Source organism: Taudactylus pleione, unplaced genomic scaffold (genome assembly GCF_031769625.1).
Source record: "Taudactylus pleione unplaced genomic scaffold, aTauple2 ptg000861l, whole genome shotgun sequence".
Lineage (NCBI taxonomy): Eukaryota > Metazoa > Chordata > Amphibia > Anura > Myobatrachidae > Taudactylus > Taudactylus pleione.
The window spans coordinates 852,982-1,141,339 of record NW_028285263.1 but is presented as its reverse complement, the minus strand read 5'-3'; the positions used below and the strand labels follow the sequence as shown (position 1 = coordinate 1,141,339).

The window sequence follows — 288,358 nt, the reverse complement described above, 5'->3', positions numbered from 1 at the left end:
GGGCTCAGCCAGTGGGGTGCCCACATTGGCAGGGAGTATGTTGTCAGCTGTTGGGGAGAGACCCAGAAAGTCTGTGGAAATGATGGGAGGTGACTGATGGTGGATGAGCTCATCCTGGTTCATCAGCCCGGGCATGGACACTTGATGGCTCAGCTGGTACTTGGCATCTGGTAAGAAGTGGGATTTTAGGTCCAGCTTGGTTTCGGTGAAGTCGCAGTGAGATGCCTGGTAAGTGTCTGCCTGGCAGGTGAAGTCCATATTGTTGTACAAAGCAGACTCCTCGGTCATATGGTCCATACGTGGTTGGCAACAGGCAGACATCATGTTCTCCATCTTGGACTCCAAGGGGTGAAACACAGGAGGCGAATTATCAGGGGACAAAAACCCATCTGTTGGATAGGAAGCTGGACCAAAGTTTTGTGGAGCCTGTGTGTCCCACTGAGGATGGAAGGAGTCCAGTGTGGGGGAGATGGGGGACACATCCATCTCCTGCTTGTTGGGCAGAACTGTAGAGTCGAAGAAACACTGTGTGGAGCAGGAGCTCCCCAGGTTGGGGGAGCTGGGCACCTGGTGGATGTCCTCAGTGCTGCTGAATGCAGAATACAGCTGGCTGGGGAACTCTTGCTGGACCGAGATGCTGAGGTTGGGCTGGGAGTTGGAATAAAGGTCCATGTGGTTCTGTATGGCCTCAGGAACCGAGTACAGCGCCTCCTGGCGGTTCAGCCGCTGAGGTGCAGAGAAAGGCGAGAGGCCAAGTATCCCAGACATGATGTTGAAGAGGACTTCTTGGTCATGCTCAGGGGCTGCCTCAATGAAGAAGCTCCCGGAGTAGCTGAGAGGGAGCGGTGGGGAGGGCTGGCTGCTCAGGAAGAAGTAGTCCGGGGTATCCTCGTCAGAGGGACTCATGAAGCCACCTGAGGGAGGAAAGGACTTGGGGTGAGTTCTGTGCTTGTAGGATACACACATGTAACATGCAGTGACCACCCCATCTATTATCTCATATCTCACATGCAACGTGGTAACTCTCCTCCCTTATCTCATATGTGACATATAGTGACCCCCTCCCTTATCTACCATCTAACGAGATTTATAGTGACCCCCCCCCCCCCCGTTATCTCTTATCTCCCATCATCCATGCATTCTGCCTCCAGTGTGCAGGGCACCATAAAGGGTTAATCATTGCAGAGGAAGCTGCACACCTCTGCCCCCTCCATGCATTACTGATTATCAGGACAGCCTTCCTTACCTTCAGAGAACTGGGCTGCCGGGTCCTCCTGTAGCTCTGCTGCTGCTGCGGGCTGCTTCCCTGCTGACCCCACGCCCTGCTCCCTCTCCTCCTCCTCCTGGTATTTGGAGTAGATGGCGTTATTATGGCAGGAGAGATCCATGGTACCCAGCTGCATAGGCTGGCAGGCAGGGGATACAGGCTGCTGATGGCTGTGTGGCTGAGGGATGAGGACCCTGGATAGGAGCTGGCTCTCAGTGTGTGTGCCCATTGCTCCGTCTCTGCATCCCCTCTTATATGCAGCAGGGGCTGCCTCTGATCTTCCGCTGCCGGGGATCACTCCTTTTCAGGAGCCTCCAGTGATGCTGCTGTGACGTACATGCCCATATATGGAGACAGGATGCAGGATGGGGACTCCCAAAAAGGAAATCTATTATTGTGACGCCTCCCGGGCTCCAGGTTGTTGTCTTTTCTTTTAATAAAACCTGTGCAGAGAACTTGTGAAGTCTCCCTGCAGATCTGTTACTGTGTGCAGCTATTTGCTGGAACAGCCTCCATCTCCCACCATCAGAGATATAAATATATACAGACACTTCTTACCTGTTACTGTGTGCAGCTATGTGCTGGAACAGCCTCCATCTCCCACCATCAGATATATATATACAGACACTTCTTACCTGTTACTGTCTGCAGCTATGTGCTGGAACAGCCTCCATCTCCCATCATCACCGATATAGAAATATGCAAACCCATCTCACCTGTTACTGTGTGCAGCTATGTGCTGGAACAGTCTCCATCTACCACCATCAGTGATATACAGACATCTCTTACCTGTTATGTTACTGTGCGCAGCTATGTGCTGGAACAGCCTCCATCTCACACCATCAGAGATATAGAAATATGCAGACACCTCTTACCTGTTACTGTGTGCATCTATGTGCTGGAACAGCCTCCATCTCCCACCATCAGAGATATAGCTATATACAGACACTTCTAACCTGTTACTGTCTGCAGCTATGTGCTGGAACAGCCTCCATCTCCGACCATCATAGATATAGAAATATACAGACACCTCTTGCCTGTTACTGTGTGCAGCTATGTGCTGGAACAGTCTCCATCTGCCACCAATCATTGATATAGATATATACAGACACTTCTTACCTGTTACTATCTGCAGCTATGTGCTGGAATAGCCTCCATCTCCCACCTTCAGAGATATAGAAATATACAGGCACTTCTTACCTGTTACTATCTGCAGCTATGTGCTGGAACAGCCTCCATCTCCCACCATCAGAGATATAGAAATATTCAGACCCCTCTTACCTGTTACTGTCTGCAGCTATGTGTTGGAACAGGCTCCATCTCCCACCATCACAGATATAGAAATATGCAGACACCTGTTGCCTGTTACTGTGTGCAGCTATGTGCTGGAACAGCCTCCATCTCCCACCATCACAGATATAGAAATATGCAAACCCCTCTCACCTGTTACTGTCTGCAGCTATGTGCTGGAACAGCCTCCATCTCCCACCATCAGTGATATAGAGATATGCAGAAACCTCTCACCTGTTACTGTGTGCATCTATGTGCTGGAACAGTCTCCATCTCCCACCATCAGAGATATAGATATATACAGACACTTCTAACCTGTTACTGTCTGCAGCTATGTGCTGGAACAGCCTCCATCTCCCATCATCACCGATATAGAAATATGCAAACCCATCTCACCTGTTACTGTGTGCAGCTATGTGCTGGAACAGTCTCCATCTACCACCATCAGTGATATACAGACATCTCTTTCCTGTTATGTTACTGTGCGCAGCTATGTGCTGGAACAGCCTCCATCTCACACCATCAGAGATATAGAAATATGCAGACACCTCTTACCTGTTACTGTGTGCATCTATGTGCTGGAACAGCCTCCATCTCCCACCATCAGAGATATAGCTATATACAGACACTTCTAACCTGTTACTGTCTGCAGCTATGTGCTGGAACAGCCTCCATCTCCGACCATCATAGATATAGAAATATACAGACACCTCTTGCCTGTTACTGTGTGCAGCTATGTGCTGGAACAGTCTCCATCTGCCACCAATCATTGATATAGATATATACAGACACTTCTTACCTGTTACTATCTGCAGCTATGTGCTGGAATAGCCTCCATCTCCCACCTTCAGAGATATAGAAATATACAGGCACTTCTTACCTGTTACTATCTGCAGCTATGTGCTGGAACAGCCTCCATCTCCCACCATCAGAGATATAGAAATATTCAGACCCCTCTTACCTGTTACTGTCTGCAGCTATGTGTTGGAACAGGCTCCATCTCCCACCATCACAGATATAGAAATATGCAGACACCTGTTGCCTGTTACTGTGTGCAGCTATGTGCTGGAACAGCCTCCATCTCCCACCATCACAGATATAGAAATATGCAAACCCCTCTCACCTGTTACTGTCTGCAGCTATGTGCTGGAACAGCCTCCATCTCCCACCATCACAGATATAGAAATATGCAAACCCCTCTCACCTGTTACTGTCTGCAGCTATGTGCTGGAACAGCCTCCATCTCCCATCATCACCGATATAGAAATATGCAAACCCATCTCACCTGTTACTGTGTGCAGCTATGTGCTGGAACAGTCTCCATCTACCACCATCAGTGATATACAGACATCTCTTACCTGTTATGTTACTGTGCGCAGCTATGTGCTGGAACAGCCTCCATCTCACACCATCAGAGATATAGAAATATGCAGACACCTCTTACCTGTTACTGTGTGCATCTATGTGCTGGAACAGCCTCCATCTCCCACCATCAGAGATATAGCTATATACAGACACTTCTAACCTGTTACTGTCTGCAGCTATGTGCTGGAACAGCCTCCATCTCCGACCATCATAGATATAGAAATATACAGACACCTCTTGCCTGTTACTGTGTGCAGCTATGTGCTGGAACAGTCTCCATCTGCCACCAATCATTGATATAGATATATACAGACACTTCTTACCTGTTACTATCTGCAGCTATGTGCTGGAATAGCCTCCATCTCCCACCTTCAGAGATATAGAAATATACAGGCACTTCTTACCTGTTACTATCTGCAGCTATGTGCTGGAACAGCCTCCATCTCCCACCATCAGAGATATAGAAATATTCAGACCCCTCTTACCTGTTACTGTCTGCAGCTATGTGTTGGAACAGCCTCCATCTCCCACCATCACAGATATAGAAATATGCAGACACCTGTTGCCTGTTACTGTGTGCAGCTATGTGCTGGAACAGCCTCCATCTCCCACCATCACAGATATAGAAATATGCAGACACCTGTTGCCTGTTACTGTCTGCAGCTATGTGCTGGGACAGTCTCCATCTGCCACCAATCATTGCTATAGATATATACCGACACTTCTTACCTGTTACTGTGTGCAGCTATGTGCTGGAACAGCCTCCATCTCCCACCATCAGAGATATAGAAATATGCAGACACCTGTTGCCTGTTACTGTGTGCAGCTATGTGCTGGAACAGCCTCCATCTCCCACCATCAGTGATATACAGATATCTCTTGCCTGTTATGTTATTGTGCGCAGCTATGTGCTGGAACAGCCTCCATCTCACACCATCAGAGATATAGATATATACAGACACTTCTAACATGTTACTGTGTGCATCTATGTGCTGGAACAGCCTTCATCTCCCACCATCAGAGATATAGAAATATGCAGACACCTCTTGCCTGTTACTGTCTGCAGCTATGTGCAGGAACAGCCTCCATCTCCCACCATCAGAGATATAGAAATATGCAGACACCTCTTGCCTGTTACTGTCTGCAGCTATGTGCTGGAACAGCCTCCATCTCCCACCATCAGAGATATAGAAATATACAGACACCTCTTGCCTGTTACTGTGTGCAGCTATGTGCTGGGACAGCCTCCATCTCCCACCATCAGTGATATAGAGATATGCAGAAACCTCTCACCTGTTACTGTGTGCATCTATGTGCTGGAACAGTCTCCATCTCCCACCATCAGAGATATAGATATATACAGACACTTCTAACCTGTTACTGTCTGCAGCTATGTGCTGGAACAGCCTCAATCTCCGACCATCATAGATATAGAAATATACAGACACCTCTTGCCTGTTACTGTGTGCAGCTATGTGCTGGAACAGCCTCCATCTCCCATCATCAGTGATATACAGACATCCCTTACCTGTTATGTTACTGTGTGCAGCTATGTGCTGGAATAGCCTCCATTTCCCATCATCAGAAATATAAAAATATACAGACACCTCTTACCTGTTACTGTCTGCAGCTAGATTGTAAGCTCCTAGGAGCAGGGTCCTCCTCCCCATGGTCTCACAGCCTCTTCTCTAGCACTTCTATGACAGCCGTCACCCTCCCAGCTGTACTGTGTATGGAGAATTGTGCTGCTAATTGTTACTTGTGCTCTGTTTATAAGTTGGTTACTGTAATGTAATGTCCTGTGTACCCTGTACTGTATGTACGGCGCTGCGGACCACTTGTGGCGCCCTATAAATAACATGTAATAATAATAATAATAAATGTGCTGGAACAGTCTTCATCTGCCATAATTTATTGACATAGAGATATACAGACACCACATACCTGTTACTGAGGGGGGGAGAGCGAACATTAGAGAGAGCCTGTGCTTCATATTCATGTACTATTTACTGTCAATAAAGAGGTAATCTATGTACTTATTGGTATTATAGTTTATGTATAGATGCATGTATATTTGTATTATGTGCACATGCATCTATTTATATATTTATTGTGTCCTGTAGCCATAGATTATTGCACTGCTGCTCATCTATCTATCTATCAATCTATCTATCTCATATCTATTCTTTGGTGTTATTAATTTATTATGTTAGTAGTTTTACACATAGTTCTACCATATAGGAATTTTATATGTGGAAAAGGAAATACATTAGCTTGGGATGGGATTCTAGTGTTGCAGAAAGGGGAAATCTGAGGGACTGGGCGCCCCCTTGTGGGTGAAAGGCCCATCTACATGCTGATGTTACTCCGATGACAAAACATAAGTTGCATTTTGATAACTGCTGATCCTCAACTTCACTTCCTCTGAGGACTGTGCTTCCACCTCCACTGAGGACTGTGGCCCACAGAATGTAACCACTGATTCCCCATCTCCCCTCCTCTGAGGACTGTGCTACACATAATGTAACCACTGATTCCCCATCTCCACCTCCACTGAGGACTGTACCCCACAGAATGTAACCACTGATTCCCCATCTCCACCTCCACTGAGGACTGTGCCCCACAGAATGTAACCACTGATTCCCCATCTCCTCTCCTCTGAGGACTGTGCTACACAGTATGTAACCACTGATTCCCCATCTCCTCTTCTCTGAGGACTGTGCTACACAGAATGTAACCACTGATTCCCAATCTCCCCTCCTCTGAGGACTGTGCTACACATAATGTAACCACTGATTCCCCATCTCCCCTCCTCTGAGGACTGTGCTACACAATATGTAACCACTGATTCCCCATCTCCTCTCCTCTGAGGACTGTGCTACACATTATGTAACCACAGATTCCCCATCTCCACCTCCACTGAGGACTGTGTCCCAAAGAATGTAACCACTGATTCCCCATCTCCACCTCCACTGAGTACTGTGCCACACAGAATGTAACCACTGATTCCCCATCTCCACCTCCACTGAGGACTGTGCCACACAGAATGTAACCACTGATTCCCCATCTCCACCTCCACTGAGGACTGTGCCACACTGAATGTAACCACTGATTCCCCATCTCCTCTCTTCTGAGAACTGTGCTACACAGAATGTAACCACTGATTCCCCATCTCCACCTCCACTGAGGACTGTGCTACACATTATGTAACCACTGATTCCCCATCTCCCCTCCTCTGAGGACTGTGCTACACATTATGTAACCACTGATTCCCCATCTCCACCTCCACTGAGGACTGTGTCCCAAAGAATGTAACCACTGATTCCCCATCTCCACCTCCACTGAGGACTGTGCCACACAGAATGTAACCACTGATTCCCCATCTCCACCTCCACTGAGGACTGTGTCACACAGAATGTAACCACTGATTCCCCATCTCCACCTCCACTGAGGACTGTGCTACACATAATGTAACCACTGATTCCCCATCTCCACCTCCACTGAGGACTGTGCCACACAGAATGTAACCACTGATTCCCCATCTCCACCTCCACTGAGGACTGTGCTACACATAATGTAACCACTGATTCCCCATCTCCACCTCCACTGAGGACTGTGCCACACAGAATGTAACCACTGATTACCCATCTCCTCTCTTCTGAGAACTGTGCTACACATTATGTAACCACTGATTCCCCATCTCCACCTCCACTGAGGACTGTGCTACACATAATGTAACCACTGATTCCCCATCTCCACCTCCACTGAGGACTGTGCCACACAGAATGTAACCACTGATTCCCCATCTCCACCTCCACTGAGGACTGTGCCACACAGAATGTAACCACTGATTCCCCATCTCCACCTCCACTGAGGACTGTGCCACACAGAATGTAACTACTGATTCCCCATCTCCTCTCTGAGGACTATGCCACACATAATGTAACCACTGATTCCAAATCTCCCCTCCTCTGAGGACTGTGCCCCACAGAATGTAACCACTGATTCCCCATCTCCACCTCCTCTGAGGACTGTGCCACACATAATGTAACCACTGATTCCCCATCTCCACCTCCACTGAGGACTGTGCCCCACAGAATGTAACCACTGATTCCCCATCTCCACCTCCACTGAGGACTGTGTCACACAGAATGTAACCACTGATTCCCCATCTCCTCTCCTCTGAGGACTGTGCAACACATAATGTAACCACTGATTCCCCATCTCCTCTCCTCTGAGGACTGTGCCACACATAATGTAACCACTTATTCCCCATCTCCACCTCCACTGAGGACTATGCCCCACAGAATGTAACCACTGATTCCCCATCTCCCCTCCTCTGAGGACTGTGCTACACATAATGTAACCACTGATTCCAAATCTCCCCTCCTCTGAGGACTATGCCTCACATAATGTAACCACTGATTCCCCATCTCCACCTCCACTGAGGACTGTGCCCCACAGAATGTAACCACTGATTCCCCATCTCCACCTCCACTGAGGACTGTGTCACACTGAATGTAACCACTGATTCCCCATCTCCTCTCCTCTGAGGACTGTGCCACACATAATGTAACCACTGATTCCAAATCTCCCCTCCTCTGAGGACTGTGCCTCACATAATGTAACCACTGATTCCCCATCTCCACTGAGGACTGTGGCCCTGATTCAGAGCCGGACGCTCTGACAGAGCGCTCGCTCTGAAGCAGGGCCGGCCTTCTTGTTTTTTAGAGTGGCCTCCTGACCACCCACAGCTATAGCGAGCGGCCAGGAAGACCATCTCGACCATCGGGCTTGCGATGAGACCCTTGTGGTAGGGTCTCGTTGCCGCAAGCCCCAGAGAGATTTCGGCTCTCAATCGTGATGTCAGTGGGGCCGCCCTCAAACGGAGGCATTCACATGGGAACGCCTCCGTTTGGGCAGCCACTCCCCTGGCCCGCCCACCAAAGCGGGCGTGCTGTCACTCAACATCGACAGCACGCCCCCTTTGGTACGAGGCCCGGAGCGACGGCTTGTCCGTCGCTATCCGGGTCTCGCGCATGCGCACGACGGAGCTGGCTCCGTCATGCAAATGCGCACTGGGCCACTGTCGACCCGCTTGCGAGTGCATAGCGCACGCGAGCGGGTCTGAATCAGGCCCTGTGTCCCACAGAATGTAAATGTGACTTTGTAAAGTTGAAGTCGTGTCCTTGGGCAGGATGCTTGGCTGAATGTACGCTGGTATGAAAAATATATCTTGCATGCTTTCACACTGCGCATGTGAGAAAACTGAGTGGACACAGGTAAAGACAATGCAGAGTCATAGAGCAATTACACTCACAGAAAGGCAGAACTGGCCTGTAACGGGGCTCTTCTCACGTAGGCAGGTTGAGTCGGTATGCAATCGGGAAGCCGACTGCCTAAATACCGGCAGCCAGCTTCCCGACTGTCATATCCCGGCAAGGGTGAAATGCCGGGCGTCTAGATGTAGACGCCCACATTTCCCCGACGCCGGGAGACCGGCACCCGGCATCCCGATCGTAGTGATGTCGGGCGCCGCAAGCGGACAGCCGCGGGGGGGGAGGGTTAGGTTTAGGGCTCCCCGGGGGACTTAGAGTTAGGCACCCCCCCGGGAGGGTTAGGGTTAGGCTAGGGGGAGGGAGGGTTAGGGTTAGGCACCCCTGGGGGGGACTTAGGGGTAGGCACCTCCCCGTGGGACTTAGGTTTAGGCAGCGGGGAAGGGGGTGGTTAGGGTTAGGCACTTAGAGGGGGGATTAGGGTTAGGCACTTGGGGGGGAAGTTAGGGTTAGGCACCCCTAAGGAGGGTTAGGGGAGTTAGGTTAGTAGATACTCACCTATCCACGATCGGGATTTCCAACGCTGTCGGCTTCCGCTGCTCGGAACTCTGCTCATGTCGGGCTGCCGCTGCCGGGAATCGAACCAGCGGTATTTCCGACGGTATTTCATACCGATTCCGTTGAGTAAGGGAGCGACGTTGTAGCTGTGGAATATGCAGGGCTAGACATTACGTTTTGCATCTACAATAGACTGGATATATCTCACCCACCTAGTATAGGGTGTGTATATCTCATGCACCTGGTATAGGGTGTGTATATCTCACGCACCTAGTGTAGGGTGTGTATATCTCATGTACCTAGTGTAGGGTGTGTATATCTCACGCACCTATTGTAGGGTGGGTATATATCACGCACCTATTGTAGGGTGGGTATGTCTCATGCACCTGGTGTAGGGTGTGCATATATCACGCACATAGTGTTGGGTGGGTATATCTCACGCACCAAGTGTAGGGTGGGTATATCTCACGCACCTAGTGTAGGGTGGGTACATCTCACGCACCTAGTGTAGGGTGGGTATATCTCACGCACCTAGTGTAGGGTGGGTATGTCTCACGCACCTAGTATAGGGTGGGTATATCTCACGCACCTAGTGTAGGGTGGGTATGTCTCACGCACCTAGTATAGGGTGTGTATATCTCATGCACCTAATATATCTCACGCACCTAGTGTAGGGTGGTTATATCTCACGCACCTAGTATAGGGTGTGCATATCTCACGCACCTAGTATAGGGTGTGTATATCTCACGCACCTAGTGTAGGGTGTGTATATCTCACGCACCTAGTGTAGGGTGTGTATATCTCACGCACCTAGTGTAGGGTGTGTATATCTCACGCCCCTAGTGTAGGGTGTGTATATCTCACGCACCTAGTGTAGGGTGGGTATATCTCATGCACCTAGTATAGGGTGTGTATGTCTCGCGCACCTAATATATCTCACGCACCTACTATAGGGTGTTTATATCTCATGCACCTAGTATAGGGTGTGTATATCTCATGCACCTAGTGTAGAGTGTGTATATCTCACGCACATAGTGTAGGGTGTTTATATTGTATATCTCATGCACCTAGTGTAGGGTGGTTATATCTCACGTACCTAGTGTACGCTGTGTATATCTCATGCACCTAGTGTAGGGTGTGTATATCTCACGCACCTAGTGTAGGGTGTTTATATTGTATATCTCATGCACCTAGTGTAGGGTGTTTATATCTCACGCACCTAGTGTAGGGTGTGTATATCTCATGCACCTAGTGTAGCGTGTGTATATCTCATGCACCTAGTGTAGGGTGTGTATATCTCATGCACCTAGTGTAGGGTGGTTATATCTCACGCACTTAGTGTAGGGTGTTTATATCTTATGCACCTAGTGTAGGGTGTTTATATCTCATGCATCTAGTGTAGGGTGGTTTTATCTCATACACCAAGACTAAGGTTGGTATATCTCGTGCACCTAGTATAGGATGTGTATATATCACGTACCAAGAATAAGGTAGGTATATCTCACGCACCTAGTATAAGGTAGGTATGTCTCACGCATCTAGTGTACGGTGGGTATATCTCATGCACCTAGTGTAGAGTGTGTATATCTCACGCACCTAATGTAGGGTGGTCATATCTCACGCACCTAGTGTAGGGGTGGGTATATCTCACGCACCTAGTGTAGGGTGGGTGTAGTTCACGCACCTAGTGTAGGATGTTTATATCTCACGCACCTAGTGTAGGGTGTTTATATCTCACGCACCTAGTGTAGGATGTGTATATCTCATGCACCTAATATATCTCACACTTATAGTGTAGGGTGTGTATATCTCATGCACCTAGTGTAGGGTGTTTATATCTCACGCACCTAGTGTAGGGTGTTTATATCTCATGCATCTAGTGTAGGGTGGTTTTATCTCATGCACCATGACTAAGGTGGGTATATCTCGTGCACCTAGTGTAGGATGTGTATATCTCATGCACCTAGTGTAGGATGTGTATATCTCACGCACCTAGTATAGGGGGTTTATATCTCACGCACCTAGTGTAGGGTGTTTATATCTCATGCATCTAGTATAGGGTGGTTTTATCTCATGCACCATGACTAAGGTGGGTATATCTCGTGCACCTAGTGTAGGATGTATATATCTCATGCACCTAGTGTAGGATGTGTATATCTCATGCACCTAATATATCTCACACACATAGTGTAGGGTGTGTATCTCTCATGCACCTAGTGTAGGGTGTGTATATCTCATGCACCTAGTGTAGGGTGTGTATATCTTATGCACCTAATATATCTCATGCACCTAGTGTAGGGTGTGTATATCTCATGCACCTAATATATCTCATGCACCTAGTGTAGGGTGTGTATATCTCATGCACCTAGTGTAGGGTGTGTATATCTCATGCACCTAATATATCTCATGCACCTAGTGTAGGGTGTGTATATCTCATGCACCTAGTGTAGGGTGTGTATATCTCATGCACCTAATATATCTCATGCACCTAGTGTAGGGTGTGTATATCTCATGCACCTATTGTAGGGTGTGTATATCTCACGCACCTAGTATAGGGTGTGTATATCTCATGCACCTAGTATAGGGTGTGTATATCTCATGCACCTAATATATCTCATGCACCTAGTGTAGGGTGTGTATATCTCATGCAGCTAGTGTAGGGTGTGTATAATGCACCTAATATATCTCATGCACCTAGTGTAGGGTGTGTATATCTCATGCACCTAGTGTAGGATGTGTATATCTCATGCACCTAGTGTAGGGTGTGTATATCTCATGCACCTAATATATCTCATGCACCTAGTGTAGGGTGTGTATATCTCATGCACCTAGTGTAGGGTGTGTATATCTCACGCACCTAGTGTAGGGTGGTTATATCTCATGCACCTAGTGTAGGGTGTGTATATCTCATGCACCTAGTGTAGGGTGTGTATATCTCATGCACCTAATATATCTCATGCACCTAGTGTAGGGTGTGTATATCTCATGCACCTAGTGTAGGGTGTGTATATCTCATGCACCTAGTGTAGGGTGTGTATATCTCACGCACCTAGTGTAGGGTGGTTATATCTCATGCACCTAGTGTAGGGTGTGTATATCTCATGCACCTAGTGTATTGTGTGTATATCTCATGCACCTAATATATCTTATGCACCTAGTGTAGGGTGTGTATATCTCATGCACCTAGTGTAGGGTGTTTATATCTCATGCAGCTAGTGTAGGGTGTGTATATCTCATGCACCTAATATATCTCATGCACCTAGTGTAGTGTGTGCTAATCTCATGCAGATAGTGTAGGGTGTGTATATCTCATGCACCTAATATATCTCATGCACCTAGTGTAGGGTGTGTATATCTCATGCACCTAATATATCTCATGCACCTAGTGTAGGGTGTGTATATCTCATGCACCTAGTGTAGGATGTGTATATCTCATGCACCTAGTGTAGGGTGTGTATATCTCATGCACCTAATATATCTCATGCACCTAGTGTAGGGTGTGTATATCTCATGCACCTAGTGTAGGGTGTGTATATCTCACGCACCTAGTGTAGGGTGGTTATATCTCATGCACCTAGTGTAGGGTGTGTATATCTCATGCACCTAGTGTAGGGTGTGTATATCTCATGCACCTAATATATCTCATGCACCTAGTGTAGGGTGTGTATATCTCATGCACCTAGTGTAGGGTGTGTATATCTCATGCACCTAATATATCTCATGCACCTAGTGTAGGGTGTGTATAGCTCACGCACCTAGTGTAGGGTGGTTATATCTCATGCACCTAGTGTAGGGTGTGTATATCTCATGCACCTAGTGTAGGGTGTGTATATCTCATGCACCTAATATATCTTATGCACCTAGTGTAGGGTGTGTATATCTCATGCACCTAGTGTAGGGTGTATATATCTCATGCACCTAGTGTAGGGTATGTATATCTCACGCACCTAGTGTAGGGTGGTTATATCTCATGCACCTAGTGTAGGGTGTGTATATCTCATGCACCTAGTGTAGGGTGTGTATATCTCATGCACCTAATATATCTTATGCACCTAGTGTAGGGTGTGTATATCTCATGCACCTAGTGTATGGTGTGTATATCTCACGCACCTAGTGTAGGGTGGTTATATCTCACGCACCTAGTGTAGGGTGGGTATATCTCATGCACCTAGTGTAGGGTGTGTATATCTCATGCACCTAATATATCTCATGCACTTAGTGTAGGGTGTGTATATCTCATGCACCTAGTGTAGGGTGTTTATATCTCATGCAGCTCGTGTAGGGTGTGTATATCTCATGCACCTAATATATCTCATGCACCTAGTGTAGGGTGTGTATATCTCATGCACCTAGTGTAGGGTGTGTATATCTCATGCACCTAGTGTAGGGTGTGTATATCTCATGCACCTAGTGTAGGGTGTGTATATCCCACGCACCTAGGGCCTGATTCAGACCCAGTCTCAAGCGCATAGCGCTCACAAGCGGGTTGATGGTGGGGTAGTGCGCATGCTCAAGCCTCGGAGCGACAGAGAAATTCTCTCGCTCCAGGGCTCACTACAAATGGGGCGGCTGTCGATGACGACAGCTCGCCCCGTTTTGTAGGCGGGGAGGGGGGGTGGCTACACAAAAGGAGGCGTTCCCTGAAGGACATATAGTGTAGGGTGGGTACATCTCATATGCCTAGTAGAGGGTGTATATATTTCATGCACCTAATAGAGGGTGGGTATATCTCACGCCAGTGATGTGCGGTAAGGTCAATGGTTGGGAGGCACACATGGAGATGGGTCTGAGTGCTGGGAGCCTTCTCAACCCCTACTCACTGTAACTTTCCCCTCACTACACTAAGCTTCAGTGTTCTATGATTCTCCTACCTGCATCACTGTGTCTTCTCTTGCTCACCGTGCTTTGATCTCTAAACACTGCAGTGCTCTTCCTGGTCACATGACACATCCAAGGTCATTGGTGCTCAAAGCACGCACCCCGCCATTATATTCAGAGGCATGCCTCTATTATCTCTCTTTCTGTGCAGCTTACTGCCCGTGGTGTGGCCCCGCCCCCAGCTCTGCAGGCAGTGTCTGACTATACAGATGTGAGGCTAAGCTGTTGCTGCCTCATCTCTCGTCTCCCTACAGTCCCAGGGAGGTTTACAAAGCTGGTGAGTGTTAACTATAAAAATGATTACAATAAACAATGAAGATATTTCTAAGTTATAAATATCTTCTTTGTATTATTCTAACCATTTTTAAATCAAATTTCAAGACTATGACAGGAGAACCTCTGCAATGTGTATTCAGCATCAGGTTCTTTTCTTCTGCCAGCATCACAAGGGTATCCGCCCGGGAATTATCTTCAGTATTGTAATAAATAAACCCCACATTGGGGGACAGACAGGAGTGAACTTTTTTTATCAACTAAAATTAAATGGAAGGTGTCACGATCCCGGGCTGACTCACAGATACAACAATATGGATCAGCTGGTCGTGACGCTGGCACACCTCGGTCACTTACCAAAATATACCATTCTTCTGCTACCACGCAGACTTTTTCTGGAGTTCTGTGATCTCTGAACAGATTGTTAAAAAATCACCTTCGGGCGTGGCCTGACTGCAGACGCGAGTGGACACAATCCCTGTGGGCTCCTGCTGAATCCCCTACAAAAGGGGTTAATGAGACCCTCTCCCGGACCCCAAAGGTCTGAAGCGCTTTGCGGGGCCTCTCGGGAGTCTGCTGGGACACCTGCGGCTGTGTCAGAAGTCCGGGGAAAGTGTCAGCCGACCACCGGCGCATAGCGACGCACTGAGGCCTGTCAGACCTGTGAAGCCGGGGACTGGATTTGGAGTGGGACCCGCCGGAGCGCCCCGCGGTAACGCGCAACTCGCGCCTTAAGGTAGCCTCTCTCTCCTGCCCCGCATTATCCGGAGATCTCTTTGAGGGACTGCTGGTGCTCACCTTACCCTCTAGAAGGAGGATTAACAGGCCCCAGGAGTCGGCTGTATTTGTAGCTGGGCGTCCTGCACTCAGCCTGCATCTGTCAACTGCGCTGTCCTGCTGGTGTGAGTAGGTGGCTTAGGCTGCCTGATATAAACTGGCTTGAGATTGCTCCCCTCCTGCCTTTCCCCCAGTCCTGACATCCAAGAGTCAGGGGCAGATTTTCCCCAGCACAGCCGGGCCTGAAATGAGATCTCTATAAAGGTCCGGTGGCCATTTTGGAAAGTATTCAGGCTGACTCTTCTGCTTGAGCACAGCCAATTTTATTTTATTTGAGCAAATCTATCAGTAATTACTCTGCAAGTATATTCTGAACTCAGTGAGATGTAGTCGCTACTTCACTTTAACACATGTTCAATACCGCCTATAGTAAGACCTGAGATCAGTTCAGCATATTGAAGTCATTACATGTTGGTGTGTCTGTGCTAATTCATATTTCTATTCTGCAACAATCTTAATATCATACATGGCGCCTAAGAAGCCGAGAGTCGAGAAACCTGTCTCTCAAATTTCTTTCTTCAAAGCCTCATCTCAATCTCCTAAATCAAAGGCTGTTGAGGAGTCTGCAGCACGAAAGGGGTCCGCTATATCTCAACCTGCACAAAGCGAAGGGGCGACACCTCCGGGCCCCTCTCAGGATACTTCAGAGGATGGAGAAGTTCTTACAGTGGGTACAATGAAAAAACTCCTCTCACAATTTAAAAATGAAGTTGCAGCTGAATTTCGGGCTACTCTTCAGTCTTGTCAACACTCCATAGATGATCTTGGAGGTCGTACGGATGATTTGGAGATGAAAATGGGTGAAGTGGTGGGGTCACATAACGATCTCATCACAATGCATGAAGCAATGCAGAATGAAATAGCATCACTCAAAGATAGAGTGTGTGACTTGGAGGACCGTTCACGCCGAAATAATCTAAAGCTACGAGGCGTTCCTGAGAATATATCCAATAGCAGCCTCCACGATTACACAATGTCTCTGTTTCAAAAGCTTCTTCCTTCTGTGAAATCTACTGATCTTTTGATCGACCGTATTCATAGGCTCCCCAAAGCCAAAAGGGCACCAGAGAACGCATCAAGAGATGTCCTCATGTGTATGCACAACTTCCATATTAAAGAGGCTCTGTTGAAAGCTGCTCGTCCATCGGAGGAAACGGCCGCTGTTATGGGCCAGTTGCAATTATATGGAGATCTATCGCAGGCTACTCTACTAAAGAGACGTTCACTTCAACCTATCACTTCTGCCCTTCGAAAAGCTGATATTCTTTACAGATGGGGCTTTCCTACTAAACTCCTCATCTCACGCAATGGCTCCTTGACCACCATTTCCTCTATTGAAGAGGGTGAGAAATTTCTTTCAGAGATGAAGGTAGAAGTGTCCTCTTCTAGATGCTCTCCTCTTCGCCATATTCAGAAGGACTGGTCGACTGCTGAATCGTAATGATTTCGAATAACTTTGTTTTTTGTTTTTTCCCCATGCCTATATGGTAGAGTTGATTAGTCTCAAGAACCGTAAGACTGTAATATTGAGTTAGATTCTTTGTTATTATGTTGGTCATAGTGTCTAAATGGGTTCCTCTGTAGGCTGGGGAGAAATTCAAGTTATCTTCTCAGGTCTAGAAGTTCCGCTGATCTAGGTTATAGTTATGACCTTGTATTCCTAATGTTGTTTAAGGTGGTGTATGACATGTGTTTAATTTCCCATGTACCCCAATCGTGTTGCCATGGTTAGGCAACCGTCTCTGACCTCAAGTGAGGGCATTTCAGTTAGTTTATCTTTTTGTTGTTATTTAATTTTTATCATTGTGTTTTTATTTTTCTGTTTTTTATTTATTCATTTATTTTTTCTTCCCCCTTTTGTTTTTTTATTATTTGATTGTAGTAGGCCAAGATGTACTGATTCAAATTGTCGCTATACACAGCTCAGGGGTTACAAATTCCCACTGATTTTCAACTATCTCATAATACTTTATTATGGTTAACCTGATATCAATTAATGCCAAAGGGCTTAATTCACCGCATAAGAGAAGGCTCGCTTTAAATCATTTCCATAAATTAAAGGCTCAAATTGTAGCAGTTCAGGAGACACATTTCTGCGTCTCCTCCCCACCAGCGTTTAATAATGATAGATTTCCCCTTTGCTATATGGCTAGCGGTCCATCTAAGAAAGCTGGAGTAGCAATCCTTATCTCAAAACATTGTTCATTTGTACTGAACAAACAATATTCTGACCTGGGAGGGAGATATTTAGTGCTGGTGGGTCAATTAGAGGGTAAGGAGGTTACCATAGCGTCCCTATATGCCCCCAATACACGTCAATTGAATTTTTGTAGGAAATTTTGTGCTTTTCTCCAGAAATACAGTAAAGGTGCCATTATTATTATGGGAGACTTTAACCTTGTGCCCGACCCCTTGTTAGATAGGTCCAGTAAAAGTTTGCCCAGGAATCGGCAGTCTACCGAGTGTTCTAGAGGATTCCGACAGCTCCTTGCAGAATATGAGCTATATGACATTTGGAGAATTAAACATCCAGCAGATAGAGATTTCTCATTTTTCTCACATGTTCATGGCTCGTACTCAAGAATAGACTTAGTACTAGCTGATAAATTTACGCTATCTTCTATTAAAAAAATAGATATTATGCCTATGGCATGGTCTGATCATTCCCCTATTTTCTTTTCATGGGACATTGCACATAGACAACATATCCCTGGCCCGTGGAGATTAGGTAAACATATGTTTGCTCAGCCAGAGGCTCAACAACATATTCAGAAGTCCTTATCGGAATACTTAATCAATAACAAACCAGATGAGACCTCTGTCTTTAATTTTTGGTGCACCTTGAAGGCTGTTGTTCGGGGCTCTGCAATACAAATTGCCGCCAAGTTTAAACGAGAATATAGATTTAAATGGGCAAACTTAGAAGAGGTTGTTAACTCACTAGAAACAGCTCATAAAGCGGACCCAGCAAATAAAACCATATATAAAGAGTTAGCTGGGGCACGCAAGCAACTTAATGTCTTTTTACTACAGGAGGTGAATAGGAACCTTGCCCGTTTGAATCAGAAGTTCTATGTATTTGGAAACCGTGCATCGAGATTACTTGCCCGTAAGTTAAGAGGAAAGCGGGCTAGAGAAAAGATATATTCGATTAATAAATTGAAAGGGGGTAGGGTGATCGATCCGTTTAAAATAGCAAACTCCTTTGCTGAGTATTATGCTAAATTATATAATCTACGGGAGGATCCTTTAACTCCTCAACCAAGCTTAGAGGGAATTAAAGAGTTCCTCAGGGATGTAGATCTCCCTGTCCTAGACTCGGCCACATGTGAAACTCTTAATGCTCCGTGGACCATAGAAGAGGTTGAGAAAGCTATAGATCTCATGCCCTTAGATAAAGCCCCTGGTCCTGATGGATATCCCTCTAATTTTTATAAGGTTTACAAGGCGGATTTGGCGCCGGTACTTTTACTAGTGTTTAATGAAGCTACCAAGTCAGGAATATTTCCCAAAGAAATGCTAGAAGCCCAGATTATAGCCATTCATAAACCAGGCAAACCCACCACTGAGGTTCAGAATTATAGGCCCATTGCTCTACTAAATGCTGATATTAAGCTCTTCGCCAAATTAATAGCTTTAAGACTCAACCCACTGCTACCATCTTTAATTAATGCAGACCAGGTGGGTTTTGTTATGGGTCGCCAATCACCTGATAACACCAGACAAGCCTTTAATATTATAGAACATTGTGAGAAGGCTCAAAAACAACTACTACTCTTATCATTAGACGCGGAAAAGGCCTTCGACAGACTACACTGGGGCTACCTCCGGGAGGTTTTTACGAAATTTGGGTTTCAGGGATTAATTGTAGATTCCATTCTGGCATTGTACACGGTCCCCTCAGCTAGGGTATATGTAAACGGTTGCCTTTCCTCTAATTTTAGCATCTCTAATGGCACCCGTCAGGGGTGTCCTCTCTCCCCATTAATTTTCGCGCTAGCAATTGAGCCTCTGGCTGAAAAAATCAGAGGGTCACATGAAATTCAGGGCCCTAAGCTAGGGAATACTAGCCACAAAATTTGTCTATTTGCGGATGATGTTTTGATTAGTCTGTATAATCCCCGAGACTCCCTCCCTGCTCTACACCATCTGCTGGATGCTTATTCAAGGGTCTCATTATATAAGCTTAATTCTAATAAATCCGAAGCCCTCCCAATAAATATCCCCACGGACACATTAGAATTTTTAAAATCATCCTTTAACTATTCATGGGTATCATGTTCCCTGAAATATTTAGGAGTGCGCCTGACTAGAACCAAAGATATAATTGAATGCAATTATGCCCCTCTACTGGCCAATTTTGAAGTGGCCTTGAAAGACTGGATGCTACATGAAGTATCCTGGCTGGGCAGAATAGCTGCCTTTAAAATGGTGCTACTGCCAAAACTGCTGTATGATAAATCAGGCGAGAGATTGGTTTATGGAGGATAACATTAAACCTTGGGTTGCGTGGGAATCGGAGGCCGTTAAACCCCTAGCTCTCCCAGATTTGTTATGGCTTCCGGTCGCCGCAGAGCCCCCAAGTTCCAGGCACTCTGGTTCAGTTGGTGCCACAATACAGGCATGGAATAGATTCGTTATTAAGCGTGAAGATGTTTCCTTACCGACAACTGCTCTCTCATTATCTTGTATAGCTAGACTAATTGGAAACCTACAGGTGGAGTCTTGGAATGCTGCAGGAATTAATTCATTGGGGGATATGATGTCGGGTGGAAAAGTTATCTCCTTTTCTGAGCTTCAGAGTAAGTTCAGTCTCCCGAAACAGGATTTTTTTAAATACTTGCAGATGCGGCATTGGGTTCAGAGCCTACCCTCCCTCAATCTCCAACACAGTTCCTTACCTGGGTATATACTAAAACAATTCCAGTCCTCTACTCAAAAAGGTGGCATTACATGGTGGTATCAACAGCTAATAACGGAGAATAGACCAAACAAATTCACATCATTACAAAAATGGGAGAAGGATTGGTCAAGAACATTGGAAAAGGAAGATTGGGAAATGGTTTTTCGAACCTGTTATAAGATGTCCCGTTGTATGAACCACTCAGAAATGTTCTTAAAATTGCTCCATAGATCATATTTCACCCCTGAGAAACAACATAAGATTTGGCCATCCATTTCTAAATTTTGCTGGAGAAAGTGTGGAGAAGTGGGCAGTATCTTCCATGTATTTTGGTCATGCCCTCTACTGAGACCTATTTGGGTCGAAGTGTTCACCTTGATTGGGGACATTGCGGGAGTGGGGATACCACTGGACCCGGTTATTGCTCTGTTTCATTTTTTCCCGGGGAACTTATCAAAGGGAGATAGATATATATTGGGGCACATTCTGATTTCTGCAAAAGCTGCTATTGCTCAATTGTGGAGAACAGACTGTGTGCCCAGCTTAGGTCATATAATAAATAAAGTAAATTGCCATTGTGATTTTGAGACAGCGGACAGTAACTATTCTACTGCGGTCTCTTCGCCCCATATGCTGTGGTTTAAATGGAAAGAATATAGGGATAGTCTGGGAGGAAATCCCTTGAGACCTGGCCCAACTGATATTGGAATACTACATTCTCCTTCTCCTTCCAATAATATTGTCTCTTGAGTTCCAAAAGTGTATTGTTTTGTCGATATAGAACTGGGTTATACAATACCGTTTTGAAAATGTGATATTTGTATGTATTTTCTGAGTGTGTAGTATCAAAAATTTAGCTATTTACTCTTTTTCTTTTGTCCCCCTCCTTTTATTTTATTGTGTTTTTAAATATTATTTTATTTTATTTTTTGTATATGTTATTGTTGAGATTATTATAATATTTCAATTTATTTACGGTATCTAATAAAAATATAATTGGTAAAAAAATCACCTTCAATTACACACAGATATGTGGCATGGGCCTCACAGGCTCGCAAGTTCAATAACAATCACGGACAATATGCTAGATTAAATGTGTTTAATCCAAAAAATATTTTCAAGGTTTAGTTACAAAAATATTAATATAATGACTCACAGATTATATATGCAAATAGTTCTAAAAATAAAAGATAAATTATTCAGAGTCCCTAAAACAACTTACAACAAAGGGCCTGATTCAGACCCACTCGCAAGCGGCTGTCCGCTCGCAAGTGGGTCGATGGTGTGCACTGCGCATGCGCACGACGGCGGGAGCTCCGTCATGCGCATGCTCCAGACGCGACGAGCGAAGGACTTTCCTTCACTCGTTGTGTCTGATCAAAGGAGGCGTGCTGTCGATGTTGATTGCCGCCTACCGTCAGAAGCCGGCCCACTGACATCACTAGTGATGTCAGTGGGAGTGATTTTGGCTCTGATAGAGCCAAAATCACTCCGGGCCTTGCGGTTGAGAAACTCAACCGCAGGCCCCGGCTCGCAGTGGCGATGGTCGCGATGGTCAAGACCATCGCGGCCATCAACCTGCACGCTCATATAGGCTGTGGGTGGTGACCCACAGCTATACGAGCGTCCAGGAGGACGCTCCATAATTATGGAGGACGGCCCTCATTCAGAGCGTGCGCTCTGCTCAGAGCGTCCGGCTCTGAATGAGGCCCAAAGTTCTTAGCACTGCTGAAGGGGTGGGGGTTTCACCCATAAGAAGATACTTGTGCATTCACAGCACTTTCATCTGCTCCCCAATGAATGAACAAGCTGTCTGGGGAGGGCTGCACTCTTATCTGTGCAGGGGTCTCCATAGCCCTCACCTTTCTGATTAACTCTCCCAATGGCAGCTGTTAATAAATTCTGTGACTTAGGGCTCTATTAACATTATTTTTACTAAAATAAAGTGAAAAAGGGTGTTTTCACACCCTTTTCACATTATTTTAGTTTCACCTGTAGTTATTGCAGGGCAATTGGAGTAGAATTAGTAAAATTCTACTCCAACCCCTAATTAACACTTATTTTTAGTAAAGCAGATCGCATTTCCCATAATTGTAATGGGAAATGTGATCCGACCATAGTTACTAAAAATAAATTGTAAAAAAATACTGGGGGAAGCCCTGTGATAATAACGCCACCTGGAGGTGGCGTTATCCAAGGTCTCCCCCGGTTACCGGGCTCCCACTCTGCTCTAACGGGGAGAGCAGAGGTGGGAGCCGATACCAGTAATCAGCTATGTGGTCTAAGCAGACCGCAAGCTGATTGCTGTAAAAAAAGAAAAAAAAAATGAAACATTTTTTTTTACTTACCTGAATCCAGGGACCGGTGATCGGGCCTCTGGTGATGGCTCCTCTCCAGTCAGCTGGTCTCCCACAGTGCACTGCTGCCCGGTCATCAGGTGATCGGGCCCCAGTGCAGTATGGGAGATCACCTGATCGGGAAGCCCGGAGAAGATCACCGGAGGCCAGGAGGATGCAGGTAAGTGGAATGAAGGGAGGGGGGGGTTGCGGGGGTCCGCGATCACGGGGGTGGGGCTTAGCGCCGGGGGGCGTGGCTTAGCGTCGGTGGGGGGTAGCAGCGACGGTGGGTCGGCGCATGTGCGGGCTCTTAGTCGCTGTATTTTTTCCGAAAATACCGCGAATAGAGTGCGGATGGGATCCGCAGGGACAGAGCTTTATCGCAAGCTCTGTCCCTGCAAGGGATTTATAGTAAATCCCTGTGATATTGCCTGAATTCGCAATGCGAATTCACTCTGTAATATCGCACTACAATCCGCATTCAATATGCGGATTGTAGTAAATAGAGCCCTTATACACATTCTGCTCTTCAACTGACACACTAGTATCACAGATATCTCCTACTTACCTTCCTTTCATAGAATGGCCCGCTGTCCTCATACACTAGTATCACAGATGTCTCCTACTTACCGTCCTTTCGTAGAATGGCCCGCTGTCCCCATACACTAGTATCACAGATATCTCCTACTTACCTTCCTTTCGTAGAATGGCCCGCTGTCCTCATACACTAGTATCACAGATATCTCCTATTTACCTTCTGTTTGCGGAATGGCCGCTGTCCCCATACACTAGTATCACAGATATCTCCTACTTACCTTCCTCTCCCGGAATGGCCGCTGTCTCCATACACTAGTATCACAGATATCTCCTACTTACCTTCCTTTTGCGGAATGGCCGCTGTCCTCATACACTAGTATCACAGATATCTCCTACTTACCTTCCTCTCCGGGAAATGGCCCGCTGTCCCCAAACACTAGTATCACAGATATCTCCTACTTACCTTCCTTTTGCGGAATGACCCGCTGTCCCCATACACTAGTATCACAGATATCTACTACTTACCTTCCTCTCCCGGAATGGGCCGCTGTCCCCGTACACTAGTATCACAGATATCTCCTGCTTACCTTCCTCTCCCGTAATGGCCTGCTGTCCTCATGCACTAGTATCACAGATATCTCCTGCTTACCTTCCTTTCATAGAATGGCCCGCTGTCCTCATACACTAGTATCACAGATATCTCCTGCTTACCTTCCTTTCATAGAATGGCCCGCTGTCCTCATACACTAGTATCACAGATGTCTCCTACTTACCTTCCTTTCGTAGAATGGCCCGCTGTCCCCATACACTAGTATCACAGATATCTCCTACTTACCTTCCTTTCGTAGAATGGCCCGCTGTCCTCATACACTAGTATCACAGATATCTCCTATTTACCTTCTGTTTGCGGAATGGCCCGCTGTCCCCATACACTAGTATCACAGATATCTCCTACTTACCTTCCTCTCCGGGAAATGGCCCGCTGTCCCCATACACTAGTATCACAGATATCTCCTACTTACCTTCCTTTTGCGGAATGACCCGCTGTCCCCATACACTAGTATCACAGATATCTACTACTTACCTTCCTCTCCCGGAATGGGCCGCTGTCCCCGTACACTAGTATCACAGATATCTCCTGCTTACCTTCCTCTCCCGTAATGGCCTGCTGTCCTCATGCACTAGTATCACAGATATCTCCTGCTTACCTTCCTCTCCCGGAATGGCCCGCTGTCCTCATACACTAGTATCACAGATATCTCCTGCTTACCTTCCTCTCCCGAAATGGCCCGCTGTCCCCATACACTAGTATCACAGATATCTCCTGCTTACCTTCCTCTCCCTGGAATGGCCCGCTGTCCCCATACACTAGTATCACAGATATCTCCTGCTTACCTTCCTCTCCCAGAATGGTCCGCTGTCCCCATACACTAGTATCACAGATATCTCCTACTTACCTTTCTCTCTCGGAATGACCCGTTGTCCCCATACACTAGTATCACAGATATCTCCTGCTTACCTTTCTCTCCCGGAATGGCCGCTGTCGCCATACACTAGTATCACAGATATCTACTACTTACCTTCCTTTTGCGGAATGGCCGCTGTCCTCATACACTAGTATCACAGATATCTCCTACTTACCTTCCTTTTGCGGAATGGCCGCTGTCCTCATACACTAGTATCACAGATATCTCCTACTTACCTTCCTCTCCGGGAAATGGCCCGCTGTCCCCATACACTAGTATCACAGATATCTCCTACTTACCTTCCTTTTGCGGAATGACCCGCTGTCCCCATACACTAGTATCACAGATATCTACTACTTACCTTCCTCTCCCGGAATGGGCCGATGTCCCCGTACACTAGTATCACAGATATCTCCTGCTTACCTTCCTCTCCCGTAATGGCTGCTGTCCTCATACACTAGTATCACAGATATCTCCTGCTTACCTTCCTCTCCCGGAATGGCCCGCTGTCCTCATGCACTAGTATCACAGATATCTCCTGCTTACCTTCCTCTCCCGGAATGGCCCGCTGTCCCCATACACTAGTTTCACAGATATCTCCTGCTTACCTTCCTTTCGTAGAATGGCCCGCTGTCCTCATACACTAGTATCACAGATATCTCCTATTTACCTTCTGTTTGCGGAATGGCCCGCTGTCCCCATACACTAGTATCACAGATATCTCCTACTTACCTTCCTCTCCTGGAATGGCCGCTGTCTCCATACACTAGTATCACAGATATCTCCTACTTACCTTCCTTTTGCGGAATGGCCGCTGTCCTCATACACTAGTATCACAGATATCTCCTACTTACCTTCCTCTCCGGGAAATGGCCTGCTGTCCCCATACACTAGTATCACAGATATCTCCTACTTACCTTCCTTTTGCGGAATGACCCGCTGTCCCCATACACTAGTATCACAGATATCTACTACTTACCTTCCTCTCCCGAAATGGGCCGCTGTCCCCGTACACTAGTATCACAGATATCTCCTGCTTACCTTCCTCTCCCGTAATGGCCTGCTGTCCTCATGCACTAGTATCACAGATATCTCCTGCTTACCTTCCTCTCCCGGAATGGCCCGCTGTCCTCATACACTAGTATCACAGATATCTCCTGCTTACCTTCCTCTCCCGAAATGGCCCGCTGTCCCCATACACTAGTATCACAGATATCTCCTGCTTACCTTCCTCTCCCGGAATGGCCCGCTGTCCCCATACACTAGTATCACAGATATCTCCTGCTTACCTTCCTCTAACAGAATGGTCCGCTGTCCCCATACACTAGTATCACAGATATCTCCTATTTACCTTTCTCTCTCGGAATGACCCGTTGACCCCATACACTAGTATCACAGATATCTCCTGCTTACCTTTCTCTCCCGGAATGACCCGCTGTCGCCATACAATAGTATCATAGATATCTCCTGCTTACCTTCCTCTCCTGGAATGTCCCACTGTCCCCATACACTAGTATCACAGATATCTCCTGCTTACCTTTCTCTCCTGGAATGCCCCGCTGTCCCCATACACTAGTATCACAGATATCTCCTGCTTACCTTCCTCTCCTGGAATCCCCCACTGTCCCCATACACTAGTGTCACATATCTCTTGCTAACCTTCCTCTCCCGGAACGGCCGCTGTCCCGATACGCTAGTATCACAGATATCTCCTGCTTACCTTCCTTTTGCAGAATGACCCGCTGTCCCCATACACTAGTATCACAGATATCTCCTACTTACCTTCCTTTCGTAGAATGGCCCGCTGTCCCCATACACTAGTATCACAGATATCTCCTACTTACCTTCCTTTCGTAGAATGGCCCGCTGTCCCCATACACTAGTATCACAGATATCTCCTATTTACCTTCAGTTTGCGGAATGGCCTGCTGTCCCCATACACTAGTATCACAGATGTCTCCTACTTACCTTCCTCTCCCGGAATGGCCGCTGTCTCCATACACTAGTATCACAGATATCTCCTACTTACCTTCCTTTCGTAGAATGGCCCGTTGTCCCCATACACCAGTATCACAGATATCTCCTACTTACCTTCCTTTCGTAGAATGGCCCGCTGTCCTCATACACTAGTATCACAGATATCTCCTATTTACCTTCTGTTTGCGGAATGGCCCGCTGTCCCCATACACTAGTATCACAGATATCTCCTACTTACCTTCCTCTCCCGGAATGGCCGCTGTCTCCATACACTAGTATCACAGATATCTCCTACTTACCTTCCTTTTGCGGAATGGCCGCTGTCCTCATACACTAGTATCACAGATATCTCCTACTTACCTTCCTCTCCGGGAAATGGCCCGCTGTCCCCATACACTAGTATCACAGATATCTCCTACTTACCTTCCTTTTGCGGAATGACCCGCTGTCCCCATACACTAGTATCACAGATATCTACTACTTACCTTCCTCTCCCGGAATGGGCCGCTGTCCCCGTACACTAGTATCACAGATATCTCCTGCTTACCTTTCTCTCCCGGAATGGCCCACTGTCCCCATACACCAGTATCACAGATATCTCCTGCTTACCTTCCTCTCCCGGAATGCCTGCTGTCCTCATGCACTAGTATCACAGATATCTCCTGCTTACCTTCCTCTCCCGGAATGGCCCGCTGTCCCCATACACTAGTATCACAGATATCTACTACTTACCTTCCTTTTGCGGAATGGCCGCTGTCCTCATACACTAGTATCACAGATATCTCCTACTTACCTTCCTTTTGCAGAATGACCCGCTGTCCCTATACACTAGTATGGGGACAAAATTAATCAAGCTCTGAAAATACAATATTTCTGGAGCTTGAATGCTCCCGCTTGTGGATTACAACCCATTCCTACCCTATCGGAAGTAGGACCGGGTTGCGAAGAGGGATCCTTTCGGATCCCTCCGCCCCTGGCCAGCTCCGAAAGGAGCAGTGAAGTCGCTCGTGGAGTCGCGGAGTCACTCCCAGAGCCTTCGTCATGCATCCAGCATTACGAAAATGGGGGACGTTGCACCCCCTATTCGGGCGCACATTAATGTCTCTATCTCTGCTTTCCAATAGATGGCAGGTACGTGTTATTTTATGCTGTCTCTTACACTATCTGTACGCTATCGTGAGTATACACTTGCCTGAGACACACCTGGCACAAAGCTATTTCAGCTGGATGTATCTTGTCATGCACCTGACCACGCGTCTCGTACAGGTATGAAAGTGCCCCTCACATGGGGTCTGTGGGTACAATGTGTTCTGCTGCTCTCACTCCTGACAGGCTGAAGGTGTAAGAGGAATCAGTGCATGATCTACTAATACCAGCTTATACAAATAGTAATACAACATTGAGCCTTAGACAGAACTCAGGACACAACCAGATCTGACCCCCATATTGTACAGAGCAGCGGTATATGTTGGTGCTTCACAGATAAAGAGTAATTAGAAACGTTGTGGAGCATCATCCTGACATTTAATACCCGGGAACTCCGGAACTGGGTCCTGTATGTGCAAATGAGAGGCAGGAATGAAGTGACACTGCACATCTCCATATATAGAGAGAGAAATCCCCATGTCTATTGGCTGTGACCGTCCCTCCTTGGCACCCAGCCTCATGCTGTGAGCCGTGTTCCCTGCCTGTGTGTCTCGTACAGATGGTGAGAGCTGGGCGTAGGAGGAGAGCGAGGAATGATCTGCAATCTGTATCCCTGCTCTTCTGGTAGTGATGCTAATTATTAGGGGGGAAGCATAATAACTCGCTCTACCTAGGGTGCTAGCCATAACAATTATACTCCCACCCCTGGCACATCTTACCCCCCTGCGGCCAGTCCTTGTGGTGGGTACAAAATTCAGGACTTGGGGCAGTTACACGGCACCCTCACCCTACTCTTCCCTCAGTTATCTTTTTCAGCACTTAATAGGCGTTTTCTCCCACAGATAATTCAGATTTACCCGCAATGCGGTTTCCTCCCTTTTACTACACTTTGGGCCTGATTCAGACCCACTCGCCAGCGGCGCGTGCGCATGCGCCAGACGCGACGAGCGAAGGAAAGTCCTTCGCTCGTTGTGTCCGATCAAAGGGGGCGTGCTGTCAATGGGGGCGTGCCGTCAAAAGCCGGCCCACTGACATCACTAGTGATGTCAGTGGGAGTGATTTTGGCTCTGATAGAGCCAAAATCACTCCGGAGTTTGCGGTTGAAAACCTCAACCGCAGGCTCCGGCTCGCAAATTCGATGGTCGCGATGGTCTCGACCATCGCGGCCATCAAAATGCACGCTCGTATAGCCTGTGGGTGGTGACCCACAGCTATACGAGCGTCCAGAAGGACGCTCCATTTTCATGGAGGCCGGCTCTCATTCAGAGCGTGCGCTCTGCTCAGAGCGTACGGCTCTGAATGAGGGCCTTTATTAGCTGTATTGCTTTTTTAATTATTATTATTATTATTATTATTATTATTATTATTTAATAATACGACCCCTCCAGGGTTCCATAGTACTGTACAAAGGAGATAAGTCATAAATATGTACATTAGAAATGCTACAGACAAGATTATAAATTGACATAATTGCATAAATACATGGAGGAGATAAGTAGAGAGAGGGTCCTGCTCACAAGAGCTTACAATCTATAGGGCAGGTTGATGGACATAAAGTGCTTTCAGCCATGTCTTTATATTATCAGGTGGAGAACTGATACATACAGCAGCCACTACAAGTTAATTGACTACTATTGACCAAATGCGGACATCAGCGAGCCTAACATCCACCTGATGTAATTGTACCTCATTGACAATGCACACTGGATATCTGCCGCAGTATCAGCGAGCCTAACATCCACTCGATGTCATTGTACCTCATTGATAATGCACACTGGATATCTGCCGCAGTATCAGCGAGCCTAACATCCACCCGATGTCATTGTACCTCATTGCCAATGCACACTGGATATCTGTCACAGTATCAGCGAGCCTAACATCCACCCGATGTCATTGTACCTCATTGCCAATGCACACTGGATATCTGCCGCAGTATCAGCGAGCCTAACATCCACCTGATGTAATTGTACCTCATTGACAATGCACACTGGATATCTGCCGCAGTATCAGCGAGCCTAACATCCACCCGATGTCATTGTACCTCATTGATAATGCACACTGGATATCTGCCGCAGTATCAGCGAGCCTAACATCCACCCGATGTCATTGTACCTCATTGATAATGCACACTGGATATCTGCCGCAGTATCAGCGAGCCTATCATCCATCTGATGTCATTGTACTTCATTGCCAATGCACACTGGATATCTGCCGCAGTATCAGCGAGCCTAACGTCCACCCGATGTCATTGTACCTCATTGATAATGCACACTGGATATCTGCCGCAGTATCAGCGAGCCTAACATCCACCCGATGTCATTGTACCTCATTGATAATGCACACTGGATATCTGCCGCAGTATCAGCGAGCCTAACATCCACCCGATGTCATTGTACCTCATTGATAATGCACACTGGATATCTGCCGCAGTATCAGCGAGCCTATCATCCATCTGATGTCATTGTACTTCATTGCCAATGCACACTGGATATCTGCCGCAGTATCAGCGAGCCTAACGTCCACCCGATGTCATTGTACCTCATTGATAATGCACACTGGATATCTGCCGCAGTATCAGCGAGCCTAACATCCACCCGATGTCATTGTACCTCATTGATAATGCACACTGGATATCTGCCGCAGTATCAGCGAGCCTAACATCCACCCGATGTCATTGTACCTCATTGATAATGCACACTGGATATCTGCCACAGTATCACCGAGCCTAACATCCACCCGTTGTCATTGTACCTCATTGACAATGCACACTGGATATCTGCCACAGTATCAGCGAGCCTAACATCCACCCGATGTCATTGTACCTCATTGATAATGCACACTGGATATCTGCCACAGTATCAGCGAGCCTAACATCCACCCGATGTCATTGTACCTCATTTCCAATGCACACTGGATATCTGCCACAGTATCAGCGAGCCTAACATCCACCCGATGTCATTGTACCTCATTTCCAAAGCACACTGGATATCTGCCGCAGTATCAGCGAGCCTAACGTCCACCCGATGTCATTGTACCTCATTGATAATGCACACTGGATATCTGCCGCAGTATCAGCGAGCCTAACGTCCACCCGATGTCATTGTACCTCATTGATAATGCACACTGGATATCTGCCGCAGTATCAGCGAGCCTAACGTCCATCCGATGTCATTGTACCTCATTGATAATGCACACTGGATATCTGCCGCAGTATCAGCGAGCCTAACATCCACCCGATGTCATTGTACCTCATTGATAATGCACACTGGATATCTGCCGCAGTATCAGCGAGCCTAACGTCCACCCGATGTCATTGTACCTCATTGCCAATGCACACTGGATATCTGCCGCAGTATCAGCGAGCCTATCATCCATCTGATGTAATTGTACCTCATTGCCAATGCACACTGGATATCTGCCGCAGTATCAGCGAGCCTAACATCCACCTGATGTCATTGTACCTCATTGATAATGCACACTGGATATCTGCCGCAGTATCAGCGAGCCTAACATCCACCCGATGTCATTGTACCTCATTGATAATGCACACTGGATATCTGCCGCAGTATCAGCGAGCCTAACATCCACCCGATGTCATTGTACCTCATTGATAATGCACACTGGATATCTGCCACAGTATCAGCGAGCCTAACGTCCACCCGATGTCATTGTACCTCATTGCCAATGCACACTGGATATCTGCCGCAGCATCAGCGAGCCTAACATCCACCCGATGTCATTGTACCTCATTGATAATGCACACTGGATATCTGCCGCAGTATCAGCGAGCCTACCATCCACCCGATGTCATTGTACCTCACTGATAATGCACACTGGATATCTGCCGCAGTATCAGCGAACCTAACGTCCACCCGATGTCATTGTACCTCATTGCCAATGCACACTGAATATCTGCCGCAGTACCAGCGAGCCTATCATCCATCTGATGTCATTGTACCTCATTGCCAATGCACACTGGATATCTGCCGCAGTATCAGCGAGCCTAACGTCCACCCGATGTCATTGTACCTCATTGATAATGCACACTGGATATCTGCCGCAGTATCAGCGAGCCTAACTTCCACCCGATGTCATTGTACCTCATTGATAATGCACACTGGATATCTGTCACAGTATCAGCGAGCCTAACATCCACCCGATGTCATTGTACCTCATTGATAATGCACACTGGATATCTGCCGCAGTATCAGCGAGCCTAACATCCACCCGATGTCATTGTACCTCATTGATAATGCACACTGGATATCTGCCGCAGTATCAGCGAGCCTAACATCCACCCGATGTCATTGTACCTCATTGATAATGCACACTGGATATCTGCCGCAGTATCAGCGAGCCTAACATCCACCCGATGTCATTGTACCTCATTGACAATGCACACTGGATATCTGCCACAGTATCAGCGAGCCTAACATCCACCCGATGTCATTGTACCTCATTGATAATGCACACTGGATATCTGCCGCAGTATCAGCGAGCCTAACGTCCACCCGATGTCATTGTACCTCATTGATAATGCACACTGGATATCTGCCACAGTATCAGCGAGCCTAACATCCACCTGATGTCATTGTACCTCATTGACAATGCACACTGGATATCTGCCACAGTATCAGCGAGCCTAACATCCACCAGATGTCATTGTACCTCATTGATAATGCACACTGGATATCTGCCACAGTATCAGCGAGCCTAACATCCACCCGATGTCATTGTACCTCATTGATAATGCACACTGGATATCTACCGCAGTATCAGCGAGCCTAACATCCACCTGATGTCATTGTACCTCATTGCCAATGCACACTGGATATCTGCCGCAGTATCAGCGAGCCTAACATCCACCCGATGCCATTGTACCTCATTGCCAATGCACACTGGATATCTGCCGCAGTATCAGCGAGCCTAACATCCACCCGATGTCATTGTACCTCATTGATAATGCACACTGGATATCTGCCGCAGTATCAGCGAGCCTAACGTCCACCCGATGTCATTGTACCTCATTGCCAATGCACACTGGATATCTGCCGCAGTATCAGCGAGCCTATCATCCATCTGAAGTAATTGTACCTCATTGCCAATGCACACTGGAAATCTGCCGCAGTATCAGCGAGCCTAACATCCTCCCGATGTCATTGTACCTCATTGATAATACACACTGGATATCTGCCGCAGTATCAGCGAGCCTAACGTCCACCCGATGTCATTGTACCTCATTGCCAATGCACACTGGATATCTGCCGCAGTATCAGCGAGCCTATCATCCATCTGATGTCATTGTACCTCATTGCCAATGCACACTGGATATCTGCCGCAGTATCAGCGAGCCTAACGTCCACCCGATGTCATTGTACCTCATTGATAATGCACACTGGATATCTGCCGCAGTATCAGCGAGCCTAACGTCCACCCGATGTCATTGTACCTCATTGATAATGCACACTGGATATCTGTCACAGTATCAGCGAGCCTAACATCCACCCGATGTCATTGTACCTCATTGATAATGCACACTGGATATCTGCCGCAGTATCAGCGAGCCTAACATTGACCCGATGTCATTGTACCTCATTGACAATGCACACTGGATATCTGCCACAGTATCAGCGAGCCTAACATCCACCCGATGTCATTGTACCTCATTGATAATGCACACTGGATATCTGCCGCAGTATCAGCGAGCCTAACGTCCACCCGATGTCATTGTACCTCATTGATAATGCACACTGGATATCTGCCACAGTATCAGCGAGCCTAACGTCCACCCGATGTCATTGTACCTCATTGATAATGCACACTGGATATCTGCCACAGTATCAGCGAGCCTAACATCCACCAGATGTCATTGTACCTCATTGACAATGCACACTGGATATCTGCCGCAGTATCAGCGAGCCTAACTTCCACCCGATGTCATTGTACCTCATTGATAATGCACACTGGATATCTGCCGCAGTATCAGCGAGCCTAACGTCCACCCGATGTCATTGTACCTCATTGATAATGCACACTGGATATCTGCCACAGTATCAGCGAGCCTAACATCCACCCGATGTCATTGTACCTCATTGATAATGCACACTGGATATCTGCCACAGTATCAGCGAGCCTAACATCCACCCGATGTCATTGTACCTCATTGATAATGCACACTGGATATCTGCCGCAGTATCAGCGAGCCTAACATCCACCCGATGTCATTGTACCTCATTGCCAATGCACACTGGATATCTGCCGCAGTATCAGCGAGCCTAACATCCACCCGATGTCATTGTACCTCATTGATAATGCACACTGGATATCTGCCGCAGTATCAGCGAGCCTAACATCCACCTGATGTAATTGTACCTCATTGCCAATGCACACTGGATATCTGCCGCAGTATCAGCGAGCCTAACGTCCACCCGATGCCATTGTACCTCATTGCCAATGCACACTGGATATCTGCCACAGTATCAGCGAGCCTAACATCCACCCGATGTCATTGCACCTCATTGCCAATGCACACTGGATATCTGCCGCAGTATCAGCGAGCCTAACGTCCACCCGATGTCATTGTACCTCATTGATAATGCACACTGGATATCTGCCGCAGTATCAGCGAGCCTAACGTCCACCCGATGTCATTGTACCTCATTGATAATGCACACTGGATATCTGCCGCAGTATCAGCGAGCCTAACATACACCCGATGTCATTGTACCTCATTGATAATGCACACTGGATATCTGCCGCAGTATCAGCGAGCCTAACGTCCACCCGATGTCATTGTACCTCATTGCCAATGCACACTGGATATCTGCCGCAGTATCAGCGAGCCTATCATCCATCTGATGTAATTGTACCTCATTGCCAATGCACACTGGATATCTGCCGCAGTATCAGCGAGCCTAACATCCACACGATGTCATTGTACCTCATTGATAATGCACACTGGATATCTGCCGCAGTATCAGCGAGCCTAACATCCACCCGATGTCATTGTACCTCATTGATAATGCACACTGGATATCTGCCGCAGTATCAGCGAGCCTAACATCCACCCGATGTCATTGTACCTCATTGATAATGCACACTGGATATCTGCCACAGTATCAGCGAGCCTAACGTCCACCCGATGTCATTGTACCTCATTGCCAATGCACACTGGATATCTGCGCAGTATCAGCGAGCCTAACATCCACCCGATGTCATTGTTCCTCATTTCCAATGCACACTGGATATCTACCGCAGTATCAGCGAGCCTAACATCCACCCGATGTCATTGTACCTCATTGATAATGCACACTGGATATCTGCCGCAGTATCAGCGAGCCTAACATCCACCCGATGTCATTGTACCTCATTGATAATGCACACTGGATATCTGCCGCAGTATCAGCGAGCCTAACTTCCACCCGATGTCATTGTACCTCATTGATAATGCACACTGGATATCTGCCGCAGTATCAGCGAGCCTATCATCCATCTGATGTCATTGTACCTCATTGCCAATGCACACTGGATATCTGCCGCAGTATCAGCGAGCCTAACGTCCACCCGATGTCATTGTACCTCATTGATAATGCACACTGGATATCTGCCGCAGTATCAGCGAGCCTAACATCCACCCGATGTCATTGTACCTCATTGATAATGCACACTGGATATCTGTCACAGTATCAGCGAGCCTAACATCCACCCGATGTCATTGTACCTCATTGATAATGCACACTGGATATCTGCCGCAGTATCAGCGAGCCTAACATCCACCCGATGTCATTGTACCTCATTGACAATGCACACTGGATATCTGCCACTGTATCAGCGAGCCTAACATCCACCCCATGTCATTGTACCTCATTGATAATGCACACTGGATATCTGCCACAGTATCAGCGAGCCTAACGTCCACCCGATGTCATTGTACCTCATTGATAATGCACACTGTATATCTGCCACAGTATTAGCGAGCCTAACATCCACCTGATGTCATTATACCTCATTGGCAATGCACACTGGATATCTGCCACAGTATCAGCGAGCCTAACATCCACCCGATGTCATTGTACCTCATTGATAATGCACACTGGATATCTGCCGCAGTATCAGCGAGCCTAACATCCACCCGATGTCATTGTACCTCATTGATAATGCACACTGGATATCTGCCGCAGTATCAGCGAGCCTAACGTCCACCCGATGTCATTGTACCTCATTGCCAATGCACACTGGATATCTGCCGCAGTATCAGCGAGCCTATCATCCATCTGATGTAATTGTACCTCATTGCCAATGCACACTGGATATCTGCCGCAGTATCAGCGAGCCTAACATCCACCCGATGTCATTGTACCTCATTGATAATGCACACTGGATATCTGCCGCAGTATCAGCGAGCCTAACATCCACCCGATGTCATTGTACCTCATTGATAATGCACACTGGATATCTGCCGCAGTATCAGCGAGCCTAACATCCACCCGATGTCATTGTACCTCATTGATAATGCACACTGGATATCTGCTACAGTATCAGCGAGCCTAACGTCCACCCGATGTCATTGTACCTCATTGCCAATGCACACTGGATATCTGCCGCAGTATCAGCGAGCCTAACATCCACCCGATGTCATTGTACCTCATTTCTAATGCACACTGGATATCTGCCGTAGCATCAGCGAGCCTAACATCCACCCGATGTCATTGTACCTCATTGACAATGCACACTGGATATCTGCCGCAGTATCAGCGAGCCTAACATCCACCCGATGTCATTGTACCTCATTGATAATGCACACTGGATATCTGCCGCAGTATCAGCGAGCCTAACATCCACCCAATGTCATTGTACCTCATTGATAATGCACACTGGATATCTGCCGCAGTATCAGCGAGCCTATCATCCATCTGATGTCATTGTACCTCATTGCCAATGCACACTGGATATCTGCCGCAGTATCAGCGAGCCTAACGTCCACCCTATGTCATTGTACCTCATTGATAATGCACACTGGATATCTGTCACAGTATCAGCGAGCCTAACATCCACCCGATGTCATTGTACCTCATTGATAATGCACACTGGATATCTGCCGCAGTATCAGCGAGCCTAACATCCAGCCGATGTCATTGTACCTCATTGATAATGCACACTGGATATCTGCCGCAGTATCAGCGAGCCTAACATCCACCCGATGTCATTGTACCTCATTGACAATGCACACTGGATATCTGCCACAGTATCAGCGAGCCTAACGTCCACCCGATGTCATTGTACCTCATTGCCAATGCACACTGGATATCTGCCGCAGTATCAGCGAGCCTAACATCCAACCGATGTCACTGTACCTCATTTCCAATGCACACTGGATATCTGCCGCAGCATCAGCGAGCCTAACATCCACCCGATGTCATTGTACCTCATTGATAATGCACACTGGATATCTGCCGCAGTATCAGCGAGCCTAACATCCACCCGATGTCATTGTACCTCATTGACAATGCACACTGGATATCTGCCGCAGTATCAGCGAACCTAACGTCCACCCGATGTCATTGTACCTCATTGCCAATGCACACTGGATATCTTCCGCAGTACCAGCGAGCCTATCATCCATCTGATGTCATTGTACCTCATTGCCAATGCACACTGGATATCTGCCGCAGTATCAGCGAGCCTAACATCCACCCGATGTCATTGTACCTCATTGATAATGCACACTGGATATCTGTCACAGTATCAGCGAGCCTAACATCCACCCGATGTCATTGTACCTCATTGATAATGCACACTGGATATCTGCCGCAGTATCAGCGAGCCTAACATCCACCCGATGTCATTGTACCTCATTGATAATGCACACTGGATATCTGCCGCAGTATCAGCGAGCCTAACATCCACCCGATGTCATTGTACCTCATTGACAATGCACACTGGATATCTGCCACAGTATCAGCGAGCCTAACATCCACCCGATGTCATTGTACCTCATTGACAATGCACACTGGATATCTGCCGCAGTATCAGCGAGCCTAACGTCCACCCGATGTCATTGTACCTCATTGATAATGCACACTGGATATCTGCCACAGTATCAGCGAGAATAACATCCACCTGATGTCATTGTACCTCATTGATAATGCACACTGGATATCTGCCACAGTATCAGCGAACCTAACATCCACCTGATGTCATTGTACCTCATTGACAATGCACACTGGATATCTGCCACAGTATCAGCGAACCTAACATCCACCCGATGTCATTGTACCTCATTGATAATGCACACTGGATATCTGCCACAGTATCAGCGAGCCTAACGTCCACCCGATGTCATTGTACCTCATTGATAATGCACACTGGATATCTGCCGCACTATCAGCGAGCCTAACGTCCACCCGATGTCATTGTACCTCATTGCCAATGCACACTGGATATCTGCTGCAGTATCAGCGAGCCTAACATCCACCCGATGTCATTGTACCTCATTGATAATGCACACTGGATATCTGCCGCAGTATCAGCGAGCCTAACATCCACCTGATGTCATTGTACCTCTTTGCCAATGCACACTGGATATCTGCCGCAGTATCAGCGAGCCTAACATCCACCCGATGCCATTGTACCTCATTGCCAATGCACATTGGATATCTGCCACAGTATCAGCGAGCCTAACATCCACCCGATGTCATTGTACCTCATTGCCAATGCACAATGGATATCTGCCGCAGTATCAGCGAGCCTAACGTCCACCCGATGTCATTGTACCTCATTGATAATGCACACTGGATATCTGCCGCAGTATCAGCGAGCCTAACGTCCACCCGATGTCATTGTACCTCATTGATAATGCACACTGGATATCTGCCGCAGAATCAGCGAGCCTAACGTCCACCCGATGTCATTGTACCTCATTGATAATGCACACTGGATATCTGCCGCAGTATCAGCGAGCCTAACATCCACCCGATGTCATTGTACCTCATTGATAATGCACACTGGATATCTGCCGCAGTATCAGCGAGCCTAACATCCACCCGTTGTCATTGTACCTCATTGATAATGCACAGTGGATATCTGCCGCAGTATCAGCGAGCCTAACGTCCACCCGATGTCATTGTACCTCATTGCCAATGCACACTGGATATCTGCCGCAGTATCAGCGAGCCTATCATCCATCTGATGTAATTGTACCTCATTGCCAATGCACACTGGATATCTGCCGCAGTATCAGCGAGCCTAACATCCACCCGATGTCATTGTACCTCATTGATAATGCACACTGGATATCTGCCGCAGTATCAGCGAGCCTAACGTCCACCCGATGTCATTGTACCTCATTGCCAATGCACACTGGATATCTGCCGCAGTATCAGCGAGCCTATCATCCATCTGATGTCATTGTACCTCATTGCCAATGCACACTGGATATCTGCCGCAGTATCAGCGAGCCTAACATCCACCCGATGTCATTGTACCTCATTGATAATGCACACTGGATATCTGCCGCAGTATCAGCGAGCCTAACATCCACCCGATGTCATTGTACCTCATTGATAATGCACACTGGATATCTGTCGCAGTATCAGCGAGCCTAACATCCACCCGATGTCATTGTACCTCATTGATAATGCACACTGGATATCTGCCGCAGTATCAGCGAGCCTAACATCCACCCGATGTCATTGTACCTCATTGACAATGCACACTGGATATCTGCCGCAGTATCAGCGAGCCTAACATCCACCCGATGTCATTGTACCTCATTGATAATGCACACTGGATATCTGCCGCAGTATCAGCGAGCCTAACATCCACCCGATGTCATTGTACCTCATTGACAATGCACACTGGATATCTGCCACAGTATCAGCGAGCCTAACATCCACCCGATGTCATTGTACCTCATTGATAATGCACACTGGATATCTGCCGCAGTATCAGCGAGCCTAACGTCCACCCGATGTCATTGTACCTCATTGATAATGCACACTGGATATCTGCCACAGTATCAGCGAGCCTAACATCCACCTGATGTCATTGTACCTCATTGACAATGCACACTGGATATCTGCCACAGTATCAGCGAGCCTAACATCCACCCGATGTCATTGTACCTCATTGATAATGCACACTAGATATCTGCCACAGTATCAGCGAGCCTAACATCCACCCGATGTCATTGTACCTCATTGATAATGCACACTGGATATCTGCCGCAGTATCAGCGAGCCTAACGTCCACCCGATGTCATTGTACCTCATTGCCAATGCACACTGGATATCTGCCGCAGTATCAGCGAGCCTAACGTCCACCCGATGTCATTGTACCTCATTGATAATGCACGCTGGATATCTGCCGCAGTATCAGCGAGCCTAACATCCACCCGATGTCATTGTACCTCATTGCCAATGCACACTGGATATCTGAAGCAGTATCAGCGAGCCTAACGTCCACCCGATGCCATTGTACCTCATTGCCAATGCACACTGGATATCTGCCACAGTATCAGCGAGCCTAACATCCACCCGATGTCATTGTACCTCATTGCCAATGCACACTGGATATCTGCTGCAGTATCAGCGAGCCTAACGTCCACCCGATGTCATTGTACCTCATTGATAATGCACATTGGATATCTGCCGCAGTATCAGCGAGCTTAACGTCCACCCGATGTCATTGTACCTCATTGATAATGCACACTGGATATCTGCCGCAGTATCAGCGAGCCTAACATCCACCCGATGTCATTGTACCTCATTGCCAATGCACACTGGATATCTGCCGCAGTATCAGCGAGCCTATCATCCATCTGATGTAATTGTACCTCATTGCCTATGCACACTGGATATCTGCCGCAGTATCAGCGAGCCTAACATCCACCCGATGTCATTGTACCTCATTGATAATGCACACTGGATATCTGCCGCAGTATCAGCGAGCCTAACATCCACCCGATGTCATTGTACCTCATTCATAATGCACACTGGATATCTGCCGCAGTATCAGCGAGCCTAACGTCCACCCGATGTCATTGTACCTCATTGCCAATGCACACTGGATATCTGCCGCAGTATCAGCGAGCCTATCATCCATCTGATGTAATTGTACCTCATTGCCTATGCACACTGGATATCTGCCGCAGTATCAGCGAGCCTAACATCCACCCGATGTCATTGTACCTCATTGATAATGCACACTGGATATCTGCCGCAGTATCAGCGAGCCTAACATCCACCCGATGTCATTGTACCTCATTTCCAATGCACACTGGATATCTGCCGCAGCATCAGCGAGCCTAACATCCTCCCGATGTCATTGTACCTCATTGATAATGCACACTGGATATCTGCCGCAGCATCAGCGAGCCTAACATCCACCCGATGTCATTGTACCTCATTGACAATGCACACTGGATATCTGCCGCAGTATCAGCGAACCTAACGTCCACCCGATGTCATTGTACCTCATTGCCAATGCACACTGGATATCTGCCGCAGTACCAGCGAGCCTATCATCCATCTGATGTCATTGTACCTCATTGCCAATGCACACTGGATATCTGCCGCAGTATCAGCGAGCCTAACATCCACCCGATGTCATTGTACCTCATTGATAATGCACACTGGATATCTGTCACAGTATCAGCGAGCCTAACATCCACCCGATGTCATTGTACCTCATTGATAATGCACACTGGATATCTGCCGCAGTATCAGCGAGCCTAACATCCACCCGATGTCATTGTACCTCATTGATAATGCACACTGGATATCTGCCGCAGTATCAGCGAGCCTAACATCCACCCGATGTCATTGTACCTCATTGACAATGCACACTGGATATCTGCCACAGTATCAGCGAGCCTAACATCCACCCGATGTCATTGTACCTCATTGACAATGCACACTGGATATCTGCCGCAGTATCAGCGAGCCTAACGTCCACCCGATGTCATTGTACCTCATTGATAATGCACACTGGATATCTGCCACAGTATCAGCGAGAATAACATCCACCTGATGTCATTGTACCTCATTGATAATGCACACTGGATATCTGCCACAGTATCAGCGAACCTAACATCCACCTGATGTCATTGTACCTCATTGACAATGCACACAGGATATCTGCCACAGTATCAGCGAACCTAACATCCACCCGATGTCATTGTACCTCATTGATAATGCACACTGGATATCTGCCACAGTATCAGCGAGCCTAACGTCCACCCGATGTCATTGTACCTCATTGATAATGCACACTGGATATCTGCCGCACTATCAGCGAGCCTAACGTCCACCCGATGTCATTGTACCTCATTGCCAATGCACACTGGATATCTGCCGCAGTATCAGCGAGCCTAACATCCACCCGATGTCATTGTACCTCATTGATAATGCACACTGGATATCTGCCGCAGTATCAGCGAGCCTAACATCCACCTGATGTCATTGTACCTCTTTGCCAGTGCACACTGGATATCTGCCGCAGTATCAGCGAGCCTAACATCCACCCGATGCCATTGTACCTCATTGCCAATGCACACTGGATATCTGCCACAGTATCAGCGAGCCTAACATCCACCCGATGTCATTGTACCTCATTGCCAATGCACAATGGATATCTGCCGCAGTATCAGCGAGCCTAACGTCCACCCGAAGTCATTGTACCTCATTGATAAAGCACACTGGATATCTGCCGCAGTATCAGCGAGCCTAACGTCCACCCGATGTCATTGTACCTCATTGATAATGCACACTGGATATCTGCCGCAGTATCAGCGAGCCTAACGTCCACCCGATGTCATTGTACCTCATTGATAATGCACACTGGATATCTGCCGCAGTATCAGCGAGCCTAACATCCACCCGATGTCATTGTACCTCATTGATAATGCACACTGGATATCTGCCGCAGTATCAGCGAGCCTAACATCCACCCGATGTCATTGTACCTCATTGATAATGCACACTGGATATCTGCCTCAGTATCAGCGAGCCTAACGTCCACCCGATGTCATTGTACCTCATTGCCAATGCACACTGGATATCTGCCGCAGTATCAGCGAGCCTATCATCCATCTGATGTAATTGTACCTCATTGCCAATGCACACTGGATATCTGCCGCAGTATCAGCGAGCCTAACATCCACCCGATGTCATTGTACCTCATTGATAATGCACACTGGATATCTGCCGCAGTATCAGCGAGCCTAACGTCCACCCGATGTCATTGTACCTCATTGCCAATGCACACTGGATATCTGCCGCAGTATCAGCGAGCCTATCATCCATCTGATGTCATTGTACCTCATTGCCAATGCACACTGGATATCTGCCGCAGTATCAGCGAGCCTAACATCCACCCGATGTCATTGTACCTCATTGATAATGCACACTGGATATCTGCCGCAGTATCAGCGAGCCTAACATCCACCCGATGTCATTGTACCTCATTGATAATGCACACTGGATATCTGTCGCAGTATCAGCGAGCCTAACATCCACCCGATGTCATTGTACCTCATTGATAATGCACACTGGATATCTGCCGCAGTATCAGCGAGCCTAACATCCACCCGATGTCATTGTACCTCATTGACAATGCACACTGGATATCTGCCACAGTATCAGCGAGCCTAACATCCACCCGATGTCATTGTACCTCATTGATAATGCACACTGGATATCTGCCGCAGTATCAGCGAGCCTAACATCCACCCGATGTCATTGTACCTCATTGATAATGCACACTGGATATCTGCCGCAGTATCAGCGAGCCTAACATCCACCCGATGTCATTGTACCTCATTGACAATGCACACTGGATATCTGCCACAGTATCAGCGAGCCTAACATCCACCCGATGTCATTGTACCTCATTGATAATGCACACTGGATATCTGCCGCAGTATCAGCGAGCCTAACGTCCACCCGATGTCATTGTACCTCATTGATAATGCACACTGGATATCTGCCACAGTATCAGCGAGCCTAACATCCACCTGATGTCATTGTACCTCATTGACAATGCACACTGGATATCTGCCACAGTATCAGCGAGCCTAACATCCACCCGATGTCATTGTACCTCATTGATAATGCACACTAGATATCTGACACAGTATCAGCGAGCCTAACATCCACCCGATGTCATTGTACCTCATTGATAAAGCACACTGGATATCTGCCGCAGTATCAGCGAGCCTAACGTCCACCCGATGTCATTGTACCTCTGCCAATGCACACTGGATATCTGCCGCAGTATCAGCGAGCCTAACGTCCACCCGATGTCATTGTACCTCATTGATAATGCACGCTGGATATCTGCCGCAGTATCAGCGAGCCTAACATCCACCCGATGTCATTGTACCTCATTGCCAATGCACACTGGATATCTGCCGCAGTATCAGCGAGCCTAACGTCCACCCGATGTCATTGTACCTCATTGATAATGCACCCTGGATATCTGCCGCAGTATCAGCGAGCCTAACATCCACCCGATGTCATTGTATCTCATTGATAATGCACACTGGATATCTGTCACAGTATCAGCGAGCCTAACATCCACCCGATGTCATTGTACCTCATTGATAATGCACACTGGATATCTGCTTCAGTATCAGCGAGCCTAACATCCACCCGATGTCATTGTACCTCATTGACAATGCACACTGGATATCTGCCACAGTATCAGCGAGCCTAACATCCACCCGATGTCATTGTACCTCATTGATAATGCACACTGGATATCTGCCGCAGTATCAGCGAGCCTAACGTCCACCCGATGTCATTGTACCTCATTGATAATGCACACTGGATATCTGCCGCAGTATCAGCTAGCCTAACGTCCACCCGATGTCATTGTACCTCATTGATAATGCACACTGGATATCTGCCGCAGTATCAGCGAGCCTAACATCCACCCGATGTCATTGTACCTCATTGATAATGCACACAGGATATCTGCCGCAGTATCAGCGAGCCTAACATCCACCCGATGACATTGTACCTCATTGATAATGCACACTGGATATCTGCCGCAGTATCAGCGAGCCTAACATCCACCCGATGTCATTGTACCTCATTGACAATGCACACTGGATATCTGCCACTGTATCAGCGAGCCTAACATCCACCCGATGTCAATGTACCTCATTGATAATGCACACTGGATATCTGCCGCAGTATCAGCGAGCCTAACGTCCACCCGATGTCATTGTACCTCATTGATAATGCACACTGGATATCTGCCACAGTATCAGCGAGCCTAACATCCACCTGATGTCATTGTACCTCATTGACAATGCACACTGGATATCTGCTTCAGTATCAGCGAGCCTAACATCCACCCGATGTCATTGTACCTCATTGATAATGCACACTGGATATCTGCCGCAGTATCAGCGAGCCTAACATCCACCCGATGTCATTGTATCTCATTGATAATGCACACTGGATATCTGTCACAGTATCAGCGAGCCTAACATCCACCCGATGTCATTGTACCTCATTGATAATGCACACTGGATATCTGCTTCAGTATCAGCGAGCCTAACATCCACCCGATGTCATTGTACCTCATTGACAATGCACACTGGATATCTGCCACAGTATCAGCGAGCCTAACATCCACCCGATGTCATTGTACCTCATTGATAATGCACACTGGATATCTGCCGCAGTATCAGCGAGCCTAACGTCCACCCGATGTCATTGTACCTCATTGATAATGCACACTGGATATCTGCCACAGTATCAGCGAGCCTAACATCCACCTGATGTCATTGTACCTCATTGACAATGCACACTGGATATCTGCCACAGTATCAGCGAGCCTAACATCCACCCGATGTCATTGTACCTCCTTGATAATGCACACTGGATATCTGCCACAGTATCAGCGAGCCTATCATCCACCCGATGTCATTGTACCTCATTGATAATGCACTCTGGATATCTGCCGCAGTATCAGCGAGCCTAACATCCACCCGATGTCATTGTACCTCATTGATAATGCACACTGGATATCTGCCGCAGTATCAGCGAGCCTAACATCCACCCGATGTCGTACCTCATTGATAATGCACACTGGATATCTGCCGCAGTATCAGCGAGCCTAACTTCCACCCGATGTCATTGTACCTCATTGATAATGCACACTGGATATCTGCCGCAGTATCAGCGAGCCTATCATCCATCTGATGTCATTGTACCTCATTGCCAATGCACACTGGATATCTGCCGCAGTATCAGCGAGCCTAACGTCCACCCGATGTCATTGTACCTCATTGATAATGCACACTGGATATCTGCCGCAGTATCAGCGAGCCTAACATCCACCCGATGTCATTGTACCTCATTGATAATGCACACTGGATATCTGCCGCAGTATCAGCGAGCCTAACATCCACCCGATGTCATTGTACCTCATTGATAATGCACACTGGATATCTGCCGCAGTATCAGCGAGCCTAACATCCACCCGATGTCATTGTACCTCATTGACAATGCACACTGGATATCTGCCACTGTATCAGCGAGCCTAACATCCACCCGATGTCAATGTACCTCATTGATAATGCACACTGGATATCTGCCGCAGTATCAGCGAGCCTAACGTCCACCCGATGTCATTGTACCTCATTGATAATGCACACTGGATATCTGCCACAGTATCAGCGAGCCTAACATCCACCTGATGTCATTGTACCTCATTGACAATGCACACTGGATATCTGCTTCAGTATCAGCGAGCCTAACATCCACCCGATGTCATTGTACCTCATTGATAATGCACACTGGATATCTGCCGCAGTATCAGCGAGCCTAACATCCACCCGATGTCATTGTACCTCATTGCCAATGCACACTGGATATCTGCCGCAGTATCAGCGAGCCTAACGTCCACCCGATGTCATTGTACCTCATTGATAATGCACACTGGATATCTGCCGCAGTATCAGCGAGCCTAACATCCACCCGATGTCATTGTACCTCATTGATAATGCACACTGGATATCTGCCGCAGTATCAGCGAGCCTAACATCCACCCGATGTCATTGTACCTCATTGATAATGCACACTGGATATCTGCCGCAGTATCAGCGAGCCTAACATCCACCCGATGTCATTGTACCTCATTGACAATGCACACTGGATATCTGCCACTGTATCAGCGAGCCTAACATCCACCCGATGTCAATGTACCTCATTGATAATGCACACTGGATATCTGCCGCAGTATCAGCGAGCCTAACGTCCACCCGATGTCATTGTACCTCATTGATAATGCACACTGGATATCTGCCACAGTATCAGCGAGCCTAACATCCACCTGATGTCATTGTACCTCATTGACAATGCACACTGGATATCTGCTTCAGTATCAGCGAGCCTAACATCCACCCGATGTCATTGTACCTCATTGATAATGCACACTGGATATCTGCCGCAGTATCAGCGAGCCTAACATCCACCCGATGTCATTGTACTTCATTGATAATGCACACTGGATATCTTCCGCAGTATCAGCGAGCCTAACGTCCACCCGATGTCATTGTACCTCATTGCCAATGCACACTGGATATCTGCCGCAGTATCAGCGAGCCTATCATCCATCTGATGTAATTGTACCTCATTGCCAATGCACACTGGATATCTGCCACAGTATCAGCGAGCCTAACATCCACCCGATGTCATTGTACCTCATTGATAATGCACACTGGATATCTGCCGCAGTATCAGCGAGCCTAACATCCACCCGATGTCATTGTACCTCATTGATAATACACACTGGATATCTGCCGCAGTATCAGCGAGCCTAACATCCACCCGATGTCATTGTACCTCATTGATAATGCACACTGGATATCTGCCGCAGTATCAGCTAGCCTAACGTCCACCCGATGTCATTGTACCTCATTGATAATGCACACTGGATATCTGCCGCAGTATCAGCGAGCCTAACATCCACCCGATGTCATTGTACCTCATTGATAATGCACACAGGATATCTGCCGCAGTATCAGCGAGCCTAACATCCACCCGATGACATTGTACCTCATTGATAATGCACACTGGATATCTGCCGCAGTATCAGCGAGCCTAACATCCACCCGATGTCATTGTACCTCATTGACAATGCACACTGGATATCTGCCACTGTATCAGCGAGCCTAACATCCACCCGATGTCAATGTACCTCATTGATAATGCACACTGGATATCTGCCGCAGTATCAGCGAGCCTAACGTCCACCCGATGTCATTGTACCTCATTGATAATGCACACTGGATATCTGCCACAGTATCAGCGAGCCTAGCATCCACCTGATGTCATTGTACCTCATTGACAATGCACACTGGATATCTGCTTCAGTATCAGCGAGCCTAACATCCACCCGATGTCATTGTACCTCATTGATAATGCACACTGGATATCTGCCGCAGTATCAGCGAGCCTAACTTCCACCCGATGTCATTGTACTTCATTGATAATGCACACTGGATATCTTCCGCAGTATCAGCGAGCCTAACGTCCACCCGATGTCATTGTACCTCATTGCCAATGCACACTGGATATCTGCCGCAGTATCAGCGAGCCTATCATCCATCTGATGTAATTGTACCTCATTGCCAATGCACACTGGATATCTGCCACAGTATCAGCGAGCCTAACATCCACCCGATGTCATTGTACCTCATTGATAATGCACACTGGATATCTGCCGCAGTATCAGCGAGCCTAACATCCACCCGATGTCATTGTACCTCATTGATAATACACACTGGATATCTGCCGCAGTATCAGCGAGCCTAACATCCACCCGATGTCATTGTACCTCATTGATAATGCACACTGGATATCTGCCGCAGTATCAGCTAGCCTAACGTCCACCCGATGTCATTGTACCTCATTGATAATGCACACTGGATATCTGCCGCAGTATCAGCGAGCCTAACATCCACCCGATGTCATTGTACCTCATTGATAATGCACACTGGATATCTGCCGCAGTATCAGCGAGCCTAACATCCACCCGATGTCATTGTACCTCATTGATAATGCACACAGGATATCTGCCGCAGTATCAGCGAGCCTAACGTCCACTCGATGTCATTGTACCTCATTGCCAATGCACACTGGATATCTGCCGCAGTATCAGCGAGCCTAACATCCACCCGATGTCATTGTTCCTCATTTCCAATGCACACTGGATAGCTACCGCAGTATCAGCGAGCCTAACATCCACCCGATGTCATTGTACCTCATTGATAATGCACACTGGATATCTGCCGCAGTATCAGCGAGCCTAACATCCACCCGATGTCATTGTACCTCATTGATAATGCACACTGGATATCTGCCGCAGTATCAGCGAGCCTAACTTCCACCCGATGTCATTGTACCTCATTGATAATGCACACTGGATATCTGCCGCAGTATTAGAGAGCCTATCATCCATCTGATGTCATTGTACCTCATTGCCAAATGCCAATGCACACTGGATATCTGCCGCAGTATCAGCGAGCCTAACGTCCACCCGATGTCATTGTACCTCATTGATAATGCACACTGGATATCTGCCGCAGTATCAGCGAGCCTAACATCCACCCGATGTCATTGTACCTCATTGATAATGCACGCTGGATATCTGTCACAGTATCAGCGAGCCTAACATCCACCCGATGTCATTGTACCTCATTGATAATGCACACTGGATATCTGCCACAGTATCAGCGAGCCTAACATCCACCCGATGTCATTGTACCTCATTGATAATGCACGCTGGATATCTGTCACAGTATCAGCGAGCCTAACATCCACCCGATGTCATTGTACCTCATTGATAATGCACACTGGATATCTGCCGCAGTATCAGCGAGCCTAACGTCCACCCGATGTCATTGTACCTCATTGATAATGCACACTGGATATCTGCCGCAGTATCAGCGAGCCTAACATCCACCCGATGTCATTGTACCTCATTGATAATGCACACTGGATATCTGCCGCAGTATCAGCGAGCCTAACGTCCACCTGATGTCATTGTACCTCATTGCCAATGCACACTGGATATCTGCCGCAGTATCAGCGAGCCTATCATCCATCTGATGTAATTGTACCTCATTGCCAATGCACACTGGATATCTGCCGCAGTATCAGCGAGCCTAACATCCACCCGATGTCATTGTACCTCATTGATAATGCACACTGGATATCTGCCGCAGTATCAGCGAGCCTAACATCCACCCGATGTCATTGTACCTCATTGATAATGCACACTGGATATCTGCCGCAGTATCAGCGAGCCTAACATCCACCCGATGTCATTGTACCTCATTGATAATGCACACTGGATATCTGCCACAGTATCAGCGAGCCTAACGTCCACCCGATGTCATTGTACCTCATTGCCAATGCACACTGGATATCTGCCGCAGTATCAGCGAGCCTAACATCCACCCGATGTCATAGTTCCTCATTTCCAATGCACACTGGATATCTACCGCAGTATCAGCGAGCCTAACATCCACCCGATGTCATTGTAACTCATTGATAATGCACACTGGATATCTGCCGCAGTATCAGCGAGCCTAACATCCACCCAATGTCATTGTACCTCATTGATAATGCACACTGGATATCTGCCGCAGTATCAGCGAGCCTATCATCCATCTGATGTCATTGTACCTCATTGCCAATGCACACTGGATATCTGCCGCAGTATCAGCGAGCCTAACGTCCACCCGATGTCATTGTACCTCATTGATAATGCACACTGGATATCTGCCGCAGTATCAGCGAGCCTAACATCCACCCGATGTCATTGTACCTCATTGATAATGCACACTGGATATCTGTCACAGTATCAGCGAGCCTAACATCCACCCGATGTCATTGTACCTCATTGATAATGCACACTGGATATCTGCTTCAGTATCAGCGAGCCTAACATCCACCCGATGTCATTGTACCTCATTGACAATGCACACTGGATATCTGCCACAGTATCAGCGAGCCTAACATCCTCCCGATGTCATTGTACCTCATTGATAATGCACACTAGATATCTGCCGCAGTATCAGCGAGCCTAACGTCCACCCGATGTCATTGTACCTCATTGATAATGCACACTGGATATCTGCCACAGTATCAGCGAGCCTAACATCCACCTGATGTCATTGTACCTCATTGACAATGCACACTGGATATCTGCCACAGTATCAGCGAGCCTAACATCCACCCGATGTCATTGTACCTCATTGATAATGCACACTGGATATCTGCCGCAGTATCAGCGAGCCTATCATCCACCCGATGTCATTGTACCTCATTGATAATGCACTATGGATATCTGCCGCAGTATCAGCGAGCCTAACATCCACCCGATGTCATTGTACCTCATTGATAATGCACACTGGATATCTGCCGCAGTATCAGCGAGCCTAACATCCACCCGATGTCATTGTACCTCATTGATAATGCACACTGGATATCTGCCGCAGTATCAGCGAGCCTAATTTCCACCCGATGTCATTGCACCTCATTGATAATGCACACTGGATATCTGCCGCAGTATCAGCGAGCCTATCATCCATCTGATGTCATTGTACCTCATTGCCAATGCACACTGGATATCTGCCGCAGTATCAGCGAGCCTAACGTCCACCCGATGTCATTGTACCTCATTGATAATGCACACTGGATATCTGCCGCAGTATCAGCGAGCCTAACATCCACCCGATGTCATTGTACCTCATTGATAATGCACGCTGGATATCTGTCACAGTATCAGCGAGCCTAACATCCACCCAATGTCATTGTGCCTCATTGATAATGCACACTGGATATCTGCCGCAGTATCAGCGAGCCTAACATCCACCTGATGTCATTGTACCTCATTGACAATGCACACTGGATATCTGCCACTGTATCAGCGAGCCTAACATCCACCCGATGTCAATGTACCTCATTGATAATGCACACTGGATATCTGCCGCAGTATTAGCGAGCCTAAAGTCCACCCGATGTCATTGTACCTCATTGATAATGCACACTGGATATCTGCCACAGTATCAGCGAGCGTAACATCCACCTGATGTCATTGTACCTCATTGACAATGCACACTGGATATCTGCCACAGTATCAGCGAGCCTAACATCCACCCGATGTCATTGTACCTCATTGATAATGCACACTGGATATCTGCCGCAGTATCAGCGAGCCTAACATCCACCCGATGTCATTGTACCTCATTGATAATGCACACTGGATATCTTCCGCAGTATCAGCGAGCCTAACGTCCACCCGATGTCATTGTACCTCATTGCCAATGCACACTGGATATCTGCCGCAGTATCAGCGAGCCTATCATCCATCTGATGTAATTGTACCTTATTGCCAATGCACACTGGATATCTGCCGCAGTATCAGCGAGCCTAACATCCACCCGATGTCATTGTACCTCATTGATAATGCACACTGGATATCTGCCGCAGTATCAGCGAGCCTAACATCCACCCGATGTCATTGTACCTCATTGATAATGCACACTGGATATCTGCCGCAGTATCAGCGAGCCTAACATCCACCCGATGTCATTGTACCTCATTGATAATGCACACTGGATATCTGCCGCAGTATCAGCGAGCCTAACGTCCCCCCGATGTCATTGTACCTCATTGACAATGCACACTGGATATCTGCCACAGTATCAGCGAGCCTAACATCCACCCGATGTCATTGTACCTCATTGATAATGCACACTGGATATCTGCCACAGTATCAGCGAGCCTAACAGCCACCCGATGTTATTGTACCTCATTGATAATGCACACTGGATATCTGCCGCAGTATCAGCGAGCCTACCGTCCACCCGATGTCATTGTACCTCATTGCCAATGCACACTGGATATCTGCCGCAGTATCAGCGAGCCTAACGTCCACCCGATGTCATTGTACCTCATTGATAATGCACACTGGATATCTGCCGCAGTATCAGCGAGCCTAACATCCACCTGATGTCATTGTACCTCATTGCCAATGCACACTGGATATCTGCCGCAGTATCGCGAGCCTAACGTCCACCCGATGCCATTGTACCTCATTGCCAATGCACACTGTATATCTGTCGCAGTATCAGCGAGCCTAACGTCCACCCGATGCCATTGTACCTCATTGCCAATGCACACTGGATTTCTGCCACAGTATCAGCGAGCCTAACGTCCACCCGATGTCATTGTACCTCATTGCCAATGCACACCGGATATCTGCCGCAGTATCAGCGAGCCTAACGTCCAATCGATGTCATTGTACCTCATTGATAATGCACACTGGATATCTGCCGCAGTATCAGCGAGCCTAACGTCCACCCGATGTCATTGTACCTCTTTGATAATGCACACTGGATATCTGCCGCAGTATCAGCGAGCCTAACATCCACCCGATGTCATTGTACCTCATTGATAATGCACACTGGATATCTTCCGCAGTATCAGCGAGCCTAACGTCCACCCGATGTCATTGTACCTCATTGATAATGCACACTGGATATCTGCCGCAGTATCAGCGAGCCTAACGTCCACCCGATGTCATTGTACCTCATTGCCAATGCACACTGCATATGTGCCGCAGTATCAGCGAGCCTATCATCCATCTGATGTAATTGTACCTCATTGCCAATGCACACTGGATATCTGCCGCAGAATCAGCGAGCCTAACATCCACCCGATGTCATTGTACCTCATTGATAATGCACACTGGATATCTGCCGCAGTATCAGCGAGCCTAACATCCACCCAATGTCATTGTACCTCATTGATAATGCACACTGAATATCTGCCACAGTATCAGCGAGCGTAACATCCACCTGATGTCATTGTACCTCATTGACAATGCACACTGGATATCTGCCACAGTATCAGCGAGCCTAACATCCACCCGATGTCATTGTACCTCATTGATAATGCACACTGGATATCTGCCGCAGTATCACCGAGCCTAACATCCACCCGATGTCATTGTACCTCATTGATAATGCACACTGGATATCTTCCGCAGTATCAGCGAGCCTAACGTCCACCCGATGTCATTGTACCTCATTGCCAATGCACACTGGATATCTGCCGCAGTATCAGCGAGCCTATCATCCATCTGATGTCATTGTACCTTATTACCAATGCACACTGGATATCTGCCGCAGTATCAGCGAGCCTAACATCCACCCGATGTCATTGTACCTCATTGATAATGCACACTGGATATCTGCCGCAGTATCAGCGAGCCTAACATCCACCCGATGTCATTGTACCTCATTGATAATGCACACTGGATATCTGCCGCAGTATCAGCGAGCCTAACATCCACCCGATGTCATTGTACCTCATTGATAATGCACACTGGATATCTGCCGCAGTATCAGCGAGCCTAACGTCCCCCCGATGTCATTGTACCTCATTGACAATGCACACTGGATATCTGCCACAGTATCAGCGATCCTAACATCCACCCGATGTCATTGTACCTCATTGATAATGCACGCTGGATATCTGTCACAGTATCAGCGAGCCTAACATCCACCCAATGTCATTGTACCTCATTGATAATGCACACTGGATATCTGCCGCAGTATCAGCGAGCCTAACATCCACCTGATGTCATTGTACCTCATTGACAATGCACACTGGATATCTGCCACTGTATCAGCGAGCCTAACATCCACCCGATGTCAATGTACCTCATTGATAATGCACACTGGATATCTGCCGCAGTATTAGCGAGCCTAAAGTCCACCCGATGTCATTGTACCTCATTGATAATGCACACTGGATATCTGCCACAGTATCAGCGAGCGTAACATCCACCTGATGTCATTGTACCTCATTGACAATGCACATTGGATATCTGCCACAGTATCAGCGAGCCTAACATCCACCCGATGTCATTGTACCTCATTGATAATGCACACTGGATATCTGCCGCAGTATCAGCGAGCCTAACATCCACCCGATGTCATTGTACCTCATTGATAATGCACACTGGATATCTTCCGCAGTATCAGCGAGCCTAACGTCCACCCGATGTCATTGTACCTCATTGCCAATGCACACTGGATATCTGCCGCAGTATCAGCGAGCCTATCATCCATCTGATGTAATTGTACCTTATTGCCAATGCACACTGGATATCTGCCGCAGTATCAGCGAGCCTAACATCCACCCGATGTCATTGTACCTCATTGATAATGCACACTGGATATCTGCCGCAGTATCAGCGAGCCTAACATCCACCCGATGTCATTGTACCTCATTGATAATGCACACTGGATATCTGCCGCAGTATCAGCGAGCCTAACATCCACCCGATGTCATTGTACCTCATTGATAATGCACACTGGATATCTGCCGCAGTATCAGCGAGCCTAACGTCCCCCCGATGTCATTGTACCTCATTGACAATGCACACTGGATATCTGCCACAGTATCAGCGAGCCTAACATCCACCCGATGTCATTGTACCTCATTGATAATGCACACTGGATATCTGCCACAGTGTCAGCGAGCCTAACAGCCACCCGATGTCATTGTACCTCATTGATAATGCACACTGGATATCTGCCGCAGTATCAGCGAGCCTACCGTCCACCCGATGTCATTGTACCTCATTGCCAATGCACACTGGATATCTGCCGCAGTATCAGCGAGCCTAACGTCCACCCGATGTCATTGTACCTCATTGATAATGCACACTGGATATCTGCCGCAGTATCAGCGAGCCTAACATCCACCTGATGTCATTGTACCTCATTGCCAATGCACACTGGATATCTGCCGCAGTATCGCGAGCCTAACGTCCACCCGATGCCATTGTACCTCATTGCCAATGCACACTGTATATCTGTCGCAGTATCAGCGAGCCTAACGTCCACCCGATGCCATTGTACCTCATTGCCAATGCACACTGGATATCTGCCACAGTATCAGCGAGCCTAACGTCCACCCGATGTCATTGTACCTCATTGCCAATGCACACCGGATATCTGCCGCAGTATCAGCGAGCCTAACGTCCACCCGATGTCATTGTACCTCATTGATAATGCACACTGGATATCTGCCGCAGTATCAGCGAGCCTAACGTCCACCCGATGTCATTGTACCTCTTTGATAATGCACACTGGATATCTGCCGCAGTATCAGCGAGCCTAACATCCACCCGATGTCATTGTACCTCATTGATAATGCACACTGGATATCTTCCGCAGTATCAGCGAGCCTAACGTCCACCCGATGTCATTGTACCTCATTGATAATGCACACTGGATATCTGCCGCAGTATCAGCGAGCCTAACGTCCACCCGATGTCATTGTACCTCATTGCCAATGCACACTGCATATGTGCCGCAGTATCAGCGAGCCTATCATCCATCTGATGTAATTGTACCTCATTGCCAATGCACACTGGATATCTGCCGCAGAATCAGCGAGCCTAACATCCACCCGATGTCATTGTACCTCATTGATAATGCACACTGGATATCTGCCGCAGTATCAGCGAGCCTAACATCCACCCAATGTCATTGTACCTCATTGATAATGCACACTGAATATCTGCCACAGTATCAGCGAGCGTAACATCCACCTGATGTCATTGTACCTCATTGACAATGCACACTGGATATCTGCCACATTATCAGCGAGCCTAACATCCACCCGATGTCATTGTACCTCATTGATAATGCACACTGGATATCTGCCGCAGTATCAGCGAGCCTAACATCCACCCGATGTCATTGTACCTCATTGATAATGCACACTGGATATCTTCCGCAGTATCAGCGAGCCTAACGTCCACCCGATGTCATTGTACCTCATTGCCAATGCACACTGGATATCTGCCGCAGTATCAGCGAGCCTATCATCCATCTGATGTAATTGTACCTTATTGCCAATGCACACTGGATATCTGCCGCAGTATCAGCGAGCCTAACATCCACCCGATGTCATTGTACCTCATTGATAATGCACACTGGATATCTGCCGCAGTATCAGCGAGCCTAACATCCACCCGATGTCATTGTACCTCATTGATAATGCACACTGGATATCTGCCGCAGTATCAGCGAGCCTAACATCCACCCGATGTCATTGTACCTCATTGATAATGCACACTGGATATCTGCCGCAGTATCAGCGAGCCTAACGTCCCCCCGATGTCATTGTACCTCATTGACAATGCACACTGGATATCTGCCACAGTATCAGCGAGCCTAACATCCACCCGATGTCATTGTACCTCATTGATAATGCACACTGGATATCTGCCACAGTATCAGCGAGCCGAACAGCCACCCGATGTCATTGTACCTCATTGATAATGCACACTGGATATCTGCCGCAGTATCAGCGAGCCTAACGTCCACCCGATGTCATTGTACCTCATTGCCAATGCACACTGGATATCTGCCGCAGTATCAGCGAGCCTAACGTCCACCCGATGTCATTGTACCTCATTGATAATGCACACTGGATATCTGCCGCAGTATCAGCGAGCCTAACATCCACCTGATGTCATTGTACCTCATTGCCAATACACACTGGATATCTGCCGCAGTATCAGCGAGCCTAACGTCCACCCGATGCCATTGTACCTCATTGCCAATGCACACTGGATATCTGCCGCAGTATCAGCGAGCCTAACGTCCACCCGATGCCATTGTACCTCATTGCCAATGCACACCGGATATCTGCCGCAGTATCAGCGAGCCTAACGTCCACCCGATGTCATTGTACCTCATTGATAATGCACACTGGATATCTGCCGCAGTATCAGCGAGCCTAACGTCCACCCGATGTCATTGTACCTCTTTGATAATGCACACTGGATATCTGCCGCAGTATCAGCGAGCCTAACATCCACCCGATGTCATTGTACCTCATTGATAATGCACACTGGATATCTTCCGCAGTATCAGCGAGCCTAACGTCCACCCGATGTCATTGTACCTCATTGATAATACACACTGGATATCTGCCGCAGTATCAGCGAGCCTAACGTCCACCCGATGTCATTGTACCTCATTGCCAATGCACACTGCATATGTGCCGCAGTATCAGCGAGCCTATCATCCATCTGATGTAATTGTACCTCATTGCCAATGCACACTGGATATCTGCCGCAGTATCAGCGAGCCTAACATCCACCCGATGTCATTGTACCTCATTGATAATGCACACTGGATATCTGCCGCAGTATCAGCGAGCCTAACATCCACCCGATGTCATTGTACCTCATTGATAATGCACACTGGATATCTGCCACAGTATCAGCGAGCCTAACGTCCACCCGATGTCATTGTACCTCATTGCCAATGCACACTGGATATCTGCCGCAGTATCAGCGAGCCTAACATCCACCCGATGTCATTGTTCCTCATTTCCAATACACACTGGATATCTTCCGCAGTATCAGCGAGCCTATCATCCATCTGATGTAATTGTACCTCATTGCCAATGCACACTGGATATCTGCCGCAGTATCAGCGAGCCTAACATCCACCCGATGTCATTGTACCTCATTGATAATGCACACTGGATATCTGCCGCAGTATCAGCGAGCCTAACATCCACCCGATGTCATTGTACCTCATTGATAATGCACACAGGATATCTGCCGCAGTATCAGCGAGCTTATCATCCATCTGATGTCATTGTACCTCATTGCCAATGCACACTGGATATCTGCCGCAATATCAGCGAGCCTAACGTCCACCCGATGTCATTGTACCTCATTGATAATGCACACTGGATATCTGCCGCAGTATCAGCGAGCCTAACATCCACCCGATGTCATTGAACCTCATTGATAATGCACACTGGATATCTGTCACAGTATCAGCGAGCCTAACATCCACCCGATGTCATTGTACCTCATTGATAATGCACACTGGATATCTGCTTCAGTATCAGCGAGCCTAACATCCACCCGATGTCATTGTACCTCATTGACAATGCACACTGGATATCTGCCGCAGTATCAGCGAGCCTAACATCCACCCGATGTCATTGTACCTCATTGATAATGCACACTGGATATCTGCCGCAGTATCAGCGAGCCTAACGTCCACCCGATGTCATTGTACCTCATTGATAATGCACACTGTATATCTGCCACAGTATCAGCGAGCCTAACATCCACCTGATGTCATTGTACCTCATTGATAATGCACACTGGATATCTGCCACAGTATCAGCGAGCCTAACATCCACCCGATGTCATTGTACCTCATTGATAATGCACACTGGATATCTGCCACAGTATCAGCGAGCCTATCATCCACCCGATGTCATTGTACCTCATTGATAATGCACTCTGGATATCTGCCGCAGTATCAGCGAGCCGAACATCCACCCGATGTCATTGTACTTCATTGATAATGCACACTGGATATCTGCCGCAGTATCAGCGAGCCTAACATCCACCCGATGTCATTGTACCTCATTGATAATGCACACTGGATATCTGCCGCAGTATCAGCGAGCCTAACTTCCACCCGATGTCATTGTACCTCATTGATAATGCACACTGGATATCTGCCGCAGTATCAGCGAGCCTAACATCCATCTGATGTCATTGTACCTCATTGCCAATGCACACTGGATATCTGCCGCAGTATCAGCGAGCCTAACGTCCACCCGATGTCATTGTACCTCATTGATAATGCACACTGGATATCTGCCGCAGTATCAGCGAGCCTAACATCCACCCGATGTCATTGTACCTCATTGATAATGCACGCTGGATATCTGTCACAGTATCAGCGAGCCTAACATCCACCCGATGTCATTGTACCTCATTGATAATGCACACTGGATATCTGCCGCAGTATCAGCGAGCCTAACATCCACCCGATGTCATTGTACCTCATTGATAATGCACACTGGATATCTGCCGCAGTATCAGCGAGCCTAACATCCACCCGATGTCATTGTACCTCATTGACAATGCACACTGGATATCTGCCACTGTATCAGCGAGCCTAACATCCACCCGATGTCAATGTACCTCATTGATAATGCACACTGGATATCTGCCGCAGTATCAGCGAGCCTAACATCCACCCGATGTCAATGTACCTCATTGATAATGCACACTGGATATCTGCCACAGTATCAGCGAGCCTAACATCCACCTGATGTCATTGTACCTCATTGACAATGCACACAGGATATCTGCCACAGTATCAGCGAGCCTAACATCCACCCGATGTCATTGTACCTCATTGATAATGCACACTGGATATCTGCCGCAGTATCAGCGAGCCTAACATCCACCCGATGTCATTGTACCTCATTGCCAATGCACACTGGATATCTGCCGCAGTATCAGCGAGCCTAACGTCCTCCCGATGTCATTGTACCTCATTGCCAATGCACACTGGATATCTGCCGCAGTATCAGCGAGCCTAACGTCCACCCGATGTCATTGTACCTCATTGATAATGCACACTGGATATCTGCCGCAGTATCAGCGAGCCTAACGTCCACCCGATGTCATTGTACCTCATTGATAATGCACACTGGATATCTGCCGCAGTATCAGCAAGCCTAACATCCACCCGATGTCATTGTACCTCATTGATAATGCACACTGGATATCTGCCGCAGTATCAGCGAGCCTAACATCCACCCGATGTCATTGTACCTCATTGATAATGCACACTGGATATCTGCTGCAGTATCAGCGAGCCTAACGTCCACCCGATGTCATTGTACCTCATTGCCAATGCACACTGGATATCTGCCGCAGTATCAGCGAGCCTATCATCCTTCTGATGTAATTGTACCTCATTGGCAATGCACACTGGATATCTGCCGCAGTATCAGCGAGCCTAACATCCACCCGATGTCATTGTACCTCATTGATAATGCACACTGGATATCTGCCGCAGTATCAGCGAGCCTAACGTCCACCCGATGTCATTGTACCTCATTGTTAATGCACACTGGATATCTGCCGCAGTATCAGCGAGCCTAACATCCACCCGATGTCATTGTACCTCATTGATAATGCACACTGGATATCTGTCGCAGTATCAGCGAGCCTAACATCCACCCGATGTCATTGTACCTCATTGATAATGCACACTGGATATCTGCCGCAGTATCAGCGAGCCTAACATCCACCCGATGTCATTGTACCTCATTGACAATGCACACTGGATATCTGCCACAGTATCAGCGATCCTAACATCCACCCGATGTCATTGTACCTCATTGATAATGCACACTGGATATCTGCCGCAGTATCAGCGAGCCTAACGTCCACCCGATGTCATTGTACCTCATTGATAATGCACACTGTATATCTGCCACAGTATCAGCGAGCCTAACATCCACCTGATGTCATTGTACCTCATTGACAATGCACACTGGATATCTGCCACAGTATCAGCGAGCCTAACATCCTCCCGATGTTATTGTACCTCATTGATAATGCACACTGGATATCTGCCACAGTATCAGCGAGCCTATCATCCACCCGATGTCATTGTACCTCATTGATAATGCACACTGGATATCTGCCGCAGTATCAGCGAGCCTAACATCCACCCGATGTCATTGTACCTCATTGATAATGCACACTGGATATCTGCCGCAGTATCAGCGAGCCTAACGTCCACCCGATGTCATTGTACCTCATTGCCAATGCACACTGGATATCTGCCGCAGTATCAGCGAGCCTATCATCCACCCGATATCATTGTACCTCATTGATAATGCACACTGGATATCTGCCGCAGTATCAGCGAGCCTAACATCCACCCGATGTCATTGTACCTCATTGATAATGCACACTGGATATCTGCCGCAGTATCAGCGAGCCTAACGTCCACCCGATGTCATTGTACCTCATTGACAATGCACACTGGATATCTGCCACAGTATCAGCGAGCCTAACATCCACCCGATGTCATTGTACCTCATTGATAATGCACACTGGATATCTGCCACAGTATCAGCGAGCCTATCATCCACCCAATGTCATTGTACCTCATTGATAATGCACTCTGGATATCTGCCGCAGTATCAGCGAGCCTAACATCCACCCGATGTCATTGTACCTCATTGATAATGCACACTGGATATCTGCCGCAGTATCAGCGAGCCTAACGTCCACCCGATGTCATTGTACCTCATTGATAATGCACACTGGATATCTGCCGCAGTATCAGCGAGCCTAACATCCACCCGATGTCATTGTACCTCATTGATAATGCACACTGGATATCTGCCACAGTATCAGCGAGCCTAACATCCCCCCGATGTCATTGTACCTCATTGCCAATGCACACTGGATATCTGCCACAGTATCAGCGAGCCTAACGTCCACCCGATGTCATTGTACCTCATTGCCAATGCACACTGGATATCTGCCGCAGTATCAGCGAGCCTAACATCCACCCGATGTCATTGTACCTCAGTGATAATGCACACTGGATATCTGCCGCAGTATCAGCGAGCCTAACATCCACCCGATGTCATTGTACCTCATTGATAATGCACACTGGATATCTTCCGCAGTATCAGCGAGCCTAACATCCACCCGATGTCATTGTACCTCTTTGCCAATGCACACTGGATATCTGCCGCAGTATCAGCGAGCCTAACATCCACCCGATGTCATTGTACCTCATTGCCAAAGCACACTGGATATCTGCCACAGTATCAGCGAGCCTAACGTCCACCCGATGTCATTGTACCTCATTGATAATGCACACTGGATATCTGCCGCAGTATCAGCGAGCCTAACGTCCACCCGATGTCATTGTACCTCATTGATAATGCACACTGGATATCTGCCGCAGTATCAGCGAGCCTAACATCCACCCGATGTCATTGTACCTCATTGCCAATGCACACTGGATATCTGTCACAGTATCAGCGAGCCTAACATCCACCCGATGTCATTGTACCTCATTGACAATGCACACTGGGTATCTGTCACAGTATCAGCGAGCCTAACATCCACCCGATGTCATTGTACCTCATTGATAATGCACACTGGATATCTGCCGCAGTATCAGCGAGCCTAACATCCACCCGATGTCATTGTACCTCATTGCCAATGCACACTGGATATCTGCCGCAGTATCAGCGAGCCTAACATCCACCCGATGTCATTGTACCTCATTGATAATGCACACTGGATATCTGCCGCAGTATCAGCGAGCCTAACGTCCACCCGATGTCATTGTACCTCATTGATAATGCACACTGGATATCTGCCGCAGTTAGCTTTAGCTTTTAGTGCAGAAGTGTAAACGCTGCGTCAAAATCAAGACCCTCGAACCCCTGCTGATCCGATATTTCATTTCATGAGACTAAATACTGCTCAGTTAAAATGACACATTTCTGACATAGCGCCTAATTCAGCATTGCATGTACTGTATGTGCAATGCTGACAGCAGACTCCTGATTATCGGGAATCTGCGCGTGTGCAGAACAGATCCTGTGTAACCGCACATAGCCCCTGCTATGCCTCTGCCTGATTGTCCGACAGAAGCATTTAAGGGGTGGTGTGGGGGCGGGGTACGGTCAGCGTTCCCGGAAACGGGGGTGTGTCCGCCCTATTTTCCAGGAGTGGCAAGGCCAGGGGCTGCGTCTACGAATGCAGTTTCCTGGGCTCGCAAGCCGGCCAGCCTGAGTAAGATGAGTCTGACTCAGCTGGCCAGCACGCGAGCACCATCCACCATCACCAACACGATGGTCGTGATGGTGTTCCCAGCCTGCGACCTCAGATGCAGTGCTGGATCGCAAATGCAGCAGCGTGTGTCACACAGGGGGGTCATACAGGGGGTGTCACACAGGGGGTGTCGTACACCTCTTACTGTATTTGCATATTAGCAAGGACGGAATTGTATAGCTGCCTGTGTGCTTGTGCTGTCTGCTTGCTGCCTGTGTGCTTGTGCTGTCTGCATGCTGCCTGTGTGCTGTCTGTGTGCTGCCTGTGTGCTTGTGCTGTCTGCATGCTGCCTGTGTGCTGCCTGTGTGCTGTCTGCATGCTGTCTGTGTGCTTCCTGCATGCTGCCTGTGTGCTTGTGCTGTCTGCATGCTGCCTGTGTGCTGCCTGCGTGCTGCCTGCGTGTTGCCTGTGTGCTGTTTGTGTGCTGCCTGCGTGCTGCCTGCATGCTGCCTGTGTACTGTCTGTGTGCTGCCTGCATACTGTCTGCATGCTGCCTGTGTGCTGTCTGCATGCTGCCTGCATGCTGTCTGCGTGTTGCCTGTGTGCTGCCTGCGTACTGTCTGTGTGCTTCCTCCGTGCTGCCTGTGTACTTGTGCTGTCTGCATGCTGCCTGTGTGCTGCCTGCGTGTTGCCTGTGTGCTGTTTGTGTGCTGCCTGCGTGCTGCCTGTGTACTGTCTGTGTGCTGCCTGTGTGCTGTCTGCATGCTGCCTGCGTGCTGTCTGCGTGTTGCCTGTGTGCTGCCTGTGTGCTGCCTGCATACTGTCTGCATGCTGCCTGCGTGCTGCCTGTGTGCTGTCTGCGTGTTGCCTGTGTGCTGTCTGCATGCTGCCTGCATACTGTCTGTGTGCTGCCTGCGTGCAGGCAGCACATTCCATCCGAAGTTGAATCACGGCCATAGATGATGAGGGTGAGACGGCACTAGGTATATGTGGGGGTAGATGTACTAAGCCTTGAAGAGAGATAAATTGGAGAGAGATTAAGTACCGACCAGTCAGCTGCTAAATGTCATTTTTCAAACAAGGGGGAATGTACCGAGGCTAAAATGTGGCCAAAACCCTGAATATGGCTGCATCCCCCATACAGTATGTACCAAGTGCTGGAATGCAATACTCTCCGGAGCTTGGATACATTGGGCAGCGACATCTATAGGCTGCAGTGACTAATAGAAGCCTATGAGCCTCTCATCTCAATGTTCACTGAAAGGTATCCAATCAGATGCCTGCCAGTGTCCTCCGCGGAGAGCACGGCGGCAATACTAAGTACATACCGCCATTAATAACGCAGTATGTACCCAATAAATGGCAGGAGGTGCTGCATTCATAATGTGATGCCCACAGTCTGTAAAATTACAGGAGCTGATTGGTTGGTACTTTATCTCTCTGCAAAGCTTAGTACATCTTCCCCTATTACACTGAGCAACTGTCTGCTTCAACGTTAGTTCCCATATGATGGAATAGCGTGCACTGTCTGGAGCTCAGTACGTGCGCATGCGGGCTCCACCAGGACACCCAGCAGCCTTCTTGCCAGATGGAACGCTGCCGACGTGTTGTGTAGTAATGGAGACTCATCCCCACTGCTCTGAGCAGAGATCCTGGATGGGGAATGAAGTCTGAATCAGAGCAGGTATAAATACATCCTGAGAGCAGATAATAGAAGCCGCTCAGATGCAGCGAATGTATAAACACCATCTATGGTGAGTGCAAGGGCTCCTGGGAAAAGGGCCAAATAATGTGATCATCCCTGTTATCAATCTGCTATGTACCTAGTGCGGAGAGCTGGCAGGAAATAGACCACGACCCGTCAGCTTCGCAGGTAGCACTGCAATGTATCAGATGATAAGTTATCGCACGTACAGTAGACTCACGCTATGATTGGCACTGGCTAATTTGGGGCATGGAGTTAAAGGGAATCGTTTTGCAGGGACCCCATAAGCGAGTGGTGCTAGGAATAAACCCACAGATTACAGCTCTCAAGTTAGTCCCAGGGGCCTCTAATGCCTGACAGGACGATGAGGAAATTCCCATTAGGTACAACAGGCACATGCCTAGGGGCAGCACTTGCTGGGGGGCAGCACTCTAACACTGTTTTATTACTGTCAGTTTGAAAATTTCCCAGCAACCACAATTATTTCCACCGTACGCCATCTAGACGGGAGTGTGGATTGGTAGAACATGCGCAGACTGCCCCTTTAAGTGCTCCTACTTAGTAAATATGTATACATAACTAAAAATAAAATAAAATTAACGAAATGTCACAAGCTCATAGCTTGTTTTATCATTATTATAATTTAGATTAAAATTCCAATTGCCAAATGAGGACTTATAACCAAACAATACAAATAATAAAATTGGGCGGGGGTGGTCACCATTAACGTATTGTAGAGGGGTGCCTGGACCCCTAAATCCGACCATGACGATGGTCGGTACAGACCGAAGTTAATGCTGATAGCTCTGCAATCCAAGAGCAGGCAGAACATGTTCATAGACAGATCATTAAACGGCAGGGTCACGCACAACCAAATGTGATCAAAACCAAACTGGGCGGCTAATTCAGCATTGCACGCAAGTGCAATGCGGAATGTAGATTCCCGATTATCGGGAATCTGCACGTGCGCAGGATCCATTCTGTGAGTGTGCAGAACGGGTCCTGCGTGATTGCATGCATCCCCATCTATGCCTCTGCCTGACTGACAGATGTCAATAAGATTCTGGCTCTGGGCCTAATTCAGACCCGCTCGCGAGCGCTGAGCGTTCGCAAGCGGGTCGATGGAGGCGGCTCCATCGTGCGCATGCGCGAGACCCAAATAACGACGGCCAAGCCGTCGTTATGGGTCTCGCACCAAAGGAAGCGTGCTGGCGATGTTCATTGATAGCACGCCCCCTTTGGTGGGTGTGCCGGGAGCGTGGCTGTCCAGACGGAGGCGTTCCCATGGGAACGCCTACCGTCTGGGGCCGGCCCCACTGACATCACTAGTGATGTCAGTGGGAGTGCTTTTGGCCCTGGCCGCTCGCATAGCTGTGGGTGACCATCCACAGCTATAGCGAGCGGCCAAAATGATGGTCGCGATGGTCAAGACCATCGCGACCATAGGGCTTGCGACGAGACCCTTGCGGTAGGGTCTCGCTGCCACAAGCCCTGGAGTGCTTTTGGCTCTATCAGAGCCAAAAGCATTCCCACTGACATCACTTGTGGGGCTGGCCCCAGACTGTAGGCGTTCCCATGGGAATGCCTCTGTCTGGGCAGCCACGCTCCTGGCACACCCACCAAAGGGGGCGTGCTTTCAATCACCATCGACACCACGCCCCCTTTGATGCGAGACCCATAACGACAGCTTGGCCGTCGTTATTCGGGTCTCATGCATGCGCACGACGGAGCCGGCTCCCTCGTGCGCATGCGCACTTGGGCAACATCGACGCACTTGCGAGCGCTCAGGGCTGACCGCTATACCCTCACTGTTTTGACTGGGTACTACGGGTGGGTACACACTAGAACAATATCAGGATGATTTGTCGTATTGGAACGGCAAATAGTCTACATCGTCTAGTGTGTATGCACAATAGCGTGCTCCCACGGGCCGCAAATGGCATTCTCTAATTGGCCGTGCTGCATGGCCAATCAGACGATGTCGTATGCGGGGCAGGGCAGTTTAATGATGGACGGAAAGAGGTATTATTCCATCATTCATTAAATCATGTAGAGCAGGCATGTCAAACTCAAAATACCAACCGGGCCGAATATTCAAGGTCTTAAGAGTGTGTGGGCTGCAACAAAAGAAAAAGGCTTATATGCAAGTTTGAAAGGTTTATTATTAATAAAAGCCAATGTAGCGCCCCCTGTAGTAGTGCCCCTTATGCAATGCCCCCTGAATTTGTGTCCATTATGCAATGCCCCTTATGCAGTGTCCTAGTAGTGCCCCTTATGCAGAGCCCCCAGTAATGCCGCTTATGTTGTGCCCCTAGTAATGTCCCTTATGCAGTGCCCCAGTAATGCCCCTTATGCAGAGCCCCCAGTAATGTCTATAGTAGTGTCCCTAGTAATGCCCCTTATGCAGAGCCCCCAGTAATGTCTATAGTAGTGTCCCTAGTAATGCCCCTTATGCAGAGCCCCCAGTAATGTCCCTAGTAGTTCCCCTTATGCAGTGGCCCCAGTAATGCCCCTTATGCAGAGCCCCCAGTAATGCCCCTCATGCATAGCCATTAATGTTGTGCCCCCTCCCAGTACAGAACAGGCACCACTCACCTGTGCAGTACCTACCTTTCTTCACGATGGCCGCTGGGCACCGCTCCAGTCTACGCCGCCTTTACTACCACCATCCCGCGTAGACGCTGCCGCTGACTGGATCTAATTAAATCCAGATCAGCAGGGACAGGCTCCTCTCATCGCGGGAGACATGGGTGACGTCATGACATCACCCGCGCGCTGCATCACTGGGAACGCAGGCCTCTGAGGCTTCTGATCGCTTTAGAGACCAGCGTTGCCAGCTTTAAATAAAGTAAACACTGGACCTGATTCAGAGCTGCTCGCATAATGGTTGCCTTCGCACGGCCGGTCACCCGCAACCAAACTGATACCCATCCCTGTACAATGCTTCTTCTCTAGCTAGCGAGCGATAGAAGCTACCGACGGAGCCACTCGCTGTTTGTTTATTTGTTTGTGATGGTCGCGCTCGCAGATTTTTTTGATGCGGCAAACGTCAAGTTTCGATAGTCTGTCTGTTTAACAGCATTTGTTAATTGCTTGCTGTCAATTATTTAACTAATGAACTTAAGTGTTGCTGAAATGTTTGGGGTTTTTTTCTATTTACAATATGTCAATAAACTTTTATAGTTCAAATGACATTTTTGTTTATTTCTTGAGAATGTTTTGATGTTGTTATGTGCATGTTCTAAATAGAATGTTATTTTTAAGTTTGGTAAATTTTGCATCTTAACTTTGCAATCGCACCTAAACGCATTGAGCCAATCAGATATGGCAATGTTATGTAATATTTATGTCACATGATTAATGCTTTATCCAATTGAAATTAGCATATGTGAACTATGAAAAATAACTAGCCAATCATTTTACTTTTTTTAACACATGTATATTTTGTGTTTACTGTAAAACACACCATTGCCATCATGAGAGCGGCAGCGTTCACACGCCAGGAGCTGGACATTTTGGTCCAAATTATGGACCGGCGCTTGGGCACTCTAGCCCCGCCCATCCCCAATCGCCTAAAAAGAGAGGCATACATGAAGGTGCGCCGTCGCTTAGTATGGCGGGGTTCAGGAGGAGCAATGCTCAATTAGAAAGGAGCTGGTCTGATTTGTGGAGGCGCTCACCTGCCCTTTTGGAGAATTTGCGGATGCGTGTACGTCAGCGTAAGCATGGCTTTTAAAACTGATTACTTAGCACATACCTTTTTTTTTTTTTTAAAGTATACTATTTTTTAGTGTAGTGTAAATATGTTAATAAGTAGTAATGTATGTTACAGCTATTGTACAGTATGGGCCCAGTTTATATTATTCTCAGTATGGGCCCCCTGTAGTTTATATTATTCTCAGTATGGGCCCAGTTTATATTATTCTCAGTATGGGCCCAGTTTATATTATTCTCAGTATGGGCCCCCTGTAGTTTATATTATTCTCAGTATGGGCCCCCTGTAGTTTATATTATTCTCAGTATGGGCCCAGTTTATATTATTCTCAGTATGGGCCCAGTTTATATTATTCTCAGTATGGGCCCCCTGTACTTTATATTATTCTCAGTATGTAAGCTAGCTCTGTAATTTAGATTTTAAAACACTACTTCCTTAATGTTGTAGGATGCAAAATTCTTGTTGTATAAAATTTAAATCCAAAACAAAAAAAAATGTTTAACAAATATATAACTTCACTTATGACAACAGCGGAGCCGGAGAGGGCGTATAAGAGCACGCCGCACTGAAAATGCACCCAACACTCCACCAAACCCCTCCTCTTCCCACTTCTACCAATTTAGCCCTCCCTCCCCTGCCCACTCATCCCAAATTACCCCTCCCAACCAGGCCCAATCCTCCCAAATTACCCCTCCCTCCTCTGCCAACTCCTACCAAATTACCCCTCCTCTGCCCACTCCTACCAAATTACCCCTCCCTCCCCTGCCCACTCCTTCCAAATTACCCCTCCCTCCCAATGCCCAATCCTCCCAAATTACCCCTCCCTCCCTCCTCTGCCCACTCCTACCAAATTACCCCTCCCTCCCCTGCCCACTCATCCCAAATTACCCCTCCCAACCAGGCCCAATCCTCCCAAATTACCCCTCCCTCCTCCGCCAACTCCTACCAAATTACCCCTCCTCTGCCAACTCCTACCAAATTACCCCCCTCCCCTGCCCACTCCTCCCAAATTACCCCTCCCTCCCAATGCACAATCCTCCCAAATTACCCCTCCCTCCCTCCTCTGCCCACTCCTACCAAATTACCCCTCCCTCCCTCCTCTGCCCACTCTTCCCAAATTACCCCTCCCTCCCCTGCCCACTCCTACCAAAGTACCCCTCCCAACTAGGCCCAATCCTCACAAATTACATCTCCCTCCTCTGCCCACTCCTACCAAATTACCCCTCCCTTCCCTGCCCACTCCTACCAAATTACCCCTCCTCTGCCTACTCCTACCAAATTACCCCTCCCTCTCCTGCCCACTCCTCCCAAATTACCCCTCCCTTCCCTGCCCACTTCTCCCAAATTACCCCTCCCTTCCCTGCCCACTCATCCCAAATTACCTCTTCTGACCAGGCCCAATCCTACCAAATTACCCCTCCCTCCTCTGCCAACTCCTACCAAATTACCCCTCCTCTGCCTACTCCTGCCAAATTACCCCTCCCTCCCCTGCCCACTCCTCCCAAATGACCCCTCCCTTCCCTGCCCACTCCTACCAAAGTACCCCTCCTGACCAGGCAAAATCCTCCCAAATTACCCCTCCCTCCTCTGCCAACTCCTACCAAAGTACCCCTCCTCTGCCAACTCCTACCAAATTACCCCTCCTCTGCCTACTCCTACCAAATTACCCCTCCCTGCCCTGCCCACTCGTACCAAAGTACCCCTCCTCTGCCTACTCCTACCAAATAACCCCTCCCTCCCCTGCCCACTCATTCCAAATTACCCCTCCCGACCAGGCCCAATCCTCCAAAATTACCCCTCCCTCCTCTGCCCACTCCAACCAAATTGCCCCTCCCTTCCCTGCCACTATTACCAAATTATCCCTCCCTCCCTCCCCTACCCACTCATCCCAAATGACCCCTCCCTCCCCTGCCACTCATCCCAAATTACCCCTCCCGACCAGGCACAGTCCTCCCAAATTACCCCTCCATCATCTGCCTACTCCTACCAATATACCCCTCCCTCCCCTGCTCACTCCGACCAAAGTATCCCTCCATCCCCTGCCCACTCATCCCAAATTACCCCTCCTGACCAAGCCCAATCCTTTTCTCCAGGAATGATGATGTTCGTCCATGTAAGATGACGTTTTGCCTCTTTCTGAGTTCCGTTTTTTTGGAGGGAAAAATCCGAACTCAACGTGCAAACTCGAACCTATCCGAGCCTGCACATCCCTATTTATAATATAACAATAAGTCCTTTATTGTATAACTAGCATGTACAGTATGTGTGTAGGTCTACATGGCAGTGTTGATAAGGTTGAGCATATAATATTTATAAAACAGATAAATCAGGCCCTTGTTTACATAATCACAACTGATAATTATGTGAAATAATAACGTGCACTATAATATTGTGCCTATGTCTTGATGGTGTAATCATTATAATTGGACTTTGCTACAGGTTTGTATTAGACATTTTTCAATTTCATATGCCTGCACTCTTTACAATGTGTTAACAATTAAATACAAAGAGAAGGTAACCTTGGCCTTGGTGCATGATGAAGCATACTTCAGGTGTTACCATGTTATTATTAGCCATGAAAAGCAAAATATGTGAAATGTCTCCACAGTCCTCCATAACCAGAAAGGAACCGTGATGCCTTTACAAAGAGTACTTTGTTTTGGTTTGACAAACCACTATTTAGACAAGCATCATATATATATTATTATTATCCTTTATTTATATGGCGCCACAAGTGTTCCGCAGCGCCTTACAATAGGTGAACAAGAAACAAGTAACTTACAGTACATTACAGTATAGGACAAGGACACAACTTATATACATTGCTGAAATAGTGATTAAAGCACTCACAATAAGCTGCCGGGAGTTGGCGGTCCCGTGTTAGGTGCCCTAATGGGGAGTAGAGAGTAGAACAAATGTAAATAGAAGCACATGAGGGAAGAGGTCCCTGCTCGTGAGAGCTTACATTCTAAGGGGAGGGGCAGACAGGCGTGACACAGAAGGGGAGGGGCAGACAGACAGGAGTGACACAGAAGGGGAGGGACAGACAGACAGGCGTGACACAAAAGGGGAGGGGCAGACAGGCGTGACACAGAAGGGGAAGATAGAAAGGAAAGAGCATGAGGTGGTTTAGGATGAGAGCTGAAAGGCCTTGATGAAGTAGTGGGTCTTGAGAGCCCGTTTGAAGATTTGTAGAGAGGTGGAGAGTCGGATGGGGAGACGAAGAGCATTCCAAAGGTAGGAAGCAGCACGAGCAAAATCTCGGATGCGGAAGTGGGAGGAAGTAATCAGTTGGCAAGAGAGGCGGCATGCATTAGTTGACCGAAGTGGACGGGCAGGAGTGTGAAAGGAGAGAAGGTCAGAAATGTATGCAGGAGAGGATTTGGTGAGGGCTTTGTAGGCGAATGTAAGAACCTTGAATTGGCATCTGAAGGGGAAGGGGAGCCAGTGTAGGGCTTGAAGGAGAAGGGAAGCAGATGTAGAACGTCTGGAAAGGAAGATGAGCCAAGCAGCAGCATTGAGAACCGATTGTAGTGGAGAGAGGTGAGAGACTGGGAGGCCAGCTAGGAGAAGGTTACAGTAGTCCAATCTAGATATGACCAGTGAGTGGATGAGGGTTTAAGTGGCATCCTGGGTGAGGAAGGGTCTAATCCTAGAGATATTTTTTAGGTGAAAACGGCAGGACTGTGAGAGGTGCTGAATGTGCGGTTTAAAGGAGAGGGAGGAGTCTAGGATAACTCCAAGGCAGCGCACTTTGGGGCTAGAGGAGATAGTTGTGCCATCAATAGATAATGATATATATCATATATCATACCAGCATCATCATAGGCTCACTACTATTCCATGTTGTTGTTGATAAATCATAATTACAAATTTATGGTCAACATTATAAATTGCCTCAAAACACTCCAAAACGAGTATGAAGGTGAGTATACATACACATAGGTATTACACCTTGTCCTTTTTTTCACTGTTTGTTTTTAGAAACATTCAGTATTTCTAAATAAACTTTAAGTTCCAGTTGTAATGTCTTATGCTGGGCATACACGGCCAGATAAAATGTCTGTCAGACCGACAGACATTTTACCTGGCAGCCTGCCAGCCGCAGATGTCGCCGGCATACACTGTGAGAGAAATCTCACAGTGTATAGCCCGACATCCGCGCTCCGCCCCATGGGAAGGAACACAGGAAATGTCTGTCTGTTGGCCGCGGCTGGGCATACACTGCCCGATGCGGCCGACAGATTACCTCTAAATATCGCATCAGATGGGCATGCTGGACAATCCGGCATGCCCGACCGAGCAAAATATTGCTCGGTCACCCCTCCACACGCTACAATTATCGGGGAGATCCGCGGATATCGGGCAAATCGGCCCAATAATTGTAGCGTGTATGGCCAGCTTTACTTATGTGATCTGTGTCATGCCAGAGCCCAACACAGGCCTTGTGTAGCTGTTAGTGTTTCAGACATTTGCCCTTATTAACACTTGTCTATCTCGTATTTAATCACCAACATATAGTGGGCTACCCTCTGTAACCTGGCCCTTTATTTTGAGGCCATGGCTCTTTAGCTAATGTACTTTTTTGGTTTCTGCTATTATTTAATTTTCGAGGGCACAAATGCAGATTTTCACCCTGTTCAGCCTTTTTTAAATTTATTTAAATGGGTTTTTTTTTAGCATTAATGTAATGTGTAGGACTTGGTTTGGTTTAACTTGTAAACAAGGCTTCCTCAATTTTTTGGGTTTCGGGCAAGATAATGGGAATGTCTATAGATATGTATTGTTAACACTGTTTTTTTTAATTTCTTTTTTTGGGGATTTTGGTTTTGGACATTTTTGTAAGAAAACATTACTACAATGTGCACCAACCCCTGCCCCTGTTTAGACCATTTAAGTTTGTAAAACTTGGCCCAGGCATGTTCGGATGTGTACTTATTTTTCTGCTAGAGCTCAGCTTCATTGCCCCCCCCTTTTTTTTCTTATAATATTTTTTTAGTTTACAATATTTTTGGTGTAAGGAGCCATTGTCTAAAAAATAATACTTTATTATATTATCCATAGATCCACAGATGGTGAATGCTGTCCTCATCCAGGAGCTCCGTTTGGCCATGCAATATTTGGCCCACCTGGATGGATGTTTCCAAAGAATTATTTCAACTTTGGAGCAGCCCTGATTTTTTATTTTTAGTTTTATGTTTGTTTCATTTTTATTATATTTGTGGCACAATTAAATATTATTTTGTTACTACCACAGACTCCATATTAGTTGTTAATGAAGTTTAGAATCAAGTTGGCCAAATGTTTTTGTCTTTTGTGCTTGGTTATTCACATACTTTATAAATTTCAGATTTACACATACATTCATAATTCAATAGCTAACTGGAACACCACATTTGTGGTTGTTTTTGCAAAACAGGTTCGATTGTTTGTTTTTAACAATAATTATGATTTGTGCATGTTTTTATATTTCAAAAAGATTAGAAAATAGTTTAAAACAAAAACAGGTTTCCCCCTACTACCCATATCTAACATATGTTCCTAAAGCTTGGGTAAATCTGGGGCTCTTAAGTGTTTTGTGTATTTATTTGTCTAAAAAAGCCTGTCTGGGCTTAAACCCACTTGTGACAAAAGTGCAATCCATATTACTTCAAACACACATTTAGAAAACAAATGTTTAAAGTGGTGTTCATATTGTTTCCCTTTATACTCCAAAGATACAATGTATGTGATGTGGAAATGTGCCATTTATTAACATAAATTACAGGCAAACACACAAAAATGTGCGAACAAATATTTTTTTACAAAAGGAAAGACACAAAACAAAGGTTGCTAAATCAAAAATCAAGAACTGGTCGAAGATGGAGAATCACAATATGTCGGTCCAATCCATCCAAAGTGTTGTTTGGCAAAATGCAACATACAATGGTATTGAGAATGTGTTGTACATGTTTTTTGGAAGGTAAAAAAGGGGTAGGGAGACCCAAAAAAAAAAAATTAGTAACATACATGGCATAAATTCAAAAGTAAAACATTGTTAATCATTATTATTATTATTATCCTTTATTTATATGGTTCCGCAGCGCCTTACATAGTACATAGAACTAATAGGTGAACAAGAAACCAGTAACTTACAGTACATTACAGTGCAGGACAAAGACACAACTTATATACATTGCTGAAATAGTGATTAAAACACTCACAATAAGGAGCAGGGAGTTGGCAGAGACGTGTTAGGTGCCCTTATGGGGAGTAGAGAGTAGAAGAAAATGTAAAGAGAAGCACATGAGGGAAGAGGTCCCTGCTCGTGAGAGCTTACATTCTAAGGGGAGGAGCAGGCAGACAGGCGTGACACAGAAGGGGAAGATAGGAAGGAAAGAGCATGAGGTGGGTTAGGATGAGTGCTGAAAGGCCTTGATGAAGTAGTGGGTCTTGAGAGCCCGTTTGAAGATCTCTAGAGAGGTGGAGAGTCTGATAGGGAGAGGGAGAGCATTCCAAAGGTAGGGGGCAGCATGGGCAAAATCTCAGATGCGGGAGTGGGAGGAAGTAATCAGTTGGCAAGAGAGGCGGCATGCATTAGTTGAGCGAAGTGGACGAGCAGGAGTGTGAAGGGAGAGAAGGTCAGAAATGTATGCGGGAGAGGATTTGGTGAGGGCTTTGTAAGCGAATGTAAGAACCTTGAATTGGCATCTGAAGGGGAAGGGGAGCCAGTGTAGGGCTTGAAGGAGAGGGGAAGCAGATGTAGAACGTCTGGAGAGGAAGATGAGCTGAGCAGTAGCATTGAGAACTTTATGTAGTGGAGAGAGGTGAGAGACTGGGAGGCCAGCTAGGAGAAGGTTACAGTAGTCCAATCTGGAGATGACCAGTGAGTGGATGAGGGTTTTAGTGGCATCCTGGGTGAGGAAGGGTCTAATCCTGGAGATATTTTTTAGGTGAAAACGGCAGGACTGCAAGAGGTGCTGAATGTGCGGTTTAAAGGAGAGGGAGGAGTCTAAGATAACTCCAAGACAGCGCACTTTGGGGCTAGAGGGGATAGTTGTGCCATCAATAGATAATGAAATTGTGGAAAGTGATGTAGTGGAAGAGGGTGGGAAGATGATCAGCTCAGTCTTAGACATGTTAAGTTAAGAAAGCGCTGGGACATCCACGAAGAGACAGCAGAGAGACAGTTGGAGATACGGGTAAGGAGCGAGGAGGAGAGCTCAGGGGTGGAAGGGTAAATTTGAGTATCATCTGCAAAGAGATGATACTGGAGGTCAAAGGAGTTAATGAGTTCACCTAAAGAGGATGTATATAGGGAGAAAAGGAGAGGTCCAAGAACAGAACCTTGGGGAACTCCTACTGTTAGTGGAGGGGAAGAGGAGTCATGAGAGGACACAGCGAAGGAACGATCAGATAGGTAAGAGGAAAGCCAGGAGAGGGCAGTGCCACGTAAACCGAGAGAGTAAAGGATTTGCAGGACGAGAGGGTGGTCTACAGTGTCAAATGCAGCAGAGAGGTCAAGGAGAATGAGCAGAGAGTAGTGGCCCTTGGATTTGGCGGCAAGGAGGTCATTGCTGACTTTCGTGAGGGCAGTTTCAGTGGAGTGGAGAGATCGGAAGCCAGATTGAAATGAGTCAAGGAGGGAGTGGGAGGAAAGAATGGTGGTAAGGCGGTTGTAGACAATACGCTCAAGGAGTTTGGAAGCAAAAGGGAGAAGAGAGATGGGTCGATAGTTGGAAAGTATGTTAGGATCAAGGGTAGGTTTTTTAAGAATGGGGGAGACAAGAGCATGTTTGAATGCAGAAGGGACAGTGCCAGATGATAGGGAGAGATTAAGGAGGTGAGCCAGATGGGAACAGGCAGAAGGAGACAGGTGGGAGAGGAGACGGGAAGGGATAGGGTCAAGAGGGGAGGTGGAAGGAGGAGAGGACCGGATGAGGGCCAAGACTTCCTCTCCAGAAGCAGGGGAGAAGGATGTCAGAGTTGGTGAGACAGAAGGGGAGGGGTGGTAAGGGCAAGGAGGGGGAGGAGTGCTGAGGGTCTGATGGGAAATGATGTCCTCACGTATGGAGTCAATTTTAGATTTAAAGTAGGTGGCAAAGTCGAGGGCAGAGAGCGAGGAGGGAAGGTGAGGAGGGGAAGGGCAGAGTAGGGAGTTGAAAGTGGCAAAGAGACGCCGGGGGTTTCATCTAAACACAAATGCCCAAAATATGGTACATAAATATTAAAAACAATGCTCCAATGTGAAATACATACCTGAAGAACCGAGCAACCACAGCATTGCGGTTGGCCCCCCTGGACACTCTCACACCACCTACCTCATGGGGGCCATCCTCTGTCAAGGCATCCTCTGGCTGCATTGGGACTTGACTCCTTATGGCGATGTTATGAAATATCCCACACAGGACCACGATTTTGGAAACCATATCCGGCTAATACATTAGTTCGCCCTTTAAGAGGCCAATACAGTGTTCCACCACCTGCCTGGTGGCAGTAAACATGGCATTATATTGTGTTTGTGGCCCTGGTATGAGGGTCAAATGAGTGCAAACTCCCACCTTTTTTTTTTTTGTTAAGTGATGATTTGATAATTAAGAAAATAAAAGAAACGTAAGCACAGCCCTCGCCACATAAGCAATGATGCATACACAACGAATCATGTGTAAGCATCTATAAATACGCCACAAACCAACACTAGTACTCATGCTTTCATCATTCAGACCATGGACTCTGAGGAGCTTGAAAACCAGACACCAGCTCAATTAAGTAAGTTTCTTTACCATTGTTTGCAGTTGACACTAAAACGAATGACCGTATGAACTACACATGCTTCACAAACTAAACTACAAATGTACAATTTGTAGGTGTAGACCCTCAACATGCACAAGAGACTGAGGAGGCTGGGCGAGGCTGAGGCAGCCTCCATTCACGAGGAAGGAGTTGGAGGTGTTGGTTACTATGTGCATCATGGACAATATTGTCCATGCACCCCAAAATATGGGGGCTGCACAAAAGGAACGGATATGGGACGAGATACGCAGGGCTATCAATATGGCGGTTGTCGAAGCTGGATAATTGGCTGAAACAAGATCAGTTTAAAATTGGATTGCAGCAATGCCATCTTGCGACTGGCGCAAGACGCCATCTTGGAAATTAGATCGCAAGACGCCATTTTGTGAATGGCCACCCAAGCACCATTTTAGATAAACTCACACGTTAGTACATGTGGCGATATTACTATTAGCATCATGCGATTGCATCTTTTACCATTTCTCATACACACATTAATACGGACAATTGTGCTGTTAACTAGTCGCATATTAGCGAATGCATAAGATCCTGTAAGAAAACGCTGAATATTAGCTTCATGCACACGCATCTGCCCCAAGTTAACTAGCGTCTTTACATCAAACCCCACAAACTCACACATTACATTACACATGACATATTCACATACAAGGTTCCTTAAGCTTTAAGGTATAAGATTCAAGCATGCACATTTATTATAATTGCTAGGAAATAAAGATTATTTCGTAACTCAGGTTTTATACGTGATAAGTAAGCCATGTTTGGTATTGTACTGATGCGTACTCTCTCAACAGTATTCCGGTAATATCGATGGAGAGATCGCAACATGCATTCTCAACTTATGGACCACAGAGACTTCAAGCAACAAAATGTACATTATATGACCAACTGTTAGGATTTGCATGAGGCGGGAAACCAGAGACCACCAGTTGTTAGAGGCTGGACTGTGTCTATTTGAACCAACCTGTTAAATGCCTTGTAACATATGCCCTCTCCTTTAGGACCAATGGTATTAGCAACAAACTTCTCTATTGTGTTGTTTATTTCTGGGGAGTATAAATATGTGTGCTTTGACCCTGGGTGCCTGGTCTTCGTGCTGAATGCTGATTGACGAGGGGTTTCTTGCTGATGCCTACATCTGGTCCAGAGCGCTGCGTATGTATAACTGTACTTGGGTCTGTATAATTCCTTTGCACCAAATTGTACTTATAACTAGCGTGCAACTGACTGTACTTTTACTTGAATAATACTTTGTGCTTTGGAACTACAGGTTCTAGGTCTGGAGTCTTTATTTACTGTATAACTGCGTACGCAAATTAGCGTCATCCTTAGAGGTTTATAGGCAGGATATCAGAAGGTATAGGCAGGGGTGTATAGAGGAATCCTGACAGCCGGCTTCCCGACTGCTTAATCCCGGCGAGGGTTAAATGACAGATGTCTAAATCTAGATGCCTGTCATTTTACCGACACAGGGAGACCGGAGACCGGCATCCCGATCGAAGGGACGGCGGGCGTCGAGCGCAGATAGCCGCGTCGGGGGGGAGGGTTAGGGTAGGGGCTCCCAGGGGGGACTTAGAGTTAGGCACCCCCCGGGAGGTTAGGTTTAGGTTTGGGGAAGGGGGGGTTAGGGTTAGGCACCCCCCGGGGGGATTTAGGATTAGGCAGCAGGGAAAGGGGGGTTAGGCTTAGACACTTAGAGGGGGGATTAGGGTTAGGCACTGGGGGGGAAGGTTAGGGTTAGGCACCCCTACGGGAGGGTTGGGGTTAGGGGAGGGAATTAGGTTAGTCAATACTTAGGGACGATCGGGATTTTCCCCCATGTCGGGCAGCCGCTGTCGGGATTCCAACCGCTGAACATGCGTCCGGCGGTAAATCATATCGATTCCATTTGAAACAGTTGGTGTCAATAAAATGCAAAAGTAATATACTTATTTATATATAAACACGTTTGCTAAGGCATCTATAGTAAGTTTGTTAATTAAGATAATTCGCAAATGCAAACGCACCAGAATAATTGGTCAGCCAATTATCCCTGTTATTAGCAACAACTTAGATGATTATTAGCTGCCTGCATTGTGTGGTTACAAATAGAAACATCACTCCTAACATCAGTTACAGTAGATAGTATCGATCTACTATGGGGCTTGCGGGAGCCCATACACTAACACAAGCTGTACGATCATCCCGACCTGAAACCTGCGCGCAGAGTGACGTATTACTACTTCCAGCTTCTATGTCTCTCGCAGCAGGTAATGTATGTATGCCCCTAAAATGCCATGCAAACGCTGGGGCACGCCTGCGTTCTTAGACTACCACAACCGTCAACACCCACAAATGGCCATTCCTGTCAATCAACTATCGGGAGTCACTTCCTGGTCGCAGGCCGTACACGCGAAGGAATATGTCATCGTAAGGACTCGTACGCACATGCGCACAACGAAGTGCATGCATGGTCTGATAACATCGGCCGCGTACGAGCGAGCGGCTCTGAATCAGGTCCACTGCCCGATTAGAGCTGAGCTCCGATCGTGGCAGGGGTCTGGGCCACATATTATATATATATGTGGGCCCACACTGTCGGGCCTCACAAAATGTTTATTCGGGCCACATGTTTGACATGCCTGGTGTAGAGTGTACTGGCAATCTGTGATGGTCAACTGCATCATCATCCCGACCATCCGATTGGCCGTCGTTCTGATGTGTACCACCCTAAGGGGTTTATGTTTCAAGCAGTGAAACATGTGGAGATGTGGACCAGTGGAGAAGTTGCCTGTAACAACCAATCAGCTTTGAGGTTGCATTTATCAAGTACAGTCTATAAAATAATAGGTAGGAGCTGACTGGCTGATATGGGCAGCTTCTCCACTGGTCCCCTTCTCCACGCTTCTCACTGTTTGATACATGAACCTAAGTCTTTTTCCATTACACTGCCCAATCCAGGCTCCTCCTAAAAGCCGCTGCTATTAGCTCTGTGCAATCAGCTGATTGTCTCTCTCTGTAGTCTTTACTGACACGCAAATGCCAGCTGCACACTAGAACGATTTGTAGCCAGACGATCTGACGGGCGACGGGACCTTGCATCGTGCAGTGCATATGCAAGGGACGACGACGCGATCTAACATGCCATGCTGCGTTCGGCAACGTGGCATCGATAGCGATATCTTCTGATCGACCCTGCAACAGGGCTGACCAGAAGATGTCACCTGCAACTACATGCAAATCGGGCATACACACTTAATGATATGCCCGATTCGTCATTCTGATTTGCCCGGAAATGACAAATTGGACCGATATCGTTTAAGTGTGTACCCAGCTCACGAGGGACTGTTAGGTTATGGTAGTTTTACTCATCGCTCAGTGGTATTAACAAAACTGTCCTGGCAAGCAGCAAATAGTTGAGGCTTTGCTTTGTTCAGCAATGGCTAAAAATCGCTCAATCAGCGTAAAAATAGGCACTGTAATACCGCCTGGTGCATCTTTACATGCCGCCATCGGACGCGCCATCGGAGCTTGCATCAGCCCTACGGCAGGTGCGGATCATCAATCTGAGTATGGCCTCCTATGTGAGCGATTAAGCGTCCGTGCACATGACATGCCCACGACACTCATATAACACACCAATAAGATGGATCATCTCCGTGCACCTGTGTATCCACCACCCAGTCACCGCACATGTCCAAGAGATCTCTCATACCGTGCATCTCAATGGCAGTTGCGCCTTAGTATGTACACACTGTGTAACGCATGCACCATACGAATTTTGGGAGATTTCCTCACAGTAGCCAAAAAAAATTGCATAACTCGGTGAACATTGGTGCTGCATGCCGATCTGGTCAGGTCCAAAATGTCATTGGCACAACTGAACCCAAACTTCAGAATAGCCAGCAAAATGCTGCATGTATGTATAGTGTGTCAGTACTTGGCCAGCAAAATGCTGCATGTATGTACAGTATGTCAGTACTTGGCCAGAAAAAAGCTGCATGTATGTACAGTGTGTCAGAACTCAGCCAGCAAAATGCTGCATGTATGTATAGTATGTCAGTACTCAGCCAGAAAAAAGCTGCATGTATGTACAGTATGTCAGTACTCAGCCAGAAAAAAGCAACCTTCACAAACCCCCACCACTTCCCACAACCCCCCTTCCCCCGCTACCATACCTATACACAATATTATATATATATATATATATATAATGGTGCCCCTTACGCAGTGCCCCCAGTAGTTGCCCCCAATAATGAGCCCCCAGTAGTGAGCCCCCTGTAATGCCCCCAGTAGTGAGCCCCCTGTAATGCCCCCAGTAGTGAGCCCCTTGTAATTGCCCCCAGTAGTGAGCCCCCTGTAATGCCCCAGTAGTGAGCCCCTTGTAGCTACCCCCAGTAGTGACTCCCTGTAGCTGCCCCCAGTAGTGAGCCCCCTGTAATGCCCCCCTGTAGCTGCCCCCAGTAGTGGGCCCCCTGTAATGCCCCCAGTAGTGAGCGCCCTGTAATGCCCCCAGTAGTGACCCCCTGTAATGCCCCCAGTAGTGACCCCCTGTAGCTGCCCCCAGTAGTGAACCCAAACTTCAGAATAGCCAGGAAAAAGCTGCATGTATGTACAGTGTGTCAGTACTCGGCCAGCAAAATGCTCATGTATGTACAGTGTGTCAGTACTCGGACAGAAAAAAGCTGCATGTATGTACAGTGTGTCAGTACTCGGCCAGCAAAATGCTCATGTATGTACAGTGTGTCAGTACTCGGACAGAAAAAAGCTGCATGTATGTACAGTGTGTCAGTACTCGGACAGAAAAAAGCTGCATGTATGTACAATGTGTCAGTACTCGGACAGAAAAAAGCTGCATGTATGTACAGTATGTCAGTACTTGGACAGAAAAAAGCTGCATGTATGTACAATGTGTCAGTACTGGGTCAGAAAAAAGCTGCATGTATGTACAGTGTGTCAGTACTCAGCCAGAAAAAAATCTGCATGTATGTACAGTGTGTCAGTACTCAGCCAGAAAAAAAAGCTGCATGTATGTACAGTATGTCAGTACTCAGCCAGCAAAATGCTGCATGTATGTACAGTATGTCAGTATTCAGCCAGAAAAAAAGCTGCATGTATGTAGAGTATGTCAGTACTCAGCCAGCAAAATGCTGCATGTATGTACAGTATGTCAGTATTCAGTCAGCAAAAAGCTGCATGTATGTACAGTATGTCAGTACTCAGCCAGCAAAAATCTGCATGTATGTACAGTGTGTCAGTACTCAGCCAGAAAAAAAGCTGCATGTATGTAGAGTATGTCAGCAGGGCCGCCATCAGAAATGGTGGGGCCCGGGACTGTCATAATAGGCAGGGCCCCCCTCAACCTTCACAAACCCCAACCACTTCCCACAACCCCCCTTCGCCCGCTACCATACCTATACACAATATTATATATATATATATAATGGTGCCCCTTACGCAGTGCCCCCAGTAGTTGCCCCCAATAATGAGCCCCCAGTAGTGAGCCCCCTGTAATGCCCCCAGTAGTGAGCCCCCTGTAATGCCCCCAGTAGTGAGCCCCTTGTAATTGCCCCCAGTAGTGAGCCCCCTGTAATGCCCCAGTAGTGAGCCCCTTGTAGCTACCCCCAGTAGTGACTCCCTGTAGCTGCCCCCAGTAGTGAGCCCCCTGTAATGCCCCCCTGTAGCTGCCCCCAGTAGTGGGCCCCCTGTAATGCCCCCAGTAGTGAGCGCCCTGTAATGCCCCCAGTAGTGACCCCCTGTAGCTGCCCCCAGTAGTGACCCCCTGTAGCTGCCCCCTGTAGTGACCCCCCTGTAGTGACCCCCCTGTAGCTGCCCCCAGTAGTGACCCCCTGTAGCTGCCCCCAGTAGTGACCCCTTGTAGCTGCCCCCAGTAGTGACCCCCTGTAACTGCCCCCAGTAGTGAGCACCCTGTAGCTGCCCCCAGTAGTGAGCACCCTGTAGCTGCCCCAGTAGTGACCCCCTGTAGCTGCCCCCAGTAGTGAGATCCCTGTAATGCCCCCAGTAGTGACCCCCTGTAGCTGCCCCCAGTAGTGAGCCCCCTGTAATGACCCCCTGTAGCTGCCCCCTGTAATGCCCCCAGTAGTGACCCCCTGTAGCTGCCCCCAGTAGTGACCCACTGTAGCTGCCCCCAGTAGTGACCCCCTGTAGCTGCCCCCAGTAGTGACCCCCTGTAGCTGTAGTGAGATCCCTGTAATGCCCCCAGTAGTGACCCCCTGTAGCTGCCCCCAGTAGTGAGCCCCCTGTAATGACCCTCTGTAGCTGCCCCCAGTAGTGACCCCCTGTAGCTGCCCCCTGTAATGCCCCCCTGTAGCTGCCCCCAGTAATGCCCCCAGTAGTGAGCCCCCTGTAGTGAGATCCCAGTAGCTTCCCCCCACGCGCGCGGGCGCACGCACGCACACAAAAAAACAAAAACAAAAAAAACGTACCTTTATCCCGCTCCTGTGAAGCCACCGACCGCCCCGTCGCCCGCTCCTCGGCACTATGGGAGTGACGTCATGACGTCACTCTCATAGTGCACTGCGGGACCCGGAAGACGGAGTGAGCTCCGTCCTCCGGCTGCCGCCGGGGGTTTGAGTAGGAGCCGGGCGTCCGCTGGTAACACAATCTCAGCGGGCGCCCGGCATAAGGAAGGTGCAGGGGGTGCGATCGCTGGGCCGGCGGGCCCCATAGCAACCGCACCCCCTTCACCCTCCATAGTTACGCCATTAGCTGCCGGGCCCGGCTGGGTGAGGTGACAAGTCACTGAACTGTGACCAATGTGCGGCGGCGGCGGCAGATGTATAGTAGAGGATGCCGCCAGACCTGTCACTGTGGCACTTGCGGCCAGGGGGTTAGTAAGTAGTAGTGGCTGGCAGTATAGCAGGCGCTGGGCGGGCCCCCCGAGTGTCCGGGCCCGGTACTGCAGTACCGGCAGTCCCCCCCTGATGGCGGCCCTGTATGTCAGTACTCAGCCAGCAAAAATCTGCATGTATGTACAGTGTGTCAGTACTCAGCCAGAAAAAAAGCTGCATGTATGTACAGTATGTCAGTACTCAGCCAGCAAAAAGCTGCATGTATGTACAGTATGTCAGTACTCAGCCAGAAAAGAGCTGCATGTATGTACAATGTGTCAGTGCTCAGCCAGGAAAAAGCTGCATGTATGTACAGTGTGTCAGTACTCGGCCAGCAAAATGCTCATGTATGTACAGTGTGTCAGTACTCGGACAGAAAAAAAGCTGCATGTATGTACAGTGTGTCAGTACTCGGTCAGAAAAAAGCTGCATGTATGTACAGTATTTCAGTACTTGGATAGAAAAAAGCTGCATGTATGTACAGTATGTCAGTACTCGGTCAGAAAAAAGCTGCATGTATGTACAGTATGTCAGTAATTGTTCAATAAAAAGGTGCATGTATGTATGTACAGTATGTCATTACTCGGCCAGCAAAATTCTGCATGTATGTACAGTGTGTCAGTACTCAGCCAGCAAAAAGCTGCATGTATGTACAGTGTGTCAGTACTCGGCCAGCAAAATGCTCATGTATGTACAGTGTGTCAGTACTCGGACAGAAAAAAGCTGCATGTATGTACAGTGTGTCAGTACTCGGACAGAAAAAAGCTGCATGTATGTACAATGTGTCAGTACTCGGACAGAAAAAAGCTGCATGTATATACAGTATGTCAGTACTCGGTCAGAAAAAAGCTACATGTATGTACAGTATGTCAGTACTTGGACAGAAAAAAGCTGCATGTATGTACAGTATGTCAGTACTCGGTCAGAAAAAAGCTGCATGTATGTACAGTATGTCAGTAATTGTTCAATAAAAAGGTGCATGTATGTATGTACAGTATGTCATTACTCGGCCAGCAAAATTCTGCATGTATGTACAGTGTGTCAGTACTCAGCCAGCAAAAAGCTGCATGTATGTACAGTGTGTCAGTACTCGGCCAGCAAAATGCTCATGTATGTACAATGTGTCAGTACTCGGACAGAAAAAAGCTGCATGTATGTACAATGTGTCAGTACTCGGACAGAAAAAAGCTGCATGTATGTACAGTGTGTCAGTACTCGGACAGAAAAAAGCTGCATGTATGTACAATGTGTCAGTACTCGGACAGAAAAAAGCTGCATGTATATACAGTATGTCAGTACTCGGTCAGAAAAAAGCTGCATGTATGTACAGTATGTCAGTACTCGGTCAGAAAAAAGCTGCATGTATGTACAGTATGTCAGTAATTGTTCAGTAAAAAGCTGCATGTATGTACAGTATGTCAGTACTCGGTCAGAAAAAAGCTGCATGTATGTACAGTATGTCAGTACTCGGTCAGAAAAAAGCTGCATGTATGTACAGTATGTCAGTAATTGTTCAATAAAAAGGTGCATGTATGTATGTACAGTATGTCATTACTCGGCCAGCAAAATTCTGCATGTATGTACAGTGTGTCAGTACTCAGCCAGCAAAAAGCTGCATGTATGTACAGTGTGTCAGTACTCGGCCAGCAAAATGCTCATGTATGTACAATGTGTCAGTACTCGGACAGAAAAAAGCTGCATGTATGTACAGTATGTCAGTACTCGGTCAGAAAAAAGCTGCATGTATGTACAGTATGTCAGTACTCGGTCAGAAAAAAGCTGCATGTATATACAGTGTGTCAGTACTCGGTCAGAAAAAAGCTGCATGTATGTACAGTATGTCAGTAATTGTTCAGTAAAAAGCTGCATGTATGTACAGTATGTCAGTACTCGGTCAGAAAAAAGCTGCATGTATGTACAGTATGTCAGTACTCGGTCAGAAAAAAGCTGCATGTATGTACAGTATGTCAGTAATTGTTCAGTAAAAAGCTGCATGTATGTACAGTATGTCAGTACTCAGCCAGCAAAAAGCTGCATGTATGTACAGTATGTCAGTACTCGGTCAGAAAAAAGCTGCATGTATGTACAGTATGTCAGTACTCGGTCAGAAAAAAGCTGCATGTATGTACAGTATGTCAGTACTCAGCCAGCAAAAAGCTGCATGTATGTACAGTATGTCAGTACTCAGCCAGCAAAAAGCTGCATGTATGTACAGTATGTCAGTACTCGGTCAGAAAAAAGCTGCATGTATGTACAGTATGTCAGTACTCGGTCAGAAAAAAGCTGCATGTATATACAGTGTGTCAGTACTCGGTCAGAAAAAAGCTGCATGTATGTACAGTATGTCAGTAATTGTTCAGTAAAAAGCTGCATGTATGTACAGTATGTCAGTACTCGGTCAGAAAAAAGCTGCATGTATGTACAGTATGTCAGTACTCGGTCAGAAAAAAGCTGCATGTATGTAAAGTATGTCAGTAATTGTTCAGTAAAAAGCTGCATGTATGTACAGTATGTCAGTACTCGTTCAGTAAAACATCACTATAACCAAGGATGGGATGAATGATGTAGTATAATTCTGTGTGGCAAGATCAGGATAAGGGTGCCGTCTTCTGGGGATAACAGTTGCTCTGTCATGCAGCAGTCAATTAGTAATACACCAGCCAGGGCCTTGGTATAAGTATCCACAGCTAGTTTTATTAGCAGCCCAAAAATAAACATAAAAGTAAATATTGTCCTTTTTTCCATCTCTCTAAGTCTGGGGTCTTCAACCTGTGCCCCGCGAAGCTGTTCCCCGTGGCCCATCGATCATTACTGTACTGCAGACCGCAGTGAGTGCAGTCTGCACTACAGTACACACAGAAACAAGCACACCGCCGCCGGCAGTGTGTTTGTTTTGGCAGCCAGCCAATGAGAGTCAGACAGAGCCGGGCTGGAGCTCACTCATGAGCACCATCTTCCGGCTCCCACAGTGGGTGATGGGAGAATGGGAGAGACGGAGGAGCAGATGGCAGCAGGAGCCGGAGTGGAGATTCAGGTAAGTGGGGTTTTTTTTCTTTTTTTTATGTGTGTGTCTTTGTCTGCATTGCTGGGTGGACCACCACTGGGGGCACTGCATCGGGGGGGGGGACTACTGGGGGGACCACTACTGGAGGCACTACTGAGGGCTACTACTGGGGGCACTGCATCGACGGACCCCCCTACTGGGGGCACTGCATAGGGGGGGACTACTAATGGGGCCACTATATAAATGGCACTACTGGGGGCACTGCATAGGGGGGATCACAACTGGGGGCCTGCATAAGGGGGACTACTACAGTGCGCACTGTATAAGGGGCACTGCATAGGGGGGATCACTACTGGGGGCATAAGGGGCACTGCATAGGGGGAGCACTACTGGGGGGGACCACTACTGGGGGGGACCACTACTGGGGGCACTACTACTGGGGGCACTGCATTGACGGACCCCTACTGGGGGCACTGCATGGGGGGGACTACTACTGGGCCACTATATAAATGGCACTACTGGGAGCACTGCATAGAGGGGGCCTGCATAAGGGGGACTACTACAGTGGGCACTGCATAGGGGGGATCACTACTGGGGATATAAGGGGCACTGCATAGGGGGGAACACTACTGGGGGCACTGTATATGGGGCACTGCAGAGGGGAGCAGTTATGGGACATAATTAAAATTATAGGAGGGGGCAATTATGGGTCATAATTGTATGAGGAGGGGGCAGAGTCTAAAAACTGCAGCATAGCTTAGTGGCCCTCGGCTTCGTTGAATTTTTTAATGTGGCCCACACTGCCTTAAAGTTTGAAGAACCCTGTTCTAAGTGAAGGGACCTAACTTTCCTCTCACAAAACAGAAGTCTTTAGCACAGCACTTACATTCAGTGATCACGGTGTATCTCAATAGGCCTCTGACCTGTTCCTCATGGAAATGAGAGACTGACACACCCTTAATCAGCCTCTCACAGGTGGTCTGGCAATCAAGGCTGCTAATCAGCTTCTGTCTAGCAGACAGAAGCTAAAAACTTAGGACATATATATCTCCCCTTGGCGACCTTTCCAGTGTTTTTAGTCACATCTGTTATACGCCGTTCTCCCCACTGGAGGTTTAATAAAGCGTCATTATTTGCACAATGGACATTCCGCTGCCCCCAATCCTGCACTGGTGATTAGTGTCATCCATGGCATGTCTCTGTAGTGTCACTCCCCGGGTATCAGGGGCACAAGTCATTCCCTGGGTATTGTTCACCTTTATTGCAGCACAGGATAACTGTCAGTTCTGTAATGGGATTAGAAATTCATTGCGTTTCCATTATATCATCTTTTGTGTTGGATTTATATTATTGAAATGAATAAACAAATCAGTGAATTACGGCACACTCTACTTTCCCATTATTGTGCCGTCAGGAGGAGTGAGCAGCTGATAATGGAGACTTTTATTTAGAAGTGGAAGATCTCTGATAAATATTCATTCCGCCTAATTATCTGCACAATAGACGTGATGCTTTACAGATGTACATGTGATGGCTGTGAGGCGTACGAGGCACCTCCACAGGGCCACTGAGGCACAATGACTGCTGGAAGCAAATGTCGGGATTGCAGGAAAGATCAGGGACAGCCAGATGCTGGGCAGGCACTTGTGATAATGGGGGGGAGGGTGTTTGGGATGGGAAATTTAAAGAGTTCGCTTCATACCCCATGTCCTGTGTACTAAACGTCCTCCCGGGGTCAGTGCACTGTACAGTAATCCTGGTTACCCCATGTCCTGTGTACTAAACGTCCTCCCGGGGTCAGTGCACTGTACAGTAATCCTGCTTACCCCATGTCCTGTGTACTAGACGTCCTCCCGGGGTCAGTGCACTGTACAGTAATCCTGGTTACCCCATGTCCTGTGTACTAAACGTCCTCCCGGGGACAGTGCACTGTACAGTAAGCCTGGTGACCCCCATGTCCTGTGTACTAAACGTCCTCCCGGGGTCAGTGCACTGTACAGTAATCCTGGTTACCCCATGTCCTGTGTACTAAACGTCCTCCCGGGGTCAGTGTACTGTACAGTAATCCTGCTTACCCCATGTCCTGTGTACTAGACATCCTCCCGGGGTCAGTGCACTGTACAGTAATCCTGGTTACCCCATGTCCTGTGTACTAGACATCCTCCCGGGGTCAGTGCACTGTACAGTAATCCTGGTTACCCCATGTCCTGTGTACTAAACATCCTCCCGGGGTCAGTGCACTGTGCAGTAATCCTGGTTACCCCATGTCCTGTGTACTAGACATCCTCCCGGGGTCAGTGCACTGTACAGTAATCCTGCTTACCCCATGTCCTGTGTACTAGACATCCTCCCGGGGTCAGTGCACTGTACAGTAATCCTGCTTACCTCATGTCCTGTGTACTAGACATCCTCCCGGGGTCAGTGCACTGTACAGTAATCCTGCTTACCCCATGTCCTGTGTACTAAACATCCTCGCGGGGTCAGTGCACTGTACAGTAATCCTGGTTACCCCATGTCCTGTGTACTAGACATCCTCCCGGGGTCAGTGCACTGTACAGTAAGCCTGGTTACCCCATGTCCTGTGTACTAGACATCCTCCCGGGGTCAGTGCACTGTACAGTAATCCTGCTTACCCCATGTCCTGTGTACTAAACATCCTCCCGGAGTCACTGCACTGTACAGTAATCCTGCTTACCCCATGTCCTGTGTACTAGACATCCTCCCGGGGTCAGTGCACTGTACAGTAATCCTGGTTACCCCATGTCCTGTGTACTAAACATCCTCCCGGGGTCAGTGCACTGTACAGTAATTCTGGTAACCCCATGTCCAGTGTACTAAACATCCCCCCGGGGTCAGTGCACTGTACAGTAATCCTGTTTACCCCATGTCCTGTGTACTAAACATCCTCCCGGGGTCAGTGCACTGTACAGTAAGCGTGGTTACCCCATGTCCTGTGTACTAAACATCCTCCCAGGGTCAGTGCACTGTACAGTAATCCTGCTTGTCTCATGTCCTGAGTACTAAACATCCTCCCGGGGTCAGTGCACTGTACAGTAAGCCTGGTTACCCCATGTCCTGTGTACTAAACATCCTCCCGGGGTCAGTGCACTGTATAGTAATCCTGCTTGTCCCATGTCCTGAGTACTAAACATCCTCCCGAGGTCAGTGCACTGTACAGTAATCCTGGTTACCCCATGTCCTGTGTACTAGACATCCTCCCGGGGTCAGTGCACTGTACAATAATCCTGCTTGTCCCATGTCCTGAGTACTAATTATCATCATTATTATTATTATTCTTGGGTAAGTGGCCATCGCTCCGCAGGCTACGGCTGGAACTGACCCTACTGTAATCGCCATGCTATGTGATAACCATAGATTTTATATAAAGGAGTATATTTATTTTAATTTGTGGCAAAAAATAAAGATTTCCAATTGTCTCAATTTGCAGCAATATGAAATCTTTATTCGCCAGGATTAATCATTTCTGAGTCGCCGGGAGAGGGACTGTGATAGGAGCCCGTCCCGGCGATCAGTGAGAAGTAAACTGATCATATTGCGATCACATTAGTTCCTGGTTTTCACCCTCAGCTGCGCTACTGCGCATGCACCAACATCTTCGGATCCCTCACACGGAAAAATAAATGTATCAGGCATTAGATAATGGTCAGATATTAGAAGGTGGTCAGACATTGCATGAGGTGTTTTTTAACAGAGAGAAACAAAGGACAAAGTTATCTATGGCCAGACATACTTAATCCTGAGTAAACATTGTGTTACCTTCAGTTTACCTAGCTACACACCACAAATGGCTAGTGAGATTTCCAATATTCATAATTGAGGCAACAGTGCCCCCTACTGTCTATTAATATTTATGTATATTTCCAAACATGACCTTTATACTTGTTAAATGCTTATGATGGGGTTTTTCTCTTAGAGAACAGCCTATATAATATGTTATTTGTCAGTATACAATCAGCCTATGCCTATGCTCGATGTACGAGAGCCAGCTCCAAGGTGTTGGAGGAGAGGCTCCTGGGAATGAAACCTTTTATGTTCTGAGTAGATGATCTCCTGGCTCAAATACAGAATACTAATCTCACTGACCAAATTATAATTACTCTCTGGTTTATGAGGCACGATGGGTAAATTAAACATAGTACCAAAGATGCACAAATATAACAAATGAAAATACTGAACATAAGAGCAATACAGAACATGCATAAGGCAATGACTATTTATTAAGCAGAATACATTAAAAAGCAATTATTACACAAGAAAAGTACAGAACAGCTCAGAGCACACAAGCAGCATGATACGGGGATACATAAGGTGATAGGAAGAAAGAAAGCCCTGCTCCTGGGAGCTTACAATTTAATGAGGAGGCAAGAGATCGAGACAGGAGGAGCAGCTGTTACATGAAAAGTGGGTGTGGACAGAGGGCCTGAGTCAGAGACGGAATCTAATGCCACCGCTGCAAACCTGTGCACAGCAGATGTGCGAAAATTTGCAAATGTGGTGCATGTTGCAGTATAATAAGTATCCACTAGGTGGTGCACCTTGCAGCAAGGTAAGTGTCTGCTAGATGGTGCATGTTGCAGTATAATACAGTAAGTATCCAGTAGGTGGTGCACGTTGCAGCAAGGTAAGTGTCTGCTAGATGGTGCATGTTGCAGTATAATAGTTTTACCAAATACCAAATTTTTCATAGAAAAACAACGCATGTAGTAATACAGTAATAAATATCGCTGTATTAATAAATGCATTGTTGTTCTATGATAAATGTGGTTATTAGCCAAATTTTAGTTTTCAAAAATAAAATGTGGAGAGCTGTCAGCGGGGAGCAGGGGGCTGGTGGATGGTTTGTGCAGGCAGCCGCTTTCAAAGTGCCGTGTCCGAGCCGTCTGAAAGGACCCACCCGTTTGCATGCTTAACTAAGTTTTACACTCGGCAAAAAAATTTTTTTTTTTTTTGCAGGCTGGTCAAAACCGTCTGGTGTGAAATAGCCCATACTGTGCCTTGAGGGCCGTGGTTGGGAACCCATGATCTATAGGGTGTTGCTATCCAGTATGCGTGGTACATTGCAGTATGGTGAGTGATCACCAGGTGGCGCCGTCCGACATTTGGATCATGTTGCCGTACTGTAAATGCCCGAAAATTGGCGTATGCTGCAGTATAGTAAGTGTCCGCTAGGTGTCGTGGTCCAAAAGGTGGCGCATGCTGCAGTACTGTAAGTGTCTGCTAGGTGTCGCTGTCCAGCAGATGGCGCTTGCTGTAGTACTATATGTGTCCGCTAGATGCCACACGTTGCAGTACTGTAAGTACCCACAAGGTGTCGCTCTTCTCCCTCCTCCGTTCCCGCTCGGGGCCGCGTCCCTAGTAACAGCCGGGGCGGCCGCAGTCTGAGGCGGGAGAGAGAGAGGCTGAGCCAGGCTGCGGGGAGCCGGGAGGGCGCTGGCGCTGTTGGAACGATTGTCAGCCGGAAACAGACATGGAGGAAGCGGCTGGAAGCGCAGAGTCTCCAGAGGAGGCGGGGAACAGGCCGGGGGTGAGATACATTGTATCACCTATGTATATGTCACTGTATATAATGTCTGGGGGTCCTACTACCCCTATATGTCACTGTATATAATGTATATGTGTCCTATTACCCCTATATGTCACTGTATATAATGTCTGGGTGTCCTACTACCCCTATATGTCACTGTATATAATGTATATGTGTCCTATTACCCCTATATGTCACTGTATATAATGTCTGGGTGTCCTATTACCCCTATATGTCACTGTATATAATGTATATGTGTCCTATTACCCCTATATGTCACTGTATATAATGTCTGGGTGTCCTACTACCCCTATATGTCACTGTATATAATGTATATGTGTCCTATTACCCCTATATAGCACTGTATATAATGTCTGGGTGTCCTATTACCCCTATATAGCACTGTATATAATGTCTGGGTGTCCTACTACCCCTATATGTCACTGTATATAATGTATATGTGTCCTATTACCCCTATATGTCACTGTATATAATGTCTGGGTGTCCTACTACCCCTATATGTCACTGTATATAATGTATATGTGTCCTATTACCCCTATATGTCACTGTATATAATGTCTGGGTGTCCTATTACCCCTATATGTCACTGTATATAATGTATATGTGTCCTATTACCCCTATATGTCACTGTATATAATGTCTGGGTGTCCTACTACCCCTATATGTCACTGTATATAATGTATATGTGTCCTATTACCCCTATATAGCACTGTATATAATGTCTGGGTGTCCTATTACCCCTATATAGCACTGTATATAATGTCTGGGTGTCCTATTACCCCTATATAGCACTGTATATAATGTCTGGGTGTCCTATTACCCCTATATAGCACTGTATATAATGTCTGGGTGTCCTATTACCCCTATATGTCACTGTATATAATGTATATGTGTCCTATTACCCCTATATGTCACTGTATATAATGTCTGGGGGTCCTATTACCCCTATATGTCACTGTATATAATGTCTGGGGGTCCTATTACCCCTATATGTCACTGTATATAATGTCTGGGTGTCCTATTACCCCTATATGTCACTGTATATAATGTCTGGGTGTCCTATTACCCCTATATGTCACTGTATATAATGTCTGGGTGTCCTATTACCCCTATATGTCACTGTATATAATGTATATGTGTCCTATTACCCCTATATGTCACTGTATATAATGTCTGGGTGTCCTACTACCCCTATGTGTCACTGTATATAATGTCTATGGGTCCTATTACCCCTATATGTCACTGTATATAATGTCTGGGTGTCCTACTACCCCTATATGTCACTGTATATAATGTATATGTGTCCTATTACCCCTATATAGCACTGTATATAATGTCTGGGTGTCCTACTACCCCTATGTGTCACTGTATATAATGTCTATGGGTCCTATTACCCCTATATGTCACTGTATATAATGTCTGGGGGTCCTATTACCCCTATATGTTACTGTATATAATGTCTGGTTGTCCTATTACCCCTATATGTTTCTGTATATAATGTCTGGGTGTCCTATTACCCCTATATGTTACTGTATATAATGTCTGGGTGTCCTATTACCCCTATATGTCACTGTATATAATGTCTGGGTGTCCTATTACCCCTATATGTCACTGTATATAATGTCTGGGTGTCCTATTACCCCTATATAGCACTGTATATAATGTCTGGGTGTCCTATTACCCCTATATAGCACTGTATATAATGTATATGTGTCCTATTACCCCTATATGTCACTGTATATAATGTCTGGGTGTCCTATTACCCCTATATGTCACTGTATATAATGTCTGGGTGTCCTATTACCCCTATATGTCACTGTATATAATGTCTGTTTGTCCTATTACCCCTATATGTCACTGTATATAATGTCTGGGTGTCCTATTACCCCTATATGTCACTGTATATAATGTCTGGGTGTCCTACTACCCCTATATGTCACTGTATATAATGTATATGTGTCCTATTACCCCTATATGTCACTGTATATAATGTCTGGGTGTCCTACTACCCCTATATGTCACTGTATATAATGTATATGTGTCCTATTACCCCTATATGTCACTGTATATAATGTCTGGGTGTCCTATTACCCCTATATGTCACTGTATATAATGTATATGTGTCCTATTACCCCTATATGTCACTGTATATAATGTATATGTGTCCTATTACCCCTATATGTCACTGTATATAATGTCTGGGTGTCCTACTACCCCTATGTGTCACTGTATATAATGTCTATGGGTCCTATTACCCCTATATGTCACTGTATATAATGTCTGGGTGTCCTACTACCCCTATATGTCACTGTATATAATGTATATGTGTCCTATTACCCCTATATGTCACTGTATATAATGTCTGGGTGTCCTATTACCCCTATATGTCACTGTATATAATGTCTGGGTGTCCTATTACCCCTATATGTCACTGTATATAATGTCTGGTTGTCCTATTACCCCTATATTTCACTGTATATAATGTCTGTGTGTCCTATTACCCCTATATGTCACTGTATATAATGTCTGGGTGTCCTATTACCCCTATATGTCACTGTATATAATGTCTGGGTGTCCTACTACCCCTATGTGTCACTGTATATAATGTCTATGGGTCCTATTACCCCTATATGTCACTGTATATAATGTCTGGGGGTCCTATTACCCCTATATAGCACTGTATATAATGTCTGGGTGTCCTATTACCCCTATATGTCACTGTATATAATGTCTGGTTGTCCTATTACCCCTATATTTCACTGTATATAATGTCTGGGTGTCCTATTACCCCTATATGTCACTGTATATAATGTCTGGGTGTCCTGTTACCCCTATATGTCACTGTATATAATGTCTGGGTGTCCTGTTACCCCTATATGTCACTGTATATAATGTCTGGGTGTCCTACTACCCCTATGTGTCACTGTATATAATGTCTATGGGTCCTATTACCCCTATGTGTCACTGTATATAATGTCTGGGGGTCCTATTACCCCTATGTGTCACTGTATATAATGTCTGGGGGTCCTATTACCCCTATATGTCACTGTATATAATGTCTGGGGGTCCTATTACCCCTATATGTCACTGTATATAATGTCTGGGGGTCCTATTACCCCTATATGTCACTGTATATAATGTCTGGGGGTCCTATTACCCCTATATGTCACTGTATATAATGTCTGGGGGTCCTATTACCCCTATATGTCACTGTATATAATGTCTGGGGGTCCTATTACCCCTATATGTCACTGTATACAATGTCTGGGTGTCCTGTTACCCCTATATGTCACTGTATATAATGTCTGGGTGTCCTATTACCCCTATATGTCATTGTATATAATGTCTGGGTGTCCTATTACCCCTATATGTCACTGTATATAATGTCTGGGTGTCCTATTACCCCTATATGTCACTGTATATAATGTCTCTATCTGCATTGGGGGCTTTTGTGAGGGTTAGTCAGTTACAGTTGTGTTTTTATTTGTCGTGTGTCCAAGCAGCTTCCTGTAGATCATGGAATAATGTGCAGTCATGTATATTACATACGTGTGCAATGTTCATGTACATCCGTTACATGGATGCTACTATGTGCTGCCAATAATCATCATGTTTTATCTTTACTGTCCCTACATGTAACCGCCGACCGCTTATGTCACTAGGCCTCACCCCAGCGCCTGGGAGCCCATTATCCTGTATCGGGGTCGTTGTAGTAACGTGTTGGTTAAAGTCTCTGAGCGGCAGATGCAGGAGGCGCGGATAGTAATACGCAGCGCCAGTGGGAGATGTGTATATACTGTATATGTGTCTGTTATATAATGTGTGTGTATATTATATTATAATCCTCCAGTACTTCGGCATTATTATTATTTGTCATGCTGTAATAAGTGAGAGGAGTAGATCTGTGTTTCTACATCGCCGGCTAATTACCCTGCAGGGATTTCTTGTTTATCTCTTCTGTCTTCATTATCAGCTCCTTCCGGTCTGCTCCATCTGTTCTCCCAGCGACTGCATGTTACACACAGTTATCCCTGTCTCTATGTCCTCCCATAGTCCCGGTACATTCCCTGTGGGGTGAGATGCTGGGATATAGGGCAGGTTACACACAGTTATCCCTGTCTCTGTGTCCTCCCATAGTCCCTGTACATTCCCTGTGGGGTGAGATGCTGGGATATAGGGCAGGTTACACACAGTTATCCCTGTTTCTGTGTCCTCCCATAGTCCCTGTACATTCCCTGTGGGGTGAGATGCTGGGATATAGGGCAGGTTACACACAGTTATCCCTGTTTCTGTATCCTCCCATAGTCCCGGTACATTCCCTGTGGGGTGAGATGCTGGGATATAGGGCAGGTTACACACAGTTATCCCTGTTTCTGTGTCCTCCCATAGTCCCTGTACATTCCCTGTGGAGTGAGATGCTGGGATATAGGGCAGGTTACACACAGTTATCCAGTTTCTGTGTCCTCCCATAGCCCCTGTACATTCCCTGTGGGGTGAGATGCTGGGATATAGGGCAGGTTACACACAGTTATCCCTGTTTCTGTGTCCTCCCATAGCCCCTGTACATTCCCTGTGGGGTGAGATGCTGGGATATAGGGCAGGTTACACACAGTTATCCCTGTTTCTGTGTCCTCCCATAGTCCCGGTACATTCCCTGTGGGGTGAGATGCTGGGATATAGGGCAGGTTACACACAGTTATCCCTGTTTCTGTGTCCTCCCATAGTCCCTGTACATTCCCTGTGGGGTGAGATGCTGGGATATAGGGCAGGTTACACACAGTTATCCCTGTTTCTGTGTCCTCCCATAGCCCCTGTACATTCCCTGTGGGTTGAGATGCTGGGATATAGGGCAGGTTACACACAGTTATCCCTGTTTCTGTGTCCTCCCATAGTCCCTGTACATTCCCTGTGGGGTGAGATGCTGGGATATAGGGCAGGTTACACCCAGTTATCCCTGTTTCTGTGTCCTCCCATAGCCCCTGTACATTCCCTGTGGGGTGAGATGCTGGGATATAGGGAGGTTACACACAGTTAGACCTGTTTCTGTGTCCTCCCATAGTCCCTGTACATTCCCTGTGGGGTGAGATGCTGGGATATAGGGCAGGTTACACACAGTTATCCCTGTCTCTATGTCCTCCCATAGTCCCGGTACATTCCCTGTGGGGTGAGATGCTGGGATATAGGGCAGGTTACACACCGTTATCCCTGTCTCTGTGTCCTCCCATAGTCCCTGTACATTCCCTGTGGGGTGAGATGCTGGGATATAGGGCAGGTTACACACAGTTATCCCTGTTTCTGTGTCCTCCCATAGTCCCTGTACATTCCCTGTGGGGTGAGATGCTGGGATATAGGGCAGGTTACACACAGTTATCCCTGTTTCTGTATCCTCCCATAGTCCCGGTACATTCCCTGTGGGGTGAGATGCTGGGATATAGGGCAGGTTACACACAGTTATCCCTGTTTCTGTGTCCTCCCATAGTCCCTGTACATTCCCTGTGGAGTGAGATGCTGGGATATAGGGCAGGTTACACACAGTTATCCAGTTTCTGTGTCCTCCCATAGCCCCTGTACATTCCCTGTGGGGTGAGATGCTGGGATATAGGGCAGGTTACACACAGTTATCCCTGTTTCTGTGTCCTCCCATAGCCCCTGTACATTCCCTGTGGGGTGAGATGCTGGGATATAGGGCAGGTTACACACAGTTATCCCTGTTTCTGTGTCCTCCCATAGTCCCGGTACATTCCCTGTGGGGTGAGATGCTGGGATATAGGGCAGGTTACACACAGTTATCCCTGTTTCTGTGTCCTCCCATAGTCCCTGTACATTCCCTGTGGGGTGAGATGCTGGGATATAGGGCAGGTTACACACAGTTATCCCTGTTTCTGTGTCCTCCCATAGCCCCTGTACATTCCCTGTGGGTTGAGATGCTGGGATATAGGGCAGGTTACACACAGTTATCCCTGTTTCTGTGTCCTCCCATAGTCCCTGTACATTCCCTGTGGGGTGAGATGCTGGGATATAGGGCAGGTTACACCCAGTTATCCCTGTTTCTGTGTCCTCCCATAGCCCCTGTACATTCCCTGTGGGGTGAGATGCTGGGATATAGGGCGGGTTACACACAGTTATCCCTGTTTCTGTATCCTCCCATAGTCCCGGTACATTCCCTGTGGGGTGAGATGCTGGGATATAGGGCAGGTTACACACAGTTATCCCTGTTTCTGTGTCCTCCCATAGTCCCTGTACATTCCCTGTGGGGTGAGATGCTGGGATATAGGGAGGTTACACACAGTTAGACCTGTTTCTGTGTCCTCCCATAGCCCCTGTACATTCCCTGTGGGGTGAGATGCTGGGTTATAGGGCAGGTTACACACAGTTATCCCTGTTTCTGTGTCCTCCCATAGTCCCGGTACATTCCCTGTGGGGTGAGATGCTGGGATATAGGGCAGGTTACACACAGTTGTCCCTGTTTCTGTGTCCTCCCATAGTCCCGGTACATTCCCTGTGGGGTGAGATGCTGGGATATAGGGCAGGTTACACACAGTTATCCCTATTTCTGTGTCCTCCCATAGTCCCTGTACATTCCCTGTGGGGTGAGATGCTGGGATATAGGGCAGGTTACACACAGTTATCCCTGTTTCTGTGTCCTCCCATAGTCCCTGTACATTCCCTGTGGGGTGAGATGCTGGGATATAGGGCAGGTTACACACGGTTATCCCTGTTTCTGTGTCCTCCCATAGTCCCTGTACATTCCCTGTGGGGTGAGATGCTGGGATATAGGGCAGGTTACACACAGTTATCCCTGTTTCTGTGTCCTCCCATAGTCCCTGTACATTCCCTGTGGGGTGAGATGCTGGGATATAGGGCAGGTTACACACGGTTATCCCTGTTTCTGTATCCTCCCATAGTCCCTGTACATTCCCTGTGGGGTGAGATGCTGGGATATAGGGCAGGTAACACACTGTTATCCCTGTTTCTGTATCCTCCCATAGTCCCTGTACATTCCCTGTGGGGTGAGATGCTGGGATATAGGGCAGGTAACACACTGTTATCCCTGTTTCTGTGTCCTCCCATAGTCCCTGTACATTCCCTGTGGGGTGAGATGCTGGGATATAGGGCATGTTACACACAGTTATCCCTGTTTCTGTATCCTCCCATAGTCCCGGTACATTCCCTGTTGGGTGAGATGCTGGGATATAGGGCAGGTTACACACGGTTATCCCTGTTTCTGTGTCCTCCCATAGTCCCTGTACATTCCCTGTGGGGTGAGATGCTGGGATATAGGGCAGGTTACACACGGTTATCCCTGTTTCTGTATCCTCCCATAGTTCCGGTACATTCCCTGTGGGGTGAGATGCTGGGATATAGGGCAGGTTACACACGGTTATCCCTGTTTCTGTGTCCTCCCATAGTCCCTGTACATTCCCTGTGAGGTGAGATGCTGGGATATAGGGCAGGTTACACACGGTTATCCCTGTTTCTGTATCCTCCCATAGTCCCTGTACATTCCCTGTGGGGTGAGATGCTGGGATATAGGGCAGGTAACACACTGTTATCCCTGTTTCTGTGTCCTCCCATAGTCCCTGTACATTCCCTGTGGGGTGAGATGCTGGGATATAGGGCATGTTACACACAGTTATCCCTGTTTCTGTATCCTCCCATAGTCCCGGTACATTCCCTGTTGGGTGAGATGCTGGGATATAGGGCAGGTTACACACGGTTATCCCTGTTTCTGTGTCCTCCCATAGTCCCTGTACATTCCCTGTGGGGTGAGATGCTGGGATATAGGGCAGGTTACACACCGTTATCCCTGTTTCTGTGTCCTCCCATAGTCCCTGTACATTCCCTGTGGGGTGAGATGCTGGGATAAAGGGCAGGTTACACAGTTATCCCTATTTCTGTGTCCTCCCATAGTCCCTGTACATTCCCTGTGGGGTGAGATGCTGGGATAAAGGGCAGGTTACACAGTTATCCCTATTTCTGTGTCCTCCCATAGTCCCTATATTCGCTGTGGGGTGAGATGCTGGGATATAGGGCAGGTTACACACAGTTATCCCTGTTGCTGTGTCCTCCCATAGTCCCTGTACATTCCCTGTGGGGTGAGATGCTAGGATATAGGGCAGGTTACACACAGTTATCCCTGTTTCTGTGTTCTCCCATAGTCCCTGTTCATTCCCTGTGGGGTGAGATGCTAGGATATAGGGCAGGTTACATAACATAGCTCTTAGCACCTTAGGAATGCAGGGAAATGCATGTAACACAGAGATTCCTCTGATTTTACAGCTTCTGATAAAGACTTAATAATAGATTCAGTTCTGTTTATGAAGCCCCCTCCATTACTGACTGCTAAAGCACCATCTTTAGGACGGTGTCCTGACAGAATCTGATATAGTTTAGACAGCTCAGTCTGCAGTTATGTGAGCTGCTGTGACATCACTGGCCCCGCCCCTGTGTGTGAATCAGCTGGTCCGTCTGAATTTACACGAAGCAAGGCTGCAAAGTTGTCAGTCATTCTCTGCCTGCTCGAGTACAGGAGCACATCCTTTGTAACGTGTTTGGCACACATGATACATAAGGTGGAATATCCATTGTAGCTGGGGGTGAGGAAAGTGTGTGTATCTGCATCACTATAAAGCAGAGGGGTAACAGAGCACAGGGGTCATATTTAGTTACATATAAACACTGCTGTTATGTCATGTAGTATTCCACTCTGTAATACATAGCTGAGCAGTCCCTGCGGGGAGGAGCTGTACAGTCCCCCTTACACCCCATATATAGGTAATTGGTTGGGAAGCTGCGATGTGTGACGTCACAGAACCCTGCATCCATCTCTGCTGTAATTACTCTGACCAGAAAAGCGACTTATCATTTTTATATTATATACAGGGTTTTTATTTACATTTTCGTTGTTATTGTAAGGAAACGCTACCCGACTGGCCTCTGCCTGGTTTCTACGCTCGGGTTGGTCGCACTGGAAGTGTCACCTCCGATGTATGAGGAGGATTCATGGCTGGGACTGCAGATAACCCGCCTTAGTCTCCAGGTCCTCAAATCGCGCCAAATGCCACCGTGGACTGTGCGACTTATCCGCCTCTAGTTGTCCGTCAGAGATTTTCTTCTCAAAATATGTATCACGGTGTCTCCCCAGAAATTTTTACAGCCGGGTGGCATCAAGAAGTAGCCGGGTGGGGGCCTTCGCAATTATGCGAGCGCCGGGAAAAGGGGTATCTCCCTTACCATTCCATTCTCAGGCTGCTCCCCCACTGGCTCTCAGTCAGTGGGGGAGTTCCCATTATACAGTGCCCCCTGTAGTTATCCCCATATACAGTGCCCCCTGTAGTTATCCCCATATACAGTGCCCCCTGTAGTTATCCCCATATACAGTGCCCCCTGTAGTTATCCCCATATACAGTGCCCCCTGTAGTTATCCCCATATACAGTGCCCCCTGTAGTTATCCCCATATACAGTGCCCCCTGTAGTTATCCCCATATACAGTGCCCCCTGTAGTTATCCCCATATACAGTGCCCCCTGTAGTTATCCCCATATACAGTGCCCCCTGTAGTTATCCCCATATACAGTGCCCCCTGTAGTTATCCCCATATACAGTGCCCCCTGTAGTTATCCCCATATACAGTGCCCCCTGTAGTTATCCCCATATACAGTGCCCCCTGTAGTTATCCCCATATACAGTGCCCCCTGTAGTTATCCCCATATACAGTGCCCTCTGTAGTTATCCCCATATACAGTGCCCTCTGTAGTTATCCCCATATACAGTGCCCCCTGTAGTTATCCCCATATACAGTGCCCCCCTGTAGTTGTCCCCATTCAGTGCCCCCTGTATTTGTGCCCTTTATGCATTGCCCCCTGTAGTTATCCCCATATACAGTGCCCCCTGTAGTTATCCCCATATACAGTGCCCCCCTGTAGTTATCCCCATATACAGTGCCCCCCTGTAGTTATCCCCATATACAGTGCCCCCCTGTAGTTATCCCCATATACAGTGCCCCCCTGTGGTTATCCCCATATACAGTGCCCCCCTGTAGTTATCCCCATATACAGTGCCCCCCTGTAGTTATCCCCATATACAGTGCCCCCCTGTAGTTATCCCCATATACAGTGCCCCCCTGTAGTTATCCCCATATACAGTGCCCCCCTGTAGTTATCCCCATATACAGTGCCCCCCTGTAGTTATCCCCATATACAGTGCCCCCCTGTAGTTATCCCCATATACAGTGCCCCCCTGTAGTTATCCCCATATACAGTGCCCCCCTGTAGTTATCCCCATATACAGTGCCCCCCTGTAGTTATCCCCATATACAGTGCCCCCCTGTAGTTGTGCCCTTTATGCATTGCCCCCTGTAGTTTTCCTCTTTATGCAGTGCCCCCCGTAGTTTTACTTTGCCCTTATGCAGTGCCCCCAGTTTTATACAGTACATCCGGAAAGTATTCACAATGCTTCACTTTTTCCACATTTTGTTATGTTACAGCCTTATTCCAAAATGGAATAAATTAATTTTTGTCCTCAAAATTATACACACAATACCCCATAATGACAACGTGTAAAAAGTTTTTTTTGGAGATTTGTGTAAAATGAATAAAAAAAAACTAAAATCACCTGTACATAAGTATTCACTGCCTCCGCCATGAAGCTCAAAATTGAGCTCCGGTGCATCCTGTTTCCACTGATCATCCTTGAGATGTTCTTACAGCTTAATTGGAGTCCACCTGTGGTAAACTCAGTTGATTGGAGGTCCCACACTTAAGCTGGCCACACATCTAAAGATTTATCTGTCCAACCAGCCAACTAGTTGATTGGTTGGAATGAAAATCTGGTAATGTATGGGAATAACTGATGATCAGCAATTTGCTCCTAAATGCCAGAAAACAGATAAAAATGGCGTCAGACAAGTTTGTTAAATGTTTGATCTAAACAATTTGTTCAAACAACAGTTTTTGTCCATTTTCCGGCGTTTGGGAGCAAATTGCTGATTGTCATTTGCTTTCATACCAAACCAGATTTTCATTCCAACCAATCAACTAGTTGGCTGGTTGGACAGATAATCTTTAGATGTGTGGGCAGCTTTAGAGCATGTCAGAGCACAAACCAAGCATGAAGTTGAAGGAATTGTCTGTAGACGTCAGAGACAGGATTGTCTCGAGGCACAAATCTGGGGAAGGGTACAGAAAAAATATCTACTGCTTTGAAGGTCCCAATGAGCACAGTGGCCTCCATCACCCGTAAATGGAAGAAGTTCGGAACCACCAAGACTAGGGCCAGCTCCTGGGCTAATAGCGCCCTGTGGCGGCCAAGTGCTCTGCGCTGCTTATACCGAAATTGGGGGTGTGGCCTAATTGCCATAGGCCACACCTCCTTATGTGACGTTATCTGAGGGGCGTGCCCGCATGGCATACCTCCAAATAACGTCAGGCTGGGGGAGCCTCACTATCTGGGCTTCCCCCAGCCCTCTCACGGCACTGAATGGATGTCGCGCGCAGCGTCCATTCAGACTTCGGGGTCCCGCTGAAATTGGGATGCTGGGGAAGGGTGCACCCTCTATGGGTGAGGCCCCTGTTCGACCGCTCAGGTCGAACACCCCCAGAGCCGGCCCTGACCAGGACTCTTCCTATAGATTTTGCCGGACGTCGAAACTGAGCGATCGGGGGAGAAGGGACCTAGTCAGGGAGGTGACCAAGAACCCGATGGTCATTCTGTCACAGCTACAGCATTCCTCTGTGGAGAGAGGAGAACCTTCCAGAAGGACAACCATCTCTGCAGCAATCCACCAATCAGGCCTGTATATTAGATTGAACTCTTTGGCGTGAATGCCAGGCGTTATGTTTGGAGGAAACCAGGCACCGCTCGTCACCAGGCCAATGCCATCCCTACAGTGAAGCATGGTGGTGGCAGCATCATGCTGTGGGGATGTTTTTCAGCGGCAGGAACTGGGAGACTAGTCAGGATAGAAGGAAAGATGAATGCAGCAATGTACAGAGACATCCTGGATGAAAACCTGCTCCAGAGCGCTCTTGACCTCAGACTGGGGCAACGGTTCATCTTGCAGCAGGACAACGACCCTAAGCACACAGACAAGATATGAAAGGAGCGGCTTCAGGACAACTCTGTGAATGTCCCTGAGTGGCCCAGCCAGAGCCCAGACTTGAATCCAATTGAACATCTCTGGAGAGATCTGAAAATGTCTGTGCACCGACGCTTCCCATCCAACCTGATGGAGCTTGAGAGGTGCTACAAAGAGGAATGGCCGAAACTGCCCAAAGATAGGTGTGCCAAGCTTGTGCCATCATATTCATACAGACTTGAGGCTGTAATTGCTGCCAAAGGTGCATCCACAAAGTATTGAGCAAAGGCAGAGAATACTTATGTACATGTGATTTCTTAGTTTTCTTTTCTTTTTTATTACATTTGCAAAAATCGCAAAAAATCATTTTACACGTTGTCATTATGGGGTATTGTGTGTAGAATTTTGAGGACAAAAATGAATTTATTCCATTTTGGAATAAGGCTGTAACATAACAAAATGTGGAAAAAGTGAAACGCTGTGAATACTTTCCGGATGCACTGTATATTCTGCGTGTGTTGCTCTTGTGGGTAAAAAGGCAAAATATGGAGATCCGGTATGAACGACCCGCTTCACGTCACACATCATTGGGCTTAATCTGCAATTATATACTAATTCCCTGGCGACAGAAGTACTTATCTAGGTCCCCTGGCTCACTGTGAGCGACCTTGTATGCGGTTACGATGCAAATAAGGTGCAACATTCATAAAAAATAGGGATCGCTACCCATGGCGGAGTGGTCACATTGTGCCCAGCGTCCCGCGTCATATGATGCTGAAGAGCTAGGTGAGGACACATCTGTAAAGTATGCGTCTCACTTTGTGACTGGTCCTGTCTAAACCACTTACTACTACACTATTGTGCCCAGAACGCTCTTTTTCTCTTGGGTGCTTTAGTTCGGTACATTGAGGATGATTTTCTCTTGGGTGCTTTAGTTCGGTACATTGAGGATGATTTTCTCTTGGGTGCTTTAGTTCGGTGCATTGAGGATGATTTTCTCTTGGGTGCTTTAGTTCGGTACATTGAGGATGATTTTCTCTTTGATGCTTTAGTTCGGTACATTGAGGATGATTTTCTCTTTGGTGCTTTAGTTCGGTACATTGAGGATGATTTTCTCTTGGGTGCTTTAGTTCGGTACATTGAGGATGATTTTCTCTTGGGTGCTTTAGGGCCTGATTCAGAGCCGTACGCTATTTGCGGTCGTTCGTTCAAAAACAAGGGGTGGCTATTCAAATGATCCGTTCGCAAATTGCAGTCTGTTCACACCTCTAAGTCTGAACGAGCGAGCAAAACATACGCTCGTTTATTTGATAAAAACGCCCCCTGGCCGCTCGCACCATACGTCATGTCCGCTATTTATTAGATTAATCGAGTACATCGTACAGCGTATGACTTGCTCGCTATTCTTGTGGTTGGTTTTTTCAACCTCTATTTTGCGAGCAGTTCTGAGTTAAAAAAAACCAAGTGACGTGGTCAATGACGCTGCTGTATTAATTATGCACTCCCTTAAAACGCCCGTTTTGACCTTTAAGCACGCCTGCGTTCGAATTCCACTCCCCCGTTTTCAAGCACCTTCCCCTGTTACCACCCACATACGCCTCATTCTGTCACTCAAAATAGCAGGCACTCGCTATATAGCGTACAAACGATTTTCGGCCGCACTGACTGCTTCGCGCATGCGTACTAAAAACCGTACGCATGCGCAGATGTGCGAACATCGCTCGGAACGAGCGTACGGCCGCTAGCGAGCGGCTCTGAATGAGGGCCTTAGTTCGGTACATTGAGGATGATTTTCTCTTTGGTGCTTTAGTTCGGTACATTGAGGATGATTTTCTCTTTGGTGCTTTAGTTCGGTACATTGAGGATGATTTTCTCTTTGGTGCTTTAGTTCGGTACACTGAGACTGAGGACCTTGTAGCCGAGGCCGGACGCTCGTCCCTGCTATGATTAGATAAATGGTGCCTGTGAGCTGGTTATAGAGGTAGGAATATCGGGCGCTATCTTCAGTTTTCAGTTGTATTGAAGAGATTGTCCACCCTCATAATGAGCCACCTACTGGGCAGCGCCCCCTTGATGGTTGTGGGAATACCCGGGTAATGTCGGCTCTTTTTGTACTGAGCTTCGGTTATACGATGCTGGCTGAGGATACGCGGTACCTCTATGGGTTCGGTATCACTTGGGCAGACTGCTGGAAGGTGCAATTATACCTTATAATATACACCAGGAGGCTCACCACACAGAGCCTTCTGGGCTGCCATACCTTAGGCTATATTCTCACAGTCCCGACGTTCTGCTCCTCTATCACCGGCTGAGGAACCAAGACCCGTATCTATCCTCCGTATATAGAGACCGGGACCGCCACTTGTAGGTTAGATGTGCTGCTGGGCCAACATCCGGTGCGCGTAGACAGATCTATATTTTATGTCTGTTTGTCTCATCCTTACTGTAAGATGATGGAAGCAGAATTATTTGCGTTGATAAATGAATTAAAAACAACTTGTTAATGAGTTGGTCCCTGACAGGCGCCGGGCTGTGTAACATTTGTTTTCTGCCTAATGACTCATCTGCATTTATAGAAACCTGAGCGATATCTGGCAGCTGATTCCTTGTTTTTCTCCCATGAAGAAGTGTTTTCTTCCGAACGTTGGTTATGTCACATTGGAGAACAAAAGCCAGCGCAGCGCCCCATCACGTACCAACGAACCGCTAAAAATAGACACAAAGCCGCATCTGAGCCGCGTCCTCTGACACCGAGGCTGCTATTTGTGGGGCACCTGGCTGGGAAAAGAAACGTCTCCCACTTCTACAGGGCAAAGTTTAAACGCTGTTTGTGAGAGGCTGAAGGTGGCGTCAGTTGTTTTGTCTTCTGTTGTGCGAAGCCCCCTTGTGCAGGCGCTCGGAGGGGGTACGAATGGCGATCGGCCCCTTTTGTTAGAAGACGTCTGTTCCGGTGTTAAATATTCAGTGGCCTCTCTACCGGTTCTACATATCTGGGAGATAATTAATATTATGTATTACGTGGCTCTTGCTATTGGCAGGGCACAACCGCTGACACAGATGTACTTTTGTTATAATTCATTTTTTAATCCAGAAAGTAAGGGCCGTTTGGCTGCAAAAAAATAAAAAAAAAACAAAAGAAAAAATTTTTTTGCTCATATTTTTGTTTTGTTTTTAAACAGAGACCTTTGTCTATTTCTCCATATCATCGTCTCCTTCATTTAAGCATTTATCCTATCTCTCCACGAGCTTTAGACCCCCCCCTTTGATGTACTCGGCTGCCCCCAGTCCATTTGAGCCAGTTGCTGAACTCCTCCATCGCTTCCAAAGCGTTCTCCGCCCAGGAACTGATTGAGTTTAGTGTGAGGGCGAAAATCTCTTGGAACAACGTCCGGACTATAGGGTGGATGATGGAAAACCTCCCACCCAAATCTGTGACGAGCAGTGGGCGTGAATTAGTGCGGGCGAATGACCTGCGCGGCGGGAATACGCAAACGGCCTTACCCTTCTAATGTATCCCTCTGTCAAGTAGCCTACGTTATAAAGATTAGTCCCATCGCTGTCACACTTCTGCCCGAGCGCCACAATGTCTGGTTATTTTTCATCCTTTCAGAGTTATATTGGGGAGGGGTGGGTCCTTCTCACTACTGGGGGGGGGATCACAGTCAGAAAATCATTTTACACAGCTGCCATTGTTATTATAGTGCATCACCAGGTGTTTTCACTGGCTATGTCTATGAACGACGACGTTCACAGATCCGATCTGATGCGCAGCATAGCGGATGGCCGATATATCGGTCATCTGCTGGGGTATACGAGCGACCCGCCCATCGCCCATATACATACCGCAGGGAGGCGGTGATGAGCGACAGCTCAACTGGGCAGGTTCATTTACATGCTCGTCCAGTTGTGACGTCAGCGTTAACTGCGCAGAGACACCGTCTGAACGATTGGGAAGTGTGTATATGTATACTAATAGTTAGGTCGGCGGGTTGGCTGATAAGACGGTCTCCTGTATCCCATTTATGTTCCTAATTGGTGTTTATAATTCAAATTATCTTATGTGTCACCTATTACTAATACAGTACTATATTATTAATATAGGGAACACTGCACTTTCTCCACAAGTTACTTGGAGATTATTTCATACTTCTGTGTTAAATGTGACTGTACTAGCATGTGATGGCTGAGGTCAGCGATGGTTTCGTCTTGTTAGTAATTATAGGTGATGTATCAGCTATTGGGTGTTACATCGACTGTTGTCTGACTGATGGAACAAATTGATCAGATCCTGATGTTTTATTCTTTGTTATCACCGATTGGTTATATAGATTTTATTTTCTGTAGCTTGTGATCACATGATCCTTCACAGGTCTAAGCATTAATAGAATACACCAGCATTATAGCTACAGCAATGTGGCATTATTAGTGGGGTAGTGTAGCAATGCTTAAGGCACAGATTGGGAACGTTGGCAGATACGGTTACTGACAATCTGTAGACACTACGTGACGTTTTCACCCATCTCTATAATAGGAGTTTATAACGCCTCCTGATTTAGCGAATGTAGGATTATAAACGCCCTTTATGGGCTGTAGAAGCGGTCACTCTGATTATTACTCTGTGTGTGTGATTCAGGCTGCAGAGTCGTGGTACCAGCTTCTGCCAGAGGAGGATGCCAGCGTCGTGCCCTCACTTGGGGAGACGGACGCACACATGGAACACACAGAATTGCCCAGCCTAGAGGAAGGAACGCTGCAGGCGGAGCCCAGTCTGGGGAAAGCCGTGTCTGGTGGGCGGGCGCACCCTCTACTCCTGGGTATGGTTAAATGTTAGTCTATGTGTATATGTAATGTATGCCCACATGTTCTGCTGAGAGTAACCCGTGCACATGATCCCTAGATGATCTTCCCTTTATAGTATCTATTATGTTTAGCGTTCCCTGATTGTGAGCCTGTGGGTGCCGGCTGTAACCTCTTGTGTTGTGATCATGTGACAGATATGCAGGACAGCCGCCTGTCCCCCTGTCTCCCGCTGCTGACCTCCGACACCACCCCAGGGCACAAGTTCTTTGAAGACACTTTATTCCAGCAGACGGAGACGGATTTTGCTCCTCTAAGGTACAGCAGTCGCCTCATTACACTCATTGACAGAAACAAGCATCATGTCCTGACTTGATTTATTTCTTCTCCCCCCCCCCCCCCATCACAAAGGTCTGTAGCCATCTCATAGTCCTAAGTCACTGTATAAGGAAAATGTGATATAGTATAACGAGCCGTAATGATAGCGTGTTGGTTATTGTTTCTGTGACAGCATTCCCGGTGGCCCTGTATGTGAAGCTTGCAGGATGTACACATAATTTGTTACCTAGGAGACTGCAAGCACTGGTTTCTTTAAATAGCCACATGTCCATTATTTTGGCTATTTATTGCCTATTGCACAGGATTTCAGACGTATAAATGTTCAAATGTGGCTTCACTTGCTCTATACAGTGACTGTATTTCAAATGTTTGTAAATTCTAGTATTTTATATTAAATAGTAGAGGCCAATTTTTATGGACAGTCACACAATAGATAATAAGACACAGATGCTTTTGTCCCGACTTCTACAGCACGTCAAACAGTCTTGCGTCTATGTATTTGTGTGTAGCATGTTCTAATCATTGACCATTATCCTTGTGTCACCAGGGGTTCGCTTGATATGTCTGAGTTCCCTGGACCTCCATCGAAGTCTCTACAGATGAGTGACGCAGTGGTGCTGGCCAGTAAGGAGATATTGCTGGAACAAGTGGACTGGAACGTCTCCCTGTCCAAGCATGTTTTGGGGATGAGCCCGGACGGAGCCGGTGATGGTGGCAGCAGCAGCATTCAGTACTTATCACAGCATCCGCTGTCTTTCAGTAATGGAGACAGAGGGGACCACATTATTCCCATGGTCGCTGACCCTGAATCGGGAGAGTTGAAGCCGGTGGCATCCCAGGAGACCATCCAGCTGTCTCTAGAGGAGCTCAGCAGCGAGGATGGTGCTTTCCTGTGTAGTAATGTTCCTGCCCCCGTGTTGTTGGAGTTGCTGGAGAAGGAGGTCGGTTTGTCTGCTAGCAGTGGATCGTCTTCTAGATGTTCCTCACAGTCATTGTCTATGCCTGAGCCAGAGAAGATTGATGTTCTCCAGCAGGAACCTGCCCCAGGGCAGCACAAGCTCAACTTGTCGGCACCTCATGCTGAAGCTGAAAGAGGGACAGTACCCGAGCGGTTACCACAAGAAGAAAGATTTAGGGAACACAGTGAAATAGATGCTTTTAATAATGTCAACGTACAGCTCAGCGGATTTAGTGAGCTAAATCCGCCTGGTATTGTCATACAGCAAACCGTACAACGGTCACCTCAGCCCCCTAAAGGCGACCTGCACAAGCAGCTGTGCTCGGAAATCCAGCAACGACACCAAGAAAGAGAGCTGTCCAAGGATAATAGCAAAGAGAGGGACACTTGCCCCCAAAGTGCACCTGTCCCCTCTGATCCCTCCACAGAGGCAGCCCACCAGACCGATGACATGGTGGAAGCGCACTCCTCTGACGAGATGACCATTTCTCGCTGCAGCATAGAACGTGGGCATAAGGACACAGAGATACTCCATGCGGGCAACACCCCCCTGGATGAGACGGCTTTCATTGACCGATTAGCTCATCCCATTTCTCAGTCAACACCTGGAACATTTTCAGTCAGTCGGAAACCCCTCTCTGGCAGAATACAGGAAATTAAAGCCAAACTCACCGGCTCAGAGATGTCTCTAGATGAAGAGCCATCCAGTTCCTCTCCTAACATTAAGGTGGCCCCCAGAGGAGTGCCCCACTCTGCCCAAAGCAGCCACGGGTACCCGGAGAGCAGTGACTCTCAGAGATCACTCTCCCCGCAGAGGCGGAGGATCCAGTCTCTGCCCAGCTTGAACTACATTGAAAAGGTTGGTGCTTGGAACACAAACCAGTCATTTGATGCCTTGGTCCTCCGCGGCCTGACGGGCGTGTCCCCAAAGAAGTTAGCTTACGATGCAGTGGCCAATTCCTTGAACCTATTGTTGTCCAAGCAGACCAGCAGCACCGTTCCAAGAAAGAGACTGGCAGCCTCATTCAAAGGGGCATCTTCTATGAGCAATCTGGATGTGGTAGAGGACGAGTCCTCCGCGGTCTCCCAGCTGACCAGGTCTCAGTCTTATAACTCTGTAGTACCAGCTAGTGGTGGAAATGCACCTGAGAAGTGGACGGAGGCAGTTGTAGAAGAACGACATGAGATGGCTGCATCCATCAGCGTCCAATCCCCTGTTGTTGCGGGAAGCGACACCACCCTTCAGAGTAAAGATAATATGGTTGATATGATGAAACGCAATGATGGAACCTCAGGCGTGGGAAAGACTGAGCACACACCACACCAGGAGCGAGAAAAGGAACGTGACCATATTGTAACAATGGGTCACTTCAGTGACGTTTCCCTCGATCACGAATTCTCCAGTAGCTCTCAGTCCAGTGGCCCCGTCGCAGAGATCCTCCAGGGTTCTGCGGCTTCCTCGAAGCAGGAACTCGCCAGCTTAGACGCAGATCACTTTGTCCCCTTTTGGACACCTGCTGAGAAGACACCAGAGAAGGACGAGCTCAACATAGAGGAGAGAATACCGGTAAGTGCCCTTTCCTTAATCGTGTAAAAGGTCTCTCTTCCCAAATGTATCCCATCTCCCATACTCAGATAATCCAGCGCTGAGCGGGCAGTGTGCCATCAGATAATCCAGCGCTGAGCGGGCAGTGTGCCATCACAGGGTAAGACTCCGGCTGCCTGCTCCTAGCCTGGCATGTCTGCCAACCCATGCTTTCACGCAGCTTTCCTGTCTGTCTGATATACTGCATTTACCGGTATCGAGCGCTATCGCTCCCATCCAGCATTGGAATTGTCAGCAGTTATGATTATTAAAAATAATTTTTATCATCTAAATATATGTTGATTAGGACAAAGTATGAATTTGGGTATAGGAGGCCTTCATATAGTCTTATTACAGATGGTAGTTTGGGGCAATCATCCTTAGTTTATGTGAAAGGAAGCTATCCCTGCCTCACATGTTTCATGTAGTCAGTAGTCCATAAACACCAGTCTAACAACATCTTTATCACACTTAAGGGGTAGATTTACTAATGGCAGCTTTGATTAATGCTTTAAGAAAACGTGAATAAATCCGTCTTGTTTCCAGTTGCCTTTTTAAGTCCGTCAAAGCAGCAGATGATTGTCTGCTTTGAAAAAGCTACATTTAGTAAATCTATTCCCAAGTGTTTGGTTACATGACAAACGTTGGTCCTCGTAGTAGGAATAAATCATCTATAACGCTCTGTAATACATAGTATCACCCAGCCCTGAGCCTCAGTTACATGGTAATCTCTGCTCCTACAGGATAAATCTATAGCTCTCTGTAATACATAGTATCACCCAGCCCTGAGCCTCAGTTACATGGTAATCTCTGCTCCTACAGGATACATCTATAGCTCTCTGTAATACATAGTATCACCCGGCCCTGACCCTCCTGTTACATGGTAATCTCTGCTTCTACAGGATACATCTATAGTGCTCTGTAATACATAGTATCACCCGGCCCTGAGCCTCAGTTACATGGTAATCTCTGCTCCTACAGGATAAATCTATAGTGCTCTGTAATACATAGTATCACCCGGCCCTGAGCCTCAGTTACATGGTAATCTCTGCTCCAACAGGATACATCTATAGTGCTCTGTAATACATAGTATCACCTGGCCCTGAGCCTCCGTTACATGGTCATCTCTGCTCCTACAGGACACATCTATAACGCTCTGTAATACATAGTATCACCCGGCCCTGAGCCTCAGTTACATGGTAATCTCTGCTCCTACAGGATACATCTATAGTGCTCTGTAATACATAGTATCACCCGGCCCTGAGCCTCAGTTACATGGTAATATCTGCTCCTACAGGATACATCTATAGTGCTCTGTAATACATAGTATCACCCGGCCCTGAGCCTCAGTTACATGGTAATATCTGCTCCTACAGGATACATCTATAGTGTTCTGTAATACATAGTATCACCCGGCCCTGAGCCTCCGTTATATGGTAATCTCTGCTCCTACAGGATACATCTATAGTGCTCTGTAATACATAGTATCACCCGGCCCTGAGCCTACGTTATATGGTAATCTCTGCTCCTACAGGACACATCTATAGCTCTCTGTAATACATAGTATCACCCGGCCCTGAGCCTACGTTATATGGTAATCTCTGCTCCTACAGGACACATCTATAGCTCTCTGTAATACATAGTATCACCCGGCCCTGAGCCTCCGTTACATGGTAATCTCTGCTCCTACAGGATACATCTATAACGCTCTGTAATACATAGTATCACCCAGCCCTGAGCCTCAGTTACATGGTAATCTCTGCTCCTACAGAATACATCTATAGTGCTCTGTAATACATAGTATCACCCAGCCCTGAGCCTCAGTTACATGGTAATCTCTGCTGCTACAGGATACATCTATAGCGCTCTGTAATACATAGTATCACCCGGCCCTGAGCCTCAGTTACATGGTAATCTCTGCTGCTACAGGATACATCTATAGCGCTCTGTAATACATAGTATCACCCAGCCCTGAGCCTCGGTCACCCGATACTACTACAAGAAAGTATTATTTATAGCGTGCCGTTATACACAGTTTTAATGTGGATTTATTTTATTTATCAGACGTATCTTCGGAACCTCGGCATCGACCAGTCTCCTACAACCATCCTGACTCCCTTCGCTCCCAAAGGGCCATTTCGGGAACTGGAGTTCTCCCCTACGGAGCTGCGGACAATTAAAGGTTCCACGGCCACCCCCAGCAGGAGTACCAGACTGTCAGAAGGTGAGTGGTATTTATACTTTACTATCTGTAAGTCAGAGCGTGGTCTGTAAGTCTTCCCAGATACACAACATACATATAGGACCTCTCAGGCGCTGATGCAGTGAGCAGTAAATACATTATTACAAAATAATAATAATATATAGTAAACCTGACCAGTTTAGCTGCTCATCAAATAAAACTGCAAATTTTATAAAGAAACCTATACAATATAAATCACTCCGCTGGCCTAGAGTAGTCCTATAATATAATCAGTTAAAATATATTAATCTTCTTATAAACAAGTATAACACTACAGAGCCAGAGCAAGTGTAATGTATATGTGTGTGTATATATTATATAAATATTATAAAAACAGTATGTTTATTGAATCAAAAAGACATACAAGCACGTCCTAATGGCAAATAATTAAAACTCTAAACGGGTCACAATCGATGTTTATGAAAAAAAATAAGAATCTCATCTAAACAAGTGTTCTCATGGATGTCAGTAACGATGTTCCCACATAGGAGATGATCTCCAAAGGTTGTACATTTATGTGCATCCAACGCCTGGTATAATTACCAAAGGCAGCACGTGTCAGTTATAGAGCCACATACATAGGTGAAATGCACAGTGTATGTTACGTGCAGGCAGCTGTTGAATGATAAATATACGGTAGCGTCTGGTAGCAGCGGCGTTGCTGATGAATAAGCAGCCGCTATGGAGGAATGACTTGTCCCGGTGTATAATCTGCTCACATGCTCCGGGGAGCGCAGCTGAAAACCCTTGGCAGCGCTAGGCATGTTAGCTGTGTAACAATGCTGCCGTCTATGCACGCTGGTAAACTGGGATTCTGTGCCACTAGTTACATGCCGTCGGGGTCATATTAAATTTATTCTATTTATTCTCTTGTTCAGGGGGCTCACAGAGTGGTCCTAATATCTCCCAGTCCAGTCTATATTCCTCTGCATCTACTACCAGTGTGTCTATTCCGATGGGGTCAGTGGCCGGGCCGGAGTCTCCTTCACCCACTGAAATGTCTCCAATCAGCCAGGACGACACCATGCCCCAAGCTATTGAAAGAGACCAAGAAGTCTTCTCCTTCCAGACATCTGACAGAGAAAAGACAATGGTGTCTCCCGCTGCTCAACCAACTACTGACGCCACCTTGCCCCAGGCTACATCCCATCTGTTGCAGTACGATGACAGCACCGCTGCAGAATCAACGCACGTTAAGCAGCTGGTCGAGCAGTTTGAGTCTGGCGGTGATGACATGAGTCCGTCATCCTTACAGAGTTCTGCAAAGCAGCCTCTCGCCGCTGATTCTGTAAATGACTCCTTTGTTGGGTCCAAAACTCTCAGAGACATCCGGAAACTCTTGGCAGAAGCAGATGATGTTGGCCATGATGGGTCTGGGTTACCCTTGACTTCTCCTCTTATAGACCCTTACAGCGTGTCTCCCCCAGGGTGCCTGAACTTAGGAGACTCGCTAAAGTCTGACTCGCTGAATAGCCAATCAGAAAGTCCATTGGATCTCCTGGTGAAGGACATGTCGTGGGACACCTCATTTAACAGCAGTGTAAGTGACAACTTGGCAAATATAGATTCATTGGTGAAAGCAGATCTTCAGTTTGGAGATTCCTCTGTCCTTAGTGCTCTCGTGAAGGACCATTCCTATACAGGAGAACTTGCCGAGCACAGACGCCACCCGGCAGCAAACATTACTCTTCGCAATCATTGGGGACGATCAGAACCAGAAGGGTCTAGTGAATCAACGGCAAATAAAGTGAAGCTGTCTGGTGTCCAGGATAATAGTGACGGGGCCAAAGGTGGCGCCGGAGGCATAAGCGGCAAAGTACAGCGCACGGAAGAACTTCTAAGCGGTGTGACCAGTTCAGTGGGTAACTTAAAGCAAACCCTGGCACTCACAGGTGCTGGGTACATGAGGGGCAGAGACACAGAAAGTGATGAGAGTAGCGGCGACTCTCTGGCGGTGCGCGTTACAAGTCTCCTGAAGAGCGCTACTCCGTTTCCTCCTGCATCGCGAATAATACGGACCACGGAGGAAGATGGCGGCAGAGTGCAACGTGAGTCCCTATATATGTTTATGGTGCGGCCTTAGTCTTGATGCTCAGACTTAGACAGAGGGGCGTTCTTGGTTGTATGGGAAGAGGTATTACTGGCAGTAGAGGGAAGGGGGGTATATTGTCACTTTATAGGTCACTGATCAGACCAGACCCCAAGAACACTGTACAGTACATCTCTGGAGGCCTTGTCTCCAAATAGGCATTGATGGGGTCCTGTGAGGATGTGCGTTACGCTGATGCCCTGTGAGGATGTGTGTTACGCTGGTGCCCTGTGAGGATGTGTGTTACGCTGGTGCCCTGTGAGGATGTGTGTTACGCTGGTGCCCTGTGAGGATGTGTGTTACGCTGGTGCCCTGTGAGGATGTGTGTTACGCTGGTGCCCTGTGAGGATGTGCGTTACGCTGGTGCCCTGTGAGGATGTGTGTTACTCTGGGCTGTGAGGATGTTACTCTGGGGTCCTGTGAGGGTGCGCGTTACGCTGGTGCCCTGTGAGGGTGCGCGTTACTCTGGGGCCCTGTGAGGATGTTACTCTGGGGCCCTGTGAGGATGTGCGTTACCCTGGGGCCCTGTGAGGATGTGCGTTGCCCTGTGAGGATGTGCGTTACCCTGGGGCCCTGTGAGGATGTGCGTTACGCTGGTGCCCTGTGAGGATGTGTGTTACTCTGGGCTGTGAGGATGTTACTCTGGGGCCATGTGAGGATGTGCGTTACTCTGGGCTGTGAGGATGTTACTCTGGGGCCCTGTGAGGATGTGCGTTACTCTGGGCTGTGAGGATGTTACTCTGGGGCCCTGTGAGGATGTGCGTTACTCTGGGCTGTGAGGATGTGCGTTACTCTGGGCTGTGCAGTTGTTACTCTGGGGCCCTGTGAGGATGTGCGTTACTCTGGGCTGTGAGGATGTTACTCTGGGGCCCTGTGAGGATGTGCGTTACTCTGGGCTCTGAGGATGTGCGTTACTCTGGGCTGTGAAGTTGTTACTCTGGGGCCCTGTGAGGATGTGCGTTACTCTGGGCTGGGAGGATGTTACTCTGGGGCCCTGTGAGGATGTGCATTACTCTGGGCTGTGAGGATGTGCGTTACTCTGGGGCCCTGTGAGGATGTGCGTTACTCTGGGGCCCTGTGAGGATGTGCGTTACTCTGGGGCCCTGTGAGGATGTGCGTTACTCTGGGGCCCTGTGAGGATGTGCGTTACTCTGGGGCCCTGTGAGGATGTGCGTTACTCTGGGGCCCTGTGAGGATGTGCGTTACTCTGGGGCCTTGTGAGGAGGTGCGTTACTCTGGGCTGTGAGGATGTTACTCTGGGGCCCTGTGAGGATGTTACTCTGGGCTGTAAGGATGTTACCCTGGGGCCCTGTGAGGATGTGCGTTACCCTGGGGCCCTGTGAGGATGTGCGTTACCCTGGGGCCCTGTGAGGATGTGCGTTACCCTGGGGCCCTGTGAGGATGTACGTTACCCTGGGGCCCTGTGAGGATGTGCGTTACCCTGGGGCCCTGTGAGGATGTGCGTTACCCTGGGGCCCTGTGAGGATGTGCGTTACGCTGGTGCCCTGTGAGGATGTGCGTTACTCTGGGCTGTGAGGATGTGCGTTACTCTGGGCTGTGAAGTTGTTACTCTGGGGCCCTGTGAGGATGTGCGTTACTCTGGGGCCCTGTGAGGATGTGCGTTGCCCTGTGAGGATGTGCGTTACCCATGGGCCCTGTGAGGATGTGCGTTACGCTGGTGCCCTGTGAGGATGTGTGTTACTCTGGGCTGTGAGGATGTTACTCTGGGGCCATGTGAGGATGTGCGTTACTCTGGGCTGTGAGGATGTTACTCTGGGGCCCTGTGAGGATGTGCGTTACTCTGGGCTGTGAGGATGTTACTCTGGGGCCCTGTGAGGATGTGCGTTACTCTGGGCTGTGAGGATGTGCGTTACTCTGGGCTGTGCAGTTGTTACTCTGGGGCCCTGTGAGGATGTGCGTTACTCTGGGCTGTGAGGATGTTACTCTGGGGCCCTGTGAGGATGTGCGTTACTCTGGGCTCTGAGGATGTGCGTTACTCTGGGCTGTGAAGTTGTTACTCTGGGGCCCTGTGAGGATGTGCGTTACTCTGGGGCCCTGTGAGGATGTGCGTTACTCTGGGGCCCTGTGAGGATGTGCGTTACTCTGGGGCCCTGTGAGGATGTGCGTTACTCTGGGGCCCTGTGAGGATGTGCGTTACTCTGGGGCCCTGTGAGGATGTGCGTTACTCTGGGGCCTTGTGAGGAGGTGCGTTACTCTGGGCTGTGAGGATGTTACTCTGGGGCCCTGTGAGGATGTGCGTTACCCTGGGGCCCTGTGAGGATGTGCGTTACCCTGGGGCCCTGTGAGGATGTGCGTTACCCTGGGGCCCTGTGAGGATGTGCGTTACCCTGGGGCCCTGTGAGGATGTGCGTTACCCTGGGGCCCTGTGAGGATGTCCGTTACGCTGGTGCCCTGTGAGGATGTGCGTTACTCTGGGCTGTGAGGATGTGCGTTACTCTGGGCTGTGAAGTTGTTACTCTGGGGCCCTGTGAGGATGTGCGTTACTCTGGGGCCTTGTGAGGAGGTGCGTTACTCTGGGCTGTGAAGTTGTTACTCTGGGGCCCTGTGAGGATGTGCGTTACTCTGGGGCCTTGTGAGGAGGTGCGTTACTCTGGGCTGTGAGGATGTTACTCTGGGGCCCTGTGAGGATGTGCTTTGCTCTGGGCTGTGAGGATGTTACTCTGGGGCCCTGTGAGGATGTTACTCTGGGCTGTAAGGATGTTACCCTGGGGCCCTGTGAGGATGTGCGTTACCCTGGGGCCCTGTGAGGATGTGTGTTAAGCTGGTGCCCTGTGAGGATGTGCGTTACTCTGGGCTGTGAGGATGTGCGTTACTCTGGGGCCCTGTGAGGATGTGTGTTACTCTGGGCTGTGAAGTTGTTACTCTGGAGCCCTGTGAGGATGTGCGTTACTCTGGGCTGTGAGGATGTGCGTTACTCTGGGCTGTGAAGTTGTTACTCTGGGGCCCTGTGAGGATGTGCGTTACTCTGGGGCCTTGTGAGGAGGTGCGTTACTCTGGGCTGTGAGGATGTTACTCTGGGGCCCTGTGAGGATGTGCTTTGCTCTGGGCTGTGAGGATGTTACTCTGGGGCCCTGTGAGGATGTTACTCTGGGCTGTAAGGATGTTACCCTGGGGCCCTGTGAGGATGTGCGTTACCCTGGGGCCCTGTGAGGATGTGCGTTACCCTGGGGCCCTGTGAGGATGTGCGTTACCCTGGGGCCCTGTGAGGATGTGCGTTACCCTGGGGCCCTGTGAGGATGTGCGTTACCCTGGGGCCCTGTGAGGATGTGCGTTACCCTGGGGCCCTGTGAGGATGTGCGTTACCCTGGGGCCCTGTGAGGATGTTACCCTGGGGCCCTGTGAGGATGTGCGTTACCCTGGGGCCCTGTGAGGATGTGCGTTACCCTGGGGCCCTGTGAGGATGTGCGTTACCCTGGGGCCCTGTGAGGATGTGCGTTACCCTGGGGCCCTGTGAGGATGTGCGTTACCCTGGGGCCCTGTGAGGATGTGCGTTACCCTGGGGCCCTGTGAGGATGTGCGTTACCCTGGGGCCCTGTGAGGATGTGCGTTACCCTGGGGCCCTGTGAGGATGTGCGTTACCCTGGGGCCCTGTGAGGATGTGCGTTACCCTGGGGCCCTGTGAGGATGTGCGTTACCCTGGGGCCCTGTGAGGATGTGCGTTACCCTGGGGCCCTGTGAGGATGTGCGTTACCCTGGGGCCCTGTGAGGATGTGCGTTACCCTGGGGCCCTGTGAGGATGTGCGTTACCCTGGGGCCCTGTGAGGATGTGCGTTACCCTGGGGCCCTGTGAGGATGTGCGTTACCCTGGGGCCCTGTGAGGATGTGCGTTACCCTGGGGCCCTGTGAGGATGTGCGTTACCCTGGGGCCCTGTGAGGATGTGCGTTACCCTGGGGCCCTGTGAGGATGTGCGTTACCCTGGGGCCCTGTGAGGATGTGCGTTACCCTGGGGCCCTGTGAGGATGTGCGTTACCCTGGGGCCCTGTGAGGATGTGCGTTACCCTGGGGCCCTGTGAGGATGTGCGTTACCCTGGGGCCCTGTGAGGATGTGCGTTACCCTGGGGCCCTGTGAGGATGTGCGTTACCCTGGGGCCCTGTGAGGATGTGCGTTACCCTGGGGCCCTGTGAGGATGTGCGTTACCCTGGGGCCCTGTGAGGATGTGCGTTACCCTGGGGCCCTGTGAGGATGTGCGTTACCCTGGGGCCCTGTGAGGATGTGCGTTACCCTGGGGCCCTGTGAGGATGTGCGTTACCCTGGGGCCCTGTGAGGATGTGCGTTACCCTGGGGCCCTGTGAGGATGTGCGTTACCCTGGGGCCCTGTGAGGATGTGCGTTACCCTGGGGCCCTGTGAGGATGTGCGTTACCCTGGGGCCCTGTGAGGATGTGCGTTACCCTGGGGCCCTGTGAGGATGTGCGTTACCCTGGGGCCCTGTGAGGATGTGCGTTACCCTGGGGCCCTGTGAGGATGTGCGTTACCCTGGGGCCCTGTGAGGATGTGCGTTACCCTGGGGCCCTGTGAGGATGTGCGTTACCCTGGGGCCCTGTGAGGATGTGCGTTACCCTGGGGCCCTGTGAGGATGTGCGTTACCCTGGGCCCCTGTGAGGATGTGCGTTACCCTGGGCCCCTGTGAGGATGTGCGTTACCCTGGGGCCCTGTGAGGATGTGCGTTACCCTGGGGCCCTGTGAGGATGTGCGTTACCCTGGGGCCCTGTGAGGATGTGCGTTACCCTGGGGCCCTGTGAGGATGTTACTCTGGGGCCCTGTGAGGATGTTACTCTGGGGCCCTGTGAGGATGTTACTCTGGGGCCCTGTGAGGGTGCGCGTTACTCTGGGCTGTGAGGATGTTACTCTGGGCTGTGAGGATGTTACTCTGGGGCCCTGTGAGGATGTGCGTTACCCTGGGGCCCTGTGAGGATGTTACTCTGGGGCCCTGTGAGGATGTGCGTTACCCTGGGGCCCTGTGAGGATGTTACTCTGGATCTTGCAAAGCTCATTGTCTTTGGATGGTCATTAGGTTCTGTGAAGCTGAAGCTGGTCAGTCAGCCGATGGTGCTGGACACAGATCTGAGTGCAGAGGACAGAAGGAGAATAGAGGAAATAAAGAAGGAGCTGCTGGATGGAGCGAAGAAAGCGGAATGGCTGAAGGTACGTAGAGACTTGTACGGTCACAGGGGAAGATGTGTGCAGCAATGGGAGATATGATGGGAATGGGGTCTACTGGGGAGGGGGAGTGCCACCAACAGATAAGCTGGGAGCAGGATCAGCAGAAGAAGCGAGTACATGGCACAGGGCAGCCAGGGGAAGAGGCTATCCTGAGATTGACATGGGGTGACCATTGTGGCACCGCTAGGTTAGCTGGGTGGGTTAGCATGACACTGCCAGGGCATTTGGGGAAAATGGGTAGCATGGCACTGGCAGGGCAGTTGGGGAAAACGGGTAGCACGGCTTTGCTGTTAGGTCAGCTGGGGGAGCTAGCATGACATTGGCAGGTCAGTTGGAGAACGGGGCTAATATTGATCTGGCAGGTCAGTTGTGGGCCGGCTAGCATGACACTGGCAGGGCAGTTGGGGCTATTGACTAGCATGGCACTGATAGGTCAGTTGTGGGGCGGCTAGCATGACACTGGCATGGCAGTTGGGGCTATTGACTAGCATGGCACTGATAGGGCAGCTGAGGGGGCTAGCATGGCACTGGCAGGGCAGTTGGGGCAATTGACTAGCATGGCACTGATAGGTCAGCTGAGGGGGCTAGCATGGCACTGGCAGGGCAGTTGGGGCAATCGACTAGCATGGCACTGATAGGTCAGCTGAGGGGGCTAGCATGGTAATGGCAGGGCAGTTGGGGGAGGTTCCAGTCTTTTTGATCAATCTTGTTGCCCCTCAGTAACTATACCATAATTGTCCCAATGCAGCGCCCCGCTCGTGGCAGGTAAGTTACCATTGTGGTGTGGTTTTGTTTCTCTTGTGATCACACCCTGTGTGGCAGCAGCGATAGTCCAGGTCACACACTGTAATAACAATGACGGACGCCGGGCAGGATCAGTAGCCTATCAGGGCCTAGTGATACATGACGGGACCTGATCTAAGCTGGAACGTTGCATGTAACTCTGGTTGGCTGATTGATGCATTGATCGAGTACAAGGTCATCACCTGACTATCCCTGTACCCAGTGCTACATTGGCATACAGAGATCCTGCCGCTCATATAGCAGTACTGAGCGGTTCTCCATATATAGGTGTGTACCCGCCATCTGCATGCTGTGTGTACTGTCATATATACCATATATAGGTGTGGTACTGTCTGTACTTCCTCAGCATGTCCCCTGTGTGTAAGCTGCATGTCACTCTGGACAGCGATTTATTATGCAATACTCAATGTATCTTTAGTACAACACAATGAGCTTCATGTGCTAGCATTCATAGTCACTGTGTAGTACTCCACCTGTAGGGGGCACCACCGGTCTCATTTGTGTGATCATATCTCGGCCAGGCCGGCCACTCTTGTTTCTGTGGGTGATGAGCTGGTAACTGGGAAATTACAGTGACAGCAGATGGGAAAACCTAATGATAGCTAATCGCGCTGGCGATTGCGAATAAGCTCAGTATATTGACTGCAGACAAGAATAATATTAGTATTATCATACGATTGATGTGGATGTCAGTGGTTGAAGTGGTGGGATCATTAACTCGCTTTCTGGGAGAGAGCGGCTCCTCTAATGGGGCATACACACGGTCAGATTTTTCTTCAGATCTGAACGATAATGATTTAAAAAATCGTTCATGTCTGAACGATGCGCGTTCCCGATAGTCAGATAACGATATCTGACATCTGATGTGTGTGCAGTCAGATATGGACGATTCCATTCATTTTAATGCAGTCAAAAATCGTTCATAGTTCAAACCGTTCATCAAATCGTTCATCTGACAAATCCGACCGTGTGTATGCCCCATTAGACTCCGGATGGTACTGCGGAGCGATCCGCCGAGGGCCTCCTGTCTCATTAGGAGGCATCAGGAATGGGGGAAGGGTCACGTGAGTACATCAAAGGCTACATTCACAGGTCCAGGACACAGCAGCCATAGCCATGGCCGAAAGGTTGCTGCATCTGGGCGAGTGTATGCTAATAGAGCGCCAGAATAGAAGCGAGGACGCTTGGCGAGCTGTGGGAGAGACCGTCTATTACTGGCAGTAGCAGTAGGAAGTTATTCCTCCTATACGTCTATAAATGAACACCGGAAGTAGACTGTACGGAGAGCCGTGACTTCTTTTTGTGCTGGGGGTGACCCTGACGTTTGCTGGCGGCTCTGATTGTATGTAGATGGATAAATAGATTTAGCAGCAGATGGTGAAGGCCATCCGCCCTTATACAAAGCCGCTCATTCAACGGGAGCTCTCCTGACTGCGCTCTGCGAGGCCCGAAGCTGTTATTTATAGCTGTTTTATTCACTGCGTTTTATTTATCCCATATATTTATTATGCGGTGTCCTTGTACTTCCCCGGCACTTGGGAGACAGCACAAGGTTTGGTGCCCGGATTACCAAGCGTCTATTTCTGTCGCTCTCACACAGCTGAGGACAGGAGGGAATGACGCGTAGGTGGTAACGAGGAGGAAATGTGATAAAAGTATAATAATAATAAAGTACAATAACAGCCAATTATATTCCTGAGATAAGTAATGTTTTTGGGCCTGATTCCGAGGGTCTTCTCCATTATCAGCAGACTGCGCATGCGCTGCGAGGAGTGAGCGCAGACTGCATACACCTCTTCTAGAAGGAAAAGAGAGCGGACAGCTCCCTACATGCGTGGATGTATCCCTCCTGTCTGTAACATGAGAGTAACTGGGCGGTTTCTGTGCGGACACGTCTCGTGGGAGCGTCTTGGTCACGTAGCCTGATTTCTGCGCTTGTTTGAGGTGGAGGTTGGACACCTGGTCCAAACTGAATATTTGCACCCTGCATGGGTTGGGGGCAAGTGTCGATAATAATGATGGGGCTGCAGATGGGAATCCAGTGGGCGGATCGATGCATATGCCTGAAGGTGGCCGTCTACGCGCTTTAGCGTAAGGTTGTAAATCTGGCAGCAGTGGATGTGTGCATATGCTGCCACTTTGCATCCAAGTCATTATCGGGCCGTTTTGCTGACCAGCTCATTTAGAGATGATACTGTACGTGATGCTCTGGAGGGTGAGGCTCCTCTATATTGCAGCAGTGCAGAGCCAGAGCTTTCTAGTTGGTTGGCTGGGTGAGGCTCCTCTATATTGCAGCAGTGCAGAGCCAGAGCTCTCTAGTTGGCTCTCTGGTTGAGGCTCCTCTATCTTGCAGCAGTGCAGAGCCAGAGCTCTCTAGTTGGCTGGCTGGGTGAGGTTCCTCTATATTGCAGCAGTGCAGAGCCAGAGCTTTCTAGTTGGCTGGTGAGGCTCCTCTATATTGCAGCAGTGCAGAGCCAGAGCTTTCTAGTTGGTTGGCTGGGTGAGGCTCCTCTATATTGCAGCAGTGCAGAGCCAGAGCTCTCTAGTTGGCTGGCTGGTTGAGGCTCCTCTATATTGCAGCAGTGCAGAGCCAAAGCTCTCTAGTTGGTTGGCTGAGGTTCCTCTATATTGCAGCAGTGCAGAGCCAGAGCTTTCTAGTTGGCTGGTGAGGCTCCTCTATCTTGCAGCAGTGCAGAGCCAGAGCTCTCTAGTTGGCTGGCTGGGTGAGGCTCCTCTATATTGCAGCAGTGCAAAGCCAGAGCTCTCTAGTTGGTTGGCTGAGGTTCCTCTATATTGCAGCAGTGCAGAGCCAGAGCTTTCTAGTTGGTTGGCTGGTGAGGCTCCTCCATATTGCAGCAGTGCAGAGCCAGAGCTTTCTAGTTGGCTGGCTGGGTGAGGCTCCTCTATATTGCAGCAGTGCAGAGCCAGAGCTCTCTAGTTGGGTGGATGGATGAGGTTCCTCTATATTGCAGCAGTGCAGAGCCAGAGCTCTCTAGTTGGTTGGCTGAGGTTCCTCTATATTGCAGCAGTGCAGAGCCAGAGCTTTCTAGTTGGCTGGTGAGGCTCCTCTATCTTGCAGCAGTGCAGAGCCAGAGCTCTCTAGTTGGCTGGCTGGGTGAGGCTCCTCTATATTGCAGCAGTGCAAAGCCAGAGCTCTCTAGTTGGTTGGCTGAGGTTCCTCTATATTGCAGCAGTGCAGAGCCAGAGCTTTCTAGTTGGTTGGCTGGTGAGGCTCCTCCATATTGCAGCAGTGCAGAGCCAGAGCTTTCTAGTTGGCTGGCTGGGTGAGGCTCCTCTATATTGCAGCAGTGCAGAGCCAGAGCTCTCTAGTTGGGTGGATGGATGAGGTTCCTCTATATTGCAGCAGTGCAGAGCCAGAGCTCTCTAGTTGGTTGGCTGAGGTTCCTCTATATTGCAGCAGTGCAGAGCCAGAGCTTTCTAGTTGGTTGGCTAGATTCAAATGTAATGATAAAGCTATTTAAAGGCTGCAGATAGATTCATACACAAGAAAATGGTCAGATATATCATGGCAAACTGACATACTGCCCTTTGCCATTTAAGCTTTTTGCCCTGTATTGTTCCCAGGAAGAATGCCATCCTAAAGACACAGGATTTGGCTTCTGTTGTCTTTAGTGGATGGGGAAAACAAGATTGCTTGCTCTTCTAAGAGATGCAATTGCTTGCTGGAGTAAGTGAGGCTGAACAATGTATGTTACCTTCCTGTCTCACGTGTGTGTTTTAGTGTTGGAGCTTAATGCCTGATTCAGACCCGCTCGCTAGATGCGGCTGCTCACTCCCAGCGTATGGAAATTCAGCTAAGTGACGTCAAGGCAGCCGCTCGCACAGCAAGGCATAAGCACGCCCACTATGTCTTGGCGAGTGATCACTTTTTGTGTATGTAGACTCCCACAAGCCTGCCTTTAGCCACCCACTAGCGAACGTCGTCTCCTGGAAGGTGTATACAAACATCGGTACATCGGGGTCCATCGGAACTGACCGCAGCGATTGCGGTTGAGTGTACCCTACTGCGAGCACTTCAGTGTATAATTCAACCAGGTCACGTGTACTATGACGCTGCCTGTTAATTATGCACGCCTCTGAAACGGCGTAGAAACACTCAGGCATACCTGCGTCCGCAACTCCACTCCCCCGATACTCCTGGCCTGCCCCTGTTACCACCCACAAACGGCTTCTCCTGTCACTCATTCCACTGGGCTGCCTTGGCAGAGCGAGCACATCCCGATCGCTCGTACTAGTTTGCGCACGTGCACTGCGTACTATACGCATGCGCACATTTCAAAACATCGCCAGCATAGAGAGATCGTTTGCCCCCTAACGGCTGTGTATGTGTACAGCATCTCCTAACAGTTGTCTGGTGGCTGTGTGTGTGTACAGCACCTTCTTACAGCTGTCTGGTGGCTGTGTGTGTGTGTACAGCATCTCCTAACAGCTGTCTGGTGGCTGTGTGTGTGTGTACAGCATCTCCTAACAGCTGTCTGGTGGCTGTGTGTGTGTACAGCACCTTCTTACAGCTGTCTGGTGCCTGTGTGTGTGTACAGCATCTCCTAACAGCTGTCTGGTGGCTGTGTGTGTGTAGAGCGTCTCCTGACAGCTGTCTGGTGGCTGTGTGTGTACAGCACCTTCTTACAGCTGTGTGTGTGTACAGCATCTCCTAACAGCTGGCTGGCTGTGTGTGTGTGTGTGTGTGTGTGTGTGTGTACAGCATCTCCTAACAGGTGGCTGTGTGTGTGTAGAGCGTCTCCTGACAGCTGTCTGGTGGCTGTGTGTGTGTAGAGCGTCTCCTGACAGCTGTCTGGTGGCTGTGTGTGTACAGCATCTCCTAACTGGTGGCTGTGTGTGTGTGTACAGCATCTCCTTACAGCTGTCTGGTGGCTCTGTGTGTGTGTGTGTACAGCATCTCCTAACAGCTGTCTGGTGGCTGTCTGTGTGTAGAGCGTCTCCTAACAGCTGTCTGGTGGCTGTGTGTGTACAGCATCTCCTAACTGGTGGCTGTGTGTGTGTGTACAGCATCTCCTTACAGCTGTCTGGTGGCTCTGTGTGTGTGTGTGTACAGCATCTCCTAACAGCTGTCTGGTAGCTGTGTGTGTGTAGAGCGTCTCCTGACAGCTGTCTGGTGGCTGTGTGTGTACAGCACCTTCTTACAGCTGGCTGGTGGCTGTGTGTGTGTGTGTGTGTGCGCTTTACAGCATCTCCGAACAGCTGTCTGGTGGCTGTGTGTGTGTGTACAGCATCTCCTTACAGCTGTCTGGTGGCTGTGTGTGTGTGTACAGCACCTTCTTACAGCTGTCTGGTGGCTGTGTGTGTACAGCATCTCCTTACAGCTGTCTGGTAGCTGTGTGTTTACAGCATCTCCTTACAGCTGTCTGGTGGCTGTGTACAGCATCTCCTAACAGCTGTCTGGTGGCTGTGTGTGTACAGCATCTCCTTACAGCTGTCTGGTGGCTGTGTACAGCATCTCCTTACAGCTGTCTGGTGGCTGTGTACAGCATCTCCTTACAGCTGTCTGGTGGCTGTGTACAGCATCTCCTTACAGCTGTCTGGTGGCTGTGTGTGTACAGCATCTCCTTACAGCTGTCTGGTGGCTGTGTGTGTGTACAGCATCTCCTTATCCTTACAGCTGTCTGGTGGCTGTGTGTGTGTGTACAGCATCTCCTTACAGCTGTCTGGTGGCTGTGTGTGTGTGTACAGCATCTCCTTACAGCTGGCTGGTGGCTGTGTGTGTGTACAGCATCTCCTTACAGCTGGCTGGTAGCTGTGTGTGTGTGTACAGCATCTCCTTACAGCTGTCTGGTGGCTGTGTGTGTACAGCATCTCCTTACAGCTGTCTGGTGGCTGTGTGTGTGTAAGTACAGCATCTCCTAACAGCTGTCTGGTGGCTGTGTGTGTGTGTGTACAGCATCTCCTAACAGCTGTCTGGTGGCTATGTGTGTGTAGAGCGTCTCCTGACAGCTGTCTGGTGGCTGTGTGTGTGTACAGCACCTTCTTACAGCTGTCTGGTGCCTGTGTGTGTGTACAGCATCTCCTTACAGCTGTCTGGTGGCTGTGTGTGTGTGTACAGCATCTCCTAACAGCTGGCTGGTGGGTGTGTGTGTGTGTGTACAGCATCTCCTAACAGCTGTCTGGTGGCTGTGTGTGTGTAGAGCGTCTCCTGACAGCTGTCTAGTGGCTGTGTGTGTACAGCACCTTCTTACAGCTGTGTGTGTGTACAGCATCTCCTAACAGCTGGCTGGTAGCTGTGTGTGTGTACAGCAGCTCCTTACAGCTGTCTGGTGGCTGTGTGTGTGTACAGCATCTCCTAACAGCTGTCTGGTGGCTGTGTGTGTGTACAGCACCTTCTTACAGCTGTCTGGTGCCTCTGTGTGTGTACAGCATCTCCTTACAGCTGTCTGGTGGCTGTGTGTGTGTGTGTGTGTGTGTGTGTGTGTGTGTGTGTGTGTGTGTGTGTGTACAGCATCTCCTTACAGCTGTCTGGTGGCTGTGTGTGTGTAGAGCGTCTCCTGACAGCTGTCTGGTGGCTGTGTGTGTGTAGAGCGTCTCCTGACAGCTGTCTGGTGGCTGTGTGTGTACAGCATCTCCTAACTGCTGTCTGGTGGCTGTGTGTGTGTGTACAGCATCTCCTAACTGCTGTCTGGTGGCTGTGTGTGTGTACAGCATCTCCTAACTGCTGTCTGGTGGCTGTGTGTGTGTGTACAGCATCTCCTTACAGCTGTCTGGTGGCTCTGTGTGTGTGTGTGTGTACAGCATCTCCTAACAGCTGTCTGGTAGCTGTGTGTGTGTAGAGCGTCTCCTGACAGCTGTCTGGTGGCTGTGTGTGTACAGCACCTTCTTACAGCTGGCTGGTGGCTGTGTGTGTGTGTGTGCGCTTTACAGCATCTCCGAACAGCTGTCTGGTGGCTGTGTGTGTGTGTACAGCATCTCCTTACAGCTGTATGGTGGCTGTGTGTGTGTGTACAGCACCTTCTTACAGCTGTCTGGTGGCTGTGTGTGTACAGCATCTCTTAACAGCTGTCTGGTGGCTGTGTGTATGTACAGCATCTCCTTACAGCTGTCTGGTAGCTGTGTGTTTACAGCATCTCCTTACAGCTGTCTGGTGGCTGTGTACAGCATCTCCTGACAGCTGTCTGGTGGCTGTGTACAGCATCTCCTTACAGCTGTCTGGTGGCTGTGTACAGCATCTCCTTACAGCTGTCTGGTGGCTGTGTACAGCATCTCCTTACAGCTGTCTGGTGGCTGTGTGTGTACAGCATCTCCTTACAGCTGTCTGGTGGCTGTGTGTGTGTACAGCATCTCCTTAACCTTACAACAATCTGGTGGCTGTGTGTGTGTGTACAGCATCTCCTTACAGCTGTCTGGTGGCTGTGTGTGTGTGTACAGCATCTCCTTACAGCTGTCTGGTGGCTGTGTGTGTGTACAGCATCTCCTTACAGCTGTCTGGTGGCTGTGTGTGTGTGTACAGCATCTCCTAACAGCTGGCTGGTGGCTGTGTGTGTGTACAGCATCTCCTTACAGCTGGCTGGTAGCTGTGTGTGTGTGTACAGCATCTCCTTACAGCTGTCTGGTGGCTGTGTGTGTACAGCATCTCCTTACAGCTGTCTGGTGGCTGTGTGTGTACAGCATCTCCTTACAGCTGTCTGGTGGCTGTGTGTGTGTAAGTACAGCATCTCCTAACAGCTGTCTGGTGGCTGTGTGTGTGTGTACAGCATCTCCTAACAGCTGTCTGGTGGCTGTGTGTGTGTGTACAGCATGTCCTAACAGCTGTCTGGTGGCTATGTGTGTGTAGAGCGTCTCCTGACAGCTGTCTGGTGGCTGTGTGTGTGTACAGCACCTTCTTACAGCTGTCTGGTGCCTGTGTGTGTGTACAGCATCTCCTAACAGCTGTCTGGTGGCTGTGTGTGTGTAGAGCGTCTCCTGACAGCTGTCTGGTGGCTGTGTGTGTACAGCACCTTCTTACAGCTGTATGTGTGTACAGCATCTCCTGACAGCTGTCTGGTGGCTATGTGTGTGTAGAGCGTCTCCTGACAGCTGTCTGGTGCCTGTGTGTGTGTACAGCACCTTCTTACAGCTGTCTGGTGCCTGTGTGTGTGTACAGCATCTCCTAACAGCTGTCTGGTGGCTGTGTGTGTGTAGAGCATCTCCTGACAGCTGTCTGGTGGCTGTGTGTGTACAGCACCTTCTTACAGCTGTGTGTGTGTACAGCATCTCCTAACAGCTGGCTGGTAGCTGTGTGTGTGTACAGCAGCTCCTAACAGCTGGCTGGTAGCTGTGTGTGTGTACAGCAGCTCCTTACAGCTGTCTGGTGGCTGTGTGTGTGTACAGCATCTCCTAACAGCTGTCTGGTGGCTGTGTGTGTGTACAGCACCTTCTTACAGCTGTCTGGTGCCTGTGTGTGTGTGTACAGCATCTCCTTACAGCTGTCTGGTGGCTGTGTGTGTGTGTACAGCATCTCCTAACAGCTGTCTGGTGGCTGTGTGTGTGTAGAGCGTCTCCTGACAGCTGTCTGGTGGCTGTGTGTGTGTAGAGCATCTCCTGACAGCTGTCTGGTGGCTGTGTGTGTACAGCATCTCCTAACTGCTGTCTGGTGGCTGTGTGTGTGTGTGTACAGCATCTCCTTACAGCTGTCTGGTGGCTCTGTGTGTGTGTGTGTACAGCATCTCCTAACAGCTGTCTGGTGGCTGTCTGTGTGTAGAGCGTCTCCTGACAGCTGTCTGGTAGCTGTGTGTGTGTAGAGCGTCTCCTGACAGCTGTCTGGTGGCTGTGTGTGTACAGCACCTTCTTACAGCTGGCTGGTGGCTGTGTGTGTGTGTGTGTGCGCTTTACAGCATCTCCGAACAGCTGTCTGGTGGCTGTGTGTGTGTGTACAGCATCTCCTTACAGCTGTCTGGTGGCTGTGTGTGTGTGTGTACAGCACCTTCTTACAGCTGTCTGGTGGCTGTGTGTGTACAGCATCTCTTAACAGCTGTCTGGTGGCTGTGTGTATGTACAGCATCTCCTTACAGCTGTCTGGTAGCTGTGTGTATACAGCATCTCCTTACAGCTGTCTGGTGGCTGTGTACAGCATCTCCTTACAGCTGTCTGGTGGCTGTGTACAGCATCTCCTTACAGCTGTCTGGTGGCTGTGTACAGCATCTCCTTACAGCTGTCTGGTGGCTGTGTGTGTACAGCATCTCCTTACAGCTGTCTGGTGGCTGTGTGTGTGTGTACAGCATCTCCTTACAGCTGTCTGGTGGCTGTGTGTGTGTGTACAGCATCTCCTAACAGCTGGCTGGTGGCTGTGTGTGTGTACAGCATCTCCTTACAGCTGTCTGGTGGCTGTGTGTGTACAGCATCTCCTTACAGCTGTCTGGTGGCTGTGTGTGTACAGCATCTCCTTACAGCTGTCTGGTGGCTGTGTGTGTGTGTACAGAATCTCCTTACTGGTGGCTGTGTGTGTGTGTACAGCATCTTCTTACAGGTGGCTGTGTGTGTGTGTGTGTGTGTGTGTGTGTGTGTGTGTGTGTGTGTACAGCATCTCTTTACGTGTGTGTGTGTGTGTCGGTCGCATCTCCTTACAGCTGTCTGGTGGCTGTGTTTGTGTGTACAGAATCTCCTAACATGTGGCTGTGTGTGTGTGTGTACAGCATCTTCTTACAGGTGGCTGTGTGTGTGTGTGTGTGTGTGTGTACAGCATCTCTTTACGTGTGTGTGTGTGTGTGTGTCGGTCGCATCTCCTTACAGCTGTCTGGTGGCTGTGTGTGTGTGTACAGCATCTCCTTACAGCTGTCTGGTGGCTGTGTGTGTGTACAGCACCTTCTTACAGCTGTCTGGTGGCGGTGTGTGTACAGCATCTCTTAACAGCTGTCTGGTGGCTGTGTGTGTGTACAGCACCTTCTTACAGCTGTCTGGTGCCTGTGTGTGTGTACAGCATCTCCTAACAGCTGTCTGGTGGCTGTGTGTGTGTAGAGCGTCTCCTGACAGCTGTCTGGTGGCTGTGTGTGTACAGCACCTTCTTACAGCTGTGTGTGTGTACAGCATCTCCTAACAGCTGGCTGGTAGCTGTGTGTGTGTACAGCAGCTCCTTACAGCTGTCTGGTGGCTGTGTGTGTGTACAGCATCTCCTAACAGCTGTCTGGTGGCTGTGTGTGTGTACAGCACCTTCTTACAGCTGTCTGGTGCCTGTGTGTGTGTACAGCATCTCCTAACAGCTGGCTGGTGGCTGTGTGTGTGTGTGTGTGTGTGTACAGCATCTCCTAACAGCTGTCTGGTGGCTGTGTGTGTAGAGCGTCTCTTGACAGCTGTCTGGTGGCTGTGTGTGTACAGCATCTCCTAACTGCTGTCTGGTGGCTGTGTGTGTGTGTACAGCATCTCCTTACAGCTGTCTGGTGGCTGTGTGTGTGTGTGTGTGTACAGCATCTCCTAACAGCTGTCTGGTGGCTGTGTGTGTGTAGAGCGTCTCCTGACAGCTGCCTGGTAGCTGTGTGTGTGTAGAGTGTCTCCTGACAGCTGTCTGGTGGCAGTGTGTGTACAGCACCTTCTTACAGCTGGCTGGTGGCTGTGTGTGTGTGTGTGCGCGCTTTACAGCGTCTCCGAACAGCTGGCTGGTGGCTGTGTGTGTGTGTACAGCACCTTCTTACAGCTGTCTGGTGGCTATGTGTGTGTAGAGCGTCTCCTGACAGCTGTCTGGTGGCTGTGTGTGTGTACAGCACCTTCTTACAGCTGTCTGGTGCCTGTGTGTGTGTACAGCATCTCCTTACAGCTGTCTGGTGGCTGTGTGTGTGTGTACAGCATCTCCTAACAGCTGGCTGGTGGGTGTGTGTGTGTGTACAGCATCTCCTAACAGCTGTCTGGTGGCTGTGTGTGTGTAGAGCGTCTCCTGACAGCTGTCTAGTGGCTGTGTGTGTACAGCACCTTCTTACAGCTGTGTGTGTGTACAGCATCTCCTAACAGCTGGCTGGTAGCTGTGTGTGTGTACAGCAGCTCCTTACAGCTGTCTGGTGGCTGTGTGTGTGTACAGCATCTCCTAACAGCTGTCTGGTGGCTGTGTGTGTGTACAGCACCTTCTTACAGCTGTCTGGTGCCTCTGTGTGTGTACAGCATCTCCTTACAGCTGTCTGGTGGCTGTGTGTGTGTGTGTGTGTGTGTGTGTGTGTGTGTACAGCATCTCCTTACAGCTGTCTGGTGGCTGTGTGTGTGTAGAGCGTCTCCTGACAGCTGTCTGGTGGCTGTGTGTGTGTAGAGCGTCTCCTGACAGCTGTCTGGTGGCTGTGTGTGTACAGCATCTCCTAACTGCTGTCTGGTGGCTGTGTGTGTGTGTACAGCATCTCCTAACTGCTGTCTGGTGGCTGTGTGTGTGTACAGCATCTCCTAACAGCTGTCTGGTGGCTGTGTGTGTACAGCATCTCCTAACTGCTGTCTGGTGGCTGTGTGTGTGTGTACAGCATCTCCTTACAGCTGTCTGGTGGCTCTGTGTGTGTGTGTGTGTACAGCATCTCCTAACAGCTGTCTGGTAGCTGTGTGTGTGTAGAGCGTCTCCTGACAGCTGTCTGGTGGCTGTGTGTGTACAGCACCTTCTTACAGCTGGCTGGTGGCTGTGTGTGTGTGTGTGCGCTTTACAGCATCTCCGAACAGCTGTCTGGTGGCTGTGTGTGTGTGTACAGCATCTCCTTACAGCTGTATGGTGGCTGTGTGTGTGTGTACAGCACCTTCTTACAGCTGTCTGGTGGCTGTGTGTGTACAGCATCTCTTAACAGCTGTCTGGTGGCTGTGTGTATGTACAGCATCTCCTTACAGCTGTCTGGTAGCTGTGTGTTTACAGCATCTCCTTACAGCTGTCTGGTGGCTGTGTACAGCATCTCCTGACAGCTGTCTGGTGGCTGTGTACAGCATCTCCTTACAGCTGTCTGGTGGCTGTGTACAGCATCTCCTTACAGCTGTCTGGTGGCTGTGTACAGCATCTCCTTACAGCTGTCTGGTGGCTGTGTGTGTACAGCATCTCCTTACAGCTGTCTGGTGGCTGTGTGTGTGTACAGCATCTCCTTAACCTTACAACAATCTGGTGGCTGTGTGTGTGTGTACAGCATCTCCTTACAGCTGTCTGGTGGCTGTGTGTGTGTGTACAGCATCTCCTTACAGCTGTCTGGTGGCTGTGTGTGTGTACAGCATCTCCTTACAGCTGTCTGGTGGCTGTGTGTGTGTGTACAGCATCTCCTTACAGCTGGCTGGTAGCTGTGTGTGTGTGTACAGCATCTCCTTACAGCTGTCTGGTGGCTGTGTGTGTGTACAGCATCTCCTTACAGCTGGCTGGTGGCTGTGTGTGTGTACAGCATCTCCTTACAGCTGGCTGGTAGCTGTGTGTGTGTGTACAGCATCTCCTTACAGCTGTCTGGTGGCTGTGTGTGTACAGCATCTCCTTACAGCTGTCTGGTGGCTGTGTGTGTACAGCATCTCCTTACAGCTGTCTGGTGGCTGTGTGTGTGTAAGTACAGCATCTCCTAACAGCTGTCTGGTGGCTGTGTGTGTGTGTACAGCATCTCCTAACAGCTGTCTGGTGGCTGTGTGTGTGTGTACAGCATGTCCTAACAGCTGTCTGGTGGCTATGTGTGTGTAGAGCGTCTCCTGACAGCTGTCTGGTGGCTGTGTGTGTGTACAGCACCTTCTTACAGCTGTCTGGTGCCTGTGTGTGTGTACAGCATCTCCTAACAGCTGTCTGGTGGCTGTGTGTGTGTAGAGCGTCTCCTGACAGCTGTCTGGTGGCTGTGTGTGTACAGCACCTTCTTACAGCTGTATGTGTGTACAGCATCTCCTGACAGCTGTCTGGTGGCTATGTGTGTGTAGAGCGTCTCCTGACAGCTGTCTGGTGCCTGTGTGTGTGTACAGCACCTTCTTACAGCTGTCTGGTGCCTGTGTGTGTGTACAGCATCTCCTAACAGCTGTCTGGTGGCTGTGTGTGTGTAGAGCATCTCCTGACAGCTGTCTGGTGGCTGTGTGTGTACAGCACCTTCTTACAGCTGTGTGTGTGTACAGCATCTCCTAACAGCTGGCTGGTAGCTGTGTGTGTGTACAGCAGCTCCTAACAGCTGGCTGGTAGCTGTGTGTGTGTACAGCAGCTCCTTACAGCTGTCTGGTGGCTGTGTGTGTGTACAGCATCTCCTAACAGCTGTCTGGTGGCTGTGTGTGTGTACAGCACCTTCTTACAGCTGTCTGGTGCCTGTGTGTGTGTGTACAGCATCTCCTTACAGCTGTCTGGTGGCTGTGTGTGTGTGTACAGCATCTCCTAACAGCTGTCTGGTGGCTGTGTGTGTGTAGAGCGTCTCCTGACAGCTGTCTGGTGGCTGTGTGTGTGTAGAGCATCTCCTGACAGCTGTCTGGTGGCTGTGTGTGTACAGCATCTCCTAACTGCTGTCTGGTGGCTGTGTGTGTGTGTGTACAGCATCTCCTTACAGCTGTCTGGTGGCTCTGTGTGTGTGTGTGTGTGTACAGCATCTCCTAACAGCTGTCTGGTGGCTGTCTGTGTGTAGAGCGTCTCCTGACAGCTGTCTGGTAGCTGTGTGTGTGTAGAGCGTCTCCTGACAGCTGTCTGGTGGCTGTGTGTGTACAGCACCTTCTTACAGCTGGCTGGTGGCTGTGTGTGTGTGTGTGTGCGCTTTACAGCATCTCCGAACAGCTGTCTGGTGGCTGTGTGTGTGTGTACAGCATCTCCTTACAGCTGTCTGGTGGCTGTGTGTGTGTGTGTACAGCACCTTCTTACAGCTGTCTGGTGGCTGTGTGTATGTACAGCATCTCCTTACAGCTGTCTGGTAGCTGTGTGTATACAGCATCTCCTTACAGCTGTCTGGTGGCTGTGTACAGCATCTCCTTACAGCTGTTTGGTGGCTGTGTACAGCATCTCCTTACAGCTGTCTGGTGGCTGTGTACAGCATCTCCTTACAGCTGTCTGGTGGCTGTGTACAGCATCTCCTTACAGCTGTCTGGTGGCTGTGTGTGTACAGCATCTCCTTACAGCTGTCTGGTGGCTGTGTGTGTGTGTACAGCATCTCCTTACAGCTGTCTGGTGGCTGTGTGTGTGTGTACAGCATCTCCTAACAGCTGGCTGGTGGCTGTGTGTGTGTACAGCATCTCCTTACAGCTGTCTGGTGGCTGTGTGTGTACAGCATCTCCTTACAGCTGTCTGGTGGCTGTGTGTGTACAGCATCTCCTTACAGCTGTCTGGTGGCTGTGTGTGTGTGTACAGAATCTCCTTACTGGTGGCTGTGTGTGTGTGTACAGCATCTTCTTACAGGTGGCTGTGTGTGTGTGTGTGTGTGTGTACAGCATCTCTTTACGTGTGTGTGTGTGTGTCGGTCGCATCTCCTTACAGCTGTCTGGTGGCTGTGTTTGTGTGTACAGAATCTCCTAACATGTGGCTGTGTGTGTGTGTACAGCATCTTCTTACAGGTGGCTGTGTGTGTGTGTGTGTGTGTACAGCATCTCTTTACGTGTGTGTGTGTGTGTGTGTGTCGGTCGCATCTCCTTACAGCTGTCTGGTGGCTGTGTGTGTGTGTACAGCATCTCCTTACAGCTGTCTGGTGGCTGTGTGTGTGTACAGCACCTTCTTACAGCTGTCTGGTGGCGGTGTGTGTACAGCATCTCTTAACAGCTGTCTGGTGGCTGTGTGTGTGTACAGCACCTTCTTACAGCTGTCTGGTGCCTGTGTGTGTGTACAGCATCTCCTAACAGCTGTCTGGTGGCTGTGTGTGTGTAGAGCGTCTCCTGACAGCTGTCTGGTGGCTGTGTGTGTACAGCACCTTCTTACAGCTGTGTGTGTGTACAGCATCTCCTAACAGCTGGCTGGTAGCTGTGTGTGTGTACAGCAGCTCCTTACAGCTGTCTGGTGGCTGTGTGTGTGTACAGCATCTCCTAACAGCTGTCTGGTGGCTGTGTGTGTGTACAGCACCTTCTTACAGCTGTCTGGTGCCTGTGTGTGTGTACAGCATCTCCTAACAGCTGGCTGGTGGCTGTGTGTGTGTGTGTGTGTGTGTGTGTGTGTACAGCATCTCCTAACAGCTGTCTGGTGGCTGTGTGTGTAGAGCGTCTCTTGACAGCTGTCTGGTGGCTGTGTGTGTACAGCATCTCCTAGCTGCTGTCTGGTGGCTGTGTGTGTGTGTACAGCATCTCCTAACTGCTGTCTGGTGGCTGTGTGTGTGTGTACAGCATCTCCTAACAGCTGTCTGGTGGCTGTGTGTGTACAGCATCTCCTAACTGCTGTCTGGTGGCTGTGTGTGTGTGTGTGTACAGCATCTCCTTACAGCTGTCTGGTGGCTGTGTGTGTGTGTGTGTGTGTACAGCATCTCCTAACAGCTGTCTGGTGGCTGTGTGTGTGTAGAGCGTCTCCTGACAGCTGCCTGGTAGCTGTGTGTGTGTACAGCAGCTCCTTACAGCTGTCTGGTGGCTGTGTGTGTGTACAGCATCTCCTAACAGCTGTCTGGTGGCTGTGTGTGTGTACAGCACCTTCTTACAGCTGTCTGGTGCCTGTGTGTGTGTGTACAGCATCTCCTTACAGCTGTCTGGTGGCTGTGTGTGTGTGTACAGCATCTCCTAACAGCTGTCTGGTGGCTGTGTGTGTGTAGAGCGTCTCCTGACAGCTGTCTGGTGGCTGTGTGTGTGTAGAGCATCTCCTGACAGCTGTCTGGTGGCTGTGTGTGTACAGCATCTCCTAACTGCTGTCTGGTGGCTGTGTGTGTGTGTGTACAGCATCTCCTTACAGCTGTCTGGTGGCTCTGTGTGTGTGTGTGTACAGCATCTCCTAACAGCTGTCTGGTGGCTGTCTGTGTGTAGAGCGTCTCCTGACAGCTGTCTGGTAGCTGTGTGTGTGTAGAGCGTCTCCTGACAGCTGTCTGGTGGCTGTGTGTGTACAGCACCTACTTACAGCTGGCTGGTGGCTGTGTGTGTGTGTGTGTGCGCTTTACAGCATCTCCGAACAGCTGTCTGGTGGCTGTGTGTGTGTGTACAGCATCTCCTTACAGCTGTCTGGTGGCTGTGTGTGTGTGTGTACAGCACCTTCTTACAGCTGTCTGGTGGCTGTGTGTGTACAGCATCTCTTAACAGCTGTCTGGTGGCTGTGTGTATGTACAGCATCTCCTTACAGCTGTCTGGTAGCTGTGTGTATACAGCATCTCCTTACAGCTGTCTGGTGGCTGTGTACAGCATCTCCTTACAGCTGTTTGGTGGCTGTGTACAGCATCTCCTTACAGCTGTCTGGTGGCTGTGTACAGCATCTCCTTACAGCTGTCTGGTGGCTGTGTACAGCATCTCCTTACAGCTGTCTGGTGGCTGTGTGTGTACAGCATCTCCTTACAGCTGTCTGGTGGCTGTGTGTGTGTGTACAGCATCTCCTTACAGCTGTCTGGTGGCTGTGTGTGTGTGTACAGCATCTCCTAACAGCTGGCTGGTGGCTGTGTGTGTGTACAGCATCTTCTTACAGCTGTCTGGTGGCTGTGTGTGTACAGCATCTCCTTACAGCTGTCTGGTGGCTGTGTGTGTACAGCATCTCCTTACAGCTGTCTGGTGGCTGTGTGTGTGTGTACAGAATCTCCTTACTGGTGGCTGTGTGTGTGTGTACAGCATCTTCTTACAGGTGGCTGTGTGTGTGTGTGTGTGTGTGTGTGTGTGTGTGTGTGTACAGCATCTCTTTACGTGTGTGTGTGTGTGTCGGTCGCATCTCCTTACAGCTGTCTGGTGGCTGTGTTTGTGTGTACAGAATCTCCTAACATGTGGCTGTGTGTGTGTGTACAGCATCTTCTTACAGGTGGCTGTGTGTGTGTGTGTGTGTGTGTGTACAGCATCTCTTTACGTGTGTGTGTGTGTGTGTGTCGGTCGCATCTCCTTACAGCTGTCTGGTGGCTGTGTGTGTGTGTACAGCATCTCCTTACAGCTGTCTGGTGGCTGTGTGTGTGTACAGCACCTTCTTACAGCTGTCTGGTGGCGGTGTGTGTACAGCATCTCTTAACAGCTGTCTGGTGGCTGTGTGTGTGTACAGCACCTTCTTACAGCTGTCTGGTGCCTGTGTGTGTGTACAGCATCTCCTAACAGCTGTCTGGTGGCTGTGTGTGTGTAGAGCGTCTCCTGACAGCTGTCTGGTGGCTGTGTGTGTACAGCACCTTCTTACAGCTGTGTGTGTGTACAGCATCTCCTAACAGCTGGCTGGTAGCTGTGTGTGTGTACAGCAGCTCCTTACAGCTGTCTGGTGGCTGTGTGTGTGTACAGCATCTCCTAACAGCTGTCTGGTGGCTGTGTGTGTGTACAGCACCTTCTTACAGCTGTCTGGTGCCTGTGTGTGTGTACAGCATCTCCTAACAGCTGGCTGGTGGCTGTGTGTGTGTGTGTGTGTGTGTACAGCATCTCCTAACAGCTGTCTGGTGGCTGTGTGTGTAGAGCGTCTCTTGACAGCTGTCTGGTGGCTGTGTGTGTACAGCATCTCCTAGCTGCTGTCTGGTGGCTGTGTGTGTGTGTACAGCATCTCCTAACTGCTGTCTGGTGGCTGTGTGTGTGTGTACAGCATCTCCTAACAGCTGTCTGGTGGCTGTGTGTGTACAGCATCTCCTAACTGCTGTCTGGTGGCTGTGTGTGTGTGTACAGCATCTCCTTACAGCTGTCTGGTGGCTGTGTGTGTGTGTGTGTGTACAGCATCTCCTAACAGCTGTCTGGTGGCTGTGTGTGTGTAGAGCGTCTCCTGACAGCTGCCTGGTAGCTGTGTGTGTGTAGAGTGTCTCCTGACAGCTGTCTGGTGGCAGTGTGTGTACAGCACCTTCTTACAGCTGGCTGGTGGCTGTGTGTGTGTGTGTGCGCGCTTTACAGCGTCTCCGAACAGCTGGCTGGTGGCTGTGTGTGTGTGTACAGCACCTTCTTACAGCTGTCTGGTGGCTATGTGTGTGTAGAGCGTCTCCTGACAGCTGTCTGGTGGCTGTGTGTGTGTACAGCACCTTCTTACAGCTGTCTGGTGCCTGTGTGTGTGTACAGCATCTCCTTACAGCTGTCTGGTGGCTGTGTGTGTGTGTACAGCATCTCCTAACAGCTGGCTGGTGGGTGTGTGTGTGTGTACAGCATCTCCTAACAGCTGTCTGGTGGCTGTGTGTGTGTAGAGCGTCTCCTGACAGCTGTCTAGTGGCTGTGTGTGTACAGCACCTTCTTACAGCTGTGTGTGTGTACAGCATCTCCTAACAGCTGGCTGGTAGCTGTGTGTGTGTACAGCAGCTCCTTACAGCTGTCTGGTGGCTGTGTGTGTGTACAGCATCTCCTAACAGCTGTCTGGTGGCTGTGTGTGTGTACAGCACCTTCTTACAGCTGTCTGGTGCCTCTGTGTGTGTACAGCATCTCCTTACAGCTGTCTGGTGGCTGTGTGTGTGTGTGTGTGTGTGTGTGTGTGTGTGTACAGCATCTCCTTACAGCTGTCTGGTGGCTGTGTGTGTGTAGAGCATCTCCTGACAGCTGTCTGGTGGCTGTGTGTGTGTAGAGCGTCTCCTGACAGCTGTCTGGTGGCTGTGTGTGTACAGCATCTCCTAACTGCTGTCTGGTGGCTGTGTGTGTGTGTACAGCATCTCCTAACTGCTGTCTGGTGGCTGTGTGTGTGTACAGCATCTCCTAACAGCTGTCTGGTGGCTGTGTGTGTACAGCATCTCCTAACTGCTGTCTGGTGGCTGTGTGTGTGTGTACAGCATCTCCTTACAGCTGTCTGGTGGCTCTGTGTGTGTGTGTGTGTACAGCATCTCCTAACAGCTGTCTGGTAGCTGTGTGTGTGTAGAGCGTCTCCTGACAGCTGTCTGGTGGCTGTGTGTGTACAGCACCTTCTTACAGCTGGCTGGTGGCTGTGTGTGTGTGTGTGTGCGCTTTACAGCATCTCCGAACAGCTGTCTGGTGGCTGTGTGTGTGTGTACAGCATCTCCTTACAGCTGTATGGTGGCTGTGTGTGTGTGTACAGCACCTTCTTACAGCTGTCTGGTGGCTGTGTGTGTACAGCATCTCTTAACAGCTGTCTGGTGGCTGTGTGTATGTACAGCATCTCCTTACAGCTGTCTGGTAGCTGTGTGTTTACAGCATCTCCTTACAGCTGTCTGGTGGCTGTGTACAGCATCTCCTGACAGCTGTCTGGTGGCTGTGTACAGCATCTCCTTACAGCTGTCTGGTGGCTGTGTACAGCATCTCCTTACAGCTGTCTGGTGGCTGTGTACAGCATCTCCTTACAGCTGTCTGGTGGCTGTGTGTGTACAGCATCTCCTTACAGCTGTCTGGTGGCTGTGTGTGTGTACAGCATCTCCTTAACCTTACAACAATCTGGTGGCTGTGTGTGTGTGTACAGCATCTCCTTACAGCTGTCTGGTGGCTGTGTGTGTGTGTACAGCATCTCCTTACAGCTGTCTGGTGGCTGTGTGTGTGTACAGCATCTCCTTACAGCTGTCTGGTGGCTGTGTGTGTGTGTACAGCATCTCCTTACAGCTGGCTGGTAGCTGTGTGTGTGTGTACAGCATCTCCTTACAGCTGTCTGGTGGCTGTGTGTGTGTACAGCATCTCCTTACAGCTGGCTGGTGGCTGTGTGTGTGTACAGCATCTCCTTACAGCTGGCTGGTAGCTGTGTGTGTGTGTACAGCATCTCCTTACAGCTGTCTGGTGGCTGTGTGTGTACAGCATCTCCTTACAGCTGTCTGGTGGCTGTGTGTGTACAGCATCTCCTTACAGCTGTCTGGTGGCTGTGTGTGTGTAAGTACAGCATCTCCTAACAGCTGTCTGGTGGCTGTGTGTGTGTGTACAGCATCTCCTAACAGCTGTCTGGTGGCTGTGTGTGTGTGTACAGCATGTCCTAACAGCTGTCTGGTGGCTATGTGTGTGTAGAGCGTCTCCTGACAGCTGTCTGGTGGCTGTGTGTGTGTACAGCACCTTCTTACAGCTGTCTGGTGCCTGTGTGTGTGTACAGCATCTCCTAACAGCTGTCTGGTGGCTGTGTGTGTGTAGAGCGTCTCCTGACAGCTGTCTGGTGGCTGTGTGTGTACAGCACCTTCTTACAGCTGTATGTGTGTACAGCATCTCCTGACAGCTGTCTGGTGGCTATGTGTGTGTAGAGCGTCTCCTGACAGCTGTCTGGTGCCTGTGTGTGTGTACAGCACCTTCTTACAGCTGTCTGGTGCCTGTGTGTGTGTACAGCATCTCCTAACAGCTGTCTGGTGGCTGTGTGTGTGTAGAGCATCTCCTGACAGCTGTCTGGTGGCTGTGTGTGTACAGCACCTTCTTACAGCTGTGTGTGTGTACAGCATCTCCTAACAGCTGGCTGGTAGCTGTGTGTGTGTACAGCAGCTCCTAACAGCTGGCTGGTAGCTGTGTGTGTGTACAGCAGCTCCTTACAGCTGTCTGGTGGCTGTGTGTGTGTACAGCATCTCCTAACAGCTGTCTGGTGGCTGTGTGTGTGTACAGCACCTTCTTACAGCTGTCTGGTGCCTGTGTGTGTGTGTACAGCATCTCCTTACAGCTGTCTGGTGGCTGTGTGTGTGTGTACAGCATCTCCTAACAGCTGTCTGGTGGCTGTGTGTGTGTAGAGCGTCTCCTGACAGCTGTCTGGTGGCTGTGTGTGTGTAGAGCATCTCCTGACAGCTGTCTGGTGGCTGTGTGTGTACAGCATCTCCTAACTGCTGTCTGGTGGCTGTGTGTGTGTGTGTACAGCATCTCCTTACAGCTGTCTGGTGGCTCTGTGTGTGTGTGTGTGTGTACAGCATCTCCTAACAGCTGTCTGGTGGCTGTCTGTGTGTAGAGCGTCTCCTGACAGCTGTCTGGTAGCTGTGTGTGTGTAGAGCGTCTCCTGACAGCTGTCTGGTGGCTGTGTGTGTACAGCACCTTCTTACAGCTGGCTGGTGGCTGTGTGTGTGTGTGTGTGCGCTTTACAGCATCTCCGAACAGCTGTCTGGTGGCTGTGTGTGTGTGTACAGCATCTCCTTACAGCTGTCTGGTGGCTGTGTGTGTGTGTGTACAGCACCTTCTTACAGCTGTCTGGTGGCTGTGTGTGTACAGCATCTCTTAACAGCTGTCTGGTGGCTGTGTGTATGTACAGCATCTCCTTACAGCTGTCTGGTAGCTGTGTGTATACAGCATCTCCTTACAGCTGTCTGGTGGCTGTGTACAGCATCTCCTTACAGCTGTTTGGTGGCTGTGTACAGCATCTCCTTACAGCTGTCTGGTGGCTGTGTACAGCATCTCCTTACAGCTGTCTCGTGGCTGTGTACAGCATCTCCTTACAGCTGTCTGGTGGCTGTGTGTGTACAGCATCTCCTTACAGCTGTCTGGTGGCTGTGTGTGTGTGTACAGCATCTCCTTACAGCTGTCTGGTGGCTGTGTGTGTGTGTACAGCATCTCCTAACAGCTGGCTGGTGGCTGTGTGTGTGTACAGCATCTCCTTACAGCTGTCTGGTGGCTGTGTGTGTACAGCATCTCCTTACAGCTGTCTGGTGGCTGTGTGTGTACAGCATCTCCTTACAGCTGTCTGGTGGCTGTGTGTGTGTGTACAGAATCTCCTTACTGGTGGCTGTGTGTGTGTGTACAGCATCTTCTTACAGGTGGCTGTGTGTGTGTGTGTGTGTGTGTGTACAGCATCTCTTTACGTGTGTGTGTGTGTGTCGGTCGCATCTCCTTACAGCTGTCTGGTGGCTGTGTTTGTGTGTACAGAATCTCCTAACATGTGGCTGTGTGTGTGTGTACAGCATCTTCTTACAGGTGGCTGTGTGTGTGTGTGTGTGTGTACAGCATCTCTTTACGTGTGTGTGTGTGTGTGTGTCGGTCGCATCTCCTTACAGCTGTCTGGTGGCTGTGTGTGTGTGTACAGCATCTCCTTACAGCTGTCTGGTGGCTGTGTGTGTGTACAGCACCTTCTTACAGCTGTCTGGTGGCGGTGTGTGTACAGCATCTCTTAACAGCTGTCTGGTGGCTGTGTGTGTGTACAGCACCTTCTTACAGCTGTCTGGTGCCTGTGTGTGTGTACAGCATCTCCTAACAGCTGTCTGGTGGCTGTGTGTGTGTAGAGCGTCTCCTGACAGCTGTCTGGTGGCTGTGTGTGTACAGCACCTTCTTACAGCTGTGTGTGTGTACAGCATCTCCTAACAGCTGGCTGGTAGCTGTGTGTGTGTACAGCAGCTCCTTACAGCTGTCTGGTGGCTGTGTGTGTGTACAGCATCTCCTAACAGCTGTCTGGTGGCTGTGTGTGTGTACAGCACCTTCTTACAGCTGTCTGGTGCCTGTGTGTGTGTACAGCATCTCCTAACAGCTGGCTGGTGGCTGTGTGTGTGTGTGTGTGTGTGTGTACAGCATCTCCTAACAGCTGTCTGGTGGCTGTGTGTGTAGAGCGTCTCTTGACAGCTGTCTGGTGGCTGTGTGTGTACAGCATCTCCTAGCTGCTGTCTGGTGGCTGTGTGTGTGTGTACAGCATCTCCTAACTGCTGTCTGGTGGCTGTGTGTGTGTGTACAGCATCTCCTAACAGCTGTCTGGTGGCTGTGTGTGTACAGCATCTCCTAACTGCTGTCTGGTGGCTGTGTGTGTGTGTGTGTACAGCATCTCCTTACAGCTGTCTGGTGGCTGTGTGTGTGTGTGTGTGTGTGTACAGCATCTCCTAACAGCTGTCTGGTGGCTGTGTGTGTGTAGAGCGTCTCCTGACAGCTGCCTGGTAGCTGTGTGTGTGTAGAGTGTCTCCTGACAGCTGTCTGGTGGCTGTGTGTGTACAGCACCTTCTTACAGCTGGCTGGTGGCTGTGTGTGTGTGTGTGCGCGCTTTACAGCGTCTCCGAACAGCTGGCTGGTGGCTGTGTGTGTGTGTACAGCACCTTCTTACAGCTGTCTGGTGGCTGTGTGTGTACAGCATCTCTTAACAGCTGTCTGGTGGCTGTGTGTATGTACAGCATCTCCTTACAGCTGTCTGGTAGCTGTGTGTTTACAGCATCTCCTTACAGCTGTCTGGTGGCTGTGTACAGCATCTCCTGACAGCTGTCTGGTGGCTGTGTACAGCATCTCCTTACAGCTGTCTGGTGGCTGTGTACAGCATCTCCTTACAGCTGTCTGGTGGCTGTGTACAGCATCTCCTTACAGCTGTCTGGTGGCTGTGTGTGTACAGCATCTCCTTACAGCTGTCTGGTGGCTGTGTGTGTGTACAGCATCTCCTTAACCTTACAACAATCTGGTGGCTGTGTGTGTGTGTACAGCATCTCCTTACAGCTGTCTGGTGGCTGTGTGTGTACAGCATCTCCTTACAGCTGTCTGGTGGCTGTGTGTGTACAGCATCTCCTTACAGCTGTCTGGTGGCTGTGTGTGTGTAAGTACAGCATCTCCTTACAGCTGTCTGGTGGCTGTGTGTGTGTGTACAGCATCTGCTAACAGCTGTCTGGTGGCTGTGTGTGTGTGTACAGCATGTCCTAACAGCTGTCTGGTGGCTATGTGTGTGTAGAGCGTCTCCTGACAGCTGTCTGGTGGCTGTGTGTGTGTACAGCACCTTCTTACAGCTGTCTGGTGCCTGTGTGTGTGTACAGCATCTCCTAACAGCTGTCTGGTGGCTGTGTGTGTGTAGAGCGTCTCCTGACAGCTGTCTGGTGGCTGTGTGTGTACAGCACCTTCTTACAGCTGTATGTGTGTACAGCATCTCCTGACAGCTGTCTGGTGGCTATGTGTGTGTAGAGCGTCTCCTGACAGCTGTCTGGTGCCTGTGTGTGTGTACAGCACCTTCTTACAGCTGTCTGGTGCCTGTGTGTGTGTACAGCATCTCCTAACAGCTGTCTGGTGGCTGTGTGTGTGTAGAGCATCTCCTGACAGCTGTCTGGTGGCTGTGTGTGTACAGCACCTTCTTACAGCTGTGTGTGTGTACAGCATCTCCTAACAGCTGGCTGGTAGCTGTGTGTGTGTACAGCAGCTCCTAACAGCTGGCTGGTAGCTGTGTGTGTGTACAGCAGCTCCTTACAGCTGTCTGGTGGCTGTGTGTGTGTACAGCATCTCCTAACAGCTGTCTGGTGGCTGTGTGTGTGTACAGCACCTTCTTACAGCTGTCTGGTGCCTGTGTGTGTGTGTACAGCATCTCCTTACAGCTGTCTGGTGGCTGTGTGTGTGTTTACAGCATCTCCTAACAGCTGTCTGGTGGCTGTGTGTGTGTAGAGCGTCTCCTGACAGCTGTCTGGTGGCTGTGTGTGTGTAGAGCGTCTCCTGACAGCTGTCTGGTGGCTGTGTGTGTACAGCATCTCCTAACTGCTGTCTGGTGGCTGTGTGTGTGTGTACAGCATCTCCTAACTGCTGTCTGGTGGCTGTGTGTGTGTGTACAGCATCTCCTAACTGCTGTCTGGTGGCTGTGTGTGTGTGTACAGCATCTCCTTACAGCTGTCTGGTGGCTCTGTGTGTGTGTGTGTACAGCATCTCCTAACAGCTGTCTGGTGGCTGTCTGTGTGTAGAGCGTCTCCTGACAGCTGTCTGGTAGCTGTGTGTGTGTAGAGCGTCTCCTGACAGCTGTCTGGTGGCTGTGTGTGTACAGCACCTTCTTACAGCTGGCTGGTGGCTGTGTGTGTGTGTGTGTGCGCTTTACAGCATCTCCGAACAGCTGTCTGGTGGCTGTGTGTGTGTGTGTGTACAGCATCTCCTTACAGCTGTCTGGTGGCTGTGTGTGTGTGTGTACAGCACCTTCTTACAGCTGTCTGGTGGCTGTGTGTGTACAGCATCTCTTAACAGCTGTCTGGTGGCTGTGTGTATGTACAGCATCTCCTTACAGCTGTCTGGTAGCTGTGTGTATACAGCATCTCCTTACAGCTGTCTGGTGGCTGTGTACAGCATCTCCTTACAGCTGTCTGGTGGCTGTGTACAGCATCTCCTTACAGCTGTCTGGTGGCTGTGTACAGCATCTCCTTACAGCTGTCTGGTGGCTGTGTACAGCATCTCCTTACAGCTGTCTGGTGGCTGTGTACAGCATCTCCTTACAGCTGTCTGGTGGCTGTGTGTGTACAGCATCTCCTTACAGCTGTCTGGTGGCTGTGTGTGTGTACAGCATCTCCTTATCCTTACAGCAGTCTGGTGGCTGTGTGTGTGTGTACAGCATCTCCTTACAGCTGTCTGGTGGCTGTGTGTGTGTGTACAGCATCTCCTTACAGCTGTCTGGTGGCTGTGTGTGTGTGTACAGCATCTCCTTACAGCTGTCTGGTGGCTGTGTGTGTGTGTACAGCATCTCCTTACAGCTGTCTGGTGGCTGTGTGTGTGTGTACAGCATCTCCTAACAGCTGGCTGGTGGCTGTGTGTGTGTACAGCATCTCCTTACGGCTGTGTGTGTACAGCATCTCCTTACAGCTGTCTGGTGGCTGTGTGTGTACAGCATCTCCTTACAGCTGTCTGGTGGCTGTGTGTGTGTGTACAGAATCTCCTTACTGGTGGCTGTGTGTGTGTGTACAGCATCTTCTTACAGGTGGCTGTGTGTGTGTGTGTGTGTACAGCATCTCTTTACGTGTGTGTGTGTGTCGGTCGCATCTCCTTACAGCTGTCTGGTGGCTGTGTTTGTGTGTACAGAATCTCCTAACATGTGGCTGTGTGTGTGTGTACAGCATCTTCTTACAGGTGGCTGTGTGTGTGTGTGTGTGTGTACAGCATCTCTTTACGTGTGTGTGTGTGTGTGTGTGTGTGTCGGTCGCATCTCCTTACAGCTGTCTGGTGGCTGTGTGTGTGTGTACAGCATCTCCTTACAGCTGTCTGGTGGCTGTGTGTGTGTACAGCACCTTCTTACAGCTGTCTGGTGGCGGTGTGTGAACAGCATCTCTTAACAGCTGTCTGGTGGCTGTGTGTGTGTACAGCACCTTCTTACAGCTGTCTGGTGCCTGTGTGTGTGTACAGCATCTCCTAACAGCTGTCTGGTGGCTGTGTGTGTGTAGAGCGTCTCCTGACAGCTGTCTGGTGGCTGTGTGTGTACAGCACCTTCTTACAGCTGTGTGTGTGTACAGCATCTCCTAACAGCTGGCTGGTAGCTGTGTGTGTGTACAGCAGCTCCTTACAGCTGTCTGGTGGCTGTGTGTGTGTACAGCATCTCCTAACAGCTGTCTGGTGGCTGTGTGTGTGTACAGCACCTTCTTACAGCTGTCTGGTGCCTGTGTGTGTGTACAGCATCTCCTAACAGCTGGCTGGTGGCTGTGTGTGTGTGTGTGTGTACAGCATCTCCTAACACCTGTCTGGTGGCTGTGTGTGTAGAGCGTCTCTTGACAGCTGTCTGGTGGCTGTGTGTGTACAGCATCTCCTAGCTGCTGTCTGGTGGCTGTGTGTGTGTGTACAGCATCTCCTAACTGCTGTCTGGTGGCTGTGTGTGTGTGTACAGCATCTCCTAACAGCTGTCTGGTGGCTGTGTGTGTACAGCATCTCCTAACTGCTGTCTGGTGGCTGTGTGTGTGTGTACAGCATCTCCTTACAGCTGTCTGGTGGCTGTGTGTGTGTGTGTACAGCATCTCCTAACAGCTGTCTGGTGGCTGTGTGTGTGTAGAGTGTCTCCTGACAGCTGTCTGGTGGCTGTGTGTGTACAGCACCTTCTTACAGCTGGCTGGTGGCTGTGTGTGTGTGTGTGCGCGCTTTACAGCATCTCCGAACAGCTGGCTGGTGGCTGTGTGTGTGTGTACAGCACCTTCTTACAGCTGTCTGGTGGCTGTGTGTGTACAGCATCTCTTAACAGCTGTCTGGTGGCTGTGTGTATGTACAGCATCTCCTTACAGCTGTCTGGTAGCTGTGTGTTTACAGCATCTCCTTACAGCTGTCTGGTGGCTGTGTACAGCATCTCCTGACAGCTGTCTGGTGGCTGTGTACAGCATCTCCTTAAAGCTGTCTGGTGGCTGTGTACAGCATCTCTTTACAGCTGTCTGGTGGCTGTGTACAGCATCTCCTTACAGCTGTCTGGTGGCTGTGTGTGTACAGCATCTCCTTACAGCTGTCTGGTGGCTGTGTGTGTGTACAGCATCTCCTTAACCTTACAACAATCTGGTGGCTGTGTGTGTGTGTACAGCATCTCCTTACAGCTGTCTGGTGGCTGTGTGTGTGTGTACAGCATCTCCTTACAGCTGTCTGGTGGCTGTGTGTGTGTACAGCATCTCCTTACAGCTGTCTGGTGGCTGTGTGTGTGTGTACAGCATCTCCTAACAGCTGGCTGGTGGCTGTGTGTGTGTACAGCATCTCCTTACAGCTGGCTGGTAGCTGTGTGTGTGTGTACAGCATCTCCTTACAGCTGTCTGGTGGCTGTGTGTGTACAGCATCTCCTTACAGCTGTCTGGTGGCTGTGTGTGTGTAAGTACAGCATCTCCTAACAGCTGTCTGGTGGCTGTGTGTGTGTGTACAGCATCTCCTTACAGCTGTCTGGTGGCTGTGTGTGTGTGTACAGCATCTCCTAACAGCTGTCTGGTGGCTATGTGTGTGTAGAGCGTCTCCTGACAGCTGTCTGGTGGCTGTGTGTGTGTACAGCACCTTCTTACAGCTGTCTGGTGCCTGTGTGTGTGTACAGCATCTCCTAACAGCTGTCTGGTGGCTGTGTGTGTGTAGAGCGTCTCCTGACAGCTGTCTGGTGGCTGTGTGTGAACAGCACCTTCTTACAGCTGTATGTGTGTACAGCATCTCCTGACAGCTGTCTGGTGGCTATGTGTGTGTAGAGCGTCTCCTGACAGCTGTCTGGTGGCTGTGTGTGTGTACAGCACCTTCTTACAGCTGTCTGGTGCCTGTGTGTGTGTACAGCATCTCCTAACAGCTGTCTGGTGGCTGTGTGTGTGTAGAGCGTCTCCTGACAGCTGTCTGGTGGCTGTGTGTGTACAGCACCTTCTTACAGCTGTGTGTGTGTACAGCATCTCCTAACAGCTGGCTGGTAGCTGTGTGTGTGTACAGCAGCTCCTAACAGCTGGCTGGTAGCTGTGTGTGTGTACAGCAGCTCCTTACAGCTGTCTGGTGGCTGTGTGTGTGTACAGCATCTCCTAACAGCTGTCTGGTGGCTGTGTGTGTGTACAGCACCTTCTTACAGCTGTCTGGTGCCTGTGTGTGTGTGTACAGCATCTCCTTACAGCTGTCTGGTGGCTGTGTGTGTGTGTACAGCATCTCCTAACAGCTGGCTGGTGGCTGTGTGTGTGTGTGTACAGCATCTCCTAACAGCTGTCTGGTGGCTGTGTGTGTGTAGAGCGTCTCCTGACAGCTGTCTGGTGGCTGTGTGTGTGTAGAGCGTCTCCTGACAGCTGTCTGGTGGCTGTGTGTGTACAGCATCTCCTAACTGCTGTCTGGTGGCTGTGTGTGTGTGTACAGCATCTCCTAACTGCTGTCTGGTGGCTGTGTGTGTGTGTACAGCATCTCCTTACAGCTGTCTGGTGGCTCTGTGTGTGTGTGTGTGTGTGTGTGTACAGCATCTCCTAACAGCTGTCTGGTGGCTGTCTGTGTGTAGAGCGTCTCCTGACAGCTGTCTGGTAGCTGTGTGTGTGTAGAGCGTCTCCTGACAGCTGTCTGGTGGCTGTGTGTGTACAGCACCTTCTTACAGCTGGCTGGTGGCTGTGTGTGTGTGTGTGTGTGTGCGCTTTACAGCATCTCCGAACAGCTGTCTGGTGGCTGTGTGTGTGTGTACAGCATCTCCTTACAGCTGTCTGGTGGCTGTGTGTGTGTGTACAGCACCTTCTTACAGCTGTCTGGTGGCTGTGTGTGTACAGCATCTCTTAACAGCTGTCTGGTGGCTGTGTGTATGTACAGCATCTCCTTACAGCTGTCTGGTAGCTGTGTGTTTACAGCATCTCCTTACAGCTGTCTGGTGGCTGTGTACAGCATCTCCTTACAGCTGTCTGGTGGCTGTGTACAGCATCTCCTTACAGCTGTCTGGTGGCTGTGTACAGCATCTCCTTACAGCTGTCTGGTGGCTGTGTACAGCATCTCCTTACAGCTGTCTGGTGGCTGTGTACAGCATCTCCTTACAGCTGTCTGGTGGCTGTGTACAGCATCTCCTTACAGCTGTCTGGTGGCTGTGTACAGCATCTCCTTACAGCTGTCTGGTGGCTGTGTGTGTACAGCATCTCCTTACAGCTGTCTGGTGGCTGTGTGTGTGTACAGCATCTCCTTATCCTTACAGCAGTCTGGTGGCTGTGTGTGTGTGTACAGCATCTCCTTACAGCTGTCTGGTGGCTGTGTGTGTGTGTACAGCATCTCCTTACAGCTGTCTGGTGGCTATGTGTGTGTAGAGCGTCTCCTGACAGCTGTCTGGTGGCTGTGTGTGTGTACAGCACCTTCTTACAGCTGTCTGGTGCCTGTGTGTGTGTACAGCATCTCCTAACAGCTGTCTGGTGGCTGTGTGTGTGTGTACAGCATCTCCTAACAGCTGGCTGGTGGCTGTGTGTGTGTACAGCATCTCCTTACAGCTGTCTGGTGGCTGTGTGTGTACAGCATCTCCTTACAGCTGTCTGGTGGCTGTGTGTGTACAGCATCTCCTTACAGCTGTCTGGTGGCTGTGTGTGTGTGTGTACAGAATCTCCTTACTGGTGGCTGTGTGTGTGTGTACAGCATCTTCTTACAGGTGGCTGTGTGTGTGTGTACAGCATCTCTTTACGTGTGTGTGTCGGTCGCATCTCCTTACAGCTGTCTGGTGGCTGTGTTTGTGTGTACTGAATCTCCTAACATGTGGCTGTGTGTGTGTGTACAGCATCTTCTTACAGGTGGCTGTGTGTGTGTGTGTGTGTACAGCATCTCTTTACGTGTGTGTGTGTGTGTGTGTGTGTCGGTCGCATCTCCTTACAGCTGTCTGGTGGCTGTGTGTGTGTGTACAGCATCTCCTTACAGCTGTCTGGTGGCTGTGTGTGTGTACAGCACCTTCTTACAGCTGTCTGGTGGCTGTGTGTGTACAGCATCTCTTAACAGCTGTCTGGTGGCTGTGTGTGTGTACAGCACCTTCTTACAGCTGTCTGGTGCCTGTGTGTGTGTACAGCATCTCCTAACAGCTGTCTGGTGGCTGTGTGTGTGTAGAGCGTCTCCTGACAGCTGTCTGGTGGCTGTGTGTGTACAGCACCTTCTTACAGCTGTGTGTGTGTACAGCATCTCCTAACAGCTGGCTGGTAGCTGTGTGTGTGTACAGCAGCTCCTTACAGCTGTCTGGTGGCTGTGTGTGTGTACAGCATCTCCTAACAGCTCTCTGGTGGCTGTGTGTGTGTACAGCACCTTCTTACAGCTGTCTGGTGCCTGTGTGTGTGTACAGCATCTCCTTACAGCTGTCTGGTGGCTGTGTGTGTGTGTACAGCATCTCCTAACAGCTGGCTGGTGGCTGTGTGTGTGTGTGTACAGCATCTCCTAACAGCTGTCTGGTGGCTGTGTGTGTAGAGCGTCTCTTGACAGCTGTCTGGTGGCTGTGTGTGTACAGCATCTCCTAGCTGCTGTCTGGTGGCTGTGTGTGTGTGTACAGCATCTCCTAACTGCTGTCTGGTGGCTGTGTGTGTGTAGAGCGTCTCCTGACAGCTGCCTGGTAGCTGTGTGTGTGTAGAGTGTCTCCTGACAGCTGTCTGGTGGCTGTGTGTGTACAGCACCTTCTTACAGCTGGCTGGTGGCTGTGTGTGTGTGTACAGCACCTTCTTACAGCTGTCTGGTGGCTGTGTGTGTACAGCATCTCTTAACAGCTGTCTGGTGGCTGTGTGTATGTACAGCATCTCCTTACAGCTGTCTGGTAGCTGTGTGTTTACAGCATCTCCTTACAGCTGTCTGGTGGCTGTGTACAGCATCTCCTTACAGCTGTCTGGTGGCTGTGTACAGCATCTCCTTACAGCTGTCTGGTGGCTGTGTACAGCATCTCCTTACAGCTGTCTGGTGGCTGTGTACAGCATCTCCTAACAGCTGTCTGGTGGCTGTGTGTGTACAGCATCTCCTTACAGCTGTCTGGTGGCTGTGTGTGTGTACAGCATCTCCTTATCCTTACAGCTGTCTGGTGGCTGTGTGTGTGTGTACAGCATCTCCTAACAGCTGGCTGGTGGCTGTGTGTGTGTACAGCATCTCCTTACAGCTGGCTGGTAGCTGTGTGTGTGTGTACAGCATCTCCTTACAGCTGTCTGGTGGCTGTGTGTGTACAGCATCTCCTTACAGCTGTCTGGTGGCTGTGTGTGTCCAGCATCTCCTTACAGCTGTCTGGTGGCTGTGTGTGTACAGCATCTCCTTACAGCTGTCTGGTGGCTGTGTGTGTGTGTACAGAATCTCCTTACAGGTGGCTGTGTGTGTGTGTACAGCATCTTCTTACAGCTGGATGGTGGCTGTGTGTGTGTGTGTACAGCATCTCCTTACTGCTGTCTGGTAGCTGTGTGTGTGTACAGCATCTCCTAACAGCTGTCTGGTGGCTGTGTGTGTGTGTGTGTGTGTGTGTACAGCATCTCCTTACAGCTGTCTGGTGGCTGTGTGTGTGTACAGCACCTTCTTACAGCTGTCTGGTGGCTGTGTGTGTACAGCATCTCCTTACAGCTGTCTGGTGGCTGTGTGTGTGTGTACAGCATCTCCTTACAGGTGGCTGTGTGTGTGTGTACAGCATCTTCTTACAGCTGGATGGTGGCTGTGTGTGTGTGTGTGTGTGTACAGCATCTCTTTACGTGTGTGTGTGTGTGTCGGTCGCATCTCCTTACAGCTGTCTGGTGGCTGTGTGTGTGTGTGTACAGCATCTCCTTACAGCTGTCTGGTAGCTGTGTGTGTGTACAGCATCTCCTTACAGCTGTCTGGTGGCTGTGTGTGTGTACAGCATCTCCTAACAGCTGTCTGGTGGCTGTGTGTGTGTGTGTACAGCATCTCCTAACAGCTGTCTGGTGGCTGTGTGTGTGTACAGCATCTCCTAACAGCTGTCTGGTAGCTGTGTGTGTGTACAGCATCTCCTAACACCTGTCTGGTGGCTGTGTGTGTACAGCATCTCCTTACAGCTGTCTGGTGGCTGTGTGTGTACAGCACCTTCTTACAGCTGTCTGGTGCCTGTGTGTGTGTACAGCATCTCCTAACAGCTGTCTGGTGCCTGTGTGTGTGTACAGCATCTCCTAACAGCTGTCTGGTGGCTGTGTGTGTGTGTGTGTAGAGCGTCTCCTGACAGCTGCCTGGTAGCTGTGTGTGTGTAGAGTGTCTCCTGACAGCTGTCTGGTGGCTGTGTGTGTACAGCACCTTCTTACAGCTGGCTGGTGGCTGTGTGTGTGTGTACAGCACCTTCTTACAGCTGTCTGGTGGCTGTGTGTGTACAGCATCTCTTAACAGCTGTCTGGTGGCTGTGTGTATGTACAGCATCTCCTTTCAGCTGTCTGGTAGCTGTGTGTTTACAGCATCTCCTTACAGCTGTCTGGTGGCTGTGTACAGCATCTCCTTACAGCTGTCTGGTGGCTGTGTACAGCATCTCCTTACAGCTGTCTGGTGGCTGTGTACAGCATCTCCTTACAGCTGTCTGGTGGCTGTGTACAGCATCTCCTAACAGCTGTCTGGTGGCTGTGTGTGTACAGCATCTCCTTACAGCTGTCTGGTGGCTGTGTGTGTGTACAGCATCTCCTTATCCTTACAGCTGTCTGGTGGCTGTGTGTGTGTGTACAGCATCTCCTAACAGCTGGCTGGTGGCTGTGTGTGTGTACAGCATCTCCTTACAGCTGGCTGGTAGCTGTGTGTGTGTGTACAGCATCTCCTTACAGCTGTCTGGTGGCTGTGTGTGTACAGCATCTCCTTACAGCTGTCTGGTGGCTGTGTGTGTCCAGCATCTCCTTACAGCTGTCTGGTGGCTGTGTGTGTACAGCATCTCCTTACAGCTGTCTGGTGGCTGTGTGTGTGTGTACAGAATCTCCTTACAGGTGGCTGTGTGTGTGTGTACAGCATCTTCTTACAGCTGGATGGTGGCTGTGTGTGTGTGTGTACAGCATCTCCTTACTGCTGTCTGGTAGCTGTGTGTGTGTACAGCATCTCCTAACAGCTGTCTGGTGGCTGTGTGTGTGTGTGTGTGTGTGTGTGTGTGTGTGTGTACAGCATCTCCTTACAGCTGTCTGGTGGCTGTGTGTGTGTACAGCACCTTCTTACAGCTGTCTGGTGGCTGTGTGTGTACAGCATCTCCTTACAGCTGTCTGGTGGCTGTGTGTGTGTGTACAGCATCTCCTTACAGGTGGCTGTGTGTGTGTGTACAGCATCTTCTTACAGCTGGATGGTGGCTGTGTGTGTGTGTGTGTGTGTACAGCATCTCTTTACGTGTGTGTGTGTGTGTCGGTCGCATCTCCTTACAGCTGTCTGGTGGCTGTGTGTGTGTGTGTACAGCATCTCCTTACAGCTGTCTGGTAGCTGTGTGTGTGTACAGCATCTCCTTACAGCTGTCTGGTGGCTGTGTGTGTGTACAGCATCTCCTAACAGCTGTCTGGTGGCTGTGTGTGTGTACAGCATCTCCTAACAGCTGTCTGGTGGCTGTGTGTGTGTACAGCATCTCCTAACAGCTGTCTGGTGGCTGTGTGTGTGTGTGTACAGCATCTCCTAACAGCTGTCTGGTGGCTGTGTGTGTGTACAGCATCTCCTAACAGCTGTCTGGTAGCTGTGTGTGTGTACAGCATCTCCTAACACCTGTCTGGTGGCTGTGTGTGTACAGCATCTCCTTACAGCTGTCTGGTGGCTGTGTGTGTACAGCACCTTCTTACAGCTGTCTGGTGCCTGTGTGTGTGTACAGCATCTCCTAACAGCTGTCTGGTGCCTGTGTGTGTGTACAGCATCTCCTAACAGCTGTCTGGTGGCTGTGTGTGTGTGTGTGTACAGCATCTCCTTACAGCTGTCTGGTGGCTGTGTACAGCATCTCCTTACAGCTGTCTGGTGGCTGTGTACAGCATCTCCTTACAGCTGTCTGGTGGCTGTGTACAGCATCTCCTTACAGCTGTCTGGTGGCTGTGTACAGCATCTCCTAACAGCTGTCTGGTGGCTGTGTGTGTACAGCATCTCCTTACAGCTGTCTGGTGGCTGTGTGTGTGTACAGCATCTCCTTATCCTTACAGCTGTCTGGTGGCTGTGTGTGTGTGTACAGTGTCTCCTAACAGCTGGCTGGTGGCTGTGTGTGTGTACAGCATCTCCTTACAGCTGGCTGGTAGCTGTGTGTGTGTGTACAGCATCTCCTTACAGCTGTCTGGTGGCTGTGTGTGTGTGTACAGTGTCTCCTAACAGCTGGCTGGTGGCTGTGTGTGTGTACGGCATCTCCTTACAGCTGGCTGGTAGCTGTGTGTGTGTGTACAGCATCTCCTTACAGCTGTCTGGTGGCTGTGTGTGTACAGCATCTCCTTACAGCTGTCTGGTGGCTGTGTGTGTACAGCATCTCCTTACAGCTGTCTGGTGGCTGTGTGTGTGTGTACAGAATCTCCTTACAGGTGGCTGTGTGTGTGTGTACAGCATCTTCTTACAGCTGTCTGGTGGCTGTGTGTGTACAGCATCTCGTTACTGCTGTCTGGCGGCTGTGTGTGTGTACAGCATCTCCTAACAGCTGTCTGGTGGCTGTGTGTGTGTGTGTGTGTGTGTGTGTGTGTGTACAGCATCTCCTTACAGCTGTCTGGTGGCTGTGTGTGTGTACAGCACCTTCTTACAGCTGTCTGGTGGCTGTGTGTGTACAGCATCTCCTTACAGCTGTCTGGTGGCTGTGTGTGTGTGTACAGCATCTCCTTATAGGTGGCTGTGTGTGTGTGTACAGCATCTTCTTACAGCTGGATGGTGGCTGTGTGTGTGTGTGTGTACAGCATCTCTTTACGTGTGTGTGTGTGTGTGTCGGTCGCATCTCCTTACAGCTGTCTGGTGGCTGTGTATGTGTGTGTACAGCATCTCCTTACAGCTGTCTGGTAGCTGTGTGTGTGTACAGCATCTCCTTACAGCTGTCTGGTGGCTGTGTGTGTGTACAACATCTCCTAACAGCTGTCTGGTGGCTGTGTGTGTGTACAGCATCTCCTAACAGCTGTCTGGTGGCTGTGTGTGTGTGTGTGTACAGCATCTCCTTACAGCTGTCTGGTGGCTGTGTGTGTGTACAGCATCTCCTAACAGCTGTCTGGTGGCTGTGTGTGTGTACAGCATCTCCTAACAGCTGTCTGGTAGCTGTGTGTGTGTACAGCATCTCCTAACACCTGTCTGGTGGCTGTGTGTGTACAGCATCTCCTTACAGCTGTCTGGTGGCTGTGTGTGTGTACAGCACCTTCTTACAGCTGTCTGGTGCCTGTGTGTGTGTACAGCATCTCCTAACAGCTGTCTGGTGCCTGTGTGTGTGTACAGCATCTCCTAACAGCTGTCTGGTGGCTGTGTGTGTGTGTGTGTGTGTACAGCATCTCCTTACAGCTGTTTGGTGGCTGTGTGTGTGTACAGCATCTCCTAACAGCTGTCTGGTGGCTGTGTGTGTACAGCATCTCCTTACAGCTGTCTGGTGGCTGTGTGTGTGTACAGCACCTTCTTACAGCTGTCTGGTGCCTGTGTGTGTGTACAGCATCTCCTAACAGCTGTCTGGTGGCTGTGTGTGTGTGTGTGTACAGCATCTCCTTACAGCTGTCTGGTGGCTGTGTGTGTGTACAGCACCTTCTTACAGCTGTCTGGTGGCTGTGTGTGTGTGTACAGCATCTCCTTACAGGTGGCTGTGTGTGTGTGTACAGCATCTCCTTACAGGTGGCTGTGTGTGTGTACAGCATCTTCTTACAGCTGTCTGGTGGCTGTGTGTGTACAGCATCTCCTTACAGCTGTCTGGTGGCTGTGTGTGTGTACAGCATCTCTTTACAGCTGTCTGGTGGCTGTGTGTGTGTGTGTGTGGCTGTGTGTGTGTACAGCATCTCCTTAAAGCTGTCTGGTGGCTGTGTGTGTACAGCATCTCCTTACAGCTGTCTGGTGGCTGTGTGTGTGTACAGCATCTTCTAACAGCTGTCTGGTGGCTGTGTGTGTGTGTACAGCATCTCCTAACAGCTGTCTGGTGGCTGTGTGTGTGTAGAGCGTCTCCTGACAGCTGTCTGGTGGCTGTGTGTGTACAGCACCTTCTTACAGCTGTGTGTGCTTTACAGCATCTCCTAACAGCTGTCTGGTGGCTGGGTGTGTGTAGAGCGTCTCCTGACAGCTGTCTACTGGCTGTGTGTGTGTACAGCGTCTCCTGACAGCTGTCTGGTGGCTGTGTGTGTACAGCACCTTCTTACAGCTGGCTGGTGGCTGTGTGTGTGTGTGCGCGCTTTACAGCATCTCCGAACAGCTGACTGGTGGCTGTGTGTGTGTGTACAGCATCTCCTAACAGCTGTCTGGTGGCTATGTGTGTGTACAGCATCTCCTAACAGCTGGCTGGTGGCTGTGTGTGTGTGTGTACAGCACCTTCTTACAGCTGTCTGGTGGCTGTGTGTGTACAGCATCTCTTAACAGCTGTCTGGTGGCTGTGTGTGTGTACAGCACCTTCTTACAGCTGTCTGGTGGCTGTGTGTGTACAGCATCTCTTAACAGCTGTCTGGTTGCTGTGTGTGTGTACAGCACCTTCTTACAGCTGTCTGGTGCCTGTGTGTGTGTACAGCATCTCCTAACAGCTGTCTGGTGGCTGTGTGTGTGTAGAGCGTCTCCTGACAGCTGGCTGGTAGCTGTGTGTGTGTGTACAGCATCTCCTTACAGCTGTCTGGTGGCTGTGTGTGTACAGCATCTCCTTACAGCTGTCTGGTGGCTGTGTGTGTACAGCATCTCCTTACAGCTGTCTGGTGGCTGTGTGTGTGTGTACAGAATCTCCTTACAGGTGGCTGTGTGTGTGTGTACAGCATCTTCTTACAGCTGTCTGGTGGCTGTGTGTGTACAGCATCTCGTTACTGCTGTCTGGCGGCTGTGTGTGTGTACAGCATCTCCTAACAGCTGTCTGGTGGCTGTGTGTGTGTGTGTGTGTGTGTGTGTGTGTACAGCATCTCCTTACAGCTGTCTGGTGGCTGTGTGTGTGTACAGCACCTTCTTACAGCTGTCTGGTGGCTGTGTGTGTACAGCATCTCCTTACAGCTGTCTGGTGGCTGTGTGTGTGTGTACAGCATCTCCTTATAGGTGGCTGTGTGTGTGTGTACAGCATCTTCTTACAGCTGGATGGTGGCTGTGTGTGTGTGTGTGTGTACAGCATCTCTTTACGTGTGTGTGTGTGTCGGTCGCATCTCCTTACAGCTGTCTGGTGGCTGTGTATGTGTGTGTACAGCATCTCCTTACAGCTGTCTGGTAGCTGTGTGTGTGTACAGCATCTCCTTACAGCTGTCTGGTGGCTGTGTGTGTGTACAGCATCTCCTAACAGCTGTCTGGTGGCTGTGTGTGTGTACAGCATCTCCTAACAGCTGTCTGGTGGCTGTGTGTGTGTGTGTGTACAGCATCTCCTTACAGCTGTCTGGTGGCTGTGTGTGTGTACAGCATCTCCTAACAGCTGTCTGGTGGCTGTGTGTGTGTACAGCATCTCCTAACAGCTGTCTGGTAGCTGTGTGTGTGTACAGCATCTCCTAACACCTGTCTGGTGGCTGTGTGTGTACAGCATCTCCTTACAGCTGTCTGGTGGCTGTGTGTGTGTACAGCACCTTCTTACAGCTGTCTGGTGCCTGTGTGTGTGTACAGCATCTCCTAACAGCTGTCTGGTGCCTGTGTGTGTGTACAGCATCTCCTAACAGCTGTCTGGTGGCTGTGTGTGTGTGTGTGTGTACAGCATCTCCTTACAGCTGTTTGGTGGCTGTGTGTGTGTACAGTATCTCCTAACAGCTGTCTGGTGGCTGTGTGTGTACAGCATCTCCTTACAGCTGTCTGGTGGCTGTGTGTGTGTACAGCACCTTCTTACAGCTGTCTGGTGCCTGTGTGTGTGTACAGCATCTCCTAACAGCTGTCTGGTGGCTGTGTGTGTGTGTGTGTACAGCATCTCCTTACAGCTGTCTGGTGGCTGTGTGTGTGTACAGCACCTTCTTACAGCTGTCTGGTGGCTGTGTGTGTGTGTACAGCATCTCCTTACAGGTGGCTGTGTGTGTGTGTACAGCATCTCCTTACAGGTGGCTGTGTGTGTGTACAGCATCTTCTTACAGCTGTCTGGTGGCTGTGTGTGTACAGCATCTCCTTACAGCTGTCTGGTGGCTGTGTGTGTGTACAGCATCTCTTTACAGCTGTCTGGTGGCTGTGTGTGTGTGTGTGTGGCTGTGTGTGTGTACAGCATCTCCTTAAAGCTGTCTGGTGGCTGTGTGTGTGTACAGCATCTCCTTACAGCTGTCTGGTGGCTGTGTGTGTGTACAGCATCTTCTAACAGCTGTCTGGTGGCTGTGTGTGTGTGTACAGCATCTCCTAACAGCTGTCTGGTGGCTGTGTGTGTGTAGAGCGTCTCCTGACAGCTGTCTGGTGGCTGTGTGTGTACAGCACCTTCTTACAGCTGTGTGTGCTTTACAGCATCTCCTAACAGCTGTCTGGTGGCTGGGTGTGTGTAGAGCGTCTCCTGACAGCTGTCTACTGGCTGTGTGTGTGTACAGCGTCTCCTGACAGCTGTCTGGTGGCTGTGTGTGTACAGCACCTTCTTACAGCTGGCTGGTGGCTGTGTGTGTGTGTGCGCGCTTTACAGCATCTCCGAACAGCTGGCTGGTGGCTGTGTGTGTGTGTGTGTACAGCATCTCCTAACAGCTGTCTGGTGGCTATGTGTGTGTACAGCATCTCCTAACAGCTGGCTGGTGGCTGTGTGTGTGTGTACAGCACCTTCTTACAGCTGTCTGGTGGCTGTGTGTGTACAGCATCTCTTAACAGCTGTCTGGTGGCTGTGTGTGTGTACAGCACCTTCTTACAGCTGTCTGGTGGCTGTGTGTGTACAGCATCTCTTAACAGCTGTCTGGTTGCTGTGTGTGTGTACAGCACCTTCTTACAGCTGTCTGGTGGCTGTGTGTGTGTGTGTGTACAGCATCTCCTTACAGCTGTCTGGTGGCTGTGTGTGTGTACAGCACCTTCGTACAGCTGTCTGGTGGCTGTGTGTGTACAGCATCTCCTTACAGCTGTCTGGTGGCTGTGTGTGTGTGTACAGCATCTCCTTATAGGTGGCTGTGTGTGTGTGTACAGCATCTTCTTACAGCTGGATGGTGGCTGTGTGTGTGTGTGTGTGTACAGCATCTCTTTACGTGTGTGTGTGTGTGTGTCGGTCGCATCTCCTTACAGCTGTCTGGTGGCTGTGTATGTGTGTGTACAGCATCTCCTTACAGCTGTCTGGTAGCTGTGTGTGTGTACAGCATCTCCTTACAGCTGTCTGGTGGCTGTGTGTGTGTACAGCATCTCCTAACAGCTGTCTGGTGGCTGTGTGTGTACAGCATCTCCTTACAGCTGTCTGGTGGCTGTGTGTGTACAGCATCTCCTTACAGCTGTCTGGTGGCTGTGTGTGTGTGTACAGAATCTCCTTACAGGTGGCTGTGTGTGTGTGTACAGCATCTTCTTACAGCTGTCTGGTGGCTGTGTGTGTACAGCATCTCGTTACTGCTGTCTGGCGGCTGTGTGTGTGTACAGCATCTCCTAACAGCTGTCTGGTGGCTGTGTGTGTGTGTGTGTGTGTGTGTGTGTGTGTACAGCATCTCCTTACAGCTGTCTGGTGGCTGTGTGTGTGTACAGCACCTTCTTACAGCTGTCTGGTGGCTGTGTGTGTACAGCATCTCCTTACAGCTGTCTGGTGGCTGTGTGTGTGTGTACAGCATCTCCTTATAGGTGGCTGTGTGTGTGTGTACAGCATCTTCTTACAGCTGGATGGTGGCTGTGTGTGTGTGTGTGTGTACAGCATCTCTTTACGTGTGTGTGTGTGTGTGTCGGTCGCATCTCCTTACAGCTGTCTGGTGGCTGTGTGTATGTACAGCATCTCCTTACAGCTGTCTGGTAGCTGTGTGTTTACAGCATCTCCTTACAGCTGTCTGGTGGCTGTGTACAGCATCTCCTTACAGCTGTCTGGTGGCTGTGTACAGCATCTCCTTACAGCTGTCTGGTGGCTGTGTACAGCATCTCCTTACAGCTGTCTGGTGGCTGTGTACAGCATCTCCTAACAGCTGTCTGGTGGCTGTGTGTGTACAGCATCTCCTTACAGCTGTCTGGTGGCTGTGTGTGTGTACAGCATCTCCTTATCCTTACAGCTGTCTGGTGGCTGTGTGTGTGTGTACAGCATCTCCTAACAGCTGGCTGGTGGCTGTGTGTGTGTACAGCATCTCCTTACAGCTGGCTGGTAGCTGTGTGTGTGTGTACAGCATCTCCTTACAGCTGTCTGGTGGCTGTGTGTGTACAGCATCTCCTTACAGCTGTCTGGTGGCTGTGTGTGTCCAGCATCTCCTTACAGCTGTCTGGTGGCTGTGTGTGTACAGCATCTCCTTACAGCTGTCTGGTGGCTGTGTGTGTGTGTACAGAATCTCCTTACAGGTGGCTGTGTGTGTGTGTACAGCATCTTCTTACAGCTGGATGGTGGCTGTGTGTGTGTGTACAGCATCTCCTTACTGCTGTCTGGTAGCTGTGTGTGTGTACAGCATCTCCTAACAGCTGTCTGGTGGCTGTGTGTGTGTGTGTGTGTGTGTGTGTACAGCATCTCCTTACAGCTGTCTGGTGGCTGTGTGTGTGTACAGCACCTTCTTACAGCTGTCTGGTGGCTGTGTGTGTACAGCATCTCCTTACAGCTGTCTGGTGGCTGTGTGTGTGTGTACAGCATCTCCTTACAGGTGGCTGTGTGTGTGTGTACAGCATCTTCTTACAGCTGGATGGTGGCTGTGTGTGTGTGTGTGTGTGTGTGTGTGTACAGCATCTCTTTACGTGTGTGTGTGTGTGTCGGTCGCATCTCCTTACAGCTGTCTGGTGGCTGTGTGTGTGTGTGTACAGCATCTCCTTACAGCTGTCTGGTAGCTGTGTGTGTGTACAGCATCTCCTTACAGCTGTCTGGTGGCTGTGTGTGTGTACAGCATCTCCTAACAGCTGTCTGGTGGCTGTGTGTGTGTACAGCATCTCCTAACAGCTGTCTGGTGGCTGTGTGTGTGTACAGCATCTCCTAACAGCTGTCTGGTGGCTGTGTGTGTACAGCATCTCCTTACTGCTGTCTGGTGGCTGTGTGTGTGTACAGCACCTTCTTACAGCTGTCTGGTGCCTGTGTGTGTGTACAGCATCTCCTAACAGCTGTCTGGTGGCTGTGTGTGTGTGTGTGTACAGCATCTCCTTACAGCTGTCTGGTGGCTGTGTGTGTGTACAGCATCTCCTAACAGCTGTCTGGTGGCTGTGTGTGTGTACAGCATCTCCTAACAGCTGTCTGGTGGCTGTGTGTGTGTGTGTACAGCATCTCCTAACAGCTGTCTGGTGGCTGTGTGTGTGTACAGCATCTCCTAACAGCTGTCTGGTAGCTGTGTGTGTGTACAGCATCTCCTAACACCTGTCTGGTGGCTGTGTGTGTACAGCATCTCCTTACAGCTGTCTGGTGGCTGTGTGTGTACAGCACCTTCTTACAGCTGTCTGGTGCCTGTGTGTGTGTACAGCATCTCCTAACAGCTGTCTGGTGCCTGTGTGTGTGTACAGCATCTCCTAACAGCTGTCTGGTGGCTGTGTGTGTGTGTGTGTACAGCATCTCCTTACAGCTGTCTGGTGGCTGTGTACAGCATCTCCTTACAGCTGTCTGGTGGCTGTGTACAGCATCTCGTTACAGCTGTCTGGTGGCTGTGTACAGCATCTCCTTACAGCTGTCTGGTGGCTGTGTACAGCATCTCCTAACAGCTGTCTGGTGGCTGTGTGTGTACAGCATCTCCTTACAGCTGTCTGGTGGCTGTGTGTGTGTACAGCATCTCCTTATCCTTACAGCTGTCTGGTGGCTGTGTGTGTGTGTACAGCATCTCCTTACAGCTGTCTGGTGGCTGTGTGTGTGTACAGCATCTCCTTACAGCTGTCTGGTGGCTGTGTGTGTGTGTACAGTGTCTCCTAACAGCTGGCTGGTGGCTGTGTGTGTGTACAGCATCTCCTTACAGCTGGCTGGTAGCTGTGTGTGTGTGTACAGCATCTCCTTACAGCTGTCTGGTGGCTGTGTGTGTGTGTACAGTGTCTCCTAACAGCTGGCTGGTGGCTGTGTGTGTGTACGGCATCTCCTTACAGCTGGCTGGTAGCTGTGTGTGTGTGTACAGCATCTCCTTACAGCTGTCTGGTGGCTGTGTGTGTACAGCATCTCCTTACAGCTGTCTGGTGGCTGTGTGTGTACAGCATCTCCTTACAGCTGTCTGGTGGCTGTGTGTGTGTGTACAGAATCTCCTTACAGGTGGCTGTGTGTGTGTGTACAGCATCTTCTTACAGCTGTCTGGTGGCTGTGTGTGTACAGCATCTCGTTACTGCTGTCTGGCGGCTGTGTGTGTGTACAGCATCTCCTAACAGCTGTCTGGTGGCTGTGTGTGTGTGTGTGTGTGTGTGTGTGTGTGTACAGCATCTCCTTACAGCTGTCTGGTGGCTGTGTGTGTGTACAGCACCTTCTTACAGCTGTCTGGTGGCTGTGTGTGTACAGCATCTCCTTACAGCTGTCTGGTGGCTGTGTGTGTGTGTACAGCATCTCCTTATAGGTGGCTGTGTGTGTGTGTACAGCATCTTCTTACAGCTGGATGGTGGCTGTGTGTGTGTGTGTACAGCATCTCTTTACGTGTGTGTGTGTGTGTGTCGGTCGCATCTCCTTACAGCTGTCTGGTGGCTGTGTATGTGTGTGTACAGCATCTCCTTACAGCTGTCTGGTAGCTGTGTGTGTGTACAGCATCTCCTTACAGCTGTCTGGTGGCTGTGTGTGTGTACAGCATCTCCTAACAGCTGTCTGGTGGCTGTGTGTGTGTACAGCACCTTCTTACAGCTGTCTGGTGGCTGTGTGTGTACAGCATCTCCTTACAGCTGTCTGGTGGCTGTGTGTGTGTGTACAGCATCTCCTTATAGGTGGCTGTGTGTGTGTGTACAGCATCTTCTTACAGCTGGATGGTGGCTGTGTGTGTGTGTGTGTGTACAGCATCTCTTTACGTGTGTGTGTGTGTGTGTGTGTCGGTCGCATCTCCTTACAGCTGTCTGGTGGCTGTGTATGTGTGTGTACAGCATCTCCTTACAGCTGTCTGGTAGCTGTGTGTGTGTACAGCATCTCCTTACAGCTGTCTGGTGGCTGTGTGTGTGTACAGCATCTCCTAACAGCTGTCTGGTGGCTGTGTGTGTGTACAGCATCTCCTAACAGCTGTCTGGTGGCTGTGTGTGTGTGTGTGTACAGCATCTCCTTACAGCTGTCTGGTGGCTGTGTGTGTGTACAGCATCTCCTAACAGCTGTCTGGTGGCTGTGTGTGTGTACAGCATCTCCTAACAGCTGTCTGGTAGCTGTGTGTGTGTACAGCATCTCCTAACACCTGTCTGGTGGCTGTGTGTGTACAGCATCTCCTTACAGCTGTCTGGTGGCTGTGTGTGTGTACAGCACCTTCTTACAGCTGTCTGGTGCCTGTGTGTGTGTACAGCATCTCCTAACAGCTGTCTGGTGCCTGTGTGTGTGTACAGCATCTCCTAACAGCTGTCTGGTGGCTGTGTGTGTGTGTGTGTGTACAGCATCTCCTTACAGCTGTTTGGTGGCTGTGTGTGTGTACAGCATCTCCTAACCGCTGTCTGGTGGCTGTGTGTGTACAGCATCTCCTTACAGCTGTCTGGTGGCTGTGTGTGTGTACAGCACCTTCTTACAGCTGTCTGGTGCCTGTGTGTGTGTACAGCATCTCCTAACAGCTGTCTGGTGGCTGTGTGTGTGTGTGTGTACAGCATCTCCTTACAGCTGTCTGGTGGCTGTGTGTGTGTACAGCACCTTCTTACAGCTGTCTGGTGGCTGTGTGTGTGTGTACAGCATCTCCTTACAGGTGGCTGTGTGTGTGTGTACAGCATCTCCTTACAGGTGGCTGTGTGTGTGTACAGCATCTTCTTACAGCTGTCTGGTGGCTGTGTGTGTACAGCATCTCCTTACAGCTGTCTGGTGGCTGTGTGTGTGTACAGCATCTCTTTACAGCTGTCTGGTGGCTGTGTGTGTGTGTGTGTGGCTGTGTGTGTGTACAGCATCTCCTTAAAGCTGTCTGGTGGCTGTGTGTGTACAGCATCTCCTTACAGCTGTCTGGTGGCTGTGTGTGTGTACAGCATCTTCTAACAGCTGTCTGGTGGCTGTGTGTGTGTGTACAGCATCTCCTAACAGCTGTCTGGTGGCTGTGTGTGTGTAGAGCGTCTCCTGACAGCTGTCTGGTGGCTGTGTGTGTACAGCACCTTCTTACAGCTGTGTGTGCTTTACAGCATCTCCTAACAGCTGTCTGGTGGCTGGGTGTGTGTAGAGCGTCTCCTGACAGCTGTCTACTGGCTGTGTGTGTGTACAGCGTCTCCTGACAGCTGTCTGGTGGCTGTGTGTGTACAGCACCTTCTTACAGCTGGCTGGTGGCTGTGTGTGTGTGTGCGCGCTTTACAGCATCTCCGAACAGCTGGCTGGTGGCTGTGTGTGTGTGTACAGCATCTCCTAACAGCTGTCTGGTGGCTATGTGTGTGTACAGCATCTCCTAACAGCTGGCTGGTGGCTGTGTGTGTGTGTACAGCACCTTCTTACAGCTGTCTGGTGGCTGTGTGTGTACAGCATCTCTTAACAGCTGTCTGGTGGCTGTGTGTGTGTACAGCACCTTCTTACAGCTGTCTGGTGGCTGTGTGTGTACAGCATCTCTTAACAGCTGTCTGGTTGCTGTGTGTGTGTACAGCACCTTCTTACAGCTGTCTGGTGCCTGTGTGTGTGTACAGCATCTCCTAACAGCTGTCTGGTGGCTGTGTGTGTGTAGAGCGTCTCCTGACAGCTGGCTGGTAGCTGTGTGTGTGTGTACAGCATCTCCTTACAGCTGTCTGGTGGCTGTGTGTGTACAGCATCTCCTTACAGCTGTCTGGTGGCTGTGTGTGTACAGCATCTCCTTACAGCTGTCTGGTGGCTGTGTGTGTGTGTACAGAATCTCCTTACAGGTGGCTGTGTGTGTGTGTACAGCATCTTCTTACAGCTGTCTGGTGGCTGTGTGTGTACAGCATCTCGTTACTGCTGTCTGGCGGCTGTGTGTGTGTACAGCATCTCCTAACAGCTGTCTGGTGGCTGTGTGTGTGTGTGTGTGTGTGTGTGTGTGTACAGCATCTCCTTACAGCTGTCTGGTGGCTGTGTGTGTGTACAGCACCTTCTTACAGCTGTCTGGTGGCTGTGTGTGTACAGCATCTCCTTACAGCTGTCTGGTGGCTGTGTGTGTGTGTACAGCATCTCCTTATAGGTGGCTGTGTGTGTGTGTACAGCATCTTCTTACAGCTGGATGGTGGCTGTGTGTGTGTGTGTGTGTGTACAGCATCTCTTTACGTGTGTGTGTGTGTGTGTCGGTCGCATCTCCTTACAGCTGTCTGGTGGCTGTGTATGTGTGTGTACAGCATCTCCTTACAGCTGTCTGGTAGCTGTGTGTGTGTACAGCATCTCCTTACAGCTGTCTGGTGGCTGTGTGTGTGTACAGCATCTCCTAACAGCTGTCTGGTGGCTGTGTGTGTGTACAGCATCTCCTAACAGCTGTCTGGTGGCTGTGTGTGTGTGTGTGTACAGCATCTCCTTACAGCTGTCTGGTGGCTGTGTGTGTGTACAGCATCTCCTAACAGCTGTCTGGTGGCTGTGTGTGTGTACAGCATCTCCTAACAGCTGTCTGGTAGCTGTGTGTGTGTACAGCATCTCCTAACACCTGTCTGGTGGCTGTGTGTGTACAGCATCTCCTTACAGCTGTCTGGTGGCTGTGTGTGTGTACAGCACCTTCTTACAGCTGTCTGGTGCCTGTGTGTGTGTACAGCATCTCCTAACAGCTGTCTGGTGCCTGTGTGTGTGTACAGCATCTCCTAACAGCTGTCTGGTGGCTGTGTGTGTGTGTGTACAGCATCTCCTTACAGCTGTTTGGTGGCTGTGTGTGTGTACAGCATCTCCTAACAGCTGTCTGGTGGCTGTGTGTGTACAGCATCTCCTTACAGCTGTCTGGTGGCTGTGTGTGTGTACAGCACCTTCTTACAGCTGTCTGGTGCCTGTGTGTGTGTACAGCATCTCCTAACAGCTGTCTGGTGGCTGTGTGTGTGTGTGTGTACAGCATCTCCTTACAGCTGTCTGGTGGCTGTGTGTGTGTACAGCACCTTCTTACAGCTGTCTGGTGGCTGTGTGTGTGTGTACAGCATCTCCTTACAGGTGGCTGTGTGTGTGTGTACAGCATCTCCTTACAGGTGGCTGTGTGTGTGTACAGCATCTTCTTACAGCTGTCTGGTGGCTGTGTGTGTACAGCATCTCCTTACAGCTGTCTGGTGGCTGTGTGTGTGTACAGCATCTCTTTACAGCTGTCTGGTGGCTGTGTGTGTGTGTGTGTGGCTGTGTGTGTGTACAGCATCTCCTTAAAGCTGTCTGGTGGCTGTGTGTGTGTACAGCATCTCCTTACAGCTGTCTGGTGGCTGTGTGTGTGTACAGCATCTTCTAACAGCTGTCTGGTGGCTGTGTGTGTGTGTACAGCATCTCCTAACAGCTGTCTGGTGGCTGTGTGTGTGTAGAGCGTCTCCTTACAGCTGTCTGGTGGCTGTGTGTGTACAGCACCTTCTTACAGCTGTGTGTGCTTTACAGCATCTCCTAACAGCTGTCTGGTGGCTGGGTGTGTGTAGAGCGTCTCCTGACAGCTGTCTACTGGCTGTGTGTGTGTACAGCGTCTCCTGACAGCTGTCTGGTGGCTGTGTGTGTACAGCACCTTCTTACAGCTGGCTGGTGGCTGTGTGTGTGTGTGCGCGCTTTACAGCATCTCCGAACAGCTGGCTGGTGGCTGTGTGTGTGTGTACAGCATCTCCTAACAGCTGTCTGGTGGCTATGTGTGTGTACAGCATCTCCTAACAGCTGGCTGGTGGCTGTGTGTGTGTGTACAGCACCTTCTTACAGCTGTCTGGTGGCTGTGTGTGTACAGCATCTCTTAACAGCTGTCTGGTGGCTGTGTGTGTGTACAGCACCTTCTTACAGCTGTCTGGTGGCTGTGTGTGTACAGCATCTCTTAACAGCTGTCTGGTTGCTGTGTGTGTGTACAGCACCTTCTTACAGCTGTCTGGTGGCTGTGTGTGTGTGTGTGTACAGCATCTCCTTACAGCTGTCTGGTGGCTGTGTGTGTGTACAGCACCTTCTTACAGCTGTCTGGTGGCTGTGTGTGTACAGCATCTCCTTACAGCTGTCTGGTGGCTGTGTGTGTGTGTACAGCATCTCCTTATAGGTGGCTGTGTGTGTGTGTACAGCATCTTCTTACAGCTGGATGGTGGCTGTGTGTGTGTGTGTGTGTACAGCATCTCTTTACGTGTGTGTGTGTGTGTGTCGGTCGCATCTCCTTACAGCTGTCTGGTGGCTGTGTATGTGTGTGTACAGCATCTCCTTACAGCTGTCTGGTAGCTGTGTGTGTGTACAGCATCTCCTTACAGCTGTCTGGTGGCTGTGTGTGTGTACAGCATCTCCTAACAGCTGTCTGGTGGCTGTGTGTGTACAGCATCTCCTTACAGCTGTCTGGTGGCTGTGTGTGTACAGCATCTCCTTACAGCTGTCTGGTGGCTGTGTGTGTGTGTACTGAATCTCCTTACAGGTGGCTGTGTGTGTGTGTACAGCATCTTCTTACAGCTGTCTGGTGGCTGTGTGTGTACAGCATCTCGTTACTGCTGTCTGGCGGCTGTGTGTGTGTACAGCATCTCCTAACAGCTGTCTGGTGGCTGTGTGTGTGTGTGTGTGTGTGTGTGTGTGTGTACAGCATCTCCTTACAGCTGTCTGGTGGCTGTGTGTGTGTACAGCACCTTCTTACAGCTGTCTGGTGGCTGTGTGTGTACAGCATCTCCTTACAGCTGTCTGGTGGCTGTGTGTGTGTGTACAGCATCTCCTTATAGGTGGCTGTGTGTGTGTGTACAGCATCTTCTTACAGCTGGATGGTGGCTGTGTGTGTGTGTGTGTGTACAGCATCTCTTTACGTGTGTGTGTGTGTGTGTCGGTCGCATCTCCTTACAGCTGTCTGGTGGCTGTGTATGTGTGTGTACAGCATCTCCTTACAGCTGTCTGGTAGCTGTGTGTGTGTACAGCATCTCCTTACAGCTGTCTGGTGGCTGTGTGTGTGTACAGCATCTCCTAACAGCTGTCTGGTGGCTGTGTGTGTGTACAGCATCTCCTAACAGCTGTCTGGTGGCTGTGTGTGTGTACAGCATCTCCTAACAGCTGTCTGGTGGCTGTGTGTGTGTACAGCATCTCCTAACAGCTGTCTGGTAGCTGTGTGTGTGTACAGCATCTCCTAACACCTGTCTGGTGGCTGTGTGTGTACAGCATCTCCTTACAGCTGTCTGGTGGCTGTGTGTGTGTACAGCACCTTCTTACAGCTGTCTGGTGCCTGTGTGTGTGTACAGCATCTCCTAACAGCTGTCTGGTGCCTGTGTGTGTGTACAGCATCTCCTAACAGCTGTCTGGTGGCTGTGTGTGTGTGTGTGTGTACAGCATCTCCTTACAGCTGTTTGGTGGCTGTGTGTGTGTACAGCATCTCCTAACAGCTGTCTGGTGGCTGTGTGTGTACAGCATCTCCTTACAGCTGTCTGGTGGCTGTGTGTGTGTACAGCACCTTCTTACAGCTGTCTGGTGCCTGTGTGTGTGTACAGCATCTCCTAACAGCTGTCTGGTGGCTGTGTGTGTGTGTGTGTACAGCATCTCCTTACAGCTGTCTGGTGGCTGTGTGTGTGTACAGCACCTTCTTACAGCTGTCTGGTGGCTGTGTGTGTGTGTACAGCATCTCCTTACAGGTGGCTGTGTGTGTGTGTACAGCATCTCCTTACAGGTGGCTGTGTGTGTGTACAGCATCTTCTTACAGCTGTCTGGTGGCTGTGTGTGTACAGCATCTCCTTACAGCTGTCTGGTGGCTGTGTGTGTGTACAGCATCTCTTTACAGCTGTCTGGTGGCTGTGTGTGTGTGTGTGTGGCTGTGTGTGTGTACAGCATCTCCTTAAAGCTGTCTGGTGGCTGTGTGTGTACAGCATCTCCTTACAGCTGTCTGGTGGCTGTGTGTGTGTACAGCATCTTCTAACAGCTGTCTGGTGGCTGTGTGTGTGTGTACAGCATCTCCTAACAGCTGTCTGGTGGCTGTGTGTGTGTAGAGCGTCTCCTGACAGCTGTCTGGTGGCTGTGTGTGTACAGCACCTTCTTACAGCTGTGTGTGCTTTACAGCATCTCCTAACAGCTGTCTGGTGGCTGGGTGTGTGTAGAGCGTCTCCTGACAGCTGTCTACTGGCTGTGTGTGTGTACAGCGTCTCCTGACAGCTGTCTGGTGGCTGTGTGTGTACAGCACCTTCTTACAGCTGGCTGGTGGCTGTGTGTGTGTGTGCGCGCTTTACAGCATCTCCGAACAGCTGGCTGGTGGCTGTGTGTGTGTGTACAGCATCTCCTAACAGCTGTCTGGTGGCTATGTGTGTGTACAGCATCTCCTAACAGCTGGCTGGTGGCTGTGTGTGTGTGTACAGCACCTTCTTACAGCTGTCTGGTGGCTGTGTGTGTACAGCATCTCTTAACAGCTGTCTGGTGGCTGTGTGTGTGTACAGCACCTTCTTACAGCTGTCTGGTGGCTGTGTGTGTACAGCATCTCTTAACAGCTGTCTGGTTGCTGTGTGTGTGTACAGCACCTTCTTACAGCTGTCTGGTGGCTGTGTGTGTGTGTGTGTACAGCATCTCCTTACAGCTGTCTGGTGGCTGTGTGTGTGTACAGCACCTTCTTACAGCTGTCTGGTGGCTGTGTGTGTACAGCATCTCCTTACAGCTGTCTGGTGGCTGTGTGTGTGTGTACAGCATCTCCTTATAGGTGGCTGTGTGTGTGTGTACAGCATCTTCTTACAGCTGGAAGGTGGCTGTGTGTGTGTGTGTGTGTACAGCATCTCTTTACGTGTGTGTGTGTGTGTGTCGGTCGCATCTCCTTACAGCTGTCTGGTGGCTGTGTGTGTGTACAGCATCTCCTTAATGGAGCGTACACACGGTCAGACTTGTCAGATTTGTCAGATGAACGATTGAACGATTAAACGATCTGAACGATTTGAACGATTTGATGGGGGGGGGGGGGGTTTCCACTGCTGGAAAAAGCATCTGGTTAGTTATATAAGAGATCCTGTAACAAGCTTTACGATAGATTAGACTTTGCCTAATGTAGATGTTGTCAGACACATGAGAAGGAGGTCTGACAGTAAATATGGAAGCTGGTCTTTTACTTCTGTCTCATGTGCTTTAACTGAATAAATAATAGGTACATTACATGTCTATGATGAATTGGTACATTACATGTCTATGATGAATTGGTACAGTAAGAATTGGTACATGTACAGTATATGATGAATTGGTACATTACATGTGTATGATTAATTGGTACATGTATATGATTTGGTACATAAGTCACCCATTTGTTTTATTATTCCCTTTTGTTAACTTAACTTATTCCTAAACCTAGAAATAAACACACTGACACATGAATATGGAATTCAAAGAGGTCACAGCCAGAATTTATTGATCAAATTGAAATTCTAGAATAGGTGGCAAGAAGAAAGCAGAGCTCCAAGGCCACAGCCCAGTGGATATCAATGCAAATAAAAAGGGGCGGATCCCCGCCCTGCACAGACTGACCTGGGGCAGTACCATCCTTCCCTAATTGGCACAGCATTGGTCCCTCCCTTGGAACAATGACCATGTCCCCCCTTTAGGCGGTGACAAACTGGCCGCTCTCAAAGGAAGAATGCTACCACAGGCACTCCTGCGCTAATAATAGGCCGCCCATGAGCACTGCTTCCCGCCAAAGCCCGGTTCGCAGAACCAGGCCCGCCACCAAAACTGTGACCCTCTTAATGAAATTAAAACTGCAGAGGTCATCGGTCAACCGCTCTAGCCGCGCGCTCGTGAGATGTACCCAGTCGGGCCTATGCAAGCTCTCTGCCCCGTGACATAAACTTGGGTATTGTATGACGCGTCCACCAAACGCTAAATGACAAGCGTGCAATGGCCATATCTGTTCAATACCCACGAACGCGACCAAATCATTGCCTCCCAAGTCTGGCCCCAAACTTCTCCTCTGCTGCCCATGGGGCATCTAGCAGGCACTTACAGTGCATTTCTCGTAATCCTAAGCAATGCCACTTACGCACTCACAACCAAAATTGGGCATGTAACTCCAAAGGGTGCTGGCTAGCCCAGTAAATATAGGAATTTTCCCACACCCGACAGTTAGCACTCACAGACAACCCTGTCCGAAAGTTCACCTAGACAGAATTGGCATTTATACAGACAGATATTGGTATTTAATACAAACAGAAATTGCTATGTATAATAACAACAATAATCTAACCACAAGGAAAGGGAAACAAATAGTTGGGTGACCCATCTGAAGATGAAAAACAGCAAAACCTCCTTGAGGGCAAAAGCTGAAAATCCTTTCAGAATCCCTAGCGGCAGTAGGCATAAGGCCCCTGGGTTTCCCAACAAACTCGCAAGGAGCGCAACTACTTAATGCTACTTGTTTTAAATACGACTTCCACTGCCCTAGCTATAACATAATTCTGAAACACCCTCGTAAAGTACGACCTGGACAAAAGGGAGTTAGATTAACATGGATAACCACTGCCCGCCACCTGGAGGGCAAACCCTATTAAAGTACCCCAAAGAGCAACTGGCCAAATCACTGGATCTGCATGCATCTGAAGAGAAATCCCTCGCTCCCTGCCAGTTAATCTGTCTTAGACCCATCTATTCAGCACAAGCTCAATACCGGTTTGATAACCACCTTATTTTAACATTAAGCCTGATAGCGCAGAAATCTTAGTAGCAGCAACTAGCTCGCCCATTCTAAAAGCCCTAAAGTAAGCTAATGAAAATGCTAACCAAAAAGGGGGGGGGGGGGGGAAGGCGCCTAGCACTTGACCGAAGCCACTCCTTTACTGGCCCAATCAAATCCTGTAATAGGGCTGTGTTGATGGGGCTCCGCGCAATGCCTTTGTTAGGACGCTCCCTTGCCCACCCTATTAAATACCTTTGTTAATACTCTCTTGCCCACCCTATTAAATGCCTTGTTTAAAACAAATAATTTGTCAGGATCCGCCAAACGTGTAACTTGGAAATTATACTGGGTAACGCTGGAGACAAGCCGCCTTGGAACGACCCGTCATAGCAGCTACAGACAAACTCTGCCATACAATCATTAACCATCTGAAACCGCCCGCTCTTGGAAGCTAAACACCTTGCCAATCGCACAAAACTAGCATGTAGGTCTTAATGTACTTGGTGCCCATGACTGCCGTGCTAGTCCCTGGATGCCGGCGTGACGATCCGCCAGGCATGGAAGGGGAAGGAGAAACCATGTAAATTTGCAGGAGGCGCGAGCGAATGAAACATGTCCTACTGAACGATATAAGATGTCCACTATCTTGGTAGCAACGCCCGAAACATGCCGTGCCCTAAACTCAATATTCCTTAAACACATAGATGCCTAACCACTGCGAGGCCGGATCCAAGTCCGTCCTAGATTAGAGCCTTCTTATACCACACCTAAGTTATCACCAAACAGGATTTGCCTAATGCAAGGCTTGCTGGACCGCAGTTCGACCGCCACTACAATTGAAAATTCTCAAGAATAAGGATGTTCCTGTCTAGGCCCTGAACCCCACAGGAAACCGGCCAAGGCTCCGTGCCACACTCCCCTTCAAATGCACCACTTAATGAACAGGATGCATACGTAACGGTCTAAGTTCGGACTTGGCTACGGGTGACGTGTGCAGAACTGTACTCCGTTGAATTTGCGCATAAAAAACAAACAAATGCGCAGCATGTCCACTCCGCTCCAGAGGGACACATATGAGGTGACGAGGCTTCCTAACCCCTGCTGTGGCTCCTTCTAGCCGTCTACTGAAAAACCAACCCCTATGTATGACTCTAAATGCCAAACTGAGGGGGCCCGATAGCGACTGCAACTGTACTAGCGAAACTTTTTTTTTTTTTTTTGCCAAAATGAAATGCTTCTAGCAACTCCCCAAAACGCCACGCCTTCGCCATAGGCAAGCGGCATAATCCTATCAAGGTATCGATTTCTATCCGCAAATAAGATAATGCGCATAACTGAACCTTCTTACCTGTCATGAGCCATCGGGGCTCCCATAACGACTAAACTAAGGAAATTAATTGAATACTGGCAAACTCTGGTATCTACTAGCCCCATAACATGAAAACATCCAGGTAGCGGGACACCACAGTATGTCCCAATACCCGCATGGACAACTACTGCAAAAAGTAACTAAAACCTTCACTAAAGTACACGAAATGAAAAAGCCAATCGGCCGCCATGTATAAACAGTCATCTTAACCACAAGGCCATAAGGGCTTTCCCTCTGTGTAACGTAATTGAGCCCTGCAACTCCAAACCCCAAATATTTAAAGGACTCGGGGTGAAATGGGCAGCAGTCAAAAAGCAGATGCGATATCTGCCTTAGCTAGTAGAGCCCTCCCCCCGTTTGTTAAATGGCGCAGTGATCTGACAGATATTTTGTGTGATTGCCGAACCCTTCCATTTATGTAAGAGACTCTGTAACAACCCCAATTTACCCAATTCCTTCTACGACACCCCCTTGAAGGCGGTGCACCTAAACCGTACCAAAAGTGGGTGGAGCAAAAGGGGCCACGCATGGGCCCCCACCCGACTTCCGCTTTCAGATTCCTCTCAGAAACCACGGATATTCCTGTGTCAAAGATAAATGCAAACCCACGCCAAAAACCCCCAAATTAATCAATGACGGTGCTTTTCTGAACACCTCTGCGCTGCTGCTGCAATATTCTCCTTGACCCTGTGCGGCAGACCAACGCGCACACCTTGGCTGGATGAATGCTCCCACAGAGCATGCAGATATGACTGTATCCACAGCCTGCCCCATATGACCCTGCGTGTTATTACACGCGTAGCACTACCAGCGGCTGATGCCCACAGATCTGGGCAGGCCAGAAAGGGCTGCTTCCGACCAACCGAGGATTCCGCAGGCAAGCTAGGCAGTTGGTCGAGCAAACCAAACCTCAACATCCTTGAAACCTAATTGAAAACACTGCCTGTCCCTCCTGTTGTGTCTGGACTCAAGGTAGCACACCGCAAAAAACATAACATACCCGAAGGCCCCCGCCATTACTCCTGCTGACTTAGCCTGAACTAAACCTACGTGCGTCAGCCGTTATCACAAACATATCCACAAATTTACTCTTCACTAACCGCTCCCTACTTTAAAACTTTAAATCTTTAAGGATAGCCGTATTCGCTCAGTGAACCATAACCCGCGCTTCATCCGGTACCTCAATTGCTGACACTGTGTTAAATCTCTAAGGGCACCCTTGCTACCCATTAAATTTGCACTAAGTAACACCTAAGCTTGCGCGGATTTACAAATGAACTGGAAGAATCGCTAGAATCATCAGTGGAAGGGGAATGTGTGCTGCGCAAATGGGTTAACACCATGCTCACCTGATCCTGACGTGGAAGGCCCAGCCACTGGCTCCTTTGTGTTCGCCAACAGTCCCTCGCTGCGCGGTGCGCCCACCACGACTTGATTCGACATCAGCACCATCTGTCCGCTGGACTTCGACAATGGTCCTAGACGCTCAAAAAACTGTGACCTGGGGGCTCGAAAAAATATCCGGTGAAACCCACGCAATAAAGTCCCTCCGCAGAAGAAAGAGCAGGAGATGCTGTAGCCAGCGGGGGTACAGGATCAGGTTTTGGGGGGAGGGGTGTGAGGAGGGGGTGGAAACATGTATGGGTTCAGGAAAACAGCTGTAGTGGCATGCGGCTGGATGGGCATAGCTATTGCGCCTTGTAGTGATGCGCCAATCCCTGGGAAAAAAGGGGGGGGGGCGCATTAGCAGTGGAGGGGGCGAACTGGAGGAGAGTGGGGGGCAGTGGCAGGCAGTGCATAAGCGGGGCGGATGATAAGGGGCTGAAAAATGCATTGGGCTTATGTGCAGCATCCCGGTGGCAGGGAAATAAGGGGGGGGGGCAGCCCGGCGGCGCGTCATTGTAGGCTTGAATGGGGCAGGATTATTGTGCTGTGCACCAGCCGCCCCTAAATGCAAGGGGGGGTGTAACCCCCACCCCAGGGTGCGGGGGGGGGAAAGGGGACAAGTTGGTGGGTGGCGCGCTAGGGGACACCGCACCAAGGGAGTCTCTGGTGCTGGCAGAGCAGGGGGGAGGCTGTGCAGGGAGGTGCCCCCCTGTTCTTAAGTAGTGGGGGCATGGGGGGGTCGGAGGGGTGCGGCAGAGCACCATGCGGCGCCTGGCTGCACAAGATGGCCGCCGCAACCCTGTGGGTGGAGCTAGCTACCGGTGCAGGGAGCGGGATGGCCGCGCTTAGCGTGAGGGGAGACGGGGAGTGGGGGCCGTCTAGCTAATTTCTACTTCAGGGTCCATAGGGGGTCCACAGGGTTGACCTTGGGGTTATAGCTGGAACAGGATCCATGGGCACCACACAGTTAAGCTTTTAGCTCCCAGGATGCACTTGGGTCCTCCTCTATACCCCGCCCCCGAGCCACAGGCACCTCAGTGTAAGCTGGTGCCCGGCCGGAGTCGGTCACCGCGCAGGGGGGCTGCAGGTGCAGCCACCAGAAGCTTTTTATTTTAAGTTAAATTTTATTTAGTTTTAATCTATTTTTACTACAGACGGCAGCGAAGGGCTGTCTGTACAGACGCCCACGCTGCCGCTCTGATCCCCGACTGGCGCCGCGACGCCAGTACTGATCTGGGGATCGCGGCGGGAGGACAGAGTCCGTACTAGCCGGACTCTGTCTACCTCCCAGGACTGCTGCCGGAGTCGCCGGGGATGCAGGTAAGCCGCGCGTCGCTGGCTAGCGGCGGCGCGCGGAATGCCTTAAATACAGTCCTTTAGCCTCCGGTCCTGGGGACAGACCGGAGGCTGCTGGCAGTGGCGGCGGGCCCCCCCCATAACCCGTGGGACCACTAGACCACCAGGGATAACCGGCAAGCGGGAAGCCAGCATCCCTGGGGTTATGGCCAGCCAGGGGAGGAAGCCTTCCCTGTCAGCGGCTCCTCCCCTCAGCTCAGCGCGCCTTTCAGCACGCAGTCTGGCGTCGCTGAGCTGCAGTTACTCGGCCACTCCTCCTCTGAGGTCTCCAGCGGCCATTTTCCCACTGTGGCAGCGCAGATCTCAGGGAGCACGCGGACCGGTCCCCCTGTGTACCTCTCCCCTGATTAAGGACAGCGTACACAGCACTATAGCCCTCCCAGACACTGAATCTGGGCAGGTTGATTGTAGTGTAAAGGTGCAGTGAGTATATCTTCCTGCATGGTATGTGACTTTTTGCTAGTGCTGCCTGTCTGTGCTTATTTTCCGCTTACTGTCAGCTTATACCTATCCCTTTACTTCTCCTACAAGCCCTGCAGGTGTGTGGGGGAGGGGCGTTTCTACTGACCTCACTTATATAGATCACGTATTTGTGAGGTCCGTCACATACAGTTGTGTGCTACTCAGTGCCATATTGTGGGCTGTTGTTCAGCACACCGGTGAGTGCGTTTCACTTCTACCCTGGTGCCAGATATATAATATATTCTGTCATGTCAGACGAGGAGGTTGAGCGCTCAGTGGCTCCGGTGTTGGCCTCCTGCGGACGCTGTTCTGCAGGAGTAGATAGGGAGGATTTGTCACAGGATGGCCTGTGTAGTCGATGCCAGGTGGCTCCTGGTCCATCCAGACCTTCTCTGGCGCAGGAACCACCGTGGGCGATGTTTTCTCAAGTGCTGGTGTCTATTGCGGACCGTCTGTCGGTCCCGACTGCTCTCCCTACTAGGGCGGTGCCCCAGCCGACCATCCCCCATTCCCCGGGTGTCCCGCAGTTATTGCGGAGTCCTCCTGGGTCTCAATCAGTTGGTCCCTATGCGGGGTTGCCTATGTATATACAGGCTTCCCCTGTGCCGCAGCAGCCTGTGATACCTTTTCAGGCCCCTATGGCGACGCCTCCACCATGGGTGGATGTGCTCTCCAACTCCATGCAAAATTTGGCGGCCGCTTCCTCGGCTTTTCAGTCAATGTTGCAGACTGACATGCCTTCTAGGATTTCTAAACGCCCACTCATGACACGGGCTGCTCAGGTATCGGACTCAGAGGGTTCCTCAGATGATGGGGAGGTCCCTGATGACACTGACTCGGACGCCTCGGTCCAGGAAATGGATACCAAGTCGTCCATTAATGTGCGAGCACTAGTTAGGGCGGTGCGAGCTATTCTTCTTATAGAGGATGAGGCACCGGTTCCTAGGTCGAAGTTTCCTAGTTTCAAAAAAACTAAGGTGGCTTCTGCGGTGTTTCCCCTGTCGGATCAGTTGACGGATCATATGGCGGTAGCTTGGCAGGCACCCAGTAAGAGATTCCTTCCTCAGAAGCGGTTGGCTTCTAATTACCCCTTCCCTGAGGCACATTGTAAAAAATGGGAAACTCCACCGGCGGTGGATTCCCATGTCACCCGTTTAACTCGGGGCGCCACCTTACCATTACCGTCGATATCCTCGCTGAAGGATCCCACGGACAGGAAAGTTGAGACTTGCTTAAAGTCTATTTACTCCCTCTCCGGGGCGGTGGCCCGACCGTCCATGGCCATTTCCTGGGTGGCCAAGGCCATTGAGGGGTGGGCCAATGCATTGGAAGATACCTTCCCGGACGACGCTCCGGATGTCCAGCGGGCGTTGTTGGGACAAATGAGGGACGCCGCTTCTTACATTGGAGAAGCTTCTTTAGATGCTAGTCTGCTGACCTCGCGGGTATCGGCTGCAGCGGTGTCTGCCCGCCGATCCTTATGGTTGCGGTCCTGGAGAGCGGACTCTGATTCAAAGAAAGGTCTGGAGGCCTTACCTTTCAATGGGGAATTACTATTTGGTCCGGACTTGGACAAAATAGTGGACACCCTGGCTAAATCCAAGTCGGCCTTCCTCCCTTCGGCGGCACTGCCTGCTAAGGTTCGGAGTTCGGCTTTTCGTTCCTTTCGGGTTCAGGGTAAGGCGAAAGGTCAGTCCTTCCCGAGACAGTCTGCGAGTAAGACGGCCTCTAAACCCAAGAAGCAAGCCTGGAGTGCTCGGCGCCCTTCTTCCAAGCAGGAAGATAAACCTGCGGCCTGATGGGACGGGCCTCCCTCTGGGGGACCTCAGAGTGGGAGGCCGACTTCTTCTATTTGCCCAGTGCTGGCACAATACCACCACGGATGCCTGGGTTCGAGAAGTGGTCTCCCAGGGGTACGCCCTGTCTTTTTGGCACAGACCACCCCACCAGTTTTTCTGCACAAGTCCTTCTCAGAACAAGACCAAGGCGTTACAGGTTCAGGAGGCTATAGAGTCCTTGCTGAAAGCAGGGGTCATTGTTCCCGTTCTTCTATCACAACGGGGGACGGGGTACTACTCTACTCTGTTTCTGGTGCAGAAACCCAATGGTTCTCATCGCCCTATCCTCAACTTGAAGTCTCTGAACAAATTCCTCAGAGTTCCCAAGTTCAGGATGGAAACGTTACGTTCCATCATTCTGGCGATGGAACCGGGGGATTACATGGTGTCCCTGGACATCCAGGACGCCTACCTCCATGTTCCGATAGCATCTTCACACCAGCGGTATCTGAGGTTCGCTATCCTTCAACACCACTATCAGTTCCAGGCGCTACCCTTTGGTCTCTCCACGGCACCGAGGGTGTTCACCAAGATTATGGCGGTCATGGCCGCACATCTTCGGAACCAGAATGTACGGCTGCTGCCGTACCTGGACGACCTCCTGTTGCTGGCGAGCTCCCCGGAGGTACTGCTTCAACATCTCCACCTGACGATCGCTTGCCTGCAAGCGCACGGGTGGTTGATAAATTGGAAAAAGTCCTCTTTGATTCCATCACAGCGGATGGTTCATTTGGGAGCCCTGCTGGATTCGCGTCAGCAAAGGATCTTCCTGACTCCGGAGAAGGTCGCCTCACTACAGCTGCGGATACGCAGTTGCCTGAGCCGTTGCCGCCTGTCGGTCCATTCGGCTATGAGAGTTCTGGGGTCCATGGTGTCGACATTCGACATGGTGGAATTTGCCCAGTTCCATTCCCGGCCCCTGCAGGGGCTGATTCTATCAGAATGGAACGGGTTACCTCACCGGATCCGCTCTCAGGTGCTGGTGTTGTCTCCGGACGTCGGCTATCTTTGGCTTGGTGGCTTCAGACAGCTCATCTGGTCGAGGGGCGCCCATTTTGGATCCCGGACTGGGTCCTGCTCACGACGGATGCCAGTCTCCGGGGATGGGGGGCAGTGACCGGCTCTTTGTCGCTTCAGGGTCGTTGGTCAGCGGAAGAAGCACTTCTCCCCATCAACATCCTGGAACTGCGGGCAGTATACAAGGTCCTGCAGTCGTCCGGCCCCGCTCTTCACGGAAGGGCGGTACAGGTGCAGTCCGACAACGCCACCACGGTGGCGTATATCAATCACCAAGGCGGAACTCGCAGTCAGGCAGCGATGTCGGAGGTGTCTCGTATCCTGTCTTGGGCGGAGGGTCACATTCCAGCGATCTCGGCGGTCTTCATCCCCGGAGTCCTCAATTGGGAGGCGGACTTCCTCAGCCGTCACGACGTGCATCCCGGGGAATGGTCGCTTCACCCAGAGGTGTTTCAGCTACTCGTGGACAGGTGGGGACTGCCGGAGCTGGACTTGATGGCCTCCCGTCACAATCACAAGTTGCCCGTTTACGGGTCAAGGACAAGAGACGCAGGTGCAAGTCTGGTGGACGCGCTGTCGGTGACATGGACGTTTCACCTGGCGTATCTGTTTCCTCCGATATCCCTGCTTCCTCGGGTTCTGCGGAAATTCAAGCAGGACGGCGGCATGCTCGTGCTGGTAGCTCCGGCGTGGCCCAGACGTCCTTGGTACTCCGATCTGAGGAGCCTCTCCATCGACGCTCCGTACCTTCTTCCTCAACGTCGGGACTTGTTGTCTCAGGGGCCCTGCCTTTACCCGGATCTGGGTCGGCTGTCTTTGACGGCGTGGCTCTTGAGACAGCCGTCTTGAGGTCTCGGGGCTTCTCCAGTTCGGTTATTGGTACGATGCTCAGGGCACGCAAGCCTGCTTCAGCACGGATTTATCACAGAGTGTGGCACACTTACTTTCAGTGGTGTGAGTCCAGACTTTATGATCCTCAGGTGTTCCGAGTTTCTAGGATCTTGGAATTTCTTCAGTCAGGATTGGATCTCGGCTTACGCCTTGCATCTCTGAAGGTTCATGTGTCCGCCTTGTCCGTGTGGTTTCAACGACGGATTGCAATACTACCAGACGTTCACACCTTTTTCCAAGGTGTTCTCAGGATCCAGCCTCCCTTTGTGCCTCCTGTGGCTCCTTGGGACTTGGCGGTGGTGCTACGGGTCCTGCAGGGTCCTCCGTTTGAGCCTCTTGAGGCGGTGGAGCTCAAGTGGCTGACATTTAAGACGGTTTTTCTCCTGGCAATTGCTTCGGCCAGGAGGGTGTCTGAATTGGGGGCACTTTCCTGTCGCCCTCCTTTCCTGATTTTTCACCAGGGCAGAGCGGTGCTCCGCACTCGTCCTGAGTTTTTGCCCAAAGTGGTCTCGAAGTTCCATATTAATCAGGAACTTGTTGTGCCAGCTTTTCAGTCCCCTGATCTTTCAGCTGGTGGGACTTCCTTAGATGTGGTCCGGGCGCTTAGAATTTATGTAGACCGGACGGCTTCGGTTAGGAAGTCTGATTCCTTGTTTATCCTCTTTGGTTTTCACAAGAGGGGTTGGCCTGCCAACAAACAAACGTTAGCCCGTTGGCTTCGTTCCGTTATTTGTGAGGCTTATGCACAGGAGGGCTTACCTGTGCCAGCCTCTGTTAAGGCTCATTCCACTCGTTCTGTGGGTCCCTCTTGGGCTGCTAGACGTGGCGCTTCTGCTGTTCAGCTGTGTAAGGCGGCCACTTGGTCTTCAATTCAAACGTTTTTGAGGTTCTATGCGTTTGACACCTTTGCCTCTCAGGATGCATCCTTTGGGCGCCGGGTACTCCTTTCAGCACAGGAGCGTCCCCGCCCTTAGTTGTACTGCTTTGGGACATCCCCAAGGTCAACCCTGTGGACCCCCTATGGACCCTGAAGTAGAAAACAAGAGATATGGTAAGAACTTACCTTTGTTATCTCTGTTTCTACGAAGTCCATAGGGTCCACAGGGCGCCCGCCCTGACGCACCTGGCTTCAAATGGGCTGTGTGGCTGGTCACCGGTTTTCCGTCTCCTATTGCTGTGAGTATGGTTTCTTGTGTGTTCCAGTCTTCCTTCTCTCTGTTCCATATTCTCCTCCGGCCTAGGCTGCTTACCAACTGAGGTGCCTGTGGCTCGGGGGCGGGGTATAGAGGAGGACCCAAGTGCATCCTGGGAGCTAAAAGCTTAACTGTGTGGTGCCCATGGATCCTGTTCCAGCTATAACCCCAAGGTCAACCCTGTGGACCCTATGGACTTCGTAGAAACAGAGATAACAAAGGTAAGTTCTTACCATATCTCTTGTTATCGCTGCCGCTTGAGAGCAGGCGGCCGCGGGGAAGGGGTGGTCGATGTGGGGCGGCGGCAATCGAGAGCCGGCAGCGGGAGTGCAGGCAGGTGGAGCCTTGCGCCTGAGCGGACCATGGCCCTCGTCTGGCTGGGGAAGCAGCCACGGAGGTGAGAGGCCTGGTAGCCGGGGGCAGGGGGGTTACGGGGCCTGTGTATCTGGAAATGACAGGGAGGGAGGGCACTGGCAGGTAACAGGGACTATATGGAAACACAAGCAGGGGAAGGGGGAAGAAAAGTTTGGAACATGTGCAGAAAGGAAAGGACAGGGGGGAAATTAGAAATAGGAAGGTAGTAAAAGATAAAATTAACAGGAGACAGAGAGGGTGGTAGACCAGGGGAAATAAATGGGGTGTGAAATGTGAAAGAAGAAGAGAAAGACAGACATATAAAATACAATACATATGTCACTTAGCCAGCCTGGTTGAAATAAACTGGAAAGAGGAAGATGTCTCCCCTCACCAGGCTATTTATATGGAACCTCTAAGCCCTCCCTTAAATCCTACCATAGGCTTATACTCCTCAAGTGACGAATACTAACCACATCCCCCTCCAGCTTTTAACTCTTAACTTACCTAACAAAATTACATATCAAACAGGGTGCTTATCTATCCTCAAACTTATTCAAGTATTCGGATGCATTTACATGTGTATAATGAATTGGTACATTACAGGTATATGATGAATTGGTACAGTACATGTACAGTATATGATGAATTGGTACAGTACATGTGTATGATGAATTGGTACAGTACATGTGTATGATGAATTGGTACATTGATTTTATATGTGACTACTTACAGGATCTTGATCTTGGCGCAAATCATTTGGCTCCTACGAAGGACACAGATGTCTTCAGGTTACAGCTGACTCCATCGCCAGACCATGACCAGTTACATGTCGCTAGCTCCCATGATGCACTAGAGAACCGCACAGTTCATCTATTACCAACCGCCAGCGGTGAAGCTTACAATGCCCGGTACGACTCCACAGCTGTAGGGATGGGTAAAGATCCGATGATCCCTGCGCCCCACCACGAAGGTCCGATGAGCGAGCTTCACGCTCCACGACGAACTGGGAGAACGTCTCGAGAAGTGGACACTCGGGCGGTGCTGCCGGTAAGATATAACGAAGACACTGCAAAGCCAATTGCTTCCATCACGTTTTCATCACGCAAGCGTTCCTCACCCCGTTCCATATCTCCCAGTCCTAAAGCTGCGGGTTCAGACTGGTCACAGAGTGTAAACTTCGATAAGTCCTCTATTGACCTGGATTTCAGACGCAAACAACCTCCTGAGGCTTCACGATCAAATGAAGACAATCATGCCATTCTTACACAAGAAGTACCCATCTCATACCTGCCTGGTAAAGATGTGGTTACACACCAGCCGCCCGTAGCTGTCTCTGTTGAACAAGGGCAGTCCGACGAAGGTAAAAGCCACCAGATCTCTGCCCCAGCCTTGGCTACGGATAAAGAATATTCCTTTGTCAGTTTACCCCTTGAGGACAGTTCTCTTCCATCTATTGAGAGATCCAGTAGACTTCTACCTCATGACCTAGAAAATGCTAGCCCTAGCCACGACACACTACAAGCAGAACGTCCCGTAACGAGTGGCCTTCATCACCAAATAAAAGGACTTGATGCTGACCAGTCGCAGTGCTACAATGAGCAGATTAGCACCGATCAATCGCATACCAGAGGGGTGTATCAGTCGTCTTCTCAGAAGTTCCAGACCAGGTCAGCCCTCGTATCTTCTCCAACTAGGAAAGCCCTTTCCTGTATCCATGTGACAATCTCCCCCAAAGAGGACGTGGGCGTCCTCGAGCTATCAAGTACGGCGGTGGCACCGGATACTGCTAATGAGTCACCAGATTCTGGGCTCAGAGCAGATCCCGAAACATCTACATTACCCCTGGAAAATCAGCCCAGAAATGAGCCCGTACCAGCTAACAGCTCCTATTTCCTACATGCTGTAGCAAAGTACGGAGGGACTAAAGCCAGCAGTGAAGACCTTGTCCAAGAGCTGGATGGAGAAAGTATTCCAGAGAAATTAACCCAATCTGATAATCGGCGCTGGCCACTGTCTGATGCCACGACGCAGATAACAACGGAAAGTCCGGAGAGAACCTGCTTCTCAGCTGAGATATTCATTGACGGTACACAGCATGAAGCCTCCACTTCTTCACTTCCAAAGGACAAGAGGACTCCAGACAGACAGCTCCCGTCCCGTACTGCCCTCTCCAGCCTCTGCCGAGCTACTGGTGAGTTAGAGCCTGAGTGGTTCAGCACCTCCTGTTACTGGTTAGAGAAGAGATTCAGTATAAAGTGTTTGTGACATCACAAAGACGTTCTGTGATGTAAGAGATTCCCGCTATACCGGGCAACAGCACAGAGTAATGGCGGAACGGGGGGCCAGCGTCCTGTCCTCAACGTGGCAGGGTGAGTGATATTTATGTAGCCAGGTCCCAGGGTGGCTGATTGTGCCCTCTATTCCCCAACCGCTTCCCAATCTGCCCATTGTGTGATGTCACCTATAGCCGCCCCCACCCCGATGACACCAGTAGGAGAGGCATCCTTAATTACTTAGCACGTATAAGGGGAAATAAAATAATCTGCATGTTTGCATGTAAAGGACGCCTGCCAGTGGACAATATTTCAGTATGCAGTATTAATACAAGTAAACAGCCTATCTGTGCTCACGGAACAAGCGACAACACTGAGGCCAGGATTAGAGTTAACATTTGAACTAGGGATAACTGTCCTTTACCAATGATAAATATATATTTAATGCTGTATGTGTTTGATTTCCTTGGTACAGATCACCCTGTGCTGCTGCCGTACAAGCCCCCGGGAAGCCCGGAACTCTTCTATGTCCCCTCTATGGAGGGGGGGTTCCAGATGTCTCCTGTCAGCACCATCGAGAGTTCCCATCCAGGTAAGGTAACCGGAAACGTCCGTGATCTAGATCACGCTCTTCTGTAGAATCCTACAGGTGTAATCGTCACTGTCTGCCAGGTTTCCTTATTTCAGCATAGTCCGTCATCCTTTCTCTGTAACGGCTGATGATAAAAATCCTCCATCACACGCAGGCCCCTTATCGTTACATGCAAATGTACGGATTCACCATTGCGCCAATGTTCCCAGGGCTTCAAGTGATATTTTTAAGTCACAATTTGAAGTTCACATGCAATTAAATTTAGAGTGCACTTTAGGCATATACATATGTCCTCACTCCCCTAAATACTCATGCAGCCATATAGCAAGTGGCTGTAGTAAAATCCCGGTAACAGCCTGTCCGAGATCTGCGCTGTGCCTGTGGCTTCGCTTTTAGACAAATGTAAATTGCGGCCAACGGCATTCACCGCGGTTGCTTTTCTGTCATTACCATACTGTATATTATTACATAGAAGTATGTCACATATGGATATTATTATTGCAGGTGTGTGGCTGATTGCTAGGGCGGTGTTAGGTGTATGAGACGACTCTGATTATGCTGTAACTATAAATAGTCAAATTTCTGGGATATTTTACATATTTGAAATAAAATGTACAGACGTTCCAGATCTAATTCCAGTCGTGTGACTGAAGAGGATGTATGTAAGAAAGTCCTCGCCATTAACTGGCTCGTTACGCAACATTACGCTGCCGCAGGGCGAATCGACACAATTACCAAAGCAATTAGCTGTTTGCAGGGAGAGTACATCACACAGACAAATGTATCAGCAAATGACCTGCAAGGACTCAGTACAAACCCAGCACACATGAGTCTTGTATGAATGAGAAAGCAGTAAGGGTTTATATAGTGTATATTGCTATATTTATTTTATATCTCATACCCCTCACTTATACGCACACCCATCTGTTCCATCCGTTCGTCACACTCGCGCCTGCCCCACATAAACACATCTCGCTCGCTATCATTGTGTTGTAAGGAGGATGTCTTCCTTTATGTGCTTTTATTTTACCCCATAAATGTATTTTTCAGCAATTCTACCTTTAATGTTTTAATTGTTATTTATGTTCTGTTTGACCTACTGACCGTCCCAGATCATCTGAAGGATTTTTAATCTTATTTTTCAAACTCTGGACAGAATTACCAGGAACAAGTTCCTTTATATTATTTTAGTGAAGGTGGATTTCTGGATGATACGAGAGGGTTTTCCTTATGATGTGAAACAAGTTCTTCGCATGTCCCTAATATTGTTACTGTACGACGTGCAGACACTGATCACGACTTATCCCGCTACTGTCAGGTTCCAATGACGCCATCTCTCCAAAGTTTCCAGCGGACGTTTTGGGTTCGGCCACAGAGAAGTTATCCGATCATTCACTACCGAGACACACAGAGGGCATCTACAGCAAGGATCCTGTCCCTAAAATAGCATGGGAGGAGATTCCGGAGCAGCGCAGGACCCCTACAGGTGCGTAGTCCCATATCGCACCGAGAAGTGCTGCTTTCAGGTTACATACCTGTCACTTGTGTATGGTGGAATGATAGATAACTACCTAAACATTGTGTTGATTAATACTAATCATTTCCTATATTATTATTTTACAAGGTTTTCATGATGACCTGGGATTATCCAAAAATCTCTCTCAACCAAAACAGAGACACATGCCAGAAACAGAGCCAAGGAATGAGTTTGGGAGCTACGGTAAAGCATCCTATGGCACACTCCAACTTGGAGGCCCCCACCATGAAGCTGAGCCAAGAGAGGGGTTGGATCATCGGAGGGAAAAGTACCATCTACAATCATCCTTTGGGGACAGCGAGTTCTTCCCTTTACAGCCAGAGGTCGATCGTACAGAAGAGCAACTATCAGACGTTATGTTACCTCTGAGATACAATTCCTTGGACGTGGTGTCTGAGCCGACCCAGACAAAGAAACCTGGTTACACGGTGCCTAGTTTCGAGGTCACCGATGTTCACGGAAGTAGTTTCAGGACTGGAAAGACACTAGGGAGCCAGGGCTACTCGCCCACCAGCAGCTGGGACCCCAAGCTAAGTCTCGGCAAAAAACACTCGGTTAGTGAGGACCGCGGCTCCCCTGGTAGGCATGCCAACGATGTCCAAGGCAGGTTCCAAAAAACTGAGTCAATAAGAAGTCAGAGTATTGTCTCCAATCAGAGCCTGGATGAACTCTGGGCACGCTTTACACAAAGGAACAAGAGTCAGCTCTCTGACTCAACCAACAAGCTGGAAATATCGCTGGTGGAGCGTCTGGACCGACTCGCAAGGCTCCTACAAAATCCAGCCCAAAACATGTTGCTGTCTCCTAAAGATGGCAGGAAAAGTTCCCAAATCTTTATGGACAATGGAATAGAAGAAGGGAACATGAAAGAGGGGGACAAACGGGACAGGAAGAAATCAGCAGCAGTGTCTCAGAAAGTTACTGGGACTCCGAGTCCGTATGATATGGAAACCTCTGATGGCTCGGGGAGCCGGTGTTCACAAAGTAAATCTGACGGCCATGTTTCTAGTGGTGGGTCGCTGTATTCAGACCTGTCCTATGCGACGAGAAGCACTGTGACCGAGAGTGCCAACACGGAGTCAGAAGCCGCCACGCAAACCAATAGTGAAGCAACAACCAGGACGGGGACCAGCAGTTCCATGTCCACCATTGATACCGTTCGACTCATCAACGCTTTTGGCCCAGAGAGAGTTCGTCCTTCCTCAAAGCTCTCCCGGCTCTACAGTACCATTGACCTTCAAAAGAAACGGACGGTGGAAATCTCAAAGAAACCAAGCCGGGGGTCTCGCCGAGCGCAGGCTGGAATGGTGATCAACGAACTGCAGAAAAGTCCTAGTAAGGTAGAGGAATAATTCCAGTTATTGAGATCCGGGTATTCTGTAACAAGGAGATGGGTCTTGTACTCCTGTGCCTCTTGCCTTCCTTGCGCGCACACAATATAGGCATGCCACACATTTTGATCAGCAGAAGCTGGTTGTGCGTCCTATTCACATCGCTTTGCGAATAAGACGCATTAGAAGGTAAAAAGATGCACCAAAAGACGCGACTTGTAGCACAAGGGGGTAAGATGCACGTGTACACATTTTGTATGTCATTAATTGTCTCGTGGTTACAGGGGATACGATTAGATAAGCATGACCCCCCCATTACTCTGACTTTGTGACCCGTATGCTCAGCGAGTGGCGGGATCACTCTATGACGCTCTCTATTTCTCCCATTAAGGACACGGACTCGGCCTTGTCTAACATCCCGTGGGAACCGAGTGCAGCGCTCAGACACAAAAGGAGCACTAAGGTGCTGCATAAAGGCATCCAGGCAGGTATGTTACCTTTATTTACACACGACTGCTCCAAATGTCCTGTCGTTCTGATCTAGTAGCAGATATTTGTGCTGTAACTAATCCAGTCACTGGTCTGTAACCACCAGTCCTTCATGTGCTCAGTAGCCTTTACTAAGTTCACTGCTAGTAGCTGTTACACTGCGCTTTGTGAGGCTATCACTGATTTCTTCTTCAGGGTCCATAGGGATCCACAGGGATACCTTGGGGTTTAGGTGGATGTTAGGACCAGATAGTTAAAGCTGTTGACTCCCAGAATGCACTGGTCCTACCCCTATACCCCGCCCCCAAACCAGAGACCCTCCAGTTAGTTCTAGTGTCTGCAGGAGTCAGATCACCATTTAGGCAGCCCATAAGCTTTTATTTATTTGATTTAGCAGTTTTTTAATTTATTTTACCACTGAGTGTTCAGCACCAGACTGTGCATGTCACGTCTGTGCTGACACACTATCACATCTCCGGGCATCGCCACTCCAGTTTCATCTGGTACTCTCAACGGGCTCCCGGGGACCTTACTAGCTGGCCCTGCGGGATGACCACTGACTGCAACTCGGACACGGGGACAGGTAAGGCGAAGCGGTAACCCGCACGTGGGCAGTCTTTCCTTCGGTCTCAGGGGACGGAACAGAGGACACTGAGTGTACACCGGGGTAGTCCGCGTACTCCACTAAGACCACCAGGTACATATGGTGCCGGAAACCAGCATCCCTGGGGTTAATAATCAGCCAGGGGAAACCAGCTTTCCCTGTTTAAGCGGGCCCCTCCCCCAGATTATGGCGCCATTCCACAGGGTCTAATCTGCTCTGAGCTGCATTTTCTCTTCGGCCACGCCCCCTCAGAGGTCTCCAGCCACGCCCCCTCAGGTCTCCGGCGGCCATTTTCTCCATAGGCTCAGCCACAGCTCTCTGGGAACGCAGGGTACGGGTCCTCCTACATACCTCTCCCTGGAGCCAGGATATGTAGCGCTATAGCCTACCAGACATTAGAGTCTGAGTAGTAGATTTTAGTGCCAATTGTGCAGTTACTTTCTGCATTGTATGCGATCTGCTAGCGCTGTGTGTCTCTGTGTCACTTTTCTCTCTCTGTGTCCCTGACAATACCGGTGTAATAAGGGTCCATATACACTTCTTTTCTCACTAGAGTTGTGAAGTTATCGCATACTGGGGCAGATGCACTATACTTGGTGCCATAAATTTGCTGAAGTTCTACAGATTAATACAGACTTGAACAGGCTATTTATATTACTTCCCACCCCCCCACCACCCTCTTCAGTTGGGCTTTGCCACATACTCAGTGGTGATATTCTGCCTCATACCATAGTGCTATACTACTCTGCAATATGTCTAACACAGGCAAGAGTAACACAATACCACTGCAACTCCTGATCCTCTCCAGGTGGAAGGGATTGCCTTCTCAATTAAAGTCCCAAACAATGGTTCTCTCTCCAAAGGTTCGTCTGTCCCTCTCATGGTGGTTACAGACGTCTCGCCTAACCATAGAACACCCCTTCTGGAAGCAGACTTCCTCAGCCGTCACCATGTACATGCCGGGGAATGGTCTCTCCACCCAGAAGTGTGCGGACAAGTGGGGCCTACCAGTGGACCTCCTGGCCTCTTGTCACAAGCTTGTGGTGTACGGATCAAGAACAAGGGATACCGCGGCAGCCTTCGTAGACGCATTGTCCATGAAGTGGAACTTTCGGTTGGCGTACCTGTTTCCTCAGGTCTCCCTCCTTCCTCGAGTCCTTCGGAAATTCAAACAAGACAGAGGCACTGTCCTTCTGGTGGGTCCAGCGTGGCCCAGATGACATTGGTACTCAGACCTTCAGAGCCTCTCCATCAATTTTCCTCTTCTGCTGCCTTGTCTACACCCGGACTTGGGTCGTCTGTCTCTGACGGCGAGGCTCTTCAGACATCCCTCCTTAAGATCTAAGGGATTTTCTCCAGCAGTAGTACAGACTATGCTCAGGGCGCATAAACCGGCTTCTGCTCGGATCTATCAGAGTGTGGCATACATACTTCCAGCGGTGTAAAGCCAGACTGGACCTTGGACTTCGCCTGGCCTCACTTAAAGTTCATGTCTCTGCTTTGTCTATCTGGTTCCAACGCAAAATTGCTACGCTACCGTTTGTTCACACCTTCGTACAGGGTATTCTCGGCATTCAACCTCCCTTTGTCCCTCCGGTGGCTTCTTGGGATTTGTCTGTGGTTCTTCAGGCCCTGCAGGGCCCTCCGTTTGAACCCCTGGAATCGGGATCACAAATGGTTAACAGCGAAGACTATATTTCTTCTGGCTATTGCCTCTGCCTGTAGGGTGTCAGACTTGGGGAGGCACTGTCATGTCGCTCCCCATTTCTGATTTTACTTTCAGATAAGGCGGTTCTTCGTACTTGCCCTGGTTTTCTTCCCAAAGTGATCTCTCAATTCCATGTCAATGAGGAAATTGTAGTCCCGGCCTTCTGTTCACCCGGCCTTTCAGCTGGTGAGGCTTCCTTGGATGTGGTCCATGCCCTCAGGGAAATGGGATTGAAATGCCAGTGGCTGTGTAGCTGCCGGTTCAAATCCTGACAGCGCTAGCCCGACACGGAGGTACGTAATCTAACCCTCCCTACTTAGGGTGCTTAACACTAAGTCTCCCCGGGGGGGTCCCTAAACCTAAGCCCCCCGGCTACATCGCTACTTACCTCCGGTGCTGGATGATCGGTCCGGCGTCCTGTCGGGGTCCCGGCGTCGGGATTAACATAGGCGTCTATGTCAAGTCCCCTGCCGGGATTGTATAGTGTCGGGATTGAGAGCAGCCGGTCTCATGACTACATCCTGCCCTCAGATCTACATGGACCGTATCTGTTCTTTTAGGAAAATAGATTCTCTTTGTCCTCTATGGATTCTACAGAAGGGCTGGCCAGCCAACAAACCGACCCTGGCCAGATGGATTCGCATGGCTGGCTCACTTGCAGATGGGTCTTCCTGTGCCAGCGTCCGTTACTGTTCATTCCACTTGCTCTGTGGGACCTTCGTGGGCAGCTCGCCGTGGCGCCTCGGCTGAACAGCTTTGTAAGGCGGGCACGTGGTCTTCTGTCCACACCTTTCTGCGGTTCTATGCCTTTGATACATTCACCTCTCAGGATGCTTCCATTGGACGCAGGATACTCCTGTCAGCTCAGGAGCGTCCCCACCCTTGAATACTGCTTTGGGACATCCCCAAGGTATCCCTGTGGATCCCTATGAACCCTGAAGAAGAAAATGAGAGTTATGGTAAAACTTACCTTTTGTTAATTCTTTCTTTGAAGTCCATAGGGTCCACAGGACGCCCGCCCTGACGCCCCTGGCTTCTCTAGGTTGGTTTTTTTGGTCACCGGTCAGTCTCCCTTGTGTGAGTGTGTTCTTCTGTGTACCAGTCTTCCTTCTCTCCTGTCTTCCTCCTGCAATTGGCTTGCTAACTAACTGAAGGGCCTCTGGCTTGGGAACGGGGTATAGGGGGTGAAGGACCAGTGCATCCTGAGAGTCAACCGCTGTAACTGTCTGGTCCTAACCTACACCCCCAAGGTCTCCCTGTGGACCCTATGGACTTCGCAGAGAGAGTGTTAACAAAGGTAAGTATTACCATAACTCTCATTTTCTGACCATCACCCGTTTCCATAGCTAATACTTAGTAACCATTCATCTTCCAGGTGAGCTGGAAATTGTTACCAGCACTACCAGGAAAAACACCAGAGATGTTGGGACGACATTCCCGTCCCCAGGTGGGGAGGAGGCCGTAACCTCAGCCCAGAGCGGCCCATGTCTCAAGGGATCAAGGAGCAAGCAGCCGATTCGGCAAGGTTGGTGAGACGTTGCATTGTGTATTGGCTTTTATCAGGGTATGTTGGACTGAGGACGGTGGTGGGATCTGTCCTAATCTACGTTCTCCTGTGCTGTAGTATCTACACTGAGGCGTTGTTGTAAAACCTGCAGATGTCAGATGCATTTCATGTTTCCAAGGCAGCTAAAACGCCACCAGACCATGTCCCCCTTCTGCCTGCAGAAATCACAATAGAGTGGCCAGTAACCCGTACAGATGGGACTGTCTCTCTGCATAGGGTCATTATACTCTGCCTGCTATTACAGCAGGGTGTGACAGGCCAGAGTGCTATGGGGGGGGTGACAGGCTAGAACCAGAGTGCTTTGGGGGGGTGACAGGCTAGAACCAGAGTGCTATGGGGGGGGATGACAGGCTAGAAGCAGAGCACTGTGGGGGGATGACAGGCTAGAACCAGAGTGCAAATGATGGGTTAGAACTGCGCTCTGCTCTATGGGCAGATGGGATGTGAGATGTATTGTTTGTGTCGGGGTGCTGCACCTTCCTAAAAGCAGGAGTACCGGGTCCTGTGTAACGATATAATGGGGTAGAGGGTGCGCTCGACCTATGGGTGTAATGCTGGAGTAATAGTGTGTTGTGGTCTTTTGTGTTCGATGTTGTTTGTGGAGTGATGGGGTGTAGGGAGGGAAGGGGGTCTAATGGACAGGAGGTGGTGGGTGAGGAAATGAAGACAGAGGCAGAAATGGGGGCCAAAGGGTTTATTGGAAAAAAACAGTACTAATCCTGTTTGGTCCCAGGCACCCAGGTGGGGTGAGCGATCCACTTGGGGGTGTGTGTGGGTGGAGACTGGGGAGGTGAGTGGACCCTTTTAGGGGGCTCCTTTCCGTGCAGTTCAATAGACCGGCACGTTACCCCTGCTGGACCTTTGGTCAACAGTCTTAGGATGTCTCGGGGGGAGGGGAGTGGTGGGTTGGCAGCGGGTCTGGCGGTTGTGGATGTACACCCTGGCGGCGTCCCGTTCAGGGGTATAAGTCTCGGAGTCACTTACCTACCGGTAGGATTTGTTGGTGAAAAAGGCTTGGGCTGCTGGTAGCTGGTGTTAGTTTCCTTTTGCAGATGCGGTGTTGGATGGCTGTTGCGGTGTCAGCGGTTGGAGGAAGCTCTGTGTGTGGTAGTGGCTTGCTGGTGCACTGTGGGGCTTGGTGCACCGCGTTGCTGGCGTTCTGTTCCCGCTGCCTGGTGGGTGCCTGCTGGTGTGGATCGCTTAGGGATTGCTGCTGGACGAACAGCTGTGAGTGGAGCTGGTGTTGGTTGCTCCCAGGGGGCGGTGCGTGGTCGCCTGGGTCTAGCAGGTGGAGTGGTGATCAAGAGGGGTGCGAAGGGCTTTGCTAGGTGTGATGCCCAGCGCGGCCCTGCGGGTGGTGGGTAGAGAGGGTTCTGGAAGCAGCAAGGCTCGACCGAGTTCTCCGCAGGAATGAAGAGCTCTGGTGTAAGCTGGCTGTGGTGTCAGAATGTAGGGGGTCTCCAACGCGTTTCGGCAGGGGCTCTGCCTTCTTCAAGGAGGTAAGAAGTGTGGCTATGCATGTGTGAGGTTTAAATGTGGAACTTCCGGGTTCTGTGTTTGTCAGGTGGTGGAGATGACCAATCAGGGCTAAGAGTGGGTGTGGCCCATGTATCTGATAGGTCGTGGGTGATTGTGCGAGGCTAAGCCTGTGGTTGGGTGATAACGTCACGTGGTTTGGGCAGCCAATGGTTTACTGTGCAGCTGTGGTTGTGTTAGCTGGAGCTCGTGTCTGGGTGCATATGTGGCTGCTATGGGGATTGTGACCGGCTGTGAATGGTCAGCGGCGGTCATGTGGTGTCGGCAGCCAATCGTGTGCTCTGCTGGTGTGGGTGTGTATGCTGGGGCTGGGGTGCTTTAATGCATTATGCAGCTGCTATGGGGATCGAGACCAGGTGCGGTTGGTTGGAGGTGGTCACGTGGTTCTGGCAGCCAATCTTATGCTGTGTAGGGTTTCCGTATGTTTACATGGGTTAAGGTGACAGCTGGCTCTGGCGTGCGTTGGGCGGAGGAGGTATGCAGAGTGTTTTGTGCTGTGTGGAGGATTTAATGAGCGGGCAGGGGCATGTGGCGAGTAGGGTGGGGGTCAAGGGCACCGGGGTGTGTAAGGCAATTATTGTGGAGGTGGGGATGTGAAACAGCATTGTCGTGGTAGTTTAGTCCCGTGGTGCAGGCGGCCAAACGTGTGTGTGTGTGGGGGGGTGATTATGAGGGTGATGGTTGGTGGCTCGGGTGACCGCAGGGGTCCGGGGAGGTGTGGATGGGCATCTCTCCGGGGATGGTGGCTAGGTGATCGGGCAGGAGGAGATGGAATAAGACTGGTGCGTGTGGCATGTGTCAAGCTGGCAGTGCTGTAGTGGACATTCCTGTTATGTGTATAATGGTGTCTAGATGATGGCCGCGTGTAGTGGGAGGGTGGGAGTAGTGGTTAGTATCGCTAACCTGTATGATGTGTGGAATGCCAGGGTTGTGTAAGTATATATGTGGTGTGGCCAAGTGGTTAAATCGACTGACACGGGGAAGTGTGTGTCAACGTGTGGCGAGGAGGAGTAAGGTTGGTGTGTTGACTAATAGGTTCTTAGTGTGTGGAATGTGTTTGGTGCAGTAGTGTGTAAATGGTCTTGTTGTGGAGAGGGGGGGGGGAAGGGGTGCCGTCTTGGGGTGGTGTGGTCACTATAGAGGCAGGAATGTGTGTGGGGGCTGGGATAAAATGTAGCGTGAGGGGGGGTAGGGGGCAGGTGTGTGTTCATGTTACGGATCGGTGATGTGTGTCAGACAGGAGCCATAGCAACATAGAGAAGCGGGGGGCGTGGTGTGTCTTAAATGTGTGTGGCAGTGGGGTGTAATGGGTGCTTAATGTGCTGGGCGATGAGGTGAGGGGGACGGGGGTGGCTCGGATGAGGTCGTGACTAGGTGTATAAGTGTGAGGGCCGCTGTCTGTTGTGTCGGGGGGAGTCCGTTTGGGATGTGGGTGGGGGTGTTGGAATTGGTGGTGCGGGCGATATAAAGGGTATGGGGGTGGTAGTGATCAAGGTGTCAGGGTGTGTATGTGTTAGGGCAGGGTTGGTTGGGGAAGGGGATGTCAAGGTAACGGTGATGCGGGGGGTGAATGGGGATCACTGATTCTGGGTGTCAGCATTTGAAGGTGAGTATGGCTTGATGGGGGCGGTAGGGGGAGGTGGTAGATGATTTAGTGGAGGGGGGTTTGGATGGTCAGAGGGTGGAAGGTCGGATTGTCTTGACATTTTAAGAGGTTGAGTACGCGGGGTTGCGTGGGGATCGGTGTTGTTAATGTGTCAAGTATATGGTGGCCGTGTTCATTTGGAGATGACTGATTTAATCTCGTTATCGATGTTTAGTCCTTTGGGTGCTAGTGTTTTGAGGGTGAAGATCCACCGGAGTTCTTCCTTGTTTAGGGTCTTGGTGTGGTCCCCTCCCCTCCAGTTTTTCTTGATGTGTTTAATGCCTGTGAATCTGATGCCTGTCGTGTTGCTATGGTGGTGTTCTTGGAAGTGTATCGGTATGCTGTGGTTGTCTGTCTGTTTCGTGATGTTTCTGAGGTGTTCTTGGATCCTGGTTTTAAGTGGTCTGGTGGTTCTGCCGATGTATTGTTGGTTGCAGGGGCATTGTATAAGATATATGACGTTCGTGGTGTTGCATGTTATGTGTTCCTGTATTTTGTATGTTTCTCCTGTCTGTGTTGATGTGAATGATGTGGTGGGTCTGGTGCTGCGATATTTCAAGGTGGTACAGTTGGTGCACGTACCGCAGTGGAAAAAACCTTGTGTGGGTCTAGAGTTGTCCAGGGTAGTTTGTGAATGTTGCAGGGGTGGGATGTGATTGCGTACTAGTTGGTTCTGTATGTTGGGGGCTTTCCTGTAGATGACTTTTGGTTTGCTGGGTAAGATGTCGATGAGTTGTTCGTCTTGTAGTAGTAGGTGCCAATGTTTGTTCACGATGCGTTTTATGCTGTTTGCGTGTGTGTTGTATTGCGTGATAAATGGGATGTTGTTCTGTATATCTTGTGGTTTTTGTTTGTAGTCAAGAAGTGGCTGTCTGTCTTCTTTACCTATTTGTATGAGGGTGCGTTCTAACTTGTCTGGTTTGTATGCTTTGTCCAAAAATTGTTTCTTGAGGGTGTTGGCTTGTTCCTTGTAGTCTGTGAGTCTTGTGCAGTTGCGTCTAATGCGTTTGAATTGTCCTGTGGGGATATTGTCAAGCCAGGTGGGGTGGTGACCACTGGTGGATAGGATGTAGCTGTTGACGTCCACTGGTTTTTGGTAGGTTCTGGTATGTATCTGTTGGTTTTCAATGAAGACTTCCAAGTCGAGGAAGTTGACTGATGTCTGGCTGTAGTGTGTTGTGAAATGGAGGTTTCTATCGTTATCATTGATGTACTTGATGAAGTCAAGTAATGTGTTGAGGGGGCCTTTCCAGATGCAGAGGACGTCGTCGATGTACCTCGTCCATAGGACCAAGTTCGCGTCCCAGCCATGGCCCGTCCATATGTGGGAGTCTTCCCAGCTACTCATGAACAGGTTCGCATAGCTGGGCGCGAACTTCGTCCCCATGGCGGTGCCCGTCCTCTGCAGGAAAAACTCCCCATTGAACCAGAAATAGTTATGTGAAAGGATGTAGTCAATGCCTTGTAGAATGAAGGATAATTGGTCTGGTTCCAGTGAATCATCGTGTTTGAGGTGTTCGTTGATGCTGTCGAGTCCTTGTGTGTGATTGATTACAGTGTAGAGTGATGTAACATCGCTGGTGACCAGCCAGTGGTCATCACCCCATGTTATGTTGTCGAGGATTTTGAGTACATGGGTGGTGTCCTGGAGGTGTGATCGTTGGCGTTTGACGTGTGGTTGCAGGAAATGGTCAATGTATTGTGAGAGGTTGCTTGATATGGAATTGATGCCGGATATGATTGGTCTGCCTGGTGGATTGGTGATGCTTTTGTGTATTTTCGGGAGATAGTAGAAAACTGGAATGATGGGGTTGGAGTTGTATATGAAGTTGTATTCGTGTTTGTTCAAGATACCTTTGTCTAGTCCGTTTTGGAGTATGTGTTTGAGTGTCATGTTAAAGTTATGTGTGGGATCTGTCCTAAGGGTCTCGTATGTGTTTGTGTCTTGTAGTATGCGTAGGGATTCTGTGATGTAATCGGCTTTGTTCAAGAGTACTATTCCCCCTCCCTTATCAGCTGGTTTAATTATGAGGTTGGTGTCAGTTTTGAGTTCTTTGAGTGCACTGCGTTCGCCTGCCGTGAGGTTAGGGTTGCGGTGTTTGATTCGGGTGTCAAGTTTGTTCATGTCTTCCGTTATCATGTGTTCGAAGGTGTTGATGAAATGTCCTTTAAGATGGCTGGGGAAGAATTTGGAAGGTGGTCTTAGTGTTGTGTGCTTGAATTTGTCAGGGTTGGTTTCTGAGGTGGTTTTGTTGGATAGGAAGTTCTTTTTTAAGGTTAGTTTGCGGACAAATCTGTTGATGTCTAGGTAGGTTTCGAATTTGTTAAGGTGGTTGTTGGGTGCGAACTTGAGGCCTTTGTTGAGGAGAATGATGTCTTTTGGTGTGAGGATGCGTGAGCTGAGGTTGAAGATGCCATTGTTGTCGGGTGTTGGGGGGTCGGTGGGTGTTTGGGATCTGGTCGGGTGTCCGCCTCTGCATCCACGTCTCGTTGGTCTAGTTTTCTCTTTATGCTGATTAGTGATGGTGATAGGCAGGTGCGGCTGCCTGCCTCCAAATCTAAAAAATGATTGGACCATTGTTCTTCTGTGTTTGTGGGTGTACATCTTGCTGGTGGTAAGGTGGTGGTGAGGTGTGTTGATAGTGTGTGTTTTGGATTGTCCTGTGTGGTGGTGAGTGCAGAGGTGTCTCTGAGAGTGTTGACCCACCCTTGTCTCAGGGAGTTTCTGGCTAGGTCTTCGTATTGTTCAGAGTCCGATGGGTCTTCTATCTCGTGTATGCTGAAGGATGTGTCTATGTCGGAGTCTAGTTCCTGGACGTCTGTGTAGTCTGTGTGTAGGTTGGGTGTTTGTCGGGTTGTGGTTCTTGTGGACTTTGGACATATATTGTTGGTAGGTAAGTTCTAATTTCTTGTAGATGGGTGTATCTGGGGGGTCGGCGCTGCGTCCTTGTGGTCTCCCTGTTCGGGGGTTGTGTTTTGGTTGTGATTTTATGTCTGTCTGTGTCTTGTTCCTGTGGTTTTTGATGGTGGGTTTGTGGTTGGAGTTGCTGCGGTTGGTCTTACCAAACTTGTCTCGTAGAATTTTTTTTTTTTTTGTTTCTATGATGGCTTGCTCTGTTTTATGTAGTTTGGTCCTGGTGAGTGTGACCAGGTTCCTAAACTCCTCCTCGCTTTTGTAGGGGTCTAGATCCTTATCCAGGGTGTTGATTTGTGTGTCGAGTGTGGATAATTCCTCTTTATGGTTGGTGATGATAAGGTTGATCAGTTGTTTGGAGCAGTTATGTAGAATGTGCTTCCATTGGGTCATGAAGTGTTGGTTATCTTGACTGTGTGATGGTGTTTTCTGTACTACTAGGCCTTTTGGTATGATGTCGTTGTCAGAGTACCATTGGAGTATGTGTGTGTCCCACCATAGTTTTGTTTCTCTGGTGATTAATTTCTCTAATTGTAGGGAAGTATGGCAAAATGTGTTGCTGTTGTTATGTAGTTTAACGCTGTGTTCTAGGTCACGGAGGAGAGTATTGGCCCTATCTAATCTTGTCTCTCTGATGTTGAAAATTCCCATGTGTGGATGTGATGTCGTTGGTACTATTGGGGTGTAGTGGGTGTTTCTGTGTGTTCTCTGCTCAAGGACAGAGTGCGGCAGTTCTGGGTACTAATGAAGATAACTGCAAATTATGGGTTAGAACTGCGCTCTGCTGTATGGGCAGATGGGATGTGAGATGTATTGTTTGTGTCGGGGTGCTGCACCTTCCTAAAAGCAGGAGTACCGGGTCCTGTGTAACGATATAATGGGGTAGAGGGTGCGGAGGGTGCGCTCGCCCTATGGGTGTAATGCTGGAGTAATAGTGTGTTGTGGTCTTTTGTGTTCAATGTTGTTTGTGGAGTGATGGGGTGTAGGGAGGGAAGGGGGTCTAATGGACTGGAGGTGGTGGGTGAGGAAATGAAGACAGAGGCAGAAATGGGGGCCAAAGGGTTTATTGGAAAAAAACAGTACTAATCCTGTTTTGTCCCAGGCACCCAGGTGGGGTGAGCGATCCACTTGGGGGTGTGTGTGGGTGGAGACTGGGGAGGTGAGTGGACCCTTTTAGGGGGCTCCTTTCCGTGCAGTTCAATAGACCGGCACGTTACCCCTGCTGGACCTTTGGTCAACAGTCTTAGGATGTCTCGGGGGGAGGGGAGTGGTGGGTTGGCAGCGGGTCTGGCGGTTGTAGATGTACACCCTGGTGGCGTCCCGTTCAGGGGTATAAGTCTCGGAGTCACTTACCTACCGGTAGGATTTGTTGGTGAAAAAGGCTTGGGCTGCTGGTAGCTGGTGTTAGTTTCCTTTTGCAGATGCGGTGTTGGATGGCTGTTGCGGTGTCAGCGGTTGGAGGAAGCTCTGTGTGTGGTAGTGGCTTGCTGGTGCACTGTGGGGCTTGGTGCACCGCGTTGCTGGCGTTCTGTTCCCGCTGCCTGGTGGGTGCCTGCTGGTGTGGATCGCTTAGGGATTGCTGCTGGACGAACAGCTGTGAGTGGAGCTGGTGTTGGTTGCTCCCAGGGGGCGGTGCGTGGTCGCCTGGGTCTAGCAGGTGGAGTGGTGATCAAGAGGGGTGCGAAGGGCTTTGCTAGGTGTGATGCCCAGCGCGGCCCTGCGGGTGGTGGGTAGAGAGGGTTCTGGAAGCAGCAAGGCTCGACCGAGTTCTCCGCAGGAATGAAGAGCTCTGGTGTAAGCTGGCTGTGGTGTCAGAATGTAGGGGGTCTCCAACGCGTTTCGGCAGGGGCTCTGCCTTCTTCAAGGAGGTAAGAAGTGTGGCTATGCATGTGTGAGGTTTAAATGTGGAACTTCCGGGTTCTGTGTTTGTCAGGTGGTGGAGATGACCAATCAGGGCTAAGAGTGGGTGTGGCCCATGTATCTGATAGGTCGTGGGTGATTGTGCGAGGCTAAGCCTGTGGTTGGGTGATAACGTCACGTGGTTTGGGCAGCCAATGGTTTACTGTGCAGCTGTGGTTGTGTTAGCTGGAGCTCGTGTCTGGGTGCATATGTGGCTGCTATGGGGATTGTGACCGGCTGTGAATGGTCAGCGGCGGTCATGTGGTGTCGGCAGCCAATCGTGTGCTCTGCTGGTGTGGGTGTGTATGCTGGGGCTGGGGTGCTTTAATGCATTATGCAGCTGCTATGGGGATCGAGACCAGGTGCGGTTGGTTGGAGGTGGTCACGTGGTTCTGGCAGCCAATCTTATGCTGTGTAGGGTTTCCGTATGTTTACATGGGTTAAGGTGACAGCTGGCTCTGGCGTGCGTTGGGCGGAGGAGGTATGCGGAGTGTTTTGTGCTGTGTGGAGGATTTAATGAGCGGGCAGGGGCATGTGGCGAGTAGGGTGGGGGTCAAGGGCACCGGGGTGTGTAAGGCAATTATTGTGGAGGTGGGGATGTGAAACAGCATTGTCGTGGTAGTTTAGTCCCGTGGTGCAGGCGGCCAAACGTGTGTGTGTGTGGGGGGGTGATTATGAGGGTGATGGTTGGTGGCTCGGGTGACCGCAGGGGTCCGGGGAGGTGTGGATGGGCATCTCTCCGGGGATGGTGGCTAGGTGATCGGGCAGGAGGAGATGGAATAAGACTGGTGCGTGTGGCATGTGTCAAGCTGGCAGTGCTGTAGTGGACATTCCTGTTATGTGTATAATGGTGTCTAGATGATGGCCGCGTGTAGTGGGAGGGTGGGAGTAGTGGTTAGTATCGCTAACCTGTATGATGTGTGGAATGCCAGGGTTGTGTAAGTATATATGTGGTGTGGCCAAGTGGTTAAATCGACTGACACGGGGAAGTGTGTGTCAACGTGTGGCGAGGAGGAGTAAGGTTGGTGTGTTGACTAATAGGTTCTTAGTGTGTGGAATGTGTTTGGTGCAGTAGTGTGTAAATGGTCTTGTTGTGGAGAGGGGGGGGGAAGGGGTGCCGTCTTGGGGTGGTGTGGTCACTATAGAGGCAGGAATGTGTGTGGGGGCTGGGATAAAATGTAGCGTGAGGGGGGGTAGGGGGCAGGTGTGTGTTCATGTTACGGATCGGTGATGTGTGTCAGACAGGAGCCATAGCAACATAGAGAAGCGGGGGGCGGGGTGTGTCTTAAATGTGTGTGGCAGTGGGGTGTAATGGGTGCTTAATGTGCTGGGCGATGAGGTGAGGGGGACGGGGGTGGCTCGGATGAGGTCGTGACTAGGTGTATAAGTGTGAGGGCCTCTGTCTGTTGTGTCGGGGGGAGTCCGTTTGGGATGTGGGTGGGGGTGTTGGAATTGGTGGTGCGGGCGATATAAAGGGTATGGGGTGGTAGTGATCAAGGTGTCAGGGTGTGTATGTGTTAGGGCAGGGTTGGTTGGGGAAGGGGATGTCAAGGTAACGGTGATGCGGGGGGTGAATGGGGATCACTGATTCTGGGTGTCAGCATTTGAAGGTGAGTATGGCTTGATGGGGGCGGTAGGGGGAGGTGGTAGATGATTTAGTGGAGGGGGGGTTTGGATGGTCAGAGGGTGGAAGGTCGGATTGTCTCAAGGGATCAAGGAGCAAGCAGCCGATTCGGCAAGGTTGGTGAGACGTTGCATTGTGTATTGGCTTTTATCAGGCTATGTTGGACTGAGGACGGTGGTGGGATCTGTCCTAATCTACGTTCTCCTGTGCTGTAGTATCTACACTGAGGCGTTGTTGTAAATCCTGCAGATGTCAGATGCATTTCATGTTTCCAAGGCAGCTAAAACGCCACCAGACCATGTCCCCCTTCTGCCTGCAGAAATCACAATAGAGTGGCCAGTAACCCGTACAGATGGGACTGTCTCTCTGCATAGGGTCATTATACTCTGCCTGCTATTACAGCAGGGTGTGACAGGCCAGAGTGCTATGGGGGGAGTGACAGGCTAGAACCAGAGTGCTTTGGGGGGGTGACAGGCTAGAACCAGAGTGCTATGGGGGGGGATGACAGGCTAGAAGCAGAGCACTGTGGGGGGTGACAGGCTAGAAGCAGAGCGCTATGGGGGGGGGGGGATGACAGGCTAGAACCAGAGTGCTATGGGGGAGGTGATAGGCTAGAAGCAGAGCACTATAGGGGGGTGACAGGCTAAAAACAGAGCGCTATGGGGGGGTGACAGGCTAGAACAGAGCACTATAGGGGGTGACAGGCTAGAAGCAGAGCGCTATGGGGGGGTGACAGGCTAGAAGCAGAGCGCTAAGGGGTGGTGATAGGCTAGAAGCAGAGCGCTATGGGGGGGTGACAGGCTAGAACAGAGCACTATAGGGGGTGACAGGCTAGAAGCAGAGCGCTATGGGGGGGTGACAGGCTAGAAGCAGAGCGCTAAGGGGTGGTGACACGCTAGAAGCAGAGCGCTATGGGGGGGGTGACAGGCTAGAAGCAGAGCGCTTTGGGGGGGGGGGTGACAGGCTAGAAGCAGAGCGCTATGGGGGGGGTGACAGGCTAGAAGCAGAGCACTGTAGGGGGTGACAGGCTAGAAGCAGAGCGCTATGGGGGGGTGACAGGCTAGAAGCAGAGCGCTACTGGTTGGTAACAGGCTAGAAGCAGAGCGCTATAGGGGGGTGACAGGCTAGAAGCAGAGCGCTATGGGGGTTGACAGGCTAGAAGCAGAGCGTTATGGGGGTGGTGACAGGCTAGAAGCTGAGCGCTACTGGTTGGTAACAGGCCCGAAGCAGAGCGCTATGGGGGGGTGACAGGCTAGAAGCAGAGCGCTATGGGGGGGTGACAGGCTAGAAGCAGTGCGCTATGGGGGGGTGACAGGCTAGAAGCAGAGCGCTATAGGGGGTGACAGGCTAGAAGCACAGCGCTATGGGGGTGGTGACAGGCTAGAAGCAGAGCGCTATGGGGGTGGTGACAGGCTAGAAGCAGAGCACTATTGACAGGCTAGAAGCAGAGCGTTATGGGGGGTGACCGGCTAGAAGCAGAGCACTATGGGGGGGGTGACAGGCTAGAAGCAGAGCGCTATGGGGGGTGACCGGCTAGAAGCAGAGCACTATGGGGGGGTGACAGGCTAGAAGCAGAGCACTATGGGGGGGGGGAGGGTGACAGGCTAGAAGCAGAGCGTTATGGGGGGTGACAGGCTAGAAGCAGAGCACTATGGGGGGGTGACAGGCTAGAAGCAGAGCACTATGGGGGGGGAGGGTGACAGGCTAGAAGCAGAGCGCTATGGGGGGGTGACAGGCTAGAAGCAGAGCGCTATGGGGGTGGTGACAGGCTAGAAGCAGAGCGTTATGGGGGGTGACTGGCTAGAAGCAGAGCGCTATGGGGGGGTGACAGGCTAGAAGCAGAGCGCTATGGGGGTGGTGACAGGCTAGAAGCAGAGCGCTATGGGGGTGTGACAGGCTAGAAGCAGAGCGCTATGGGGGGGTGACAGGCTAGAAGCAGAGCGCTATGGGGGGGTGACAGGCTAGAAGCAGAGCGCTATGGGGGGGTGACAGGCTAGAAGCAGAGCGCTATGGGGGGGTGACAGGCTAGAAGCAGAGCGCTATGGGGGGGGTGACAGGCTAGAAGCAGAGCGTTATGGGGGGTGACCGGCTAGAAGCAGAGCGCTATGGGGGGGTGACAGGCTAGAAGCAGAGCGCTATGGGGGTGGTGACAGGCTAGAAGCAGAGCGCTATGGGGGTGGTGACAGGCTAGAAGCAGAGCGCTATGGGGGTGGTGACAGGCTAGAAGCAGAGCACTATGGGGGGGTGACAGGCTAGAAGCAGAGCACTATGGGGGGGAGGGTGACAGGCTAGAAGCAGAGCGCTATGGGGGGGTGACAGGCTAGCAGAGCGCTATGGGGGGGTGACAGGCTAGAAGCAGAGCGCTATGGGGGGGGGTGACAGGCTAGAAGCAGAGCACTATGGGGGGTGACGGCTATCACACAGTTTGGGCACAGTACCTATAATCTTGGAGTATTGTTAGTGTACTCCCTGATTTGAATCTCTGTAGTATATAATATACATATAATCTGCTCTATCCCCCCTGGGTCCTGGAGGTATTGCTGACGTACACATCACATAATGGCCACTCAGGTAGTTTATTCATCATATAATAATGCTCTGATTAGTGCATGTCCCTCTGTCACCAACCATTGCAGGGCTGAGCTGGTTTGTGCCAGCAGACGAGGTGCAATCCGACAGTCGGAAGGAGAATAAGATGAGACCTCAGCGGGGTCCGGGGTCAGTCTGGTTTGAGCCATTGACAAACGCCAAACCCTGGAGAGAACCTCTGCGTGAGAAGAATCTGCAGGATCCAGTCACCAGGAGAGCGGATCACCTACGGGACGGATCACAGATCATCACTGACACAGAGAGCAAATCATCCCGACCATTTGTAAGAGTCACTCTACAGGTGAGAGTACTGCTATATACCCTACTACTAATACCCCAATGTCACCCTGCAGGGGAGAGTACTGCTATGTACTCTACTACTAATACCCCAGTGTCACCCTGCAGGGGAGAGTACTGCTATGTACTCTACTACTAATACCCCAGTGTCACCCTGCAGGGGAGAGTACTGCTATGTACTCTACTACTAATACCCCAGTGTCTCCCTGCAGGGGAGAGTACTGCTATGTACCCTACTACTAATACCCCAGTGTCACCCTGCAGGGGAGAGTACTGCTATGTACCCTACTACTAATACCCCAGTGTCACCCTGCAGGGGAGAGTACTGCTATGTACCCTACTAATATCCCAATGTCACCCTGCAGGGGAGAGTACTGCTATGTACCCTACTACTAATACCCCAATGTCACCCTGCAGGGGAGAGTACTGCTATGTACACTACTACTAATACCCCAGTGTCACCCTGCAGGGGAGAGTACTGCTATGTACCCTACTACTAATACCCCAGTGTCACCCTGCAGGGGAGAGTACGGCTATGTACACTACTACTAATACCCCAGTGTCACCCTGCAGGGGAGAGTACTGCTATGTACACTACTACTAATACCCCAGTGTCACCCTGCAGGGGAGAGTACTGCTATGTACCCTACTACTAATACCCCAGTGTCACCCTGCAGGGGAGAGTACGGCTATGTACACTACTACTAATACCCCAGTGTCACCCTGCAGGGGAGAGTACTGCTATGTACACTACTACTAATACCCCAGTGTCACCCTGCAGGGGAGAGTACTGCTATGTACACTACTACTAATACCCCAGTGCCACCCTGCAGGGGAGAGTACTGCTATATACCCTACTACTAATACCCCAATGTCACCCTGCAGGGAAGAGTACTGCTATGTACACTACTACTAATACCCCCGTGTCACCCTGCAGGGGAGAGTACTGCTATATACCCTACTACTAATACCCCAGTGTCAACCTGCAGGGGAGAGTACTGCTGTGCATGCTACTACTAATACCCCAATGTCACCCTGCAGGGGAGAGTACTGCTATGTACACTACTACTAATACCCCAATGTCACCCTGCAGGGGAGAGTACTGCTATATACCCTACTACTAATACCCCAATGTCACCCTGCAGGGGAGAGTACTGCTATATACCCTACTACTAATACCCCAATGTCACCCTGCAGGGGAGAGTACTGCTATATACCCTACTACTAATACCCCAATGTCACCCTGCAGGGAAGAGTACTGCTATGTACACTACTACTAATACCCCAGTGTCACCCTGCAGGGGAGAGTACTGCTATATACCCTACTACTAATACCCCAGTGTCACACTGCAGAGGAGAGTACTGCTATGTACACTACTACTAATACCCCAGTGTCACCCTGCAGGGGAGAGTACTGCTATGTACCCTACTACTATTACCCCAGTGTCACACTGCAGGGGAGAGTACTGCTATGTACCCTACTACTAATACCCCAGTGTCACCCTGCAGGGGAGAGTATGAAAATATAGCCTGCTATTAAAACACCAAAGTTACCCTACAGGTGAGAGTATCAGTATATAAACTTCTGCTAACACCCCAATGTCCTCTTACAGGGGAGAGTATCAGTATATAATCTTCTCCGAACACCCCAATGTCCTCTTACAGGGGAGAGTATCGGTATATAATCTTCTACTAACACCCCAATATCCTCTTACAGGGGAGAGTATCAGTATGCAGACACTACAACACCACCCCACCTACATCTCTAATTACCTATACTGTATATATGTGCTTTCCATACCCCCACGTGTTCTGCTCTCTGATTGGATGGTACAGATGTGTCCTCTTACATATCTGCCATATGGCATAAGACACCGCTCACCATTCCCGCGCTGTGAACTTTGCGTCTTAGTCGGCATATAGTGTACTAAGGGCCTTATTCAGCTTGGATTGCACGGCTGCGTTTGGTTGCAGCCGGTCGATGTTTGTGCTCTGCGTATGGATCGCAGTGCGGCTTCACTGAGGAGATCTTGTCCCCGCACCACTACAGCCGGAGCTGCAATGTACTTGGAGGGAGATCGTCCCGAGCCCCACAGCCGACCTTATACTTCATAGAAGCGGCAATTCTAACAACCCCTTTCTCCTGTTTCCACGGACCCTTCAATACCATCTTCCGTGGCCCGAACTGAGTATTGCAGTACCATCAGCTATTTTACCACCTGATGGCTTTTACAACAGGAGCCTGCAGGTAAATCCACCGGTTATTCCTTGTATACATGACACAGGAAGAACCACGTCCAACACGATACATTATATCACTGGATAAGTGATTCGTACTTTTAAACTGGTTACATTGTATCTGCCTATGTTCTCTCCTAGGACCACCTTCATACTATTAGGACTATTTTTATATATATATATTTTTTATATATGTTACTGATGCAGAGATTATTATTATTATTATTTGCATCTTTTATGCTGATGTTGATATGACTATTTAAATAAATAAATAAATGTCTATTTGTTGTTTATGAAACACCTGATTTGAGTACTTTTATTAATTTACCCCAGACTTTATGGTTGCCTGTTTTTCTATTTCTAATTACCATTTATGAGGGTTACCCTCCTCTCTCAACCATATTGTTACTGATAGGATTGATCTAACTCTCCAGCGCCTGGGCTGTTTGTATATTGTGCTTACAGTGTACTAGGTGCTTAGGGTTAGTGTTGCGCTGTGGCTAAGTCACACAGTCTGTGGCGCACTAATGGGTCTCTGTAGACACATCTCTATGTATCACACTCATATTTCCCTATAGAGCAGGGCCCTCATACCCTGTTATTACTCTCTCGTTTTATTACCGTGTAATGTATTGTGTTATTGATATATATAGATAACTGCTAATAAATAAATATGGATCATTCTACTAATACCCCAAAGGCAGCCTAGCAGGCAGAGTATCATCACTCACTGGGCTTGTGCTAGTTATGGCTCCATTACAGCTGTGTCCTCCAGTGACTGTCTCCTAATTACCGGTGACTTATGAGGACACAGCTGGTGGTGTCACACTATCAGAGCCAGTCCTTCCTGTATAAACCAGTTACCAGGTGTGGGGGTACCAGTGACCGGTGCTGTTGTCTCAGTAATCAGAACCACAGTGGTTGCAGACAGACAGCTTCCAGATGTATCATGTATGTTGAAGGCTTCATATCCACGTACATGGCATGGACTATGGGAAGCACACACACGTGACCTGTTGGTGATCTCGTTACCAGCGTTAATGCCAATATTCTTCCGTGTTAGGAATCTCTGAAGACTCACCGGCCGGATTTCATCTTCCGTTCCGGGGAGCGGGTGAAACGTTTGCGTCTTCTTGCCAAGGAGCGTAAGTTGCAGCAAATGTTCCAGTGTGAGCGAGAGGAGCTCTTCAATCGGCCGGCGAGGGGCAGAGTCTCCAGGCGCCCGAATCCCTATAAAGGTGACTAGGAAATATTCTATCTACGACTTCCTATAGAGCTTCCTATTAATTCTCACTGCATTGTCATCCTATGGCGGCCCTGTCAGACAAAGGCGCGTCCTTACCCCCATTTCCTTCCTACCTATATATCTGTCTGTCATTACCCAGTTTTGTTCTATCAATGTTGACAATTGTAAAGCGCAACGGAATATTCTGCGCTATATAAGAAACTGTAAATATAAAAAATAAATTTCCTGCCAGCAGTGAGTGGGATGTAGTCAGTAAGTGAGTGATGATTGCTGGAGCAGGATTCTCAGCAGTAAATATATTGCTGACGAGAAGCTCCATCCTCCTTTATACAACATTATACTGACCCCCACCTGAAGCCAACAGCAGAGCTCTGACAGCCCCATCTCCCCTGACAGCCCCATCTCCCCTGACAGCCCCATCTCCCCTGACAGCCCCATCTCCTCTACACTTCAATCACCTCTCACACTCTTATTGTTTAGATTCCAGAAGATTCCAGCGGAACTGTACCATCCCGAGGGGAGAGATGATCGCAAGGTCCAGGAGGTAACACAATACTGGGGCTGCAGAGACTGTACGGACTGAGGATATGGGGCTGCATATACTGTATACATCTATATCTGATACAGAGACTGAGGATATGGGGCTGTATATACTGTATACATCTATATCTGATACAGAGACTGAGGCTATAGGGCTGCATATACTGTATACATCTATATCTGATACAGAGACTGAGGATATAGGGCTGCATATACTGTATACATCTATATCTGATACAGAGACTGAGGATATAGGGCTGCATATACTGTATACATCTATATCTGATACAGAGACTGAGGATGTGGGGCTGCATATAATGTATACAACTATATCTGATACAGGATATGGGGCTGCAGTGACTGTATACATCTATATCTGATACAGAGACTGAGGATATAGGGCTGCATATACTGTATACATCTATTTCTACTTCAGGGTCCATAGGGGGTCCACAGGGTTGACCTTGGGGTATAGGTTGGGAACCAAATCCGGGCACCACGCAGTTAAAGCTTTTAGCTCCCAGGATGCACTTGGGTCCACTCTCCCTATAACCCCACCCCCAAGCCAGAGGCACCTCAGTTTAAGTTGGTGCCCGGCCGGAATCGGGTCACCGTTTAGTGCAGTGGGGAGCTGATTAGCAGCCCCTAAGCTTTATTTTTTCTAAAGGACAGAGTTTTTTATTTTTCCTTTGGATTCTTCAGAGCGGCAGCGTCAGACTGTCCATAGGACGTTTAAGCTGCCGCTCCGTCACCCCGCTGGTGCTGAGACGCCAGTACAGATCTGGGGATCTCAGCGGGACCCCAGAGTCTGTACTAGCCGGACTCTGCGGGCGCCCAGGACTGCTGCCGGATCCACGGGGAGCAGGTAAGGCGCGGGTCACCGCTTGCGGTGATCCGCGCATTTGAAATGCAGTCCTGTGCCTCCGGTCTCTGGGGACAGACCGGAGGCGCCGGCAGTGGCGGCGGGCCCCCCATACCCCGTGTGTCCACTAGACCACCAGGGACTTAGTGTTCGGTGCAGGGAGCCGGCGTCCCGGGGGTTAATAGCCGGCCAGGGGAGACAGCCTTCCCTGTTACAGAGGCTCCTCCCCTCAGCTCAGCGCGCCTTTCAGTATCTATAGTCTGGCGTCGCTGAGCTGCTTCCTCCGCGGGCCACGCTTCTTCTGAGGTCTCCAGCGGCCATTTTCTCTGTGGTGCAGCAGAAATCTCTGGAGATGGCAGTGAGTCCAGTCCCCCTGCGTACCTCACCATCAGGTCAGTGTACACAGCGCTGTAGCCTTCCCAGACACTGAATCTGGGTAAGTTGCATGTAGTGTAATAGTGCAGTATATTATATGACATGTTTATGTATATATCTGCATTGTATGTGACTTATGCTAGTGCTGACTGTACTTTATTCTCTCACCTGTCAGTGTATATCTATCCCTTTCCTTATCTGCCCTAATACAGCTGTACTTGGGGTGGTTCTGAGACCTCACATTTATATACTTGTTAATATTTGTGAGGTTTGTCACATACTGTTGCGTGCTGCACGTTGCCATATTTTGAGTGGAACTGTGTGTTGCATACGCTGAAAATGGGTCCCTGCAGCTAATTTTTAGTTTCAGTCAGGACCAGTATAGCGCTGCTTGATCACAAGGCTTGGTCAGATATGTCTGACCAGGAGATAGAGCGTTATACTGCACCCATTTTTACTATCCTGCAAGCCATGTGCTGCAGGTGTTAGTGCGGAGGATTTAACTCTTAAAGGGTTCTGTATGTGGCGTCATCGGGTGCCGGCCCCTTTCACGACCCCCTTGGGCGGTTTGTTTTCTCGGGATCCTCTTAATTGCGGATCGCCGGGCGGGCCCCATTGTTGTACCTCACTTGGGGTTACTTCACCATACTGCCCTTTTTCATCTCAGGGTATCTCGCAGTTTCTTGCACTCTTCGCCTGTGACACAGACTACCGCTCCCTACAGGGGTTTTTCGAGTATATGAATTCCCCCTGGTGCCACAATAGTCTGTCATGCCCCTTGCAGGGATTACCACAACAGCCACCCTGGGTGGATGTCGTTTTTCTATGAAACGCAAATTGGCGTGGTTGACGCCCTGTGCTTACTTCCCACTTGGCTCTACCGTGAACTGGATACTGTTTTGGGCTCTTTCCCTCTTACACGGGGGGAAGCCTATCTCAAGTATTATTATCCCTGTTTTAGGGCTGGTAGCAGGTCCATTCTGCACCTGTATCATACACCCTCAGTATTACGTGCCTTTTGGGTCCCTGTTGCTGACTAGCGGGTGGATCGCATGGCGGGACTCTGGCTGTTGCCAGATATGAGGTATTACAACAGTGTTTGGTCTCCTGTCCCAAATTCCCTGAGGGTCATCATGAGCCCCTCCTGGGGTGGATGGGCGTGTTACTCGTCGGATTACAGACGTTACTACGCATCCCATTCCTGCGTGGTCGGATTCTTCTGATCCGTAGGTGGTAACTCTGCCTGAAATCAGTATACTCGCTTTCAGGGGTTGTTACCCATCCTACCATGGCGATAGCATGGTTGGTTAATACTATTGCATACTGAGCTGATGCATTTGTAATGTTTTTTCCCCTCCAACACGTCTGGGGTTCAAATGTATTTGGTTGCTCACGTAATATATGCAGTTGTCATAGGTGGACATGCCTATATTGGATACCAGCTCCTAATTTTCAGAGTTCCGGCTGCGACGGTATCCTCCGTAATACCCTATGGCTGCGCTCTGGGAATGCAGAGGTGCAGATACCATCTATAGGGTATATCTTGTTGGGTCCTGACCTTGACAGTGGCAGTACAAATTTCCCGCCGTCAGCTATGCTCACTACGGGGCCTCAGACTATTAAGTCTTTTTGTCCTCTGGGTCAGCCTAAAGGTCTGTTTCTTCATAGACTGTCGGCCTTTACAAGGGCCAACATATCCAGTTCCGAGCAGACCTGGACTGCCAGCCGATCCTGCTTCTGAACCTACGGATATATCGTCAGCCTGACGAGACAGGCCTACCACTGGGAGATGGCGATTTCTCAGTTTGCCCGGTACTAGTGTCTAGTTGCCGCGGCTACGTGGGTAGGAGGGTACGCACTCTCTTTGCTCAGGCGGCCTATTTCCATGTGATGGTACGCAGGCCCTTATTCGGAACAGGGCCTTACAAATCCAGAAAGCTATACAGTTGTTGCGGTAAGCGGAGCTAATTGGGCCATCCCCACTTTCTCAGCGAGGGACTGGTTGTTCTGCTTTCTTTCTGGTGCAGTGGGTGAATGGTCCTCTTTGGCCTATTCTCTGTCTCAATTCCCCGAACCAGTTCCTAAAGCTACCTGGGCTCAGGAAGCAATCCCTATGCTCCATCATACTATGTTTGGAACCTGGGGACTTTATGGTATCACTGGATATACAGGAAGCGTGCCTACGGGTACTTACAGAGACCTTACCTCAGCATGGACTGAGGTTTGCTATATCACAGCACTTACGATTTTTCGGGCTCTGCCTGTTGGGACTGCTCAGCCCCACAGGGGTTTACCAGCGTTTTGGATTTTCTGACAGTTCTTCTGTTCAGTATATCCCAATGCTCCTGTACCTGGATGGCCTCCTGCTCTTAGCAGGATCACCGGGGTACTTTACAGCCGGGTCTGACTGACTGACAGGGGGGTTGACTGCAGACGTTTAATCAATGGGGAAAAAGTCCTCCCTGCATCCCTCTCTGGGTATTCTTCACCTAGGAGCCCTGCTGGATTCTCAGAATCTGAGAATTCTTCTGGCATAAGACGGCATCTCCACTCTTCCATTAGGAGTACATGGATGTCTGCGCAGTCGACATATGTCTTTACACTCTGGGATGCATGGTCCACTATTCAGTGTCTGCCTTTGGAAGGGTGGAATGGGCTTAGTTCCATTCCAGGCCTTTCCATAATTGGCTTATCTCCAGATGGAACAAGTTATTTCTGTCTGATCACTGTTCAAACGATGATGCTCTCCCCGGAGGCAAGTCGGTCCCTTTTCGGGTGACTATGGCCATCTCGTCCAGGGTATTCTTTGCTAAGGACAGTGTCTGGTTCGCATCCATTTCAGTGCAGTTGGATGTCTGTCGATTCCACCCTGTCAATTAACTGGTTGGAACTTTAGCCTGTCTTGGGCCTTCACTCTGGCATAACCCTTGTTTCCCGGTGAACCTGAAAAAGTTCAGTCCGACAGGGTCAGAACAGTGGCTTCCTTTTTAGCAATACTGTTCGTTGGGTGGCAATGTCAGGTATGTCATACATTCGGACATTGTCTGAGGGTCTCCTCCCGACCATCTCGACAGTGTTCATTTCAGGTGCTCTCCATTGGTAAGCGGGAGTCCTCAGCCGTCACGACGTGCATCCAGGGGACTAGTCTCTTCCCCAAGAGAGGTTTCATCTCCTGGTGAGCAGGGGGGGGGGGTCCTCCTGAGGTGACCCTCATGGCCTTCTGACTCTATCACACTATGGTGTTACAGTCCAACTCTGGGGATTCTGAAGCAACCTTCAGTGACTCTTTGTCGGTGAAGTAGTTCTTCCAATTTGTGTACCTGTGTTCTCCGGTCTCCATTCTTCCTCGAGGGAAGTGTTTCAATCGAGACGGAGATGCTTTCCTGCTGGTGGCTCCTGATTGCCCCAGATGTCAGGGGTACTTGGTTTTTTGGAGTCTCTCCATCGATACTCCATTCCTGATGCTTCACTGCCCAGACCTGTTGTCTCAGGGTCCTGGGGTTTGTCTTGGACCTGGGTCGTTTGTCTTTGACTGCGTCCCTACAGTGGTCTTACGGCTTCCCTGGCTTTGTCATCGTTGGAATGATTAGAGCACATGGATCAGTTTTTGCTGGGACCTACCACAAACTGTGGCAGCCATAATTCTTATGGTATTATACCTGTCGATATGATCCTCTGGTGTCCAGGATTTCCAGATATTCTGGCATTCCTTCCGGCTGGCTTGGGTTTCACCCTCGGCCTGGCCTTCCTGACAGTGCGGATCTCTACACTGTCAGTATGATTAAGATATGGAATTGCTCCGCTCTGGTATCCAGTTCATCCTTTGGAGTGTTTTCTGGATTATGCCTCCATTTGTCCTCCCTAGGGACTCCTTGGGAGTTAGTAGTGGTTCTTCGTTGACTCCGGGGAAAGTTAATGGAACCGCTGGTTGTGATTGCCATTACATGGTCTATTGCTTTGGCTTTCTCTCAGGGAGTTTATATCACCCAGGTGAGTGTCGGAATTGGGAGCGTTCTCATGTGGCTCCCTCTTCTGGAGGGCATCTTGTCAGGGTGTGAGTTGCTCTCACCCTGTGTTTCTTCTTAGTGATTTTTAGGTTCCATATTATTCTGGAACTTATGGTGAGGCCATTCAGTCCCCGGTCTTATCGGCTGGTGTGGCCTCATTGACTCTGGTCCGGCCTCTGTGGATTTATGTGATCCGTTCAAGTTCCTGACGGAAATCGGACTCCTTATTGGTGGTCTGAGATTTCTGGTTTTAACAGGAAAGGATGGCCGGCCTATGGCCAAATGTTGGCTGGACGGCCTCGTATGTCTTCTTCAGGGGCCTACCCATGGGTAGGCCTTTCTGTTGTTGATGCTTGTTTTTTCTCGGGCCATGTAACCCTCGTGGGTGGCTCGCTGTGGCGCCTTGGCTGTTTTGCCTTGCTAGATGGCCACGTGGTCTTCTGCCCACACCTTTTTAAGGTTCTAGGCATTGGTTTCCTTTGCCTCTCCGGATGCTTCCTTTTTGGCGGCGGATTCTCCTCTCAGCACAGGAGCGTCCCCTCCCTTGGTTGAACTGCTTTGGGACATCCCCAAGGTCAACCCTGCGGACCCCCTATGGACCCTGAAGTAGAAAACAAGAGATATGGTAAGAACTTACCTTTGTTATCTCTGTTTCTACGAAGTCCATAGGGTCCACAGGGCGCCCGCCCTGACGCACCTGGCTTCAAATGGGCTGTGTGGCTGGTCACCGGTTTTCCGTCTCCCATTTCTGTGAGTATGGTTATCGAGTGTTCCAGTTTTCTCTCTCTTTTTTTCTCCTCCTCCGGCCTTTGGCTACTTACAAACTGAGGTGCCTCTGGCTTGGGGGTGGGGTTATAGGGAGAGTGGACCCAAGTGCATCCTGGGAGCTAAAAGCTTTAACTGCGTGGTGCCCGGATTTGGTTCCCAACCTATACCCCAAGGTCAACCCTGTGGACCCTATGGACTTCGTAGAAACAGAGATAACAAAGGTAAGTTCTTACCATATCTCTTGTTATCTGATACAGAGACTGAGGATATAGGGCTGCATATACTGTATACATCTATATCTGATACAGAGACTGAGGATATAGGGCTGCATATAATGTATACATCTATATCTGATACAGAGACTGAGGATATAGGGCTGCATATACTGTATACATCTATATCTGATACAGAGACTGAGGATATAGGGCTGCATACAATGTATACAACTATCTGATACAGGATATGGGGCTGCATATACTGTATACATCTATATCTGATACAGAGACTGAGGATATGGGGCTGCATATACTGTATACATCTATATCTGATACAGAGACTGAGGATATAGGGCTGCATATACTGTATACATCTGTATCTGATACAGAGACTGAGGATATGGGGCTGCATATACTGTATACATCTATATCTGATACAGAGACTGAGGATATGGGGCTGCAGAGACTGTATACATCTATATCTGATACAGAGACTGAGGATATAGGGCTGCATATACTGTATACATCTATATCTGATACAGAGACTGAGGATATAGGGCTGCATATACTGTATACATCTATATCTGATACAGAGACTGAGGATATGGGGCTGCATATACTGTATACATCTGTATCTGATACAGAGACTGAGGATATGGGGCTGCATATACTGTATACATCTATATCTGATACAGAGACTGAGGATATGGGGCTGCATATACTGTATACATCTATATCTGATACAGAGACTGAGGATATGGGGCTGCATATACTGTATACATCTGTATCTGATACAGAGACTGAGGATATGGGGCTGCATATACTGTATACATCTATATCTGATACAGAGACTGAGGATATGGGGCTGCATATAATGTATACAACTATATCTGATACAGAGACTGGGATATAGGGCTGCATATACTGTATACATCTATATCTGATACAGAGACTGAGGATATAGGGCTGCATATAATGTATACATCTATATCTGATACAGAGACTGAGGCTATAGGGCTGCATATACTGTATACATCTATATCTGATACAGAGACTGAGGATATAGGGCTGCATATACTGTATACATCTATATCTGATACAGAGACTGAGGATATAGGGCTGCATACAATGTATACAACTATCTGATACAGGATATGGGGCTGCATATACTGTATACATCTATATCTGATACAGGGACTGAGGATATAGGGCTGCATATACTGTATACATCTATATCTGATACGGAGACTGAGGATATGGGGCTGCAGAGACTGAGGATATAGGGCTGCATATACTGTATACATCTATCTGATACAGAGACTGAGGATATAGGGCTGCATATACTGTATACATCTATATCTGATACAGAGACTGAGGATGTGGGGCTGCATATAATGTATACAACTATCTGATACAGGATATGGGGCTGCATATACTGTATACATCTATATCTGATACAGGGACTGAGGATATAGGGCTGCATATACTGTATACATCTATATCTGATACAGAGACTGAGGATATGGGGCTGCAGAGACTGTATACATCTATATCTGATACAGAGACTGAGGATATAGGGCTGCATATACTGTATACATCTATATCTGATACAGAGACTGAGGATATGGGGCTGCATATAATGTATACATCTATATCTGATACAGGGACTGAGGATATAGGGCTGCATATACTGTATACATCTATATCTGATACAGAGACTGAGGATATAGGGCTGCATATACTGTATACATCTATATCTGATACAGAGACTGAGGATATGGGGCTGCATATACTGTATACATCTATATCTGATACAGAGACTGAGGATATGGGGCTGCATATACTGTATACATCTATATCTGATACAGAGACTGAGGATATGGGGCTGCATATACTGTATACATCTATATCTGATACAGAGACTGAGGATATGGGACTGCATATAATGTATACATCTATATCTGATACAGAGACTGAGGCTATAGGGCTGCATATACTGTATACATCTATATCTGATACAGAGACTGAGGATATAGGGCTGCATATACTGTATACATCTATATCTGATACAGAGACTGAGGCTATAGGGCTGCATATACTGTATACATCTATATCTGATACAGAGACTGAGGATATAGGGCTGCATATACTGTATACATCTATATCTGATACAGAGACTGAGGATATAGGGCTGCATATACTGTATACATCTATATCTGATACAGAGACTGAGGATATAGGGCTGCATACAATGTATACAACTATCTGATACAGGATATGGGGCTGCATATACTGTATACATCTATATCTGATACAGGGACTGAGGATATAGGGCTGCATATACTGTATACATCTATATCTGATACAGAGACTGAGGATATGGGGCTGCATATACTGTATACATCTATATCTGATACAGAGACTGAGGATATGGGACTGCATATACTGTATACATCTATATCTGATACAGAGACTGAGGATATGGGGCTGCATATACTGTATACATCTATATCTGATACAGAGACTGTATCAGATATAGATGTATACAGTATATGCAGCCCCATATCCTCAGTCTCTGTATCAGATATAGATGTATACAGTATATGCAGCCCCATATCCTCAGAGATTGGGATATAGGGCTGCATATAATGTATACAACTATATCTGATACAGAGACTGGGATATAGGGCTGCATATACTGTATACATCTATATCTGATACAGAGACTGAGGATATAGGGCTGCATATAATGTATACATCTATATCTGATACAGAGACTGAGGCTATAGGGCTGCATATACTGTATACATCTATATCTGATGCAGAGACTGAGGATATAGGGCTGCATATACTGTATACATCTATATCTGATACAGAGACTGAGGATATAGGGCTGCATACAATGTATACAACTATCTGATACAGGATATGGGGCTGCATATACTGTATACATCTATATCTGATACAGGGACTGAGGATATAGGGCTGCATATACTGTATACATCTATATCTGATACAGAGACTGAGGATATGGGGCTGCAGAGACTGTATACATCTATATCTGATACAGAGACTGGGATATAGGGCTGCATATAATGTATACATCTATATCTGATACAGAGACTGAGGCTATAGGGCTGCATATACTGTATACATCTATATCTGATACAGAGACTGAGGATATAGGGCTGCATATACTATATACATCTATATCTGATACAGAGACTGAGGATATAGGGCTGCATACAATGTATACAACTATCTGATACAGGATATGGGGCTGCATATACTGTATACATCTATATCTGATACAGGGACTGAGGATATAGGGCTGCATATACTGTATACATATATATCTGATACAGAGACTGAGGATATGGGGCTGCAGAGACTGTATACATCTATATCTGATACAGAGACTGAGGATATAGGGCTGCATATACTGTATACATCTATATCTGATACAGAGACTGAGGATATAGGGCTGCATATACTGTATACATCTATATCTGATACAGAGACTGAGGATATAGGGCTGCATATACTGTATACATCTGATACAGAGACTGAGGATATGGGGCTGCATATACTGTATACATCTATATCTGATACAGAGACTGAGGATATGGGGCTGCATATACTGTATACATCTATATCTGATACAGAGATTGGGATATAGGGCTGCATATAATGTATACAACTATATCTGATACAGAGACTGGGATATAGGGCTGCATATACTGTATACATCTATATCTGATACAGAGACTGAGGATATAGGGCTGCATATAATGTATACATCTATATCTGATACAGAGACTGAGGCTATAGGGCTGCATATACTGTATACATCTATATCTGATACAGAGACTGAGGATATAGGGCTGCATATACTGTATACATCTATATCTGATACAGAGACTGAGGATATAGGGCTGCATACAATGTATACAACTATCTGATACAGGATATGGGGCTGCATATACTGTATACATCTATATCTGATACAGAGACTGAGGATATGGGGCTGCATATACTGTATACATCTATATCTGATACAGAGACTGAGGATATAGGGCTGCATATACTGTATACATCTGTATCTGATACAGAGACTGAGGATATGGGGCTGCATATACTGTATACATCTATATCTGATACAGAGACTGAGGATATGGGGCTGCAGAGACTGTATACATCTATATCTGATACAGAGACTGAGGATATAGGGCTGCATATACTGTATACATCTATATCTGATACAGAGACTGAGGATATAGGGCTGCATATACTGTATACATCTATATCTGATACAGAGACTGAGGATATGGGGCTGCATATACTGTATACATCTGTATCTGATACAGAGACTGAGGATATGGGGCTGCATATACTGTATACATCTATATCTGATACAGAGACTGAGGATATGGGGCTGCATATACTGTATACATCTATATCTGATACAGAGACTGAGGATATGGGGCTGCATATACTGTATACATCTGTATCTGATACAGAGACTGAGGATATGGGGCTGCATATACTGTATACATCTATATCTGATACAGAGACTGAGGATATGGGGCTGCATATAATGTATACAACTATATCTGATACAGAGACTGGGATATAGGGCTGCATATACTGTATACATCTATATCTGATACAGAGACTGAGGATATAGGGCTGCATATAATGTATACATCTATATCTGATACAGAGACTGAGGCTATAGGGCTGCATATACTGTATACATCTATATCTGATACAGAGACTGAGGATATAGGGCTGCATATACTGTATACATCTATATCTGATACAGAGACTGAGGATATAGGGCTGCATACAATGTATACAACTATCTGATACAGGATATGGGGCTGCATATACTGTATACATCTATATCTGATACAGGGACTGAGGATATAGGGCTGCATATACTGTATACATCTATATCTGATACAGAGACTGAGGATATGGGGCTGCATATACTGTATACATCTATATCTGATACAGAGACTGAGGATATGGGGCTGCATATACTGTATACATCTATATCTGATACAGAGACTGAGGATATGGGGCTGCATATACTGTATACATCTATATCTGATACAGAGACTGAGGATATAGGGCTGCATATACTGTATACATCTATTTCTACTTCAGGGTCCATAGGGGTCCACAGGGTGACCTTGGGGTATAGCTGGTTCCTGGATCCTCGGGCACCACGGAGTTAAAGCTTTTAGCTGCTCCCAGGATGCACTTGGGTCCAACCTCCCCTATACCCCGCCCCCGAGCCACATGCACCTCAGTTTAAGATGGTGCCCGGCCGGAGTCGGGTCACCCTGCGGGGGGGTCTGCAGGAGCAGCCCCCTAAAGCTTTTTTAACTTAGTTAAATTTATTTATTTTTTGACTACAGTTTTTTCTTTTTCTCCAGAGCGGCAGCGATGGGCTGTCTGTACAGACGCCCACGCTGCCGCTCCTTCTCCCTGCTGGCGCCGCAACGCCAGCACTGAACTGGGGATCGCGGCCGGGGAAGCCAGAGTCTGTACTAGCCGGACTCTGGCTTCCCCCGGGACTGCTGCCGGAAGACGCCGGGGAGATCAGGTAAGCCGCGCACCGCTGATTAGCGGCGGTGCGCGGGTAATGCCTTTCATATGCAGTCCCATGCCCCCGGTCTAGGGGACGGACCGGGGGCGCTAGCGGTGGCGGCGGGCCCCCCCTCCATCGGAGGCATACCCCGCCAGACCACTAGACCACCAGGGTAATTAAGCGGCAAGCGGGATGCCGCAACCTTGGGGGTTAAATATGCTAGCCAGGGGAGGAAGCCTTCCCTGTCAGCGGCTCCTCCCCTCAGCTCAGCGCGCCTTTCAGCTCGGAGTCTGGCGTCGCTGAGCTGCAGCTATTCGGGCCACTCCTCCTCTGAGGTCTCCAGCGGCCATTTTCTTACTGGCAGCGTGGATACTCTCAGGGAGCACGCGGACCGGTCCCTCTGTGTACCTCTCCCCCGACAAGGACAGTGTACACAGCGCTATAGCCCTCCCAGACACTGAATCTGGGAGGTTGATTGTAGTGGAAAGGTGCAGTGAGTATATCTTCCTGCATGGTATGTGACTTTTGCTAGTGCTGCCTGTCTGTGTCTTTTTTCTACTTACTGTCAGCCTGTACCTATCCCTTTCCTTCTCCTACAAGCCCTACAGGTGTGCGGGGGAAGGGTGTTTCTACTGACCTCACCTATATAGATCACGTATTTGTGAGGTCCGTCACATACAGTTGTGTGCTACACGGTGCCATATTGTGGGCTGTTGTTCAGCACACTGGTGAGTGCGCACGTTTTCTTCCTAAGTCATGTCTGAGGAGGAGATTGAGCACTCCGGGGCTCCAGCATTGTTCTCCTGCAGGCGCTGTTCTGCAGGAGTGGATAGGGAGGATTTGTCACAGGGCGGCCTGTGCGGACGGTGCCAGGCGGTCCCTGGTACGTCTAAACCTCCCATTTCGCAGGAGCCACCATGGGCGATGTTTTCCCAGGTGCTGGTGTCCATCGCGGACCGTCTGTCGGTCCCGACTGCCGCCCCTACTAGGGCGTTGCCCCAGCCTGCCATCCCCCATTCCCCGGGTGTCCCACAATTATTGCTGACTCCCCCGGGGTCTCAGCCTGTTGGTCCCTATGCGGGGTTGCCAATGTATATTCAGTCCACCCCTGTGGCACAGCCGGCTGTGGTGCCGTTTCAGGCTCCTGTGACAGCTCCTCCACCCTGGGTGGATGCGCTTTCCCACACTGTCCAAGATTTGGCGGCATCATCTTCGGCTTTTCAGTCGATGTTGCGCAGTGACGTGCCCTCCAGGGCGTCTAAACGCTCAGTCATGGCACAGGCTGCGCATCTTTCGGATTCTGAGGGGTTCTCGGATGATGGTGAGGTACAGGATGACTCAGCCTCAGATGCCTCAGTCCAGGAGGTAGACACTAAGTCTTCCATCAATGTGCGGGCTCTGGTTAAGGCGGTGCGGACAAAATAGTAGATACCCTGGCAAAATCCAAGTCAGCCTTCCTCCCTTCAGCTACTACACCTGCTAAGGTCCGGAGCTCGGCGTTTCGTTCCTTTCGGGTTCAGGGCAAGGCAAAGGGTCAGTCCTTCCCGAGGCAGTCCGCACCCAAGACCGCCTCAAAGCCAAAGAAGCAAGCCTGGAGTGCTAGGCGCCCTTCTTCCAAGCCAGAAGATAAGCCTTCTGCGTGATGGGACGGGCCTCCCTCTGGGGGACCCCAGAGTGGGAGGCCGACTTCTTCAATTCGCCCAGTGCTGGCACAATACCACCACGGATGCCTGGGTGCGAGAAGTGGTCTCCCAGGGGTACGCCCTGTCTTTTCGGCACAGGCCGCCTTGCCAGTTTTTTTGCACAAGTCCTTCTCAGGACAAAACCAAGGCCTTGCAGGTTCAGGAAGCCATAGAGGCCTTGCTGACGGCGGGGGTCATTATACCCGTACCACAGTCTCAACGTGGGATGGGGTATTACTCTACGCTGTTTCTGGTGCAGAAACCCAATGGCTCTCATCGCCCCATCCTCAATTTGAAGTCCCTGAACAGGTTTCTCAGGGTTCCCAAATTCAGGATGGAAACTTTGCGTTCCATCATACTGGCGATGGAACCGGGGGATTATATGGTCTCCCTGGATATCCAGGACGCCTACCTCCATGTGCCTATAGCAACATCGCACCAACGGTTTCTGCGGTTTGCTATTCTTCACAACCACTACCAATTCAGGGCTCTACCCTTTGGTCTCTCCACGGCACCAAGGGTATTTACCAAGGTGATGGCGGTCATGGCGGCTCACCTTCGGAGCCAGGGGATACGGTTGCTACCGTATCTAGACGACCTCCTCTTGCTGGCAAGCTCCCCGGAGGTACTGATCCAGCATCTCCACCTGACGGTCGCTTGTCTACAGGCGCACGGCTGGTTGATCAACTGGAAGAAATCCTCCCTCATCCCATCACAACGGATGGTTCATTTGGGGGCCCTGCTGGACTCTCGTCAGCAACGGATTTTTCTGACTCCAGAGAAGGTCTCCTCCTTACAGCTGCGGATTCACAGTTGTCTGAGCAGTGGCAGAGTGTCGGTGCACTCTGCGATGAGGGTTTTGGGGTCCATGGTGTCGGCATTCGACATGGTGGAGTTTGCCCAGTTCCATTCCAGGCCCCTGCAGGGGCTGATTCTTTCAGAATGGAACGGATTGCCACACAGGATCCGCTCTCAGATGCTGGTGTTGTCCTCGGAGGTGCGTCTGTCCCTAGCCTGGTGGCTGCAGACAGCGCATCTCCTGGAGGGGCGCCCCTTTTGGATCCCGGAATGGGTTCTGCTCACGACAGATGCCAGTCTCCGGGGTTGGGGGGCGGTGACAGGCTCCTTGTCACTTCAGGGTCGTTGGTCGGCGGAGGAAGCGATTCTTCCCATCAACATCCTGGAACTGCGGGCAGTATACAGAGCCCTGCAGTCGTCCGGCACCGCTCTTCACGGAAGGGCCGTTCAGGTGCAGTCAGACAACGCCACCACGGTGGCGTACATCAATCACCAGGGAGGGACTCGCAGTCGAGCTGCGATGTCGGAGGTGTCCCGCGTCCTGGCTTGGGTGGAGCGCTATCTTCCAGCTCTCTCTGCAGTTTTCATCCCAGGAGTCCTCAATTGGGAGGCAGACTTCCTCAGCCGTTACGATGTGCATCCCGGGGAATGGTCGCTTCATCCAGAGGTATTCCAACTACTCGTGGACAAGTGGGGGCTGCCAGAGCTGGACCTGATGGCGTCCCGTTACAATCACAAGCTGCCTGTGTACGGGTCAAGGACAAGGGACGCAGGCGCAAGTCTGATAGACGCGCTGTCGGTGAAATGGCTGTTTCAACTGGCTTACTTGTTCCCTCCGATATCTCTGCTGCCTCGGGTCCTGCGCAAGTTCAAACAGGACGGAGGCACACTGATCCTGGTGGCCCAGAAGGCCGTGGTACTCCGATCTGCGGAGCCTGTCCATCGACGCTCCGTACCTCCTACCTCAACGGCGGGACCTGTTGTCTCAGGGGCCCTGTCTTCACCCGGATCTGGGTCGACTATCTTTGACGGCGTGGCTCTTGAGACAGCCGTCCTGAGGTCTCGGGGCTTTTCTAGCTCCGTTATTACCACCATGCTGAGGGCGCGCAAGCCTGCTTCCGCGAGGATCTATCACAGAGTGTGGCACACTTACTTTCAGTGGTGCGAGGCCAGAAACTATGATCCCCAGGTGTTCCGAGTTTCGCGTATTCTGGCTTTCCTTCAGTCCGGTTTGGACTTAGGATTACGTCTTTCTTCACTGAAGGTACACGTGTCTGGTCTGTCGGTGTGGTTCCAGCGCAGGATCGCTGCTATGCCGGACGTACACACCTTTTTCCAGGGTGTTTTGAGAATCTAGCCTCCCTTTGTGCCACCTGTGGCCCCGTGGGATTTGGCGGTGGTTCTTAGGGCCTTACAGGGTCCTCCTTTTGAGCCCTTGGAGTCAGTGGAGCTCAAGTGGCTAACTTTTAAAACTGTTTTCCTCTTGGCAATTGCTTCTGCCAGGAGGGTTTCAGATTTGGGGGCGCTTTCTTGTCGTCCCCCTTTTCTGATTTTTCATCAGGACAGAGCGGTGCTTCGCACTCGTCCTGATTTCCTGCCTAAGGTGGTTTCCAGGTTCCACATTAATCAGGAAATTGTTGTACCAGCCTTTCAGTCACCTGATCTTTCGGCTGGGGAGACTTCCTTAGACGTTGTAAGGGCACTCCAGGTTTATGTGGACCGGACTAGTTCTGTGAGGAAGTCGGATTCTTTGTTTATCCTCTTTGGTTTTCACAAGAGGGGTTGGCCTGCCAACAAACAGACTCTAGCCCGTTGGCTTCGTTCTGTTATTATTGAGGCTTATATGCAGGAGGGTTTACCTGTTCCAGCCTCTGTTAAGGCTCATTCCACTCGGTCCGTGGGCCCTTCTTGGGCTGCTAGCTGTGGCGCCTCTGCTGTTCAGCTCTGTAAGGCGGCCACCTGGTCTTCCATTCAGACCTTTTTGAGGTTCTATGCGTTTGACACCTTTGCCTCTCAGGATGCATCCTTTGGGCGCCGGGTTCTCCTATCAGCACAGGAGCGTCCCCGCCCTTAGTTGGACTGCTTTGGGACATCCCCAAGGTCACCCTGTGGACCCCTATGGACCCTGAAGTAGAAAACAAGAGATATGGTAAGAACTTACCTTTGTTATCTCTGTTTCTACGAAGTCCATAGGGTCCACAGGGCACCCGCCCTGACGCACCTGGCTTCATATGGGCTCTGTGACTGGTCACCGGTTTTCCGTCTCCCATTTCTGTGAGTATGGTTCTTGTGTGTTCCAGTCTTCCTTCTCTCTGTTTCGTCTCCTCCTCCGGCCTGGGCTGCTTACCAACTGAGGTGCCTGTGGCTCGGGGGCGGGGTATAGGGGAGGTTGGACCCAAGTGCATCCTGGGAGCAGCTAAAAGCTTTAACTCCGTGGTGCCCGAGGATCCAGGATCCAGCTATACCCCAAGGTCACCCTGTGGACCCTATGGACTTAGTAGAAACAGAGATAACAAAGGTAAGTTCTTACCATATCTCTTGTTATCTGATACAGAGACTGAGGATATAGGGCTGCATATAATGTATACATATATATCTGATACAGGATATGGGGCTGCAGAGACTGTATACATCTATATCTGATACAGAGACTGAGGATATAGGACTGCATATACTGTATACATCTATATCTGATACAGAGACTGGGATATAGGGCTGCATATAATGTATACATCTATATCTGATACAGGGACTGAGGATATGGGGCTGCATATACTGTATACATCTATATCTGATACAGGATATGGGGCTGCAGAGACTGTATACATCTATATCTGATACAGAGACTGAGGATATAGGGCTGCATATAATGTATACATCTATATCTGATACAGAGACTGAGGATATAGGGCTGCATATAATGTATACATCTATATCTGATACAGAGACTGAGGATATAGGGCTGCATACAATGTATACATCTATATCTGATACAGAGACTGAGGATATAGGGCTGCATATACTGTATACATCTATATCTGATACAGAGACTGAGGATATAGGACTGCATATAATGTATACAACTATATCTGATACAGGGACTGAGGATATAGGGCTGCATATACTGTATACATCTATATCTGATACAGAGACTGAGGATATGGGGCTGCATATACTGTATACATCTATATCTGATACAGAGACTGAGGATATAGGGCTGCATATAATGTATACATCTATATCTGATACAGGATATGGGGCTGCAGAGACTGTATACATCTATATCTGATACAGAGACTGAGGATATAGGGCTGCATATAATGTATACATCTATATCTGATACAGAGACTGAGGATATAGGGCTGCATATAATGTATACATCTATATCTGATACAGAGACTGAGGATATAGGGCTGCATACAATGTATACATCTATATCTGATACAGAGACTGAGGATATAGGGCTGCATACAATGTATACATCTATATCTGATACAGAGACTGAGGATATAGGGCTGCATATACTGTATACATCTATATCTGATACAGGGACTGAGGATATAGGGCTGCATATACTGTATACATCTATATCTGATACAGAGACTGAGGATATAGGACTGCATATACTGTATACATCTATATCTGATACAGGATATAGGGCTGCATATAATGTATACAACTATATCTGATACAGGATATGGGGCTGCATATACTGTATACATCTATATCTGATACAGAGACTGAGGATATAGGGCTGCATATACTGTATACATCTATATCTGATACAGAGACTGAGGATATAGGGCTGCATATAATGTATACATCTATATCTGATACAGGATATGGGGCTGCATATACTGTATACATCTATATCTGATACAGAGACTGAGGATATAGGGCTGCATATAATGTATACATCTATATCTGATACAGGATATGGGGCTGCAGAGACTGTATACATCTATATCTGATACAGAGACTGAGGATATAGGGCTGCATATAATGTATACATCTATATCTGATACAGAGACTGAGGATATAGGGCTGCATATAATGTATACATCTATATCTGATACAGAGACTGAGGATATAGGGCTGCATACAATGTATACATCTATATCTGATACAGAGACTGAGGATATAGGGCTGCATACAATGTATACATCTATATCTGATACAGAGACTGAGGATATAGGGCTGCATATACTGTATACATCTATATCTGATACAGGGACTGAGGATATAGGGCTGCATATACTGTATACATCTATATCTGATACAGAGACTGAGGATATAGGACTGCATATACTGTATACATCTATATCTGATACAGGATATAGGGCTGCATATAATGTATACAACTATATCTGATACAGGATATGGGGCTGCAGAGACTGTATACATCTATATCTGATACAGAGACTGAGGATATAGGGCTGCATATAATGTATACATCTATATCTGATACAGAGACTGAGGATATAGGGCTGCATATACTGTATACATCTATATCTGATACAGAGACTGAGGATATGGGGCTGCATATACTGTATACATCTATATCTGATACAGAGACTGAGGATATGGGGCTGCATATACTGTATACATCTATATCTGATACAGAGACTGAGGATATAGGGCTGCATACAATGTATACATCTATATCTGATACAGAGACTGAGGCTATAGGGCTGCATATACTGTATACATCTATATCTGATACAGGATATGGGGCTGCAGAGACTGTATACATCTATATCTGATACAGAGACTGAGGATATAGGGCTGCATATAATGTATACATCTATATCTGATACAGAGACTGAGGATATAGGGCTGCATATACTGTATACATCTATATCTGATACAGAGACTGAGGATATGGGGCTGCATATACTGTATACATCTATATCTGATACAGAGACTGAGGATATAGGGCTGCATATACTGTATACAACTATATCTGATACAGAGACTGAGGATGTGGGGCTGCATACAATGTATACATCTATATCTGATACAGAGACTGAGGATATAGGACTGCATATACTGTATACATCTATATCTGATACAGGGACTGAGGATATAGGGCTGCATATACTGTATACATCTATATCTGATACAGAGACTGAGGATGTGGGGCTGCATATAATGTATACATCTATATCTGATACAGGATATGGGGCTGCAGAGACTGTATACATCTATATCTGATACAGAGACTGAGGCTATAGGGCTGCATATAATGTATACATCTATATCTGATACAGGATATGGGGCTGCAGAGACTGTATACATCTATATCTGATACAGAGACTGAGGATATAGGGCTGCATATAATGTATACATCTATATCTGATACAGAGACTGAGGATATAGGGCTGCATATACTGTATACATCTATATCTGATACAGAGACTGAGGATATAGGGCTGCATACAATGTATACATCTATATCTGATACAGAGACTGAGGATATAGGGCTGCATATACTGTATACATCTATATCTGATACAGGGACTGAGGATATAGGGCTGCATATACTGTATACATCTATATCTGATACAGGATATGGGACTGCATATACTGTATACATCTATATCTGATACAGAGACTGAGGTTATAGGGCTGCATATAATGTATACATCTATATCTGATACAGAGACTGAGGATATGGGGCTGCATATAATGTATACAACTATATCTGATACAGGATATGGGGCTGCAGAGACTGTATACATCTATATCTGATACAGAGACTGAGGATATGGGGCTGCATATACTGTATACATCTATATCTGATACAGAGACTGAGGATATAGGGCTGCATACAATGTATACATCTATATCTGATACAGAGACTGAGGCTATAGGGCTGCATATACTGTATACATCTATATCTGATACAGGATATGGGGCTGCAGAGACTGTATACATCTATATCTGATACAGAGACTGAGGATATAGGGCTGCATATAATGTATACATCTATATCTGATACAGAGACTGAGGATATAGGGCTGCATATACTGTATACATCTATATCTGATACAGAGACTGAGGATATAGGGCTGCATACAATGTATACATCTATATCTGATACAGAGACTGAGGATATGGGGCTGCATATACTGTATACATCTATATCTGATACAGAGACTGGGATATAGGGCTGCATATAATGTATACAACTATATCTGATACAGAGACTGAGGATATGGGGCTGCATATACTGTATACATCTATATCTGATACAGAGACTGAGGATATAGGGCTGCATATAATGTATACAACTATATCTGATACAGGATATGGGGCTGCAGTGACTGTATACATCTATATCTGATACAGAGACTGAGGCTATAGGTCTGCATATACTGTATACATCTATATCTGATACAGAGACTGAGGATATAGGGCTTCATATACTGTATACATCTATATCTGATACAGAGACTGAGGATATGGGGCTGCAGAGACTGTATACATCTATATCTGATACAGAGACTGAGGCTATAGGGCTGCATATATTGTATACATCTATATCTGATACAGAGACTGAGGATATAGGGCTGCATATAATGTATACATCTATATCTGATACAGGATATGGGGCTGCATATATTGTATACATCTATATCTGATACAGAGACTGAGGATATGGGGCTGCATATACTGTATACATCTATATCTGATACAGAGACTGAGGATATGGGGCTGCAGAGACTGTATACATCTATATCTGATACAGAGACTGAGGATATAGGGCTGCAGAGACTGTATACATCTATATCTGATACAGAGACTGAGGATATGGGGCTGCATATACTGTATACATCTATATCTGATACAGAGACTGAGGATATAGGGCTGCATATAGTGTATACATCTATATCTGATACAGAGACTGAGGATATGGGGCTGCAGAGACTGTACACATCTATATCTGATACAGAGACTGAGGATATGGGGCTGCAGAGACTGTACACATCTATATCTGATACAGAGACTGAGGATATGGGGCTGCAGAGACTGTACACATCTATATCTGATACAGAGACTGAGGATATGGGGCTGCAGAGACTGTATACATCTATATCTGATACAGAGACTGAGGATATGGGGCTGCAGAGACTGTATACATCTATATCTGATACAGAGACTGAGGATATGGGGCTGCAGAGACTGTATACATCTATATCTGATACAGAGACTGAGGATATGGGGCTGGAGAGACTGTATACATCTATATCTGATACAGAGACTGAGGATATGGGGCTGGAGAGACTGTATACATCTACAGTCAGGTGCATAAATATTGGGACATTGACAGAATTCTCAGATTTTGGCCTCTATTCACCTCCACAATGGCTTTGAAATGAAACAAACAAGATGTGCTTTACCTGCAGGCTTTCAGATTTAATTTGAGGGTAATTACATCCAAATCAGGTGAACGGTGTAGGAATTACAACACTTTCTAGATGTGTCTCCCACTTTTTAATGGGCCAAAAGTAATGGGACTATCAAAGCAAAAGCTATTTCATGGACAGGTGTGGGCTATTCCCTCGTTATTTCATTATCAATTAAGCAGGTAAAAGGTCTGGAGTTGATTCTAGGTGTGACATTTGCATTTGGAATCAGTTGCTGTCGACTCTCAATATGAGATCCAAAGAGCTGTCACTATCAGTGAAGCAAGCCATCATTAGGCTGAAAATCAAAACAAACCCATCAGAGAGATAGCAAAAACATTAGGTGTGGCCAAATCAACTGTTTGGAACATTCTTAAAAAGAGAGAACGCACCGGAGAGCTCAGCAACACCAAAAGACCCGGAAGACCATGGAAAACAACTGTGGTGGATGACAGAAGAATTATTTCCCTGGTGAAGAAAAACCCCTTCACATCAGTTGGTCAAATCAAGAACACTCTCCAGGAGGTAGGTGTATATGTGTCAAAGTCAACAATCAAGAGAAGACTTCACAAGAGTGAATATAGAGGGTTCACCACAAGATGTAAACCATTGGTGAGCCTCAAAAACAGGAAGACCAGATTAGAGTTTGCCAAACAACATCTAAAAAAGCCATTACAGTTCTGGAACAACATCCTATGGGCAGATGAGACAAAGATCAACTTGTACCAGAGTGATGGCAAGAGAAGAGTATGGAGAAGGAAAGGAACTGCTCATGATCCAAAACATACCACCTCATCAGTGAAGCATGGTGGTGGTAGTGTCATGGCGTGGGCATGTATGGCTGCCAATGGAACTGGTTCCCTTGTATTTATTGATGATGTGACTGCTGACAAAAGCAGCAGAATGAATTCTGAAGTGTTTCAGGCAATGTTATATGCTCATATTCAGTCAAATGCTTCAGAACTCATTGGACGGCGCTTCACAGTGCAGATGGACAATGACCCGAAACATACTGCAAAAGCAACCAAAGAGTTTTTTAAGGCTAAAAAGTGGAATGTTATGCAATGGCCAAGTCAATCCCCTGACCTGAATCCGATTGAGCATGCATTTCACTTGACGAAGACAAAACTGAAGGGAAAATGCCCCAAGAACAAGCAGGAACTGAAGACATTTGCAGTAGAGGCCTGGCAGAGCATCACCAGGGATGAAACCCAGCGTCTGGTGATGTCTATGCGTTCCAGACTTCAGGCTGTAATTGCCTGCAAAGGATTTGCAACAAAGTATTAAAAAGTGAAAGTTAGATTTAGGATTGTTTAGTTTGTCCCATTACTTTTGGCCCCTTAAAAAGTGGGAGACACATATAGAAACCGTTGTAATTCCTACACCGTTCACCTGATTTGGATGTAATTACCCTCAAATTAAATCTGAAAGTCTGCAGGTAAAGCACATCTTGTTTGTTTCATTTCAAAGCCATTGTGGTGGTGAATAGAGGCCAAAATATGAAAATTCTGTCACTGTCCCAATATTTATGCACCTGACTGTATATCTGATACAGAGACTGAGTCAGCTGGTCTCCCGGCTCCTGCACTGTGACTCTGGTCAGCTGTTCTATGCAGCTGACTGGGGTCACAGTGCAGGAGCCCGGGAGACCAGCTGCCCGGAGCCCCAGAGGACATCACCGAACACCGGCCCTGAACTCGGGTAATTTTTTTTTTTTTTTTTAGTGAACAGCTTGTGGTCATTAACCCCACACAGCTGATCACTGGGGCCGGCTTCCAGCTCTTCTCTGCCTATTAGAGATGGCGTTATCCAGGGTTTCCCCCGGTTCCCCGACTCCTGCTCTAAGTGGCATTATTATCACAGGGCTTCCCCCGGTAATTTTTCACATTTTATTTTAAGTAACTATGACAGATCGCATTTCCCATTATAAGTATGGGAAATGCGATCTGCTTACTAAAAATGTGATAATTAGGGTCCGGAGTAGACTTTTCCGAATTCTACTCCAATTGCCCTTTAGTAAATTTATGTGATACTAAAATAGTACATGACACCTGCTGGTGGCATAAGGGCACGGATGGTATCATGCCAGTGGAGGAAACAGAACTGATCTATGGGGGATTGATGACATTAGTTTTTTGGGGCTGCTAGAATAGACATTGGTTGGTGTACAAATAGGAGCATGTGACCTAACAGCCAAGTGATTACTGGCTGATCACACCCCACAGTCTCTTATGGCTGGGTGCGCAGAGCAACCAATGTGGCCACCAGGCACTGCTCACATCAGGCAGATCCTCATTTCCCTACATGACCCCCCTACTCCAACCACTACGTCTTCTGCTGGTCATTATCAGAACTGAAGTTTATTCCTGCATGAGGGTCAGCAGCCTGATCATTCTGTATATGTTACAGGATATATGAGCAGCTCCCGGAGATCACCAGGAGAAAGGACGAGGAGAGGAGGAGGACAGAGTATGAATCCTATCGCCTGAAAGCTCAGCTATTCAGAAAGGTGCGTGTCCCACGAGTGTAATACTCGGCTGCAGCCACAAGATGGCAGCAGTTCCTCACTTCCACTGTTATACTACACCTGTCTGCCTAATTGTAATTATCAGGTTAGGGCAGAGATTCCATGACTCTGCCATTACCGTCCAGGTTTTAAGGATGTCCATGCTTGAGCATACGTGAATTAATGAGTACCTAAGTCAATTTGATTTAACCATATGGACTCAAGAATGGCTATCCTTAAAACCTGGACTGCAATGGCGGAGTTTGGGAACCTTTGGGTTAGGGAAAAGGGCCACCAATCCTAAAATATATATGAGATATGGTAAAACTTGCCCTTGTCAGCTCTCCTTTCTTCGAAGTCCATGGGGTCCACAGGTGAGACAATGGGGGTGTAGGTGGGACTTAGAGGACCGGACACCAACAGCAAAGCTTCCCCTTATACCCCGCCCACAGCCTGAGGGCAACTCAGTTTTGTTAACAAGCCCAATGCAGGAGAGGAGAGAAGGAAGACTGGTACACTGAGGAATCACATTCTCACACAGAGAAGGAAACAAGTAACCAAGGGAAGAAACCCATAGAAGACAGGTGCATCAGCGCGGGTGCCCTGTGGACCCTATGGACTTCGAAGAAAGAGAGTTAACAAGAGTAGGTTTTACCATAACTCTCCTTTTCTTCAGGGTCCATAGGGCTCCACAGGGAGACAATGGGGATGTCCCAAAGCAGTTGTTCAAGGGTGGGACGCTCCTGAGCTGAGAGGACAACACGGCGCCCGAAGTAAGCATCCTGAGAGGCAAATGTTACAAAGGCATAGAACCTAAGAAAGATGTGGACAGAAGACCATGTGGCCGCCTTGCATAGCTATTCAGCTGAGGCGCCACGCCGGGCTGCCCACGAGGGACCCACAGAGCGAGTAGAATGAGCAGAGACTGTAGCCGACACAGAAAGGCCATAATGCGTGTAAGCCTGTGAGATAGTCATGTGAATCCATCTGGCCAGAGTCTGTTAGCTGCCCATCACTTCTTATGGAATCCATATAAGATGAAGAGGGAGTCTGATTTCCTGATAGAATTAGTACAGTCCATGTCGATCTTCAGAGCACGGACCACATCCAAAGAAGCCCCCACCTGCTGAGAGGTCTGGTGATTGAAAGGCTGGGACCACAATTTCCTCATTTAGGTGGAAACGAGAAACCACCTTGGGAAGGAAGCCATGGTGCGTTCTAAGAACAGCCCTGTACTGATGAAAGATTAAAAAGGGGGAGCGACATGAAAGCGCCCCTAAATCTGAGACCCTACGGGCAGATGCTATAGCCAGAAGAAACAGAGTCTTCGCAGTGAGCCAGTTGACATCCACTAACTCCAGGGGTTCGAATGGAGGTTCCTGAAGTGCTTGGAAAACCACTGATAAATCCCACGGATCCACTGGAGGGACAAAGGGAGGGTGTGTACGTAGAACACCTTGTAGGAAGGTGTGAACATCTGATAGAGGAGCAATTCTGCGCTGGAACCAGATGGACAGAGCAGAGACGTGCACTTTCAGTGATGCTAGGTGGAGCCCAACATCCAATCCAGCCTGAAGAAAGGCAAGTATTCTAGAAACCTTAAAAACTTGAGGGTCATAGTTTCTAGGAGCACACCACTGGGAATATGTATGCCATATCCGGTGATAAATTCTGTCCAAGGCCGGTACGTGCCCTGAGCATGGGCTTAACCACAGAGCTTGAAAGCCGTTAAAAACAGGCAGGCCAGGTCTGGATGTAGACGGGGACCCTGAGACAACAGGGCTAGTCATAGAGGAAGTTGAAGAGGAACGTCTATGGAGAGACTTTGAAGATCGGAGTACCAATGGCGTCTGGGCCAAGCCAGAGCTACCAACAGGACTGTGCCTCCTTGTCTGAACTACCGAAGAACCCTAGGAAAAAGGGATATTGGAGGGAAGAGGTAAGCCAAATGGAAGGTCCACCTCACAGATAATGCGTCCACGAAGGCTGCATTTGGGTTCCTTGTCCTGGCTCTATACACTGGAAGTTTGTGGTTGTCAGGTAGACCCCATTTGTCCACCAGGAGTTGAAAGACTTCTGGATGTAGAGACCACTCTCCTGCATGCTCGGCGTGATGGCTGAGGAAATCCGCTTCCCAATTGAGAATTCCTGGGACGAACACTGCGGAGATGTCGTTCGTCCCATGTGAGAATGCAGGACACTTCTGCCAAAGCTGTCTGACTTCGAGTGCCTCCTTGGCGATTGAGGTAGGCCCTGCCGTGGTGTTGTCGGACTGTACTGGCCTACCCTGAAGAATATTCTGAGCCAGAGTGAGAGCTCTGTAGATGGCTCGGAGTTCCAGGACATTGGTAAGACCGCCTCGGCTGGAGTCCAGCGGCCTTGGAAGGAGTGCTGGCCAGTCACTGCGCCCCACTGCGGAGGCTCTCGTCCGTGGTGAGGAGTGCCAAGTCCGATATCCAAAAGGGGTTACCATCCTGAATGAGATCCTCTGAAGCTAAGCCTGCTGAGCAGGATATACAGGACACCAGCGTGGGAGGAGCAGGCTGCTTGTTATTCTTACCTCTGCCAGACATAGCTGCAAGAATAATGGAACACACAATCTGACAAAGTGCAGTGAGCAACCCAGATGTATTTGTAATATGGCACAGTGTAGTGTGCAACAGTGATATATAGTATGTGATAGCCCTCACAAATATAGGGAGATGAGGTACAATGAACCGGTATACCTTAGTATGCCAGGGTTATAGTGGAAAATAGTGAAAGGTATAAGCTGATAGTAATAGAAAAAAAGAAAACAGACAGCAGCCCTAGCACAAGTCACATACACTGCAGAGTATACAGTATAACTACACAGACAGCAGCGCTAGCACAGGTCACACACACTGCAGGGTATACAGTATAACTACACAGACAGCAGCGCTAGCACAGGTCACACACACTGCAGGGTATACAGTATAACTACACAGACAGCAGCGCTAGCACAGGTCACACACACTGCGGAGTATACAGTATAACTACACAGACAGCAGCGCTAGCACAGGTCACATACACTGCACAGTATACAGTATAACTACACAGACAGCAGCGCTAGCACAGGTCACATACAATGCAGAATATACAGTATAACTACACAGACAGCAGCGCTAGCACAGGTAACATACAATGCAGAGTATACAGTATAACTACACAGACAGCAGCGCTAGCACAGGTCACATACAATGCAGAGTATACAGTATAACTACACGGACAGCAGCGCTAGCACAAGTCACATACAATGCAGAATATACAGTATAACTACACAGACAGCAGCGGTAGCACATCACACACACTGCAGAGTATACAGTATAACTGCACAGACAGCAGCGCTAGCACAGGTCACATACACTGCAGAGTATACAGTATAACTACACAGACAGCAGCGCTAGCACATGTCACATACACTGCAGAGTATACAGTATAACTACACAGACAGCAGCGCTAGCACAGGTCACATACACTGCAGAGTATACAGTATAACTACACAGACAGCAGCACAGGTCACATACACTGCAGAGTATACAGTATAACCACACAGACAGCAGCGCTAGCACAGGTCACACACAATGCAGGGTATACAGTATAACTACACAGACAGCAGCGCTAGCACAGGTCACACACACTGCAGAGTATACAGTATAACTACACAGACAGCAGCGCTAGCACAGGTCACACACACTGCAGGGTATACAGTATAACTACACAGACAGCAGCGCTAGCACAGGTCACACACACTGCAGGGTATACAGTATAACTACACAGACAGCAGCGCTAGAACAGGTCACATACACTGCAGGGTATACAGTATAACTACACAGACAGCAGCGCTAGCACAGGTCACACACACTGCAGGGTATACAGTATAACTACACAGACAGCAGCGCTAGCACATGTCACATACACTGCAGAGTATACAGTATAACTACACAGACAGCAGCGCTAGCACATGTCACATACACTGCAGAGTATACAGTATAACTACACAGACAGCAGCGCTAGCACATTTCACACACACTGCAGGGTATACAGTATAACTACACAGACAGCAGCGCTAGCACAGGTCACATACACTGCAGGGTATACAGTATAACTACACAGACAGCAGCGCTAGCACAGGTCACACACACTGCAGGGTATACAGTATAACTACACAGACAGCAGCGCTAGCACAGGTCACATACACTGCAGAGTATACAGTATAACTACACAGACAGCAGCACAGGTCACATACACTGCAGGGTATACAGTATAACTACACAGACAGCAGCACAGGTCACATACACTGCAGGGTATACAGTATAACTACACAGACAGCAGCACAGGTCACATACACTGCAGGGTATACAGTATAACTACACAGACAGCAGCCCTAGCACAGGTCACACACACTGCAGAGTATACAGTATAACTACACAGACAGCAGCGCTAGCACAGGTCACACACACTGCAGAGTATACAGTATAACTACACAGACAGCAGCGCTAGCACAGGTCACATACACTGCAGGGTATACAGTATAACTACACAGACAGCAGCACAGGTCACATACACTGCAGGGTATACAGTATAACTACACAGACAGCAGCCCTAGCACAGGTCACACACACTGCAGAGTATACAGTATAACTACACAGACAGCAGCGCTAGCACAGGTCACACACACTGCAGAGTATACAGTATAACTACACAGACAGCATAACTACACAGACAGCAGCCCTAGCACAGGTCACACACACTGCAGAGTATACAGTATAACTACACAGACAGCAGCACTAGCACAGGTCACACACACTGCAGAGTATACAGTATAACTACACAGACAGCAGCGCTAGCACAGGTCACACACACTGCAGAGTATACAGTATAACTACACAGACAGCAGCCCTAGCACAGGTCACACACACTGCAGAGTATACAGTATAACTGCACAGACAGCAGCGCTAGCACAGGTCACATACACTGCAGAGTATACAGTATAACTACACAGACAGCAGCGCTAGCACATGTCACATACACTGCAGAGTATACAGTATAACTACACAGACAGCAGCGCTAGCACAGGTCACATACACTGCAGAGTATACAGTATAACTACACAGACAGCAGCACAGGTCACATACAGTGCAGAGTATACAGTATAACCACACAGACAGCAGCGCTAGCACAGGTCACACACAATGCAGGGTATACAGTATAACTACACAGACAGCAGCGCTAGCACAGGTCACACACACTGCAGAGTATACAGTATAACTACACAGACAGCAGCGCTAGCACAGGTCACACACACTGCAGGGTATACAGTATAACTACACAGACAGCAGCGCTAGCACAGGTCACACACACTGCAGGGTATACAGTATAACTACACAGACAGCAGCGCTAGAACAGGTCACATACACTGCAGGGTATACAGTATAACTACACAGACAGCAGCGCTAGCACAGGTCACACACACTGCAGGGTATACAGTATAACTACACAGACAGCAGCGCTAGCACATGTCACATACACTGCAGAGTATACAGTATAACTACACAGACAGCAGCGCTAGCACATGTCACATACACTGCAGAGTATACAGTATAACTACACAGACAGCAGCGCTAGCACAGGTCACACACACTGCAGGGTATACAGTATAACTACACAGACAGCAGCGCTAGCACAGGTCACATACACTGCAGGGTATACAGTATAACTACACAGACAGCAGCGCTAGCACAGGTCACACACACTGCAGGGTATACAGTATAACTACACAGACAGCAGCGCTAGCACAGGTCACATACACTGCAGAGTATACAGTATAACTACACAGACAGCAGCACAGGTCACATACACTGCAGGGTATACAGTATAACTACACAGACAGCAGCACAGGTCACATACACTGCAGGGTATACAGTATAACTACACAGACAGCAGCCCTAGCACAGGTCACACACACTGCAGAGTATACAGTATAACTACACAGACAGCAGCGCTAGCACAGGTCACACACACTGCAGGGTATACAGTATAACTACACAGACAGCAGCGCTAGCACAGGTCACACACACTGCAGAGTATACAGTATAACTACACAGACAGCAGCGCTAGCACAGGTCACATACACTGCAGGGTATACAGTATAACTACACAGACAGCAGCACAGGTCACATACACTGCAGGGTATACAGTATAACTACACAGACAGCAGCCCTAGCACAGGTCACACACACTGCAGAGTATACAGTATAACTACACAGACAGCAGCGCTAGCACAGGTCACACACACTGCAGAGTATACAGTATAACTACACAGACAGCATAACTACACAGACAGCAGCCCTAGCACAGGTCACACACACTGCAGGGTATACAGTATAACTACACAGACAGCAGCACTAGCACAGGTCACACACACTGCAGAGTATACAGTATAACTACACAGACAGCAGCGCTAGCACAGGTCACACACACTGCAGAGTATACAGTATAACTACACAGACAGCAGCCCTAGCACAGGTCACACACACTGCAGGGTATACAGTATAACTACACAGACAGCAGCCCTAGCACAGGTCAGATACACTGCAGGGTATACAGTATAACTACACAGACCGCAGCGCTAGCACAGGTCACACACACTGCAGAGTATACAGTATAACTACAGAGACAGCAGCGCTAGCACAGGTCACATACACTGCAGGGTATACAGTATAACTACACAGACCGCAGCGCTAGCACAGGTCACACACACTGCAGGGTATACAGTATAACTACACAGACAGCAGCCCTAGCACAGGTCACACACACTGCAGAGTATACAGTATAACTACACAGACAGCAGCCCTAGCACAGGTCAGATACACTGCAGGGTATACAGTATAACTACACAGACAGCAGCGCTAGCACAGGTCACACACACTGCAGGGTATACAGTATAACTACACAGACAGCAGCCCTAGCACAGGTCACACACACTGCAGAGTATACAGTATAACTACACAGACAGCAGCACTAGCACAGGTCACATACACTGCAGGGTATACAGTATAACTACACAGACCGCAGCGCTAGCACAGGTCACACACACTGCAGAGTATACAGTATAACTACACAGACAGCAGCCCTAGCACAGGTCACACACTGCAGGGTATACAGTATAACTACACAGACAGCAGCGCTAGCACAGGTCAGATACACTGCAGGGTATACAGTATAACTACACAGACAGCAGCGCTAGCACAGGTCACACACACTGCAGGGTATACAGTATAACTACACAGACAGCAGCACAGGTCACATACACTGCAGAGTATACAGTATAACTACACAGACAGCAGCTCTAGCACAGGTCACACACACTGCAGAGTATACAGTATAACTACACAGACAGCAGCGCTAGCACAGGTCACATACACTGCAGGGTATACAGTATAACTACACAGACAGCAGCCCTAGCACAGGTCACGCACACTGCAGAGTATACAGTATAACTACACAGACAGCAGCCCAAGCACAGGTCACACACACTGCAGGGTATACAGTATAACTACACAGACAGCAGCGCTAGCACAGGTCACATACAATGCAGAGTATACAGTATAACTACACAGACAGCAGCGCTAGCACAGGTCACACACACTGCAGGGTATACAGTATAACTACACAGACAGCAGCGCTAGCACAGGTCACATACACTGCAGGGTATACAGTATAACTACACTGACAGCAGCGCTAGCACAGGTCACACACACTGCAGGGTATACAGTATAACTACACAGACAGCAGCCCTAGCACAGGTCACACACACTGCAGAGTATACAGTATAACTACACAGACAGCAGCCCTAGCACAGGTCACACACACTGCAGAGTATACAGTATAACTACACAGACAGCAGCCCTAGCACAGGTCACACACACTGCAGGGTATACAGTATAACTACACAGACAGCAGCGCTAGCACAGGTCACACACACTGCAGGGTATACAGTATAACTACACAGACAGCAGCGCTAGCACAGGTCACACACACTGCAGGGTATACTGTATAACTACACAGACAGCAGCGCTAGCACAGGTCACACACACTGCAGGGTATACAGTATAACTACACAGACAGCAGCACAGGTCACACACACTGCAGGGTATACAGTATAACTACACAGACAGCAGCGCTAGCACAGGTCACACACACTGCAGAGTATACAGTATAACTACACAGACAGCAGCCCTAGCACAGGTCACACACACTGCAGGGTATACAATATAACTACACAGACAGCAGCGCTAGCACAGGTCAGATACACTGCAGGGTATACAGTATAACTACACAGACAGCAGCGCTAGCACAGGTCAGATACACTGCAGGGTATACAGTATAACTACACAGACAGCAGCGCTAGCACAGGTCACACACACTGCAGGGTATACAGTATAACTACACAGACAGCAGCGCTAGCACAGGTCACACACACTGCAGAGTATACAGTATAACTACACAGACAGCAGCGCTAGCACAGGTCACATACACTGCAGGGTATACAGTATAACTACACAGACTGCAGTGTGTGTGACATGTGCTAGCGCTGCTGTCTGTGTAGTTATACTGTATACCCTGCAGTGTATGTGACATATGCTAGCGCTGCTGTCTGTGTAGTTATACTGTATACCCTGCATTGTATGTGACATGTGCTAGTGCTGCTGTCTGTAGTTATACTGTATACTCTGCAGTGTATGTGACTTGTGCTAGCGCTGCTGTCTGTGTAGTTATACTGTAACCTGTGCTAGTGCTGCTGTCTGTGTAGTTATACTGTATACCCTGCATTGTATGTGACATGTGCTAGTGCTGCTCTCTGTGTAGTTATACTGTATACTCTGCAGTGTATGTGACCTGTGCTGCTGTCTGTGTAGTTATATTGTATACCCTGCAGTGTATGTGACATGTGCTAGCGCTGCTGTCTGTGTAGTTATACTGTATACTCTGCAGTGTGTGTGACATGTGTTAGCGCTGCAGAGTATACAGTATAACTACACAGACAGCAGCCCTAGCACACGTCACATACACTGCAGGGTATACAATATAACTACACAGACAGCAGCACAGGTCACATACACTGCAGAGTATACAGTATAACTACACAGACAGCAGCACTAGCACATGTCACATACAATGCAGGGTATACAGTATAACTACACAGAGAGCAGCGCTAGCACAGGTCACATACACTGCAGAGTATACAGTATAACTACACAGACAGCAGCACAGGTCACATACACTGCAGAGTATACAGTATAACTACACAGACAGCAGCCCTAGCACAGGTCACACACACTGCAGAGTATACAGTATAACTACACAGACAGCAGCGCTAGCACAGGTCACATACACTGCAGAGTATACAGTATAACTACACAGACAGCAGCGCTAGCACAGGTCACATACACTGCAGGGTATACAGTATAACTACACAGACCGCAGCGCTAGCACAGGTCACATACAATGCAGAGTATACAGTATAACTACACGGACAGCAGCGCTAGCACAGGTCACATACACTGCAGGGTATACAGTATAACTACACAGACAGCAGCGCTAGCACAGGTCACACACACTGCAGAGTATACAGTATAACTACGCAGACAGCAGCACAGGTCACATACACTGCAGAGTATACAGTATAACTACACAGACAGCAGCGCTAGCACAAGTCACACACACTGCAGGGTATACAGTATAACTACATAGACAGCAGCGCTAGCACAGGTCACATACAATGCAGAATATACAATATAACTGCAGTGGGCACTAAAATCAACTACACAGACCGCAGTGGCTGGTAGGATATAGCGCTGTATAACCTGGCCCTTGGGAGAGGTATACCGGGAGACTGGACCCAGCGTTACCGGAGACCTGAATGCAGAAAACGGCTGCTGCGAGTGTCAGAGGGGTCGGAGGGTGAGGGAGGAGCAGCTCAGGGATCAGCTAGACCGCAGTGTAATGGCGCCTTGAGCTGGGGGAGGGGCCGCAGGGAGAGCGCCTTCTCCCCTATGCTGACATTAACCACTGGGTCCCCTGGCCTTAATTGTGCCATGTGCCAGTGCTTGTAATGCCCTGGTGGTCTAGTGGAGTCCAGGACGATCCGGGGTCCACATCAGCGCCCTCGGTCTGTCTCCTGAGACCGGAGGCAAAACTGCGCAAGCGGGGATCCGCCTTACCCTTGAGTCCCGGCTGGGGTCTGGGGAGCCTTGCTAGCTAGGTCCCCCTCGGAAACCCGCCGTGATTACCTAGCGGAGGGCTGGTGTCACGGCGCCGCGGAGGGGTGATGGAGCAGCAGTGCAGACGTCCAAATAACTTCCTCGCACTGCTGCTCTGTAGTAAAAGAAATTAAAATAAAGGTAAATTATAAAAATAAGCTTGTGCTGCTTAATAGCCGCCCCCTGTTATAACTAGGGGTGTGCACCGGCCACTTTTTGTGTTTTGGTTTTGGATCTGGATCTTTCTTCTGTGTTTTGGGTTCTGGGTTTTGTGTTTTGGATCTGTATTTTTTTGAAAAAAAGCATAAAAACAGCTAAAATTACAGAATTTGTGGGTTTTTCTGCTCCTATTCAATTACTAACCTCAATAACCTTCATTTCCACTAATTTCCAGTCTATTCTGAACACCTCACACCTCACAATAGTGTTTTTATGTCCAAAAGGTTGCACCGAGGTAGCTGGATGACTATGCTAAGAGATACGAGTGGGCGGCACAAACACGTGGCCCATCTAGGAGTGACACTGCAGTGGCAGACAGGATGGCAATTTGAAAAACTAGGCCCCAAACTGTACATAATGCAAAGAAAAAAAAGAGGTGCAAGATGGAATTGTCCTTGGGCCCTCCCACCCACCCTTATGTTGTATAAACAGGACATGCACACTTTAACAAACCAATCATTTCAACGCCAGGGTCTGCCACACGACTGTGGCTGAAATGATTGGTTCGTTTGGGCCCCCACAAAACAAGCTCGCAATTAATGTGTACCTGCACAAACTGGCTCTACGGAGGCAAGATGTCGTCCTCATCCTCCTCATCCACCAATTCCTTGGATAAAACAGGAAAAAGGGATTTAGGTGTCCCTGGACTGCTTACGGTCTTAGCCAAAGTTTCTGAACTTGACAGTAACTTTTTATGAACGCGCTGCAGGTGCCGTATAAGGGAGGATGTTCCTAGGTGGTTAACGTCCCTACCCCTACTTATTTCACCTTTACATATGGTACATATGGCAAGACAGTTGTTGTCCAGATTTGGATAGAAATATTGCCAGACCAAAGAGGTGGAATGTTTGGTCTTCTGCCCAGGCATGAACGTGATGGGCTTTTTCATCCCACGGACAACAACTGTCTCCCCCGGAGCCTGATTTAAACAAACCACATCACCATCAGAATCCTCCTCGCCAACTTCCTCCTCAGCGCCAGCTACACCAGTATCCTCATCCTGTTGTACTTCAACAGTGACATCTTCAATTTGCATATCAGCAAGTGGACTGTGGGTGCTCCTTTCAGCACTTGCAGGGGGCGTGCAAATGGTGGAAAGAGCCACCTCTTCCCGTCCAGTGCTGGGAAGGTCAGGCATTGCAACCACCACCACACTTGGACTCTCCTTGGGGATTTGTGATATCTTCTTAGAACACACAGTTCTTCGCTGTGCTTTTGCCAGCTTAACTCGTTTGATTTTTTTAGTGGGAGGAGTGCTTCCATCGTCATGTGAAGCTGAACCACTAGTCATGAACATACTAGGGATCGACCTTAGCCGTTCCTTGCCACTCCGTGTCGTAAATGGCATATTGGCAAGTTTACGTTTTCTTCAGATGATTTAAATGTTTGTTTCAAGGTCATTTTCCTGAACTTTGTCATTTGGGATTGTATGTGCCCTGTACTATGACATTGGGCATCGGCCTTGGCAGACGATGTTGATGACATGTTATCGTCTATGTCATGACTAGTGGCAGCAGCTTCAGCACTAGGAGGAAGTGGTTCTTGATCTTTCCCTATTTTATTTTTATCGGAGAAAGTTTGGTCCTCCATTTATGTTATATTGATATATACGTGCGGCTAAGGCGCACACAAACACAGAAAATAATTTTTTATTTTTGCTCGAGAGTAGTGCACTTTGTGGGTTACACCACCCTTTAAGAAATGAGCCAGCCGGCCCTTTACTTATGGGACACAGGCGCACACTTGGCGCTGCTCCTTTGTTGATGCACGTGCGGCTACTGCGCACACAATTCACAAACACAGAAAATAATTTTTTTTTTGGTTTGGACTGGAGTGTACTTTGGGGGTTACAGCACCCTTTAATGGTCAAGCCAGCCGGCCCTTTACTTATGACACAGGCGCACGCTTGGCACTACTTTTGTTGATGCACGTGCGGCTACTGCGCACACAATTCACAAACACAGAAAATATTTTTTTATTTTGTTTGGAGTGCCCTTTGGGGGTTACAGCACCCTTTAGCGGTCAATCCAGCTGGCCCTTTATTTATGGGACACAGGTGCACGCTTGGCGCTGCTCCTTTGTTGATGCACGTGCGGCTACTGCGCACACAATTCACAAACACAGAAAAAATATTATTTTTTTTTTAGCACTTGGGGGGAGCACCCCTGACGGACAGAGCACCCCCTGGACAACACTACAGCACCCCTTTAGGACTGGGACACTGCACAGGACTTTGGAGTGGGCACAGGACTTTGGAGTGGACACAGCCCCTATGGACAACTGACTGCACAACACAGTCCAGCCAGCCCCTATGGACTTTGAAGTAGTGGACACAGCCCCTATTAACAACAGCAGCACAGCACAACACAGCCAGCCCCTATGGACTTTGAAGTAGTGGACACAGCCCCTATGGACAACAGCAGCACAACACTACACTACACAGCCCTAACTCCCACCCTCCCTCTTCACTATCCACAGCCAAGTGAGAAAATGGCGCCGACGCGGGTACCTTATATAGGATCCAAAACCTGCAAGACCAGGAAGGCGGGATGATGACGTTTTGCCTCGATTTCAGATCCGAGTCAGGCGGGAAAAGTCGAGCCTGACTCGGATCGGCCTCGGATCGGGGGGGGCTCGGATTTCAGAAATCCGAACCCGCTCACCCCTAGTTATAACGGTGACCCAGCTCCTGCCGGACACCAATGAAACGGAGCTGCTCTCGGGCTGTGAGCTGGGTATAGGGGAAGGACCAGAGCATCCTGGGATTGAAAAGCTTTGCTGTTGGTGTCCGGACCTCCAGGTCCCACCTATACCCCAATGTCTCCCCTGTGGAGCCCTATGGACCCTGAAGAAGATATTTATATATATATATATATATATATATATATATAAAATCACATATACACACACAATGTTCCTTTTGTGAATGATGCCTGTAGCCTTACACATGAGCTGGGCTTGTATTTAGATTTAATGGCTATTTATAATACATGCAGCCCTCTGCTGTGTCTCACAGAACGCAGGACCCTCGCTGGGACACCCACCTTACAGTGGAACTAAATCTGAAAATAAATAATTTCAGGTGTCATAGGACAGAGTGAATGGACCAATATCCCCTTCCCTTGACTGTTATAAATGGCTTATGGTTTATTGATCACCTCACACTGCCATATTTCAGAGTACATCTGAAATCCCAAATTCATTCTGGAGGGTTTAGTTCTGGTCTGGGGCCATTGGTATAGTCACAATATAAACTTTTAGTAGCTTTCTACCACCTAATTGTCCTCTTATTATTATTACATGTTATTTATAGGGGGCCACAAGTGGTCCGCAGCGCCGTACATACAGTACAGGGTACACAGGACATTACATTACAATACAGTAACCAAGTTATAAACTGAGCACAAGTAACAATTAGCAGCACAATTCTCCATACACAGTACAGCTGGGAGGGTGACGGCTGTCATAGACATGCTAGAGAAGAGGCTGTGAGACCATGGGGAGGAGGACCTTGCTCCTAGGAGCTTACAATCTAGGGACAATCTCTGATAAGGATGTATTATAATGCTGTATTTACTGTCTCTCTTGTAGAAGGTAACAAACCACATCCTAGGCCGGAAGAGCCCCTGGACCTGAGCGAGGACCCGTCCGGATCTTTATAAACCGCTAATTCGCCTTAATCCCCGACATGTGAAATTATAATCTGCACAATTTGTTCTTTTGTCTGGTTTCATCATTGTATCACAGATCTGTATTTTATATAACTTATTTGCTTGTAGACTGTACATGTATTTAATATATTTTTTTAAGACAATCGTAAAGGGGTTTTTTTTGTTTGTTTTTTTAATCCTCCAACAATAAAAATTTTTTTAGATTTTTATTTCATAAACTTTTTCTTTAAAAAAAAAAAAAATCTTTATGTAAAACTGTTGATTAATGATGGTGACAAACACAGTAATAAATCTCAGACTACAGATGCATTTGGGTGCGGAAGTTGTAACCGGAGGTACAGATGAAGGGGCGATATATTGAGATGTGATAGTTATCCCGCCATAACGCAGAACACGTGTGTACTGGTCACGTGATCAAAGTGCTAGAGCCAGGTTATTGTATGGCGAAGAGAATGAAATGTATCCGAATGTCCTGGAGTTATATTCGGTGACGCTGTATCTCGCCGGGTGGTGACCGCACAATGCAGTTATTGCATGAGAAGCTCTGAGTACAATAGAACATTAATGGTTCTCTGTGCACTGAGGGTGTTGGGCTAATAATGTGAGATTCTTACATTGCAGTATATACTGTGTGACGTGGCAGCAATAGCGTAAGTGTCCCAAATAGAGAAATATTGTTCCAGACTGCAATCTGTTCATACATATAAAAATGCCACATGTAATACAGACAGTCCCGTTGTCCCCTCACTCTCAGGACACGTGTAATACAGACAGTCCCGTTGTCCCCTCACTCTCGGGACACGTGTAATACAGACAGTCCCGGTGTCCCCTCACTCTCGGGACACGTGTAATACAGACAGTCCCGATGTCCCCTCACTCTCTGGACACATGTAATACAGACAGTCCCTGTGTCATGTCACTCTCGGGACACATGTAATACAGACAGTCCCTGTGCCATGTCACTCTCGGGACACATGTAATACAGACAGTCCCTGTGTCACGTCACTCTCGGGACACGTGTAATACAGACAGTGTCAGAGGTTGCACTCTCCCTGCACACCAGGTGACACTAGTTTGCAGAGGTAGCACATGTGGGGGGCACCAGTACAAAGCCACGGTCTCCAGTAATCTGAGCGCACATCATAAATGTCCCCTGGAGTGTGCGCAGTTCTCAGTCAAGAGTCAGTAGCACTCCATAAATGTTATACCCACCCCCACAGTTATCACAGGTGAGTTTCATATAACAAATAGTAGTAACAGCGCCGTGTGTCCGGCCGTAGTAACAGCACCCAGCGCCGTGTGCACGCTGGGCAGCCGGAGACACAGTCACTAAGTTAGCACGCTGGGCAGCGGGATACAGAGCCACTAGGTTGGCACGCTGGGCGGCCGGATACACAGCCACAAGATTATCACGCTGGGCGGCCGGAGACGCAGTCACTAGGTTAGCACGCTGGACAGCCGGAGACGCAGTCACTAGGTTGGCACGCTGGGCGGCTGGATACACAGCCACTAGATTATCACGCTGGGCGGCCGGAGACGCAGTCACTAGGTTAGCACGCTGGACAGCCGGAGACGCAGTCACTAGGTTAGCACCCTGGGCAGCAGGATACAGAGCAACTAGGTTAGCACGCTGGGCAGCAGAATACAGAGCCACTAGGTTAGCACGCTAGGCAGCCGGATACACGGTCACTAGGATAGCACGCTGGGTGGCTGGAGACACAGTCACTAGGATAGCACGCTGGGCAGCCGGAGACGCAGTCACTAGGTTAGCACGCTGGGCACTGGGCAGCTGGAGACACAGTCACTAGGTTAGCGCACTGGGCAGCCGGAGACACAGTCACTAAGTTAGTACGCTGGGCAGCCGGTTACACAGTCACTAGGTTAGCACGCTGGGCAGCCGGTTACGCAGTCACTAGGTTAGCACGCTGGGCGGCCGGATACACAGTCACTAGGTTAGCACGCTGGGCAGCCGGTTACACAGCCACTAGGATAGGCCGGAGAGACAGTCACTAGATTATCACGCTGGGCGGCCGGAGACGCAGTCACTAGGTTAGCACGCTGGACAGCCGGAGACGCAGTCACTAGGTTAGCACCCTGGGCAGCAGGATACAGAGCAACTAGGTTAGCACGCTGGGCAGCAGAATACAGAGCCACTAGGTTAGCACGCTAGGCAGCCGGATACACGGTCACTAGGATAGCACGCTGGGTGGCTGGAGACACAGTCACTAGGATAGCACGCTGGGCAGCCGGAGACGCAGTCACTAGGTTAGCACGCTGGGCACTGGGCAGCTGGAGACACAGTCACTAGGTTAGCGCACTGGGCAGCCGGAGACACAGTCACTAAGTTAGTACGCTGGGCAGCCGGATACACAGTCACTAGGTTAGCACGCTGGGCAGCCGGTTACACAGTCACTAGGTTAGCACGCTGGGCAGCCGGAGACACAGTCACTAGGTTAGCACGCTGGGCAGCCGGAGACACAGTCACTAGGTTAGCACGCTGGGCAGCCGGAGACACAGTCACTAGGTTAGCACGCTGGGCAGCCGGAGACACAGTCACTAGGTTAGCACGCTGGGCAGCCGGTTACACAGTCACTAGGTTAGCACGCTGGGCAGCCGGTTACACAGTCACTAGGTTAGCACGCTGGGCAGCCGGAGAGACAGTCACTAGGTTAGCACGCTGGGTAGCCGGTTACACAGTCACTAGGATAGCACGCTGGGCAGCCGAAGACACAGTCACTAGGTTAGCACGCTGGGCAGCCGGAGACACAGTCACCTGGTTAGCACGCTGGGCAGCCGGTTACACAGTCACTAGGTTAGCACGCTGGGCAGCCGGTTACACAGTCACTAGGTTAGCACACTGGGCAGCCGGAGACACAGTCACTAGGTTAGCACGCTGGGCGGCCGGTTACACAGCCACTAGGATAGGCCGGAGAGACAGTCACTAGGTTAGCACGCTGGGCAGCCGGTTACACAGTCACTAGGTTAGCACGCTGGGCAGCCGGTTACACAGTCACTAGGTTAGCACGCTGGGCAGCCGGTTACACAGTCATTAGGTTAGCACGCTGGGTAGCCGGTTACACAGTCACTAGGTTAGCACGCTGGGCAGCCGGTTACACAGTCACTAGGTTAGCACGCTGGGCGGCCGGTTACACAGTCACTAGGTTAGCACGCTGGGCGGCCGGATACACAGTCACTAGGTTAGCACGCTGGGCGGCCGGATACACAGTCACTAGGTTAGCACGCTGGGCGGCCGGATACACAGTCACTAGGTTAGCACGCTGGGCAGCCGGTTACACAGCCACTAGGATAGGCCGGAGAGACAGTCACTAGGATAGCACGCTGGGCAGCCGGAGACACAGTCACTAGGTTAGCACGCTGGGCAGCCGGTTGCACAGTCACTAGGTTAGCACGCTGGGCGGCCGGTTACACAGCCACTAGGATAGGCCGGAGAGACAGTCACTAGGTTAGCACGCTGGGCAGCCGGTTACACAGTCACTAGGTTAGCACGCTGGGCAGCCGGTTACACAGTCACTAGGTTAGCACGCTGGGCGGCCGGTTACACAGCCACTAGGATAGGCCGGAGAGACAGTCACTAGGATAGCACGCTGGGCAGCCGGAGACACAGTCACTAGGTTAGCACGCTGGGCAGCCGGTTGCACAGTCACTAGGTTAGCACGCTGGGCAGCCGGTTACACAGTCACTAGGTTAGCACGCTGGGCAGCCGGTTACACAGTCACTAGGTTAGCACGCTGGGCAGCCGGTTACACAGTCACCAGGTTAGCACGCTGGGCAGCCGGTTACACAGTCACCAGGTTAGCACGCTGGGCGGCCGGATACACAGTCACCAGGTTAGCACGCTGGGCGGCCGGATACACAGTCACCAGGTTAGCACGCTGGGCGGCCGGATACACAGTCACCAGGTTAGCACGCTGGGCGGCCGGATACACAGTCACCAGGTTAGCACGCTGGGCGTCCGGATACACAGTCACCAGGTTAGCACGCTGGGCGGCCGGAGACACAGTCACCAGGTTAGCACGCTGGGCGGCCGGATACACAGTCACCAGGTTAGCACGCTGGGCGGCCGGATACACAGTCACCAGGTTAGCACGCTGGGCGGCCGGAGACACAGTCACCAGGTTAGCACGCTGGGCGGCCGGAGACACAGTCACCAGGTTAGCACGCTGGGCGGCCGGAGACACAGTCACCAGGTTAGCACGCTGGGCGGCCGGAGACACAGTCACCAGGTTAGCACGCTGGGCGGCCGGAGACACAGTCACCAGGTTAGCACGCTGGGCGGCCGGAGACACAGTCACCAGGTTAGCACGCTGGGCGGCCGGAGACACAGTCACCAGGTTAGCACGCTGGGCGGCCGGTTACACAGCCACTAGGATAGGCCGGAGAGACAGTCACCAGGATAGCACGCTGGGCAGCCGGAGACACAGTCACCAGGTTAGCACGCTGGGCGGCCGGAGACACAGTCACCAGGTTAGCACGCTGGGCGGCCAGAGACACAGTCACCAGGTTAGCACGCTGGGCGGCCGGAGACACAGTCACTAGGTTAGCACGCTGGGCGGCCGGTTACACAGCCACTAGGATAGGCCGGAGAGACAGTCACTAGGATAGCACGCTGGGCAGCCGGAGACACAGTCACTAGGTTAGCATGCTGGGCAGCCGGTTGCACAGTCACTAGGTTAGCACGCTGGGCACTTGGTTACACAGTCACTAGGTTAGCACGCTGGGCACTTGGTTACACAGCCACTAGGTTAGCACGCTGGGCAGCCGGATACACAGCCACTACGTTAGCACGCTGGGCAGCCGGATACACAGTCACTAGGTTAGCACGCTGGGCAGCCGGAGACACAGTCACTAGGTTAGCACGCTGGGCACTTGGTTACACAGTCACTAGGTTAGCACGCTGGGCACTTGGTTACACAGCCACTAGGTTAGCACGCTGGGCGGCTGGTTACACAGCCACTAGGTTAGCACGCTGGTTACACAGTAGGTTAGCACGCTGGGCGGCCGGTTACACAGTCAGTAGGTTAGCACGCTGGGCGGCCGGTTACACAGTCAGTAGGTTAGGACGCTGGATAAGTTATAATATTTATGCATCTACACGATGAGCTGAAGTTGACTCCAAAATGCAGAGATCCAACTGAGACTTTGACTCCCATGTTCTACAGACATCTCAGCGTTTATACCATATAGGAACAGCAGCAACTGTAAGCTGGTGGCCTCCTAGGTCACAGTCACTGGGCACAGCGCCCACCTGTCCCCCTCACACAGTCATAACTACCCCATAAAGGCTGATATCACTCAGATGTCAGTTATCACAGGGGTAACACCAGTAACAGACAGGCCAGACAACCTGTGGCTGAGAGCTGGCAGGGTATGCTGGGACTTGTAGTATTACAGCACCATGACAGTTACAGGTGGTCCCAGTCTGCATTGGTGTATAGGGAAGGGAGGAGAAGGGACATCCCAGACAACTTACACTAACCTCATACCTTCACCTCACAGGTAGTGAGGTTAGAATATAAATATATATATATATATATATATGTACATGAAGGTGCTGAGAGAACACACTGGAAGCTGGTGCCATGACCTCCGCATTTACTAACAATGTGGTTCTAGAATATTACCTGCTATATACATACACATGGCTCATGTACAAGTTCTGGGCATAGATAATATACAGCTGCCCATACGGCATTGGGGGAATGGTAGAGAGTTTGCTGCCGATCTCCGCCGGTTGTTGCCTCTGGTCTGTGTGTGAAGAGTCTGATGGGAGAGAGTTTGGGGAATGTTGCAGGACGTCCTGGATAGGTCACTAGAGAGTCATCGCGCTGCTGAGCTCCTTCTCCAGGACCTGCACAGCCTGACAGCTGAGGAATAGCAGCTGCCCCTGTGGAATAAACTTGTCCAGAGTCATCTGGATCTTGTCCGCTCGGAGGATGGCATTGCTGCTGTGAGTCAGGAGCTTCAGAGAGTCCACCAGATACCTCACCACCATCCTCAAGGTGCTCTCAGCCAAGGTGATGTTGTCCTGTGGATCGCAGATCAGTGAGAAGCCGAGGGAATACACCCCGACCCACAGGACAACCACCTCCTGAGAGAAGGGGTCCCCTGCCGACAGGACCAACACCCCAACATCCTCCTCGTGGAGAGAGACTGCTTCGTCTGATGAATGGACAACAAAGTCACTTGCTGGCCGCCCAGATACCTGACGTCTCAGCTGACACATCGTCTCAGTCTGTCTGTAAGAGAGAGTCACATGTCTGTGTGGTGGAGGAATATAAATATATAAATACCGGACAGCGGCCTACCGACACCTACAGATCTGACCATTCACTAAATATCCCATGACAACCATCTCCAGGTGTCAGCTCCGCCTCTTCTGTCTGCATTACAGTAGGCTGCCTAATCTGTATATAAACGCCGGACTCTCTGGGGGTGATTCAGCTTCAGTCGCAATTGCAAAGCTGCACACAGGCTATAGATATATGATATATGCACGCAGGCTATAGATATATGATGTATGCACACAGGCTATAGATATATGATTTATGCACGCAGGCTATAGATATATGATGTATGCACGCAGGCTATAGATATATGATGTATGCACGCAGGCTATAGATATGTGATGTATGCACGCAGGCTATAGATATGTGATGTATGCACGCAGGCTATAGATATATGATGTATGCACGCAGGCTATAGATATGATGTATGCACACAAGCAGCTTTGCAATTCTGTCCTTGCTAATATGCAAATGCAGCAGGAGGTGTATGACACCCCCCCCCCCCCACCTGTATGACACCCCCTGCTGCATTTGCGATCCTAGCACTGTGACCGAGGTCCCAGGCTGGGATCACCATTGCGACCATCGATGGTCATGGTGGCTGGCCGGCTTGCATGGCCAAGAAACTGCGACCGTACACACAGTCCCTGGCGTTGCCACTCCCGGAAAAAGGGGGCGAAACACCCCCGTTTCCGGGAATGCCGGCTGACCCGCACCGCCCCTTAAATACTTCTGCCTGTCAATCAAGCAGAGGCATTGAAGGATCCGCGTGCGATCACGCAGGACCCGTTCTGATCATTGGGAATCTGCATTCGGCATTGTGAATAAGGCTCTCTATAACAGAGTCGCTACATAATATAACAATCATTAGTCACAGTGTACGGATTACCCCCCCCAGCATTAGGGTGACAGGGCGCAGTGTTAGGGCGCAGGGAGCAACCGGCCTGGAGATGACCTCACCTGGCTACGACTGTGATCTGATCCTTTCTTCTCACCATCTCCTCCTCCAGATCATCTTCCCCCGACCAAAGCTTCTCATCCACCAGGTCACAGTGGAAGACTCGGGAGTAGAGGACTCTGCACGGCTTGGGGCTCCCGTCCAGGCCCGTCCCCACTGTGTGGATAATGAACCCGTAGACCATGGTGTCGCTCTGGAAACAGATGGTTTGGATGGAATTATACCTGGTAATTATATTGCACATTCTGTATAAAGCTTTGTGTGATATGGTGGCGTAATATAAATAAAAAGTTATTAGTAAATATAATGGTAACACTGTACAACTGAATTAAACTAAACATACCATGATTATAGCACTATAATAACATACAATAATAAAGAAGCTGAGAGGCTCCTTCTCACAAGAGCTTACGCTCTAAGGGATATAAAGGGCCCCCGATCAGGTGTGCGGATAAATAGGTAAATGTGACCACGCATCCGGGACAGAGAACAGGGTCCGGCGCCCCATGCACATAAGGTAATTGGGGTTCTCTAAGCTGTTTGTACATGGAGGACGGTTAGGAGGACACAGACGCTGCCGCAGCTCGTAGTAATGATTGGGGGGGGGGGGAATGAGGTCTGCAGTCGGGGAGGGGGAATGATGTGAGTTACAGGCCCTGTGGCTCTGGCCTGAGCATTGATCACTAATATATGGAAGCCCAGCAATGTACCGGCAGGGGGGGGGGGGGGGGGGGGGAGGAGCAGCGCCCAGTGCACGTGCTCAGGACCGGTCCCTGCGCTGTTTCCTGACATCTGATCGCTCTTATGCTGATGCACATATGTGGGGGGAAGGGGGGGCACATTACACAGCCTGAGCCTGCAGCCAGGAATAACGCTATTACACTGGGGTATCACATGCGCCTCCCCAGACCTACCGTCCCCCCAACCTCTTCTCAGCGCCAGGTGATCAGAGCATTTATCAGCGCACCAGCATCGCTCTGGGTTACACCGAGCAGCAGATTATACTGTCACTATCAGATCACTTAGCTCAGAGGAAACTCCACACCAGGGGCCCCTAAGCCCAATAATGACCTCCTGGGGGCCCTTTAGCCCTTACTGGCCCCTGGGCGCCCCATATGCAGGGAACCCTGACCCCATACTGCCCTCCTGGGGAAGCTCTCTCACATTCATCATTATAACTCCGGCCACACACCCCTCCTGGGTCTCCCCTGCACCCCTCCTGTGACCCCACCCGAAGAATAATGGTAATGTCTAAATCCCCTTCACAGAGAGGACCCTGACGTCATCAGCCAGTGTCCAGCGTCATTCCCTACCATCCAAGTGGGCATAGAGGGGGGATATAACCATGTGGCGAGCCCGCGAGGGGACAACAAACTTGTTTAAGTGAGGACAAAGTACTTCTGTATCTGGCAGCACTTCCGCCCTCACCCACGTCACTTCCAGGTCCCTAGCGCGAAGGGGAAATACAGCTAACCGGAGAATAATATCCTAGCTGTCCCTCTCACTGACACTCACAGATTCCTGCCACTTCCGGCAACACCCGCGCTGCATGCCGGTATTTGTAGTACAGACTCCTCACCGCCTGTCACGTAACGTCATAAGTACCGCTGTATACAGCGGTGTCTTCTGTCGTAGGATGAGAGCGCCACCCAGTGGTGGAACGTACGAAGTGCCGGTATATAAAACACATATCAGTGCGCCACCCAGCGGTGTAACGTAGGAAGTGCCGCTGTATAACACGCACATATACAGTACATATAGGATCAGTTCGACACCAAGCGGTGGAACGTAGAAAGTGCAAGTGAATAACACACCCATAGGATCAGTGCGCCACCCAGTGGTGTAACGTAGGAAGTGTCGCTGTATAACACGCACATATACAGTACATATAGGATCAGTGCGACACCACTAGGAAGTGCCGCTGTATAACACACACAGGAGCAGTGCGACACCCAGCGGTGAAACGTAGGAAGTATAACTGTATAATTTACACATAGAATCGGTGCAGCACCCAGCGGTGTAACATACGAAGTGCCGCTGTATAACAAACATATATAATGAGCAGTGCGCCCCCAAGCTGTGTAACGTAGGAAGTGTCGGTATATAACACACACATATAGGATCAGTGCGCCATCCAGCGTTGTAATGTAGGCAGGGGCGCCGAGAGGGGGGGGGGGGGGAGCGGGTACAAATTACCCGGGCCCGGGCTTGCTGGAGGGGCCCGGCTGGAGCCCGGGTCCGGCACCACTCCCCCCTCTCCTACATCACAGCAGCCGATGTAGGAAGTGCAGCTGCATAACACACACATAGGATCAGTGCGCCACCCAGCGGTGAAACGTAAGAAGTGCAACTGTATATCACACATACAGGATCAGTGCGCCACCCAGCGGTGTAACATAGGAAGTGCCTGTGTATATCACACACATAGGATCAGTGCGCCACTCAGCGGTGCAATGTATGAAGTGCAGCTGAATAACACGAATAGGATCAGTGCACCTCCCATTTGTGTAATGTAGCAAATATAGGTGTATAACACACACATAGGATCAGTGCGCCACCCAGCGGTGCAACGTAGTAAGTCCCGCTGTATAACTCACACATAGGATCAGTGCGCCACCCAGCGGTGTAACGTAGGAAGCGCAACTGTATAACACACATAGGATCAGTGCGCCACCCAGCGGTGTAACGTAGGAAGGGCAACTGTATAACACACACATAGGATCAGTGCGCCACCCAGCGGTGTAACGTAGGAAGTGCTGCTGTATAACTCACACATAGGATCAGTGCGCCACCCAGCGGTGTAACGTAGGAAGCGCAACTGTATAACACACACATAGGATCAGTGCGCCACCCAGCGGTGTAACGTAGGAAGTGCCGCTGTATAACACACATAGGATCAGTGCGCCACCCAGCGGTGTAACGTAGGAAGGGCAACTGTATAACACACACATAGGATCAGTGCGCCACCCAGCGGTGCAACGTAGGAAGTGCCGCTGTATAACTCACACATAGGATCAGTGCGCCACCCAGCGGTGTAACGTAGGAAGCGCAACTGTATAACACACACATAGGATCAGTGCGCCACCCAACAGTGTAACGTAGGAAGAGCAACTGTATAACACACACATAGGATCAGTGCGCCACCCAGCGGTGTAACGTAGGAAGTCCCGCTGTATAACTCACACATAGGATCAGTGCGCCACCCAGCGGTGTAACGTAGGAAGCGCAACTGTATAACACACACATAGGATCAGTGCGCCACCCAGCGGTGTAACGTAGGAAGTGCCGCTGTATAACACACATAGGATCAGTGCGCCACCCAGCGGTGTAACGTAGGAAGGGCAACTGTATAACACACACATAGGATCAGTGCGCCACCCAGCGGTGCAACGTAGGAAGTGCTGCTGTATAACATACACATAGGATCAGTGTGCCACCCAGCGGTGTAACGTAGGAAGTGATCAGTGCACCACCCAGTGGTGAAATGTAAGAAGTGCTGGTGTATAACACACACATAGGATCAGTGCACCACCCAGTGGTGAAATGTAAGAAGTGCAGGTGTACAAGACACACATAGGGGCATATCCAATTACCCGCGGGACTTCTCCCGCGAGTAATTGAGGCTCAAAAGTCCCACGGCGCGGTGTTAAGCTATTCAATAAAATAGCTTTTTCCCCGCGCAGTTAAATCAGCTCTCGCGCACGGGAACACACTGTTTCCGCGAGAAATCCGGAAACAGTGTGTTAAAGCCTCTCGCGCGAGGTGGAAAAAGGCATATACACGCGGAATTTACCTCGCACCAACATGAGGTACTGTCCAACAGCAGGGATTCGCGCACAGGAAATCCCCGCTAAATTGAATCCCGACCAGCGCGATAAATAGCCACAGGGTAAACCCTGCGGCTAATTGGATATGCCCCATAGGATCAGTGCACCACCTGGCTGTGTAACGTAGGAAGCGCTGCTGTATATCACACATGGGTGAATTTACTAAGAATCGAGTTTGGGCGAGATTGCAATCTCGTGTGTGTTCTGCCATTTTTTACAACTTGCAAATTTACTAAAAAACAAACTCGGGAGAGATTTCTCTAGTTACACGGAATAACTCGGGTGAGATTGCAAACACGATTAAATACACGATCGGCCAAACTCACAAGTACTTTTCATGGAAAACTCGGGAATTTACCAAGACTCTCGTGAGTATAATAACGTGTGTAATTCAGCAAACTCGGTTCTAAATAGAATTATTAAATAGACTACCCCCTGGGCTGCGAGTTTGCCAGAAACATACACAGATCAGTGTGGTCTGCATATTTTTCTGACAGTAAATACTTTCTAAAGAGTTAAATGTTAAAAAAAAAATACATCGGGTTCCCCCCAAAAAAGTATAACCAGCCTGAGACAGTCAAGGTTCTTAAAATATAGGGGGGGAAATGAGTAGGGTTCCCCCGTATTTTAAGAACCAGCACTGGGCTCCTAAGCCGGTCCTGGTTTTAAAATTAGGGGGGTGGAAATGCGTAGGGTTCCCCCTGTTTTTAAAACCAGCACTGGACTGGAATTGTTGCTGATAGAGATTTTCACATCGGGACAGGATAGAAGTTGGAGAGAAAAGCGAGGCCGAGACAAGGATCAGTGGTCTATAGATGTTGCGCTCTGTATATGAGGCCAGGTGAGGCACATATGAAGGTTACAGGGGATGGGTAGATCAGAGGTGAGGGAATCAAGGTCAAGGACTATGAAGATTGGGCCTAGGTCTAACAGGCTTGCCTACCCTCCTGATTTGGCCGGGAGCCTCCCGATTTTTGGGTGCCGCTCCCGGCCCCCCCGGAAAGGCAGGCAAGCCTCCCGGAAGCTTGCGACCCTCCCGACCTCCCCCCTGAAAAAAACGGAAACCCCCGCAGCGGGGGGCCCGGTGACGCGATTCGCGCAGAATCGCGTCATCGTGGCCCCGCCCCCTGCTTCACAATGCTGAAAATAACACCATTGTGAAGAGGGGGCGGAGTCACGATGACGCAATCGTGTGTCCCCGCCCCCGTCCCCGCCCCCAGTGTGCCACCAAATGGCCACCCCACCCCCTGCTCCGTCCCCAATGGCCGGCCCCGCCCCCTGCTATTAGCCGACAATCAGCTCCCTCCCGGAAGGCTGGAGCTGATTGTCGGCAAGTATGGGTCTAATGCACTATGTAGACAAAAGTGATTGGACACTAACAGCAAATAAATCAATGACATTTTATTGACGTTAGTACTTCATAGGTCCACCATGTGCAGTGATTACTGCAGACAACCTTCTTGGCAAACTGGCTACAAGTTCCTGGACAGCAGCAGGCGGTATATTTTGCCATCCTGCCTTACGTACAGTGACCAACTGTGACACTGAGGAAGATCGAGTCGGCCTAGAATGCACCCGTAACTCCAATGCATCCCAGAGGTTCTCCATGGGGTTAAGATCTGGACTCTGAGCTGGCCAGTCTATCAGGGTTACTGAATTTTCTGTATACCAGCCTAGCATCGCCCTGGTAACATGACAGGTGGCATTGTCATACTGATAAATACATTTGTTGTTTCTGTAGAACTGCCGTAATGTAAGGAGCACAGAGTTATAGAGAACATCTCTGAGTTAATGTGACCATGTATTACAGCTAGTGGACCCATGCCAAACGCCGGTTGTCCAATCACTTTTGTCTACATAGTGTAAATGATAACAATGCAGAAATGGGATGGAGAGAAATGACAGATAATATGGACAGATGATTGAGTGTCCTATGGGGACAGACTTGCTGCAGCCAGGAGATAGTAGGAAGCCTTCTCCATTACGCGGTCAGCCACCAGTTTGGGTGAGAGAAATCCTGTTTAGGTGTAAGGTGACTGAATAACCGTCTGTGCTGGATAGTGACAAATCATACATACACACACTAAGGGGTCAATCCAAATAGGTGCCAGTTTCTTGCTTCATTTAATAGGAGCACCAATACTAAAAAGCTAAATAAAACTCATGGTTTTTGTATAAATTAATTTAATATCCATTAATAATTACATAACATGTAAAATATAAAGTTAAAAAAGCCTTCAATCAAAAGGACATAAATATGGACATGATATTTTTCAGCAATATTAATGGATATTAAATTCATTTGTACAAAAACCATGAGTTGTATTTAGCTTTTTAGTATTGGCGCTCCTATTAAATTAAATTAGAGGTTGTGTTTGTAGCTGTTTTCAGCTAGAAAAGGGAATTGGGAATTTCTCTTGGGAGCAGCCTCCAATGCTTACTCCATGTGAAAGGTCTAGAACCAGGGGAGGCAATCGGGAAACCGGTTGACGTAAGCCCGACAGATGGCTTCCCGATTGCTGTATACCGGCGTGGGATAAATGACCGCCTGTCATTTTCCCGACGCCGGGAGACAGGCGCCCGGCATCCTGATCGTAGGGATGCCAGGCGCCGCAAGCGGACAGCCGCGGGGGGGAGGGTTAGGTTTAGGGCACCTGGGGGGGGACTTAGGGTTAGGCACCCCCCCCCCCCCGGGAGGGTTAGGGTTAGGCTAGGGGGAGGGAGGGTTAGGGTTAGGCACCCCCGGGGGGGACTTAGGGTTAGGCACCCCCCAGGGCGGCTTAGGTATAGGCAGCAGGGAAGGGGGGGTTAGGGTTAGGCACTTACAGGGGGATTAGGGTTAGGCACTTGGGGGGAGGTTAGGGTTAGGCACCCCTAAGGAGAGTTAGGGTTAGGGGGTGTTAGGTTAGTATATACTTACCATGCGGCCGGCGGTATTTCATACCAATTCCAGAACCAGGCTAGCGAGATGTTCTGCCAATAACAACCGCCCGTTGTTCCCTTAGAACTGGGATACATTCACCGGTACTTAGACGGCCGCCTGGACTGATAACTCGAGGTAGTGGCAATTCACTTGGAGTAACAAAAGGATTCGATGGTGACAGCAACTGCAGGAAAGGAGTATGGTTATAAGAGTAGAAAAGGTGGCCTGAGGCCCGTGCTGAAGAGTTAGATAATTGATTTGGCTTTGAGAGCCGATGGTGCGGCTTGGAGCCGATGCTGAAGAGTTATTATTATTATTATTATCATTTAGTTATATGGCGCCACAAGTGTTCCGCAGCGCCTTACAAGGTACATAACCAAAAAAGTGACTTACAGTAAAATACAATACAGTGAAGGACAAGGACATGGATAATATACATTGGTGGCAATAACACCCAATTAAGCAACAAAGCATAAGCACCAAGTGTTAGGTGTCCTAGTGGTGAGTAAGAAGTAGATGAAAATAAAGTAAGGAGAAGCACAAGAGGATAGAGGGCCCTGCTCGTAAGAGCTTACATGCTCAAGGGGAGGGGCAGACATACAGGCATGATACAGATGGAGAAGACAGGGAGGAGGGAGCATGTAGCAGAAAGGATGAGAGCTGGAAAGCATTGATGAAGTAGTGGGTCTTGAGAGCCCGTTTGAAGGATTGTAGAGAGGTGGAGAGTCTGATGGGGAGAGGGAGAGAGTTCCAAAGGTGGGGAGCAGCATGGGCAAAGTCTTGGAGGCGGGAGTGGGAGGAAGTAATCAGTTGGCCTGACAGGCGGCGTGCATTTGTTGAACGAAGAGAGCGGACAGGAGAGTGAAGGGAGATGAGATCAGAGCTATAAATGGGAGATGAATGGGTGAGGGCTTTGTAAGCGAGTGTGAGAACCTTGAATTGGGTTCTGAAGGTGAAAGGGGAGCCAGTGGAGGGCTTGTAGGAGAGGGGAGGCAGATGTAGAGCGTTTGGAGAAAAAGATGAGTCGAGCGGCAGCATTGAGAATAGACTGGAGAGGAGAGAGATGGGAGTTGGGGAGGCCAGATAGGAGGAGGTTACAGTAATCCAATCTGGAGATGACCAGTGAGTGTATGAGGGTCTTAATAGCATCCTTAGTAGAAAGGGTCTGATCCTGGAAATATTTTTAAGATGGAAACGACAGGACTGTGAGAAGTTCTGGATATGTGGTTTGAAGGAGAGGGATGAGTCCAAGACAGCGCACTTTGGGGCTAGAGGAGATAGTTGTGCCATCAATTGAGAAATAAATAGTGGGAAGTGAGTTTGACAATTGATTTGGCTTTGAGAGTTGATGTTGTGGCTTGAGCAGTGAACCAGATACAATGTTATGATAATTAGTACACAGATTTGCGTACTGGTCTGTGTACAAGTAGTGTACAATATTAGCGTCCAATTGTGTACAAGTTGTTCAAGTTTGTGTACAGGTTAGTGTACAAAGTAGCATCCACAGTTCTGATGGAATTTACATAGATTGGAGTACAAGTTTGTGTACAGGTTGATACAACTTAGCATCCAAAGTCCTGATGGACAATACATAAGTTAGAGTACCGGTTTGTGTACAAGTTGAGCAAGTTTGTGTACAAATTAGCGTCCACTGACCTGCTGAGAATGCTGATCGGCTTGGAGGGTCGTTACTGCCGCTGCAGCTAGGGAGCCACAGGTGGTATTAGGAAGCCGGAGCACAGTACGGGAGTTGATGGTGCAGCTAGGAAGCCACAGGTGGTATTAGGAAGCCGGAGCACAGTACGGGAGTTGATGGTGCAGCTAGGAAGCCACAGGTGGTATTAGGAAGCCGGAGCACAGTACGGGAGTTGATGGTGCAGCTAGGGAGCCACAGGTGGTATTAGGAAGCCGGAGCACAGTACGGGAGTTGCCGGTGTAGCTAGGAAGCCACAGGTGGTATTAGGAAGCCGGAGCACAGTACGGGAGTTGATGGTGTGGCTAGGGAGCCGTAGGAGAGGCCACAGGAGCCAGAGGCAGCTGGGAGATAGAACCGGAGAGACGGAGATTCTTCCAGCAGAGTCGGCAGGATACTGCTCGTGCTGCAGAGCCTAGAGAACCCACAGGAACGCTATAGCCAGCGAGGCGGCAAAGGTCCAGCGTGTACAAATAGGAGGACTGACCAATCATTCTGCACTGAAGAAACCGGAGTAACCCCGGCCTGACTGGGTAATCTGCTTGGAGGAGACAAGTCGGGATCACGACTTGTAACACAGCCTCAACCATAAGTGGCGCACTACATTATTTATTACTCTGCAAGTTTCTTGCACCTGCGAGTAAGTGCGGCTGTATGGCGCACTTACGATACAGCTGGACTCGTAAATTTCTGTTTGCAGCCCCGTAGGGATGAGAGCAAATGTGCGAGTCCAGAGTGAGATCGGGCCGCAAGGGGGGCGATTTACTGTGCCGTTGCCGGTGTTTCTGTGCCGTTTCTAAGTTAATTCTCCCTCTTTTTACCTCATTGGATTGACCCCTAAGTAAATGCAACGTTGATAAAGGAGATGTGATGTGAGGCAGTGGGCACAGAGCCAATGCCCATCTAATACAGGTCTGATCTTACTGTAACAATCCAGAGCCTCCCACATACAGAACAATGAGGCACTGACAGTGGAGGTCACAGAACAATGAGGCACTGACAGCGGAGGTCACAGAACAATGAGACACTGACAGCAGAGGTCACAGAACAATGAGGTACTGACAGCAGAGGTCACAGAACAATGAGGTACTGACAGCAGATGTCACAGAACAATGAGGCACTGACAGCAGAGGTCACAGAACAATGAGGCACTGTCAGCTGAGGTCCCAGAACAATGAGACACTGACAGCAGAGGTCCCAGGACAATAAGACACTGACAGCAGAGGTCACAGAACAATGAGACACTGACAGCGGAGGTCACAGAACAATGAGACACTGACAGCGGAGGTCACAGAACAATGAGACACTGACAGCGGAGGTCACAGAACAATGAGACACTGACAGCGGAGGTCAGAGAACAATGAGACACTGACAGCGGAGGTCCCAGAACAATGAGACACTGACAGCAGAGGTCACAGAACAATGAGACACTGACAGCAGAGGTCACAGAACAATGAGACACTGACAGCGGAGGTCACAGAACAATGAGACACTGACAGCGGAGGTCACAGAACAATGAGACACTGACAGCGGAGGTCACAGAACAATGAGACACTGACAGCGGAGGTCACAGAACAATGAGACACTGACAGCGGAGGTCACAGAACAATGAGACACTGACAGCGGAGGTCACAGAACAATGAGACACTGACAGCAGAGGTCACAGAACAATGAGGCACTGACAGCAGAGGTCACAGAACAATGAGGCACTGACAGCAGAGGTCACAGAACAATGAGACACTGACAGCAGAGGTCACAGAACAATGAGGCACTGACAGCTGGGGTCCTTGAACAATGAGGCACTGAGAGCGGAGGTACCAAAAACCTAATGCATTCCTATGGAGTGTGTGCATGTGTGTGTGCATATATACCCTGTCATCATATCAATATTTTACAGGTGGTCTAGAGGTCCCAGCAGGCCCTTGATTCCTGGAGTTGATGGTACTTGTGATCTTAGGAATCTGTGCAGGCTTGCAAACCATGACAGGATTGCGGCAGGTTCGCAGGGGGACGGGGGCTTAGGCATACTTGCCTACTTTTGAAAAAGCATATCAGGGAGATTGTGAAAGCAGCACCTATGAGCGTGCGGTAAAGTGGGCGTGTACTGCTACATCTGAGAGGTGTGTCATACATCTGAGGGGTGTGTCATACATCTGAGGGGTGTGTCATACATCTGAGGGGCGTGTCATAAACCTGACTTACATCCACATGTAAATGAGCCCCAAAGCAGTTAGTAAGATCTACTATTTGATGAAAACACACTGATACATTACAGAAAATAAATGTAACCATGGGGATCATTGTGCCTTATACCCAATGCAGGGAAATAATACTAATGATCCCATTTGAATGTATATATCTCTGTTTTTTCTTTTATATAACAGTGACATATTGGCGGTAAGGTGAAATGAGGGAGATTACCAGACTCTTCAGGGAGACAGGGAGATTTCTGCTATTTCAGGGAGTCTCCCTGACAATGAGGGAGTGTTGGCAAGTATGGGCTTAGGGTTCTATTTAGTAGGTTAAAATGACTATTAGTAAATACTGTGTCTTTTTGGAATAAAACCCACCGCCAGTCCGTGATAAGTTCCGGCTGGTTTGAAATGAAAGTAAACCAGCCCTGTGGTAAATGTACCTCTGTATTGCTGACATCAGTCATGGTATTGATATATAATATAATATTGAACTTCCAGCCTCTGTAACTGAGAGGTTGCACCGCTGTACTGTATGTTGTGGTATTGGCAGGAAAGGCGTCACTAGAGTCATACGAGCAGCACTACTAATAACAGGAACTGCGGCCGGCAGCCTCTGCGTGTGCTGGATCCGGCTGTGAGAGCTGCTGCTGTTACACCCGGGGAGGAAGGAGGCTCCAGTTATGGTGCAACGTCCAGAGTAGTTTAGGTTTTTAGATCAGACATTTCAATCTCGGAGATATTGAAATTGGAAAATAAATGCGGAGCAGCAGAATATTAGAAAACTATGGGGTCTATTTACTAAGCAGTGTTAGGAGACAGAGGGTCTCATTCAGACCCGCTCGCGAGCGCTGTACGCTCGCAAGCGGGTCGATGTTACCCAAATGCGCATACGCAAGACGGAGGCGCCTCCGTCGTGCGCATGCGCGAGACCCGGCGAGCGACGGGGAAGCCGTCGCTCGAGGTCTCGCACCAAAGGGGGCGTGCTGTCGATGGTGATTGACAGCACGCCCCCTTTGGAGGGCGTGCCGGGGGCGTTGCTGCCCAGACGGAGGCGTTCCCATGGGAACGCCTACCGTCTGGGTCCGGCCTCACTGACATCACTAGTGATGTCAGTGGGAGTGCTTTTGACTCTGATAGAGCCAAAAGCACTCTTGGGCTTGCGGCAGACGAGACCCTACCACAAGGGTCTCGTCGCAAGCCCGATGGTCGCGATGGTCTTGACCATCGCGACCATCTTTTTGGCCGCTCGCATAAGCTGTGGGTGGTCACCCACAGCTATGCGAGCGGCCAGGAGGCCACTCCAATTTTAGGTAGGAGGGCCCTGATTCAGAGCGAGCACTCTGGTCAGAGTGTCCGGCTCTGAATCAGGCCCCGAGTGAAAAGTGATAAGGTACCAGCCAAGGAGGACTATGATTGGGAAACGCTCACATCAGAGCTTACATTAAGGCATAACTTGTAGACATATAAAAGTATCTTTTCCAGCTATTCCTTGTGCTGTTTACACAAATCAAAATTTCAGGTCACCCACGTGAATGTGAGAGAGGGGCGTAAATGTATGCTTACATACAGCAGATGCGTTATATTCATATAGCGGTTTATTTTATGTTCCTCCCGTTTCTGTGATATTAATTTCACTCCATATTTAATTTTTAGGGTTTTTAGTCATAAATAGTAAAAAAGAAGAATACAATCAATACATAGTTTCAGGTGATATATTTACACCCGAGATCTTATTCCTGTAATCAGGCTGATGTTATACTTAGTATGGAAATGAACCCAGGGGCCCCAAAGTATTCTCTCCATCTAATAGCAGTCACTGGTTAGGAGACGATGTGTCCCTGGAACGCCATACCACCTTCCGGGAAACACTGGCCCTGATTCAGAGCCGGATGCTCAGACAGGGCGCTCGCTCTGAATCAGGGCGTCTTATTTATTTATTTATTTATGAAGCGGCCTCCTGGCCGCTCGCATTGCTGTGAGTTGCCACCCACAGCTAATGCGAGCGGCCAGGATGATGGTCGCAATGGTCTTGATGGTCTTGCGACAAGACCCTTGTGGTAGGGTCTCGTGGCCGCAAGCCCCAGAGAGCTTTCAGCTCAAACAGAGCCGAAAGTACTCCCACTGACATTACTTGTGATGTCAGTGGGGCCGCCCCCAGACGGTAGGCGTTCTCATGGGAACGCCTGGCAGCCACCCCCGGCCCGCCCACTAAAGGGGGCATGCTGTCACTCAACATCGACAGCACGCCCCCTTTGGTGCAAGACAGGGAGCGACGGATTGCCCATCGCTATACAGGTCTCGCGCATGCGCACGACGGAGCCGGCTCCGTCGTGCGCATGCGCTCTGGGCCACCATCGACCCGGTTGCGCTCAGCACTTGCGACCGGGTCTGAATCAGGCCCACTGTCCTGAACATGAAATGAACTAAAGCAAAGTTATGTAGGACCTGTGTTGTGTAACTACAAGTCCCAGCATGCCCTGCCAACCATGATTGTAGGTCAGAAGTAGGCATGAGTCTTCCTAAATAAAAAATATCAGCTTTATCCGGGTACTGTGGTGGAGATGGGCAATAGTGGGCTAACCATTGATGGTTAACATCGATGGCATGAAAATCATCAACAGAGAACCATCAATGATTTGCAATCATTGATGGATGTCCATGCTATTAGGAATGTCAGGTGGCCAATCATGGAAGTAGGCAGGGCTATGTATTGCCCCAAACTCTTCCCCCAAGTAACAGTTTAATGGTCAAGTGGGTGCAAGTGTCTGTAACTGTCCTATAGAGGGGGGAACCACCAAATTTCTTATCTTCTGTTCTCTAGTCACCATATCCGAGGTCAGCTTTATATACTAGCCACGAAACTGGTAGTAAGGATTATGTACTATCCACCAGACTGGCAGTAAGCTTTATATACTATCCACCAGACTGGCAGTAAGGTTTATATACTCTCCACCAGACTGGCAGTAAGGTTTATATACTCTCCACCAGACTGGCAGTAAGGATTATATACTCTCCACCAGACTGGCAGTAAGGTTTATATGCTAGCCACCAGACTGGAGATCAGGTTTATATACTAGCCGCCAGACTTGAGATCAGGTTTATATACTAGCCGCCAGACTGGAGATCAGGTTTATATACTAGCCGCCAGACTGGAGATCAGGTTTATATACTATCCACCAGACAGGAGGTCAAGTTTATATACTAGCCACCAGACTGGAGATCAGGTTTATATACTAGCCACCAGACTGGAGATCAGGTTTATATACTAGCCGCCAGACTGGAGATCAGGTTTATATACTATCCACCAGACTGGCAGTAAGGTTTATATACTATCCACCAGACTGGCAGTAAGGTTTATATACTAGCCGCCAGACTGGCAGTAAGGTTTATATACTAGCCGCCAGACTGGAGATCAGGTTTATATACTAGACGCCAGACTGGAGATCAGGTTTATATACTAGCCGTCAGACTGGAGATCAGGTTTATATACTAGCCGCCAGACTGGAGATCAGGTTTATATACTAGCCGCCAGACTGGAGATCAGGTTTATATACTAGCCGTCAGACTGGAGATCAGGTTTATATACTAGCCGCCAGACTGGAGATCAGGTTTATATACTAGCCGCCAGACTGGAGATCAGGTTTATATACTAGCCGCCAGACTGGAGATCAGGTTTATATACTAGCTGCCAGACTGGAGATCAGGTTTATATACTATCCACCAGACTGGCAGTAAGCTTTATATACTAGCCGCCAGACTGGAGATCAGGTTTATATACTAGCCACCAGACTGGCAGTAAGGTTTATATACTAGCCGCCAGACTGGAGATCAGGTTTATATACTAGCCGCCAGACTGGAGATCAGGTTTATATACTAGCCGCCAGACTGGAGATCAGGTTTATTTACTAGCCGCCAGACTGGAGATCAGGTTTATATACTAGCCGCCAGACTGGAGATCAGGTTTATATTCTAGCCGCCAGACTGGAGATCAGGTTTATATACTAGCCACCAGACTGGAGATCAGGTTTATATACTAGCCACCAGACTGGAGATCAGGCCTATATACTAGCCACCAGACTGGAGATCAGGTTTATATACTAGCCGCCAGACTGGAGATCAGGTTTATATACTAGCCACCAGACTGGAGATCAGGTTTATATACTAGCCACCAGACTGGAGATCAGGTTTATATACTAGCCGCCAGACTGGAGATCAGGTTTATATACTAGCCACCAGACAGGAGGTCAAGTTTATATACTAGCCACCAGACTGGAGATCAGGTTTATATACTAGCCACCAGACTGGAGATCAGGTTTATATACTAGCCGCCAGACTGGAGATCAGGTTTATATACTATCCACCAGACTGGCAGTAAGGTTTATATACTAGCCGCCAGACTGGCAGTAAGGTTTATATACTAGACGCCAGACTGGAGATCAGGTTTATATACTAGCCGTCAGACTGGAGATCAGGTTTATATACTAGCCGCCAGACTGGAGATCAGGTTTATATACTAGCCGCCAGACTGGAGATCAGGTTTACTTTATATACTAGCCGCCAGACTGGAGATCAGGTTTATATACTAGCTGCCAGACTGGAGATCAGGTTTATATACTATCCACCAGACTGGCAGTAAGCTTTATATACTAGCCGCCAGACTGGAGATCAGGTTTATATACTAGCCACCAGACTGGCAGTAAGGTTTATATACTAGCCGCCAGACTGGAGATCAGGTTTATATACTAGCCACCAGACTGGAGATCAGGTTTATATACTAGCCGCCAGACTGGAGATCAGGTTTATTTACTAGCCGCCAGACTGGAGATCAGGTTTATATACTAGCCGCCAGACTGGAGATCAGGTTTATATTCTAGCCGCCAGACTGGAGATCAGGTTTATATACTAGCCGCCAGACTGGAGATCAGGTTTATATACTAGCCACCAGACTGGAGATCAGGCCTATATACTAGCCACCAGACTGGAGATCAGGTTTATATACTAGCCGCCAGACTGGAGATCAGGTTTATATACTAGCCACCAGACTGGAGATCAGGTTTATATACTAGCCACCAGACTGGAGATCAGGTTTATATACTAGCCGCCAGACTGGAGATCAGGTTTATATACTAGCCGCCAGACTGGAGATCAGGTTTATATACTAGCCACCAGACTGGAGATCAGGTTTATATACTAGCCGCCAGACTGGAGATCAGGTTTATATACTATCCACCAGACTGGCAGTAAGGTTTATATACTAGCCGCCAGACTGGCAGTAAGGTTTATATACTAGCCGCCAGACTGGAGATCAGGTTTATATACTAGACGCCAGACTGGAGATCAGGTTTATATACTAGCCGCCAGACTGGAGATCAGGTTTATATACTAGCCGCCAGACTGGAGATCAGGTTTATATACTAGCCGCCAGACTGGAGATCAGGTTTATATACTAGCCGCCAGACTGGAGATCAGGTTTATATACTAGCCGCCAGACTGGAGATCAGGTTTATATACTAGCCGCCAGACTGGAGATCAGGTTTATATACTAGCCACCAGACTGGAGATCAGGTTTATATACTAGCCGCCAGACTGGAGATCAGGTTTACTTTATATACTAGCCGCCAGACTGGAGATCAGGTTTATATACTAGCCGCCAGACTGGAGATCAGGTTTATATACTATCCACCAGACTGGCAGTAAGCTTTATATACTAGCCGCCAGACTGGAGATCAGGTTTATATACTAGCCGCCAGACTGGAGATCAGGTTTATATACTAGCCACCAGACTTTAGATCAGGTCTATATACTAGCCACCAGACTGGAGATCAGGTCTATGTACTAGCCGCCAGACTGGAGATCAGGTTTATATACTAGCCGCCAGACTGGAGATCAGGTTTATATACTAGCCGCCAGACTGGAGATCAGGTTTATATACTAGCCGCCAGACTGGAGATCAGGTTTATATACTAGCCGCCAGTGGTAAAATGGTCGGGTTCCATTTATCTCTCTCCAAGACTTAGGGCCTGATTCATTACGGATTGTAAATGCGAATGCAATAGTGATTACGTACGCAGTTCAACTGCGATAGTATGCTAATCCATTGCCATCGCTATGCCGCCACAGCACAACATAAGGACGCCCACTTTCCCTTACACACATCCGTCATGGTTAGCAAGACTGTGAAACCATCGGCACAATGGAGTACCATCGCAGCCTCACACACACTGCACAACCCCTGACCTTACTCAGATAATGCCAACTACAGTGCACGCTATGAGGCCTCAGACTGTGTACGGCATCGCAGTGGCTAATTTATGTTGAAACATTGAAACGCACTGGCACAACTGCGTTTCGCCGACCCCCCCCCCCGTCACCACCCACAAAACAGCACTTCCTGTCAATCACTCTGCGAGGGGTCATGTAGTCACTGCGATCGCGCACATGCACAGTGGCCGGTTCGCGCACATGCACTGCAATGCATACACGTGCAGAAGGCAACAATTGCCACGATTGTGTGCCTATTAGCAACTGCGATCCTTGCTGAATGAGACACTTAGTACATAGACCCCTGTGGGATTGGGGCTTGCTCTATATAAGCAATAAGTCTGCTACCTAGGCATAGCAGGGCGAGGGCTCCCATTTCCCAGCTGTCATTTATTACCGCGTTACATGTCGGACCCATTCGGGTGGAGATATTTCACTTCCTTTATTTTGGGTAAAAACACAACACAAGAAAAGTGTTATCGGCGACTGTGACGCCCTCTTCTCAGGGGCGACACAGAAATATTCTGCTCATGAGGCACAACAAGAAATTCCTGAAATTAATGACAAGATTTGACAGGAAAATTGCGTGCAGGTGACTGGAGAACGTGGCTCGGCGGAGCCCGTAGATAATGATAATGGAGGACAGTAAAAATGTCAGACGGCAGCCTGATACGCACCCCATAGCCAGATCCGCCATTAGGCAACCTAGGCTCCTGTCCAGGGCCTCGGGAAGATCACTGACTGAGGGGACTATTCATAACAGTCAGTCTCCGAAAGATCTGCTGTCCCCGCGAATGCCTTCACGTAGCGGTGAAAATTCGTACTGCCAAGTCTGACTCAACAGTGCTAGTGCGCACACAAAGCCCCGGCGTCCGGCAGAAGGAGACAGACAGTGGCATAGCGATCTGCATGGATCCCTCCTCTCATGGATCTCCTTCCCATAGGGATGGAGCAGAGGGCCTGATTCAGAACCGTTCGCATGCAGCCGGCCGATGTTTGCAATCTGCGCACGCGTATAAGACGCATTGCGCGTGTGCGAACCAGTCACTGCGATTGGGAAGCGATCACAGCCAGTACATAGACGCTCCGCAAGCATTAGTGACAGGACGTGTGCCGTTTGTGGGTGGTGACAGGGGGTGGTCGATGGTAACGGTGGTGTGGTGGTGCGAACGCAGGCGTGTCTGTGCATCTGAACGCCATTTCAGGGGCGTGCATAATTAAGACGCATCGTCAGTGTACACGTCACATGGCTGAATTACACACAGCAGCGCTCGCAGTGCTTGCGGTAGGGTATGGTCAGCCACAAGTGCTGCGTATGGGTCCGATGTTACTCGATGTTACCGATTATTAATACACTTCATGGAGATGACGTATGTTACTAAGGGAATGTGGGCGTCTTGTGTCAGGTTGGTGGGCGTCTAATTTCATACCGCGATCGCGCAGCAAAACATAGTGGGCGTGCTAATATCTTGCTTGATTTTGCAGGATTTGCATACTTTGGCTGCGGATGGCTGCGTGTGAGCGCAGCCTTGCGAACGGGTCTGAATCGGGCCCAGAGTGCGGGAAGAAACGCCATCTGAAGACGGCAAATGTTCCCGAAGTCAAGATCCGAAAATGTTGTGTTTTTGGAGCTTGATGAATTTAGGTCCTCATCAGTGGAGTCACAAGGGGGGTGCAGGCAGCACCCGGGTGTCACCCGCCTAGGGGTGACACCAAGGTGCAGACTCCCCCTTCAGTGACAGGAGCCGGGTGCTGCACTGTATAATTAAATGCGGCACCCGGCTCCTGACACTGTGAGGGTGCCGGCACTGCACACAGGGCGGTCACTCCGCACCTCCTGCACCCCCTTCCCCAGTGTCTGCACTTACTTATACAGTAGCCACGGGGAAGGGGGGTTCGGTTCGTGAGGCCACGCCCTTTCCTGTGATGCTCCACCCCTGCCCACGAGGCCCCACCCCTTTTTGTCGGCGAGTGGCTCTGCCGCGCACACAGCATCTCTCCCCGCACCAGGTGACACCGCAGGGAGGGACACCACTGGTCCTCATACTAGTGTATGGGGACAGCAGGTCAGATTGGGGCTGAAAGGTAAACAGGAGACATCAGGTGTCGTATCACCTTTATAAGGAATGGCCCAGATAATGAATTTATATAAAAGTAGGTGAAAATGTTAATTTTCAGCTGGTTTTGTATACATGAAGTGATGATGAATAGACCCCTGAATGTTAAGAGATATCACTTCACAGATCCATGAAACGCTGCAATTGGTTAGGCTTATTTACTAACATTGCATTTTGGTGCAAATCTGCCCTGAACCGCAGCAACCAAGCAGATTATGGTTTGGCGGTTTCTGGCCATGAGAATGTCCCTATTTTTAACGATCAGCCAAAAGTACAGTCCCTCCTATCCTGTGTATGTAATACAATCCACTCTATCAATGATTATTCTATGTGGTGCGTTCAATGTGCTAAGGACCTGATTCAGACCTGGTCGCAAGCGCTGAGCGCTTGCACCCGGGTCGATGGTGGCCCAGAGCGCATGCGCACGACGGAGCCGGCTCCGTTGTGCGCATGCGCGGGACCCGGATAGCGACGGGCACTCCGTCACTCCAACAAAGGGGACGAGCTGTCGATGTCGAGTGACAGCTCGCCCCCTTTGGTGGGCGGGCCGGGGGGGGTGGCTGCCCAGATGGAGGCGTTCCCATGAGAACCTTGGCCAAGATTATGCCAAAAACATCTATTGTATTTACTGCAAAATGTATTTATTTATGTATAATCAGTTAATTTGGAGTTGTGCACTTGTATTTCTTCTTTGTGTTCCCATGAGAACGCCTGTCGTTTGGGGGCGGCCCCACTGACATCACCAGTGATGTCAGTGGAGAGCGTCCGCTCTCCACTGACTTGCGGCCACGAGACCCTACCACAAGGGTCTCGTCGCAAGCCCGATGTAGCTGTGGGTGGTCACCCACAGCTATGCGAGCGGCCAGGAGGCCATTCTAAAAAATAAAAAAGCCCGGCCCTGATTCAGAGCGAGCGCTCTGTCAGAGCGACCGGGTCTGAATCAGGACCTAAGTAACTATTTATTGCATAATATAAAACGTAGTCCTAGCTACATACACAAGTCACAAGTTCAGAGCACATATCCCGATGGGGGTAGTAGTCACTGCAGTACACTGGCTCGATGCATAATGTGATCCCTCCGATCAGTGTTCCTGGGAATCATTGTGTAATATTGGCCTTTGTGCTGCTCACCATAGGTAAGTGGGGAACGCTGTGTGACCAGTGTGGGGATATTCCTAATACGTGACCCGGGGGTTCTGTATAATAACGCTGTGTGACCAGTGTGGGGATATTCCTAATACGTGACCCGGGGGTCCTGTGTAATAACACTGTGTGACCAGTGTGGCGATATTCCTAATACATGACCCGGGGGTCCTGTATAATAACGCTGTGTGACCAGTGTGGGGATATTCCTAATACGTGACCCGGGGGTTCTGTATAATAACGCTGTGTGACCAGTGTGGCGATATTCCTAATACGTGACCCGGGGGTCCTGTATAATAACGCTGTGTGACCAGTGTGGGGATATTCCTAATACGTGACCCGGGGGTCCTGTATAATAACGCTGTGTGACCAGTGTGGGGATATTCCTAATATGTGCCCCGGGGGTCCTGTATAATAACGCTGTGTGACCAGTGTGGGGATATTCCTAATACGTGACCTGGGGGTCCTGTATAATAACGCTGTGTGACCAGTGTGGGGATATTCCTAATACGTGACCATGGGGTCCTGTATAATAACGCTGTGTGACCAGTGTGGGGATATTCCTAATACGTGACTCGGGGGTCCTGTATAATAACGCTGTGTGACCAGTGTGGGGATATTCCTAATACGTGACCCGGGGGTCCTGTATAATAACGCTGTGTGACCAGTGTGGGGATATTCCTAATACGTGACCCGGGGGTCCTGTATAATAACGCTGTGTGACCAGTGTGGGGATATTCCTAATACGTGACCCGGGGGTCCTGTATAATAACGCTGTGTGACCAGTGTGGGGATATTCCTAATACGTGACTCGGGGGTCCTGTATAATAACGCTGTGTGACTAGTGTGGGGATATTCCTAATACGTGACCCGGGGGTCCTGTAGAATAACGCTGTGTGACCAGTGTGGGGATATTCTTAATACGTGACCCGGGGGTCCTGTATAATAACGCTGTGTGACCAGTGTGGTGATATTCCTAATACGTGACCCGGGGGTCCTGTATAATAACGCAGTGTGACCAGTGTGGGGATATTTCTAATACGTGACCCGGGGGTCCTGTGTAAAAACGCTGGGTGAAAAGTGTGGGGATATTGCTAATACGTGACCCGGGGGTCCTGTGTAATAACGCTGTGTGACCAGTGTAGGGATATTCCTAATACGTGACCCGGGGCTCCTGTATATTAACGCTGTGTGACCAGTGTGGGGATATTCCTAATACGTGACCCGGGGGTCCTTTGTATAATAACGCTGTGTGACCAGTGTGGGGATATTCCTAATACGTGACCCGGGGGTCCTGTGTATAATAACGCTGTGTGACTAGTGTGGGGATATTCCTAATACGTGACCCGGGGGTCTTGTATAATAACGCTGTGTGACCAGTGTGGGGATATTCCTAATACGTGACCCGGGGGTCCTGTATAATAACGCTGTGTGACCAGTGTGGGGATATTCCTAATACGTGACCCGGGGGTCCTGTATAATAACGCTGTGTGACCAGTGTGGGGATATTCCTAATACGTGACCCGGGGGTCCTGTATAATAACGCTGTGTGACCAGTGTGGGCATATTCCTAATACGTGACCCGGGGGTCCTGTATAATAACGCTGTGTGATCAGTGTGGGGATATTCCTAATACGTGACCCGGGGGTCCTGTAGAATAACGCTGTGTGACCAGTGTGGCGATATTCCTAATACGTAACCCGGGGGTCCTGTATAATAACGCTGTGTGACCAGTGTGGGGATATTCCTAATACGTGACCCGGGGGTCCTGTATAATAACGCTGTGTGACCAGTGTGGGTATATTCCTAATACGTGACCCGGGGGTTCTGTATAATAACGCTGTGTGACCAGTGTGGCGATATTCCTAATACGTGACCCGGGGGTCCTGTATAATAACGCTGTGTGACCAGTGTGGGGATATTCCTAATACGTGACCCGGGGGTCCTGTATAATAACGCTGTGTGACCAGTGTGGGGATATTCCTAATATGTGCCCCGGGGGTCCTGTATAATAACGCTGTGTGACCAGTGTGGGGATATTCCTAATACGTGACCTGGGGGTCCTGTATAATAACGCTGTGTGACCAGTGTGGGGATATTCCTAATACGTGACCATGGGGTCCTGTATAATAACGCTGTGTGACCAGTGTGGGGATATTCATAATACGTGACTCGGGGGTCCTGTATAATAACGCTGTGTGACCAGTGTGGGGATATTCCTAATACGTGACCCGGGGGTCCTGTATAATAACGCTGTGTGACCAGTGTGGGGATATTCCTAATACGTGACCCGGGGGTCCTGTATAATAACGCTGTGTGACCAGTGTGGGGATATTCCTAATACATGACCCGGGGGTCCTGTGTATAATAACGCTGTGTGACTAGTGTGGGGATATTCCTAATACGTGACCCGGGGGTCCTGTATAATAACGCTGTGTGACCAGTGTGGGGATATTCCTAATACGTGACCCGGGGGTCCTGTATAATAACGCTGTGTGACCAGTGTGGGGATATTCCTAATACGTGACCCGGGGGTCCTGTATAATAACGCTGTGTGACCAGTGTGGGGATATTCCTAATACGTGACCCGGGGGTCCTGTATAATAACGCTGTGTGACCAGTGTGGGCATATTCCTAATACGTGACCCGGGGGTCCTGTATAATAACGCTGTGTGATCAGTGTGGGGATATTCCTAATACGTGACCCGGGGGTCCTGTAGAATAACGCTGTGTGACCAGTGTGGCGATATTCCTAATACGTAACCCGGGGGTCCTGTATAATAACGCTGTGTGACCAGTGTGGGGATATTCCTAATACGTGACCCGGGGGTCCTGTATAATAACGCTGTGTGACCAGTGTGGGGATATTCCTAATACGTAACCCGGGGGTTCTGTATAATAACGCTGTGTGACCAGTGTGGCGATATTCCTAATACGTGACCCGGGGGTCCTGTATAATAACGCTGTGTGACCAGTGTGGGGATATTCCTAATACGTGACCCGGGGGTCCTGTATAATAACGCTGTGTGACCAGTGTGGGGATATTCCTAATATGTGCCCCGGGGGTCCTGTATAATAACGCTGTGTGACCAGTGTGGGGATATTCCTAATACGTGACCTGGGGGTCCTGTATAATAACGCTGTGTGACCAGTGTGGGGATATTCCTAATACGTGACCATGGGGTCCTGTATAATAACGCTGTGTGACCAGTGTGGGGATATTCCTAATACGTGACTCGGGGGTCCTGTATAATAACGCTGTGTGACCAGTGTGGGGATATTCCTAATACGTGACCCGGGGGTCCTGTATAATAACGCTGTGTGACCAGTGTGGGGATATTCCTAATACGTGACCCGGGGGTCCTGTATAATAACGCTGTGTGACCAGTGTGGGGATATTCCTAATACGTGACCCGGGGGTCCTGTATAATAACGCTGTGTGACCAGTGTGGGGATATTCCTAATACGTGACTCGGGGGTCCTGTATAATAACGCTGTGTGACTAGTGTGGGGATATTCCTAATACGTGACCCGGGGGTCCTGTAGAATAACGCTGTGTGACCAGTGTGGGGATATTCTTAATACGTGACCCGGGGGTCCTGTATAATAACGCTGTGTGACCAGTGTGGTGATATTCCTAATACGTGACCCGGGGGTCCTGTATAATAACGCAGTGTGACCAGTGTGGGGATATTTCTAATACGTGACCCGGGGGTCCTGTGTAAAAACGCTGGGTGAAAAGTGTGGGGATATTGCTAATACGTGACCCGGGGGTCCTGTGTAATAACGCTGTGTGACCAGTGTAGGGATATTCCTAATACGTGACCCGGGGCTCCTGTATAATAACGCTGTGTGACCAGTGTGGGGATATTCCTAATACGTGACCCGGGGGTCCTTTGTATAATAACGCTGTGTGACCAGTGTGGGGATATTCCTAATACGTGACCCGGGGGTCCTGTGTATAATAACGCTGTGTGACTAGTGTGGGGATATTCCTAATACGTGACCCGGGGGTCCTGTATAATAACGCTGTGTGACCAGTGTGGGGATATTCCTAATACGTGACCCGGGGGTCCTGTATAATAACGCTGTGTGACCAGTGTGGGGATATTCCTAATACGTGACCCGGGGGTCCTGTATAATAACGCTGTGTGACCAGTGTGGGGATATTCCTAATACGTGACCCGGGGGTCCTGTATAATAACGCTGTGTGACCAGTGTGGGCATATTCCTAATACGTGACCCGGGGGTCCTGTATAATAACGCTGTGTGATCAGTGTGGGGATATTCCTAATACGTGACCCGGGGGTCCTGTAGAATAACGCTGTGTGACCAGTGTGGCGATATTCCTAATACGTAACCCGGGGGTCCTGTATAATAACGCTGTGTGACCAGTGTGGGGATATTCCTAATACGTGACCCGGGGGTCCTGTATAATAACGCTGTGTGACCAGTGTGGGGATATTCCTAATACGTGACCCGGGGGTCCTGTATAATAACGCTGTGTGACCAGTGTGGGGATATTCCTAATACGTGACCCGGGGGTCCTGTATAATAACGCTGTGTGACCAGTGTGGGCATATTCCTAATACGTGACCCGGGGGTCCTGTATAATAACGCTGTGTGATCAGTGTGGGGATATTCCTAATACGTGACCCGGGGGTCCTGTAGAATAACGCTGTGTGACCAGTGTGGCGATATTCCTAATACGTAACCCGGGGGTCCTGTATAATAACGCTGTGTGACCAGTGTGGGGATATTCCTAATACGTGACCCGGGGGTCCTGTATAATAACGCTGTGTGACCAGTGTGGGGATATTCCTAATACGTGACCCGGGGGTCCTGTAGAATAACGCTGTGTGACCAGTGTGGCGATATTCCTATTACTTGACCCGGGGGTCCTGTAGAATAACGCTGTATGACCAGTGTGGGGATATTCCTAATACGTGACCCGGGGGTCGTGTATAATAACGCTGTGTGACCAGTGTGGGGATATTCCTAATACGTGACCCGGGGGTCCGGTATAGTAACGCTGTGTGACCAGTGTGGGGCTGTTCCTAATACGTGACCCGGGGGTCCTGTATAATAACGCTGTGTGACCAGTGTGGGGTTATTCCTAATACGTGACCCGGGGGTCCTGTATAATAACGCTGTGTGACCAGTGTGGGGATATTCCTAATACGTGACCCGGAGGTCCTGTATAATAACGCTGTGTGACCAGTGTGGGGATATTCCTAATACGTGACCCGGGGGTCCTGTATAATAACGCTGTGTGACCAGTGTGGGGATATTCCTAATACGTGACCCGGGGGTCCGGTATAGTAACGCTGTGTGACCAGTGTGGGGCTGTTCCTAATACGTGACCCGGGGGTCCTGTATAATAACGCTGTGTGATCAGTGTGGGGATATTCCTAATACGTGACCCGGGGGTCCTGTAGAATAACGCTGTGTGACCAGTGTGGCGATATTCCTAATACGTAACCCGGGGGTCCTGTATAATAACGCTGTGTGACCAGTGTGGGGATATTCCTAATACGTGACCCGGGGGTCCTGTATAATAACGCTGTGTGACCAGTGTGGGGATATTCCTAATACGTGACCCGGGGGTCCTGTATAATAACGCTGTGTGACCAGTGTGGGGATAATCCTAATACGTGACCCGGGGGTCCTGTGTAATAACGCTGTGTGACCAGTGTGGGGATATTCCTAATACGTGACCCGGGGGTCCTGTATAATAACGCTGTGTGACCAGTGTGGGGATATTCCTAATACGTGACCCGGGGGTCCTGTATAATAACGCTGTGTGACCAGTGTGGGGATATTCATAATACGTGAACCGGGGGTCCTGTATAATAACGCTGTGTGACCAGTGTGGGGATATTCATAATACGTGAACCGGGGGTCCTGTGTAATAACACTGTGTGACCAGTGTGGGGATATTCCTAATACGTGACCCGGGGGTCCTGTATAATAATGCTGTGTGACCAGTGTGGGGATATTCCTAATACGTGACCCGGGGGTCCTGTATAATAACGCTGTGTGACCAGTGTGGGGCTGTTCCTAATACGTGACTCGGGGGTCCTGTATAATAACGCTGTGTGACCAGTGTGGGGATATTCCTAATACGTGACCCGGGGGTCCTGTATAATAACACTGTGTGACCAGTGTGGGGATATTCATAATACGTGAACCAGGGGTCCTGTATAATAACGCTGTGTGACCAGTGTGGGGATATTCCTAATACGTGACCCGGGGGTCCTGTATAATAACGCTGTGTGACCAGTGTGGGGATATTCCTAATACGTGACCCGGGGGTCCTGTATAATAACGCTGTGTGATCAGTGTGGGGATATTCCTAATACGTGACCCGGGGGTCCTGTAGAATAACGCTGTGTGACCAGTGTGGCGATATTCCTAATACGTAACCCGGGGGTCCTGTATAATAACGCTGTGTGACCAGTGTGGGGATATTCCTAATACGTGACCCGGGGGTCCTGTATAATAACGCTGTGTGACCAGTGTGGGGATATTCCTAATACGTGACCCGGGGGTCCTGTATAATAACGCTGTGTGACCAGTGTGGGGATATTCCTAATACGTGACCCGGGGGTCCTGTAGAATAACGCTGTGTGACCAGTGTGGCGATATTCCTATTACTTGACCCGGGGGTCCTGTATAATAACGCTGTGTGACCAGTGTGGGGATATTCCTAATACGTGACCCGGGGGTCCTGTATAATAACACTGTGTGACCAGTGTGGGGATATTCATAATACGTGAACCAGGGGTCCTGTATAATAACGCTGTGTGACCAGTGTGGGGATATTCCTAATACGTGACCCGGGGGTCCTGTATAATAACGCTGTGTGACCAGTGTGGGGATATTCCTAATACGTGACCCGGGGGTCCTGTATAATAACGCTGTGTGACCAGTGTGGGGATATTCATAATACGTGAACCGGGGGTCCTGTATAATAACGCTGTGTGACCAGTGTGGCGATATTCCTAATACGTGACCCGGGGGTCCTGTATAATAACGCTTTGTGACCCGTGTCGGGATAATTCTAATACGTGACCTGGGGGTCCTGTGTAATAACACTGTGTGACCAGTGTGGGGATATTCCTAATACGTGACCCGGGGGTCCTGTATAATAATGCTGTGTGACCAGTGTGGGGATATTCCTAATACGTGACCCGGGGGTCCTGTATAATAACGCTGTGTGACCAGTGTGGGGATATTCCTAATACGTGACCCGGGGGTCCTGTATAATAACGCTGTGTGATCAGTGTGGGGATATTCCTAATACGTGACCCGGGGGTCCTGTAGAATAACGCTGTGTGACCAGTGTGGGGATATTCCTAATACGTGACCCGGGGGTCGTGTATAATAACGCTGTGTGACTAGTGTGGGGATATTCCTAATACGTGACCCGGGGGTCCTGTATAATAACGCTGTGTGATCAGTGTGGGGATATTCCTAATACGTGACCCGGGGGTCCTGTAGAATAACGCTGTGTGACCAGTGTGGGGATATTCCTAATACGTGACCCGGGGGTCCTGTGTATAATAACGCTGTGTGACTAGTGTGGGGATATTCCTAATACGTGACCCGGGGGTCCTGTATAATAACGCTGTGTGACCAGTGTGGGGATATTCCTAATACGTGACCCGGGGGTCCTGTATAATAACGCTGTGTGACCAGTGTGGGGATATTCCTAATACGTGACCCGGGGGTCCTGTATAATAACGCTGTGTGACCAGTGTGGGGATATTCCTAATACGTGACCCGGGGGTCCTGTATAATAACGCTGTGTGACCAGTGTGGGCATATTCCTAATACGTGACCCGGGGGTCCTGTATAATAACGCTGTGTGATCAGTGTGGGGATATTCCTAATACGTGACCCGGGGGTCCTGTAGAATAACGCTGTGTGACCAGTGTGGCGATATTCCTAATACGTAACCCGGGGGTCCTGTATAATAACGCTGTGTGACCAGTGTGGGGATATTCCTAATACGTGACCCGGGGGTCCTGTATAATAACGCTGTGTGACCAGTGTGGGGATATTCCTAATACGTGACCCGGGGGTCCTGTATAATAACGCTGTGTGACCAGTGTGGGGATATTCCTAATACGTGACCCGGGGGTCGTGTATAATAACGCTGTGTGACTAGTGTGGGGATATTCCTAATACGTGACCCGGGGGTCCTGTATAATAACGCTGTGTGATCAGTGTGGGGATATTCCTAATACGTGACCCGGGGGTCCTGTAGAATAACGCTGTGTGACCAGTGTGGGGATATTCCTAATACGTGACCCGGGGGTCCTGTGTATAATAACGCTGTGTGACTAGTGTGGGGATATTCCTAATACGTGACCCGGGGGTCCTGTATAATAACGCTGTGTGACCAGTGTGGGGATATTCCTAATACGTGACCCGGGGGTCCTGTATAATAACGCTGTGTGACCAGTGTGGGGATATTCCTAATACGTGACCCGGGGGTCCTGTATAATAACGCTGTGTGATCAGTGTGGGAGTATTCCTAATACGTGACCCGGGGGTCCTTTAGAATAACGCTGTGTGACCAGTGTGGCGATATTCCTAATACGTAACCCGGGGGTCCTGTATAATAACGCTGTGTGACCAGTGTGGGGATATTCCTAATACGTGACCCGGGGGTCCTGTATAATAACGCTGTGTGACCAGTGTGGGGATATTCCTAATACGTGACCCGGGGGTCCTGTATAATAACGCTGTGTGACCAGTGTGGGCATATTCCTAATACGTGACCCGGGGGTCCTGTATAATAACGCTGTGTGATCAGTGTGGGGATATTCCTAATACGTGACCCGGGGGTCCTGTAGAATAACGCTGTGTGACCAGTGTGGCGATATTCCTAATACGTAACCCGGGGGTCCTGTATAATAACGCTGTGTGACCAGTGTGGGGATATTCCTAATACGTGACCCGGGGGTCCTGTATAATAACGCTGTGTGACCAGTGTGGGGATATTCCTAATACGTGACCCGGGGGTCCTGTAGAATAACGCTGTGTGACCAGTGTGGCGATATTCCTATTACTTGACCCGGGGGTCCTGTAGAATAACGCTGTATGACCAGTGTGGGGATATTCCTAATACGTGACCCGGGGGTCGTGTATAATAACGCTGTGTGACCAGTGTGGGGATATTCCTAATACGTGACCCGGGGGTCCGGTATAGTAACGCTGTGTGACCAGTGTGGGGCTGTTCCTAATACGTGACCCGGGGGTCCTGTATAATAACGCTGTGTGACCAGTGTGGGGTTATTCCTAATACGTGACCCGGGGGTCCTGTATAATAACGCTGTGTGACCAGTGTGGGGATATTCCTAATACGTGACCCGGAGGTCCTGTATAATAACGCTGTGTGACCAGTGTGGGGATATTCCTAATACGTGACCCGGGGGTCCTGTATAATAACGCTGTGTGACCAGTGTGGGGATATTCCTAATACGTGACCCGGGGGTCCGGTATAGTAACGCTGTGTGACCAGTGTGGGGCTGTTCCTAATACGTGACGCGGGGGTCCTGTATAATAACGCTGTGTGATCAGTGTGGGGATATTCCTAATACGTGACCCGGGGGTCCTGTAGAATAACGCTGTGTGACCAGTGTGGCGATATTCCTAATACGTAACCCGGGGGTCCTGTATAATAACGCTGTGTGACCAGTGTGGGGATATTCCTAATACGTGACCCGGGGGTCCTGTATAATAACGCTGTGTGACCAGTGTGGGGATATTCCTAATACGTGACCCGGGGGTCCTGTATAATAACGCTGTGTGACCAGTGTGGGGATAATCCTAATACGTGACCCGGGGGTCCTGTGTAATAACGCTGTGTGACCAGTGTGGGGATATTCCTAATACGTGACCCGGGGGTCCTGTATAATAACGCTGTGTGACCAGTGTGGGGATATTCCTAATACGTGACCCGGGGGTCCTGTATAATAACGCTGTGTGACCAGTGTGGGGATATTCATAATACGTGAACCGGGGGTCCTGTATAATAACGCTGTGTGACCAGTGTGGGGATATTCATAATACGTGAACCGGGGGTCCTGTGTAATAACACTGTGTGACCAGTGTGGGGATATTCCTAATACGTGACCCGGGGGTCCTGTATAATAATGCTGTGTGACCAGTGTGGGGATATTCCTAATACGTGACCCGGGGGTCCTGTATAATAACGCTGTGTGACCAGTGTGGGGATATTCCTAATACGTGACCCGGGGGTCCTGTAGAATAACGCTGTGTGACCAGTGTGGAGATATTCCTAATACGTGACCAGGGGGTCCTGTATAATAACGCTGTGTGATCAGTGTGGGGATATTCCTAATACGTGACCCGGGGGTCCTATAATAATGCTGTGTGACCAGTGTGGGGATATTCCTAATACGTGACCCGGGGGTCCTGTGTAATAACGCTGTGTGACCAGTGTGGGGATATTCCTAATACGTGACCCGGGGGTCCTGTATAATAACGCTGTGTGACCAGTGTGGGGCTGTTCCTAATACGTGACTCGGGGGTCCTGTATAATAACGCTGTGTGACCAGTGTGGGGATATTCCTAATACGTGACCCGGGGGTCCTGTATAATAACACTGTGTGACCAGTGTGGGGATATTCATAATACGTGAACCAGGGGTCCTGTATAATAACGCTGTGTGACCAGTGTGGGGATATTCCTAATACGTGACCCGGGGGTCCTGTATAATAACGCTGTGTGACCAGTGTGGGGATATTCCTAATACGTGACCCGGGGGTCCTGTATAATAACGCTGTGTG

The 288,358-nt window shown here is 49.3% G+C and overlaps 3 protein-coding genes across 11 annotated transcripts in view; 1 reads left to right on the top strand and 2 right to left on the bottom strand.

The window, feature by feature from the left end:
* Positions 1-1,483, bottom strand: part of EGR4 (early growth response 4) — a 2,755-nt gene extending 1,272 nt beyond the window's left edge. The window contains exons 1-2 of the mRNA XM_088458876.1: positions 1,247-1,483; positions 1-914 (exon numbers count right to left, since the gene is read on the bottom strand). The exon at positions 1-914 is cut by the window's left edge and continues 1,272 nt beyond it. Of these exons, the coding sequence (XP_088315002.1) occupies positions 1-914; positions 1,247-1,403 (1,071 nt within the window). The 5' untranslated portion in view covers positions 1,404-1,483. The remainder of the gene's footprint in view (positions 915-1,246) is intronic.
* Positions 1,484-93,209: 91,726 nt separating this feature from the next.
* On the top strand, positions 93,210-250,291 carry ALMS1 (ALMS1 centrosome and basal body associated protein). Its single transcript, XM_088458886.1, has 18 exons — positions 93,210-93,392; positions 110,123-110,303; positions 110,484-110,604; positions 111,173-113,150; positions 115,233-115,392; positions 116,289-117,458; positions 122,535-122,665; positions 185,823-187,281; positions 187,839-187,955; positions 189,274-189,441; positions 189,580-190,832; positions 191,215-191,311; positions 195,000-195,149; positions 207,446-207,699; positions 210,997-211,171; positions 211,660-211,723; positions 235,844-235,943; positions 250,034-250,291. The coding sequence occupies exons 1-18, from the start codon at positions 93,336-93,338 to the stop codon at positions 250,076-250,078; spliced, it is 7,680 nt and encodes a 2,559-aa protein (XP_088315012.1). The 5' UTR covers positions 93,210-93,335; the 3' UTR covers positions 250,079-250,291.
* Positions 250,292-255,709: 5,418 nt separating this feature from the next.
* AP5S1 (adaptor related protein complex 5 subunit sigma 1) lies at positions 255,710-258,949 on the bottom strand. 9 transcript variants are annotated; one of them, XM_088458862.1, is made up of 3 exons: positions 258,892-258,949; positions 257,379-257,569; positions 255,710-256,391 (listed from the first exon to the last, which is right to left on the bottom strand). In XM_088458862.1, the coding sequence occupies exons 1-3, from the start codon at positions 258,925-258,927 to the stop codon at positions 255,944-255,946; spliced, it is 675 nt and encodes a 224-aa protein (XP_088314988.1). In that variant the 5' UTR covers positions 258,928-258,949; the 3' UTR covers positions 255,710-255,943. The 9 variants fall into 9 exon arrangements, with proteins under 9 accessions (XP_088314988.1, XP_088314989.1, XP_088314992.1 ...); XM_088458863.1 differs by having other exon boundaries at positions 255,710-256,370; positions 258,892-258,943; XM_088458866.1 differs by having other exon boundaries at positions 258,805-258,894.
* Between the last annotated feature and the right edge of the window lie 29,409 nt (positions 258,950-288,358).

Bases quoted from the DNA above. Each gene is read 5' to 3' on its own strand.
- ALMS1 (XM_088458886.1), top strand. From the start codon at position 93,336: ATGGAGGAAGCGGCTGGAAGCGCAGAGTCTCCAGAGGAGGCGGGGAAC. The intron at 189,442-189,579 runs GTGCGTAGTCCC...TTATTTTACAAG, and splicing joins GCAGCGCAGGACCCCTACAG to GTTTTCATGATGACCTGGGA. The intron at 211,172-211,659 runs GTGACTAGGAAA...CTTATTGTTTAG, and splicing joins GCGCCCGAATCCCTATAAAG to ATTCCAGAAGATTCCAGCGG.
- AP5S1 (XM_088458862.1), bottom strand. From the start codon at position 258,927: ATGCAGCGCGGGTGTTGCCGGAAGTGGCAGGAATCT. The intron at 257,570-258,891 runs GTGAGTGTCAGT...ATCTGTTTCCAG, and splicing joins GCCGGAAGTGGCAGGAATCT to AGCGACACCATGGTCTACGG. The intron at 256,392-257,378 runs GTGAGGTCATCT...TCCACCACACAG, and splicing joins CAGATCACAGTCGTAGCCAG to ACATGTGACTCTCTCTTACA.